General features: G+C 44.5%; 5 protein-coding genes across 8 annotated transcripts; 4 read left to right on the top strand and 1 right to left on the bottom strand.

The window, feature by feature from the left end:
* Positions 1-1,228: 1,228 nt before the first annotated feature.
* TTL (tubulin tyrosine ligase) lies at positions 1,229-42,209 on the top strand. The gene is made up of 7 exons (XM_055107408.3): positions 1,229-1,502; positions 4,957-5,035; positions 13,319-13,551; positions 16,863-16,998; positions 18,580-18,849; positions 30,081-30,224; positions 38,445-42,209. The coding sequence occupies exons 1-7, from the start codon at positions 1,346-1,348 to the stop codon at positions 38,557-38,559; spliced, it is 1,134 nt and encodes a 377-aa protein (XP_054963383.1). The 5' UTR covers positions 1,229-1,345; the 3' UTR covers positions 38,560-42,209.
* Positions 42,210-45,049: 2,840 nt separating this feature from the next.
* On the top strand, positions 45,050-88,168 carry POLR1B (RNA polymerase I subunit B). 2 transcript variants are annotated; one of them, XM_055107406.2, is made up of 16 exons: positions 45,050-51,689; positions 52,157-52,410; positions 56,703-56,870; positions 57,112-57,258; positions 58,958-59,090; positions 60,604-60,740; positions 61,512-61,735; positions 62,381-62,552; positions 67,646-67,817; positions 69,032-69,313; positions 74,076-74,209; positions 77,661-77,831; positions 78,440-78,596; positions 82,877-83,073; positions 83,867-84,120; positions 85,152-88,168. In XM_055107406.2, the coding sequence occupies exons 1-16, from the start codon at positions 51,680-51,682 to the stop codon at positions 86,032-86,034; spliced, it is 3,495 nt and encodes a 1,164-aa protein (XP_054963381.1). In that variant the 5' UTR covers positions 45,050-51,679; the 3' UTR covers positions 86,035-88,168. The 2 variants fall into 2 exon arrangements, with proteins under 2 accessions (XP_054963381.1, XP_054963382.1); XM_055107407.1 differs by having other exon boundaries at positions 51,618-51,689; positions 52,160-52,410.
* On the top strand, positions 86,069-118,613 carry CHCHD5 (coiled-coil-helix-coiled-coil-helix domain containing 5). 3 transcript variants are annotated; one of them, XM_024927639.4, is made up of 4 exons: positions 86,069-94,940; positions 96,265-96,405; positions 96,491-96,656; positions 118,369-118,613. In XM_024927639.4, coding segments are annotated over exons 1-4 (543 nt in total). In that variant the 5' UTR covers positions 86,069-94,938; the 3' UTR covers positions 118,603-118,613. The 3 variants fall into 3 exon arrangements, with proteins under 3 accessions (XP_024783407.2, XP_063450762.1, XP_003804555.2); XM_063594692.1 differs by lacking the exon at positions 118,369-118,613 and adding an exon at positions 99,228-99,402 and having other exon boundaries at positions 86,157-94,777; XM_003804507.6 differs by lacking the exon at positions 118,369-118,613 and adding an exon at positions 99,228-99,402 and having other exon boundaries at positions 86,157-94,940.
* A 6,234-nt stretch (positions 118,614-124,847) lies between these two features.
* Positions 124,848-132,631, bottom strand: LOC100995772 (small ribosomal subunit protein uS10-like). The gene has a single exon (XM_055107409.2). The coding sequence runs from the start codon at positions 132,332-132,334 to the stop codon at positions 131,975-131,977; it is 360 nt and encodes a 119-aa protein (XP_054963384.1). The 5' UTR covers positions 132,335-132,631; the 3' UTR covers positions 124,848-131,974.
* A 23,534-nt stretch (positions 132,632-156,165) lies between these two features.
* SLC20A1 (solute carrier family 20 member 1) lies at positions 156,166-174,089 on the top strand. Its single transcript, XM_003804506.7, has 11 exons — positions 156,166-156,304; positions 156,739-157,338; positions 157,500-157,640; positions 157,829-157,914; positions 162,877-162,973; positions 167,268-167,387; positions 168,936-169,205; positions 169,315-169,873; positions 170,498-170,683; positions 171,260-171,344; positions 173,128-174,089. Exons 2-11 carry the CDS (start codon positions 157,005-157,007, stop codon positions 173,287-173,289), a joined length of 2,040 nt encoding a protein of 679 aa, XP_003804554.1. The 5' UTR covers positions 156,166-156,304; positions 156,739-157,004; the 3' UTR covers positions 173,290-174,089.
* Positions 174,090-202,348: the final 28,259 nt, after the last annotated feature.

Raw genomic sequence — 202,348 nt, 5'->3', positions numbered from 1 at the left:
TACAGAGGACCACCGCAATACGCCTAGGACACACGCCTCCCCGCAGGGCACGTGCGGAGGGCGAGAGAGCCAGGGCATTCTCGACCAACTCTATCCCTCGTGGAGGGAGAGCAGCTGGGAAGGAGCGCAAGCACCCAGCACCTCTAAGTCTGCCCCATTTCTGCTCTGAGCAGGCTCTCCACAGCCAGCGATTGCCTACAGGTGGAGCCGGTGCGCAAGACAGGCGAGTGAGTGCCTGGCGGCCCTGTGGAATTTGGGCAACGATGGGAAGGAGAAGGGCGCTTTTACAATGTGCTCGGGTAGATACCGTGAGCATCGGGGAACAGGAAGGGGAGAGGCCCCAGGGTGTTCTTTATCTAAAGGAGAGTAAAAGATGCAAGGCGCAGGGCTGATGTGGGTAATTTATGAGGGACTGTAGGAAGTTTGTGGGAACTCTGATGATCATTGCCTTCTCTTTGTCTCTCAAATGCAGCGGCACAGTCTTCAGAGTGGGCTATCAGAACCGAAGGGACTTTTAAGAGCCACTCTCCGCTGCTCATAAGGGGAAATCGAGGTCCGGAGAAGGGAAAGCAAGTGGCTGAATGCCAGTAAAAGGCAGGAAAAGAGCGGAGCCCAGGGCTCCAGGGGGTTGGTTTGGGACCTGCTTCCACCAGCAGAGTCTAAGGTCATCCCCTTGGCCGTGCGCCACCCTGGTCTCAGCCGAAGGAAGGAGCACTCGACACAAACAAAACCGACGCTCCGAGTCTCCGTAGTCGTTAAGCAAAGAGGAAGAGGAAGCGCTTCTTCACTAGGCCACAGGACCGGGCCTTAGAACTTTTGGGTTTTATCCATAAAAGGTCCTTTGGCAATAGAAGAAAAACCCAGATCGAGCCCTGCAAACTGGGATCTTCCGCCGGCACCGCCCCCCGGCTGCGACCCGGGGCTCGGAAAGAACCACCCCAGGCCCGGGCTCCGGTTCCACTGCACAGTCCGCCCGCTGCAGTAAAGCCGCGCCCACCGCCGCGGGTCTCCAACCCTGCGCCGCCGCCGCCCCCGGGGAGGGTAAGGAAAGGGCGCGCCGCCGCCCACGGGCTCCTCCAGAGCGCGGCGGGGCCGGGCCGCGCGGAATCACGGGCCAGAGGCGGGGCCGCGCCGGGGTGGGCGGGCGTGCGAGCGGCGCTTTCCTCTCCGGCACCGGCGGGCGCCCGGGCGCGGCGCCGCCGGCACCCGAGAGGCGCGGTAGCCGGCGCGGGCAGCGGGGGCCGGGCCGCGGCGGGCGCCCGGGCGGGGTCCGCGCTGAGCCGCCTTCTCGGCCGGCTGGTCCCTGCGGCGGCTGCCCGGCGGCCCGGGCGCGCGGCCCTTCGCCATGTACACCTTCGTGGTACGCGATGAGAACAGCAGCGTCTACGCCGAGGTCTCTCGGCTGCTTCTCGCCACCGGCCACTGGAAGAGGCTGCGGCGAGACAACCCCAGATTCAACCTGATGTTGGGAGAGAGGAATCGGCTGCCCTTCGGGAGACTGGGTGAGCCCTTCCCCAATTCCCGTCTGCCCTCCTCGGAGCGGCCCTGCGCGCCTCCCGCGGCCCGTTAGAACCAGCGCTTTTGTTTTTAAAGGTCATACATTTTCCCCTCTGTCGCTTGTCGGGCATATCAAAAACGGATTCAGAAAGATCGAAACCTGTCGTTTTTAATGCTTTCTTGTCTCCTAACTTGGATTTAGAGTCGGAGTCGCGGTGCGGCCACTCGGGGCTGCAGCTATCTCCTGACAATGACCGGTCCCTGCAGCCCGGGAGACGTTGGCCGCCGGGGCTGGGACCTGAGGCGCGAGTATAGCTGCTCCCCCGGGCCGAAGCCCCCAGATTTGGCAGGTCCGCCGCGCGGAGCGCGGCTCGGGGCGCGGCTCCGCAGAGCGGGCGGCTGGCGTTGGCTGGAGTCATCTTGCAGCTCGTCTGCACTGAGGGTTTCTCCCTGCTTGGCGTGGGCGCGGGACGGGGAGCTGTAGGTGTTGAAACCCCTGAGGCTTCTGCCACTCGAAGGCGCGGAGGAACGATCAGAGGGTTTGGAAAAGACCCCTGGATTCCAAAAGCAGGAGCTGCAGAAGAGACCCTAGCCCAGGGAAGTATGGAGGGATGTCTGATTATAAACCTTTCCTTAGTTTCACCAAATAATGTGTTTTCGCAGTTCTGCATTGGATTAAGATCTTACACGAGGCTGCGTTTGCCCTCCCTGTCTTCCCTGCTCTCCCCTAGGGAATTACCTTCATCCACATGGTTGAAGCTGGCTGGGCACCACCATACCCACATGTCCACGGGTAGGAAAGCGCAGGAGATAGGAGGGGACTAGCGGCTCCTTTGTAAGTGATGTCATCCAGAAGTTGCCCAGATCGGTTCAACTCACATCCTATTGACCTGAGCATAGTCTCATGGCCTCCCTCTCTGCACAGTCATCTGGGAATTGCATCTTCTCTCCGGGGAGCCATGTTCCTTGCCAGAATTCACCAGAGGTGGGGGCCAATTGTATTCCAAAGACAAGGGGAGAATCGATGCGGAGGAAGAGTCACCTCTACCTTGGAGGGCAACCCAGAGAGAGCAATGTTCTATGTCCAGGAGAGAAAACAGTTTTTAGAAATAGGTGTGGTCAGAATTCAAATGGGTAAAAACTGAATACGGGCCATTTGGAATTGACTGGTCATTTATGAGCTTCCATAGAGCCTTTGGGAGGGGGCTGTGTAAAACTCAAATCGTTGGAGGAATGAAGAGCTGCAGTGTAAAGTTGCTGGATTTTTTTCTTTTGAATAGTACCTGGGACAACTTTTCATTGGTATACAAGTTTATGATGTAGAATGGTGACTCCATGGAAGGACCCATTTGAACACCCAGAAATCTTAGAATATGGAGACTGTGCCTGGAGACTCCCTTTTGTTAACCGGTGTCAGGAAGACCCTAGCAAAGAGAATTCATGATCTGAAAGGAGAGGAAGAATTGCTTATAGTTGAGAACAATTATTTGTTCCTTGCATTGTCCACTTCCCCTTCCAGACTTCCTGACTTCCCTCTATATTCTTGGCAGTGCCTAGCTGTGAAAGCTTAGGTGGAATCATAACATTAAAAACAACAAACATGGCTCCGCCCAGGCAGAGGTAGGAGTGACTGGCATTACCCTGGTGCTTAAGCCTAGGAGTGAGAAGCAGAAGCCTCCAGAATTTGAATCCTGAACAGATACCACAAATTCAGGAGATGATCAGTAAACGTTTGAGCTTTTTGTTTGTGTGTGTGTGTGTTTTTTTTTTGTAGTTTTGTTTTTTGTTTGTTTGTTTGTTTTGCGACAGAGTCTCACTCTGTCGCCCAGGCTGGAGTGCAGTGGTGCAATTTTGGCTCACTGCAACCTCTCCCTCCTGGGTTCAAGCAATTCTCCTGCCTCAGCCTCCCAAGTAGCTGGGATTACAGGCGCGCATCACCATGCCCAGCTAATTTTTTGTATTTTTGGTAGAGACAAGGTTTCGCCGTGTTGGTCAGGCTGGTCTCGAACTCCTGACCTCAGGTGATCCGCCCACTTCGTCCTCCCAAAGTGCTGGGATTACAGGCATGAACCACCGTGCCCGGCCAACATTTGGTTTTTATGGGAAAGAAAACAGCATCCTACAACAAAATTGGTTATATGCCATCACTGTTAAGGGATATATACCTTTTGCTTAAAGTGTACTACATGAAAGCCAAGGAGAAAATTTATAGAGCTAGGTAAAGGCTCAGGAAGGCAGGTGCCCTGTGGATAAGAACGTAGGCAGTTCAGGTGGGAATCAGGTCTGTCTGCTCAGGGAGACCAGTGAGAGCCAGCTAATGCCTGCCTGAAACTTTTGATTTGACTGTATGCCATTCTCAGAGAAATTATTCTTTCTTCTGGCATTTTCAACTGAAAATTCCTTTGGTCTTACTTTGATTTTGTTACTGGAAATACAGTGTGTTTTATTAAGATTTGAAACAAAACATTTTTTATTTTATTTTATTTTTGAGATGAAGTCTTGCTCTGTCGCCCAGGCTGGAGTGCAGTGGTGGGATCTTGGCTCACTGCAACCTCTGCCTCCCAGGTTCAAGTGATTCTCATGCCTCAGCCTCCCAAGTAGCTAGAATTACCGGTGTGCGCCACCACGCCCAGCTAGTTTTTGTGTTTTTAGTAGAGATGGGGTTTTGCCATGTTGGCCAAGCTGGTCTTGAACTCCTGATCTCAGGTGACTTACCCACCTCAGCCTCCCAGAGTGCTGGGATAACAGGCATGAGCCACTGTGTCTGGCTGAAAACACTTTTTATTTTTAATAAAAATTGTTTTTCTTTGTGTCCTTTCTGCTCTAATTCTATAAAAAAAGGCCACATATAATAAGAGCTGTTGAAAATGAGTTTCCCCATGGAATGCGGCACAGAAGAAAGCTCTCAGGGCTTCTGATTTTGTAGACATGGCCTCTCCACTACCTTCCTTCACCTAGAAGCTTGCAGAGATAGACTTGCTTGAGACCAGCATCATTCTAGTTCTCCTTCCTTCCTTGGTATGGAAAGCCAGGTTACGGATGTGGAAAGCGTGACTGTTAAAGTAGCCTTATTGTACAGAGTGACAAGTCTATATGTGTTAAGCCAGGAGCGGAATGCAGTGTGCAGTCAGGGAGAGGTGAAATGAAAAAATACCCTCAATACCCTCTACCCTAACAAGAAAAAACAGGCAAAGGTAGCAGCAGTTTTGGCAAACCTACGATGTTGATATAATATCCATTGTGGGGAGAATGAAGGTTGCCAGCAGTACTGAGAGAAAGAGGGTCCCTGGGGACAGAGAAACAAAATTGTTCCATTTTCCATTTTCTAACAGCCAATCCTGAGATGAGAGAGAGAAAAGCTGGGCATGACACAGCTGTCCTCTCTCCTGCTTGCTGGGGCTGACATTGTCATTCCCCACCTGTCCTGTGTCCCTTCTGAGCCTCCTCTTTCCTTCCTAGGTCACGAGCCCGGGCTGGTACAGTTGGTGAATTACTACAGGGGTGCTGACAAACTGTGTCGCAAAGCTTCTTTAGTGAAGTAAGTGTTAAGACCGCTGTTTTCCATTTTTTACCTAAATGAAGCACTTAGGCAAAAATGTGGGGTTGTTTAAAGGACAAACATACTTTTATTTTAAAAGCCAACAAATATCAGTTCAGAAGCTTCCTCTAAGCCGCTTTGGTTGCCGTCCAAAACATGGTGCTTGATAAAGCCTGTCTGCCTCTGAGGTGAGGCTCCTAGAAGCAGAGCCTGACTCAGGGTCTCCTGTGTAAGTGATTTCCTGGGGTAGGGTTCTTAAGAGACAGCCATCGGGAAGCAAGGACAGGGCAGGGCAGGGGGAGAACCAAGTAAAGAGGTGGTTTCAGCGGAAGTCTTGCCTCTCCTGACTCCAAGGAGCACCAGAGTGAATGGCACCTCAGAGTTGTCACATTTTGAGCAAGGACCAGGCCTCTATGCTCCAGTATCAGTCAGCCATTGGCTGTGGGAAGAGATGGAGGGCTTAGCTTCGCAGGCATTTCTGGGCAGGGGCTGGTCCCCAGAGAAGGGCATATATAGCCCGTAGCATCCATCTCTCGTGGCTGTAAGGGGTCCCTCAGAAAGGATATCTGGGCAGGGTATAAGAGCATTCACTGCACTGCCCATCTCTGAGCAGTTGGATTATGGCTAGGTATCACAAAGTGGAAGGAGACGGTGTTAGACAACGATTAAGATCTAGGGTCAAAAGTGTAAGTTTTCACCCCAGCTCTTTCTCTCACTAGCTTGGGCAGATCTCCTCATCCCTCTAAGCCTCAGTGCCTCCCTCGTAAGGCTATTATGAGAATTAAATAAGGTGATGCATGTAAAGTTTATATAGCACAGTGGCCTGGTACATGATGAGAATTTGACACTATCTTAATTTTCTTGGCTGTAAAATGGGGAAATAATAATAACTACCTAAGGTTGTTATGAGGATTAATTGAGCTAATTTAGCTACGGGCTTTGAATTGTGCCCGTCTTGTTGTTCATACTGTATAAGTGAAAGCATTCCTTATTATTGCTATTAGTATAGTTGTCTTTGCTATTACTGTTATTTCAGTAGGAAACACTGGGTCGGGCCACTAAAATCAGGGCTGTCGTGGGCCTCCAGTATTCTTTCCATGAGGACTGGTGAACATGTGTGTGTAGCCAGGTACTGGAAGATATGACTCAATGCAAAATGCTCTTTTCCCACTAACATTTCTTTCTGGGCTCTAGATATTTACTAGCTTGGGTGCTCACAGGAACATTTCTGCTTTTTGCTCACTCATTGGCCCTGGTAACTTATGTACCCACTCCTCTCTATGATGGGTTTATCATGATTCATCCCACTCCTGAAGGAGAGTGAGGCTTCCTGAAGTCATTTTGTGACATGTTTGTATATTTAGAATGCAAATGACTGTTACATGGAATCAGGAATAGAAGTGGGACATGCTTGTTTATTCAAATTATTCACTTAGAAATTCTTATTAAATATTTATTAAACCTTTTCTGCTACGATTTTTCCCCTAAAGATAAAGTAGGAAGCAGAGGACTCAGTAAAAAAATAATGGTTTCCATGTTTGTATATTTTGCAGTTATAGTGAAGCAGAGTGAGTACAGGGCTGGAGTCGTGACCAAGTGTGATAAATATCTGTGACCTTGGAGAGCACCACTCAGAATCCCCGTGTCTCATCTGTAAAATGGGGATGGATGGTGGTGACAGTACCTGCCCCTTGCCCCTCGGAGGCATGCAGTGTGATCTGTGATAGCACCTTGTAATGGTGACATGACCTATGCAGGCTGGAGGTTGCATCATCCTCATCAGCTTCCATCTTTGTCTCAGTTGTCCTGTGAGGGGCTTGCAGTAATTCTGGGATATGATGCTTCCCTTTATCCATTTGTCTCTCTCCCACGATTTTGTATGGCTTGAAAGGGCTCCAGAGAGTTAGAAATAAAGTCTCCTTGATTTTATAGGACAAAGTGGCAGTTCAGAGAGGACAGCCAGGTTGCCCATGGCCATAGTAGCTCCTGTTAAACCAGGACAGTTTTAATCTGCACAAATGGGACCCCTGGCCATTGTGACTGTGCACCCTTGGGAGGCTTCCCAGAGCCTTGGTGGGGTTCAGTGCAGGACCCTGTGCAGCCCAGTCCTTCCCCCTGTCACTTCAGGGAGTTAAGGAAATTTCACTGAGGCCTCAAGGCCATAGTCTTAGAACCCTGAGGGGCTTTTCTTCTCCTGGTACAGATCAGAGGCTATCTTTTCCTCTCCTGAGCATTGCTGTTTTATAGATGTAAATAAATCTCCATTTCTGATTACTTCCCAAATGGGCCCATGAGGAAATGGGACAAAAGCAAAGGACTTCCTGCAGAGCCTGGTCTTGGTTCTGTGCAGGAAATGAGGGCTTCCAGACCAAGGTCATCTTACAGACCAGCACTGTCCAACAGAAACAGGATGCTACCCACACATGTAATTATCAACCGCCTAGTAGCCACATTAAAATAAGTGCAGAGAAACAGCTGCAAGCCGGGCGTGGTGGCTCACGCCTGTAATCTCAGCACTTTGGGAGTCTGAGGCGGACAGATCACTTAGGGTCAGGAGTTCGAGACCAATCTGGCCAACATGGTAAAACCCCATGTCTACTAAAAATACAAAAATTAGCTGGGTATGGTGGTGGGTACCTGTAATCCCAGCTGCTCGGGAGGCTGAGGCAGGAGAATCGCTTGAACCTGAGAGGTGGAGGTTGCAGTGAGCCGAGATCATGCCACTGCACTCCAGCTTGGGAGACAGAGTGAGACTCCTTCTTAAAAAAAAAAAAAAGAAAAGTAACAGCTGCAATTAAATTAATAATTTATTGCCGGGCGTGGTGGCTCACGCCTGTAATCCCAGCACTTTGGGAGGCCGAGGCGGGCGGATCACGATGTCAAGAGATTGAGACCATCCTGGCCAACATGGTGAAACCCCGTCTCTATTAAAAATATAAAAATTAGCTGGGCATGGTGGCAGGCGCCTGTAGTCCCAGCTACTTGGGAGGCTGAGGCAGGAGAATTGCTTGGGCCCAGGAGGTGGAGATTGCAGTGAGCTGAGATCATGCCATTGCACTCCAGCCTGGGTGACAGAGTGAGACGCCATCTCAAAAAATAAATAAATAAAATTTAAAAACACAAATAATTTATTATATTTAACTAAATAAATCCAAAATGTTATTTTGACATGTAATTAATATAAAAAGCTATTATATTTTACGTTCTTTTATTCAGAGTCTTCAAAATCTAATGTGAATTTTACATATGTAGCACATCTTAATTCAAACAGTAAATTTTCATTGGAAAGCTTTGATCTGAATTTAGATTACATAAAAAATGTATGGTTGAAGAAGTAGATTTATGTACTCAAGTTGTACATAAAAGTTTTTCAACAACTTTGAAAGCCAGAAGATCTATTTCCTTTAATATTGCACACACATTTTCAAAACTAGTTCATCTTTTCTAGAAGAATTGATTTGACTGTGAAGCAAAAGCTTATTTTCAAAATAATGTCCAAGTTAAGTAAATTCACCAACTCTTGTGTTAGTTCGATACTGTAAATATCAAATTCAAAGATGTATTGAATATATTGAAAAGTAACTCTAAATTTATCAATGTCAACAAAGTGTTCCTCAGATTTCTTTTAGTTTTTGCAGCCAATTTTCATAATGCTATTACAATTAACATTTTTTGCATACTGAATCATGTTGTAAAAATATGTGAAATCATTATTATCAACTTATGAAGTTGGAACATAAATTCTCACACCTGTCTGGGTGGATCATAAATAAGATCTTCTCTTCCCTTCCTCGGAGCTTTAAATTTATCTTGTTTATATGCAGTATGAAGATAGATGAGAAAATGCAAATGGCAGTCATTTTTTATTTTGATTACTGAAATAATGAATTACTGAGTGAAAATGATGATTTGACAAACATTCCTTTTATTTTCAAGAAAATCTGAATTGGAGTTGAAAAGTAAATCTTTATTTAAAAAGACCCTTCCCCTTCTCCATCAGTGAATACTGGCAGAGAACACAGTATCATTAAATTCATTGTCTTCTGTTTCCATGAACTGGAGACTCACTGAGTATATACAGAACCATTGTAACAACTGTATCCGTGACACTTAGAGTCTGCTTCAGAAAACCTAGCACAAGGCCGGACGTGGTGACTCACACCTGTAATCCCAACACTTTCAGAGGCCAAGGCAGGTGGATCATTTGAGGTCAGGAGTTCGAGACCAGCCTGGCCAACATGGTGAAACCCTGCCTCTTCCAAATACAAAAAAAAATTAGCTGGGCATGGTGGTGTGCGCCTGTAGTCCCAGCTACTTGGGAGGCTGAGGCACAAGAATTGCTTGAGCGGGGGAGGCAGAGTTTGCAGTGAGCCGAGATTGTGCCGCTGCACTCCAGCCTGGGCAACAGAACCAAACCCTGTCTCGGATAAACAAACAAACAAACAAAAAGCAGACCTAACACAAATGTTTTCAACATGTAACACATAATGCAATGAAGCAAATGTTTCCAATATGTATCATACAATAAAATGAAGTAGTAAAGGAAACATTAGTCTACTAAAATCTTAGTAAATCTTTTTTTTTTTTTTTTTGAGATGGAGTTTTACTCTGTCACCCAGGCTGGAGTGCAGTGGCACCATCTCAGCTCACTACAACCTCCGCCTCCCAGTTCAAGCGATTCTCCTGCCTCAGCCTCCCAAGTAGCTGGGATTACAGGCACCCACCACCATGTCTGGCTAGTTTTTTGTATTTTTAGTAGAGACGGGATTTCACCATGTTGACCAGGCTGGTCTTGAACTCCTGACCTCAGGTGATCACCTGCCTCGGCCTCCCAAACTGCTGGCATTACAGGAGTGAGCCACTGTGCCCAGCCATAAATCCATATTTTAATACAACCTAACTGAAGTCCTATCTGTCATGATAGAAAGAAATTTTTTGCATGTAGGTAAAATTCTGTGACAGATGTAAGAGATTTTAAAATATCTATACTATGAGTTTGCGTGTGTGTGTGTGTTAGATGGAGTCTCACTCTGTCACCCAGGTTAGAGTACAGTGGCACGATCTCGGCTCACTGCAACCTCCGCCTCCCGGGTTCAAGCAATTCTCCTGCCTCAGCATCCCGAGTAGCTGGGACTACAGGCAACTGCCACCACACCCGGCTAATTTTTTGTATTTTTAGTAGAGATAGGGTTTCACCGCGTTAGCCAGGATGGTCTTGATCTCCTGACCTTGTGATCCGCCTGCCTCAGCCTCCCAAAGTGCTGAGATTATAGGCGTGAGCCACCACTCCCGGCTGAGTTTGATGTTTTTTAAGCTGCAATTTGACAGCATTTTATCATACATTTGGAAATCCTTTGAGGCAAAACACCCAAAGTATTAATTGGACAGCATCTTTTATGTCACACAGTTCACCTAAAGCTAAAGAAAAATACTTAATATTTTTCAAATTTTGAGTCAATCTTTGATATTTTTAGAAAGGTTTTGTAGTCTGTGGGCAATTGTGACTCAGCTGAAGATTGTTCATTTTTTGTAAATTATATTTTTAAGTCTTTTCCTTAAAATAGTTTTTTAAAACTACATTTGCATCTAAAATGGTTTTCTTTTTGTGTAAGAATCCAAGCCATTTTATAGTTGCCCAAAATTATAAACCCAGACTCTGTAAAACATTTGCTTAAAAAATGTGTTGGATATTGTGATTTTAGCCACTAGTTTCATTAATTTTTTTGAGCATTGAGAGGAAAATATTTATCAAGTTTATTATGTATCTGCTAAAAATGTCTCCTTTACACAACCGTTTTTTCATTTTACTTTTACCATAGCCTATTGCAGTCACCATTTCTTGTGAATCTGTGGCATACCTCCTTTCAGTTCTTTTTTTTAAAATCTCTTACTGTCCTTGTCATAGTTCTAGCTTCTGTGTCCCTACTCAATTCCACGTCAGTAGTATGCCTTCGTTTTAAATTTAAATTTTTGTCCAAATATTTTTTTAACTAGGAAGAAATTCTATTTCACCTTAGTCCCAATTGTGGTATATGTAGCTAGCACTGTAATTCATGCTCTCTGCATAGTAAACATATCATAATGTTTCATCACTGCCCAGAAATAACTTGATCTGAATCAATCTATTGTCCCTGAATAGAATAGCGATGTGTTTGTGTGTGATACTAGAAATGACACATGGCCCTGACGTGCATGCTGCGATACAACAAGAAAGTGAAGTATTATCTCACCATATCAATAAAGTTGTGCTTAATGGAAAAATATTTTATAATGCATCCATTTTTAAATTAAAGGCAAATTAAATTTTAGGCCTGGCCCAGTGGCTCATGCCTGTAATCCAGCACTTTGGGAGGCTGAGGTGGGTGGTTTACCTGAGGTCAGGAGTTTGAGACCAGCTTGGCCAACATGGTGAAACCTTGTCTCTGTTAACAATACAAAAATTAGCTGGGTGTGGGCCGGGCGCGGTGGCTCAAGCCTGTAATCCCAGCACTTTGGGAGGCCGAGGCGGGTGGATCACGAGGTCAGGAGATCGAGACCTTCCTGGCTAACACGGTGAAACCCCGTCTCTACTAAAAGTACAAAAAAATTAGCCGGGCATGGTGGTAGGCGCCTGTAATCCCAGCACTTTGGGAGGCCGAGGCAGGCAGATCACAAGGTCAGGAGATCGAGACCATCCTGGCTAACATGGTGAAACCCCGTCTCTACTAAAAGTACAAAAAAATTAGCCGGGCGTGGTGGCGGGCGCCTGTAGTCCCAGCTACTCGGGAGGCTGAGGCAGGAGAATGGCGTGAACCCGGGAGGCGGAGCTTGCAGTGAGCCGAGGTCGCGCCACTGCACTCCAGCCTGGGCGACAGAGAGAGACTCCATCTCCAAAAAAAAAAATTTGCTGGGTGTGGTCACGGGCGTCTGTAATCCCAGCTACTCGGGAGTCTGAGGTGGGAGAATGTTTTCAACCCGGGAGGTGGAGGTTGCAGTGAGCCAGGATCGCACCACTGCACTCCAGCCTGGGAGACAGAGTGAGACCCCGTCTCAAATAAAAAAAATAAAAATAAAATAAAAAATTAAACTTTAAATTCAGTTCCTGAGTCACACTGACTACATTTCAAATGCTCAGTAGCCACTTGTGGTTGGCTAGTGGCCACTGGATAGGACAATGCAGATACGGAGTTGAACTTTCAGTGAGTTAAAAATTTATTTATTTTGTTCCTTCAAGTTCAAGTAGCTTTTCAGTTCTTTCCCTTACGCTTTAAAATAAATTTGTTTTTAATATCTATCTACAATGTCATTATTTCCACCATTTGTTCACAGACTGGGTTTTGTAGGTGAATCTTAACACGGACTTGGCATTAACAGTTCTGTTCTAAATAGAAGAGGGAGCACAGCTCAGGGAAGGCCAGTGCATGTCTGTGGGCAGGTTCCTCCCTGTCTCTGATTCCTGGGGAGTAAGAGCAGGTTTCCAGTTAAGACTTGGGGGTTTTGTAGTAGCTTGAGCTGTTAAAAAAAAAGAAAAAGACTTGGGAGTTTGGGCCTGCATGTTGGCTGGTCCTCACTACCTTTATGATCTCAGGCAGTTTACTTCTCCATGACCCAGTTCCTAATTTGTGAAATGTGATGCCGGTGCCTCTAGCTCCAGGGGTCTGATTGCAGAGTAGATGCAGAGGGAAGCCCCTGTGTGCTAAGTGCCTTGCCTGACTTTATCTTCTGTGGTGTTATGGTATTTGGGGAGCAGGAGGTATATTTCACTGTGACCACTGGTGTCCTATGTTCCGTTAGAAAAATACCTTTTTTATTCTGTCACCAAAGCCAGCCTGAGCTAAAAGCAAGAGCTTTAAAAAGTCTTTAGATAATTCAGATTCCTACGTAGCCTTTTCTCCCATAGAGAGTTGGGCCAGGATAGTCTTTTGCTACTTAAATTTTCCTCTCTTCCCCATTTCATTTTTTTAGTATGGGTCTGGTTCAGCAACATATTTGTTGAAAAGATATCGGCTCAGGATTATGTCCAGTTAAGTTTCATTAGAGATGCATTTTAAAAGGAGCATAAGTGTTGGACATTAAGCCTTTTGAATTAATTGGGGTATGCCTTTAAAGTTGCATCTAACAGCTGTGCGCTCCCCAATAACGCATTTGAGCTTTGTCCAGGGAGACTAAGAGCAAACAGAGATGTTAGAAGACTGAGTCATGCTTTGCCTCCCGGAAAGTCTCTGGGGGAAAGGAGTGGCCTTTCTGAAGGGAGTGACAAAGTGCACTAAGAAGGGAGGCTGATCCTCTTCTGTCATCTGCCAGGCTAATCAAGACAAGCCCTGAACTGGCTGAGTCCTGCACATGGTTCCCTGAATCTTATGTGATTTATCCAACCAATCTCAAGACTCCAGTTGCTCCAGCACAGAATGGAATTCAGCCACCAATCAGTAACTCAAGGACAGATGAAAGAGAATTCTTTCTCGCTTCTTATAACAGAAAGAAAGAGGATGGAGAGGGCAACGTTTGGATTGCAAAGTCATCAGCCGGTGCCAAAGGTGAGTTGGCACTGCTGTCCCCTTCTCTATTCCTGGTAAGTTGCTATTGTGATGTATTTAGATGAATGACCCTATTTTAATCTGAATCATCGAAGGTTGAGACCGTGTCTAGTTACATAGTTATAAATACCCATCTATGTACTGATGCCTTCTAAATGTGTATCTCCAGTATGGTCTTTTCCTTTAAGCTCTAGATCCATTGACACCCTCACCATCTCTAAAAGGCATTTCAAACTGAACACATCTGATACAGAACTTTTCATTTCCTTCCCAACTTTGCCCACGCCAGCTGCTCCTCCTTCACGCTTTCCACTTAGTATATGATCCCACTATTCACTCAGTCTCTGAAGCTTAAAACCTAGGATTCATCCTTGACTACTGTATTCTTTACAATCTACTCCTAATGCATTAGCAATTCTTGCTAGCTCTACCTTCAAAATATATTCTGAATAGACTATTTCTTGCCATTTCCCCTGCTTCCCCTCTAAATCAAAACCCCCATTCTTTTTACTGTGTGTAACTGCCGAGCCTGCTCTCAACCAGTTCTCCTTCCAGACAATAATGTTTTCAAAACGTAAATCTAATCATGTTACTTCCTACTTAAGACTTACCAGCTGGCTTCCTAATGCAATTAGAATGAACTCCGTATTCCTAATGGTAGCCTGCACCATTTGACATTTGCCCATATCTCTGATCTCATCTCCTTCTATCCTCAGCTTTGCTCTCTGCACTGTAGACACAAAGACTGCCTAGTATCTCTCGAATATTCCAAACTTGTCTCTGTACCTGGAATGTGCTTACATGGATTGTTTTGTTTCTCTCACCTCAGATGCTGGCTCCTCAGGGAAGGCTTTTCTAATCTAAAATAGCCTCCGTGTCCATTGCTTTCTTTCCCTTTCCCCTGCCTCATTACCTCCTGGCATTAACCTTTTCCTGGCACTATACTACTTCTCTGTCCGTCTCTCCTATTATTCTGTAGGCTTCACACAAACACAGACATTCTGTCTTATTCATCCTTGTACCTTCCTCATAGGCAGTCAGGTAGTGAACATGCTACCTGATATTAAGATGTATTTTAGAGCTATAGTACTTAATACACTGTAGTATTCATGAAAAAATAGAAACATAAATCAGTGGGGCCAGGCACGGTGGCTCTCGGCTGAAATCCCAGCAGAGGCCAAGGCGGGTGAATCACCTGAGGTCAGGAGTTCGAGACAAGCCTGGCCAACATGGTGAAACCCCATCTCTACTAAGAATACAAAAAAATTAGCCAGGTGTGGTGGCGCATGCCTGTACTTTGAGCTACTCGGGAGGCTGAGGCATGAGAATTGCTTGAACCAGGGGGCAGAGGTTGCTGTGAGCCGAGATCACACCACTGTGTGACAGAGCAAGACTCTGTCTCAAAAACAGAAGAAACATAAATCAGTGGAAGAGAATAGAGAACTCAGAAATAGACCAAAACATATATGCCCATCTGATATTTGAAAAAGGTGCAAAAGCCATTCAATAGAGGAAGGATAAACTTTTCAACAAATTGTACTAGATAAGGTGGATATCAACAGGCAGGAAAATGAACATCAACATAAGCTTCACACCTCATACAAAAACTAACTCAAAATGGATCGTGGACCTAATAATTTTTCAGAAAAGAGGAGATAGGGCTTGGCAAAGAGTTCTTGAGCTTGACTCCAAAAGTGTAATCCATAAAAGTAAAAATTGATAAATTGAACCTCATCAAAATAAAACTTCTGCTCTATGAAACACCTCATTAGAGTATAAAAATGAGTTACAAACTGGGTGAAAGGATTTTTAAGTCATACATATGACAAGGGACTCAGATCTAGAATATGTAAACAACTTTCAAAACTTAACAGTAAACAACAACAGACACACAATTCAATTAGAAAAAGAGCAAACAGTAAGACCCCAGCTCTACAAAAAAAATACAAAAATTAGCCAATGTGGTGGCACACACCTGCATACGTAGTATTCCTGAGAGTTGAAAATATATGTTCACAAAAACTTGTATGCAAATCTTATAGCAGCATTATTCATAAGAGGCAGACAAGAATGGAACCAATGCAAACGTCCATCAATTGATGACTAAATGAACAAAAATGACTCTTCAGCCATAGAAAGGAGTGAACATGATGCTAATACACACTACAATGGGGATGAGCCTTGAAAACTTTGTGCTAAGTGAAATTAGACACAAAAGGCCACATACTGTGTGATTCCATTTATATGAAATGTCCAGATGAGACATCCGTAGATACAGAAAGTAGATTAGTGGTTGTCAGAAGCTGGGGTGAGGAGGGAGTAGTGAGTGACTGCTAATAGGTACAGAGTTTTTTTGGGGGGAGTGGTGAAACCGTTCTAAAATTTAAACTGTAGTAGGCCGGGCATGGTGGCTCACACCTGTAATCCCAGCACTTTGGGAGGCCAAGGCAGGCAGATCACGAGGTCAGAAGACCAAGACCATCCTGGCCAACATGGTGAAACCCCATATGTACTAAAAATACAAAAATTAGCCAGGCATGGTGGTGCACACCTGTAATCCCAGCTACTTGGGAGGCTGAGGTGAGAGAATTGCTTGAACCCAGGAGGCGAAGGTTACAGTGAGCTGAGATTGCGCCACTGCACTCCAGCCTGGGCGACAGAGTGAGACTCCATCTCAAAAACAAACAAACAAACAAATAACAACAACAAAAACTGTAGTAATGGTTTAAAACTCTTGAGTATACTCAAAGCCATTGAACTCTGCACTTTAAAAGGATAAATTTTTTGGTATATGAATTATACTTCAAGCTATTAAAAAGGATATATCAATTATTTAATGTTAATGGACAATTCCAATGTATCCAGTTTTTTCTATTGCAATGCTGCAAGGGACGTACTTGAACATTCATCTTTATGCCTTTATCTTCCTGGTAGTTCTATAAGATATAGTGAAGGAAGGGGATTTATTGTTGTTATAGTCTTTATTGTGGTAGCCAGTGACCAGTAATAGAATGGTATTTATTTTGAGTGCTTAGGCACTTCGAATTTCTGTAAAACTGAGGTTTCATGGTTGTAGCCAGCCAAGATAGCGTTGACAACCCGTATGGAGAAAGAGTTGGTAGGATAATCCTGGGTGCTCTTGAGGGGAGAAGGGAGCATGTGGGGGACTGGAGTAAGGAAGGGAGGGAAAAAGGTGAGCAGGACATTGAAAGCCTCTTGTGGGGTTTTTGCTGTTCGTATTTCCTTTCTGGCTTTATAGAGAGCTCTTGGTTTGAATTGGATTGGTTTGTCTTTTGCTTTTTCCCTGTTAGGTGAAGGCATTCTCATCTCCTCAGAGGCTTCAGAGCTTCTCGATTTCATAGACAACCAGGGCCAAGTGCACGTGATCCAGAAATATCTTGAGCACCCTCTGCTGCTTGAGCCAGGTCATCGCAAGTTTGACATTCGGTAATGCATTCATGTCCACAGCTTTTGTTTTTATTCATCTGAAAAAAACTGCCATGGTATGTGGTGGGAAGGGGGACATGGAATATGAGGAAGCGTTTGACCATGTTTAATATGTTACCAAAATTGAGCACAGCTGAATGGAACTTACCTTCTGTACCTAATTTTCTATTTTTCTTTCTTGTTTTTTCCATCTAGAAAATGTTACTACGATTATGGATTTTCTTTTTTAAAAAATATTCTTTTCTGGCTGGGCACAGTGGCTCACGCTTGTAATCCCAGCACTTTGGGAGGCCAGGGTGGACGGATCACCTGAGGTCAGGAGTTCGAGACCAGCCTGGCCAACATGGTGAAACCCCGTCTCTAGTAAAAATACAAAATTAGCCAGGCATGGTGGCAGGCACCTGTAATCCCATCTACTCAGGAGGCTGAGGAAGGAGAATCACTTGAACCAGGGAGGGGAGGTTGCAGTGAGCTGAGATTGCACCATTGCACTCCAGCCTGGGTAACAGAGTGAGACTCCTGTGTCAAAAAAAAAAAAAAATATTTTCTATGAAAATGACTTGTGGATTCAAAGAAATGAATATAAATGTATGGTCTTGCTCATGGAATAAACTGAGAGATGTGCATGGAACACGTAATTCAGACACAACAGGTTGTGCAACCTTGCCAAATAATTTCTCCTCACTTCATTGTTTGTGTCCCACTCTGTGGATTTTATGACCACACCTCAGGGGATTTTAAGTTTCTGAGCAAAGGGCTTGGCATGGAGAAAGAGGTTGTGTGGTGCATTCTAAAGCTAAACAGCTCTCCCTCTCCAGCTTACCCTTGGCCTTGCTGTCAGCTCCTTGCCAAGGACTCTGTCTCCTTGATTGCTTCGTAATGATTTGTCACTTCTTGAACATCAACCCTATGTCAGATCATCTTCAGGAGGAACACTCTTTAAGATTACTCAAAGAGGAGACATAACAAATGGAGGTTTCATAGGTTAACCTTAAAATCCAACCCATCCAGGGCTTGGTGTGGTGGCTCATGCCTGTAATCCCAGCACTTTGAGAGGCCAAGGTGGGTGGATCACCTGATGTCAGTATTTTGAGACCAGCCTGGCTAACATGGTGAAACCCTGTCTCTACAAAAAATAACAAAAATCACCCGAGTGTGGTGGCATGCGCCTGTAATCCCAGCTACTGAGGAGGCTGAGGCAGGAGAATTGCTTGAACCCGGAAGGCGGAGGTTGCAGTGAGCCGAGATCACACCATTGCACTCCAGCCTGGGCAACAAAAGCAAAACTCCATCTCAAAAAAAAAAAAAAAATCATCTGAATCTTTTCAAAATGCTTTATCTTTTGATCAAAATTTCCCTGTTATTTATGGTAAAATGTTTTGTTTGCCTCATTGTAGTGATAACTCACTATCTTAGCTAAATCATAACATGCCTCTTATAGTTTTAGAAACTTCCTCCTTCCCTAGTTGCCTCCCACTCCTTACCTACCCCATAAAAGAAGTCAAGATGTGGGGATTGATGTATATAATATGCAGAAACTTTGGATGACTTGAGTAAAGCAGTGTTTTTGTTGAATTGCAGAAGCTGGGTCTTGGTGGATCATCAGTATAATATCTACCTCTATAGAGAGGGTGTGCTTCGGACTGCTTCAGAACCATATCATGTTGATAATTTCCAAGACAAAACCTGCCATTTGACCAATCACTGCATTCAAAAAGAGTATTCAAAGAACTACGGGAAGTATGAAGAAGGAAATGAAATGTTCTTCAAGGAGTTCAATCAGTACCTAACAAGTGCTTTGAACATTACCCTAGAAAGTAGTATCTTACTACAAATCAAACATATAATAAGGTAACTTAATTGTATCTTTTTGGATTACGTGTTTCTTCTTGAAGGAGCTTTGGCGTCTATGCCTTTCAAAGAATTGTTTCATATAAGTTGTCTAATTTATGGGCAAAAATTTTTTGTAATATTCCTTTATTTTCCTTTTAATGTCTGCAGGTTCTGTAATGATGTCTCCTCTTTCGTTTCTGATAATGGTTATATGTGTGTGTGTATATATATATATATATATATATATATATATATTTATTTTTTTTTTTTTTTATTTTTTTTTTTTGAGACAGGGTTTTGCTCTTGTTGCCCAGGCTGGAGTGCAATGGTGCGATCTCGGCTCACCACAACCTCTACCTCCTGGGTTCAAGTGATTCTCCTGCCTCAGCCTCCCAAGTAGCTGGGATTACAGGCATGTGCCACCACGCTGGGCTAATTTTGTATTTTTAGTAGAGACAGGGTTTCTCCATGTTGGTCAGTCTGGTCTCGAACTCTTGACTTCAGGTGATCTACCCCCCTCAGCCTCCCAAAGTGCTGGGATTACAGGCGTAAGCCACCATGCCCGGCTAATTTATATTTTCCTTCTACTTTGCTTGGACAGATTGACTAAACATTTATCAATTTTATCAGTCTTTTCAAAAAATCAGCTTTTGGTTTTATTGGTTTTCTCTGTTGTTTTTCTTTTCAGCTTCTTTGATTTATGCACTTTCTCATTCTCTTCCGTTTGCTTTTTGGAGGATATAATTTACTCTTTTTCTAGTTGTGCTTTTTGTTTGTTTTTTAAGAGATGGTGTCTCATTTTATTGCCTAGGCTGGAGTACAGTGGTGTGATCATACCTCACTGCTGCTTCAAACTTTTAGGCTCAAGGGATCTTCCTGTCTCAGCCTCCCAAGTAGCTGGGACTACAGGTGTACACCACTGTGCCTGGCTAATTTTTTTATTTTTTGTAGAATTGGGTCTCACTGTCTTGCCCAGGCTGGTTTCAAGCTCCTGGGCTCAAGCAGCCCTCCCATCTTGGTCTCCCAGAGTGCTGGGATTATAGGTGTGAGCCACCATGCCCAGCCTATTCCAGTTTTTAAGGTGAAAGTTTAAATAATTGATTTGAGATATTTCTTTTTTTTTTTTGAGATAGAATTTTGTTCTTATTGCCCAGGCTGGAGTGCAATGGCACCATCTCGGCTCACTGCAACCTCCATCTCCTGGGTTCAAGCGATTCTCCTGCCTCAGCCTCCCGTGTAGCTGGGATTACAGGCATGTGCCACCACGCCTGGCTAATTTTGTATTTTTAGGAGAGATGGGGTTTCTCCATGTTGGTCAGGATGGTTGAGATATTTCTTTTTTAAAAAAATAAAAGCATGTCTCAGTTTCCCTTTATCAGTTTCCCTCTAAATATTGCATTAGCAGAATCCCACAGATTTTGCTATGTTTTCATTTCTATTTTATTAAAATATTTTCTAATTTCCCTTATAATTTTATCTTTGATTCATGTGACTTAGAAATTTTTGTTTAATATCCAGATATTAGGTCAGGAAGAGACTTTGTCTGGTTTCATCTTTAAAAGTTGCTAAGGTTTGTTCCATAGCCCAGAAGGTCTTTTAATGTTCTGTGTGCACTAACAGAATGTGTACTTGGCTATAATTGGGCAGAGTGTTGTTTTTTATTTTTATGTTTTTTGAGACAAGGTCTTACTTTGTTTCCCAGGCTGGAATGCAGTGACACAAACATGGTTCGCTGCAGCCTTAACCTCCTGGGCTCAAGTGTAAGTAGCCTAGGTAGCTGGGACTACAGGTGCATGCCACCAGACCCACCTGATTTTTGTATTTTTTTTGTAGAGACAGGGTTTTGCCCTGTTGCCCAAGCTGGTCTCGAACTCCTGGGCTCAAGCAATTCTCCCATCTTGGCCTCTCAAAGTGCTGGGATTACAGACATTAGCCACTGCACCTGGCCTTATTCTGCTTGTTCTATTTATTACTCTTGATCTTAGCCAAAAGGCCGAGAAGCGATGTTTGTTCTATTTATTATTGAAAAGAAAGGCACTGAAGTCTACAAGTATAATTATGGATTTGTATATGTCTCCTTTCAATTTTATCTGTTTTTGCTTCATGTCTTTTGATGATCTGTTATTAGATGCATATATATTTAGGATTGTTATCTCTTCGTTGGGAATTGACTCTTTTATCATTATGTAGTTTTCTTTTCTTTTTTTTTTCTTTCTTTTTTTTTTTTTTTTTTTTGAGATGATCTGACTCTGTTGCCCAGGCTGGAGTTCAGGGGCATGATCTTGGCAAACTGCAACCTCCGCTTCCCAGGCTCAAGCCATCCTCCCACCTCAGCCTCCTGAGCAGCTGGGACTACAGGCACATGCTATCATGCCTGGCTAATTTTTGTATTTTTTTTTTTTTTGTAGAGACAGGGTTTCACCATGTTGCCCAGGCTGGTCTCGAACTCCTGGGCTCAAGCAATCTACATACTTCAGCCTCCCAGAGTGCTAGGATTACAGGCGTGAGCCACCATGCCCAGCCAGTATTTCTTATTTATTTATCTAATTTTTATATAACCAATCTAGCTTTCTTTTGATTAATGTTTCCATGGTATGTCTCCATGTTTGGAGTATGTTTCCATCCTTTTATTTTCATTCTATTCTATTCTATTCTATACTGTCCCTAGGTATTATATTCTATATTTAAAGTAGTTTTCTGGTAGACAGCATATAGTTGGGTTTTGTATTTGTATTTTATTATTATTATTATTATTATTATTATTATTATTATTTGAGACGGAGTTTCACTCTTGTTGCCCGGACTAGAGTGCAGTGGGTGGCGCGACCATGGCTGACTGCAACCTCTGCCTCCCGGGTTCAAGTGATTCTCCTGCCTCAGCCTCCTGAGTAGCTGGGATTACAGGCATGTGCCACCACGCTCAGCTAATTTTGTATTTTTTTTTTTTTTTTTTTTTTGAGACAGTGTCTCACTCTGTCGCTCAGGCTGGAGTGCAGTGGTGTGATCTCCGCTCACTGCAAGCTCCGCCTCGCAGGTTCACGCCATTCTTCTGCCTCAGCCTCCCGAATAGCTGGGACTACAGGCGCCCGCCACCACGCCCGGCTAATTTTTTGCATTTTTAGTAGAGACAGGGTTTCACCGTGTTAGCCAGGATGGTCTCGATCTCCTGACCTCGTGATCCGTCCACCTCGGCCTCCCAAAGTGCTGGGATTTCGGGCATGAGCCACCACGCCTGGCCTAATTTTGTATTTTTAGTAGAGATGAGGTTTCTCCATGTTGGTCAGGCTGGTCTGGAATTTCTGACCTCAGGTGATCCGCCCGCCTCAGCCTCCCAAAGTGCTGGGATTACAGGCGTGAGCCATCTCGCCCGGCCCTGTATTTTAATTTTAATCCAATATGATAATCATTGTCATTTAATTGGTGTGTTTATACCACTTAAATGTAATGTAATTATTGTATTGGACTCACATCTGCCATCTTATTATTTGTTGTCTGTCCCCTCCTTTATTGTAGTTTTTGTTTTTGTTTTTTTGTGTCTCTTTTTCCCATCTTCTTTTTAATTATGTGAAATATTTTTAGAGTTTTATTTTAATTTTCCTGTTGAGTATTTGGCGCTATGTCTTCTTTTATTTTTTTTTAGTGCTTGCTCTAGGAATTACAGTATACATATCAATTATTTCACAGCCTTCTTAGAGTTAATAATTTACCACTTCAAATAAAATGCAAAAACCTTATAACATAATTCACTAACTCTTGCCCTCTGTTATAGTTATCATAAGTATATATCTACACATTGAAATCTCTGCCACATAATGTTATTATTTTTGCTATCAACAGTTTTATATATATATTTGCACAGGTATGATAGATTATCAGGTTGGATTATTTTTAAACTATAAAACCAAACTCTATACTGTCTATAAGAAATCCACTTTATAAAAGGAGAAAAATATTATTTTATATTTACCCAGATACTACTTTTGTTTTTCCTTCAGTTGCGAAGTTCTGAGATTCTCTCTGGTATCATTTCCCTTCAGACTTAACCATTTCTTTTAGAGTTTTTATATTTACCCATATACTTCCTTAAGTTTTAAAGTTCTGACTCTCTCTCTTATGCATTTCTTTTAGAACAGTTTTGCTGCTGATAAATCCTCTTAGTTTTCTGTCATCTGAGAATGTGTTTATTTCACCATCTTCCTGAAGGGTATTTTCACTGGATTTATACAAATATAAATATAAATATTTATACTAGTATAAATATTTATACAAGTATAAATATTTATACTAGTATAAATATAAATATTTATACTAGTATAAATATTTATACTAGTATAAATATAAATATTTATACTAGTATAAATATTTATACTAGTATAAATATAAATATTTATACAAGTATAAATATTTATACAAGTATAAATATTTATACAAGTATAAATATTTATACAAGTATAAATATTTATACAAGTATAAATATTTATACAAGTATAAATATTTATACAAGTATAAATATTTATACAAGTATAAATATAAATATTTATACAAGTATAAATATTTATACAAGTATAAATATTTATACAAGTATAAATATAAATATTTATACAAGTATAAATATTTATACAAGTACAAGTATAAATATTTATACAAGTATAAATATAAATATACAAATAATATTAAGCAAAAAAATGCAAAAATACAAGCTATATAGAAGATGCATACAAACTTATTTCACTTACATAAGTTAAAAAACAAGTAAAATTAAATAATGTTTTATTTAGCTGAATACACATGTATGGTAAAAATGTAAAGCAAAATGAAGAAGTGATAAACATAAAATTCAAAATAGTGGTTATTCCTATCCCTAGAAGGAAGGCAGAAGGGACACAGGGAAGAGGCTTAAAGATAGTGGATGGTGGGTACATGGGGAATAATTAATATTACATATATTTTAAACTCACAAGACAGCATTCCTATGATTATAGATAGTTAATATTCATTTAGAGTTCCCCACATTTTGACCATTTATGTTGTTTCTCTTCCTTTCCTGCATTTCCTTGCTTTTATCTAGGATTATTTTCCTTATTGTTAAGAAACTCATTTTTAGGCCAGGCGCGGTACCTCACACCTGTAATCCCAATACTTTGGGAGGCCGAGGTGGGCCGATCACTTGAGGTCAGGAGTTCAAGACCAGCCTGATACATGCTGAAACCCCATCTCTACCAAAATATGCAAAATTAGCTGGGCATGGTGGTGCACACCTGAGGTCGCAGCTACTCGGGAGGCTGAGGTGGGAGAATAGCTTGAACCTGGGGGGTGGAGGTTGCAGTGAGCCAAAATTGTGCAGCTGCACTCCAGCCTGGGTGACAGAGCGAGACTCTGTTTAAAAAAAAAACACTAATTTTTAGTAGTTTTTAAGTAAAGTCTGCTGTGATAAATTAGTTATTATTTGTCTGAAAATATATTTTGTCTTTTTGTTTTTAAGGACATTTGCTCTGGACATAGATTTCTAGATAAGCAGTTAATTTCTTTTCCCACTCTGAAGGTTGCATACCATTGTATTCTGGCTTCCATCTTTTCTGCTGAGAAGTCAGGTGAAATCTTAGTATTGCTCTTAATGTATCTTTTCTCTATTTTTGAGATTCCTTTACATTGGTTTTTATAAATTTTACTATGAGATGTGTGTAGTTTTCTTTGTACATATTCCTGCATTTGGGTTCATAGTGCTTCTTGCACGGTGGCTTGATATCTTTTACCAGTTTTGGAATATTCATGGACATTATACTTTCAGTTGTGTCTTTTGATCCATTCTCCTCTTCTTCTAGGTCTCTAATTACATGATTGTTAATGCTTTTCACTGTTTCTCACACTTTTATGGCATTTTTGTATCATTTTATCTCTCCATGGTTGTACTCATTCTTTTCGTCTGACATCTTTGTTTGCTAATCCTTTCTTTATCTATTAAAACCTATTAACAATTTTTATAAGGTAAAAGCTTTTAAAAGCTGCTGTTAAACTCACCTATTGAGTTCTTGATCTTAGTTAGCGTGCTTTTTAGTTCTGAAATTTCTATTTGTTTCTTTTTTTCATATTATAGTTGTCTTATGAAATTCTCCCACTTGCCTCATATTTTCTTGAAGATAATGGCAATTCTTTAACATCCTTATCTGATAACTCCAAAATCTAGATTACCCATGGCAGAGTAATCCAGAGTATGCCCTGTGTATGGGCTGCATATGGCCTGTAGCTTGTTTTTGTAAGGTCTGTGGGCAAAGAATGTTTTTTATATATTAAAGATTGTAAAAATGAGAATATGCAACAGAGGTGGTACATATCCTGTAAAACCTAAAATATTTACTGTCTGGCCCTTTATAGAAAAAGTTTGTCAGCTCCTGACTTTTAGGTCTGTTTCTATTGTCTCTTTTTTGTCTTGGTCTTATTTCTAAATATGCCTGGAAGTAGTATTTTAGCATTAGTGTTCACTTACTACAGTCTACTAAGTCTAGTAAAGATTTTTTAAATGAGGTGTAACATCCACAAAGTGTACAGTCTGGTGAGTTTTCATTTATGCATGTACTCACCTAGCTGTGATATACATAAAAATATAAAACATTTACAGCATCCCAGAAGACTCCTTTGAACTCCCTCAAAACATGTATTCCCTGCCAGGCCAGGTGCGGTGGCTCACGCCTGTAATCCCAGCACTTTGGGAGGCCGAGGTGGGCAGATCACGAGGTCAGGAGATTGAGATCATCCTGGCTAACACGGTGAAACCTCGTCTCTACTAAGAAATACAAAAATTAGCCGGGCGTGGTGCTGGGCGCCTGTAGTCCCAGTTACTCAGGAGGCTGAGGAAGGAGATTTGCTTGAACCCGGGAGGTGGAGCTTGCAGTGACCCAAGATCACGCCACTGCACTCCAGCCTGGGCGACACAGCGAGACTCCATCTCAAAATAAATAAATAAATAAATAAATAAATAAATACCCAAAGACAGCCACTTTTCTGACTTTTATCACCTTAGATTCATTTTGCTTGTTCTTAAACTTTATGTAAATGGAATTATACCATATTTCTTGTTTTATGTTCAGCTTTTCCCAGTGTTACATCTGTGGCATTCATCCATGTTATTGCACATAACAGTAGTTTATCCTTTTTATTACTGTGTAATATTCCATTGTGTAAATATTTCAGTTTATTCCTTCTGTAGTTGGTAGACATCTGGGTTTTATCTCTTATATTTTAGAACTGTAATCTATCTGAAGTTGTTATATATCAAGTTTCATGTCTTTCCACAAGGATATCCCATTGACCCAGGGCCACTGGTCCTTTCCCCGCTGCATTGTGGTGTGTCTTTGTTACAAATCAGGTGGCTGGCTGGGCACAGTGGCTCACACCTGTAATCCTAGCACTTTGGGAGACCAAGGTGGGTGGATCACAAGGTCAGGAGTTCAAGACCAGCCTGGCCAATATGGTGAAACCCTGTCTCTACTAAAAATACAAAAATTAGCCAGGCATGGTGGCATATGCCTGTAATCCCAGCTACTTGGGAGGCTGAGGCAGGAGAATTGCTTGAACCCAGGAGGTGGAGGTTGCAGTGAGCCAAGATCGCACCACTGCACTCCAGCCTGGGCAACAGAGCAAGATTCCCTCTCAGAAATCAATCAATCAATCAGGTGGCCATTTATGTGAGGGTCTGTTCTAGGATCTCCATTCTGTCCCATTGTTCTACCATCCACCATGTCAATGCTACCCTGTCACAATGACTGAGACTTTTTCCTTACTGTATTCTCACGTAGAGCCCAGTAGAATAATTACAGGGCTTGGAGTCCCATTTCTTCAGGGAATATAGGTGGTTGGAATTCTGACACCAGATAAATCAAGTATGCTGGAAAAAGAATTCCTATTTTAGGCAAAAGCTTTATTGGAAGTTTGCGGCATCCTTTCCGCATTGTTGATTGCTGTTCAGAGTGTTGCTGCTGTGGTGCTATAAATGCTCCCAGCAGCTCTCAGGTTTTCTTTCCTTCCAGCTAGCCTCCCCCTAACTTCCCACTCCAGCCAAAAAAAGATGCACTGTATAAGTCTCTGATGAGGGATAAAAATCCTTTAAAGTGTATTATTAATCTTGAGCTTTCAGCAAAAAAAAAAAAAAAAAAAAAAATTAGTTTTGATTTGCTTCTGATTCTCAGGTTTTTCTTTATGTTGGAATGTAATACTTCTTTCAATTTTATTTTATCTTATTTTTTTGAGACAGAGTCTTGGTCTATCACCCAGGCTGAAGTGCAGTGGCGCAATCTCATCTCATTTCAACCTCTGCCTCCCGGGTTTGAGTGATTCTCCTGCCTTAGCCTCCCGACTAGCTGGGATTACAGGCATGTGCCACCACTGAGTGCTAATTTTTTGTATATTTAGTAGAGATGAGGTTTCACCATGTTGGCTAGGCTGGTTTTGAACTCCTGACCTCAAGTGATCTGCCTCCCTCAGCCTCGCAAAGTGCTGGGATTACGGGCATGAGCCACTGTGCCCAGCCCCCAATTTATATTTTAGTATTTTTTTCTCTCTCTCTTTTTTACCATAAGCATCTGTTAAACTTTTAAATCTTCCTTAATTATAATATTTTAAAGAATATTCTAATTAAAACAGGCTAAGTGCGGTGGCTCATGCCTCTAATCCCAGCACTTTGGGAGGCTGAGGCAGGCAGATCACTTCAGCCCAGGAGTTCAAGACCAGCCTGGGCAACATGGCAAACCTCTGTCTCCAAAAGTTACAAAAAAAATTAGCAGGGTGTGGTGGTGCGTGCTTGTAGTCCCAGCTACTTCGGAAGCCTGAATTGGGAGGATCGCTTGAGCTCGGGGAGGTCAAGGCTGACTGCAGTGAGCCATGTTTGGGCCCCTGCACTCCAGCCTGGGCGACAGAGTGAGACCCTGTCTCCTGCTTTTTTTTTGGAGATAGGGTCTCGCTCTGTTTCCCAGGCTGGAGTGCAGTGACATGATCTCGGCTCACTGCAGCCTTGGCTCACTGCAACCTCTGCCTCCCATGTTCAAGCGATTCTCCTGCCTCAGCCTCCTGAGTTGCTGGGTTTCTGGGATTACAGGCATGCGCCACCACAGCCAACTAATTTTTTTTTTTTTAAGTAGAGAGCCAGGGTTTCACCATGTTGGTCAGGCTGGTCTCAAACTCCTGACCTCAAGTGATCCATCTGCCTTGGCCTCCCAATATGCTGGGATTACAGGTGTGAGCCACCTCGCCCAGCCAAGAGTATTTTAATTAAAGCAAAAGTTAAGGATATTCTTGTGTAGAACAGGGATTTTTTTTTTTAATGTGATGTGTGCTTGTCAATTCAGGTTGAATATGAATGGGAGAAGAAATTTTTATTATAATTAGTTTTTAAATGACTCATCTTAAAAGAACCATTTAAGCCAAAATAGTTTTTAAAGGTTTAAATGTATCAATTAAAATATTTTTCTTTTTAGGAAAAAAGAAAAGGAGATTGAAGTTTGTGGAGGGCCGAGGGAGGAGGATTGACCCTGGCTCCAAGTTCACAAAGGCCTCAGTTCTTTATTAAAGTCATGAGTCAAAACCTGCATCTAGAGCTACGTCTTAGAGTTAGTCACATGGACGACAGTTCCCTGTATCTTTTTCTTTTTCTTTTCCTTTTTTTTTTTTTTTTGAGACAGAATTTTGCTCTTTCACCCAGGCTGGAGTGAAGTGGCACAGTCTTAGCTTACTGCAACCTCTGCGCCCTGTGTTCAAGCGATTCTCCTGCCTCAGCGTCTGGAGTAGCTGGGATTATAGGCACCTGCCACTATGCCTGGCTAATTTTTGTAATTTTAGTAGAGATGGGGTTTTGCCATGTTGGTCAGGCTGCTCTCGAACTCCTGACCTCAGGTTACCCACCCGCCTCGGCCTCCCAAAGTGGTAGGATTATAGGCGTGAGCCACCGCGCCCGGCTGGCCCCTGTATCTTTTTCCTTCCAAATACACAGCTGTGTAGAAGGACAGTTATCTCTGGTACCCCAGAGTCATTGTAGCACATTTTATTTACTGAGAGAAATATTTTGCCCTAGCATTCAGTTGGGTGAAAAATCAGGGAAGATCTTTATAAAACAGAAATGACATAGGTTTTCTGGGATAGTTGTAGATAAGAGGTATTTATTCTTCCTAAATAATAGATATATGGTTATCATAATTAAATATGATGAAAAATTGTTCATAACAGTAACATTTATTAAATGCTTCCTAGGTGCCAGGAGTTATGACAAGTTCCTTATGTAATTATCTCATTGAACAATCACTTGTCCAAGATTTTGGTCTGACCTGAGACATCATGTACTTGTTCGTTGTATTTCCGAGATACACCTTCAACTTTTTTTCTGTGTCACTAAAATCCTGCCATTTTTCCATTCATTGTTGCTAATAATACTTCTACATTTCAACATTTAGTTTCAACATGTATAGCTCTTAAATCTTTTAATTAGCAATAATTTGCCATTGGAACTAGAACTAGTGACATCGTGAGGTCAACATGTTTTTTTTTTTTTTTTTTTTGCAAATCCTGCCCTTCACCAAAGGGCAGTCCATTCTTCACATGGCAAAAATACATGGAAATGTTTTATGTGTTATAAACAAACATGGCAGCGGCCCAGCTGTTGGAAGAATCTTCATTTACAGAGGCCACAATGACTCGGCACTCTACTGCTTCTTGAGACATGGGAAAGTGGCTTTTGCCTGGAAGAACACGAGTGGTTGCAGAGTTTTCTAACAAATGCTTGATAAGTAACATTCTCTTGAATAACCTAATGGTAATAAGTTGAAAAGAGAGAATTAGGCCGGGCACGGTGGCTCGCACCTGTAATCCCAGCACTTTGGGAGGCCGAGGTGGGTGGATCACCTGAGGTCGGGAGTTCGAGACCAGCCTGACCAACATGGAGAAACCCTGTTTCTACTGAAAATACAAAATTAGCTGGGTGTGGTGGCGCATGCCTGTAATCCCAGCTGCTCGGGAGGCTGAAGCAGGAGAATCTCTTGAACCCAGGAGGCGGAGGTTGCCATGAGCCAAGATCATGCCATTGCACTCCAGCCTGGGCAACAAGAGCAAAACTCCGTCTCAAAAAAAAAAAAAAAAGGAAACAGAGAATTAAAGCTGATAAGCTGATATTTGTATTCATCTCATATAAAATCTTTCAAGCACACCTCATGTCTTCCTTCTCCTTTGACCACCCCGTTCTAATGAGCATTTCCCCTCCTGCCTCATAGGAACTGCCTCCTGAGCGTGGAGCCTGCCATTAGCACCAAGCACCTCCCTTACCAGAGCTTCCAGCTCTTCGGCTTTGACTTCATGGTCGATGAGGAGCTGAAGGTGTGGCTCATTGAGGTCAACGGTGCCCCTGCATGTGCTCAGTAAGCCTGCACGTCATTGTGTTTTTACAAGTGGGAAGTTGGTTCTGCAGTTGGGATAGTCTGTGGGTACAAGTGTCGTCACTTTGACTGCTGTGAGGGAGGATGCCACAGTGATAGGAGACCCTTGGGAGGACTCTATCTGGCAGGGGTCTTTGCTGAGTCACTTCCTTTCCTATTTCCCCGTGTATTGTAACCAGATAGGCCCAGTGTGGTAGCTCATGCTTGTAATCCCAGCACTTTGGGAGGCCAAGACAGGTAGACCGTCTGAGCCCAGGAGTTCAAGACCAGTCTGGGCAGCATGGCAAAACCCCATCTCTACAAAAAATACAGAAATTAGTCAGGCATGGTGCTGTGTGCCTATAGTCCCAGCTGCTCGGGAGGCTGAGGTGGGAGGATCATTGAGCCTGGGAGGTTGAGGCTGCAGTGAGCCATGACTGCACCACTGCATTGCAGCCTGGGCGACAGAGAGACCCTGTCTCAAAAGTAAAAAATGTAAGCAGATAGCCTGTGCTCAGGTGGGTGGGAGATGCCATGAGAGTGTTAAAGTTCATTACTGCCAGAGAGACCCATGTGACAAGCTGAGTGAGCAGGATCCTATGATGTGGTGACCCAGAAGTTCAGAGCCTCCTGAGGCAGGAAGGAGTCAGAGAAGGCATCTTAGACATGGGGGGTCTGGAGCTGGGGTGCAAGAAAAGAGGGTTCCGCTGCACCAAAAGTTGGTGGGGAGAGTCTTCCAAAAGAGGTGCAGCATCCTGTGGGCTCTCACCCTGTCCCGGGCTCTGCAGGTCTGGGAGATGCCCAGAGGAACAGAAGCTCCTGAGAACCTGCTCTCCGGAACTTCTGCTTCTCTCGGGAGAAGGCTGGTTGTAGCATGAGCGTCATGGGGTCATTAAGGAGGAAGGAAGGTAAGAGAGGACCTTCTGTGGAAGGCCTTACGTGTCAGGGAAAGTCACTCGGACTCAATTCTCTTGTGCTGAGGGTTCTTCTGAAGATCCTCTTTCATCATGTCAAGACCCTTTCGTGGTTCCCATCTACATCTTGCAGAAATTGAGTGATTTTTCAAAATGTTTGAGAGAAAGTCCCATACCTGCAAGGGACGAAGTCAACACACCAGAGTTGTTCTTTACTTAGAAGCTAGGCCTTTGCCATTGCCTGATGGTTACGACAGGCATGATTGCATGATTCCATCTTGTTCATCAGTCTCTGCAGCCGACAAGTGCTTATTAGGTGCTGCCTACCTGGCCAGGCTCTGTATGAGGCCATGGGTTCACAGTGGGGAGCAAAGAGAGACACAGGCCCTACCTTTCGTGGGGAGAGACTGTGAGCAGACAGATACCAGGCAGATGTCAATTACAAGCGAGGACAAGTGCTTCAATGGAGAACAAAGGATGTTGAAAGGTAACGTAACTGAGCCAAGGGCCCACGATGGGAAGTGATGTTGGAACTGAGATCTGAAGGCCAAACGCAAGTTAGATGGGCTAAGGGCAGAATAAGACAGGGCTCCGCACCTTCCCTCACCAAATCAACAGTGGTGTGCCCAGTCTCACCCACTGTCCTTTCCTATCAGGGGTTTGTCCCTCCATGGTGCTCTAGACCTTACCCTCCTCCCGCTCCTGTCCTCTCATCTGGCAGTTAACATTGTCACCTTTTTCCCTCTCTGATGCATAATTCTTGTCAGCATATGCAGTCCCAGCAGATTTTCCCAACTATTCAAAAAGGTGTCCTCCCCTGGTGCCACATCCTGTTCCAATGATCACGCCTTCTCCAGTTCCCTTCACAGCCAAGCTTCTGGAGAGCAGCTTCTATTCCTCTGTTCCCATCCGTGTTCCAGTCCATTCCAGGCTGGCTCCCATCCTGATTGCCTCACAGAAACTGTTCTTTGCAGGTCCCCAGCCAAGTCCTTATTGCCACCTCCAGCAGCCTCTTTCTGTCCCCACCCCCTTGGAACTGTCAGCAGCATTCGAGGCAACCGACAGCACTCGCTGAGCTGCTCTCCTGTCGTGGCTGGACACGTGGTGCTGGGCAGGCTTGCCTGGTGAGGTGTGGGCAAGCTGGACTCCGTCTTCTTCATCCAGTGCCTCTGGTCTTAGGCCTGGGTGTTTGTCTCCTCTCTGTGTATGTGATCTCATCCAACTTCATGATTTTGAAATTACCAAATTACATCACAGCCCAGAGATGCAGACTAGTATCTGCACCTGCCTTCCCTGCCAGAATGTCTCCGGTCTGCCTCCCAGACTTACCCATCTTGGTCGGTCACCACCCCCTGATCCCCCCCAGAGACTAAGCTCGAACCTGACAGTGATCCTGCCTCTGCCTTCCCTTCCCCTCAAGTCCTGCCCATCAGGGCCCTGTGGGTTGTACCTCTAGCCTCCGGAGTCCTTTGCCCTCCATTTGCACTGTCACCCCTGCACAGGGCGTCTTCCACCATAGTGAAGGTTTTGGCATGGAGCCTTCTAACTGGGGTGCACTTCTGCTCTTGCGCCAGTGAAATCCATCCTCCCAGAGCAACCAGTGTGTAAAGTCGACACCAGACCATGCCATTCTCCAGACTTGCCATTGCACCTAGGACACAAACCAGACTCCTCCCTCCACCTGCAAGGCCGCTGCCTTACCCACCTCTCCAGCTTCATCCCAAGTCACCATTTCCCTTGATTGCTCTTATCTGCAGTGGGCCTTTGTGCTTCCTGTCACCTGTGCGTGGAATCCCCACCACCATTACCACCACCACCACCAGCCTTACCATGGCTGGCTTTTTCTTTACCAAAACATCTTGAGGAAGCTTTCTCTGAACAGTCCTAGCTCTGATTTTCTCTAGGCAGAGCCTTTGCAGTTTCCTTCATTGCACTAACTGCCATCAGATTAACTCATCAGAAGAAACTGTTTGTGGGTGTGTGGGTGTGTGTGTGTCTGTGTGTGTGTGTGTGTGTGTGTATCCGCCCCTTCTTCTTTATTTCTACCCTGTCATCCATTCTCCGTCTGCCTTCTATTCATCCCTGGGTCTTGGCTTAGCTGCCACTGGAAAGTCTTCCCCTGTCACTGGGGAGTCTTCCTCTGTCACTGGGGAGTCTTCCCCTGTCACTGGGGAGTCTTCTCCAGTGTCCCTTCAATTATGCTGAGTTGGTCCTTTTCCTGGGTAGGGCCTGCCCCTCTCTGTAATGCAAGGTGGCTCTTACATGCTCTTGAAATGCCTGCCTTCCCTGCCAGTTGTGTGCCTTGTTCACCTGCAAGGCCTTCCGTAAGTATTTGCTGAGGGAATGCTTTATCTTCGTGCAAAGCCTTCTGAAGCATTTGTATATACAGTGGCAACCAGTTTTTTTCTTTATTTTTTTGACATTTTGTTATTATTATACTTTAAGTTCTAGGGTACATGTGCACAATGTGCAGGTTTGTTACATATGTATACATGTGCCATGTTGGTGTGCTGTACCCATTAACTCATCATTTACATTAGGTATAACTCCTAATGCTATCCCTCCCCCCTCCCCCAACCCCACGACAGGCCCTGGTGTGTGATGTTCCCCATCCTACATCCAAGTGGTCTCATTGTTCAGTTCCCACCTATGAGTGAGAACATGCAGTGTTTTGTTTTCTATCCCTGTGATAGTTTGCTCAGAATGATGGCTTCCAGCTTCATCCATGTCCCTACAAAGGACATGAACTCGTCGTTTCTTATGGCTGCATAGTATTCCATGGTATATATGTGCCACATTTTCTTAATCCAGTCTATCATTGATGGACATTTGGGTTGGTTCCAAGTCTTTGCTATTGTGAATAGTGCTATAATAAACATACGTGTGCATGTGTCTTTATAGCAGCACGATTTATATTCCTTTGGGTATATACCCAGTAATGGGATGGCTGGGTCAAATGGTATTTCTAGTTCTAGATCCTTGAGGAATCACCACACTGTCTTCCACAATGGTTGAACTAGTTTACAGTCCCACCAACAGTGTAAAAGTGTTCCTATTTCTCCACATCCTCTCCAGCACTTGTTGTTTCCTGACTTTTTAATGATCACCATTCTAACTGGTGTGAGATGGTATCTCATTGTGGTTTTGATTTGCATTTCTCTCATGGCCAGTGATGAGCATTTTTTTCATGTGTCTGTTGGCTGCATAAATGTCTTCTTTTGAGAAGCGTCTGTTCATATCCTTTGCCCACTTTTTGATGGGGTTGTTTGATTTTTTCTTGTAAATTTGTTTAAGTTCTTTGTAGATTCTGGATATCAGCCCTTTGTCAGATGGGTAGATTGTAAAAATTTTCTCCCATTTTGTAGGTTGCCTGTTCACTCTGATGGTAGTTTCTTTTGCTGTGCAGAAGCTCTTTAGTTTAATTAGATCCCATTTGTCAATTTTTGCTTTTGTTGCCATTGCTTTTGGTGTTTTACACATGAAGTCCTTTCCCATGCCTATGTCCTGAATGGTATTGCCTAGGTTTTCTTCTAGGGTTTTTATGGTTTTACGTCTAACATTTAAGTCATTAATGCATCCTGAATTAATTTTTGTATAAGGTGTAAGGAAGGGATCCAGTTTCAGCTTTCTATGTATGGCTAGCCAGTTTTCCCAGCACCATTTATTAAATAGGGAATCCTTTCCTCATTTCTTGTTTTTATCAGGTTTGTCAAACATCAGGTGGTTGTAGATGTATGACATTATTTCTGAGGGCGCTGTTCTGTTCCATTGGTCTATATCTCTGTTTTGGTACCAGTACCATGCTGTTTTGGTTACTGTAGCCTTGTAGTATAGTTTGAAGTCGGGTAGCGTGATGCCTCCAGCTTTGTTCTTTTGGCTTAGGATTGTCTTGGCAATGTGGGCTCTTTTTTGGTTCCATATGAACTTTAAAGTAGTTTTTTCCAATTCTGTGAAGAAAGTCATTGGTAGCTTGATGGGGATGGCATTGAATCTATAAATTACCTTGGGCAGTATGGGCATTTTCACAACATTGATTCTTCCTATCCATGAGCATAGAATGATCTTCCATTTGTTTGTGTCCTCTTTTATTTCGTTGAGCAGTGGTTTGTAGTTCTCCTTGAAGAGGTCCTTCACGTCCCTTGTAAGTTGGATTCCTAGGTATTTTATTCTCTTTGAAGCAATTGTGAATGGGAGTTCACTCATGATTTGGCTCTCTGTTTGTCTGTTATTGGTTTATAGGAATGCTTGTGATTTTTGCACATCGATTTTTGTATCCTGAGACTTTGCTGAAGTTGCTTATCAGCTTAAGGAGATTTTGGGCTGAGATGATGGGGTTTTCTAAATATACAATCATGTCATCTGCAAACAGGGACAATTTGACTTCCTTTTTTCCTAATTGAATACCCTTTATTTCTTTCTCCTGCCTGATTGCCCTGGCCAGAACTTGCAACACTATGTTGAATAGGAGTGGTGAGAGAGGGCATCCCTGTCTTGTGCCAGTTTTCAAAGGGAATGCTTCCAGTTTTTGCCCATTCTGTATGATATTGGCTGTGCGTTTGTCATAGATAGCTCTTATTATTTTGAGATATGTCCCATCAATACCTAGTTTATTGAGAGTTTTTAGCATGAAGGTTGTTGAATTTTGTCAAAGGCCTTTTCTGCATCTATTGAGATAATCATGTGGTTTTTGTCTTTGGTTCTCTTTATATGATGGATTACGTTTATTGATTTGCGTATGTTGAACCAGCCTTGCATCCCAGGGATGAAGCCCACTTGATCATGGTGGATAAGTTTTTTTGATGTGCTGCTGGATTTTGTTTGCCAGTATTTTATTGAGGATTTTTGCATCGATGTTCATCAGGGATATTGGTCTAAAATTCTCTTTTTTTTGTTGTGTCTCTGCCAGGCTTTGGTATGCTGGCCTCATAAAATGAGTTAGGGAGGAGTCCCTCTTTTTCTGTTGATTGGAATAGTTTCAGAAGGAATGGTACCAGCTCCTCTTTGTACCTCTGGTAGAATTCAGCTGTGAATCCATCTGGTCCTGGACTTTTTTTGGTTGGTAGGCTATTAATTATTGCTCAATTTCAGAGCCACTTATTGGTCTATTCAGGGATTCAACTTCTTCCTTGTTTAGTCTTGGGAGGGTGTATGTGTCCAGGAATTTATCCATTTCTTCTAGATTTTCTAGTTTATTTGTGTAGAGGTGTTTATAGTATTTTCTGATGGTAGTTTGTCTTTCTGTGGGATCAGTGGTGATAACCCCTTTATCATTTTTTATTGCGTCTATTTGATTCTTCTCTCTTTTCTTCTTTATTAGTCTTGCTAGCGGTCTATCAATTTTGTTGATCTTTTCAAAAAACCAGCTCCTGGATTCATTGATTTTTTGAAGGGTTTTTTGTGTCTCTATCTCCTTCAGTTCTGCTCTGATCTTAGTTATTTCTTGCCTTCTGCTAGCTTTTGAATGTGTTTGCTCTTGCTTCTCTAGTTCTTTTAATTGTGAAGTTAGGGTGTCAATTTTAGATCTTTCCTGCTTTCTCTTGTGGGCATTTAATGCTATAAATTTCTGTCTACCCACTGCTTTAAATCTGTCCCAGAGATTCTGGTATGTTGTGTCTTTGTTCTCGTTGGTTTCAAAGAACATCTTTATTTCTGCCTTCATTTCGTTATGTACCCAGTAGTTATTCAGGAGCAGGTTGTTCCGTTTCCATGTAGTTGAGCAGTTTTGAGTGAGTTTCTTAATCCTGATTTCTAGTTTGATTGCACTGTGGTCTGGGAGGCAGTTTGTTATAATTTCTGTTCTTTTACATTTTCTGAGGAGTGCTTTACTTCCAATTATGTGGTCAATTTACTTCAAATTATGTGGTCAATTTTGGAATAAGTGAGATATGTGGTGCTGAGAAGGATGTATATTCTGTTGATTTGGGGTGGAGAGTTCTGTAGATGTCTATTAGGTCTGCTTGGTGCAGAGCTGAGTTCAAGTCCTGAATATCCTTGTTAACTTTTAGTCTCATTGATCTGTCTAATGTTGACAGTGGGGTGTTGAAGTCTCCCATTATTATTGTGTAGGAGTCTAAGTCTCTTTGTAAGTCTCTAAGGACTTGCTTTATGAATCTGGGTGCTCCTGTATTGGGTGCATATATATTTAGGATAGTTACCTCTTCTTGTTGAATTGATCCCTTTATCATTATGTAATGGCCTTCTTTGTCTCTTTTGATCTTTGTTGATTTAAAGTCTGTTTTATCAGAGACTAGGATTGCAACCCCTGCTTTTTTTGTTTTCCATTTGCTTGGTAGATCTTCTTCCATCCCTTTTATTTTGAGCATGTGTGTGTCTCTGCACGTGAGGTGGGTCTCCTGAATAGAGCACACTGATGGGTCTTGACTGTTTATCCAATTTGCCAGTCTGTGTCTTTTAATTGGAGCATTTAGCCCATTTACACTTAAGGTTAATATTGTTATATGTGAATTTGATCCTGTCATTATGATGTTAGCTGGTTATTTTGCCCGTTAGTTGATGCAGTTTCTTCCTAGCATCTATGGTCTTTACAGTTTGGCATGTTTTTGCAGTGGCTGGTACCAGTTGTTCCTTTCCATGTTTAGTGCTTCCTTCAGGAGCTCTTGTAAGGCAGGCCTGGTGGTGACAAAATTTCTTAGCATTTGCTTGTCTGTAAAGGATTTTATTTCTCCTTCACTTTTGAAGCTTAGTTTGGCTGGATATGAAATTCTGGGTTGAAAATTCTTTTCTTTAAGAATGTTGAATATTGGCCCCCACTCTCTTCTGGCTTGTAGAGTTTCTGCCGAGAGATCCGCTATTAGTCTGATGGGCTTCCCTTTGCGGGTAACCCGACCTTTCTCTCTGGCTGAGTGGCAACCAGTTTTAGAAATGTGGTCATGATATAGAATTTCTAGGGCAGATCTTGGTAAAAAAAACAAAAACAAGAAAAACTGCCAGGCATGGTGGCTCACACCTGTAATCTCAGCACTTTGGGAGGCCGAGGTGAGAGGGTTGCTTGAACTCAGGAGTTCAAGAGCAGCATGGGCAACATAGCAAGACCCTGTCTCTACAAAAAATTTAAAAATTAGCTGGGCATGGTGGGGCACACCTATAGTGCCAGCTACTTGGGAGGCTAAGGTGGGAGGATCCCTTGAGCCCAGGAATTTGAGGCTGCAGTGTATGTACCATGATCGCACCACTGCACGCCAACTTGGGAGACAGAGCAAAACCCTGTCTCAAAAACAAAAAACATCTATTTTTTTTTGCTTGTACTTTGATGAACATCCTCAATGATATTTTTAAAAACACATTTCAGGAAGCTCTATGCAGAACTGTGCCAGGGCATCGTGGACATAGCCATTTCCAGTGTCTTCCCACCCCCAGATGTGGAGCAACCTCAGACCCAGCCAGCTGCCTTCATCAAGCTGTGACGGAGGGCACTCCCTGCTGCCTTGGAAAAAGTACGGGGTCCTGCTCTAGGGAATGGTGAAATGACTGGATTGCTCTTTATCCAGCCCACAGCAGGGGAAAGAAAGGCAACTCGCAAAGATGAGATGGAAGAAGGCACGTGAGCAGAGGAGGCAGCTCCCAAAGAGAGGGCTGCTCAGGGGGCTTCCCAGGTGTAGCTCTCAGCAGTGCTGTTGAGACTTTTGAAAACAACTTTGGTACACAAAGGCAGCTTTGTGAGCAGAGCTCCTTCCCCTCTCCCCGGGAACGGCAGGACACTGGGACCTCTGGTCGGTGCCTCCCACCCACTGCAGCCCTAGTGCCTTAGCTCCATGCCCGGCTGCAGCCCCACTGCTCTGGACTATGGATTGGACGTCAGAGCATATTGGAGGTTGCCTGTGTGTTCCCCGCCCATCCCTTTGGTAACACTCTGCCACACTAAGCTCTGTACAAGCATGCACCAACAGTCCTTAGTTTTGTGCTGTGCACTGGCCTCTCGGCAAAGGTGGTTTCCCTCATCACCTTCCTGATGGTGTTTGGTCAGTCACCTGTCAGGGTTTGTGCGGGTTGGGCCCCAAAACAGCATATGCTGCTCTAAGTCTGCTCTCTGCATGTTTTAGAAACAAAGTGGCAAGTCTGCCCTGAACCTGTAAGCATCAAATAAGCATGAGAGAGAAAAAAACATATGATATATTGCTTTACTTAATAGGTTGAATATGGTAGGTCTTTGAAAATATGATGATTCAATTTTCTCAATTTTCTTTGCTTTAACCAAAATTCTAAATGCAGTTTTGCCTAGTTCCCTTTTTTTTTTTTTTTACTTTTTTTTAAACGTTTGTAAAAACCTCTTTGAGGATCAGGAGTCAGTAAAATTCCACTCCCCAAGTGTCCCTGCCCCAGACAAAGGTTGCTTTCCCCCTTTTTGTTCTTTTTATGCCCCCAAGCACTTTCTGCAGTAGCTAGAGGGACAGGTTTCCTTCCAGGAAGGATTCGAGTTCCTGTGCCTGTAGGTATTAGGAGAGTATATATCCTGCCTGAATGAGAAAGTCTTCTAAAATGGGAAAGAAGTGGTTTCATCTCCACACAGTGTCTTGTAAATCTCAACAAATGTGTACTGTTAGAAGTGGCTTCCACTTACTGGATTAACTAATACTTTATAGGCTTTTCAGGAGGCCACATCACTAGCAGTAGGGAGAACAAGATGTCATTTGTGTTCAGTGTAAGCTGAGTAAACAGGCCCTTCCTAGAGTGTCCTGGAAATCACAGCAACCCATTGAAAACTGCCCTCCCCACCAGAACGTGCTATGTTCTTTCTTCATGCCTATGTGTGCTCCATTCCTCGTTTCTACTTGGCTCAAGAAAACATTTCTGCAGTCAAGTGAGACTTTTACAAAAGAGGAGAAAATCAATGCCTCCTTGAACATGATGAGATGTGAGAACTTACAATGAAAAAGGCAATAATGATAGAAATTATTTCTTAGGTACAGCAATAGTTGATAGGATGTGAGGGTGTTACCTTGGGGTGAAATGGAGAAGGTCCCAGGTGAACTGGCTCTCATGGAAATTTGGAATTACAAAATAAACGTCCTGGGGGTTACCCAGAATACAGATTTAAAAGTTTGCCTGCAGAGCAAAATAAAACAGTCAGTTGTAGTCATTAATCCTTGAGGCCCAACGCAGCCGACGGGTTGGTGTTTGGGAAATTCTGAGATGGGAATGAGACCTGATCGGATCCTGGGGAGACGTACACCCAGTTAGAACGTGTAGGGTTCTGGGTCCTTGGCAAGTCCAGGTGGGCGGGTGACAGGGAAAGGACAGGCAAAGTCCAGGTGGGCGGGTGACAGGGAAAGGACGGGCATTTTTATGTTGCTGTCACATGCTAACAGAGGTTTGTAATTATCTTTTGGACCCAAATTATAGAGACATTCACGAGTTTTCTAGCCCTCACAGTAACAGAGCTAAGAATTCAGATGTCAGGAAGTCTGTGAATCTTGATGGATTTTCTGAGAAACCTGACTCAATGGCATATATAAGAGGGAAGTAAGACTTTTAAGAAAAGAAAAAGTTATGCCTCATTCCTCATGTGGCTTCCAATAAGTATCTTAGGAACTTATTTCCTTTTTTAAAAATATTTTTTAAATTTTTAAAATTTGATTTTAAATTTTAAATAAATTTAAATAAATTTTAAATAAATTTAAAATAAAATTTTACAGAGACGTGGTCTCACTATGTTGCCCAGGCTGGATTGCAGTGGCTATTCGCAGTTGTAATCATAGCACACTGCAGCCTCGAATTTCTGGGCTTGAGCAGTCCTCCCGTCTCAGCCTCCTGAGTAGCTGAGACTACAGGTGCACACCACCAAGCCTGGCTTTATGTATTTATTTCTGTTCATGCGGAATGATTGGTTCAGAACTGTTCCTTTCCCTTCCATGATGTCCTTGACACAGAAGGTCATGCCTGGCTCCCAGTCAGGCTTCATACTTTTGGTCCATGTAAGTGCTACCCGTTGCGGGCGGAGGAGTCATGGTTTATTTGGAAATGTCAGTTGCAATCATGGTTCTGTCATTTGACTGCACAGTATCAGAGGAGCCTGTTAACCTCTCTGTGTCTTAGTTTCTTAGCCCATGAAAGAGATCATTGCCTGACCCAGGGACTACCTCAAAGGCTATTGATGAGGACAAGTGACAGTAGGAAGATGCAAGAGCCTTTAGTACCAAGGTTCTCAACACTGACTACATGCTGGAATGACTGTGAAGCTTTTAAAAATTGTTAGTGCCCACTCTTCCCCTCTACCCCCGGCCAGTTAAATCAGAACCTCAGACAGCAATATGCCTTGAGATGCCTTGAAGCATGCTTGAGAAGGAAGGACAAACACATTATTATCTTGGAAGAATTGCATAAGGCTTATGACTTAAAAAAAAAAAAATTCTTTTTGGAAACACAAGCATTTCTTTAAGAATGACCGGATGTTGCCGTATGTATTTATGGCACAAGCAGGTGTTGTCTAAGCAGTTTCTCTGTTTGCTTGTCATAGCAGCATTTGGAAACTCAAACATGCTTTCATTTACATAAATAGTTTATGAAGCTTTGACAACAAATGTAAACAGACATGAAATTATAAATCTGCTAAATATGTATTAAGGGTATTAATTATTGAAAGTCCCTTTCCCCAAAACTCAACTCCTATGGCAATTATGAACTCCATTTTACCAAGAACATTTAAGTGCCTCAGCATCTGTATGATATAGTGGAGCAGGTGCTGACATAGGTACCAGCTGACATGATGTGTCACTAGCTCTGTGGGATGATTGCCACATACATGGAACACCTGGGAGTGCTGGAAATGTACTGGGATCGAAGCGACAAAGTGTGTTTTCATTCACAGTGGAGGCTACATCAAGCAAGGGGAGGTCCAGCCCTCTTGCAAGTGTGGTGAGAGGCTCTACTAGCAAAGACATGGGCACCGGAGTAGGTCCCGTGTAGCATGCGGGTGCTGTAGAGAAAATTCAGTGACGTACATGGCTCTGGTTCTGGACACAAAATCTGTACTGGAGAGGAAATGACTGCTGAAATAAGGCGATTGTATGAATATTTAAAATGCCTGGAACACTAAAGTAAAGTAATGATATTTCAAGTGTTTTTGTGCTCTTTGGTTCTTGTTGTAGGTATTGACTGTCCTGGGATATCACTGGTCATTTAAATTCACCATATAATTAGCCGGGCATGGTGGCATGTGGTGGTGGCTGAGGTGGGAGGCTGCAGTGAACCATGTTCACACCACTGTACTCTAGCTTGAGCAACAGAGCAAGACCCTGTCTCAAAAGTAAATAAATAATAAAGTAAATATAAATCCATGATGCCGTTACTCAGGGGTAGACAGAATTTTTTGTAAAAGGCCAGATAATAAATCTGCTAGGCTTTGCAAACCATGTAGGGCCTTTGTTGCATACTTTTTGTTTTTTTCTCCAACTCTTAAAAAATAAAAAACTATTCTTAGCTCATAGGCCGTATAAAAGCAGGCCAGATGTGGCAGTAATTTGCTGACCCCAGGATGTTACCCAATACGTAAGCCAACAGATTGTCCTTCAAAACTGATGAGCTTCTCAGTGAAGCACTGAGACTATTTCAGCTGCCAAAGTCCCAGCCCATCGTTTCTTATGTGTCTTGTGTATTGAGTTCTTGTAAAGCATTTCACCAAGGCCAGGTTTTTAAATACCTATAAACCTCACACACCTGAGGTGCTAAGTCTTGTGGATAGAAAGAGTTTCATTAATGCAAATTGTTATTAACTTGTAACTTCTTGTGCAATAAGGCTGAATGGTTTGGACATCTTTCCTTCGTATGGCTGGCCTGCCTTCTGTGGCTGCTTCCACTTCATAAATATACCTCTGGCACAGAGGAGGTTTCCATGCCAGAAGCCCTGTGTAGGCACTCCACTCCGAACAGGTTTCACATACACTATGACACATTCCCAGTGGACTCAGCAGAGATTGCATGGGCAGGGTGCAGGGTGCAAGCAGACATGGATCCAGGCAGGCAGCTACTTAGGACCCTGAGAGTGGACAGGCCCAAAGCCTTTGGAAGACTTCTCTTAAAGACTGGTCCCACTTGCTGTCAGTAGCTACACCTCCTCCTTAACCTTAAGTTCTCCCATAACCCATATTTTAGAAGTGTTTTCCCCAAAGCATCCCTCCATATCTTAGTCTATTTTGTATTGCCATAACAGAATGTTACAGAGAAGTGTATGTGGCTCACGGTTCTGGAGGATGAGAAGTCCAATATCAAGGGGCTATATCTGGTGAGGGCCTTCTTGCTGCCTCAGCATGGCAGAAGGCATCACATAGCAAGAGAGGAATGGAGTCTAACTCACCCTTTAACTAGCAACCCATTCCTGTGATAACTAACCCACTCCTGGCATAACATCATTAATTTATTCATGAGGGTAGAGCTCTCGTGACCTAACCTCTTACAGGTCCCACCTCTCAACACTATTGCAGTAGAGATTAAGTTTCCAACACATTTACTTTGGGGAACACATTCAAACCATAGCAGTCCCTGAAGGCAAAGGAAAAGGAACCCCTCTCCAATGCAATACATAGTAGCAGAACTTGAAGATTGTTGCAAGCATAATTCCTTTCAAAAATTAGGACATCAGTGGGCATAATAGAGTAACAACCTCTGAAAACCCTCTCTTCCATAAAAGCAATGAGAACACTAGCAAAACTGTCTAGACATTAACCAGAGGCTTGCAGCAATCCATTTATTCAAGAAAAGGCCTGTAATCCCAGCACTTCGGGAGGCCAAGGCGGGCGATCACGAGGTCAGGAGATGGAGACCATCCTGGCTAACACAGTGAAACCCCATCTCTACTAAAAATACAAAAAATTAGCCAGGCGCGGTGGCGGGTGCCTGTAGTCCCAGCTACTTGGGAGGCTGAGGCAGGAGAATGGCGTGAACCCAGGAGGCAGAGCTTGCAGTGAGCCGAGATCTGCCACTGCCCTCCAGCCTGGGCGACAGAGCGAGACTCTGTCTCAAAAAAAAAAAAAAAAGGAAAGGGTTGCATCTGGGTAAGAAAAGCAAGCTTTCTGACATTTTAATGTACCCTATTCCCACTCCCCCTTTCCCCAGCTCCACAACAGCCTCGGCCACACAATCATGCTGACATCCAGCAGCAGAGCAGCCACCGTAGGGCTCAGAAGGGGATTGGAACTCCTCCAAAGCTTCATTACCAGAGAATTGCCATTTGGCCTTTTTGGTAGTTCCATGTAAGTCCCTACTCCTAGGTCTTGTCTTTATTTGATGTGACTAAGAGGTTACCCTTAGTGTGAACAACCTTTTCCCTGGGTGCATTTGTCAAAAAGAATCAACAGCAATTGTTGAACATCTCAACTTCCTAAGGTGGCTGTAACAGTTGGAACAAACAAACTGACCAAAAGACTTAGAAGGAAAAACTGGGAATGAGATTTCTATAGGACGTTTTGAAAAGCTTCAACCTATTCCTAAGAATGCAGAAGGCCACACACATGTGTAGGACTGTGCACATGCCCAGAAGAGACCTGAGAATTCCCCAGCTCTTCCGTTTGACCTTAAGTGTCTGCACAAACAGAGAGGACAGAGGCAGAAGGAGGGAGAGAGGGAGGGAGGAAAGGTAGGAAGGGGAGAAAGAGAGAGGAAGAAAGAGAAAGGAAAGAAAGGTAGGCAGGCAGAAAGAAGGAGAAAGGGAGGGAGGGAAAGGAGGGAGGGAAGAAAAGAGAAAGATTGAGAGAGAAAGAAAGAAAAAAGAGAAGAAAGAAAAGAAAAAAGGAAAGAAAGTTTATAAAATAGAACCAAGTAGAAATTTTAGAATTGCAAAGTACAAAAATGCAAATGAAAGATTTACTTGAGAAGTTTAAAAAATGTTTGAACTGGTAAAAGAAGGAATCAGCAAATTAGAAGTCATTTGAGATTATCCAGTCTGTGAAACAGAAAAAAAAAATCAGCAAAGAAAAATGATCAGTGCTTCAGACACCCATCAGACACCATCAGACATACCAACATACACATAATAGGAGTCCTAGAATAGATAAGTGAGAGAGAGGGAAGGGGATGAAACATATACTGGAAGAAATAGTGGCCAAAACCTTTCCCACTTTGAGGAAAAACATTAAAGTGAATCCAAGAAGCTCAACAAATTCTAAGCAGGAAAGACTCAAAAGAGTCCACCTCAAGACACACCAGCCACTAAGAAAATAATTTTAAATATATAGTAAAAAATGACAAGGAAACGGAAATATTACACTAGAAAATATATAAGAAAAGAGAAGGAAGTAATGAAAAATAGAGGAGAAAAAAAAAAGGCAAGAGGCCTAGGAAACCAACAGTAAAATGGTAGATAAATCCTGCCTTATCAGTAATTTCATTAAATGCAAATGAATTAAATACTCCAATCAGAAGGTAGAGATTGGCAAATTGATTTTTTTAAAAATCTTGATCCAACTATATGCTATCTACAAAAAACACACTTCATTTTATTTTTATTTTTATTATTTAGAGACAGAGTCTTGCTCTGTTGCCTAGGTTGGAGTCTAGTGGTGTAATGATAGCTCACTGCAGCCTCAAACTTCTGGTTTCAAGTAATCTTCCCACCTTAGCCACCCAAGTAGCTGGAACTATAGGTGCCTGCCACCATACTTGGCTAATTTAAAACAATTTTTTTAGAGATAGGACCTGGCTTACTTCAAAACTTGCCTGGCTAATTTCACTTCACATAACGATCTTCAGTTCCATCCATGTTGTTGGAAGTGACAGGATCTCACTCTTTATGGCTGAACAGTACTCCATTGTGTATAAGCAACATATTTTCTTTATCCATTCATCTGCTGATGGACACTTAGGTCGCTTCCGAATCTTGGCTATTGCAAACAAGGCTGCAGTAAACATGGGAGTGCAGATATCTCTCCAAAAAAAAATTTTTTTTTTTTTTTTTAGAGATAGGGTTGTATTGTGTTTCCCAAGCTGGGCTTGAACTCCCGTCCTCAGGCAATCCTTCTGCCTCAGTCTCCCCTAAGCAGCTGGGATTACAGGCATCAGCCAATGCACCTGGCAAAACACACTTTAGATTCAAAAACACAAACAGGTTGAAAGTAAAATGATGGAAAAAGATATACCGTGCAAACAGTAACTCAAAGAGAAGTGGAGTAGCTATACTAATATTAGACAACATAAACTTTAAGAAAAAAAATTGTTTCTATAGACAAAGGAGGACTTTTTTTTAATAGTTCCAACTTTTATTTTAAATTCTGGAGGTACATATACAGGTTTGTTACATGGGTCCTGAGTTTGGGGTACAGATCCCATTACCCAAGTAGTAAGCATAGTACCTAATAGTTAGCTTTCCAATCCTTGCACCCCTCCCTCCCTTCTCCCTCTTGTCTTTAGTGTCTCTTGTTGCTATTTTTGTGTCCATGTGTATCTAATGTTTGGCTCCCACTTATGAGACTGTGCAATATTTGGTTTTCTGTTCCTGCGTTATTTCACTTAGGATAATGGCCTCCAGCAGCATCCATGTTACTGCAAAGGACATGATTTCATTCTTTTTTATGGCTGCATAGTATTCCATGGTATATATGTACTATATTTTCTTTATCCAATCCACTGTTGATGGGCACCTAGGTTGATTCCATGTCTTTGCTCTTGTGAATAGCACTGTGATAAACATATAGGTGCATGTGTCTTTCTGGTAGAACGAATTGTTTTCTTTTGGATATATACCCAGTAATGGGAGGCTATGTTGAATGGTAGCTCTGTTTTTTGTTTGTTTGTTTGTTTGGTGGAGTCTCTCTCTGTCACCCAGGCTGGAGTGCAGTGGTGTGATCTGTGCTCACTGCAACCTCCGCCTCCTGGGTTTAAGCGATTCTCCTGCCTCAGCCTCCCAAGTAGCTGGGACTACAGGCGTGTGCCGCCATGCCCAGCTAATTTCTGTATTTTTAGCAGAGACAGGGTTTCACCATGTTGGCTAGGCTGGTCTTGAACTCCTGACCTCAGGTGATCGACCTGCCTCAGCCTCCCAAAGTGCTGGGATTACAGGCATGAGCCACCATGCCCAGCTGCTCTGTTTTAAATTCTTTGAGAAATCTCCAAACTTCTTTCCACAGTGGTTCAACCAATTTACATTCCTGCCAGCAGTGTATAAGCATTCTCTTTTTTTCCTTAGCCTCTTCAGCATCTGTTATTTTTTGACTTTTTAATATAGCTATTCTGACTGGCGTGAGATGATATCTTATTGTGGTTGTGATTTGCATTTCTCTGTTGATTAGTGATGATGAACATTGTCTCATATGTTTCTTGGCCACTTGTATGCCAAGGACATTTTATATTGATAAAAGGGTCAGTCCATTAGGAAAATATGACAATTATAAACATATGTACCTAGCAATACAGCCTAAAGATACATGACATAAAAACTTAGAGAATTGAAGGAAGAAACAGACAATTTAACTACAGTAGTTGGAACCCTCAAAACTCCATTTCAATAATAGCTAGAGCAACTAGGCAGAAGATCAACAAGAAAATAGAAAACACTATAAACCAACTAGACTTGACAAATATCTACAAGGCACTCCACCCAACAGCAGCAAAATACACATCCTTCTCAAGTGCACATGGAACATTCTCTGGGGTAGATCACATGCTAGGCCATAAAACAAGTCTCAGTAAATTTAAAAGAATTGAAATTATACTACATATGTTCTCTGACCATGTTGGAATAAAATCAGAAATCAGTAACAAATTTTGTTAATTTCTGTATTAATGAAGAAATATACAAGTAAAGAGGTTGGACTAATAATAATTCTTTTAAAACTTCCCACAAGGAAAAGCCCAGGACCAGATTGTAAGCCAGATGGTAAGGAATTAACACCAATATTTCATAGAGTCTCCTAAAAAATAGAAGAGAAGAAAATACTCAATTGAGAAGAGTGTCCTCAACTTTATGAGGTCACTGTTAATACCCTGATACCAAAACCAGACAAAGATGTCACAAGAAAAGCAAATAGCAGACCAATAATCTCTTGGGAATATAAACGGAAAAAATCTTCAACAAAATACTAGTAAACCAAATCCAGCAACATAGAAAAAGGATTATACATTATGACTAAGTGGGACTTATCCTAAGATTACAAAGTTTGGAATAACGCATGTTCTCTTATAAGTGGAAGCTAGGCTGAGCACGGTGGCTCACTCCTATAATCTCAGCACTTTTAGGAGGCCAAGGTGGGCAGATCAAATGAGGCCAGGAGTTTGAGTCCAGCCTGGGCAACATGATTAAATCTGGTCTCTATTAAAAGTACAAGCATTAGCCAGGCATGGTGGTGCATGCCTGTAATCCCAGCTACTCTGATGGCTGAGGCACAAGAATCGCTTGAACCTCAGAAGAGGAGGTTGCAGTGAGCAGAGATCGCACAACTGCTCTCTCTCTTAGGTGACAGAGCAAGTCCTGTCTCAAAAAAATTAAAAAGTGGGAGCTAAACATTGGGTACACATGGACATAAAGTTGGGAAGAGGCCAGGCGCGGTGGCTCACGCCTGTAATCCCAGCACTTTGGGAGGCCGAGGCGGGTGGATCATGAGGTCCGGAGATCAAGACCATCCTGGCTAATATGGTGAAACCCCGTCTCCACTAAAAATACAAAAAATTAGCCGGGCGTGGTAGCAGGCGCCTGTAATCCCAGCTACTCAGGAGGCTGAAGCAGGGGAATCACTTGAACCTGGAAGGCGGAGGTTGCAGTGAGCCGAGATTGCGCCACTGCACTCCAGCCTGGGTGACAGAGACTCTGTCTTAAAAAAAAAAAAAAGATGGGAACAGCAGACACTGGGGACTACTAGAGCCAGGAGAGAAGGAGGGGAGCAAAGATTGAAAACTACCTATTGGATACTGTGCTCGCTACCTGGGTGACAGGTTCAACCATACCCCAGAGCTCAGCATCACCCAATATACCTTTGTAACAAATTTGCACATGTACCCCCCTGATTCTAAAATAAACGTTGAGAAGGGGAAAAGAAAGAATGCAAGGTTTTTTTAACATACAAAATTTACTTAATATAATATACCACTTTAATAGAAAAAAGAGGACAAAAAGCACATGATCATTTCAATATACACTGAAAAAGCATTTGGCAATACACAACACTCTTTCTTGGAAAAAACCTTTCAACAAACTAGAAATAAATTACTTCCTCAACATGATAAAGAGCATCTTTGGAAAAACCCACAGCCTACATCATATTAATGGTGATATGAAAGCTCCAGTTGGGAGCTTTCTTCCCAATATCAGGCACAAAACAAGTATATTTATTCTTGTCACTTCAACATTGTATTAAATGTTCTAGACAGAGCAATTAGACAAAAGGAAGGAAAGAAGACTGCGCATTCAGATTGGAAAGGGAGAAGTATGATCTCTCTTTGCAGATGACAAGATACCATATAGAAAAAGTCCTAAGAAATCCACTAACGCTGTTAGACCTAATAAAGAGTTTAGCAAGATTGCCAGACACAAGATCAATATACAAAACTCAATGGTATTTCTACATATTACAAACAATTTGAAGTTAAGAAAACAATTCCATTTATATCAATACCAAAAAGAATGAAATACTTAGGAATAAATTTAACAAAAGTTCATTTCTACACCAAATACTACAAAACATCTCTGAAAGAAATTAAAGAACACCTAAATAAATGGAAAGACATCCCATGTTTATGGATTGGGAGATAATTATTGTTAGGATGAAAATAGGCCCCAAATTGATCTACCAATTGAACACAATCCTGATCAAGAATCTCAGCCTTCTTTGCAGAAATTGACAAGCTGGGCCGGGTGTGGTGGCTCACACCTGTAATCCCAGCACTTTGGGTGGCCAAGGCAGGTGGATTACTTGAGGTCAGGAATTCAAGACCAGCTTGGCCAACATGGTAAAACCCTGTCTCTACTAAAAATACAAAATTAGCCAGGCATGGTGGTGCATGCCTGTAATCTCAGCTATTTGGGAGGCTGAGGCAGGAGGTAGAGGTTGCAGTGAGCCAAGATCATGCCACTGCACTCCAACCTCAGCAACAAGAGCAAAACTCTGTCTCAAAAAAACAAAAAACAAAAAAAAAAAAAGAGAAAGAAATTGACAAGCTAAGCTGACGCTAAAATCCATATTGAAATACAAAGGATCAAATAAATCTGGAGAAAGAAGAACAAAGTTGGAGGATGTGCACTTCCTGATTTCAAAATTTATTACAAAGCTGTATTAATCAAATCTGTGTAGTTTGTAGACAGATATACAGATAAATGTAGATAGACATACAGATCAAGAGAATAGAACTGAGAGTCAAAAATAAACCCTTGCATCTATAGTGAATTGATTTTCGACAAGGAGGCCAAGACAATTTGATGAGGGAAAGAATAGTCTTTTTAACAAATGGTGTTAGGACAACTGGATATCCACATGCAAAGGAATAAAGTGATATGCCTTTCTCACACCATATACAAAAATTAGCTCAGAATGAGTCAAAGACTTAAATGTAAGAGTTGAAACTACAAAACTCTTAGTAGAAAATATAGGTGAAAATCCCCATGATTGAAAAATATGTAGTATTTGATAGCACAACAGGGTGACTGCAGTCAGCAATAATTTGTTGTACCTTTAAAAATAACTGAGGAGGTACAATTGGAATGTTCATGACAGAAATGATGAATGCTTGAGGTGATGGAAACCCCATCTACCCTCCTGTGATTATTACATCGTATGCCTATATGAAAACATCTCATATACCTCATAAATATGCTAATTATGTACCCATAAATTTTTTTTAAAATCCTCATGACCTTGGATTACACAATGATGTCTGAGATATGATATAAAAAGACAGGCAACAAAAGAAAAAAACTACACTTCAAAATTAAAACGTTTTGCTTCAAAGGACACCAGCAAGAAAGTAAAAACCCACAGAATGGGAGAAAAATATTTGCAAATCATGGATCTGACAAGGACTAGTATAGACTATATAAAGAACTACAACTACTCAGTTGGCCGGGCGCGCGCGGTGGCTCATGCCTGTAATCCCAGCATTTAGGGAGGCAAGGCGAGAGGATCACTAGAGGCCGGAAGTTCAAGACCAGCCTGTGCAACAGACTCCCGGCTCGAATTTTTTATAAAAAGTGATATAGGAATGAAAAGTACCAGCTGAACTAGGAAAGGGGAAGTTGGCAGTAAGGAGGGACTATCAGGGGCAGGAGGATACTGGGTAGTGGTGGTTTAATTCATTGTTTTAATTGTGGTGATGGCTGCATGGTTGTATACATAGGTCAAAACTTAACGCGTACACTTTAAATGTGTGGTTTATTGTATGCCAGTTATAACGCAATATAGCTGTTAAACACAAACACAATAAAGTTGAAAAACCAGCAGGCATTCCCTGATTAATCAGTATTCTGGGGAGGTAAGGGCTCACAGGAACGCAAAAGAAATTCAGGCTGTAAATCCAGTTGGACGCCCCGCTGCCCCATCCCCTCCATCCGGGACCGCCCGACTCCTCCCCCACCCCCTTCCCCAGACCTCCCCCAGGACTCCAGTCCGGAAGATGCGAGGAGGTGAGCGGGGCCCGACCACTCCTTGGCTTCCCAGGGGTGAGCCTCGCGAGTTAGGAGTTGGGTAGAGAGTCAGCCCGGGGCCCGGCATCCGCTTTTTCGTTGAAGCAACGACTTTGGCCGGATGACTCCCCAGGGTCGGCATCAGCGTGGGACTGGGAACAGGTTAAGGGAAATAGAAGAGAACCTGAGAAGACCGCTCTCCTCCAATCCTAATTGACTGAGCCAATGAGAGCCAAAGAGGTCACATGCTCAACTGGGCGGGGAGCGGGTTTCCACCTGCGGCATCTTTCGCAGAGCGGGGAGATGAGTGGGGCGGAATATGGGAGAAAGGGAGGGCCCGCCACGCTCTGGCTGGACACGGCCTTAATCGGCCCGTTCACTCGACGTCTTTGGTTCTACGTTGACCCCAAGAAACCGAAACCGCAGGGCCTAGGGCGGGTGGAACGAGAGGGAACTACATTTCCCAGCAGGCTGCGGAAACGGGACTCCGGCCACTACTTCCGGCGTGTACCGAGAGACTGGCGTCCGGTGTGCAGGTGGCCACATGGATCCTGGCAGCCGGTGGCGGAACCTGCCCAGCGGGCCTAGCCTAAAGCACTTGACTGACCCCTCTTATGGAATCCCGCGGGAACAGCAAAAGGCAGCGTTGCAGGAGCTGACGCGGGCGCATGTGGAGTCCTTCAACTACGCTGTGCACGAGGGCCTCGGCCTCGCGGTGCAGGTGAGCGCGGCGTCCGCTGGCGCCCTTGCCGCGGCGAGGCCAATCCCAGGGAGATGGCTGGGAGGTCACAGTATGACCCCAAATGCATGTGCTCCTTGATCCTGACAGGCTTGGTGGGTAAGCGGGAGAGCACAACATGTTAAACAGGACGCGGTACTGGCCTTCGTGAGACTTGTAGTCGAGGCGTCTTAAGAGATGTATTCGTGATTCTGGAGTGAAAAGTGATTGTGAACCGTAGTTTGGACAGTTTCGGGGTGCTGTGAGAGTGAGGAAGTGGCTTATCTGGGGTGTGCTTCACAATGCACACGGCTTTATATCACTTGAAGACTTACCTCTCCAAAACGTACCTCAAAAGATTCCGAACGTATTTGTAGGTACAGTGTAATGTTCAAGGTTATCCTTCAGTGTCCTTCTCTTAGAGCTTTAAAGAGAGAAACTACTCGTCATTTGTTATGAATTAAGCAGGTGCCGAGGAAGGTATAAATGAGTCATAAAAGCAAGATTGAATCGAAAAGTGTAATTGCATTATTAGCGTAGAGTAATGGTAGCAGAATTCAAGTGAGTATGGTGGGGGAAAGTTTCGTTTAGTCAGCATCCCCAGTGTCTCCAGGCACTAGGCTCAGAGGATGTGGAGGAGGCAGTCCCGTGTACGAGACAGTTCATGCATTGAAGTGCTCCCTGTCGTGTTTGGGGGTTGAAGGGGTGAAGATATGAAAGCAGTCCATGCCAATGTTCTTGAGAACTGCTCTGCCAAGGGATTGTGTGGGCTACTGTGGGAGCATATGGGCGGCGCCACTAATCCAGGAGTTTGAGAAAGGGCAGGATTAGATGAGTTCAAGAAGTGAGAAACGTGCATTTCGTCCAGGGGAAGAGTAGAGCACATGCTTAGGGGACCCTACCTGTGGTTTTGCTGGGTAAGATTTATGTTGTGAGCTTTGATTGCCAGTCTGATTCTTGAACTCTATTCGGCAAATAATATGGGAGCCATTAAGATTTATTGTTTAGAAAGACTAGAGGGGTGGGGGTTATTTGTGTTGTGCCTGGATTGTTACAGTATCATGTCTGTGAGAAAAAATTCCTAATTAAAAGTTAATCGGGCTGGGTGCAGTGGCTCACACCTGTAATCCAGGACTTTGGGAGGCCAAGGCAGAAGGATGACTTGAGCCCAGGATTTCAAGACCAGCTTGGATAACATAGTGAAACCCCATCTCCACAAAAATTTAAAAATTAGTGGGGCATGGTGGTGCGCACCCAAGTAGCTGGTCCCAGCTACTCGGGAGGCTGAGGTGGGAGGATAAGTTGAACCCAGGAATTTGAGGCTGCAGTGAGCTATGATTGTGCCGCTGCACTCCATCCTCGGTAACAGAGTGAGACCTGTCTTTAAAAAAAAAAATCCAATTGAGAAATTTTAGAAAAGCACTAAGTTAAAAATAAGCCAGTCAGCTGGGTGTGGTGGCTCTTGACTGTAATCCCTGCACTTTGGGAGGTCAAGGCGGGTGGATCACTTGAGGTCAGGAGTTCCAGACCAGCCTGGCCAACCTGGTGAAACCCCATCTCTACTAAAAAATACAAAAATTAGCCGGGCATGGTGGCACATGTCTGTAATCCCAGCTACTCAGGAGGCTGAGGCACGAGAATCGCTTGAACCTGGGAGGCGGAGGTTGCAGTGAGCCAAGATTGCACCACTGCATTCCAGCCTGGGTGACAGAGTGAGACTCTCCCAAAAAAATAAATACATAAATAAATAAACCAATTATATGTTAACATTTTTAAGAAAAATATTTTCCAAAGCAAAAAAGAAGTTAGATGAATTGCATTATTAAAAATCTTTTTAATGTCTGGCTTAATGAAAAGACAGCCGGATTCTTATGTCTGCTTGTGCATTCAGTCCCTTGTGGTAATTGTTTTGGTTGAAGTAGATGAAGAAAATTTGGCCCTGCATAGAAAATGATGCCACAACTTAGCTAGGACTATAATAATATAGTATTTGAAAAAGTTCTGTAAAACACAGTAACATAAATAACTAATACTTATAAAGCCAAGGGAAAAAATAGTTATTATATTTTTTACTTACAAAACATAATTTTGCCAAGTTTCTTTGGAGTGAATTCCTCCTTTCTGTGAGTCAGAATTTATGTGTCTGTCTTTTCAAAATACAATTGATTTTTATTACTTGGGGATTCTATATTTGCAAATTCACCTACTCACTAAAATTTACTTCTACTCCAAAAGCACCATGCCCAGAAGCAGCAAAAAAGTTGAGTTGCTCAGTGTCCATTTTCCCAGCTGAGATCTAACAAGGTGATGCTCGGCCTTCTTGTTTTAAGTTCTTAAACTATAAACAGAGGTTGTCTTCACTATCTATTTAGTGCCGTGTTTTGTGCTTTTTGTTGGTGATTTTGCTGTTTAAAATGTCCCCCAAGCAAAGTATTAAAGTATTAAAGTTCTGTATAAAGTTCCTAAGCACAAAAAGGGTGTGCTGTGCCTTTAGGGGAAAATATTAATACATGCATTTAACATAGGCTTTGTTCAGGCATGCGTTAGGGACTCAATAATATGTATTAAATAAGCTGTCCTTAAACAGAAACCCACATAATGCAAGGTTGTGTATTGATCAGTGGATGAAATCATAGGCTTTGTTCAGGCATGAGTTACGGACTCAATAATATGTATTAAATAAGCTGTCCTTAAACAGAAACACACATAATACAAGATTGTGTGTTGATCAGTTGATGAAATGTGACCAGAGGCTCGCAGGAAGCTAACCATGTATTTACCCTAGGAGCAGTGGTTCAGTATTGGCTAATTCAGTGTTTATGGCAACTGTATAGAACATAACTATTATGAATAATGACAGTTCACTGTATTTCTTTCTAAATAGTGCAGCTGCGTCTTGAGAAAGCAAATCGTCTAATCTCTCTTTTTTAAACTCCATTCTTTTTTTTTTTTTTTGAGACAGGATCTCACTTTGTCACCTAGGCTGGAATGCAGTGGCATGGTTATAGCTCACTGCAGCCTTGACCTTCCAGGCTCAAGTGATCCTCCCACCTCAACCTCTTGAGTAGCTGGGACCACAGGCGTGCACCACTATGCCCGGCTAATTTTTTTATTTTTATTTTTTGTAGAGACGGGGTCTCCCCGTGTGGCCCAGCCTGGTCTCAAACTCCTGAGCTCAAGTACTCCTCCTCCCTCGGTCTCCCAAATATTGGGATTACAGGTGTGAGCCACTGCATCTGGCTTTTATTTTTAAATAAAATATGAATTTCTAAAATAATACCAGCTTTAGATAACATTTTAAAATTTAGAAAAGGTAAGTTAACTCACGTGAAGGTGGAGAACCTCCTTGGTATTCTTTCTTGGTTCCATTTTTTCATTTTCATTATTCTAAGACTAAGTCTAGGAGGTTGCTTGTAATTAATATATAGGAGAGCTTGGTGATGCCCCTTCCTCAGAACAGCAAAGCTTCCCCTACAGAATGGTACAAAGAAGTAACTTCTGTGGAAGGGGAAACCCAGCCTGGCCACCATCTTTTCCTTTGCATGGCTCTGGCTTCAGTTTGACGTTGCCATTGTACATTAAGCATCTAGTCTTAAATCCTAAAGGATATTTCCGTATCCTTGCTCTATTAGCAGTAGTCCCGTTTGTCTTGCTATGCACATAGACGAGTTAAGAATACACAAGGCTCTTGGTTCAGAGAACAGGAATTTTGTTCTGTTCACAGCTGTATCCCTAGAGCCTACTACAGTCTCTGACACATGTGGTCACTCAAAACAATCTTGTACTAATAATGCATTGTGGTTTTAAGTATTTAGTGAAGTTATGAGTAGACTGGAGGTAGCTTTTTTTTTTTTTTTTTTTCTGAGACGGAGTCTCGCTCTGTCGCCCAGGCTGGAGTGCAGTGGCGTGATCTCGGCTCACTGCAGGCTCTGCCTCCCGGGTTCACGCCATTCTCCTGCCTCAGCCTCCTGAGTAGCTGGGACTACAGGCGCCCACCACCACGCCTGGCTAATTTTTTTTGTATTTTTAGTAGAGATGGGGTTTCACCGTGTTAGCCAGGATGGTCTCGATCTCCTGACCTTGTGATCCTCCCACCTCGGCCTCCCAAAGTGCTGAGATTACAGGCGTGAACCACTGCGCCCGACCAACTGGAGGTAGCCTTAACTGTCCTTTTTAGGTATGTCATGGTGGCATCACAGGCATCAATGTTTGTAGAACACATAAGATTTGGAAGAGTCTTAGAGAAAAAATGCCTTGGAAATGCAAGCAATTTAATAGTGTGAATTGCATTTCAGGCTATACCTCCCTTTGAATTTGCTTTCAAAGATGAGCGTATCTCTTTTACTATTCTGGATGCTGTTATCAGTCCACCTACAGTTCCAAAAGGGACCATCTGCAAAGAGGCCAATGTTTATCCAGCAGAATGCCGGGGCCGAAGGAGTACCTACCGTGGGAAGTTGACAGTGAGTACTAGTGATGCTGTGTGACTCTCAACACTGCACATATTTGGGAGTAGGGCGGGTGCCTAATAAAGTTTATGCCAGAAATTGCTTTCTTGGTGCTATTGTCTAAGAGATCCCACCTTCTAAATCTAAGGCATAAAATAATTTAATTGATCTTCTTCCTCAGTCTTTGAAAATACTCATTTGTTCTCGTAAATGCAGATATTTCTGTTAAGTAACTTTTTCTCTTGTTTTCATTTAGGCTGATATCAACTGGGCAGTGAATGGAATCTCAAAAGGAATCATTAAGCAGTTTCTTGGCTATGTTCCCATCATGGTGAAATCCAAGCTTTGCAACTTACGTAACCTTCCCCCACAAGCCCTCATTGAGCACCATGAGGAGGCGGAGGTAATCACGGGCGTCCAGGCATGAGACAGTAGAGAAGGCCTGGGCTGGGAGTAAGAAGACGAGAAGTGTGTCAGTGTTTTCCTTCTGTGCTCCGATTTCTGGATAGGTGAAAGAGATACCAGTATCTTGCCTGCATACAGTGTATGGCTCTGAATAACTATCAAATTAGACAGTATGAAAAAGTGGCTGTAAAATTAGAGAATATTATTGTTCGGGGGGAAGAACTGGTAGGTTTTTCCCTAATTTTCTGAATGATAGAGACATACTTCCACGAAATTTGTTTTTTTTTTTTCAAGCTGTCTTAATCCACAAAGCTATTGTCAAAAATGTCTATTTATCTGGGCATGGTGGTGGCATGGATCTGTAGTCCCAGCTAACTGGGAGGCTGAGGCGGGAGCATCAGTTGAGCCCAGGAGGCCTGACTACAGTGAGCCATGATTGTGCCACTGCACTCCAGCCCGGGAGACAGAGTGAGACCCCGTCACTAAAAAAGTAAAATAAAAATGTCTGCTTTGCTAACAGTAAGATTCTGTGCGCATATTAAATGACTTATATGCATTCCCTTCATCATTTCTTTCAGCTATATTAGGTGGCTTTGCAGTGTTGAGTTGAGGTAATCAAGATGAACAGACAGTGCCTACTAAATAGGTAGATGGTGTTATGTGGTGGGAAGAGGGTTTTGGTGTCAGATCTGGGTTTGACACACAGCTCTTCCGCTTATCAGTCTTGTGGTTTGGGGAAGTTAATCTCCCTGAGCCTCAGTTTCCTCTGCTGCAAGTGGGTATAATAGCTACCCCACTCATTGTTATGAGAATTAAATGTTATGATAACATAGAGCACCTACTATAATATGCCTGTTTCATAGTAGGCAATTCGTAAATAGTAGCTGTTTATTACAGAAATGTGATATTGAGCAGAGCTATTAAAAATATTTTTCTATTTAGCTAATCCAAATTTCTGGTTTCCAGAGCTTTCATACAATCAAGTTTTTGAACTTATTTGGGAAACCATACTCGTATGGAAGCAAAATGGTTACAGTTTTTAATCTTTCTTTTTTTTTTTTTTTGAGACGGAGTCTCCCTGTCTCACCCAGGTTGGAGCGCAGTGGCGCAATCTTGGCTCACTGCAATCTCCGCCTCCTGGGTTCAAGCCATTCTCCTGCCTCAGCCTCCCGAGTAGCTGGGACTACAGGCGCCCACTACCACGCCTGGCTAATTTTTTGTATTTTTAGTAGAGACGGGGTTTCACCGTGTTAGCCAGGATAGTCTCGATCTCCTGACCTTGTGATGCTCCTGTCTCGGCCTCCCAAAGTGCTGTGATTACAGGCGTGAGCCACCGTGCCCGGCCCAGTTTTTATCTTTCAACACGTCTTTGGAGTAAGTTTTTTTAGTGTTATTTGAAGACTGAAGTCATTTTAGGGGACAGAAAGGCAAGATAGGTTGAGCCTGTCTGATAAAGAGAAGTACCCTGTTTTTCTTCCATACTTTTTTCCCATGTCCCTAGGACCTTTGTAATATACTTGAGAACTGTTAATTCACACAAAGACAGTGTCTGTGTACTGTTTTCAAGGGATCAGTAGTACATTTCACCTCTGTGTTCCTATTCTGTGTGTTGTACTACCTTTGGCTAGGAGTGAGGTTCATGTTTACAGTTAGTCATGTATCTTTGTTTAACAAGTTGCAATTCATCTTTTTGGCAGGAAATGGGGGGCTATTTTATAATCAATGGCATTGAAAAAGTCATCCGAATGTTGATTATGCCTCGGAGAAATTTTCCCATTGCAATGATAAGACCAAAATGGAAAACCAGAGGGCCTGGTTATACTCAGTATGGTAAGTTCTGGAGATTATTAGAATATTTTTTAAGGAAAATTTAAAACTTTTTTTTTTTGAAGTAGATGCATCCAAATGGTCTTTGATATTTTTGTTTCTTTTTTTTTTTTTTCTGAGACAGGGTCTCACTCTGTCACCCAGGCTGGAGTGCAGAGTGGTGTGATTACAGCTCGCCATAGCCTCAACCTTCCCAGGCTCAGATGGTCCTCCCACCCCAGCCTTCCAAGTAGCTGGGACCACAGGCACGTGCCACCATGCCTAGCTAATTTTTTTTTTTTTTTTTGGTAGGGATGGGGTTTCACCATGTTGCCCAGGCTGATCTCGAACTCTTGGGCTCAAGCAGTCCTTCTGCCTCAGCCTCCCAAAGTGCTGAGATTACATGCATGAGCCACTGTGTCTGGTCTTTCTTTTGTTTTTTGTTGTTTTTCTATTGAGCATTCTTGTGTTAAGTTTTCATAATTGGGATGGAAGAAGAAATGGAGAGATGTTAGTCAGAGGATACAGACTTGCAGTTACAAGATGAATAAGTTCTGGGGATCTGATGTATAGCCTGGTGATGATAGTAATACTGTACTGCTTAAAATTGATGAGTACATTTTAAGTGTCTCAACCACACACGCGTGCACACGTACTACAAATGATAACTATGAGTGGTGATTGATGTTTTCATCAGTTTGATTGTGGAAATCATTATATGTATATGTATATTCAAGGTATTGTACACCTTGAATATATATGATTTTTATCAATCATAAGCATTTTAAAATTCACTTTAGCAAACTGAAAGAGCATGTGTATTTTTGTTACTACTTATGAAGATGGAAGCTAGTCTGGCTTGGCCATAGGTGAATGTGGGCCTTGGATGTCTTCTGGTTCAGGCCACTGTGGTACACCCCTCAGGGTCTCTGTCTGACAGCCACCTGGCCTCTGTTGGAACATTCTCTTTGACAGTGCCTAAGACAGCATGTTGTATTCTTGAGCAACCCTGACAGTTAAACAATTTTTCCTGATAGTTGAGCTAAAAATCAGACCTTAATTATAGCCATACATACTATACCTAGAAAAACAGCATGCCTGAATGTCTAGTGATTTTCTTTTGCATCAGTTGATGGTAGTATGTCTTAGCAGTCTTTGCCTGAAACTGAAATAAAATCTAAAATTCTACTTTTCTCCATTGGAACTATTAGATCAAGCACCATGTCTTGACCAGACTCCACAGTTTAAGGCGGATATAAAGTGCTAAGAGATGTGGACTCTGTCCTGGAGGGAAACTTTGAAGTTTGCTTAAATTCATAGTTTCAGTTATTTTACATTAGTGTTTCTCAATCTGGGTAGGTTTTGCATGCAAGAGGACATTTGCTGAGGTTTAGAAACATTTTTGATTGCCAGTCTTGGCTAAACTTAGTGATTTGGCTTTAATTGTGTCTAAGAGGGTAAGATTGTTCAGAAAGAAAATGGTTGAAGCAATTAAGATATCAATGAGTTTCTGATTTTTTTGTTGTTTGGTTCAAAGGAGTTTCAATGCACTGTGTGAGGGAAGAACATTCCGCTGTCAATATGAACCTCCACTACTTGGAAAATGGCACTGTTATGTTGAACTTTATTTACCGGAAGGAACTGTTCTTTCTTCCTTTGGGATTTGCACTTAAGGTATGACTTAATGAATGCATTCTTTTGTTATGAAGAAATTCATTGGGGGTAGTATCCTGTGCACATTGGATGGATTCTCCTTGTTAAAATAGTACTGTACTAGTTGTCCACTGCTCCAAAACAAATTACCTCAAAATTCAATAGCTTAAAACTCAATAAATTTCTGTCTCACAGTTTCTGCGGGTCGGGAGTTTGGGAGTGCTTTGGCTGGGCAGTTGTGGCCCAGGGTCTCAGGAGGTTGCATGGAGATGTCAGACAGGACTGCAGTCATTTTGAGGACTTCCAAGGTGGCTCACTCACATGGCTGGCAAATCTGCTGGTTGTTGGCAGGAGGTCTCCTCATGGGGTTGCTCTCTACATGGCCCTTTCTGTAGGCTGCTTGAGGCAACTGTCTTCCTCCATATAGTTAGCTGAGAGAACAGAGAGCAGAAGATGCAGAAGGAAAAAGCTGCAGTGCCCTTTGTGATCTAGCCCTGGGAGTCTCCCATTATCTTTTTCACCACATTCTCTTGGTCAAGCAGGCCAGCCTTGATTCGGCATGGGAGGAAACTACACGTTTGTGAACACCAGGAGATGAGGACCCTGGAGGCAATTTTGCTGTCTGGCTATCATACAAAGAATGCTTTATTTTAGAGAGTTTACTTTGATTCAGCAATAGCAGAGTGCTAATTTTCCTTGGGTATTAAAAAAATGAGAGAAGGTAATTATTAGTGAATAGATAAAGTATTTTAGTTATTAGTGAGCAATTAAACCTTTTATTTTCTATTCTAGGCACTTGTCAGCTTTTCTGATTATCAGATCTTTCAGGAGCTCATCAAAGGAAAAGAGGATGATTCTTTCCTTAGGAACTCTGTTTCTCAGATGTTAAGGATTGTAATGGAAGAGGGTTGTTTGACACAAAAACAGGTCCTTAACTACCTAGGTGAATGCTTCAGAGTAAAACTCAATGTTCCTGACTGGTACCCAAATGAGCAAGCTGCGGAGTTCCTGTTTAAGTATGTGTGCTTTGTCTAAACTGTTTCTGGAGGGGCGGAGGGCTGTCAGTGGTTCTTTGTATTGGTTGCAGTTTGGGCGGGCGAGTCATTTGGGAATGAGAATAAATCTTGGGGTAGAATCCTGGTCCTTGCTAGCCGGGGGCTACCTTTGTTTTTGCGGCCCTCCTCACTTGTATTTTTTTAGTAGTCGTGTTTTATTTTATAGTACTTTTTAACTTTTATTTTGAAATCATTTCAGACTTCCAGAATAATGTCCAAATAGTACATTGGATTCTAATTGTGAACATTTCATTCATTTACATTTACTTTTTTACTTTCTGTGTACACAGATGTACATTTTTCTTTCTGTACAATCCCTGAAAGTTGCAGGGATTGTATCACTTTATTTCTCCAAAGCAAGGACTTTGTCTTATATAACCACTGTATAATTACTAAAGAAGCCAGCTCCATACTGGTGCTGTCCAGTGCATAGCCACCAGCCACATGATAAGCACTTCAAATGTGGCAGTGTAGCTCAAAAACTGAATGCTTAATTTTATTTAATTAAAGTTAAGTAAGCATGAGTTGGGGATCTTGGTTAATAGAACATTAAGTAGTATTACCAACTGAATTGTTTTAAGCTTTTTTTTTTTTCTGTTTTCACAGCCAGTGCATCTGTATCCACTTGAAATCCAATACTGAAAAGTTTTATATGCTTTGTCTCATGACGCGAAAGCTCTTTGCTTTAGCCAAAGGAGAGTGCATGGAGGACAATCCTGATAGTTTGGTGAACCAGGAAGTCCTCACACCGGGTCAGCTCTTCCTTATGTTCCTGAAGGTAAATGCATGCTATGTCCACCCTTGGCCAGTGGTACCACTTGTGGAATGGTGTGACTTTGTCCAGCAGTACTGTTTTCTGCATGTTTATAGTTTCTAGTTTTGGCATTTTGTGTGGTCTCTTTTTTGTTTGTTCATTTAGCAGTAAGGGAATCAGAAATCCTAGCTTACACCAGGTTTGGAAATTTGCTTAATATTTTTATATAAAGATCACATCAAATCTTGGTCACAGTGTTAATGATAAAAAGCAAATGGCCTGTATTTATACATATGGTTGATCCTCATTATTTGTAGATTCTGTATTTGTGAACTCACTCACTGGCTAAAATTTATTTGTAACCCTAATGTCAGTGCTCGGTGCTTTCATGATTATTCACATACATGAGCAGAGCAGTGAAGAATTTAGGTCTCCTGAGGCAAATGTTACAGCTGAGGCGGGGCAGGGCGATGCTCTGCTTTCCGGTTTCAGCTCATACTATAAAGACGGTCCTTTTTGAGGTGCACTCAGTGCTATGTTTTTCACATTGTCGTGCTTCTTATTGGTGACTTTTTTGTTTTTTTTTTGAGACAGGGTCTCAGCCTCAACCTCCCAGGCTCAAGCAATCCTCCCACCTCAGCCTCCTGAGCAGCTGGGACTATAGACATTCACCACCACACCCAGCTAATTTTTAATTTTTTTTGTAGAAACAGGGTCCCACTATGTTGTACAGGCTGGTCTCAAACTCCTGGGCTCATGTGATCCTCCTGTTTCAGCCTCCCAAAGTGATAGGATTGGAGACATGAGCCACTGAGCCTGGCCAGTTTTTGCTGTTTATAATGGTCCCCAAGCATAGCACTGAAGCGCTGTCTAGTGTTCAGGGTTAATGAATTAACAAGGTATGTTAAATAAGGTGCCTTTCAACAAAAGCTTACATTAAACAAGATTGTATATTGATCCGTTGACCAGAATGTTATGACCAGAGACTTGCAGGAACCCAGCCCTGTATTTTTCCCCAGGAGTAGTGGTTTTATATGTGTTAATTCAGTGTTCATTAGAACATAGCTACTGTGAGTAGTGAAATTTGACTGTAGATGTATATAGAGAAAAAGTTGGCATGGCACAAAAATGATTTCAGAAGAATATTGATTCAGTGGCATTTTATATTTTGCATCTTATCCTCAAAAAGATGTAATCTAAGAGTTAATATATTTTTAGTAGAGGTGGGGTTTCACCATGTCAGCCAGGCTGGTCTCGAACTCCTGACCTCAGGTGATCCACCTGCCTCAGCCTCCCAAAGTGCTGGGATTACAGGTGTGAACCACTGTGCCTGGCTTCTAATTTATTTTATTTTATTTTGAGACAGAGTCTTGCTCTGTCTCCCAGGCTGGAGTGCAGTGCTACGATCTCAGCTCGCTGCAACCTCCACCTCCCGGGTTCAAACAATTCTCCTGCCTCAGCCTCCCGGGTATCTAGGATTACAGGCGCGTGCCACCACGCCCGGCTAATTTTTTTATTTTTAGTAGAGACGGGATTTCACCATGTTGGCCAGGCTGGTCTCGAACTCCTGACCTCAAGTGAGCCACCCACCTTGGCCTCCCAAAGTGCTAGGATTACAGGCGTGAGCTACCACACCCGGCCTTCTAATTTCCTATCTAGGTAGTAATTCTTATTTACATTCTTCCCGAAAGGTAATAATCTTTGTTTCTGTTTGCTCGGTCCATAAAATTAGATTGAAAAATTTCAGCAGCCTAGAATTTTCCTGACAAAAATGGAAAGCAGGCAGCGTAAGTTTTCTCTTATTAATTTAATCTGTTATTAAATTAACCTTTCAAGTAAAGGTTAATTTACATTTCCCATCTACTTAAAGTGAAGCATGGTGAGCTCATTGTATTCCACACTTATAAATCTGTCTTCATTCCACATCAATTCCTAATTAGCAAAAAAAAGAAAAGAAAAAGAAATGAGACCAGGAGTACAGTGGCTCATGCCTGTAATCCCAGCACGTTGGGAGGCTGAGGCAGAAGGGTAACTTGAGCCCAAGGAGTTTGAGACCAGCCTGGACAGCACAGAGAGATCGCTACAGAAATAATAAAAACTATTAGCAGTGGCCGGGTGCGGTGGCTCACGCCTATAATCCCAGCACTTTGAGATGCCAAGGTGGGTGCATCTTCTGATCTCAGGAGTTCAAGACTAGCCTGGGCAACATTGCAAAACCCTGTCTCTACAAAAAATATAAAAATTAGCTGGGCATGCTGGCATGCTGCAGCAATTCCAGCTACTCAGGAGGCTGAGGCAGGAGAGTTGCATGAGCCTGGGAGACGGAGGTTACAGTGAGTTGAGATCACGCCACTGCACTCCAGCCTGGGCGACAGAGCAAGACCCTGTCTCCAAAAAAAACCTGTTAGCTGGGCATGGTGGTACATGACTGTGGTCCCAGCCACTTGGGAGGCTGAGGTGGGATCCCTGAGCCCAGGAGGTCAAGGCTGCAATAAGGGGTGATTCTGCCACTGCACTCTAGCCTGGGCGACAGAGCAAGACCTTATCTCAAAAAGAAAAAAAAACACACCTGGTGCGGTGGCTCACACCTGTAATCCCAGCACTTTGGGAGGCCAGGGTGGGAGGATCACTTGAGCCCAGGAGTTTGAGATCAATCTGGGCAAACAGCCCAGAGACAAAACTTCGTCTCTACAAATAATTTTTAAAAAATTTAGCCAGGCCTGGTGGGCCACACCTGTGGTCCCAGCTACTCAGCAGGCTGAGGTAAGAGGATTGCCTGAGCCCAGGCGGCGGAGGATGCAGTGTGCTGTGATCACACCAGTGCACTCCAGCCTAAGTGACAGAGCAAGACCCTGTCTCAACAGAAAAAAGAAATGAGTCTTCTGTAGCAAGGCGTTACTAATGTGACCTGTGTCAGCAACAAGAGAAACCAAGGGAAAATTGGGGCTTTTTCAGAGAATTCATTGCCGAGTATCTGATTTCCTTACCAGCTATGTTAAAGCTTTTAAACCTTTGAGTTTGGAGCATAAAAACAATCTTCAGAAGATACATAACCATGACATAAGATGAATTATAGACTGTTAAAAATTCACATTGTATTTACATTGAAATAAGCGATATAAAATTGAAAAATAGCAACCATATTTTCTGTATTATTGTAGATTAACCATAAAACACTTCAGTTAGCTTTTCTGGTTTTGATTTTAAACCCAAATAAGGAAGTAGACATAGTTATGAAAAAAAAGGGAGAAGAACACAAACAAATCAGTTGTCAAGATCCAGGGCTTCTTATTCCATCTTGACTGTGAAGATGAAGTGTTCAGTGTACACCTGATAAAAACATTTATGACACAGGAAGATGTAGGCTCAAGAAAGGAATCTAAACAGCAACCAGCAGAGGTGGAGCAGTGATGCCAGGCTCTTCCACTCAAACTTGATTCTCTGGTTTCACTTGATAAAGTCCAAACCTACATTAACACCCTTGTTGGGTGAGCTAACAGCTTCCTTCACTCCCTGGTAATTCCCTTATCTGTACATTACAGATTTTTAGTAGTGTACTTACAAATCCTACTAGTGTGTAGTCAGTTGTGAGATTCATTGTAACATTTTATAAAATATATTCCTTCTTCCCACACCTCTCCAAAATTTATTCCTTCCAAGTACTGAAAATTTAATATTACTGCACCACAGTGATATTAAATGCAGTGTCAGTGCCAGAGAATATGCAGAAATGAAATGTGTCACTTCCAGTGCTGTCTTCTGGAAGAATAGTTAGGTCTTCCAAGTGTGAGTGTTCAAACACTGATAGTTTGAAGAGGTGGATTATCAATAGTCAATGGCTAATGTGTTGACTCAGGGGCCTGCTGGAAAAGGTATACATTAGTGACCTATGTACATCTTCCACGTTTTCTTCCAAATATCAAATATAGGAGAGAACCTATCTCCAACATTCTCTTAGGTATTTTCAGTGGTTTCTGAACCACCCATAGAAAGCGCTGATGGTGTATAGTCTTTTTTTCTTTTATTTTTAGTTGACATGTAATAACTGTCCATATTTATCGGGTATACAGTGATTTTTCCATATATGTCAATAATGTATAATGATCAAATCAGAGTAATTAACACATTCATCACCTCAAACATGTATCATTTTTTTGTGTTGTGAACATTCGAAATCCCCTCTTCTAGCTTTTTGAAAATATACAATAAGGCTGGGTGTGGTGGCTCACGCCTGTAATCCCAGCACTTTGGAAGCTGAGGCAAGAGGATTGCTTGAGCCCAGGAGTTTGAGACCAGCCTAGGCAACAAAGTGAGACCCCCATCTCTACAAAAAAAATTTAAAAATTAGCCAGGCATGGTGGCACATACCTATGGTCCCACCTACTTAGGAGGTTGAGGCAGGAGGATCCCTTGAACCCAGGAGGTTGAGGCTGCAGTGAAAAAATATACAACAAATATAGTTAACTGTATTCAACCCACAGTGCTGCAGAACACCAGAACTCATTCCTCCAGTCTAGCTGTAATTTTGGAATTGCAGGCTGCTTTAGGCTTTTCACTTAGTGTTGGCAGCATAGATTAAGATGGACTGTGTAGTTCGTGTGATTGGTTTTAGATGTATAACAAGTATAATGGGTGAAGGAGGGCATCACACTGAAGAGCTATCCTTTCTGCACCTGAAAAGCCCTCTTTCAGGTTTTTGGTTTTGATGTATGTTAGTAGACCTTTGTTAAAGATCGTACAGATTACATGGGAATAAATATGAAGTTTGTGATAATTGAAACACATACTATTTTATTTTATTGAGAATAGGGTCTTGCCCTGTTTCCCAGGCTGGAGTGCAGTGGCACAGTCATGGCTCACTGAGGCCTTAGGCTCCTGGACTCGAGCGATCCTTCCGCCTCAGCCTCCCAAGTAGCTGGAACTACAGGCACGCCCCACCCCCTCACCCCACCCCCTCTGGCTAATTTTTTTGTAAACAGGGTTTTGTTTCACCATTTTGCCCAGTCTCATGTTGAACTCTTGGTCTCAAGCAATCCACTCAATCCTGGGATTATAGATGTGAGCCACCACACCTGGCTCACATACTATTTTATATTAATTTTTTTTTCTTATTTCAGGAAAAACTGGAAGGTTGGTTAGTGTCTATTAAAATAGCTTTTGATAAGAAGGCTCAGAAGACCAGTGTTTCCATGAACACTGACAATTTGATGAAGATTTTTACAATGGGCATAGACCTTACCAAACCATTTGAATACCTTTTTGCTACGGGGAATCTGCGTTCTAAAACAGGTAAAATTAAATAGATCGTTTTAGTTAATGTTTTTCAAATTATTTGCTTAGTGTAGATTTGCCTGTCCCTGAGAGTTCTTTTTAAAAGCAAACCCCACGAAAAAAGTAAATTTCTCATAACTATGACTTCGACAACTATCGGTCTAAAGGGCTTTAGACAAGGTGTCTGTATCGCTAAAATTTAATTCAGATAACTGAATACATTTTCTCTGCTTCCTTCTAGAAAATGAAAGACCACTTAGACCTCTGAGGAAGGCTTGCCTAACAGGAATTCTAGATGGGTTGCTGTACATGCCCATCTCTAAACCATTTGCCTTGCCTCAGAGTGACCTGAGAGGCCAGGTGTGGTGGCTCATGCCTGTAATCCCAACACTTTGGGAGACCAAGGTAGGAGGGTCACTTGAGCCTAGGAGGTCAAGGCTGCAGTGAGCTGTGATTGCACCACTGTACTCCAGCCTGGTGACAGAGTGAGACCCTGTCTCAACAAAAAAGAGAATGACCCTAGAAACTTAAAAAGTGGTAATTGGGAATTCAGAATTTTTTTTTTTTTTCTTTTTTGAGTCGGGGTCTCACTCTGTCACCCAGTCTAGAGTGCAGTGGCAGGATCATGGCTCACTGCAGCCTTGACTTCCCAGGCTCAGGTGATCCTCCGACATCAGCCCCACGAGTAGCTGTGACTACAGGCATAAGCCACCATACCTGGCTAATTTTTGGATTTTTTGTAGAGATGGGGTTTCGCTACGCTGCTGAGGCCGGTCTGGAACTCTTGAGCTCTGGTGAACCACCCACCTTGGCCTCCCAAAGTGCTGGGATTATAGCATGAACCACTGTGCCCCGCCCTTTTTTTTTTTTTTTTAACCCATGTTACTGTTGCCGATTCTTTCATTAGCCTGCTTTCTTGCTTGTCTATTATCTGACTCTCTCGGATGAATTTAACTACTTGCCATTTTATTAACTCATTTAATGTTCACCCACAAAGGAGGTCATAGAGGAGACAGGGAACTAGTTGGGGCTAATACAGTTTGTGAAATCTGGGGATTATTTTACATATTTTTTTGTGAACTCTTTACACTCATCAGAGCTAGGAGAATAAATGTTGTAATAATTCATTCTATGATCTGTAGAGTGCTCTGAGGTTTTGTCGTCATAAAGCCTCAACAATTTCCATTTTTTAAAAGATTGGCCCATTTTTGAATGACTTTTGTTTTATTAAGGTCTTGGCCTCCTACAAGATTCTGGACTTTGTGTTGTGGCTGACAAGCTGAACTTCATACGCTACCTCTCCCATTTCCGCTGCGTGCACAGAGGGGCTGATTTTGCCAAGATGAGGACCACCACAGTACGCAGGCTGCTGCCAGAGTCCTGGGGCTTCCTTTGTCCCGTGCATACTCCAGACGGGGAGCCCTGTGGCCTGATGAACCACCTAACTGCCGTATGTGAGGTTGTCACACAGTTTGTGTATACGGCATCTATTCCAGCTTTACTATGCAACTTGGGTATGTAGTGTACAGTGATAAACATCTTGTTTGGTTATGTGGGTTTTTTTGTGTTTTTTTTGTTTGTTTGTTTTGAGATGGAGTGTTGCTATGTCGCCCAGGCTGGAGTGCAGTGGCGCGATCTTGGCTCACTGCAAGCTCTGCCTCCTAGGTTCATGCCATTCTCCTGCCTCAGCCTCCCGAGTAGCTGGAACTACAGGCGCCCGCCACCACACCTGGCTAATTTTTTGTATTTTTAGTAGAGACGGGGTTTCACCGTGTTAGCCAGGATGGTCTCCATCTCCTGACCTCGTGATGTGCCTGCCTCGGCCTCCCAAAGTGCTGGGATTACAGTTGTGAGCCACCGCGCCCGGCCAGGGTTACATGGTTTTTAACCTGTTAAGTTGTGCTGCTTTTGGAGATTCAGCAGTGATTTTCTGTAAGAATTCTTTTTTACTCTTCTGTGCAGGAGTTGGGCTGCTTTCTTGGCTCCTCTGTAGAAGGCTGAATGCATTCTTTGAAAGTGAAAACAGGAGAAACTAAGTGTTATAGGTATTTTGTTTTCTTTGGGAAGAAAAAAAAAGATAATGAAAGTGAGGAACGCTTGATCCCAGGGATTTGAGGCTGCAGTGAGCTGTGATTGTGCCACTGCTGCACTTTAGACTGGGTGAGAAAGTGAGATCCTATCTCCAAAATGAAAAATAAATGAATAAGAATGATGCCAAAGCATTCGAAATAGACTAGTCATTAATATTGGAAGTATAGAAGCTATTGAGTAGTTTTTTGGGTCATTTCTTTTTGCATCTCTTGGTGGATCTTTGCATTTCTAAATAGAAAACAGTGTTGGTTTGCAGGAGGACAGTTTAAAAGGAGGTTTCCCAGTCTACCCTGATGTCATCAGATATATAACCTTTTTTCCTGATAACCTTAAAGCTGCTGTCTCTGTCTCTGCTTGGCTTGATACTTGGTTTGAATTTACCTTCATACCTAAAGATGTCAGTCTTCTCTGCAGTCTTCTAGTCCCAGGGTTCTCCATTTATGATTTGGAGACTAGAAATGTTCTGTCTTTGGTGGTCTGTGGACAGGGTCCTCGGTGGGATTAATATGTGTACAGTAAAACTTCCAGTTCATGGGGATCAGATGATAAGTGTTCTCAAGCAACTGGAAGGGCATTGACTCAAGAAAGTTCTGCTTAAAAGTACTTCTCCCAGTTAGAGTGGCCTGGCCGGGCGTGGTGGCCCATGCCTGTAATCCCAGCACTTTGGGAAGCCGAGGTGTGCAGATGACTTGAGGTCAGGAGTTTAAGACCAACCTGGCCAACATGGTGAAACCCCATCTCTACTAAATATACACACACAAAAAAATTAGCTGGGTGTGGTGGCATGTGCCTGTGGTCCCAGCTACTCAGGAAGCTGAGGCAGTAGAATCACTTGAATCCAGGAGGTGGAGGTTGCAGGGAACCAAGATTGCACCACTGCACTCCAGCCTGGGTGACAGAGTGAGACTCCATCTAAAAAAAAAAAAAAGAGAGAGAGAGTGGCCTGTAAGAAGAGGGCCCTACAGAAAGTAATCAAGAAATACTCAAGATTCAGAAGATGTAATCAGTGTAATTTGAAGGTTTATCCTCTACGAGGAAAAGAATTTTGTTACTCGTGATTCAAAATGTCAAAGTCCAGGAGAGGGTAGAAAGGAGAAAAGAGAAAGTGGAGAGGTAGAAAGTATATCCAACTGCAGAAAAAGAGATGGGGAAGGGTTTTTTGCTCTAGCACTGGAGAAGAAGACAGAATCGCTACCTAACTTTCGATAGAGATGTTCATATTGTGGTGACAGATGAAACACGAGGTGGGTAACTTCTGACACTCTAACAAACACTTGATGTCTTCAGAATGTATTTATGATTCATGGAAGAGTGTTCTTTTTTTCTTTTTTTTTACTTAATTTCAGTTGATTCTCATTATTTGTAGTACTCATCTTTAAAGTCACCAGTGAATATTGAATTGTGCCTAGGGGAAATACAGGGTAAGGTTCCTTCAAGCCTCGGGTTACAACATTTTTGTTAGCTGATCAATATGTAGCCTTGTTTTTTGTGTGTTTCTGTTGAAAGACACCCTTTAAAAATATATATTGTTCACGTGGTAACATTGAATTCTCAGCCAACAGCACTGTAATTATAGGCTTATCTAACACACATGTTTTTCTGTTAGGCACATCACACCTTTTTGCATTTATGAACACTAGGCAGCACTTCAGTGCTGCACTCGGAGGCAATTTGTTTTTTTGTTTGTTTGTTTGTTTTGTAGAGATGGGGTCTTGCTATGTTATCCAGGCTGGTCTCAAACTCCTGGCCTCAAGCATTCCTTCTGCCTTGGCCTCCCAAAGTGCTGGGATTACAGGTGTGAGCCACCATGCCAGGCCTGGAAGCTGTTATTTAAACAGTGAAATCACACCAACAAAAAGCACAAAAATGCTGAAAACGTGTCAGTGAACAGACTGGGCAAGGGACACTTGTTTATAGTATGAGCTGACAAGAAGGCATGGCATCATCTTGTTTGACTTCAGCTGCGGGGAGCATCTGCATCAGGGGACTCAAAGTTTTTTGCTGCATGTTCTGAAATGACTTTGAAAGCATCCCCAGTATTAATTTTGTGGTTACAGAGATAATGTAGCAAGTAGGCAAATGTGCACATAATGAGGATTAACTGTAATTACATTTTGGGGGTTAATGCATTTAATGCATTTAGGTGGCTTAGAAATAAAAATATTAAGACATACAGTGAAATGCTCCCTCCCATAGGCCCCTGTCCCCTTGCTACTTCTTTCCTGTGTGTCCTTGCTGAAGCGATTTAAACTTCCACAAGCAATACAGAAGCCTTCAGGCTTACCCCAGAGATATTGCAGGTTTGGTTCCAGAGCACTGGAATAAAGTGAGCCACATGAATTTCTCGGTTTCCCACAGTGCATATGAAAGTTATGTTTACACTATGCTGTAAATATTTCAATTTTAAGAATACTTTATTGCTAAAAAATATTAAATCATCTGATCCTTCAGTAAGTTGTAATCTTTTTGCTGGTGGAAGGTCTTGCCTCAGTGTTGCTGGCTGCTGACTGATCTGGGCGGTGGTTGCTGAAGGTTAGGATGGCTTGTGACAATTTCTTTTTTTTTTTTTTGAGACAGTTTCGCTCTTGCCCAGGCTGGAGTGCAGTGGCACGATCTCGGCTCACCACAACCTCTACCTCCTGGGTTCAAGTGATTCTCCTGCCTCAGCCTCGCGAGTAGCTGGGACCACAGGCATGCACCATCATGCCCGGATAATTTTTTTTGTATTTTTAGTAGCGACGGGGTTTTTCCATGTTGGTCAGGTTGGTCTCGAACTCTCGACCTCAGGTGATCTGCCTGCCTCGGCCTCCCAAAGTGCTGGGATTACAGGTGTGACTGCACCCGGCCAGCTTGTGACAATTTCTTTCTTTTTTTTTTTTTCTTTTTTTTTTTAAATGGAGTCTTGCTCTGTCACCCAGGCTGGAGTGCAGTGGCGTGATCTCGGCTCACTGTAAGCTCTGCCTCCCGGGTTCACGCCATTCTCCTGCCTCAGCCTCCCGAGTAGCTGGGACTACAGGCGCCCGCCACCACGCCCGGCTAATTTTTTTGTATTTTTTATAGAGACGGGGTTTCACCGTGTTAGCCAGGATGGTCTCGATCTCCTGACCTCGTGATCTGCCTGCCTCTGCCTCCCAAAGTGCTGGGATTACAGGTGTGAGCCACCACGCCTGGCCTGTGACAGTTTCTTAAAATAAAACAAGTTTGCGACACCAACTGAATCTTCCTTTCACAAAAGATTTCTCTGTAGCATGTGATGCTGTTTGATAGCATTTTACCCACAGAGGAGATTATTTCCAAGTTGCAGTCAGTCCCCTCAAACCCTGCCGCTGTTTTATCAACTAAATTTATGAAATAGTCTAAATCCTTTATTGTCATTTCAACAATGTTTACAGCATCTTCTCATTTCTTGAGATCCCATCTCAAGAAACCATTTCTGCTGGGCACAGTGGCTTAGGCCTGTAATTCCAGCACTTTGGGAGGCCAAGGTGAGAGGATTGCTTGAGCCCAGGAGTTCGAGACCAGCCTAGGCAACACAGGGAGACCCTGTCTCTACAAAAAAAAAAATTTAAAAATTAGCCAAGCATGATGGCACACACCTGTCAGCTACTCGGGAGGCTGAGGTGGGAGGACTGCTTGAATCTGGGAGGTTGAGGTTGCAGTGAGCCATGATCATGCCACTGCACTGCAGCCTGAGCGACAGAGCAAGACCCTGTCTCAAAAACAAAACAAAGCCATTTTTTTTGCTCATCCTCTAAGAAGCAATTCCTCATCCATTCAGTCTGATTATGGGATTGCAGCAATTCACTCATAGCTTCAGGCTCTACTTCTAATTCTAGTTGTCTTGCTATTTCTACCACATCTACAAGCCCGGTAGTAACATCAGAGATCACTAATCACAGATCACCGTAACAGATATAATAATAATAATATTTGAAATATTGCAAGAATTACCAAAATGCCAGCACAGAGACACAAAGGGAACACTTGTCGTTGGAAAAATGGCATTGATAAGCCTGCTTGAAATATCTGAAGTGCAGTTAAAAGAAATAATGCCTGTACCTGTTTTAGAGACAAGGATAATTTGATATCTGAACTGATACAGCAGCTGTTGACCCCATCTGGAGGGAATCTGGAATGTTGGATGAAGCATTCTGATGTGATTGTGCTGTTTGTTCCCTTTACCAGGGGTCACTCCCATTGATGGAGCTCCCCACCGATCATACAGTGAGTGCTACCCTGTCCTGCTGGACGGTGTCATGGTTGGCTGGGTGGATAAGGATCTTGCTCCAGGCATCGCAGATTCTCTTCGTCATTTTAAGGTGGGCTTGAGGCTTTGTGAATTGTCCTATCCCTTGACCTTAGGTTTTTCAGTTCCTTTCTAGTTTTGGGGTTAACCCCTGGGCGGTCTAGAGTGATCAAGTGGTCAGGGGGTCACAATGTCCAGAATGCCTGTGCATTCCCTCTGGTGACAGAGGCTTGCCTTATACTGGCCTCATTGGTTGGGGTCAGTGACAGATATTTGACCCCTATACATTCTTTGGCAGTTTCATTGAGGCGCCTCAGTCTGCTTATCTAACTAATTTTAACTTTTTTCCCCCTTCTTAATACTAGTGGCATAGAAGGGATCTCAAAATACAGATATTTCAGTAATATTCAAAATATGCAAGGTAGAAGTTATACCCCATTGCCTCCTAGGTTTTGAAAATATATTTTTAAAAAGTAGAATGACATTCTTTGAATAACTTACCTTTGGGATTTCCTCCTAGTGAAGAGTATTTGTTGCTTTGATAATGGCCATTGAAAGAATTATCCTTTGGCAACAGGCTGAGTTTGTGGTTTATATTCTGTTCTGTGTTTTTATTTTTAAAAAATGTTTAAACTAAATTTTAGTTTTCGTTTAAGTGCTGTATCGGACACTTGGGTTGTTTCTACCTTTCGGTCATTGCAAATAATGCTGCTATGAACATGAGTGTACAAATATCTATTTAAGTCCTTGTGCTTTTAATTCTTTAATTCTTATATTCCTATAAGTGGAATTGTGGCTCATTTGATATAATTTTACACTTAGAGCAAAGATGTTTAATCAGTACATGGGACCCCCCCTGTATACACATTACCCAAATCCACCAGTTGCTATGCTTTGCCCTACATCCTTTATCTTCTGTATACTCTTTATAATTTTTTTCTTTTGAACCATTTGAGAGCAGTATTGAGACATTGTCTCATTTTCCATAAAGATTTTAGTGTACTTTTTCTAAGAACAAGGATTTTCTCTTCAATAACCACAGTACATTTATGAAAATCAGAGAAGGTCATGTGGGTGGGATCCATAGTTGATACTCAGAGTCCACCAGCTGTCTCAATAATGCTCTCTTTTTCTCTTTTCTTTTTTTTTTAAAGAGACGGGTCTCACTCTGTTGCCCAGGCTGGAGTGCAGTGGCACAATCACAGCTCACTGCAGCCTTAGTGTCCCAGGCTTAAGTGATCCTCCCACCTCAGTTTGCCAAGCAGCCTGACCACAGGACTGTACCACTGTGCCCGGCTACCCTGACCCAGTCCTTTGGGTTGTTATGGAGGCTTTATTACATAGGATGACTGATGGAATCATTGGCCATTGGGGATTAGCTTAACCTCCAGCCCCCTATCCCCTTCCTGGAGGTTGAGGGTGGGGCTGAAAGTCCCAATCGTCTAATCCTGGCTTGGTCTTTCTGGTGACCAGCCCCATCCTGAAGCCACCTAGATGCTGCCAACCACCAGTCTTTTATTTTTATTTTTTTGAGTCAGAGTCTTGTGCCTCAGCCTCCTGAGTAGCTGAGACTACGGGTGTGTACCACCACGCCCGGCTAATTTTTTTTATTTTTAGTAGAGGTGGGGTTTCACCATTTGGGTCAGGCTGGTCTCCTGACCTTAACTGATCCACCCGCCTTGGCCTCCCGAAGTGCTGGGAATCACAGCTCTCCTGTAATTTAGGTTTATGTTTTGCTTCCTCATGATGAGATTCAAGATATTTCAAGAAGCACATGACGTTGGTTTGTCCTGTTACGACTCATGTTAACTGATCCCTTCAAAGTTGTGTTCTTTAGGTTAATTCACTGTACAGTTTCTGTTTTTCTCTGTAATAAGTAACTTGTGGAGAGATAGTTGAAAGCTATGTGGAGCCCTCTTTCTTCATATTTTCACCCACTAGTTGATGGATTATTAGCTGAATTACTATTCCATTGGTGGTTCTTTGCTGAGTTAATATTACTGTGATGGTTACCACATGGTGTTTTCCCCCACCAGCATTTTTTCTATGTTTATTAGTTGCTATTCTGTAAGGGAGGGCTTTCTTTTCTATTAGTTGTTCATTTATTTATGTTAGCGTAGATTTATAGATGCTTGTTTAATTTTGTGAATATTCTGTTACTACTTATTTCAATGCTCAGAAAGTGTATGAGATTTGATCTAGTGTACAGTTGAGGGTTTTAAGTATATTCATGTTGTGGAGTCATCACCATCTTCAGAACTTTCTCATCATCACAAATTGAAACTCTGTAACCATTAAACAATCATTCCTCTTTTTTTTTTTTTGAGGCAGAGTCTCAGGCTGCAGTGCAGTGGTGTGATCTTGGCTCACTGCAGCCTCCGCCTCCCATGTTCAAGCAATTCTCCTGCCTCGGTCTCCCAAGTAGCTGGGATTACAGGTGCACACCACCATGCCTGGGTAATTTTTGTATTTTTAGTAGAAATGGGGTTTCTCCATGTTGCCCCGGCTGGTCTCGAACTCCTGACCTCAAATGAGCTACCTGCCTCATTAGTCTCAGATTTTATCTTTTTTATAGAGAATTTATTTTCATTCTCTTTTTTTGGTTAGCATTGTGGAGCATCGGAGGATGAGGACACTTAAGATCTGCTCTCTTAGTAAATTTCAAGCATGCAATATAGTATTCTTAACTGTAGTCACATGCTGTACATGAGATCTCCAGAAACTTAATTTTGTTGCATAACTGAAGCTTTATACTCTTTGACCAACATCTCCCCGTGTCCCCCTCTACCAAACATTCTCTCATTTTTAATGATAATGCATTTAGCTGTGAATCCCCATGAGTTCTGACACATGGGTTTTTTGTTGTTGTTGTTGTTGTTGTTTTCAGGTTTCTGTAATTTAAGTTTTTATTTCTCCTTTCACCCAGGAGTTTGTTGGAGTTTTTTTGTTTTGTTTTTCAGACAGGGTCACTCTGTCACCCAGGCTGGAGTGCAGTGGCATGATCATGGCTCACTGCAGCCTCAACCTCCTGGGCTCAAGTGATCCTCCCACCTCAGCCTCCCAATTAGCTGGGACTACAGGCATGTACCACCACACTCAGGTAATTTTTTAATTTTTGTAGAGACGGGGTTTCATCATGTTGCCCAGGCTGGTCTTGAACTTCTGGGCTCAAGTGATCCACCCACTTTGGCCTCCTAAAGTGCTGGGATTACAGGTATAAGCCACCCCCGGCCCACCTATGAGTTTTTGGTTTATTAAATTTACAAATAAAACCAGTAATCTACTGTATTTTAGATCACAGAGGACAGAATTTCCTTTAGTGTATTGACACGTGCATTCATGGTGTGCTTTATCCTTAGCCTCAGTAGTTAGTGATTTGCCTACTAGCTGGGGTGAGCACCCAAGGAAGTAGGGCTTTTACCATGGCTGAGTGTGGATGAGTGGTATTCCATGGGGCATAAGACTGGCAGCGACAGCCATGGCCGTGGGACAGGTTTGTTAAACTCTGTTTTTGTTAAAAACAGGTGTTGAGAGAGAAAAGAATTCCTCCCTGGATGGAAGTGGTCCTTATACCCATGACAGGAAAACCAAGTCTGTACCCAGGATTGTTCCTTTTTACCACTCCTTGTAGACTGGTACGGCCTGTGCAGAACTTAGAATTGGGCAAAGAAGAGCTAATTGGAACTATGGAACAGGTAAATACATATGTGTGATGGATGAGTGTATGTGCTTGTTTGTATAGTATACAACTTTCAGAGACTTAACTCTTCCTTTTTTAAAAGGGTTGTTAGTGTTACAACAACAGTTGGACATTTGAAAGAAAGTCAGACTTTCCACCTCCTCTGTGATCAGCACAGAGCAATTTCCATGTCTGATCTCACTCCACAGAACCTGAGAGAGGGCTGGTGGTCACATTACCTGCCTCCCATCTTATCTAGCTCCCAGAACTCCTTTGTACCTGGCTCTGCCTCAGCCGTGAAGTGAAAACATTCCATTAGATTCACACTCAGTCTTTGCGTACATATTTACAGTTGCAAAATTATAGGCTTTGTGCTACTTAAAAATTTTTCTTCCTATTCCCCTTCACAATTGGTCTGGGGTAGATTTAGAGTAAGATATGTAAAGCAAGTGGTATTTCTAACTGGTCGCTTCCCTGTGCTTCCCAGTTGATCCCTTCAGCACTCATGATGCTGGGTGGGGATGGTTTTCTCTTGAGTCTTTGAGTACTGAACTCTGAGAAATGGTAAGAGTAAATGTGTAAGCAGTTGCAGTTATTTTGTGCCTTGGACATCTGCTCTTCCAGATCTTCATGAATGTCGCTATCTTTGAGGATGAGGTTTTTGCTGGAGTTACCACACACCAGGAACTCTTTCCACACAGCCTGCTGAGTGTGATTGCCAACTTCATCCCTTTCTCTGATCACAACCAGAGTCCACGGAACATGTACCAATGCCAGATGGGTAAGGAAGAGGGATGATGTTATAGTCACAATCAGGAAAGTAAACTTGATACTAGCATACTCTTTTATTGTCCTTATTTACATATGCTGACCATTTGTTCCAAAAATACAGTTTATGGCAAGTATTTTTTTTTTTCTGTGCCACAAGCAACCAGCCCAGGATCACTCATTGTATTTAGTTGGCATGTCTATTTAGTTTCCTGTAATATATGACAGATCTTTAACCATTCTTTGTCTTTGACATTGACATTTTTGAAGAAAAAGGTATAGAATGTCCATAGATTTGGGTGTGCCTGAGGTCTTATTATTTGATTTTTTGAAGAATACAAGCAATTATAGTCACCCGCATATTTATCACTTCCAGTCCTCTTCATTCCTGCTGCAAGATTCAAGTTTTCATTGCATACACTTTTCCTTCAGCCTGATAATCTTCCTTTAGCATTTTTTTATAGTGCAGGTTGCTGGCCACAAATTCTCTTTGTTTTCATTTATCTGAAAATGTCTTTATTTTGCTTCACTTGAAGGAATCTTTCACTGGATATACAATTCTGAGTTGACAGTTATTTTTCTTCCAGCACTTAAAAGTTGTTGTTACACTGTCTCTTCTTAGTCTCTGTCATTTCTAGTTAGAAGGCAGCAATCTTCTGAATATAGTGTGTTTCTTTTTTTTTTTTTTTTTGAGACAGAGTCTCGCTCTGTCGCCTAGGCTGGAGTGCAGTGGTGTGATCTCGGCTTACTGCAACCTCTGTCTACTGGGTTCAAGTGATTCTCCTGCTTCAGCCTTCCAAGTAGCTGGGTCTACAGGGACTCACCACCACACCCAGCTAATTTTTGTATTTTTAGTAGAGACCGGGTTTCACCATGTTGGCAAGGCTGGTCTCGAACTCCTGACCTCAGGTGACCTGCCCACTTTGGCCTCCCAAAGTGCTGTATTACAGGCGTGAGCCACTGCGCCCGGCCTCAAATTTTTTTTTTTTTCAGTTTAATTAAATTGCTAAACTCTTCTGTCATTATTTTTAAAAACATTGCTCTCCTTTTCTCTCTTTCCTCCCCTTCTATCAGTTATTCATATATTTAAACCTTTTGATATTGTTCCATAAGACATTGAGTTTCTGTTCTCTTTTTTCTTTATTTTCTTCAGATTGGATCTTTTTTTTTTTTTCCGAGATGGAGTCTCACTTTGTTGCCCAGACTGGAGTGCAGTGGTACAATCTCGGCTCACTGCAACCTCTGCCTCCCGTGTTCAATAAATTCTCCTGCCTCAGCCTCCCAAGGAGCTGGGATTACAGGCACACACCACCATGCCCAGCTAATTTTTGTGTTTTAGTAGAGATACGGTTTCACCATGTTGGCCTGGCTGGTCTCAAACTCCTGACCTGAAGTGATCTGCCTGCCTCAGCCTCCCAAAATGCTGGGGTTACAGGTGTGAGCCACTGCACCTGGCCCAGATTGGATTATTTTTATTGACCTATTATCACAGTCACTTTTTATTCTGTCTTCTACTGAATTTTTGCTTACAGTCATGTGCCCTTAACGACAGGGATACCTTCGAAGAAGTGAGTTGTATGTGATTTTGTGGTAGTGTGAACATCATAGAGTGAACTTACACAAACCTAGATGGCAGAGACTACTACACACCTAGTATATGGTATAGCCTGTTGCTCCTAGGCTACAAACCTGGGTGGCATGTAACTGTACTGTGTACTGTCTACAGTTGTAAGACAATGGCAAGGATTTGTGTAGCTAAACATAGAAAAGGTACAGTAAAAATATGGGATCACCATAGTATATATGCCATCCTGCATTGACTAAAACATTGTTATGCAGTGCATGACTGTATTTTTCAAGTCCAGCACTTCTACTTGTTTCTTTTTTTTTTCTTTTTTTTTTTTGAGACAGGGTATCGCTCTGTCACCCAGGCTGGAGTGCAGTGGCACGATCTTGGCTCACTGCAACCTCTGCCTCCCCAGTTCAAGCAATTTTCCTGCCTCTACCTCCTGAGTAGCTGAGATTACAGGCATGTGCCACCATGCCCAGCTAATTTTTTGTATTTTTAGTAGAGGCAGGGTTTTATCATGTTGGCCAGGCTGGTCTCAAACTCCTGACCTCAAATGATCTGCCTGCCTCAGCCTCCCAAAGTGCTGGGATTACAGGCATGAGCCATTGCGCCTGGCCTGACTTGTTTCTTTTTTTATAGTTTCTTTCTTCTCTAAGATTTCTTATCTTCATTCATTGTGGGCATGTTTTCCTTTATATTTTGAGCATAGTTTTATATGATGGGTGTTGTAAAATCATTATCTGCAGATTCCAATGTCTGGGTCATCTTAGTATCAGTCTCTTTGAGTATAAGTCAAGTTTCACCATTTCTTTGTATGCCCAGTAATATTGGATTGTATTATGAACATTGCGAGGAGTATGTTTTAAACCCTGGATGCTGTTAGGGTCCTCTGAAGAGGATTGGTTTTGTTTTTAGTGTGGTGTTTGGCCTTCAATTACATTTTAATTTTTTTCATTTTATGTCTTTCCTTCTTAATACACAGTCCATCACCTGGCTCAGTGCATGTCACCAAAAATTCTCCAGGGGAAGAGGATTGGTTTTTAGTTTTCACTGGTACTTAACTTGGTGAACGTGGCAGTTGAAGTACATTCTTCAGCTTTAGGTGGGCTGCTGTGATCTGTCCCATGCATGCATAGTTCAGGAGTCCACCAAAGATTTGGACCCAATTTATATGCTGAATTGAAGGGTCTCCCTTTGTGGTTCTCTCATTTCTGAAAGGTTCCCCCTTCCCAATTGTTGTCATGCTCAGAACTCTATTTCTTGGTTCTTCAAGCCAGTAAGACTGTGGGTTTCTATCTAAGTTGTAGCTGCCACACTGGGCCATAAGGCAAAAATAAATACATAAATACTTAAAAACCTGGAAATTCACCCAGTGTGTTCCTTTTGTCCAAGTAAAAATTCTTCTCAGCTTCTGGCAGCTTTTGGTTACTCTCCAGTGCTGTATGTGTAGTTGGGGGTCTGGTTACTCTCCAGTGCTGTATGTGTAGTTGGGGGTCTGGTTACTCTCCAGTGCTGTATGTGTAGTTGGGGGTCTGGTTACTCCCCAGTGCTGTATGTGTAGTCGGGGGTCTGGTTACTCCCCAGTGCTGTATGTGTAGTTGGGGGTCTGGTTACTGTCCAGTGCTGTATGTGTAGTTGGGGGTCTGGTTACTGTCCAGTGCTGTATGTGTAGTTGGGGGTCTGGTTACTCCCCAGTGCTGTATGTGTAGTTGGGGGTCTGGTTACTCCCCAGTGCTGTATGTGTAGTTGGGGGTCTGGTTACTCTCCAGTGCTGTATGTGTAGTTGGGGGTCTGGTTACTCCCCAGTGCTCTATGTGTAGTTGGGGGTCTGGTTATTCTCCAGTGCTGTATGTGTAGTTGGGGGTCTGGTTACTCTCCAGTGCTGTATGTGTAGTTGGGGGTCTGGTTACTCCCCAGTGCTGTATGTGTAGTTGGGGGTCTGGTTACTCTCCAGTGCTGTATGTGTAGTTGGGGGTCTGGTTACTCTCCAGTTCTGTATGTGTAGTTGGGGGTCTGGTTACTCTCCAGTGCTGTATGTGTAGTTGGGGGTCTGGTTACTCTCCAGTGCTCTATGTGTAGTTGGGGGTCTGCGTCTCGTACTTACGTGTCGAGGAGGTCTTGTAAGAGTGGCCCTTTATTACTGGAAGCTCTAGGTCTATAATTTTTTTAAAAATTTCACTTGTATGTATTTATATTTTAAAATCATTTTGTCGTGAAAGGATTCTCTGTACTGTGAGGTAGTACACAGAGGAATCTCACCCCATGCTCCACTACTTAGAATTAAATACATATTCCGCTGTAAGAAAGTAATCTAATTACGTAATAATTCCTATCCCCTTTTCTCCCCCGAGTAGTGATAGCCTGTAATTTGTGTACTTCCTTTCTGTCCCCTTCTAAAGCTTTTATTACATCATACATGTATCCATAAACTAAGTATAGAATTGTTTGGGGTGTGTTGCAAATACACATAAATCGTATCATATTAAATGTCAGTCTGCACTTTCTCCCACTCAGCATGGTTTTCCTGGTCTGGTCACGTTGATACATTTAGGTTTACTTCATTTTCACAGCTTATGTATTAGTCTAAAGTAAGCATAACTACCATGACTATTTATTTATTCATTTTCCTCTGATGAATATTTAGTTGTTTCCAGTGTTGCGTATCACACCTATAATCAAGATGAAACCAGCAGAAAATGCTAAGATGTTTTTTCTCCATGTAGGTAAGCAAACTATGGGCTTTCCACTTCTCACTTATCAAGACCGATCGGATAACAAACTGTATCGTCTTCAGACTCCTCAGAGTCCCTTGGTGAGACCCTCCATGTATGATTATTATGACATGGATAACTATCCAATTGGGACCAATGCCATCGTTGCTGTGATTTCTTACACTGGCTATGATATGGAAGATGCCATGGTAAGTTTTACTGGGAAATGTTGTTCCCAGTAAACAAGTAAACTTGTTTGTTTACTGTGAAATCACTGAAGGAATATTTTTGTGTACCCAAGTACCTAGTATTTGGCACGTGATGTTCTATTAAATGATTAGTTCTTAGTCTAAGTTGAAAGTGGGCAAGCCTTGAGGAATATCCACTAAATATTCAGATACACGTATGTCTTGCATATTTGAATGCATATTATGAGTAAATTTTGAAGTTTGGTTTTGGATCTATCTACCTTTTATATTTAAGTATGATTAGATTTTAAGCTATTTCTGTGTGCCTGGGTTTTTGTTTTTCTTGTTTTTTGTTTGTTTTTTGTTTTTTATTTCTGAGACGGAGTCTCGCTCTGTTGCCCAGGCTGGAGTGCAGTGGCACGATCTTTGCTCACTGCAACCTCCACCTTCTGGGTTCAAGCAATTCTGCCTCAGCCTCTCGAATAGCTGGGACTACAGGCACCCATCACCATGCCTGGCTAATTTTCGTATTTTTAGTAGAGATGGGGTTTCACCATGTTGGCCAGGCTGGTCTCGAACTCCTGACCTCAAGTGATCCACCTGCCTTGGCCTCCCAAAGTGCTGGAATTACAGGCGTGAGCCACCGTGCCCAGCCATGTCTGGGTTTTTGTAGTTAGTATCAGTGATTTGGAAAATGTGAGGAAAGTTAAAATGTGATGCCAGTTATCCTAAACCAAGTATCATAGTCCCACCTAGTTTTATTTTGAAAATCCTCAATTGGCCTCAGTGTTTTAACGATTCTTTTACTTCACAGATTGTGAATAAGGCCTCTTGGGAACGAGGCTTTGCCCATGGAAGTGTCTACAAGTCTGAGTTCATAGACCTCTCTGAAAAAATTAAACAAGGAGATAGTAGCCTGGTGTTTGGAATCAAACCTGGTGACCCACGCGTTTTGCAGAAGTTAGATGACGATGGATTGCCGTTTATAGGAGCAAAACTGCAGTACGGAGATCCGTATTACAGCTACCTAAACCTCAACACCGGGGAAAGTTTTGTGATGTACTATAAGTAAGTTTGGGTATCCAAGCTGTTTTATTTTGTTTTTGTTTTTGTTTTGAGACAGGGTCTCAGTGTGTCAGCCAGGCTGGAGTGCAGTGGAGTGATCTCAGCTCACTACAACCACCACCTCCCGGGCTCAAGCAGTCCTCTCGCCTCAGCCTTCGAGTAGCTGGGACTCCAGGCACGGACCACCATGCCCAGCTAATTTTTTGTATTTTTAGTAGAGACGGTTTCACCATGTTGCCCAGGCACGTCTCGAACTCCTGGGCTCAAGTGATCCACCTGCTTCAGCCTCCCAAAGTGCTAGGATTACAGGCGTGAGCCACCGTCCCTGGCCTATTTGTGCTTTTTTTAAAAACTGTATTATCCAAACTTTGTCATCTTTCTCATATACAATGTTAGCAATGTTTCCTAGCCAAAATGTTGAGCTCATACCTCTTATTAGAAATGTCTTATTTTAGCTTATTTTACAATATAATTTATTTCAATAGGCTTTCATAATAATTTTTCAGTTGCTTTTGTTGCTAGTTTTCTTTCAGATGAACATAATTCTGTAGTGAATATCACCAATAGCTCTATTCATACCATCTCTGTTTGTATTGGAGAATAAAGGTAAGAATGAGTTTTGCAGGCCAGGCACAGTAGTTCACACCTGCAATCCCAACACTTTGGGAGACCAAAACAGGAGGATTCCTTAAGCACAGGAGTTAATGATCAGTCTGGGCAATGTAGTGGGACCCTATCTCTACAAAAAAAATTTAAAGACTAGCCAGGCCTAGTGGCATATACCTGTAGTCCCAGCTACTCAGGAGGCTGAGGTGGGAGGATTGCTTGAACCCGGAAAGTCAAGGCTGCAGTGAGCTGTAATTGCACCACCGCACTCCAGCCTGGGCAACACAGTGAGACCCCGTATCATTAAAAAAAAAAAAAAAAAAAAAAGTTTTACAAATATCCTTTATGAAGCACTAATTATATCAATGAAACTTATCTCCATAAGTTAAAACAAATAGGTTGACCTTATACGGTTTACTTTTTCCTAGGAGTAAAGAAAATTGTGTTGTGGATAACATCAAAGTGTGCAGTAATGACACTGGGAGTGGAAAATTCAAGTGTGTTTGCATCACTATGAGAGTGCCTCGGAACCCAACTATCGGAGATAAATTTGCCAGTCGCCATGGGCAGAAGGGCATTTTAAGCAGATTGTGGCCGGCTGAGGACATGCCTTTTACTGAGAGTGGGATGGTCCCAGACATTCTGTTCAATCCCCATGGTTTTCCATCCCGCATGACCATTGGGATGTTAATTGAGAGTATGGCCGGGAAGTCTGCAGCTTTGCATGGTCTCTGCCATGATGCTACACCCTTCATCTTCTCAGAGGAGAACTCGGCCTTAGAATACTTTGGTGAGATGTTAAAGGCTGCTGGCTACAATTTCTATGGCACCGAGAGGTTATATAGTGGCATCAGTGGGCTAGAACTGGAAGCAGACATCTTCATAGGAGTGGTTTATTATCAGCGCTTACGCCATATGGTCTCAGACAAATTTCAGGTAAGGACAACTGGAGCCCGAGACAGAGTCACCAACCAGCCTATTGGGGGAAGAAATGTCCAGGGTGGAATCCGTTTTGGGGAGATGGAACGGGATGCGCTTTTAGCTCATGGTACATCTTTTCTCCTTCATGACCGCCTCTTCAACTGCTCAGATCGGTCGGTAGCCCATGTGTGTGTGAAGTGTGGCAGTTTACTCTCTCCACTGTTGGAGAAGCCACCCCCTTCTTGGTCTGCCATGCGCAACAGAAAATACAACTGTACTCTGTGTAATCGCAGTGACACTATCGATACTGTTTCTGTGCCTTATGTTTTTCGGTATTTTGTAGCTGAACTGGCAGCTATGAACATCAAAGTGAAACTGGATGTTGTTTAACTTGATGTTGACCTTTTGGATTAAGAGGACTATCAGATTAAAGCAAAATGTAATTTTAATTCAATGAAGATATCATTACCAGGTTACTCTTGAGATTTTTCAAGGGTGTTAGAACTCTCAACCAAGACCTGAAAACCAAGTATGCAAGGTTTCTGAATCTCTCTGGTAGATTAACTATAGACAATGATTTTCTGTTATCTTTGTTCAAAAAGTTCATGTCTTCTCAAAATATGAAATATTGATAAATGGAAGAGCATATGGTGACAAGTCTCCTTTCCAACCCCAGGTTCCCTACACCCTGCTCTCAGCAGGCAGTGAGTGTCACACACCTGTTAATCCATCTTGAGCAGGACAGTACTATACAGATAGAATGCAAGCTGTAATGTAATTTTATATTTTCTTATAGCCACATTGAAGTAAAAACAAACAGGTACAGTGTTTTTTACCAGCTTTATAGAAGTACAGTTGTTACATATTTAATGAATACAATTTGATGGGTCTGACTATATGCACACACCTTTGATACCATCACCACAATCAGGGTAATAAACATATCTGTCATCTCCACAAGTTTCCTCCTGCCCCTTTGTTTTTTGCTTTTTGGTTGCTGTTGAGTTTTTGTTTTGTCTTCTGTGGTAAGAACACTTAACTCAAGACCTACCCTCTTAACAAATCTTTAAGTGCACGATATAGTATTGTTAATAACAGGCACCATGTTGTACAACAGATCTTTAGACCTCACTTGTCTTGCATAACTGAAGCTTTATACCTGTTGAACAACTCTCCATTTCCCTGGCCCCTAGCAACCACCCTTCTACCCTGTTTCTATGAGTTTGACTATTACAGATATCTCATATAGTGGGATCATGCAATATTTGTCCTGTGACTGGCTTATTTCACTTAGCATAGTGAAATAAGATTCATCCATTTTGGAAGCCAGGCATGGTGCTGTGCATCTATAGTCCCTGCTATTTGAGAGGCTGAGGTGGGGGAGGATCATTTGAGTGCAGGAGTTCAAGGACAGCCTGGGTAATATAGGAAGACCCTGTCTTAAAGACCCTGACCTCAAGTGATCCACCCACCTCGGCCTCCGAAAGTGCTAGGATTACAGGTGTGAGCCACTGTGCCTGGCCTCCGGTGAGTATTTTATATTTAGTCTACACTTCCATACTTGGCTTTTTTCTGCTTTTATATTGATCTGCTTTCATAGCAGTGTGTAGAGTGCCACTTATGTTTTCTTTCTTGTGTACAGTATTTTATTGTATGGATTTACCATCCCCTGTGTATTTAAGTTGTTCCATTCTTTGGCCATTATAACTTTTTTCTGCAAATATTCTGGTGACTTATCTTTGGCCATTATAAACTGTTGATAATAGATCATCTTGTATATACTTCTGCAATTATAAGATGCTTTTTTGATGATGAAAGCTTTCCTAAGGTAATTGTTTCCTGAGTTTGGTTCAGATGGTCTGCCACTAATTATAAGGCAGATAGGAACAGACAGAAAAATCTATCATTTCAAGATAGGCTTAGCAGGATGGGCGCAGTGGCTCACGCCACTAATCCCAACATTTTAGGAGGCCTAGGCAGGAGCAATCACTTGTGCCTGGGAGTTCTAGACCAGCCTGGCCTGAGACTTCATCTCTACAAAAAAAGCAACAATGACAAAAAAAATTAGCCAAGTATAGTGGCACACCCCTGTAGTCCCAGCTACTTGGGAGGCTGAGGTGGGAGGATTGCTTGAACCCAAGAGGTCGAGGCTGCAGTGAGCCAAGATTGTGCCACTGCACTCCAGCCTGGGTGACAGAGCAGGACCCTGTCTCTATTTTATAAATTAAAAAAGGCTGGGTGTGGTGGCTCACACCCATAATCCCAACACTTTGGCTCAGCAGATTGCTTGAACCCAGGAATTCAAGTCCAATCTGGGCAACATGGGGAAACCCCAGCTCTACAAAAAAAATTAGCCTGGTGTGGTGGCACATGCCTGTAGTTCCAGCTACTCAGGAGGCTGAGGTGGGAGAATCTCCTGAGCCTGGAAGGTCCAGGCAGTGAGCCAAGATTGTGCCACCACACTCCAGCCTGGGCGACAGAATGAGACCCTGTCTCAAAAAAAAAAAAAAAAAAAAAGGGGGGGGCATAAGAAAAAAACAATTTAATGGAAAAGATAGGCTTTGCTTCAGGAAGCTGGTTGAGAATAATAAGGAAAAAGTCGATTCTACTGACTGACGTTTCCCCCTGCTGTTAAGAATCCCAACCACACACTTTCACACACTATTCCAGGTTCTGGCTACTGAATGATCCCAGAGCTGAGGTCTATTGTCATCTCTCCACTTCTATCTTTAGCAGCACTAAAAACATTTCCAAAAAAAATGTTTTTTTAGCTTTTTAACTGTAGATTCACCACTAAGAAATTGACATTGGAACAGTCCACAGAGCTTATTCAAATTTCACCCATTTTACATGCACTCATTTGTGTTGCATGTGATATATAGTTCTATTTCATTTTATCACCTGTGTAGATGGATGAAAACAGCAACATAAGCAAGATACAGAGCCGTTCCGTCATCACAAAGCTCTGCCATACTATCCTTTTAGAGCCATCTCTACCTGTGTCCCCCATTTCTAACCCCTGGAAACCACTAATCTGTTCTTCATAGTTTTCTTATTTCAAGAATCTTATGTAAGTGGGATCATGAAGTATAACCTTTGAGAATGGCCTTTTCACTCCATTCCCTTGAGATACATCCAGGTAGTTGCATGTATCAATAGTTAATTCCTTTTTATTGCTACACAGTACTCCATAGTATGAATATACTATGTACATAGCATATATATTTATAGTTTAACCATTCACCTTGAACATTTTGGTTGTTTCCAGTTTGGGGGCATTAACAATAAAGCTGATCTGAACAATCAGGTATAATAGTCCCCCTTTATCCTTGAAGATTATATCCCAAGACTCCCAGTGAGTGTCTGAAACCATGGATAGTATATACACTATCCATATGTGCTATATGTACTATATGTCCTCTATATATTTTTTCTATACATATATACCTTTGATGTTTAATTAAGCACTGTAAGAAACTGACAGCAATAAATAGAACAATTATACTGTAATTAAATGAATGTGGCCTCAAAATGTACTGTTCTCACATATTTTCAGACTGTGGGTAACTGAAACTGCATAAAGCAAAACTGGCTGGGTGCGGTGGTGCACACCTGTAATCCCAGGACTTCGGCAGGCTGAGGTGTGCAGATCACTTGAGGTCAGGAGTTTGAGACCAGCCTGGCCATCATGGGGAAACCCCGTCTCTATTAAAAATACAAAAATTAGCTGGGTGTGATGGCACACGCCTGTAATCCCAGCTACTCAGGAGGCTGAGACAGGAGAATCACTTGAACCCAGGAGGCAGAGGTTGCAGTGAGCCAAGATCACGCCACTGCACAGCAACCTGGGCAACAGAGCAAGACTAGAGTCTCAAAAAAAAAAAAAAAAAAAAAAAGGAAAGCAAAATTGCAGATAAGGAGGACTACTATACAGGTTATTGTGTAAACATAAGTTTCATTTCCTGGGACAAGTGTTCAAGACTGGGATTGCTAGGTCATATGGTAGTTGCATATTTCATTTAATAAACTGCCAAACTTTTCAGAGTGGCTGTGCCATTTTACATTCCTACCAGCAATGTATAAGTGATTCATTTCTTGGCATTCTGACCAACCAGCATTTGGTGATGTCACTTTTTTTTTAAGGCTAGTCAAGTGAAGCAGTGGGAGTGGAAAAAGAACAAATAAATCTGTAAGTGGTTGTGATCAATTTGTTGCAAACACCATTGCACTTGGACCAGCCCACTATTTCTTATTTTAGCCATTCTGATAGATGTATAGTGATGTCTCATTGTGGCTTTAATTTGCATTTCTCTAATGGCTGAAAATGTTGAACATCTCTTCATGTGTTTATTTGCCATCTGTATATCTTCAGTGAAATGTCTGCTGTTCATTTTTTAATTGGATTGTTTGTCTTCTTACTGTTGAATTTCAAGACTTCATTATATATTCCAGATATAAAGCCTTTGTCATACAAGTGCTTTGCAAATATTTTCTCCCAGTTCATAGTTTGTCTTTTCATCCTCTTCACAGGTATTTTGCAGAGAAACAAATTTAAATTTTGATGAAGCCCAATTGACAGGTTTTTGGTGTTGTGTCTAAGAACTCTTCACCTAGCCCAAAGATTTTCTCATATGTTATTTTCTAAAGGTTTTATAGTTTTATGCTTTATATTTAAATCTATGATCCATTTTCCACTTAAGAGTTCATTTTTGTACAAAGTGTAAGGTTTAGATCAAGATTTTTGGTTTTTTTTTTTTTTTTGCCAATAGATATCCAATTGCTCCAGGACTGCTACTTGAAAACGATCCTTTCTCTATTGAATTACTTTTGCACTTCTGTCAAAAATCAGATGGCCATAGGCCGGGTGCAGTGGCTCACGCCTGTAATCCCTACACTTTGAGAAGCTGAAGTGGGATGATTGCTTGAGCCCAGGAGTTTGAGACCAGCCTGGGCAACACAGCCAGACCCCATCTCTACTAAAAAAATTAGCCAGGCATGGTGGTGTGCACCTGTAGTCCCAGCTCCCCAGGAGGCTGAGGTGGGAGTATCGTCTAAGCCTGGGAGTCGAGGCTGCAGTGAGCCGTGATCACGCCACTGCACTCCAGCTGGAGTGACAGGGTTTAAATCAGATGGCCATACTTGTGCGGGGCTAATTTATTTTGTATTATTTCATTTTTATCTCCTTTGTTGGCTTATTAACCCTACCTCCATTTTCATTTTTCGTTGTTTCTCTTAAAATTTCTAGTGTACATCTTTAGACTTGTCACACTTTTATGTAATATTCTACCACTTCACAGGTAGTAGAACAACTTAGCAACAGCACACACTTTCCTGTCTCTTGGCCTTTGTGCTATTTTGTCATGAGTTATATTTACTATATCTGGAGATCTTGATTTCATATACCAGATTTCCATTTTCCTTCGAACTGAGGGCTTGCTTCAGTGTTTCTGAGCTTACTTAGGTGAGACCAGAGCAGCCATTAGGGCTAATTTTGCCTCACTAGAGAGGCAGTATCTTTGAGTAGTTTAGCCAGTGCACAGTGATGGTCTCCACTATGGCTCCAGGGACTGCTCTGCCTGCACCTTCCTGGTGGTTTCCTTGGTTTCCAGGAGTGTGTTCACAGGCATGCTGTGCGCTACACGTGCAGGAAACCCTTTGCAGGCCTGGGCCGCGCTACTCTCTGGTACCCTGCCTTACAAACTAGCTGCCTTGGCCTCTCCAAATTCTCAACTTTGTCCCAACTCAGGGACACCCCTGGGCTATGTAGCCTAGAAACTAACTCTCCAGACATAAGTCGGGCCACTAGGGTCACTTCATTTGTCTCCTTTCTCTTGGGGACCACTGTGCTACAATGCTGGTTTCCAATGTCTGAACTCTGTTGTCTCCTATTTTGTCCAGATTTTTTAGTTGTTGATGTTTGAAGGATAAATCTACTACCTATGACATCACCACACCCGGGTAACTTTTGTACTTTTTGTAGAGACAGAATTTCGCCATGTTGCCCAGGCTGATCTCAAACTCCTGGGCTCAAGCAGTCTGGCCACCTCAGTTTCCCAAAGTGCTGAGATTTATAGGCATGAGCCACTGTACTTGGCCTATGTTTCTAACGCAGAAGCCACCACCGTATGCCACACCTGTGACTCTTTCCCATATTTGTTGTAGTAAAAGGGACTGCAGGCCAGGCGCTGTGGCTCATACCTGTAATCTCGGCACTTTGGGAGGCCGACATGGGCGGATCACGAGGTCAGGACTTCGAGACCAGCCTGGCCAATATGATGGAACCCCGTCTCTACTAAAAATACAAAAATTAGCCTGGCGTGGTGGTGCGCACCTGTAGTCCCAGCTATTTGGGAGGCTGAGGCAGAAGAATCGCTTGAACCCGGGAGGTGGAGGTTGCAGTAAGCCGAGATTGTGCCACTGCATTCCAGCCTGGGTGACAAAGCGAGATGCTGTCTCAAAAAATAAATAAATAAAAATAAATAAATAAAAGAGGCTGCAGTACATGACACACTGGCAGCACCAACTCCTGCCTGGTGGATGACATCTATCTTTAGACATCCCCACTCCATGGTTGCCGGGGGTCCATCACCATTGTTGACACTTCTTCAGGTTATGATGTTATCATCAGTCCCAGTGCTATCAGTCAACTCTACAATCCTAGGTAGTCCTTGAATCTACAGTTGACCCTTAAACAATGCAGTAGAAAATCCACATATAACTTTTGACTCCCCCAAAACTTAATAGCCTACTGTCGATCTGAAGTCTTACTGATGACATAAATAGTAGATTAACACATATTTTGTAGGTTATATGCATTATATACTGTATTCTTGCAATAGTAAAGTAGAGAGAAGAAACTGTTATTAAGGAAATCGTAAGGAAGATAAAATATACTATTCATTAAGTGGAAGTGGATTATCATAAAGGCCTTCATCCTTGTCCTCTTCACATTGAGTAGGCTGAGGAGAGGAAGGGGGTTGGTCTTGCTGTCTCAGAGTGACAGCGGCAGAAGAAAATCTGAGTATAAGTGGACCCGTACAGTTTAAATCCATGTTCAAGGCTCAACTGTAAACTGTTTGATTTAATGGGCAACCCACGCACCCAAGTGGTTATAAGTGGTACTACAAAATGTATTATATAAATACCGTAGAATTTTTTTTTTTTTTTTTGAGACAGAGTCATGCTCTGTCACCCAGGCTGGAGTGCAGTGGTGTGGTCTCGGCTCACTACAACCTCCGCAGCAATTCTCGTGCCTCAACCTCCTGAGTAGCTCCAGGACTACAGGTGCCTGCCACCATCCCTGGCTAATTTTTTGTATTTTTTGTAGAGACAGGGTTTCACCATGTTAGCCAGGCTGGTCTCGAACTCCTGACCTCAAGCGATTCGCCCACCTCGACCTCCCAAAGTGCTGGGATTACAGGCGTGAGCCACTGCACCCAGCTGAACACAATCTTTACCTTCCATGTACTGATTTATGTCTTTGTCTGTAACTCCTGTCCACCTAAAATGTACAAAACCAAACTGTAATTCTACTGTCTCAGGCACACTTTCTCAGGACCTCTTGAGCCTGTGTTCCCCAGGCCATGGTCACTCATATTGGCTCAAAATAAATCTCTTTAAAACATTTCAGTTTGGTTTTTCTGTTAACAGGTGGTTAATTTTTCCTAGTTCTTTAATGAGATCCCTAGAAACCGGGTTTAAGACAATTGATTTTTTTTTTTTTGCTTTCTCGGTCAGATAAGAAAATTTCAGAAACTCCCTCCCTGTGCACCTGTGGGCATTCCCACTCCCACACACCAACAAGACAAGGTTAGACAGATCTTCTGAGGCAGCTTCTAAGGCCTTTCAGCATGTCAAAATGCATCTTTGGGGTATCCGTTTCTGAGTACCAACAAGGGAACGGAATGGGTTAAGATTTCATTCTCTCAGTAGAGGAAAATCTAGGGATTCATTCTACATTTGAAGCCAAAAACAGTTATCTGACTCCTTCCAGAGCCTTTAAATGTTGATCCCTTCCCCTCTTCTCCCATCAAACATACACTTGGAAGTTTAAGAAGAATGGAGGGATCTCAAGGTGTAAAGTTTTCTTTCTGTGCGATGACCAGTGCTGGTCCTCAGATGTCAACTGCCAACCAGGGTAGCTCATGGTTACAACCTCCCGTACAGCTCTCACTTATCCAGAACTACTGAGGCTCCAAGCTCAGTATCAAACTGTTCACTTGCACTATGTCCTCTATGATGTCACTGTCATCATTTTACAGACACACTGCGACTCCAAGTGGTCGTTACTAGTTCACAATCAAGTAGCTCTCGTTCATCTTCTCGTTCATCTTCAACTCTATGATTAACTGCAAAATGTTCTGCTCATTTTGACTAGAGTCTTGAAAGATCTGCAAACTAAACGGCAGGACTGATGCTCAGTTCTCTGACCAGGGGATATCCAGTCTCTTATGTGGGGAAACTCACGCCCAGGTCTAACCTCACACTTTTAAGACAGATGAGAAGGAAGGGGGAAATGTTGCTACATTAGGAGGAATTAATTACAAAGAGAGGAAGTAACTAGCTTGATAGTCTCATGGAGTCAGGATTAAACGCCATGTCTGTCCTGGCGTACGCTAAGGGATGGGGAAACGTCTGGGTCCCAGGCTGGGTAAATGGCAGGCACAAGCCGAATTAGTTCGGCTCTTGGTTTGACTCCCTCTTCCCTCCTGTTCCAAGCGCTCGCATGAACCAGGGTGCCAGGGGGATTATCAGCGTCTGCGCAAGGCCGATGGTGGCAGCGCGGCGTCAGGAATCAGGCCCCCTATCCCTGAGCCCAACAGCCTACCGCCACAGCACCCAACGAAAATGGGAACGACATGTTGAGACGCTGCAGCAACAGCAGGCGCTTCCCACCAGCTACAGTCGGAGATTTGGAGCGCTTGTGTCTGAGGCTCAATCCCGTCAGGTGCCGCGCAACTCAGCGGCGCATTCTCTTTGGACCCGAGGCACCACCATACTTTCCATTGCTTACTTCCGTTAAACCCCGAGCGCTGCCATGGCAAGCCGGAAATAGGGATAAAGCAATTTAGCCAGAAGAGGGCGGAAGTGGCTACTCAGGGCGCCGCCATGACGAGCCGGGCCGGAAGAAGAGGTAGGGCGCCGCCGTGACAGATTAGTCCTAAAGGGAACGGGGTTGTTAGTTCAATTGGCTACCGGAAAAAACCAGGCTGGGCTGGGCGCCGCCATGACAACCGATACCGGAAAAGGCGGGTCGTTCCCCCCGGACAGCCCTACGCCGGCAAAGGTCTCGAGATGTGAGTAGTGAGAGCGCCTACCCCATACGTGCTGCCGCTCCCCTTCTTTTACCCAGTGATCTAGACCTAGTCTAGGACCTCTGGAATTAGGACCAGCCTCCCTCCTTCTTGGAGATCTGACCCTCAGGATTCAGCGCCTTCCCTCACGAGCTCCAACCCTACGCATGCCCAAGCCCCGCCCTCCAAGCGTTTAGGCCTCGCCCCCTCTCGCGCTGCTTAGGACTTCGGTCCAGTCACTCTTCACCCAATCTCTGCCCCCAGTACCCCAGGTCCGGCCTTCACACTGAAATCCTAAGATGGCAGACTTCTTTAGGGACCTCTATGACTCCTACACCCATCCTCAGAGCTCCAGGTTCCTCCCCCTTGATCACCAAACTTTACCTTTTGAACCTTCCAGATCTGCCTAGGATCCCAGTCCTCACCTATAGGGTCCATAGACTTGTTCCTAGACCACTCTGACCTTGCCCAGGATTCCCAGAGCACCAGCCTCATCCAGGGCTTCCAGACCTCACGCCCCTGGGAGCTTGAGTCCCGCACCAGGGCCTTAGGTTTCATCTTGAAGACTCTTTGGCTAAGACACTCTTCCCCAGGACCTGAGACCCCACCTCTTGGAGCTCTAAACCTCACTTTTAGAACCCCCAAACCCATTAAGGGCTCTCAAGCTCTCCCTGGAATTCTAGATCTTTCTTCTAAGGCCCCAAGTCTTCTGTGCATGATCCCCAGGCCTACTGGGGGATGCCTGGATTTCAAGGCCTGTCTTCTAGGACCCTGAAGGCCTACCTTACATTAATCAGACTTTGTTTTAGAACCTCCACTCTCTCCCCAGAAGCTCCCCTCCTGCTTTACAAGCCCCAGGGCTGGGCCTCACATCTACACTTCTTTGGCACCATCCCAGGATCCTTCAGATTCCCACATCTGCCCTGAACTCCTAGTCCTACTTCAGACCCAGACCAGAACTCCCTTTCTTTGCCGAGCACCATAGCTTATGCCTGTAATCCTAGCACTTTGGGAGGTCTAAGCAGGGGGATCGCTTGAGCCCAGGGGTTCAATACCAGCCTGGGCAACATAGCAAGACCCTGTCTCTACAAAACATAAAAAATTAGCTAGGCATGGTGGCTCATGCCTGTGGTCCCAGCTACTTAGGAGGTTGAGGCAGGAAGATCACTTGAATCCAGGAGTTGGTGGCTACAGTGAGCTATGATCGTGCCACTGCACTCCAGCCTGGGCCACAGTGAGACCCTGTCTCTAAAAAATAAAAAAAATAAAAAGAATTCCCTTGCTTGCCTACTGCCTGGAATGATCCTCAGCCCATCCTGTCCCACAGGCAGGCGGCCCTAGAGGTCACCGCTCGCTACTGTGGCCGGGAGCTGGAGCAGTATGGCCAGTGTGTGGCGGCCAAGCCAGAATCCTGGCAGCGGGACTGTCACTACCTTAAGATGAGCATTGCCCAGTGCACATCCTCCCAGTGAGTGTGGGCAAGTATGAGACAGTGTGGGGGGTGGGCAGTGGGGTGGGAATCTCCCAGGGGCTGAACTGCCCTACCCCCACAGCCCAATCATCCGCCAGATCCGCCAGGCCTGTGCTCAGCCTTTTGAGGCCTTCGAGGAGTGTCTTCGACAGAACGAGGCAGCTGTGGGCAACTGTGCAGAGCATATGCGCCGCTTCCTGCAGTGCGCTGAGCAGGTGCAGCTGCCACGCTCACCTGCAACTGTGGAGGTAAGAGGGGCTCACCTCAGTTCATCTCTTTTCTCCATAACATCCCCTTCATCCTTCTGGTTGTTCAGGGTAAAGACTTTGGAGTCATCCTCAGCCCCACCCCACCACCACACGGGCCTTTGCCATGCATCCAGAATCCAGAACATCATCACTTCCTGCCCCATATAGCCCCTGCTTTAATCCACCACCACCCTCACCCTCCACCTCCAGGATACCTGCCCCAGCCTTCTCCCTGGTCTCCCTTCCTCCCTCTTTTCTTGCCTCCATAAAGCGGCCTGGGTGAGCATGTAAGGACTGAAATCTGGTCTCATCACACCTATGCTTAAAGCTCTCCAGTGGCTTTGTGTCACATTGAGAACAAAAGTCCGGGTCCTTGCTGGGTTCTCTGTGTTCTTCCCTAGGCTGACTTCATCTGCCTCCTGCCTCACCCTCTCTCTTCTTTCTCACTACTCCTCATCTGCAACTGCAGAGGGGCTGGGCTGGGGTGGCCAAAAAAAGGTCACTCTTTTAAATGTATCTAATATGTAAACCAGATATACAGTATATCTGTGATATGTAAGTTTCATGGTTGGGCAATTAGAACAAAAGTCTAAAATGACTCCTTGAGGAGAGGCAGTAACGGAAACAGGTTGAAAAATGCTCTTTTAGATGTTTACTACCCTCCTCACTGGACTGTGAGCTCCAAAGGTGAAAGTCACATCTTTCCCCAGCCCCTGTGAGTACCCTCTCCTGGGGCCCTCTCTCTGCCCCTGCAGCCCTGTCTTCTCTCTTGGGCCACCTGGCCATCCTTCTCCTGGGCCCCATGCTCCATCTTGACTTTCCAGTCATTCTTGGTGATCATCCTAGACTGATCTCAGAGGAAATCTGACCATGTTCTGCTTCTACTTACAAACCTTTCCATGGTTCTCGATTCCACCAGCCCAGGTCTTAATGCCAGCACAGCCCACAGGGCCCTGTGGGATGCAGTCCCTGCGGCCCGTGGTCCCGCCTCTCCTCTCTTTCCCCCTTAAGCTCTGTGTCCCAGCCCCAGTGAACATGCAGTTACTCAAGTGCACGTCTCCGCTGCTTTTGTCCAGCTGTTTCCCTCTGCTGGGACTGCCCTTCCTCATCCATCTCCTGGCTAATTCCTATTCCAGCTTAGACGGCACGTCTCTCAGAAAACCTCCCTGATGTCCCACCCACTTCCCGCCCCTGTCTTCAAGTTCCCAAGGTCCCTGAGCCCTTCCATCAAGGCTCACCTCCTATGCCTGTGTCAAGGGAGCTCTTGGCTGAAGATGGGGGCGATGCCCTTCTTACCAGGCCCTATAGGCATTAATTGTTTCTGTAAGGCAAGGATAAGTGAATAGTTCAGACCCCTAGGGCAGAAACTACGACCCCTGAGAGCCGGAAGGAACTTAATTCTCCTCAGGAAACGTTACCTAACAATCACATACTGTTCTCAGTCAGCTGCTGGGGACATTTCTGTCTTTCAAGTTTTTTGGGCATCTGAACAGTAAAGATCCCATCCTCCTATCTTAGAGCCATTTGCTGCTTCCCTCCCTGGACCAGCAACCAGCCTCTCTCTGGTCTCCTTGTGGCCACCCCTGCCCTGACAGTCTTCTCTTCCCTGGCAGCCAAAGAAGCTTTTAAAAATAGGAATTAGGGCCGGGTGCGGTGGCACATGCCTGTAATCCCAGCACTTGGGGAGGCCGAGGTGGGTGGATCACCTGAGGTCAGGAGTTTGAGACCAGCCTGGCCAACATGGTGAAACGCCATCTCTACTAAAAATACAAATATTAGCCAGGTGTGGTGGCAGGTACCTGTAATCCCAGCTACTTGGGAGGCTGAGGCAGGAGAATTGCTTGAACCCAGGAGGCAGAGGTTGCTGTGAGCCAAGATTGCACCATTGCACTCTAGCCTGGGCGATAGAGCGAGACTCTGTCTTCCAAAAAAAAAAAAGGGAATTAGGTCACATCTCTCCCCTTTAAAACCTTCTTGTGGCGGCTTTCCAGTGCACTCAGAGTAACTACAATCAGCTCCTCCTCATCATCCCCTCCTTCCTGGGGACGGCATCCCAGTTACAGTTTTTCCTTCCTAGCTAGGGGCAGTGAGATTTGGGTGTCCCACGTTGTCTGGTCTACACAATAGCGAACACAAACATTCTCATCTCCTGCAGCATGGCATACAGACTTTACAGAATGTCCTGTGTTTTTGTGGCTGACAATCAAAATGGTACATGTCCCTCCCATTCTGCACACACCTCTGCTCTTTACCCTGATTAAATTTTCTTCATCGAATTTCTTGAATGTTGACATATTTATTGTCCGTCTCTCCCTGCTTGAGTCAGAGAGTTTTGCCTGCTGGGTACACGGCAGGTGCTCAGTAAATACAGCAGAATGGCGCGTTCCCTGCCTCCCATGACACTTCACCACAGCTGACTTTTTCACATGGCTCAGGGCCAAGGTCATTGCCCGACACCCTTCTCCCTCCAGACTGTGGGCTCTGCAGGGTCTCCCTCTGTGGTGTCTACATAGGCTCCCCAGGCTGGGCACAGAGGAGGTGCTACTAGATGTTGATGTACTTTCTCCACAGGCACAGCCACTTCCTGCCTCCTGAGGACTCCTCTGACGGCAGGAAAACTGGACATGAATGACTGCCCCCCCGCCCCTCCCCTGCAGAGTGGCCAGATGGAGTCCTGAGCCCTGGACATGGGCCTGGCTTTCCTGGATATCAGGACTTCCAATAAATAAAGACTCTGTATACTGGGCTTTGATTCCTGCCATCCATACCTGAGAGGGTCCTAGGAGAGCTGGCTGGGCAGAGTCATCTGTTCCCCAGCTTCACCGGGTGTGCCAAGGAAGTGCCTGGGAAGAGCAGGACTCTGCAGCTGTGCCCCAGGGTTGAGACTACCCTGCCTCCCTTGTGAACTCTGCCACACAGCCATTTCCTGACTTCTGCTGCATATGCCTGGGGTAAAGACCCTCACTCCCTTCCACTCTAGCATTCCCCAAATTGTTATTTTTTTTATATATATATATATTTTATTTTATTTTTATTTTTATTTTTTTTTGAGATAGAGTCTCGCTGTCACCCAGGTTGGAGTGCAGTGGCATGATCTCGGCTCACTGTAGGCTCCGCCCCCTGGGGTTCATGCCATTCTCCTGCCTCAGCCTCCCTAGTAGCTGGGACTACAGGCGCCCGCCACCTCGCCCGGCTAATTTTTTTTTTTTTTTTAGTAGAGACAGGGTTTCACCGTGTTAGCCAGGATGGTCTCGATCTCCTGACCTCGTGATCTGCCCACCTCGGCCTCCCAAATTGCTGGGATTACAGGAGTGAGCCACCGCGCCAAGCCTATATATATATTTTAAAGACAACGTCTTGCTCTGTTGCCCAGGCTGGAGTACAGTGGTGCGATGATAGCTTACTGCAGCCTCAAACTCCTGGGCTCCAGTGATCCTCTGCCTCAGCCTCCACAGTAGCTAGCACTACCGTAAGCACTTGACACAGTGCCTGGCTGCATTCTCCAAATCTGCTTTCAGTTTTCTGGAGGCTTGGGGGGTGATAAATAATATGCGTCTTTCCCTGCTGAATTCAGAATCAACTGGGCAACAGAGGCATTAGGCAATGGAGATGAAAATACTGGCTTTATTATTGAAAACAACCACATGGAAGGATGTATGGCTTAGAAGGCTATGTACTGGATTTCTTTTCTTTCTTTCTTCTTCTTTTTTTTTTTTTCGAGACGGAGTTTCACTCTTGTTGCCCAGGCTGGAGTGCAATGGCGTGATCTCGGCTCACCGCAACCTCTGCCTCCCGAGTTCAAGCAATTCTGCTGCCTCAGCCTCCTGAGTAGCTGGGATTACAGATATCCGCCACCATGCTTGGCTAATTTTTGTATTTCTAGTAGAGATGGGGTTTCACCATGTTGGTCAGGCTGGTCTGTAACTCCTGACCTCAGGTGATCTGCCCACCTCAGCCTCCCAAAGTGCTGGGATTATAGGCGTGAGCCACCGCTTCTGGTCTATGCACTGGATTTCTGTTCTTAGTTTCCAGTTTTCTAGAAGCCAACTCAGAATTTGAGTGCAGATGGTAATTTGAATTTGATTCCAGAAACACTGATAGAGGAATGGAGAAGGGAGACAATAGAGAGGAAGGCAGCCAATCAAAGGTGCATTATCAAGCGAGTTACCACTCTGGGCAACTGGGACTCAGTCCCACTGAGGACCTGTGGGGGACTTTATAGAACATAACCCAGTTACCCTATCAAGGAGCAAGGGAATTGTGTTATCTACCAACTTCCCATCTGTCATTAAGGGGTATTTTCATGGGCATTGACTGGTACTTCTGGCCTGCCCTTTATAGGCCAAGTTCACTTCTGCCATCAGAAGAGGGCCGTAAGCAGAGTATAATGGGATCAAGTGAGCAGCCTTAAACCTGCGGAAGAGATGCTGAGTGGATCTGGGCAGGTACCAACAGTGGCTGCTGTGGCTTCTTCATGCTTCTTAGGAATACAGGCTCCTGCTGTTTGATACAGGCTCCCCAGTAGGGACTGGTCCTAAAGAATAGAAAGCAGACAGGCATGTATGCAATAGAGGAGGAGACCCCAGAGTGCTGAGCTGAGCATGCCCATGGCCTGCACCCACATTCACCATTCAGACGAGGCCCTCCTCCCTGGAGGTGATCCCAAACCTCTGGAAATTGGAGTAACTGGCCATTTGATACCCAAGGGTTATGCTCAGCTTGGAAGAATGAGCCTGGCCTATGGGAGTCTCTCCTAGGGATTAATCTCCAAGACAAAGGAAGTTGTTCATTGGTTTAGGAGCCGGGTAGAAATCCTGTAAGTTCAGGGTTGCAAGATTTTATACCATTTGTCTGAGCTAGGAGGAAACCCAGGTAGTGGAGAGAGAATTGTGATCAGTTCCTGTAACCTGCCACAATCCCTGGTGGACTGAAGAAAGGGTGGCGAATGCGGGAATAAAAGACAAGAGACAAAAGAGTATATTTGGAAGAAGGGGTCAGGGGGCACCTTGCCTCTAGTGGACAAGGGCCCTGAGCTTTACACAGCTTTCTGTATTTATTAGGCAAAAGAGATAGCAAGAAGGCGGGTAGAAGAAGAGGTCAGCTTGTCCAGAGTAGGCGTGCAAGACTGCATTCCCTAGATGTCCCAGTAGATAACCTCAAGGAGCTCGGCGCCAGGAAGCGACTGCCCTCATCAAACCTTCTGGGGCAGGCACAGAAGTGAGTTTGTCCACATTCTGTATTAATGGTAAACAGTTTGCTGTTTGATCATATACCCTCAGTGGAATGCTGAGTTGGTCATATCCCACAGGCCTTTGGCTCCCTGCAAGTTCCTGTCCCTGAAAGGGTCTGGATCCTGGTGGCTTTTTGTTTCCATCTCTAGTTTCCATGGGCTGTGGTGGATGTTTTCAGCCCACTCCACTTGCTTGAGTAAGCTTGAGTGGGGTTCTATGCCATGCAACTAAAAGAAGTGTGATTAAAACAGACAAAACGGAGATCCAGACTACACTTTAGAACATCTCTATGTGTCCTGTCTTACAATAGGCTAGACTAGCTTCTTTATATGATGGTCTCAGGGGTCCAAGAGAGTGAAAATGGAAACTTCAGACATCACTTTTACCACATTCTATTGGTCAAAGCAGTCATGAGCCCAGCTGAGATTAAAGAGATGGGGAGACTTTACTTCTTGATAGCATTTGGCTGCAAAAAAATTGTGCCTATATTTAAATTACTGCAACAACTTCATAGTGTCTCTTCTTGTGTCAGTTTTGATATTTGAAGGTGGGGGTCTTTGGGAGGTAATTAAGATTAGACAAGGTCATCAGGGTGGGGCCACCATGATGGGACTGGTGGTTTTATAAGAAAAGGAAAAAAGACCTGAACTGGTCTGCTCTTGCCCTTTGACCATGTGACACTCTCTGCCATGTTATGATGTGGCACAAAGGCCCTCACCAGATGCAGGCACCGTGCTCTTGGACTTCCCACTCTCCAGAACTATAAGGAATAATTTTCTTTTTATTAAATTACCCTGTCTATTGTATTCTGTTATAGCAACAGAAAATAGACTAAAACAAACATCTACATTTTCAAATTGCCATCAACTTGTTAATAATATCCTCATAGTATATTTTTAAGGTTTGTAGAATCTGTAGTGATAACCCCCTTTTCATTTCTGACATTGGTTATTGGTATGCTCTTTTTTTTTAATCGATTTTGAGAGAGGGTTATCAATTTTGTTAATCTTCACAGAAATTACTTTTGGCTTTGTTGACACTTTATTTTGTACATTTGTTTTTAACTAGTTCTCTTCTCACTCTGTTGCCCAGGCTAGAGTGCTGTAGCGTGATCTTGGCTCACTGCAACCTCCGTCTTCCAGGTTCAAGCGATTCTCCTGCCTCAGCCTCCTGAGTAGCTGGGATTACAGGTGCCCACCACCACACTCAGCTAATTTTTGTATTTTTAGTAGAGACAGGGTTTCACCATGTTGGCCAGGCTGGTCTCGAACTCCTGACCTCGTGTTCCACCCACCTTGGCCTCCCAAAGTGCTGGAATTACAGGCGTGAGCCACCACGTCCAGCTAGTTCTCTTATTTTCTTCTTTCTTTAGATTTAATTGTTTCTACCTTTTTGAAATGAATGTTTAGCTCACTGGTTTTCAGCCTTTTTTCTTTTTTTGTTTTTGTTTTTTTGTTTTTTTTGAGACAGAGTTGTGCTCTGTTGCCCAGGCTGGAGTGCAGTGGCGCGATCTTGGCTCACTGTAACCTCTGCCTCCCGGGTTCATGCTGTTCTCCTGCCTCAGCCTCCCGAGTAGCTGGGATTACAGGCGCCCGCCACCACGCCCGGCTAATTTTTTGTATTTTTAGTAGAGACGGGGTTTCACCATGTTAGCCAGGATGGTCTCGATCTCCTGACCTCATGATCCACCCGCCTCAGCCTCTCAAAATGCTGGGATTACAGGCGTGAGCCACCGTGTCCGGCTTTCTTTTCTAATACACTTAAATTTGCCACAAAGCGTGACTTTGTTTTTTTTTTTTCAAGATATATAATTTTACTTGTCCCATAACTGTGAAGAAATAACAAATCATTCTTCAAAATAGAAGATAAAATAACTATAATAACAACAAAAACCCATGAATGCATTGTTGTAACTTAGCCAATAGTCACGTTTCCTTCTTGCCATCTCTGCCTATAGTAGTCCTGCTCCTTGGATGTCTTTGTCTTTCAATCCTCCTTTTGTTCCTTATTTTCCCTTCTCTACTCTCTTTTGATTTCTCCATTGACCTCAGATTGTTTAGAAGTTTAGAGTCGTATTTCTTAATTTCTAAACATAAGGAGGGTTTTTTTTTTTAGGTATCTTGCTTAATTGCAATTGGGTTGGGAACATTTTATATGATTTTAATCTTTTGAAATGTGTCGAGCCTTTATGGCTTGGCATATGCTCAGCTTTTGTTAATGTGCCATATGTGCTTGAATCATAATCCTTGGTTCATGATGCACCGTCTTAGCTCAGGTTCCGCCAGAAACAGACCCTGGGACAGAGAATTAGAGGTTGATCCCAGTAAGCATTACTAGGGCAGTGGGAAGTGAGACAGGGACAGTCGTCTTGAGTACAATTTTCCATACTGTTTTAACAAGTGTCAGAATAATTTTTTAATGGCCCTCCACATTTCTACTCTTCTTTCATCTTTACATGGACTCTGCAGGTTTCCTCCTAGCTCTCTGGCTATGCCACCACCCTCTCCCACCCAGCCGTGACATAATGATTTTCTTCAAGGCTTACACCAGGCCTCTTCTTATTCTCTCCTCTGTGCAGTGATCTCCTTCCTAGAGAATATCAGATAAGTCATTGGTTCACAGATGGTTATCTCCAGCCCTGGCTTCTGCCTTGGGCTTCCACCTGCTGCCATGGACCTTCATATAGATGTCTCAAAGGGAGCACTAAGTCCCAATGTGTCTGGAATTGCAGCAGGCATTATTTTCCCCAGCTTGTCATTCTCACCACCATTTCTTTGCACTCTGCCCCTGCAGAAGGTTTGGTATTGTTATTGTTGTTGCTGTTCTTTTTCTTAGAAGGCCTCACTCCATCTTAAGCCTGGATATACAATTCCCCTTTTCATTTTTTTTAATTTTTTTTTATAGTCTGGGTATACAGTTCCCCTTTTGTTCATTTTATTTATTTGTTTGTTTATTTATTTATGAGATGGGGTCTCACTCTGTTGACCAGGCTGGAGTGCAGTGATGTGATCTTGGCTCACTGCCACCTCCACCTCCTGGGCTCAGATGATCCTCCCACCTCAGCCTCCTGAGTAGATGAGACTACAGGCACGCATGCCCAGCTAATTTTTGTCTTTTTAGTAGAGATGGGGTTTCACCATATTGTCCAGGCTGTTCTCTAACTCCTGAGCTCAAGAAATCTGCCTGCCTTGGCCTCCCAAAGTGCTGGGATTACAGGAGTGAACCACCATGCCCAGCCCCTTTTGTTTATTTTAAAGCTGAAATGAGGACTCAGTTAATTTTGTTGTAGTCTTGTCTGGTGAGGGGCGATTCTTCACCCTTGCTGCCGTCCCTCACACTCTTCCTATTTTCTAAATATGCAGTCAGTCATTTAGATCACATCACCTGTATGAATAAAAGCCTTTCATGTCGGCTGCATTCTTCAGGCTTCTAACTTCTTGCAATTCATCAGTTACGTCTAGTTACATCTGTGGATTCCTGCACCATTGCAGATGCGAAGCAGGAGAAAAGAAGGGTTTTCTTTTCATCTTTTTTTTTTTTTTTTTTTTTTTCTGAGACAGAATCACTCTATGGCCCAGGCTGGAGTGCAATGGCATGGTCTCGGCTCACTGCAAGGACCGTCTCCCGGGTTCAAGCATTACTCCTGCCTCAACCTCCTGAGTAGCTGGGATTATAGACATGCACCACCACACCCAGCTGATTTTTTTGTATTTTTAGTAGAGATGGGGTTTCGATATGTTGGCCAGGCTGGTCTAGAACTCCTAACCTCAAGTGATCTGCCCTCCTCTGCCTCCCAAAGTGCTGGGATTCCAGGCATGAGCCACCACACCCAGCCTTCATTTTTGTTTTGAAGGAATTACCTCCTACCCCTTAAGTCCTGCAGTCCCTGAACTTGACCTTATCTGCAGCAAAGATGAGAAAGGGGGAAGGTATGATAAAAGGAGAAAACACTTGCCAGTGTTTTCTAAATTAACCCATGACATTAAAATTTAACATTTTCTGCACTTCCTGATCACAGTCCTGTCTTTTACTCAGTTGTGGGCGTGCACTTTTTTTTTTTTTTTTTTTTTGAGGTGGAGTCTCGTTCTGTTGCCCAGGCCGGAGTGCAGTGGCGCAATCTCAGCTCACTGCAACCTCCACCTCCCGAGTTCAAGCGATTCTCCTGCCTCAGCCTCCTGAGTAGCTAGGACCACAGGCATGCGCCACCACGCCCAGCTAATTTTTGTATTTTTAGTACAGATGGGGTTTCACCATGTTGGCCAGGATGGTCTCAATCTCCTGACCTCGTGATCCACCTGCCTCAGCCTCCCAAAATGTTGGGATTACAGGTGTGAGCCACTGCGCCCAGCCTGGGCATGCATATTTTATGGATCTTAACTCGACTTTTAAATTTTCTTTGAGCATCTGTGAATTTTATGAAAGCACTTTGTTAGTTTCTATTAGTGTCCCCTATATCCAAAATTCTCCTTAAAGAATGCCGTTTCCCATCTCTCAAGAATTTATCAATTCAGGCTGGGCATGGTGGCTTACGTCTGCAATCCCAGCACTTTGGGAGGCCAAGGTAGGCTGATTGTTTAAGGTCAGGAGTTCAAGACCAGCTTGGCCAACATGGTGAAACCCCGTCTGTACTAAAAAAACAAAAATTAGCTGGGCATGGTGGCAGGTGCCTGTAATCCCGGCTATGCAGGAGGCTGAGGTAGCAGGATGGTTTGAGCCCGGGAGGCAGAGGTTGCAGTGAGCCGGGATCACGACGCCACTGCACTCCAGCGTGGGCGACAGAGTGAGACTCTGTCTCAAAAAAAAAAAAAAAAAAAAAAAAAAAAAGTATGAATTCACATTGTGCACAGGAAGAAAATTATCTGAATGTCCTTCCTAACAGGGAGAGGCCTTCCCTGGTGTTGTTCCCCTTGGGCTGCCGTCTGCATGGGGCTTTCTTCGGTATCAAGGCCACCTCAGTTTGGAGAGATGCCAGAAGTGGAAGTGTCAGCCAGACCATGTTTTCATTCTACTTGTCTATATTAGATCAAAGTCAGAGAGAGAATCTCAGTTCATAGAGGGAACACTTTATAACCTGTGTTTATGGAGGAGAATCACATACCAAGTGGAATCACCTTGAAGCAAGGCTTGTGTGCCGGGGGCGATGGCTTGTGCCTGTAATCCCAGCACTTTGGGAGGCTGAGGCAAATGGATCACTTGAGGTCAGGAGTTTGAGACCAGCCTGGCCAACATGGTGAAACCCTATCTCTACTAAAAAATACAAAAATTAGCTGGGCGTGGTGGTACATGCGTATAATCCCAGCTACACTCGGGAGGCTGAGGCAGGAGAATCGCTTGAACCCAGGAGGCAGAGGTTGCATTGAGCCAAGATCATGCCACTGTACTCCAGCCTGGGCTACAGAACGAGACTCCATTTCATAAATAAATAAATAAATAAATAAATAAATGGGATTTCGAGACCAGGCTGTCCAACATGATGACCATGTTTGTATTAACTTAGCTGGGCGTGGTGGCGCATGCCTGTGATCCCAGCTACTTGGGAGGCCGAGGCAGGAGAATCACTTGAACCTGGGAGGCAGAGGTTGCAGTGAGCCAAGATCATGCCATTGTACTCTAGCCTGGGTGACAAGAGCGAAACTCTGTCTCAAAAATAATTAAAAAAAAAAAAAGTGGAACCGTTTAGTAGATAATAATCACATAAAGAGTTATCAACTCTTTCCCTGTGTCAATGTTAAGCATTCCCACCTCCACCTTCATCACATACCCTGTTGGAGAAGGGTACTTCTCTGACCCATAGCCAGGGCGGGCTGGTGAGACTTGTGTTAGCCAATGAGAGGTGAAAAGATGTGACATATGCCACGTCTGGGCGGAAGTTTTAAATGGCATGCGTCTTGTAGCTTTGCATTTTGTGTTTCATCTCTACATTGTGGGAGTGGCCTTAGAGGATGATGCTCATGCAGCCCGGGACCAGGAATGAGAATAGAAACTGAGCAGAGCTACAGGTCAACCTCAGTCCTCATTTAAATGATCAAGAACTACATGCTTGTTGTAAGCCACTGAGACACTGTGGTTATTTGTTACAGCAGCAAAACCTCAGTGATACAATAGGAACAGGCAACTCACAAAAGAGGAAAGGAAAAATATGCAATCTCTCTAACCATTAGAGAAGTGTAGATTCCAGTGAGATTTTTGGTCCTTCAGATTGGCAAAAACTAAAAAGTCTGATAATATCTAATGTTGACAAGAAAATGTAGAACTAGGCTGGGTGCAGTGGCTCATGCCTGTAATCCCATCATGTTGGGAGGCTGAGGTGGGTGGATCGCTTGAAGCCAGGAGTTTGAGACCAGCCCAACCGATATGGAGAAATCCTGTCTCTACTAACAGTACAAAAATTAGTCGGACGTGGTGGTGCATGCCTGTAATCCCAGCTACTCAGGAGGCTGAGGCACAAGAATTGCTGGAACTCAGGAGGTGGAGCTGAGATCATACCACTGCACTCCAGCCTGGGTGACACAGCAAGACTCTCTCTCAAGAGAAAGAAAAAGAAAAAGAAAATGTAGGCCAGGCGCAGTGGCTCACACCTATAATCTCAGCACTTTGGGAGGCCGAGGCCAGCGGATCACCTGAGGTCAGGAGTTCGAGACCAGCCTGACCAACATGGAGAAACCCCGTCTCTACTAAAAATACAAAAATTAGCCAGGCATGGTGGCACATGCCTGTAGTCCCAGCTACTCGGGAGGCTGAAGCAGGAGAATTGCTTGAACCCGGGAGGCAGAGGTGAGCCAAGATCGCGCCATTGCACTCCAGCCTGGGCAACAAGAGCAGAATTCTGTCTCAAAAGGAAAAAAAAGAAAAGAAAAATTAAAAAGAAAAGAAAATGTAGAAATAGGGCCAAGCGTGGTGGCTCACACCTATAATCCCAGCACTTTAGGGGGCCAAAGTGGGAGGATAGCTTGAGGCCAGGCGTTTGGGACCAGCCTGGGCAACATAGTGAGACCCCATCTCTAAAAAAAAAAAATTAAAATAAGTAGAAAGTGTAAAAATAGGTACCTCATAAGCTATTGTTCATGGTACACACATTTTGGAGGAAAATTGCTGATACATTCCAAACTGTGCATGCTTGTTTGTGCCCGAGTTCATTTGGGATTGGGAGGGGAACTGAAATCACAAGAGAAATATTCAAGGGGTTCTTACACTCTCTTTGTATTGTTTGAAATCTTGTGACAATTAATTTATGTATTACTTCAACAGTTTGTAGGAAGCTTAATTTTTTTTTTTTTTTTCAGATGGAGTTTCGCTGTTGTTGCCCAGGCTGGAGTGCAGTGACACAATCTCAGCTCACTGCAACCTCTGCCTCCTGGGTTCAAGCGATTCTCCTGCCTCAGCCTCCCAAGTAGCTGGGATTACAGGCGCCCACCACCACACCCGGCTAATTTTTGTATTTTTAGTAGAGATGGGGTTTTGCCATGTTGGCCAGGCTGGTCTCAAACTCCTGATCTCAGGTGATCTGCCTGCCTCGGCCTCCCAATGTGCTGGGATTGCAGGCATGTGCCACCACGCCTGGCCAAGTTTTTATTTTTATTTTTGCTGTATTATTTATTCCTAATTACTTTGAATCATGCTAGTTCATGTGGTCTTTAAAAGGTTTTACTCTTTTTGATTAATTTTTATGTGTTAGTCTTGGATTGATTGACATTTTAATGTTAATTCTTTTGTTGCCATCATTTAGATATTTGTACCTTTCTTTTGAAGTTATACCTATCCTTCACTTAATGACTAATTTATTCCTAAAAACCTTGCTGCTAAGTGACAAACCTGCATACGAAAAAAATATTTCTATTAATTTTAATGAGAAAATACATCATTTATCTCAATCCAAGACACGTGAATAATTTTAATAGAAAAAAAATCAACCAAATAAAGAAAACATATTTATGTCAGTAGTAAACAACAATTTTTTTTTTTTTTTTGAGACGGAGTCTCCCTCTGTCTCCCAAACTGGAGTGCAGTAGCATGATCTTGGCCCACTGCAACCTCCGCCTCCCGGGTTCAAGCAACTCTCCTGCCTCAGCCTCCTGAGTAGCTGGGGCTACAGGCACGCGCCACTACGCCCGGCTAATTTTTGTATTGTTATTAGAGACAGGGTTTCACCATGTTGGCCAGGCTGGTCTCAATCTCCTGACCTCGTGATCCACCTGCCTCGGCCTCCCAAAATGCTGGGATTACAGGCGTGAGCCACAGCGCCCAGCCCAACAAGTTTAATGTAAATAAATATTATGTGCATAGAACTTCGTGTAATGTAGATATGTTGCCTTCCCCAAAAGAGGAACTCAGGACTTGACCATGGGGGAAGGGGCATTTTTCATCTTGCACCATTGTCCTCACCAATTTTTCAATCTTTTGGGAGCTTATGATTACACTGCCCTCAAACTTTACAGAAAATAAACTTATGGCACCCCAAATACGTTTGAAACAAAATTAAGGCTAAGCAAGGGCGTTTCCTAGCATGGACGCATGCTTGGAATTAAGATGCTGGCTCTGCCGCCGACCAGGAGGTGGCGCTGTCCCACACAGACCAGAGGCAGCTGCTTCCACGTGAGGCCTCCGGCTGGGAACTGCGCATGGAGATTTTGGGGTGTGTCTTTGCTGGAAACCGTAAGGTCAAGTATTACTTCTTACAGTGTACTTATTTAGTGTGTTTTTGGGGAGTCATTATACTGTAAAAAGGGAGTCATTACAAAAAGTGGCATAACTTTAGTTATTAACTGAATGGTGCTATGTGCAGATAAGTCCATAGCCCCGTATTTTAAAGATAATAGTTTATTCTTTCTACTTCTTAGGTTGGACATTGATTACACACACGTTTATTATAATATTTTTAAAAACACAAAATAAATGAAAGCAGGGTATGTATAGAATGGTGATGAGAGTGTATTATGAAACAGATTTTGATCTATCTAAGTCTGAGCTCTCTTGAGGTACAAAAATTAGAAGGAATTAGTAAAATTAAAACCTGATGTGAATAAAACAGGAAATAAAAACAAGGCAAAAAATGATTGAAAGGATTAATCTCAAATTGCTTCTTTCAGGATAAACTATATGCACCCTTCAGGAGACTGAATAGATAAAGAAAGTAAAAGGTTAAAAACAGATGCATTTAGAAATCAGAAAGGAATGTAATCAGAAATTGTCTGGAAGCTACTGCATGCCACTCTAGTAAAAATATTTCCTGCTGAACTTCTAAGGATCATATTTGACACAAGATGTAGAAAACACAAGTGTCCTAGTTACTGTGGAAAAGTTTGGAAAGGTGATTTAAAAAACGTTGTTTTTATTTTTTGAGACAGAGTCTCACTGTATCTCCCAGGCTGGAACGCAATGGCGTGATCTCGGCTCACTGCAACCTCCGCCTCTCAGGTACAAGCGATTCTCCTGCCTCAGCTTCCCAAGTAGCTGGGATTACAGGTGTGCAACACCACGCCCCGCTAATTTTTGTATATTTATTAGAGACAGGGTTTCACCATGCTGGTCACGCTGGTCTCGAACTCCTGACCTCGTGATCCGCCCACCTCTGTCTCCCAAAGTGCTGGGATTACAGGCATGAGCTACCATGCCCAGCCAAAAAAAAAAATCGTTATATATATATAAAATCTCCTTTACTCAGATTTTCCTCCTGTGGACATTTTGCTTTATTTGCTTCATTGCTTTTCTTTCTCTCTGTTCTTTTATTTTTGGAGACAGCATCTTGCTATTGTTCAGGGTGGCAACAGCAGTGGTGTGATCATGCAGCCTCGACCTCCTGGGCTCAAGTGATCGTCCTGCCTCAGCCTCCCACATAGCTGGGACCACAGGTATACACCACTATGCGCAGCTAATTTTTTTTTTTTTTTTTTGGTAGGGGTCTTGCTATGTTTCCCAGGCTGTTCTCAAATTCCTGGGCTCAAGGAATCCTCCCACCTCAGCCTCCCAAAGTGCTGGGATTACCGGTGTAAATCACTGTGCCCGGCCTCTCTCTGTTCTTAACATTTTTTTTCCCTGAACAATTTGAGAATGTGTTGCAGACATCATGGCCCTTTACCCCAGATGTAGTGTAGAGTGCACTAGTGAGGGAGCTTCTGGTATCAATGGGAAACTCACTGGTGGAGTCTCCATAGGCTAGGAGTGACAGTGAGATACGATGCCATTGAACTGGGCTCCCTAGGGTTAATGGGAGTGACAGGATTCTGAAATAGCAGAGGCAGGTGGAGGCACTTAACCATCAGAGACAAAGTGAGTACAAATTACTGGAATGGGCAGCAAGCCTGGACTGGCAGTCAGGGTGCCGTGATACGCAGATACCTGTGGCAATGGCCAATGGTCCACACAGTCCCCTGGGGAGAACACCATCCCATGGGGGATATTGCCTAGAGTATTATTTGACTGTATAACCAGGAAAAATGAAGATCTGGGGAGCAGAGCCCTATGTCATCTTCCACAATGAAAATCACAAGTCTGGCCAAGCACCATGGCTCACACCTGTAATCCCAGCACTTTGGGAGGCCAGTGTGGGTGGATCAGGTGAGGTCAGGAGTTCAAGACCAGCCTGGCTAATATGGTGAAACCCCGTCTCTACTAAAATACAAAAATTAGCCGGGCGTGGTGGTGGGGACCTGTAATCTCAGCTACTCGTGGGGCTGAGGCAGGAGAATCGCTTGAACCCAGGAGGCAGAGGTTGCAGTGACCCGAGATCATGCTGTTGCACTCCAGCCTCGGCGACAGAACAAGACTCCATCTCAAAAAAAAAAAAAAAATCACATGTCAGTTCTCAAGCTCAGACCCTGTTGACAGAAGGGCAGCCCAGTTCCCCCGAGGAAGAATCCCACAATGCTACTGCAAATACATGCAGCAAGTATTCCTCTAGCTCTTTGTTAAAGGGACCGAGCCATGTTCTAGGGTAACTGTCCACTATAGAAAGGGAAGTACCTAGATTTCTCAAGGGCCATGGAATACCAGGTTCATGAAATCGGTACCAGAGGATCTGAAATGCCACTATAGATCCCTGCCTAGAGTGGGCATGGGAGACAAGGTAATAAGCGGAGTCCTGCCTCATGTTTGTCTCATGTTTGTCCAGTGGGCCCACAGTTCCCTCTTGAAGTTATTTCCAGGTCTCTTAATTGGGGTGGATATACTTAGCAGGTAGCAGAACTTGCATATTAGTTCTCTCACCAATTATGTTAGGCAGGTCCAAGCATCAAGTGTCAAGATGATAAATAAAAAATAATACCACATCTGGAGAATTGCAGAGATCAGCACCTCCATCAAAGACTAAAGATGCAGGGAGGATGGTTCCTATCATATCGCCATTTGGCTCATATGTATAAAAAACCATATGGATTGTGCTGGATGACTGTGGGCCTCCATCAACTTAACCAAGTGATAGCCGAAATTGTAGCTGCTAGGCTGGATCTTTACCTGAACAGATCGATACAGCCTGTGGCACTTGGCATGCAGCTATTGATCTGATAAATGCATTCTTTTCAATCCTCATGAGTAAAGAGACTCAAAGTTATTTTGTTCATATGTAGGGAAGGCAGCAGAATAGATTTACCATCTTGCCCCAGTGCTATGGTAACTCTTCTCCTCTCTATCACAGTATGATCCACAGGGACCTGATCATCTTGACATTCCACAGAACATAATGCTAGCTGGACTTGGTTGAACAAAATATGGCAGGTACTCTGAATGACCAGATGCCAGTTGGTGGGAGACAAGACTCCCCTCCCCTAAAATTCAGAGGCTTTGCCATATTGGTGACATTTGTAGGGGTCCACTGGTCTGAAACAAGTTGCTGTGCCTTAAGCACCCCTATTGCTAAGAAAGAGGCATTTTGAGGCATCATGTACCACACTGGCAATATAGCATTTACTCATTTATTTCCTAGTTCCAATAATACCCAAACAATGAGACCCTGCAGCAGATCCAGGGTGTGGGGCAAACTGCCCTGCTCTTTGCCTTCTATGCCAGTGGGCTCAGTGATGCTAGTGTAGGCATAGTAGATCAAGATGCCATGTGGTGTTTCTGGAAAGTCCACTGGGAGAATTGCAGCACAGACCCCTAGAGATCTGGAGCCAGACTATGCCTTCTGTAACAGACAATTATTTGCCATTCATTGGAAAAGCAATTCTTGTCATACCATTGGGCCCTAAAAGAGATTTTGAAATTGACCATGGGGCATCAAGTGACTTTGCACCTGAAGCTGCCTTTCAAGTATGATAGAAATGGTCATTCAGGAGCAGGTCGAGAACATAAGTAAGTTAAATGGACACATGGCCCAGATCCCCAGGTCATCCACCTCGGTTGCATTGAAGCCATTGACTCAGCTGATGTCCATAGCCTCAGGTAGGTGTGTATGATCAACTGATAGAAGAACAATCCTGGGCCTTGTTGGTGTGAGCTGAAATAGACTGTTATCCACTGAAGTAGACTGCTATCATACTACAGCCCTACTCAAGGTGGCCCTCAAAATAGTCATGAGGGGAAATCTTCCCAGCAATCAGAGCTGAATAGTGTATTTGGCCATCCACTTTGTATAGAGGGAGAAGAGGCCTGAAGTAGGTATGAGTATGGACTCCTGAGCTGTGGCAAATGGCTTGGCTAGTTGGTCAGGGACCTGGAAGGACCAAGTTAGGCAAAAGGGAGACAAGGAGATTTTGTATTTTTAGTAGAGATGCAGTTTCGCCATGTTGGCCAGGCTGGTCTTGAACTCCTAACCTCAGGTGATCCGCCCACCTCGGCCTCCCAAACTGCTGGGATTACAGTCGTGAGCCACCACGCCTGGCCTAGTAATTAACTACATATTTTGACATTCATAATTAACATGTATAAAATCAAGAAATAGCTCTACTGTCCTTCAACTATATAAGGATATTTGATTACATTAACCTCACATCCTCTCCCCCTTACATGCTGTGTTTCTCTTGCTCTTTTGGGCCCAGAAGACATTCTTACAGTGTACTGTACCATCAGTGTTCTTTGTTCTTTCCTGCGTCTCTGATCTTCCTGGATTACTCTTCTGCATAAGCACATCCTTCAGAATTTATGGCAGCTCTTTTTGGAGCAAACCCTCTATATCGTTAGCCCAAAAATGTCTTTATTTTACTGTCATTCTTGAAATATATTTTTGTTGAATATATAATTCCAAGTGAACAGCCTGTGTAGAAAAAAGTTAACACAGCAGGCCTGAGCCTGCTGTTCTCGGAAAAGTCGGCTTGCAAGGTTGGCCCTTGGCTGGCATCTAGTCAGTTGGATTTCCATCATTCTCTAATCAGAGTGTCTCACTGTATCTAAAGTGTTCAGCTTATGCTGAACACCTCTTTTCCTTCTGAGAGTCTAGAATTTTGGTACATGCCAGACAGTGGACGCCAATGTAAGTACCTTCCCTGCATTAAAACCTTACACACTGAGTCTCTAATGAGCCTCCCTGGTAGACAGTGTTTCACATGTGTTGTCATAACCTGTTGCTGGAGGAATTACGTGCATCCTGTGGATTCCATTGGGAAAGGACTCTTGGAAGCTTGTGTTGCACCCAGTAGGAGCTCGGCCTGGCCTGGCACCCCATGTATTACCTGGCCCCTTTAATGATGATGTTTGAGTCTCTGATTTTCAGTGTTAACTTGGATCCTGTTTCCAATAGTTCCTGAAATGTCGATTATTCCCTTTTCCCCAGTGTACATTTACCTGAGTACATGCCCTCAGGTCTTTCTGGAGAAGGATTGGAGGGAATCATTACCACATACATTTGCCGTGATGTGGGATCCTCCCTTATGTGGGCTGGCATCCCATTCAGTCAAGGGGTACTGGCTCAGGTCTAGAAACTGATCAAAGGATCACAGTTTTTTACTGAGATGTGTCTTGAGCCTTTATCATCTTTTCTGATTCCCTCTGATTGCATAAATTAAGCTGTATTTTGCCCTTAGGAAAATTATGTCCTATTATCATCTCTATAATACTCTCTCTCTTTTTTTTTTGAGACAGAATCTCATTCTGTTACCCAGGCTAGAGTACAATAGCACCATCTCGGCTCATTGCAACCCCTGCCTCCTGGGTTCAGGCGATTGTCCTGCCTCAGCCTCCTGAGTAGTAGGGATTATAGGCACCCACCACCACGCCTGGCTAATTTTTTGTATTTTTAGTGGAGACTAGGGTGTTTCACCATGTTGGCCAGGCTGGTCTTGAACTCCTGACCTCAGGTGATCCATCCACCTAGGCCTCCCAAAGTGCTGGGATTACAGGCGTAAGCCACAGCGCCTGGCCCATCTCTATAATTCTCTATGGGAACAGACTCCCCTGCCTGTCATACATTACATCTGTTCTTGCCATGTATTACAGCAATCTCACCCAGCTTTCTTCTGGCAGTGAAGTGTTGTCACCTGGCCTCTATTATTTCAGGACTCATCCTCATTAGTATTGGGAACATAGCTCTGTAACATCATCTCCCGCTGTCAGCCCACAGTCACCACCAAGCTTCTTGCTGATGCTGGTGGCCCCATTCAACAGCACATTCCTCCTCGTTTGGATAAACAGAAGGTGCCCACGGCTCCCCTGTGGACTGCGGTGACCTGGTGGGTTTTCTTTCCTCAGTAGCATATCCACTCCAGCATGCCTGCTTCTCTGAGCCACCTCATTCCTGTATCCACTATTGCACGGCATTTCTGGCAGTTCTACTTTCCTGGGGGATATTGCTTTTTCCAAGCTTCCATGAGGCCGTTGGGTGGAGTGTTAGTACTATCTTCACCTCCTTGCTGGGGTGTGAATCCCATACCCCACAGCAGCACTCTCGCATCAATAAACTTCCCTTTATCCAACTTTGTCCCACTTGATGCAGCATGAGGAGAGCCAGCCCCGTGTGTCTCCCCAGCACCTACTGGATATTTGGCCACGTCCTGTGGTTCCTTCATGTATCATTCTTTCCTCCCTTAGTAGACCGAGTATCTTCCTGTCAGGTGGCCAAGCAGCAGCCCCTAAGCAGCAGCCTGGGGGAGCCACAGCTGCTATGTATCAAGCACAAGGCAAGGCCTGGCTGACATGCATGGTCAGGAAAGCAACAAGGAGCCATTTTTTAGATCAGGCAGTTTATATTACTCATACAGATGGTGAAAGCGCAAGTAGACAGAGGTGCCAGGTCCCTGTGACCCTTGCACAGGGCAACACCAAAACAAAAGGGGCCAAATGGCAGCAACATGAGTGCCAGGTGAAGCCCATACCACACTGCAGCCAAGCAGCTTTATAGCTGGTAGCTATGCGCATGCTCTCAGGGATGGGAAGGCATAATTCTAGGTGGTCCCCCAATTCCCACTCCCTCATATACATGCCTTGTATCATCGCCTCCCGTCGAGTGTGGGTGCTAATTCTAAGCTACAGCCAAGCATTTTCCCCTTCCTTCCTAAGCTACAGCCAAGCCTGCCTGCCTGCCTGCCTGCCTGCCTGCCTTCCTTCCTAAGCTACAGTCAAGCCTGCCTTCCTTCCTCCCCTCCCTCCCTCCTTTCTTTCCCTCCCCTCGCCTCCCCTCCCCTTCTCTCCCCTCACCTCCCTTCCCTTCCCTTCCTTTCCCTTCCCTTCCCTTCCCTTTCCTCCTTCTCCCTCCCCTCCCCTCCCCTTGCCTCCCCTTCCCTGGCCTCCCCTTCCCTTCTTCTCCCTCCCCTCCCCTCGCCTCGCCTCCCCTCCCTTTGCCTTCTCTTGCCTTCCCTTCCCTTCCTCTTTCTTTTGACAGAGTCTTGCTCTGTTGCCCAGGCTGGAGTGCGGTGGTGTGATCTCCTCTCACTGCCTCGGCCTCCTGAGTAGCTGTGATTACAGGCATGCGCCACCATGCCCAGCTTCTTTTTTTTTTTTTTTTGTATTTTTAGTAAAGACGGAGTTTTCCCCATGTTGGCCAGGCTAGTCTCAAACTCCTGACCCCTAGTGATCTGCCTACCTTAGCCTCCCAAAGTGCTGGGATTACAGGCATGAGCCGCTGTGCCTGGCCCAGCCAAGTGTTTTCTAGTCTGCAGCTATACTCAGAGGAGGGCAAGGCATGGAGTCTCATGCTTACCAGAACCAGGGAAGCAGGTGATAAACTGGCTCGGGAGAGTTCTGAAGAAGACTGCCCATCTTGAAACCACCTTTGCCAAAATTATGGGGAATTATGACAGTGAAATAGATCAGACCTAACTGACTCCATCTTGCTTCTAACCTCTAAACTGTCCTTATCCATTCCTGGGCATAGGCCGAACGAGCCTTGGGAAGGAATTTAGTTTATAGTTTAAATAACAGCCCTTCCCAAAAGCAAATCTGTTCTTGTAAAATGAATGAAAGGCCACCAGCCACCAAGTTAGGATGAGAGGGGCTGGAACTCTAAATATTACCAGCCGTTACGTGGAAGGTCATGAGATTTGCAACTTCCCTGATTCCTCTTGAAGATAACATCACCATTGTGAACCTGAGATTGGCCTTTTGAGATGTCTTTTCAGGTTTTTCCATTTCTGACAAGTGGTTGGCCTCACCTGGACCTGCCAACCAGTTCTGTGGCACTCACCCAGGAACTGACTCAGCGTAAGAGGATAGCTTCGACTGCCTATGAGTTCATCCTCAAGCCAACCAATCGGTGCTCCCGACTCACTGGACCCCTACCCACCAAATTATTCTTAAAAACCCTGATCCCTGAGTTTTCTTTTCTTTTCTTTTCTTTTTTAATTATACTTTAAGTTCTGGCAAACATGTGTACATCGTGCAGTTTTGTTACATAGGTATACACGTGCCCTGGTGGTTTGCTGCACCCATCAACCCGTCACCTACATTAGGTATTTCTCCTAATGCTATCCCTCCTCTAGCCCCCGACCCCCTGACAGGCCCCGGTGTGTGATGTTCCCCTCCCTGTGTCCATATGTTCTCATTGTTCAACTTCCACTTATGAGTGAGAACGTGTGGTGTTTGGTTTTCTGACCTTGTGATAGTTTGCTGAGAATGATGGTTTCCAGCTTGATCCATGTCCCTGCAAAGGACATGAACTCATCCTTTTTTATGGCTGCATAGTATTCCATGGTGAATATGTGCCACATTTTCTTAATCCAGTCTATCATTGATGGACATTTGGGTTGGTTCCAAGTCTTTGCTATTGTGAATAGTGCCGCAATAAACATACGTGTGCATGTGTCTTTATCATAGAATGATTTATAATCCTTTGGGTATATGCCCAGTAATGGGATTGCTGGGTCAAATGATATTTCCAGTTCTAGATCTTTGAGGAATCGCCACACTGTCTTCCACAATGGTTGAACTAATTTACACTCCCACCAACAGAGTAAAAGCATTATTTTTCCACAACCTCTCCAGCATCTGTTGTTTCCTGACTTTTTACTTTTTTTTATTGAGACAGAGTCTCGCTATCTTTCCCAGGCTGGAGTGCAGTGGCACGATCTCAACTCTTTGCAAGCTCTGCCTCCTGGGTTCACGCCATTCTCCTGCCTCAGCCTCCCGAGTAGCTGGGACTACAGGCACCCGCCACCACGCCTGGCTAATTTTTTTGTATTTTTAGTAGAGACAGGGTTTCACCGTGTTAGCCAGGATGGTCTCGATCTCCTGACCTCGTGATCCACCCACCTCGGCCTCCCAAAGTGCTGGGATTACAGGCTTGAGCCACCGTGCCCGGCCTGTTTCCTGACTTTTTAATGATCGCCATTCTAACTGGCATGAGATGGTATCTCATTGTGGTTTTGATTTGAATTTCTCTAATGACCAGTGACGATGAGCATTTTTTCATGTCTGTTGGCTGCATAAATGTCTTCTTTTTAGAAGTGTCTGTTCATACCCTTTGCCCATTTTTTGATGGGGTTGTTTGCTTTTTTCTTGTAAATTTGTTTAAGTTTTTTGTAGATTCTGGATATTAGCCCTTTGTCAGATAGATAGGTTGCAAAAATTTTCTCCCATTCTGTAGGTTGCCTGTTCACTCTGATGGTAGTTTATTTTGCTGTGCAGAAGCTCTTTGGTTTAATTAGATCACATTTGTCAATTTTGCCTTTTGTTGCCATTGCTTTTGGTGTTTTAGGCATGAAGTCTTTGCCCATGCCTATGTCCTGAATGGTATTGCTCAGGTTTTCTTCTAGGATTTTTATGGTCCTAGGTCTTACATTTAAGTCTTTGATCCATCTTGAATTGATTTTTGTAAAAGGTGTAAGGAAGAGGTCCAGTTTCAGTTTTCTGCATGTGGCTAGCCAGTTCTCCCAACACCATTTATTAAATAGGGAATCTTTTTCCTATTGCTTGTGTGTGTCAGGTTTGTCAAAGATCAGATGGTTGTAGCTGTGTGGTGTTATTTCTGAGGCCTCCGTTCTGTTCCATTGGTCTATATCTCTGTTTTGGTACCAGTACCATGCTGTTTTGGTTACTGTAGCCTTGTAGTATAGTTTGAAGTCAGGTAGCATGATGCTTCCAGTTTTGTTCTTCTTGCCCAGGATTGTCTTGGCTATGCAGGCTCTTTTTTGGTTCTATATGAAGTTTAAAGTAGTTTTTTCCAATTCTGTGAAGAAAGTCTGTGGTAGCTTGATGGGGATAGCATTGAATCTATAAATTACTTTGGGAAGTATGGCCATTTTCACGATATTGATTCTTCCCATCCATGAGCATGGAATGTTTTCCCATTTGTTTTTGTCCTCTCTTATTTCCTTGAGCAGTGGTTTGTAGTTCTCCTTGAGGAGGTCCTTCACATCCCTTGTAAGTTGGATTCCTAGGTATTTTGTTCTCTTAGTAGCAATTGTGAATGGGAGTTCACTCATGATTTGGCTCTCTGTTTGTCTGTTATTGGTTTATAGGAATGCTTGTGATTTTTCCACATTGATTTTGTATCCTGAGACTTTGCTGAAGTTGCTTATCAGCTTAAGGAGGTTTTGGGCTGAGACAATGGGGTTTTCTAAATTTACAATCATGTCATCTGCAAAGAGAGACAATTTGACTTCCTCTCTTCTTATTTGAATGCCATTTATTGCTTTCTCTTGCCTGATTGCCGTGGCCAGAACTTCCAATATTATGTTGAATAGGAGTGGTGAGAGATGGCATCCTTGTCTTGTGCCAGTTTTCAAAGGAATGCTTTCAGTTTTTGCCCATTCAGTATGATATTTGCTGTGGGTTTGTTGTAAATAGCTCTTATTATTTTGAGATATGTTCCACTGATACCTAGTTTATTAGAGTTTTTAGCATGAAGGGGTGTTGAATTTTATCAAAGGCCTTTTCTGCATCTATTGAGATAATCATGTGTCTTTTGTCATTGGTTCTGTTTATATGATGGATTACGTTTATTGATTTGCGTATGTTGAACCAGGGTTGCATCCCAGGGATGAAGCCAACTTGATCATGGTGGATAAGCTTTTAGATGTGCTGCTGGATTCAGTTTGCCAGTATTTTATGAGGATTTTTGCATCGATATTCATCAGGGATATTGGCCTGAAATTTTTTTTTGTTGTGTCTCTGCCAGGTTTTGGTATCAGGATGATGCTGGCCTCATAAAATGAGTTAGGGAGGATTCCCTCTTTTTCTATTGTTTGGAATAGTTTCAGAAGGCATGGTACCAGATCCTCTTTGTACCTCTGGTAGAATTCGGCTGTGAATTCATCTGGTCCTAGACTTTTTTTGGTTGGTAGGCTATCAATTACTGCCTCAATTTCAGAACTTGTTACTGGTCTATTCAGAGATTCGACTTCTTACTGGCTTAGACTTGGGAGGGTGTATGTGCCCAGAAATTTATCCATTTCTTCTAGATTTTCTAGGTTATTTGCATAGAGGTGTTTATAGTATTCTCTGATAGTAGTTTGTACTGCTGTAGGATCAGTGGTGATATCCCCTACATCATTTTTTATTGCGACTACTTGATTCTTCTCTCGTTTCTTCTTTATTAGTCTGGCTAGCAGTCTATCTATTTTGTTGATTTTTTCAAAAAACCAGCTCCTGGATTCATTGATTTTTTGAAGGGATTTTCATGTCTCTATCTCCTTCAGCTCTGCTCTCTTAGTTATTTCATGTCTTCTGCTAAGTTTTGAATGTGTTTGCTGTTGCTTCTCTAGTCCTTTTAATTTTGATGTTAGGGTGTCAATTTTAGATCTTTCCTGCTTTCTCTTGTGGGCATTTAGTGCTATAAATTTCCCTCTAAACCCTGCTTTAAATGTGTCCCAGATATTCTGGTACATTGTGTCTCTATTCTCATTGGTTTCAAAGAACATCTTTATTTCTGCCTTCATTTCGTTATTTACCCAGTAGGCATTCAGCAGCAAGTTGTTCAGTTTCCATGTAGTTGTGCAGTTTTGAGTGAGTTTCTTAATCCTGAGTTCTAATTTGATTGCACTGTGGTCTGAGAGACTGTTTGTTATGATTTCTGGTCTTTTGCGTTTGCTGAGGAGTATTTTACTTCCAATTATGTGGTCGGTTTTAGAATAAGTGTGATGAGGTGCTGAGAATATATATTCTGTTGATTTGGGGTGGAGAGTTCTGTAGAGGTCTATTAGGTCTGCTTGGTCCAGAGCTGAGTTCAAGTCCTGAATATCCTTGTTAATTTTCTGTTTCATTGATCTAATATTAACAGTGGGGTGTTAAAGTCTCCCACTATTATTGTATGGGAGTCTAAGTCTCTTTGTAGGTCTCTAAGAACTTGCTTTATGAATCTAGGTGCTTCTGTATTGAGTGCATATATATTTAGGATAGTTAGCTCTTCTTGCTGCATTGTTCCCTTTACCATTATATAATGCCCTTCTTTGTCTCTTTTGATCTTTGTTGGTTTAAAGACCGTTTCATCAGAGATTAGGATTGCAACTCCTGCTTTTTTTTGCTTGGTAAATATTCCTCCATCCTTTTATTTTGAGCCTATGTGTGTCTTTGCATGTGAGATGGGTCTCCTGAATACAGCACACTCATGGTTCTTGACTCGTTACCCAATTTGCCAGTCTGTGTTTCTAATTGGGGCATTTAGCCTATTTACATTTAAGGTTAATATTGTTTTTGAGATGGAGTCTCACTCTGTTGCCCAGGCTGGAGTGCAATGGCACCATCTCGGCTCACTGCAACCTCCGCCCCCTGGGTTCAAGCAATTCTCCTGCCTCAGCCTCCCGAGTATTACAGGCACCTGCCACCAGGCCTGGCTAATTTTTTTATTTTTAGTAGAGACGGGGTTTCACCATGTTGGTCAGGCTGGTCTCGAACTCCTGACCTTGTGATCCGCCTGCCTTGGACTCCCAAAGTGCTGGGATTACAGGCGTGAGCCACCATGCCCAACCCAAGGTTAATATTGTTATGTGTGAATTTGATCCTGTCATTATGATGCTAGCTAGTTGTTTCACCCGTTAATGCAGTTTCTTCATAGCATCGATGTTTTTTACACTTGATATGTTTTTGCAGTGGCTGGTACTCATTGTTCCTTTCCATGTTTAGTGCTTCTTTCAGGAGCTCTTGTAAGGCAGGTCTGGTGGTGACAAAATCCCTCAGCATTTGCTTGTCTGTAAAGGATTTTATTTCTCCTTCACTTATGGAGCTTAGTTTGGCTGGATATGAAATTCTGGGTTGAAAATTCTTTCTTTAAGAACGTTGAATATTGGCCCCTACTCTCTTCTGGCTTGTAGGGTTTCTGCCAAGAGATCTGCTGTTAGTCTGATGGGCTTCCCTTTGTGGGTAACCCGCCCTTTCTCTCTGGCTGCCCTTAACATTTTTCCTTCATTTCAACCTTGGTGAATCTGACAATTATGTGTCTTGGGGTTGCTCTTCTCGAGGAGTATCTTTGTGGTGTTCTTTGTATTTCCTGAATTTGAATGTTGGCCTGTCTTGCTAGGTTGGGGAAGTTCTGGATAATATCCTGCAGAGTGTTTTCTAACTTGGTTTCATTCTCCCTGTCACTTTCAGGTACATCAATCAAACGTAGATTTGGTCTTTTCACATAGTCCCATATTTCTTGGAGGCTTTGTTCATTCCTTTTTATTCTTTTTTCTCTACTCTTGTCTTCTCTATTTCATTAAGTTGATCTTCAATCACTGATATCCTTTCTTCCGCTTGATTTGGCTATTGATACTTGTGTATTCTTCACGAAGTTCTCATGCTGTGTTTTTCAGCTCCATCAGGTCATTTATGTTCTTCTCTACATTGGTTATTCTAGTTAGCAATTTGACTAACCTTTTTTCAAGGTTCTTAGCTTCCTTGCATTGGGTTAGAACATGTTCCTCTAGCTTGGAGTTGTTTGTTATTACCCTCCTTCTGACGCCTACTTCTGTCAGTTCGTCAAACTCATTCTCTGTCCAGTTTTGTTCCCTTGCTGGCGAGGAGTTGCGATCTTTTGGAGGAGGAGAGGCGTTCTGGTTTTTGGATTTTTCAGCCTTTTTCCACTGGTTTTTCCCCATCTTTGTGGATTTATCTACCTTTGGTCTTTGATGTTGGTAACCTTCAGATGGGGTCTTTGAGTGGACGTGCTAATCCTTTCTGTTTGTTTCTTTTTCTTCTAACAGGCCCCTCTGCTGCCAGTCTGCTGGTGTTTGCTGGAGGTCCCCTCCTGACCCTGTTTTCCTGGGTATCACCAGTGGAGGCTGCAAAGCAGCAAAGATTGCTGCCTGTTCTTTCCTCTGGAAGCTTCGACCCAGCAGGGAACCTGCCAGATGCCAGCCAGAGCTCTTCTGTATGAGGTGTCTGTCAGCCCCAACTGGGAGGTGTCTCCCAGTCAGTATACACAGGGGTCAGGGATCCACTTGAGGAGGCAGTCTGACCCTTAGCAGGCTCGAATGCTGTGTTGGGAGGTCCGCTGCTCTCTTCAGAGCCATCAGGCAGGGACGTTTAAGTCTGCTACAAGCCTGACTGGGCTGCTGCCTTTTTTACAGAGATGCCCTGTCCAGGGAGGAGCAATCTCGCAGTCTGAACACGGCAGCCTTGCTGAGCTGCAGTGGGCTCCACCCAGTTTGAACTTCCCGGCAGCTTTGCTTACACTGTGGTGGTAAAACCGCCTACTCAAGCCTCAGCAATGGCGGACGCCCCTCCCCCTACCAAGCGCCACCGTCCCAGGTGGATCTCAGATTGCTGCTGTGCTGGAAGCGGGAATTTCAAACCAGTGGATCTTACTTTCCTGGGCTCCATGGGGGTGGGAACCGCTGAGCCAGACCACTTGGCTCCCTGGCTTCAGCCCCCCTTTCCAGGGGAGTGAACAGTTCTGTGTTGCTGGCGTTCCAGGCGCCACTGGGATATGGAAAAATAAAATAAAAGCTCCTGCAGCTAGTTCAGTGTCTGCCCAGTGGGCCGCCCAGTTTTGTGCCTGAAACCCAGGGCCCTGGTGGGGTAGTCACCAGAGGGAATCTCCTGGTTTGCAGGTTGTGAAGGCCATGGAACTAGTGCAGTATCTGTGCCCAAGTTCCTCAGGCTGAGACCCTCACAGCTTCCCTTGGGTCAGGGGGAAAATTCCCCGATTCCTTGCGCTTCCCAGGTGAGGTGACACCCCACCCTGCTTCCGCTCAGCCTCCGTGGGCTGCACCCACTGTCCAACCTGCCCCGGTGAGATGAACCAGGTACCTCAGTTGGAAATGCAGAAATCACCCACCGTCTGCATCGATCTGGCTGGGACCTGCAGACTGGTGCTGTTCCTATTCGGCCATCTTGAACCTCTCTCCTGATCCCTGAGTTTTCAGAGAGACTGATTTGAGTAATAATAAAACTCTGGTCTCCTGCTCAGCCAGCTCTGCATGAATTACTTTTTCTCCATGTAATTCCCCTGTCTTGAAAAATGGGCTTTGTCTAGGCAGGGGGCAAAGTGAACCCACTGGGCGGTTACAATCTCACCGTGTTTCAGGAGCCTCGGGTGTTCTTGCACAAGGGGAGTCAGACTGTGGTTGAGCCTTGTCTACATGGCCTAAGTGAAGACATGCAGGGTCGCCAGGGCACTGTGGAGTTGGCACTCCACACCACCATGCTGGACCTTCCACATACCCCGCTGATAATTCTTCTGGATATTCTTTTTTTTTTGAGATGGTGTCTCACTCTGTTGCCCAAGGCTGGAGTGCAGTGGCACAATCTCGGCCCACTGCAACCTCTGCCTCCGGGGTTAAAGCAATTCTCATGCCTCAGCCTCCTGAGTAGCTGTGACCACAGGCATGTGGTACCACACCTGGCTATTTTTTGTATTTTTAGTAGAGACAGGGTTTCACTATATTGGCCACGCTGGCCTTGAACTCCTGGCCTCAAGTGATCCACCCACCTCGGCCTCCCAAAGTGCTGCAATTACAGGCGTGAGCCACTGTGCTGAGCCTGGGAATTCTTTTTTTTTTTTTTTTTTTTGAGATGAGGTCTCACTGTGTTGCCCAGGCTGGAGTGCAGTGGCACAATCTTGGCTTACTGCAACCTCTGCCTCTCGGGTTTAAGTGATCCTCCCTCCTCAGCCTACCAAGTAGCTGCGACCACAGGTGTGCACCACCACACCTGGTAATTTTTGAATTTTTGGTAGAGGTGGAATTTCACCTTGTTGCTCAGGCTGGTTTCAAACTCCTGAGCTCAAGTGATTTGCCCACTTGGGCTTCCCAAAGTGCTGGTATTACATGTGTGAGCCACCATGCCTGGCCTGGAAATTCTCCATCACTTACCTTAGATGTACTGGTAGAAGGTTGGACCAAATCCTTTTTCTTAGGCAACATTAAATGAGAGTAACCATGACGATGACTCCCAGGAGGACAATTAGGCCTGCTTGGAAAAAGATAGGCTGCAATCAGACTTCCCATCCAGAGCCAAGCCAGTTAGGTATGTCATTAATTCAGATGTCCTACTTGGCTGGCTGGCAGAAAATCCAGGGCAATGTGATCATCCATTACCGCTCACACTTGATAGCCCAAACTAGGTGCGTGGTAGGCAATTATACGCCTGATATCCACCATAAGAAGTGCTATTCATTTGGGGCAAAACTGTAAGAGTGTAAGTCTCCGGCTGTCGTAGCCCAACCTAGTCTCAATGCTACGTCCTGCTCAGGGCGAATTAGATTCTGCTAATAGGTTTGGGTGACCACAGCAGCAGCACAGTGCTGACGTGACGTCAAGGTCCAATTCTCACAAGACTGGAGGCTGGGATTAACAATATAAAGGAAATTTAAGTATCAGAAAGAGCCTGAAAGAAGGAATAGTTCCTGGAAGAATACTTCCAAAGTACTCAAAGGAGGAGCTTTTTTTTTTTTTTTGAGATGAAGTCTTGCTCTATCCCCCAGGCGGAGTGCTTTGGCACGAACTAGGCTCACTGCAACCTCCACCTCCTGAGTTCAAGCAATTCTCCTGCCTCAGCCTCCTAAGTAGCTGGGATTACAGGCACATGTCACCATATCTGATTAATTTTTCATATTTTTGGTAGAGGCGGGGTTTCACCATGTTGGCCAGGCTGGTCTCGAACCCCTGATCTCAAGTGATCGACCTGCCTCAGCCTCCCAAAGTGCTAGAATTACAGGCATGAGCCATCGAGCCCAGGCAGGAGGAGCTATTAAAGGTTTATCAGCAGGGTCAGGAGGGGTAAGACAGATTGAGCAACACAAGGAAGTTTTGTTATTTTGTTTAGGTAGTGGAAGGGGACCAGAGATACCAGCAATAATAGGATAGGAGAAAGCAGGAAAGAAACCTAAGTGTCCGGAAAATTATTTTTTTTCTGATGTCCTGGGCAGAAGTTCTCCACTTCTAAAGTTGGAGGTCCTCGATTTAAGGTCTCTCGATAGAATGGGAGTAGTAGTTAGACTGAGGGCAGTGGTGATAGCCTGGACAACATGACAAAAAGATTCTGAGGTGACAGGCCAAGCCGGGTGTTCTGCAGGCAAGAGCCAAGAGAGATCTAGAGTGTTCCTTCACCACCATCCTGGGCTTTTGATGTTTTTTCATGGCCATGAGATAGGTATAGCTAGCCCCTGCAGTCCTCACGCAGTCTAATACACACCATATGGCTGAGTTTATTCCTAAGCAGTGCAGCTTTGTGTGTGTGTGTTTGCAACTTGTGCCATCTAGAACATCTTCCACTCCCTCACATAGTGTGCCATGCCGGGACCACTTTGGGAGTCGTCACTTCATACTCATGATCAATATCATCAGTATCTATAATTGCCCAGATCCAGGAAGCATAACTGGACAGTAAAAGCAGCATCAGTTTAGGCCGGGCATGGTGGCTTATACCTGTATTCCCAGCATTTTGGGAGGCCGAGGCAGGTGGATCACGAGGTCAGGAGATCAAGACCATCCTGGCTAACATGGAGAAACCCTGTCTCTACCAAAAATACCTAAAATTTAGCCGGGCATGGTGACAAACGCCTGTAGTCCCAGCTACAGTCCCAGCTACTCGGAGGCTGAGGCAGGAGAATCTCTAGAACCAGGAAGGCGGAGGTTGCAGTGAGCCAAGATTGTGCCACTGCACTCCAGCCTGGGCGACAGAGCAAGACCCCGTGTCAAAAAAAAAAAAAAAAATCCTGGGCGCTGTGGCTCACACCTGTAATACCAGCACTTTGGGAGGCCAAGGTGGGTGGATCACCTGAGGTCAGGAGTTTGTGACCAGCCCAGCCGATATGGTGAAACCCTGTCTCTACTAAAAATACAAAAATTAGCCGGGCGTGGTGGTGGGTGCCTGTAGTCCCAGCTACTCAGGAGGCTGAGGCAGAAGAATTGCTTGAACCCAGGAGGCGGAGGTTGCAGTGAGCTGAGATTGCGCCATTGCACTCCAGCCTGGCAACAGAGCGAGATTCCGTCTCAAAAAAAAAAAAAAAAAAGAAGCATTACATTAGAGTTTCCCACCCCCTGACTTTTTGGCTACTTGCTAGTTCCAGTAGTTTGGTTTCCCCAGGGGTGAGCATGGGAGGGAAAGGAGGAATGAAGAAGGAGAGTATATTGTGTTGGTTTGGGTCTCTTACAGACAGTCTGGGCCTCCTCCCCGACTCCTCAAACTCACACAGATTCTATTTAAAAAGGAAGTTCCCTTTTGGGGTATTGGCACATTTAGAATCCATATTGTCTGTTTTAAGTGTGTACTCTATTGAGAATTGAGCTTTGGTTCTCTATGTACCCTTTTTAGCTTCCCCTTTAAGCATCCATCTCTCTCTTTTTTTTTTGACACCGGGTCCCATTCTGTCGCCCAGGCTGGAATGCAGTGGTTCAATCACGGCTTACCCTGCAGCCTCAACCTCCTGGGCCCAGGTGATCCTCTCACCTCAGCCTTCCAAGTAGCTGAGACCACAGGGGTGTACCACCACACCCGGATAATTTTTTGTATTTTATGTAGAGACAGAGTTTCACCATGTTGCCCAGGCTGGTCTCAAGCGATCCACCTGCCTCAGCCTCCCAAAGCATTGGGGATACAGGTGTGAGCCACGGCGCCCAGCCTCATTCCATCCTTTTATGGCATCTATTGCCTGTGGGTGATGAGGGTCCTGAGCTGTCCTGGCAATGTCCAAGGTGGTTGGCCAGTGTTGGGTACTCTTGACTATAAATGCGCATCATTTGATGAGATACATTCAGGGAATCTCAGTAGGTAACACAGGTCATCTGCGAGTCCCTAAATTTATGTTACATCTATCTCCTATCTGTGGTAAGGACCTACACTGCCATGCCATACCCAGAAAGGTGCCTACTGTAGGAAATGCTTAATTACATCCCCAAGTGGAGCATTTAGGAGGTTATGTAGCCTATTTGCCAGGACTGGCCAGAATCTGGTGTCCTGAGTTGATATGTGCCCTGGAGTTTTCTTGGCCCCTTGACTGACAGGCTCATTTACCAGACTTCGGTGGCTTCCTGTGCTGGAGTCATTCATCTTTGCTTTGGGTCCCAGTCCTGCATTGTAGACAGAATGTCGTGGCCTCTGTGATGATGTATTCAGTTGTCCTTACCTGGAAGGCACAAGTCTGATCGGGTTTTGAATTCCACTCATGCTATTTCTATGGACATCCACATCCATAAAACAGAGGGCAGTGGTGTAGTATTAATAAAATCTGAGGCTGGGTGCGGTGGCTCACGCCTGTAATCCCAGCATGGGAGGCTGAGGCGGTGGATCACTTGAGGTCAGGAGTTCGAAACCAGCCTGGTCAACATGGCAAAAATCTCATCTCTAATAAAAATACAAAAAAAAAAAAAAAAAGCCAGGCATGGTGGATCACCTGAGGTCAGGAGTTCGAGACCAGCCTGGTCAACATGGCAAAATCCCGTCTCTACTAAAAATACAAAAAAAAAAAAAAAAAAAAATTAGCCAGGCACGGTGGTGCAAGCCTATAATCCCAGTTACTTGGGAGGCTGAGGCAAGAGAATCACTTGAACCTGGGAAATGGAGGCTGCAGTGAGCTGGGATCGTACCACTGCACTCCAGCCTGGGCAACAGAGGGAGACTCCATCTCAGAAAAAAAAAAAAAAGTCTGATACCATAATGTTCACTGCCATAGGGATTGAGACTTGATCATTTAGTCTTGCTTCCAGGCACAGGCCCGCACTGCCAGCCCATTGGCTACCGTCTCTAAATCAACGAAAAAGCAGCAAGGAGCATTTTGGAGGGGTTTTTCAGGAAAACCACCACTGTCCCCAACTCTGTCCACTGGGTAGTACCTTTTTTTTGTGTGCAAAATTTTAAACAGCTTTTGTTTTCCCCTGTGGCTGCACAGCTGCAGGGGCCAAGAACAATCCGCCAGCCTGTAACTTAGCGGGCTCCATCTGTGAACCAGCTTCAGGCATCCTCAGGGACTTGGTGTATCAATGCCTCCATGAAGCTGGAGGTGCTGGCACATAATGTTCCTCTGGGATCAAGGGATGTCTGGCCATCTTGTAATGCCATTATGTGACTCCTTTGATGCCTGATGACCCCATTCTACAGAGTAGCCAGTCACTGGCACTTGTAGCTGAAAAGGATCATTAGAGCTAACTGGCCTGAGCAGAGTGCAGTCTGTACAGTCTGCTTTTTTTTTTTTTTTTTTAAGATGGAGTCTCACTCTGATGCCAGGCTGGAGTGCAGGGACTTGATCTTGGCTCACTGCAACCCCCACCTCCCGGGTTCAAGCGATTCTCCTGCCTCAGCCTCCCGAGTAGCTGGGACTACAGGCACACGCCACAATGCCCAGCTAATTTTTGTATTTTTAATAGAGATGAGGTTTCACCATGTGGCCCAGGATGATCTTGATCTCTTGACCTCGTGATCTGCCCGCCTCGGCCTCCCAAAGTGCTGCGATTACAGGCATGAGCCACTGTGTCTGGCCTGGACACTGTTCTTAAGCACGCTGGACCCTGCCAGCTCTTTTCCTCAGTGCAGTGGTCTTTTCCCCGCCTGTACTGCTTCACCCACACCACATGGCTGGGCTCAGGGAGCCCAGTGGGTCCTGGATGTGCTCTCATCCCACTAATGCAGTTCTCACTGTAGCATTTTTCCAATGGCAACATCACTTGCCATTATGGACAGAAGTATTACATATCCTTAGAACAGGCTGTGTGTCCCTACACTGGGAAGGGTGCATGACCTTGGGTAAGACTGTTCCTGTGGGCCAAGGACATTCTTGGAAGAGGTTTCACCTGTGAATCATTAGCAGTCCATACTCTAGCAGCTCATGGAATCACTGCTTAGGTCCTGATGGGAAATTCTGAGAGGTATCCAAAGGTTCACTACACGTTGTAAAGTCATAGATGTGGAGCCCACACTGCCACCATAATTAAGGCTGCGGCAGGTCTTTCCACTACCTTCTGTGAAGCTGCCTGCTGCTAGGAGATGTGGCATGTAGTAAGCAGGAACTCCATAGCCATGGCCCATAGCTTAACATCTTTTATCATGAAAACATGCCCATGGACAAATAATTTGTATGTAAGACATCATTGCAATTGAATAAGCATTTGTAAATCTATGAATATATGGTGCTGGAGGAAGTGCTGTGGGCGGGATAAGCAAACCCATGAATATGTTTGTGTTAATCCACCTTCATTCTCCACCAACATTTGCCTCTTGCACTGACCAAATAGGTGAGGTAAGAGTGGTGTTATGGAAATCAGTAGCCCTGCATCTTTCACATCTTTATGGAACTAATTTCTGCAATGTCCTCAGGCACAGAATTTTTTTTTTTTAACAACAACTGGTAATCAATTTATTAAAATAGTTGACTTAAGCATCTGCAATGGTAACTTCCACCTCAACTGCTGGCTCAATACTGATGGAAGTAATCTGCTTAACAATCTCAGAAGGACTGTGCAAGTCAATGAGTCGCTTGTGAATTCTCATCTGGAAATGATCCCACGTCTTAGAATCTTCACCACAAGGAGCTTTTCTTGTAGTGATTCTCAAAGTCTTGGCAGGCATTCGAACTGGTCCTTTCACTTTGAGATTCTTTTCCTTTGCGCCTCTGATCAAGTCAGCACACACCTTTTCCAGGGATTTTATGTTGCGGCTTGTTAGGGTGATTCGAATTCGGTGAATTGCCACCTCTGGCTCCACGGGTGTTTTTCCGGTATCCTTAAAAGCCATGGCTGCTGCGCGGCTTCCTGACCGACTTGTTCCTCCGCGAGAGTGAACAGCGGTGAGTCAGGAGCAGGAGCGTCTGAACCAGAGATCCTCAGCACCTACCACCGCGTCTTCCTCCACACAATTGTTTTTAGGTTATTATCTTGGTTGTAGGTGGCCCTTTTGAGGATTCTAACTGGGCATTCCCACCATGACAGACCGCATTCCTCGGATAAGGACAGCAAGGCTGGCAAAATAGCCACACGGAGTGCCTGGGATCCTACCTGACCCACTGTGAGGTGGACTCTGCCCAAGACCTGTCTATCCCCTGACCTGCCTAAGCCTCTCTCCAATTGACCATAGAGATTCCAGGGATTAGGCTCAGATAATACCAGTATCTACACATGTGGCTTCCAGTAAAATGAGCACAGACTGAGATTACAGAACCCAATTCCTGGCCCTCTCTGCTGCTAAATATCTATCAGGAAAGATCCTCCCTGAGCTTGCTTACTCATCTGTAAGTTGGAGCCAAAAATGTTCTTTGGATCGTGTGTCATTTGTGCAGATGTGATAAGATTACACAAGTCAAGTGCTTTACACATTGCCTAATAAGTACCATTCACCCTTTCTTCTGCAGAGTGTAAAGAGGAAGATAAATTATCTATTACTATTTAGCAGTATTTTAATAACTTTTATGCACTTTTAATTTATTTCCACATTTTTTCTTTTCTTTCTTTTTTCTTTTCTTTTCTTTCTTTCTTTTTTTTTTTTCAGTAGAGACAGAGACTCTCTTTGTTGCCCAGGATGGAATGCAGTGGCAATCATAGCTCACTGAAGGCTTGAACCTCTGGGCTCAAGTGATTTTCCTGCCTCAGCTTTCTGAGTAGCTGGGACTATAGGCATGCACCACCATGCCTTACTATTTCTTTTCTCTTTTTTTTTTTTTTTTTTTTTTTTGAGACGGAGTCTCACTCTGTCACCCAGGCTGGAGTGCGGTGGCTTGATCTCGGCTCACTGCAACCTCCACTTCCCAGGTTCAAGTGATTCTCCTGCCTCAACCTCCCAAGCAGCTGGGACTACAGGCGTGTGCCACCATGCTCAGCTAATTTTTGTATTTTTAGTATATTGGTCAGGCTGGTCTTGAACTCCTGACCTCGTAATCCACCCACCTTTGCCTCCCAAAGTACTGGGATTACAGGGTGAGGCACCGCGCCCAGCCACCTGGCTATTTCTTTAAAAAATTTGTAGAGATGGGGTCTTGATATGTTGCCTAGGCTCAAATTTTGTCATCTTTTAGATAACAGGATTTGGGGCTGGGTGCAGTGGTTCACACCTGTAATCCCAGCACTTGGGGAGGCCTAGGCGGGCAGATCATGAGGTCAGGAGTTCGAGACCAGCCTGGCCAATATGGTGAAACTCTATCTCTACTAAAAATGCAAAAATTAGCCGGGCATGGTGGCGGGCGCCTGTAATCCCAGCTACTCAAAAGGCTGAGGTGCGAGGAGAATTGCTTGAACCCGGGAGGCAGAGGTTGCAGTGAGCTGAGATTGTGCCGTTGCACTCCAGCCTGGGCGACAGAGCGAGACTCTGACTCAAAAAAAAAAACCAAAAAAAAAATTTTTTTAAAAATTAAAAAACAAAACAAAACAGGATTTAGGGATAAGAATTTAGGACTAAGTCAATTTTCTATGAATATTCTTACATGTCAAATTTCGAAGGCCCAGACTCAAATGACTTGATTCTTATTTTCAAATAATCGGGCTGTAAGATTTATCTGTTACTTCTTAACATATAATTTGTACACCTGTCTAGGATTTAACTTGGAAAAGATTTTTCAAAACTTGGTACGATTATATAAAATGTGTGCTTATGACCACAGCTGGTAGGCATGTGAGATGGTAAGGCATTTCCCCAGAGCAGAGGTTCATAAAAGCTTTATCATGCATCAGAGCTACCCGGAAGGCTTTTTAAAACACAGATTGCTCAGCTGGGCGCAGTAGGGTGCGCCTGTAGTCCTAGCTACTTGGGAGGCTGAGGCAGAAGAATCTTTTGAGCCCCGGAGTTTGAGGCTACAGCACGCTATGATTGTGCCTGTGAATAGCCACTGCACTCCAGCCTGGGCGGCATAGCAAGACCCTGTCTCTAAAACAATAACATCAACTAAAACAAAAACCACGCAGATTGCTGGACCCCAACCTAGAGTTTCTGATCCAGTAGTATTGGGGTGGGGCCTGAGAATTTGCATTTCTGACAAGTCCCCAGATGATGTTGATCCTTATTCTCCTGGCCCATAGACCACTTAATTAAAGCCAGCAAAGTAGTCATCAACGTTGACCCAGGATATAAGCTGAAGATGATGAACAGCCTTGAGGCAGTAAGGGAGGCCTGCCCTCCAACATCAGGAAGCCAAGTGAAGGCGTGACTCACCAGGGCAGGGTGGGGTTCCTGCGTGTGAGAAACCAGAATTGAGAGCTGCACCAGCTGTGTGGCCCCAGGTTTCTCAGGGTGAGGAGAGGCAGCCCAGGGGAAAGGCACTCGGGACCACACCCCAACTCACCTACCCTGTGTAAGTTTTTTCCATTGCATGTGTCAACATCTAACATGTCATATATTTGATTTACCTCATTTATTCTCTGACTCCTTGCCTCCTGTTAGAATATAGGTTCTCTAGAACAAGGATTTTTATATGTTTTATAGAAGAAGAGTACCTGAATCATAGCAGGTGTTCAAATACTGACTGAATGCATGCCTATATACATATAACTATGTTCATGATACTGTTTCTAGAAGGATCCACAAGAAAATGGCAGCAGACTGTCTCTGGGCAACGGAAATGGGGGAATGGGTGGGGCGACTAAAACTTTTTACTGACTCTATAGCACTTTGAATTTTTCCTTTTTTTTTTTTTTTTTTTGAGATGGAGTCTTGCTGTGTCACCCAGGCTGGAGTGCACTGGCGCAATCTTGGCTCACTGCAACCTCTGCCTCCTGGGTTCAAGCCATTCTCCTGTCTCAGCCTCCCGAGTAGCTGAGATTACAGGCATGCATCACCATGCCCGGCTCATTTTTGTATTTTTAGTAGGGACGGGGCGGGAGGGGGGGAGGGTTTCACCATGTTGGCCAGGCTGGTCTTGAACTCTTGACCTTGTGATCCACCCGACTCAGCCTCCCAAAGTGCTGGGATTACAGGTGTGAGCCACAGCGCCCAGCCGAATTTTTCCTATGTATCTCATCTAGGTAATCAAAAACAGATCTCTATTGTTGATTAGGAAATATAAATTGGAAGAGAAATAGGTATAATAGGAAAAACCTGAGGGAGCCCCATTCCCCCCTCCCCAAATCTGGTGAGATCATTGTGTAGAGCTAAGTGAGAACACCTGAAATATGCTTGAAGAAACGTTCATCTTTGATGGGGCATTCAGCTCAGTCTCACGCAGCCCTACCCCAGCCCCAAACTGGGCCTGGTCCTATCCCAGGACAACCCTAGGGGGGCCCCAGAGTTCCCTCCTAGAAACCAGAAGTTCCCAGCCCTTCCTGCTGCCCACCCCACCCCATGGACACGTGTCCATGTGTCAAGTAACAACAGTTAATAGTGAAGTGGGCTAGAAACACCCTGTGGCTGCCTCAGGAAGGAGAGAATATCTCTAAGTCCAGTGAGCTCAAGGTGGAACAAGAATCCAGGTGTTCAAAGGGAAGGCAGAAGGAAATGATGAGAGAAAAGGGGGATTTGTGCTCATCTCAGCAGGAACCTGGGTTGGGGCTGAGGAACTAGGAGAAGCCATGCCCCGGGGAGCCTGGAGGAAGATGCCCAGGCCAGAGCACCAGCTTGGAATTGGGAGACCCAGGCAGGATCCCGAGTAGACATTAGGGGTTAGCGTCTGTTAGAGGAAGTTGAGGAAGAAAAACAATAAAGTTGCCCTTCCAAACAAGACAGAAGCAGTTTCTACCGTAGGTAACCGCTGGCCTAGTTATTTATTCAATATATATTCACTGAGCACATCGTCGTGCTAGGCCCTATGTCAGAAAAGGGATTTTGGGGCCAGGCACGGTGGCTCATGCCTATAATCCCAGCACTTTGGGAGGCTGATATTGGCAGATCGCCTGAGGTCAGGAGTTCAAAACCAGCCTGGCCAACATAGTAAAACCCTGTCTCTAGGAAAAACACAAAAATTAGCTGGGCATGGTGGCTGGTGCCTGTAGTCCCAGCTACTCCGGAGGCTGAGGCAGGAGAATCACTTGAATCCAGGAGGCGGAAGTTGCAGTGAGCTGAAATTGCACCACTACACTCCAGCCTGGGTGACAGAGCGAGATTCTGTCTCAAAAAAAGAAAAAGAAAGGGATTTTGATTAAATGCAGACTTACAGGACCTGAGACTACCTTCCTAGAGACTGAGTCTTCTTTGGAAGGCGGCAGGGATGCAGCAGCCCACAATCAAGCCATTCCCACCTCACGAATGTGGAGAATCTGAGAGGGGGTGCCTCCTTCCCCTGTGGGATTTTCTGTGGTCTCAGACCCCACAGCAGCTTCTATGCTCACCCAGCAGAGGGCAGCCTGAGCTCAGGCGCCATCTTCCCAGCACCTGCTTAGGAGACGGGACAGATGGGCACCTAGCCCCCTCACTGCCCACTGCAGGGTGGGCATGGTGCCCACTTGCTGGTGGCAGCAGCACCAGAGAAACAGGATGCACCAGGAGGCTGTAAAAAAAGGCTGTTTTTGAGTTCTCCCTAAGCCGTGATGGTGCTGCCTGGCAGATGCTCAGCCCTGGCATGCTGCCACACTCACCCTCTGTAGCATCCTGAGACTAAGGATCATCTCCTTCTCATTCCAGCGCAGCCTGCTCACCCTGCTTCTACTCACTGTTTCTCCGAGGCATAGAATCCTCGGGAGGGACCCCAGAGCTGGAAGGGACTTGGTTGCTGCTAGTGCTGGAGTTGCCATTTCAAATAACTTCAAAGGGCAGGCAGGGAGCCTGAATTTGTGAAGCTGACTTAGGGTAAGATGGCAGGAAATGGTAGTGGCTATGCCGAACTGGAGAAAAGAGCCTTGTGCAAAGGCACCTAAATTGAATTTTTTTTCTAACTGTGAGTAAGATAAAATGCAGCCACAGGCTGAGTTGGGACATGAGTTGGCTGCCAGTTTCCTCCCTGTCCAGTTCACCCCTTAACCTTCGAGATGGGCAAACGAAGGTCCAGAGAGGGCCCAAGATAGGGCCTGATTCCCTTCTCACCAGAATCCAGTTCTGTAGTGCTGTTTATTCCTTGGGGGCACAGGGCAAATATTAAGCACAAAGAGTTGGGGGTGGTGTGGACGTCTAGCTCTGCCTGCCCCACGGCTGCTGATCAGTCTTGGATTGCTTCATTTCCTTCCTTGGCCACAGATCTCCTGTTTGGAGAAAGCAGCCTCCTCCAGAATACAGGGCACTCCTTTTCCTCAGAGTGAGTCACAGCCTCCGAGCAGACTTGTGGACAGCTTACTCCGAGACAGAATTCTCCACTCCCACTGCTTTTTCCAATGAATACCTCCAGCGGTGGGTCTCCACTGCCTTGGGCCACCGCCCTAGGGCTGCGAACTTTAATTTACTCAGGTTTTTCCCTCCTTAAAATGAGGTCCTACAGAGAAACACCCAGGGGTCTTTTGGCCTTGATTCTTCAGATCTCATTTAAAAAAAATATATAGATATAGATATAGATATAGATAGATAGATTAGAAGCATAAAGTGCTGTTTTCTCATAAGGTGTGAAGGTTGCACGAGTGTGGCCGGTACTTATCGTGGCTCTGCAAGCACCAAGAGTGGTTCTTCAGAAATCCAGGCTTGTACCTGAATTGCCTCCATCTCCAGGAGAATCAGCAGGCCATGCTGAGCTTGGTGGGGATGCTTCACTAGGGCAGGAAACCTGAACCTCAGTCTCCTGGGTAGCAGGAACTGGGTTGTGGCCCCATTACCAATCATAGAGACACCTTTGGGACCTGGGGTAAGTATTTATGATATAGCTAGTCATGTGAAGAATGAGGGGAGGATTAGGACACAGCTAAGGCCACCGTCACAGAGCTCCTGCCCGCCTAGCACCTCCCAACCAACATGTGCAAAAGATGGCCAGAGTCCTGAAAAACTGGTCTCGAAAGGACATTGTCTCAAGTATACCTTTGAGAGGAGGAAACAGAACATTTACCTTTTTTTTTTTTTTTTTTTTTTTTTTGAGACAGAGTCTCGCTCTATTGCCCAGGCTGGAGTGCCATGGTGTGATCTCGGCTCACTTCAAGCTCTGCTTCCCGGGTTCATGCCATTCTCCTGACTCAGCCTCCCGAGTAGCTGGGACTATAGGTGCCCGCCACCATGCCCGGCTAACTTTTTGTATTTTTAGTGGAGACGGGGTTTCACTGTGTTCGCCAGGATGGTCTTGATCTCCTGACCTCGTGATCCACCTGCCTCGGCCTCCCAAAGTGCTGGGATTACAGGCGTGAGCCACCACGCCCGGCCACATTTACCTATTTGTTCAAGGAAAAAGAAACAGAAAAAGAAAAAAACAGAGATGGATGAGATTAGCTACCTGCAGGGCATGGTAGGAACAGGATGGAAATAAAGGGAATGAGGGGGAATGAGACTTCTAGGAATAACTCTTTTTGTTTATTTTATTTTTAGCAGAGATGTGGGTTCCTTATGTTGCCCAGCTGGTCTTGAACTCCTGGACTCAAGCTATCCTCCTGCCTCCATCTTCCAAAGTGCTGGGATTACAGGTGTGAGCTACCGCACCCGATCCTCTTTTTGTTCTGACCTGACTTTTAAAATCATTTTAATATTTCACATCTCAAAAATAAATACAAATAAAACTCACAAGGACAGGGAAAACGCTAAAGTTGAACACAAGCAGAAACAAGCAAATAAAATGTACCCTTTGACTTCTATCTTACCACTTTGTAGTAAAAATAACTAATCCCAGTAACATGTTAAACATTTTCTAGTTTAACCCTTGCAGCATCCCTAAATGGTAGGTACGATGACTAGTCTAGTTTTACAAAAGGGGAATTGCCCTTTAGGAAGGAGGCAAAGGAAGCTCCCAAGCTCCCAGGGACTTGAACTCAGGTTTTGCACCAGATTTATATTAGATCTCAATTCCGAAATCCTATTACATCCTCAGCTCTGAGCCAGGCACAGAAGGATGATTTAGTGTCTCTGAGTTCCAAGAATCTACAACACTTAAAATCTCAGTGACAAACATTTAACATCCTGAGGTTATACATAAGGGAATGAATAATTCCTTTATCATTAATAAAGATTTAAAGACCAGGCCGAGCATGGTGGCTCACGCCTGTAATTCCAGCATTTTGGGAGGCCGAGGTGGGTGGATCACAAGGTCAGGAGTTCGAGACCAGTCTGGCCAACATGGTGAAACGCTGTTTCTACTAAAAATTCAAAAAATGAGCTGGGCATGATGGCGGGTGCCTGTAATCCCAGCTACTCGGGAGGCTGAGGCAGGAGAATCTCTTGAACCCAGGTGGCAGAAGTTGCAGTGAGCCAAGATCACACCACTGCACTCCAGCCCTGGTAACAGTGCGAGACTCTGTCTCAAAAACAAAACAAAACAAAAAGATTTAAAGACCAAAAAGATTTTAGGAATTCTGGGCACTCTGCGTGGGCTGCTTTCTTGGAGGATATAGGATTTTAGGTAGGTATAGAAAAGGAGACAGAGAATTCCAGAGAGCAGAAGACACTTGGAGCAAAGGGTTAAAAGGGGCTTGGCGTGTTAAGAGCAAAGGAGACCAGCTTCCGCATAGGAATGAACAACACAGAAGGATGCTGGATGACTCTTAATATAAGAGTTCCAAGTCAAGGCGAACATCAGGGAAGGAAGGTGTCCACGACGAGGCTGGGGTGAGGTTGGTAAATTCCAGTCCCTAACGTTAGCCCTTAGACAGCTACATTTAGATATTGGATATTTGCCACCCCTTTCAATTACTGGGCTCCAAGAGTTTACCTAGGAGAAGGCAGACTCTATATTCTGGATCTGCGACTAAAAAATGTTTTTGCACAAAACGTTTGCTCCTTTAGTTGTTTTTGCTTTTCTCTTTTGTCTCTACTTTCTAAGCCACTCCCTGTTTGCTGAGCTGAAAAGCAAGTTCTCAGCCCTGCTGTCTCTTTCTAAAGCAGCTTGCCTGTAGCCCCCAGGGGTGAGGAGAGGTGTTAGAAGAAAACACTTCTCCCCTTCTGGGTCCCTTCCGCAGCTGGAGTTGGTGCACAGTGGGGATAATGAGAAAAAATAGGAAAGCAAAAAGGCTTTGTGGGAAAGGAAGGTGGCCACATACCAACGCTGGGTCTAGCTGGAGGGCAAGCAGGAAACATGAACAAAATGAAAACATGGAGAATTCCTATCAGACCACTGCTTCACTGCATCCTAAGTTTTAATCAGGACGAATGTTCAGATAAACCCAAAAAATCCTTGAAACGAGGACAAATGCAACATTTGGTCCTCAAGTCGCTGCCTCCCATTGTCATCCCCTTTTGAAACAACAAAAAATATCACACATGTCTGACCTGCCTGGCCAACATGGTGAAACCCTGTCTCTACTAAAAGTACAAAAATTAGCCGAGTATGGTGGCAGGTGCCTGTAATCCCAGCTACTCGGGAGAGGCTGAGGCAGGAGAATTGCTTGAATCTGGAAGGCGGAGGTTGCAGTGAGCTGAGATTGTGTCACTGTGTGTGTGTGTGTGTGTGTGTGTGTGGTGTGTATACACACACACACATATATATCTCCCACATCTCCCACAGGATAAAGTCAATATCTGGTCCGCTTTGATCGTTTCCTCCCTGTCATCATTGCCCCTGTGTCCCTCCTGGCACCTCTGCCCAAGCCTTGTCCAGCAGCCCCTTGCCCTGGATTCCCACACCAGGCTACAGCTGTCCATCCACGCCCCCATCCCCTCCGAGAACACGCTTCCTCCTGCGGCCCGCTTCAGGACCAGCCCACACACCACCTCCTCCAGGGGCACTGGGGTTCCTGGAAGGTGGTGGCCCCTCCTCCCAACTCCAGGCACCCTGACGCCACTTCGTCAGTGTGGTTTTCACATCCTGTCCTAGCGGTATGTTTGTCTTTTCGCCCCCAGATTCACAGCTTCCTAGGTGAAGGGGCCAAGTCTTGCTCTTTTCTTTACCCTAGAACAAGATACAGTTTCTGATCATACTTAATATTTGATGAACAGATGTTTTCCTTTAAATGTTTAAAGTTTAACTTTTAAAATCTCAGTAAGAAATACATCTGACATTACCACCCAGACTCATACACACATGTCACTGAATCAAAAGTTTCATGAAATAATACTTACTCTGTTGGATGCACTCTGATATTTTCTTTAATTTCATTTTTTAAAAAGTGCTTGTGGGGACTTGTAGGTGGAAAGCCATGGTCCTAAAGTGTACGGAGAAGCTGTCATTGCTAAAGTGAGAGAAGCTTTGCTTCCAAGCTAGGATCAGGTTAGGATTAAATATAAACAGATGAGGGCTTCTGTGTGCTCTGATCTGCAGACTGAGAGAGTCTGGCCTCATTAAGAAACAGAAGCCAAGGTGGGGCTTACTGACGATGATGGACTTCAAGCTCCTAGGGCCTGCTCTGTGCAGCTTTCCTGTTCAGTACTTTATATCTTTCCTTCACTCCTTTAACACTCCCATCCCTACCCCACAAAGATTCCCCAGACTCCGCCTGGTACCCCAGCGATACTGTGTGCGCAGCTCTATGATGGCTCTTGTCACACTGGACTGTCATGCAAATCTTTTTTAGGTGGCTAGCTCTTCAACTGAGCTGCTGGAGGGAGCCCGGCCAGGGAAATGCTGGCCAAAAAGAGTGTGTGAATGGGAGGAGAGGAACTTTTGCATCTTGGGGTCTAGAGGTGCCCATCTCTTCCCTGTTGTTGCCTGGGCAGGGGGTCACCACTGGCTCTGGAGCCACAGCAGGGAAAGGCAGGCCAGGGTACACCGCGGTGGAGCAGAAGGGCAGGGAGCAGTGATGTAATTCAATTACAGAACTCGGTTATCCCTTCACTTTGTATAGAAACGTCACCACTTAATAAATTTTTTTGTTTGTTTGTTTGAGACAGAGTCTCACTCTGTCACCCAGGCTGGAGTGCAGTGGCATGATCTCAGCTAGCTGCAGCCTCTGCCTCCCGGGTTCAAGCGATTCTCCTGCCTCAGCTGGAGAGTCCTACTCTCCTGAGTAGCTGGGACTACAGAGGTGCACCACCACACCCAGCTAATTTTTGTATTTTTAGTAGAGATGGGGTTTTACCATGTTGGCCAGGATGGTCTCGATTTTCTGACCTTGTGATTCGCCCACCTCGGCTTCCCAAAGTGCTGGGATTATAGGCATGAGCCACCGCGCCTGGCCACCACTTAAGAAATTAATAGTCCCAGCTACTTGGGAGGCTGACGCAGGAGAATCACTTGAATCTAGGAGGCGGAGGTTGCAGCGAGCCAAGATCACACCACTGCACTCCAGCCTGGGTGACAGAGCGAGACTCTGTCTCAAAAAAAAAAAGTAAGAAATTAAGAAAATAGGCTGAAGGTGGTGGCAAGTGCCTGTAATCATAGCTGCTAGGGAGACTGAGGCATGAGAATTACTTGAACCCAGGAGGCGGGGGTTGCAGTAAGCCGAGATCACGCCATTGCAGTCCAGCTTGGGTGACAGAGCGAGGATCCAACTCAAAAAAATAAATAAATAAATAAGCCGGGCATGGTTGCACATGCCTGCAGTCCCAGCTGCTTGGGAGGCTGAGGCAGGAGAATCACTTGAACCTGGGAGGAGGAGGTTGTAGTGAGCAGAGATAGTGCCACTACACTCCAGCCTGGGCGACAGAGCAAGAGTGTCTCAAAAAAAAGAAGAAGAAGAAACAAAACCAAACCAAAGAAAATGCATGACTGTTCCTCTTAATTATTTACCTGGCTCTGTTTTGTTACATATTGTAGTTGTAACCCATGAGCAATAGATAAAATGTCACTAGATAGAATGTTTGTGGCCGGGCACAGTGGCTCACTCCTGTAATCCCAGCACTTTGGGAGGCCGAGGCAGGCGGATCACCTGAGGTCAGGAGTTCAAGACCAGCCTGGCCAACATGGTGAAACCCCTGTCTCTACTAAAAATACAAAAAATTAGCCGGGCGTGGTGGCGGGGGCCTGTAGTCCCAGCTACTCAGGAGGCTGAGGCAGGAGAATGGCGTGAACTCGGGAGGCGGAGCTTGCAGTGAGCTGAGATCGCGCCATTGCACTCCAGCCTGGGCAACAAGAGTGAAACGCCCGTCTAAAAAAAAAAAAGGTAACAAAAAAGTCTCCCTCAAATTCGTGTTGATACCTAATTCCCAATGTGATAACATTTGGAGGTGCGGCCTTTGGGAGGTGATGCAGTCATGAGGGTGGAGACCTCATGAATGGGATTGGTGCCCTTATAAAAGAGACCACCAGAGAGCTTCCTCTCCCCTTCCTTCATTTGAGGACACAGTGAGAAGCCAGCTGTCTATGAACCAGAAAGCGGGCCCTCATCACACATTGATTCTGCTGGTGTTTTGATCTTGGACTTCCCAGCCTCCCTGTGAGAAATGAATTTCTGTTGCTTACAGGCCACCTGGTCTATAGTCCTCTGTTACAGCAGCCTGAGTGAACCAAGACACCCATGTACACATTTACAAACAAAAAAAGTACAGCCTAGCCCACATTCTCAGGAGCTTACAATTTTCCTTTAAGTAAAGTTACGTGGGAAGACCCTGAACTGTGGAGCAAAAAGGGCCTGCGTTGAGACTAGCTCTCCTGCTTGTCGTGCTGTGGTCTTGAGAAGCACCTGAACTCTTTTGGCCCCTTTCTCCTCATCTGTGGAATTAGGGTAACTATGCCATTCCCCAGGCTTGCTGCCAGGAGGAGAATGAGGGGACAGACTTGGGAGCAGCTCACATTCCTGAAGAAGTTAATTTTCTAAGGTAGCCACGTGAGGCCACTTGCCTCAGTGCACAGGAGGTGGTGGTGACAAGCCGGACTGGGCAGAATACATTTTTGCCTCAGTGCACAGGAGGTGGTGGTGACAAGCCGGATTGGGCAGAATACATTTTTCCCGTGGTGAAACAGAGGAAAATAAAGCTGGACAGACAGTGAAGGGCCCTGTCATGGAAAGCTCTAGCCAGACAGAACGGTCTGGAGTTTGTCTTGCAGGCAGTGGCCGCGGGGAAAGGCTTTGTGAAACTCACGGTTCAGCAGCTGAGTCTCACCGCCTGTGTAGCTTGGGTGGGGTGGAGTGAGACTGGAGGCTGGGAAGCACCTGAGAGGTGTCAAGGGCTGCCGCGTGGACTTAGCCTGGGGCAGTGGGAGGGGTAGGGGTGGAAGGCAGGCCACAGGAGTGAAAATACGGCCCCGGTTTCCAGGGCGTTATTCCCCCTGCATCTTGCTCTCTGCCTTTCTCCTCTTGTCCTTCTGTCTCCACCCCTATCCCCATCTCCCAAATGCTTCAGAGCATAAAGGTGCTGCCCAGCCAAAATCACCCCCACAAACTCCAGGTAAACTTGGTCTGGGCAGCTTTGAGTGGGTCATGAGTGGAGGAAGGGCAGGCCCACTCTTTCCTTAGTATATGAGTGAGAAAAGCGACTGCTGGTTAGATCTCACAGGAAGCCAGAGCCTTGTGGCAGCACCTGACTTCAGGTGCAGCACAGCCCACGGAGTGAGAAGCTGACACCTCTGTGCCTGCTGAGGCAGGCTGCTCCTTCTACACCAGGCCAGGGAAATCAGGTCACCCACTCCAACAGTCTGCCGGACGCTGGGGACTGACTGCTGCCTCTGGGGCATCCACCACAAAGGATTCATGGACTCACTGACAGGGCCAGGCACCTGGCTAAGGATCTCAAACTGGTGCGGCCCACGGGTCCATTCAATCCATAGATGGGTTTTGTGCAGCCAACACCGTCCTTCTTGTCTACCTGTTGTATATGCATTCTGGCCTTGCCCCTGAGTTTATGAATTTACCAACCCCACCTTAGCAGGGCATGAAGAAATGCAAAGGCGCTCCAGGAGCTTCTGATTTTGCTGGGAAAACAAAACAAGTATACAGGCAAAGAGGGAGGACAATGGCAGACCCAATGCATGGGGCAGGCATCTGCATTTCTGAGTTGAATTTAGAGAAGAGATCTTCTCCCACAGATGATAAAGGGGTGCATAGAGGTGAGGTGCACACGGCCTGGGGGAAGTCAGCCCTGGGATGAGCATGGGAGAGGGAGGTTCCCCAGTGGGGAAGGACACGAGGGTATGGACTGGAGAAAATCTGCATGGCTGGGCCCCATTCCACAAACAGAGGGCCCCGAGAGGTGTCTGCGTAAGGGAGTGATGATGAAGGCACATGGGGAGAGTGTACAGGACTGGGCCACCCAGGAATCAATAATCTGGAAAAGGTGGCAGAGTGGGGAGCTCTGATTCGGGAGAGGCACTGCTTTGGGAGAAATCTCAGAGGATGTAAAGACTGATGCCATGTGGAAGTTGGATTCAAAGGACACCAGGCTTGAAGCTTCAGAGTATGTAAGAGAGGTGCAGCTCTGGTTACTGAAGCAGGGGAATCATGAGAGGGAAGTTGCTCAGGGTGGGAGTGAGAAGCTGAGACACTTTGGTTTAAATGTGATATTTAACAGAAGAGATATGCAGCTTACATTGAGAGCGATGGGGCAGGACATGGAGGCCTGGTGGAAAAGTGCATGTGGAGGTGATGATTTAGGGCAGGGATGGATTCGGTGAAACCCCGAAAAAAATGTGGAGGGACAGATACTGGGGATAAGGAAAAAGGAAACTGTTGTGGAACTGGAGAGGTGGGGTGTACACAGGTGTCAGGGGAGAAGACAGTCCTAGGGAAGTGCTCTATTAGCATTAGCAATTGCAGAGGTTTCAGAAAGAGTGCTGAGAGGAGGCTGGGGCGTCTGAAGCTAAGGGGCAATAAGATTTTCAGCAGGGGTGCGGAAACGGGCAACACCTTTCAGGGTAGAGGAGAGCAGGTGGAGGGGAAGGAAGGTGGACTGGTAGAGACTGCTATCTCAGGGAACAGGCAGTGGAAGTGATGGGTAGGAAGAAAAGGGAAGGCATAGATGTTTGGAGGCAAAAGGGAAGGAGACAGTGAGAAGGAAGTACTGAATTTGCTGAGGACAAAGGAGAAAATGAGACAGAAAGAGGCAGATGAGGTGGACGGGGTAGACGGAGATGCTAATCTTGGATTTCACAACAGGCTGCATCCCCTATCCCTCCATTGTGTGCCAGGCCTACCAGCCTGCACCTGGCCCCAGTACCCCCAGGCCTTGGTCTTTATTCTTGTGGTTAGGCAGCATGGAAGTCAGGCAACTGGATGGACCAGGCATTCTCTGGGAATGGCCAAGGGTGTTCAAAGCTCAGGGCTGGGACCCAGAGCACCAGCAATTATTCCTTTTCCCGTTTGCTACTGATTCTTCTTTTCTTCCTTCATCATAGGGCCCATCAGAGCTGGTGGCTAGAAATCATCCAGAGGGCTGTAAACATTAGTGAGGCACTGAGTGGTCCCTGTTTCGGCCAAGGCATAAGCAGACAGATGGGAAGTGAAAGTGGGTAACCACTGAAAGGTGAGGGCGAGGGCTGGTTTCATCATCAGCGCCGTTGGCAACAAGAGCTATTATGAGCCAGCCTTTGCCGAGACAGTAAGTAAGTACAGATTTAAAATTCCTAGTGGCAAAGCTGTGTCTCTTCAGGGTTTGGTTACCCACGCTGATCCCATAACAACCACCATGCCAATGGCAGGGAACATCGACAAGCAAGGAGGTGACCATGAGGATGACCTCGCCACCAAACCAACCGTACACCCCACACCCCTGGGGAAGGAGGCACCCACCAGCTGGGCCCTGTGGGGCTGTTCCAGAAAGTGCAGGTTGGGAGGAGGATGGAGTGAGGAAAGAGGCCAGGGCCTAAGTGGAAAGGGCCAGTGAAAGGGAGAGACAGGCTTGTTAATCAATGACCACTACAGAGTTGGAAAGAGAAGGCAAAGAAAACGCCTCACTGCTGAGGATCAGCGTCCAAAGATTTCATTCTACTGAGAGCTAAAATGATGCCAAAGCCGGGATTAATGTTGGCAAAGGAGATATGGATGGGCCATGACACCACCAGCCATATGTAATCAGAAGGGGATCAAAAAACATCCCCAGCCTTGAAACTGGCATTTTCTCTTATGTGCTGGGTGGACATTTGGCAATATCATATAAAATGAAAATATTTGCATAGCCCATGACCCAGAGAGTCCACTTGCATAAGGACATGCTTTATAATGGTCTATTCCACTGCAGATAATAAAAGAAGGCGTGCAAGAAGATCTATATGCAGTGACGTGCAAAGGTATCAAGAACAAGTTGCGAAACCCCATGGTATGATTTCATCTGATTAAAAGAAAAAAGGTATACACTATATATTATAGTAAAAATACCTATGTGTGTGTGTGTATTACAAGTGATGATTAAAAGTAGTTATGTCGGGGGGTTAGACTAGAAAGTTGAGATTCTAAGGAGGAGCATTTTTCACTTGATATTCTTCTCTATGGTATAGTTTTTACATGAGCTTTTTTTTTTTTTTTTTTTTAGACAGAGGAGTCTCATTTTGTCTCCCAGGCTGGAGTGCAATGATGTGATCTCGGCTCACTGCAACTTCCATTTCCCAGGTTCAAGAGATTTTCATGCCTCAGCTTCCTGGGTAGTTGGGATTACAGGCATGCTCGGCTAATTTTTTTTTTTTTTTTTTTTTGATACCGAGTTTCGCTCTCGTTACCCAGGCTAGAGTGCAATGGTGTGGTCTTGGCTCAATGCAACCTCTGCCTCCCGAGTTCAAGCAATTCTCCTGCCTCAGACTCCCTGAGTAGCTGAGATTACAGGCATGCTCCACCATGTCTGGCTAACTTTTCGTATTTTTAGTAGAGATGGGGTTTCTCCATGTTGGCCAGACTGGTCTTGAACTGCTCACCTCAGGTGATCCACTCGCCTCGGCCTCCCAAAGTGCTGGAATTACAGGCATGAGTCACTGTACCCAGCGAGCATGTATTATTTTTATAATAATTTTTAAAAATCTTGAGTTCCTCTTGCCCTAAACTATTTCCCCTATTAGTCTGGTTGTTTCGGTGCCCATATATTATGAAATAATCAGAATACAAGTCTGATAAATATGAATTCTAGTGGGGACAATGGAATAGGGTATTTGCAATTGAAGTCACTGCATGAAGTACTCTCTCCCTTGTCCCTTTCTCTCCCTTCTCTGGCCTGAATGTCCCATCCCTATCCCCATACCTCTAAGTCACTCCTCTGGCTTAAATGGGGAGTTAACACAGGGTGGTGGGAAGTATAGTAGACTTGGAGTCTCTCACGCATTGCCTGCCAGGGCCCACCATGCAGGACTCCAGGCCCTACTCTAAAACTTGCTACTTGCCCGACTGCAGGCTCTCAGACCCTCATTTCCCTGTGATAGGGTAAAAAAATACTTGCTCTGCCTACATCACACAGATGTGAAGATAAAATGAAACAATGCCTTTGAAGGTATCTGGAAACAGGAGAGTGAGTCCTATATATATCTATATATGTGTGTGTGTGTGTGTGTGTGTGTATATATACATATATGGTTTTTACAAATCAGCATTAACATTTGATTTTATAACCATCATTAAAAAGGGAGAGGTAAATGGGTGGAGAGGGAGGAGTGAAAAAACAAAATAAAACGTAGAGGCAGTATTCAAGGTCACAGTTAAAAATTTCATATTCCCTGCAGGTGGTAGGTGCTGCATGGTTGAATAAATGAACAGTCCTAAAATGGATATATTTTGGGGCAACAGTAAGTTGCCCCCAGGAAGAAAATCACTTTTGGAAAATAAAACTGGCAAGAATCTATGCTAAATGGATGAGACCAGCCACAGAAGCACTTCATCCTAAAAGATGGTAAAGGTGGTGTATACAAAATTAGGCCGGGTGCAGTGGGTTATGGCTGTAATCTCAGCACTTTGGGAGGCCTAGGTGGGTGGATTGCTTGAGCCCTGGAGTTCGAGACCAGCCTGGGCAACATGGTGAAACCCAGTCTCTACAAAAAATACAAAAATTAGCCATTCGTGGTGGGATGCAACTGTAGTACCAGGTACTGGGGAGGCAGAGGAAGGAGGATCACCTGAACCTGGGAGGTCAAGGCTCCAGCGAGCTGAGATTGCACCACTGTACTCCAGCGGGGGCAACAGAGTGAGGCCTTGTGACAAAAAAACAAAACAAAACAAAACAAAAAACCCAACCAACTTGGGTTGGGCAGGGTGGCTCACGCCTGTAATCTGAAAACCTTGGGAGGCCGAGGCGGGTGGATCACTTGAGGTCAGGAGTTTGAGACCAGCCTGGACAACATGGTGAAACCCTGTCTCTACTAAAATTACAAAAATTAGCTGGGCATGGTGGCAGGAGCCTGTAGTCCCAGCTACTCAGGAGGCTGAGGTGGCAGAATTGCTTGAACCCAGGAGGCAGAGGTTGCATTGAGCTGAGATTGTGCCACTGCACTCCAGCCTGGATGATGGAGCAATACTCCGTCTCAAAAAATTAATAAACAAATAAAAACAAAATAACAAAACTGGGGGATACCCAAACCCAATTAATATTCAAATAAATGCTTGTTAAATGCCAGGGATAGTGCTATGCATTTTACTTATTTAAGTCTCATAACAACCCTATTATTTCCACTTTACAGAGGAATGGGAGGCACAGAGAAGTTAAGCAATTTGCCCAACCTCATAGCATGTAAATGGTAGACAAGATTCTAATTTCTAATAGTCTGGCCCCAGGTCCCATGTGCTAAACTATCCCTTACCTAGAACAGTAGGAATGCTTGCTCAGAAAAACAGGACTTAAAATAGAAAAAAGTGGTGTTTTTTGAACATCTGACTGAAACGGAATGTGTTAACATATTGTTTCTAAACTTACCAGGTAACAAGAGTCATTCTTGTGATTGCTTCCCAAACTGCAGCATGCTTATGAATCATATGGGGATCTTGTTAGAATGCAGATTCTCATTCAGCAGGTCTGGGGTGGAGTGAAGGCTCTAGGCAGAGGGCTAGAGGGTCCCATCATTGGAGATAGACTTCCCCACTGAAAATGAAGAAACTGGGTTCTGCTGAGAACCTCAGTCTCCCATGAGGCAGTTCCCAATAGCAGAAGCCTCTCTTTGAGTGCCCCAAACACCTGAATTTCTGGACCAGGAAAGCAGAGGTACAGCCCCAGGCCCTACTCCCTCCCTGAAAACTCAGCTTTTTGTGCCCAGCAAGTCCTGGGGGGGGGGGGGGGTCTTGTTGGGAAGCTTTCTCTTGCTGAAGGGATCAGACAAGTGAGGGGCACTGACCCTGGAAGAGGAATGCTGGGGAGCAAGAGGCTCGGCAGTGGTGGAGTGGACTGTGCAGTGAGTGGCCTGGCACAGTCTCCTGTGCTCTGGTCTGTAGAGAGAGCGAATGATAAATAAGGATGTACTGGAAGATGAGGTGTGTGGTTCATGTCCAGAAGTGGCAGGTCTGTTGGGGGAAGGGAGAGATTGACTTTGCCTCTTTGGCTGTTGTATTCATGGCCAGTCCTCAGTGTGAAACTCAATGCAAGAAGGGGTTTGTGCCCCATAAAAGCATGGGCTGGTCAATCTTGTTGATCCACTAGATCCATAGCAGGCTATTTGTTGACTGAACAGACGAATGAATGAAAGGCTAGGGAAGCCATACAAAGCCAGATGCTGTTACCCTCCACCTCCTCCTGGGATGACTTTGGGGATGACTCACGTCCTGCTGCCCCCTCACTTTCTCAGCCTAAAACCACACATCCTGGACTGTGCGGGCAGCGAGCTGACCCTTCCTTTTCTGCTGTAGGATCTTCATTACACAAAGTTCCTGAGTTTCCAGCAAGTTGCCTTTCTTCCCTGTTTAAGAGCTGAGAAAACTGGGCCTTGGGGAAAATGAGAAGTCCCAGTTTAAGTCATCAGAGACGTCTTCCTAAAGAAGTATTCAGGATGCTGTGCTATCCAGAAGCTGGCTCCAGAGACACCTGGACCATTTCAAGCTCTAAGAACTGTGCTTCTGTTCCCTCTGTCTGGCTCCTATGCCATATCACACCCACATGTGTGAACTCAAAGCCAAAGGGAAGAGACCAGGCCATGTGCAGCCAGGACAGAGGCATGTAAAATCTAGAGAGGGTGGACCAACCTCCCATACTCCTGTGTTGGTGGAGAAATAGACCCACCAGTTTGTCTGGCACAACCAAAACTCAGCTTTCTTGCCATGGGATGCTGGCCTGAGACCAGTCACAACCAGTCTCAACCAGTCTCCATATCAGGGCTTGGCTGTCTGGGTGCTTGAAAGCACCCTTCCCCCACCTGGATCCCAAGCATCCCTTGGACTCTGCCAGGACAGAGCCACAGATGCCGGGGGAAATGGGAAATGTCTGGAGACAGAGAGGACAGCCACATTCAAAGCTGGTGGGAAAGTGGTGGTGGTGACATGTGGCCCTTGCCTGAAACATTACTTTGAATTTATTTCCTGTAGGAATTGACTACAGGTGGGTTTTGTCTTGCAAGATAGGTTTCCTTTCTTGAGAAATCTCAAGAGAACAGAGTTTTCAGTAACTCTAAGACACGGTTAGGCCACTGCAACAACTTTATTTCTGGAGAGAACATGTGCTCTGGCTTCCTGCCTCTTCCTACTCTGGGGAAACTGGGGCCAATCTTGAAGACTGATCTCCTAGAAATGTCCTTTTTTATTCCAACAGGGTTTGACGCAGCTCAAAATACAGGCTGTAAAAGCAACAGAGTTAATAAAAATGAGGGGGAAAGAAGGAGGAAGTAAATGTGTTAAGTGCAAATAAGAGTTGGCACCTAGGGCAATCATACTTGCCTTGCCTCAGTACTTGCTGGCATCCTGGGAAAAGGCACTTACAATCTTGAAATTTGTTAGGTTCTTCACAGCTTTACCTGCCGCTTCCTTCTCTGTGCCTCCGTTTCTCTGTCTAGAAAGTAAGGGGAAAATACCTCATCCGAGATTTATTGAGAGCATCACCTGAGATAATCCATGCAGAGCACCTGAAATAGTACCTGGCACACAGTAAGCATTCAACTGCATCACAGATATTATTATTATTATTATTATTATTATTATTATTATTATTATTTTGAGATGGAGTTTTGCTCTTGTTGCCCAGGCTGGAGTGCAATGGCACGATCTTGGCTCACCGCAATCTCCGCCTCCCGGGTTCAAGTGATTCTCCTGCCTCAGCCTCCCAAGTAGCTGGGATTACAGGCATGCACCACCGTGCCCAACTAATTTTTGTATTTTTAGTAGAGACAGGGTTTCTCCATGTTGATAGGCTGGTCTCGAACTCCCGTCCTCAGGTGATCCACCCGCCTTGGCCTCCCAAAATGCTGGGATTACAAGCTTGAGCCACCATGTCCAGCTACAGGTATTATTATTACCTCATTCATCTGGGGATGGGGAGGGCATTGGTGGGTGGAGAGGAGCTGGTTCTCCTTTACTCCAAGGCTCCTACCTTCTCTTCCTTGGATGTTCCTGCCCCTGCTCCCATGCAAGTCCTCATAGACGGCCTCTGAAGCCGCCTTTGTTCCTGGTCTGGTTCCACAACGTTCCCATGCCCACTTGAGCTCCCTCTACTCCAAGTAGACTATTTCCAGGATGAGTACTTCAAGTACATCGAACAGTGACCTCAAATGCATTTCCTTGACTGTGCCTCTCTGAACTAAAAAGTGCAGAAATGGCATTGCTTCCTTCTTTTGTCTGGTCTTCCACAGGGCTAGGTTGGGATCCGGGGGGAGAGTAGCTTTCCTAGCTCTCAGCAGCTCAACTCCACCGAATTAGTGAACGATGGACATGTCCCCAAGAGGACTCTAAACCCACAGTCCCCAACATGGTGTTCTGCAGCATGCCACAGGTCATCTTGTTCTGTCCTCTCTGAGGGTGAGGTTGGAGAGGGACCCTAGGCTCACAGGCTCAGTGACAGTGACTCACCAAAGATCCTGTGGGCAGTCAGGGTCTGGGCCAGGCCAGTGAGCCCATTCACATGGCATGAGCCGCAACCCTGTTCCTCTTCCTCCGGCAGCAGCCCGTTTTGCGTGTCCCCTCACTATGAGCCGTGGGAGAAATTTGAAAGGGCTTGGATCAGAGGGCAGGGAGAAGAGGGTGGTCCTGACATCTGACACATACTTCATTTTAAACATGGGCTATGTATGACAGGCCTTCAGCTAGTTATTGAACAAAGAGAATAAGAGCCCTTTTACAAGGGCTTTACATATATTCATTCATTTGGTCCTCACAACAGCACTGTGAGTTAGAACTCTCAATCTCACCCCTTTACAGATCAGGAAACTGAGGCAGATAATTTATTTGCCTATGGTCACAGGACTAGTGAGTAACAGAGCAGGTGGTTTGGTCTTACAGTCTATGTGTTTAACCACTACACCAAACCACCTCCCTAAGATGCTAGAAGGGGTTTGTGCCAATGCCTGGATTCTAAGAGATTAGATTCTCTTCAGGATCTCTGACCTGTTTCCTCAGCATTCAGAGATAAGGCCAGAAACAATGCCATTTGTGCACGAACTGACAACTGACGGTCCTCCTACCTCCTATTTCTATTTACAAGCCACTGTCACTTCTTTCCACAGGCAGATACCTACCTCTCCTCCCTCAGGGGAGGATGAAGGTGTCCCAGCCAAGGAAGATCCTGGTCTCCAAGGGCTGTACCCTACTGATCCGGAGGCAAAGCAGTGAGGGCCCACCCCAATTCCTCACCTCCCATTCTACTCTTCGGCAGAGGCATCTCAGCGTTGGAAAGATAAGGATTTCTTCCTAAAAAGGAAGGATTACACTATATCAGAGTCTGAAGATACAGACAGTTTTCATTTGCAACGCAAGGGAATTCCTTTGAATCTCTACCTTATGATTTCCCTGCAAACCCACTCCGATGGGGCTGGAGAGTGCTCTCTCACTCAGATGAATCTCTCAGGGGTTGTCCAGCAGGTGTTTGCCAACTGGAAGAGCTACGTACTATCACAGACCTATAAAAGTACGCCTGTGGACAGACTGAAAACAAACAAACAAAACACACACACAAACACCCAAAACAACCGCACACTGGGAGAAGTTCTAGGCAATTTCCTTGCAAATAACTGCTTTGAAAATTACTGTTTTAAATTGGCAGAACACTAAGGACTTTGAACAGATCATCCCTTTTACTCAATGTTTTCATAACCTTGAAGTGAAGGTGGAGGGAGCAGTACGTTTTAAGGTGCCAGGATTACACTACAGGGTCAGTGCTCCCGGATATGAACTTTCTTTTTCAGACCGACCTTGGGACCTACAGCTTTGTAAGTTACTCACACAACTCCATCAAATGTTACAGGTAGGTCAGAGGACATTCAGGTTGTTTAAGCCTCTATAAATGACTCAGGCAGCAACAATTTACAACGTCTTTGTTTCTGCTATGCAGTGCCCTCCTGCTAGAGATGGCAAAAATGTGGGGAGGGCTTCAGAGCATTCTAAGCCTGGTATTTCTGGCTGGAATTTTTAAATCTCACTACAATCCTGACAAGAGACCACGACCTTAATCTCCCACGGCATGACTGGTTAGTCTTGATCGTAAGCCATATAATCAACACCCAAATGTGCATAACACATCTAAATAATGTCAAAACTACACTATATACCACGCAGGGGACCAGAAATCAATCTTTACCTCAAAAGGATAAGCTTCCAGGATGCAGTAACATCCCCTTCCACCCTTTTCTACATCCTAAAACAGTAATATTCACGGTAACAGCAAAGCGGAAATCAGCTTTTCCTGAACATGTACTGAATTCTAGTCACATTCACACACGTTAATTCATTTAATTCCAGCCACAAGGTAGGCAGCCACTGTTAACATTTTACAATTGTGAGAACGCAGAGATCTGGGACTGGCTCAAGGTGACACACTGCAGCAAGGAGTCAGAATTTGAATCCGAAGCAGTGTCCTTCCCCCTCGCAACAGCTGCGGCGTTACAAACACAGGTCAGCCACGGAGAAATTAATGACCCACAGCCATCCTTGCAGCTCTGCGCCATAACTGGGGAGACAAGCTGGTTCCCGTGACTCTTCAGTCTGTTTTCACCCAAGTGCATGACTGCGGGAGCAAAGCGACCACGTGAGCATCCCCCCCCCCCCCCGCTACCCCCAGGCGAGGGACAGTGCCAGGCCAAGGACAAGTCACAGGTGCAACAACGTGCCAGAACTGGATCCGGAGCCCCAGGGCGCAAGATCTCCCGCAGCGTCACCCGGCAGAGGGACGGGTGTGGCCACCGGGCGCGGCAGGTCCTGCGTGCGCTGAAAGTGCGGCTGGAGGCGCGGACGGCTTTCCGGAGCCCCGAGAGAGGAGCTAGGAATGACTTTGGTCGCAGCCTCTGTAACCCCGCATGACGGCCTCTAGGGGGACAGCGAGGTCCCCCTCGATCTCTGGCGGTAATCAGCCGGCGGGGCCAGACGGTGCAGAGACTCCAGGGCGAGGCCGCAGGGAGGGGGCTGTCCCGCCCCACGTGGACCGGCTCCCCGCTGGGGGCGTGGCCGCCGAAGCGGGCCGGGCCAATGAGCGCCACCGTCGGGCTCACCCGGCTGGGCACGCCGGGCCGAGGAGGGCTGCGTCATGCCGGGGGCGGGGCTTCGGGGCCGGCGCGAGGCGCGGCGGGTCACGCGGGTCGCCGCGCGGGCTATAAGTAGGGGCCGGCGGGGTGCTCCGCTGGAGTGATGGCTGCCGGCGCTCTCTGCGTGGTTCTTCTTCTCGGCTGCTGAAACCCCCGCGGCTGCTTCCTGGGAAGGTCGTGAGTCCCGCTGAGCTGTCCCCGGTGCCGCCGACCCGGGCCGTGTGCTCGCCGACCGCAGGCGCGTGTGCCCGTGGCTCCAGCCGCTGCCGCCTCGATCTCCTCGTCTCCCGCTCCGCCCTCCCTTTTCCCTGGTGAGTAGTGGCGCCGCCTCGTAAAGGCTCTTTCTTCTCCCCGGGGCCGGGCGCGGACGCCGTGGCGCTGGAGGCGGCCGGCGTGGGCGGCGCGGCTGGCTTCTCTCTTCGCCGCTGGCCGCCTCCACTCCGCCCGTCTGCCCGCCCGCGGGCCTTTTTGGCGGTCCCCGGGCGGCGCGCGCGGGAACGGCCCTTTTCCGATTTTTGCGCGGAGGGCGCGCGCGGGCTGGCGGCGCAGGGGCTGGGCTGGGCGCGCGCGGGCCGCGGAGGACCCGGAGCCACGTGCCTCGCCGTCTCGCGCGTCCTCCTGGGGATGGGGGTCTGGAGTAGCCGGCAGAGGCTATTGCGGGACCCCGGGCGCGTGGGTAGAGCGGGGTGCCCCACTGGCCCCCCCAGGGGCACGCAGCTATTGTTATTTCCCCCCTCCCCCGCAGGATGAACTTGCGTCCTTTCTCTTCTCCGCCATGGAATTCTGCTCCGTGCTTTTAGCCCTCCTGAGCCAAAGAAACCCCAGACAACAGATGCCCATACGCAGCGTATAGCAGTAACTCCCCAGCTCGGTTTCTGTGCCGTAGTTTACAGTATTTAATTTTATATAATATATATTATTTATTATAGCATTTTTGATACCTCATATTCTGTTTACACATCTTGAAAGGCGCTCAGTAGTTCTCTTACTAAACAACCACTACTCTAGAGAATGGCAACGCTGATTACCAGTACTACAGCTGCTACCGCCGCTGCTGGTCCTTTGGTGGACTACCTATGGATGCTCATCCTGGGCTTCATTATTGCATTTGTCTTGGCATTCTCCGTGGGAGCCAATGATGTAGCAAATTCTTTTGGTACAGCTGTGGGCTCAGGTGTAGTGACCCTGAAGCAAGCCTGCATCCTAGCTAGCATCTTTGAAACAGTGGGCTCTGTCTTACTGGGGGCCAAAGTGAGCGAAACCATCCGGAAGGGCTTGATTGACGTGGAGATGTACAACTCGACTCAAGGGCTGCTGATGGCCGGCTCAGTCAGTGCTATGTTTGGTAAGTTCTTTTTATGTTTTGTCCTCTTCGTGGTGGGTGAGCAAATTTGTATCATGGGTGGTTCCATTTTTGTGCATAACCTTTCCGATTAATCTTTCTGAATGTGCCACTTACATAATGGAATTTTGCTATTTACTTAATAAAACTTTACTATGTTTCAGGTTCTGCTGTGTGGCAACTCGTGGCTTCGTTTTTGAAGCTCCCTATTTCTGGAACCCATTGTATTGTTGGTGCAACTATTGGTTTCTCCCTCGTGGCAAAGGGGCAGGAGGGTGTCAAGTGGTCTGAACTGATAAAAATTGGTATGTTTAATTCCAAATGGCTTCTTAATTTTCGTTTTCGTCATATGTTACCATGGCGTTAGGTATGGGAGGATGTGTTCTAACGTCGAGGGACAGACCAAAGAATTTTGAAGTCTTAAACATTTAAAGTGGTTTTTGGTTTCTGATTTTCATTGTTTGATATTTTTTCTTAATGTGTTCTATTCCAGTGATGTCTTGGTTCGTGTCCCCACTGCTTTCTGGAATTATGTCTGGAATTTTATTCTTCCTGGTTCGTGCATTCATCCTCCATAAGGTAACCTTTCTCGCCCGTATGAAGACCTTTCATGGAGCACACCCAATCCATTTCAAACCCAGTGGTACTTTTGCAGATGTGATTGGTGTATAGGTATGCGGCCTTGGAAAATTTTAAAAAGCTCTTTGTTCTGTGCGTTTCTTGTATGTTGTGGAGTTCTCTGAAAGCGAGTTTTTAAGACTCAAGAGGGCAGTCAGGAAGGAAAAATTGAATACTATGATGTGCCAAGAAGTAGGAGAAACTGGGAGCAAAAAAACAAGGAAATTTATTTTGCGTGGTTTTGTGTAGCTGTATACACATTATTTGTTTAAACCACTGTTATATTCAGGCTAATATAATACGTAAGCTTGGAGTTCAAGACAGTGTGTCCCCTGTGGCTTTTTTAACTAAGCTGCCAGTTAAATGGGTCTCTGCCGTGCTGATTATCATAACCAGTTTATAAGCTTCTAGATGAGGACTCTGCCTCCCATAGTGACTTGACTCCAATTTCTCAGAATAGTTGAAAAGAACCAGTTAAAGGTAGTTTTTGGCCCCCCCCCAAAAAAAACTTCAGGCAGCCATTTAATTTCCTGTCCATTTGAAAATCCCTTTTAAGTGACCCAGTTTGCATTTCTTTTATCAAGAAGTCATGCTGGCTGCAAAATAAATGTTGACAAGGGATTGTGTTGGCATAGGACTGAGTTACAGTGAGGATAAATGCATTTTTCTCAGGAAACAAAGTTGTCCTTTTTCTAAGGTGAATGGCTCTTAACAATCCATTGTAAGTTCTTAAAAGTGTTCCTAAACTGTAGAAATCTGAGTGAGATAGCATAAATCCCAGCAGGTAAGAATGTATTCAGACCCACTTGTCTGGTCTAGTTGTAAGCTTCTCTAGGGAAAGATTTGTCTCTTCTCTGTAGAAATTCTATGACTAGTAAAGTGATTCACTAATCACTGTTTTCCATAGCCAGAATCTGGCAGAATATAGCAGTTTAACACTTTGAAAACTTGAAATATCTTTAGCCTGGTATAATATGAGAGTAAACAGTTCATTGATATTTATGGACTCTTAAGTTTGGTACTGTTTTATTCAGCAGACAGGTACGATAAGCATCTACTTTCCCACTCCCTACAACTGTAGTGTATGATACTGGGATGCTTAAATTAGAGGCTCACCAGTAGTCATGGACCAGATTTTTTTGTTTTGTTTAGTGTTTTCATTAGAACTGTATATCTTGCTACTTAGCAGAGAGTCAGAAGCATTAGTAGGATCTCCTGTTGTGAATTCCTGCTTGGGAAAGGTTTATGCTGGCCCTGTGTTGATTATTGAGTAGCAGATCATTTTGTTTTTGGAGAGGGTTTGTGTGTTTCACCTCCACAAAACACTTATTCCCCGGAGGGGGAATGGTGGTGCTCTGAGGTGCAAAGAGGGATTCTCAGGTGCCCAGAACCTCTCATTTGAGGAATGCATACCCCCACGGTGTTATTGAGAGCTGAAGTTAGATACGGTAACTGATTTCTTAATTGCATATTTCTTATATGGGTATGGGAACGGGCATGATCAAATGATGAAGAATGATTGGCATAGTGTTTAAAACAATATTGACTTTGAGGATCTTCCCCCACTCTGTGCACGCGCACACACACTCTTGCAGGCCAATCCCTCAGTAACAGGAGTTTTCAGTTGAGTATGAATATTCCTGCTTCCTTTTAGGAGTTAAATTTCAAGAAAATATCCTTAGACTGGTAAGCTTTTGGTATCTTAACTGCTAAAATCTGAATATTTGACCATTAAGATATATTCCAACTCTTAAATGTCTATCTTGAAAATTAAGATTAAAATGACCTTTTTTTTAAATTTCAAAAAATTGCTTTTAAACATTTTCTATTCTCTGAATGTTTGTTCCAAGCATGTTGGGGATTGGTGGGAACAGACAGAATGGAGGTGAGGTACTTCTGTTTAGGACTGGCATCGCATAGAAGGAATATGCTTCAGTGCTCCTGTTGAGTATTTTTAAATTCTAGTCAAAGAAAATAGGGCTTTTGGCATGCTCATTAGTTAGAAATATATCTAGGATGTCTTCCCTTTTCTTTAGGCAAAACCAGAATATCCAGTATGTAAAAGTGAACTATTCTGGTGAAGATGGGGGGGTTTTGTGAAGACCTTTCCTGTCCCACATGACTAGACGATGAGGCATTCACATTATTTCCAGGTGAAGTTTTACTTGTGTGTTAGGTGGATCTCTACAATGATGAGACCTTTTTTGTTTTACCTTCTTCCTAGACTCTCTGGAACTTTTGATATTTTTTTAACCATGAACCTGTATTTCACAATAAACTATTGGTATAGTAGTGTCATTCATACCCTACCCCATCCCCAACAACTTTGCGTAGAGAATACCTCAGATTTGTTTACCTCAGGGAATACTTAATTGGGCTATGCTATACAGGATAATAAATACACAGGCTGCTACTTCAGACTAGTCAATTACAATTTGATTTATGGATAACCATATTATGAAATATCTTTGAAAATCTCTTGAGAAGTCCCCACATAATGTCTTTAAAACCCAGGAAATTTTTGGGGGTGGGAGTCTTGGGTTGGGTTTTTTGGAGCCTTTTTTTTTTTTGAGACGGAGTCTCACTCTGTTGCCCAGGCTGGAATGCAGTGGCACGATCTGGGCTTACTGCAACCTCCGCCTCTCGGGCTCAAGCAATTCTCCTGCCTCAGCCTCCTGAGTAGCTGGGATTACAGGCGCCCGCCACCACACCCGGCTAGTATTTTTGTATTTTTGGTAGAGACGGGGTTTCACCACGTTGGTCAAGCTGGTCTTGAACTCCTGACCTCAGGTGCTCTGTCCGTCTTGGCCTCCCAAAGTGCTGGGATTACAGGCTTGAGCCACTGCACCTGGCCTTTTTTTTTTTTCTTAAGCGAAGTCTCGCCTGTCACCCAGGCTGGAGTACGGTGACTTAATATGTAGCTCACTGCAGCCTTGACCTCCCAGGCTCAAGCGATCCTCCTGCCTCAGCCTCCAGAGTAGCTGGGACTATGGGTGTGTGCCACCACATCTGGTAACTTTTTATATTTTATAGAGGTGGGGTCTTGCTCTGTTGCTTAAGTTGGTCTTGAACTTCTGGGCTCAAGCCATCCCCTGTCTCATCCTCCCAAAGTGCTAGGATTACAGACAGACATGAGCCACCACCACACCTGACCTGCATTTTCTTAAGACTAGTCTTTAGAATAAAAATACACACCTTAGTTTCCTAATCTTGTTGACTGCCCTCAGAGTTTGACCACCGTTGAGTTAGTTATTCAAGGATGCTTAACAGTTCTTGATTCCTGTATGCTATTGTTTTTGTTTTGGCTATTTCACTATCTGTTAACATTCTCTATTAAACTATAGATAAGAGTTAAATTTTAGAGTGGTTTTCAATGAGTGCCCATCTCTGCTAATTTGAAACGGTACCTTTACTTTACACATGGGGCTGAGCTTTCCCTTGTTTCACTGGTCTTAAGCTGCTAACTTTCCAGTGTATTGATTATTGTTAGAAGCTGTAGGGTTTTACTCTCTGTTTTTCCTCCCCAAGATTTTCCACTGGAATTGTGATCAAGATAGCATTAAACCTTTTAGGCTAAGGTCTTTATAAAGTTTTTAGCCTTCCCATATATGTATTCAGATCTTTGCTCCCAATTTTTTTTTTTCCTGAGATGGAGTCTTACTCTGTTGCCCAGGCTGGAGTGAGGTGGCCCAATCTCCGCTGACTGCAACCTCTGTCTCCCAGGTTCAAGTGATTCTCCTGAGTCAGCCTCCAGAGTAGCTGGGACTACAGATGCTTGCCACCACATCGGGCTAATTTTTTTGGTATTTTTAGTAGAGACAGGGTTTCACCGTATTACCCAGGATGGTCTCGATCTCCTGACCTCATGATTCTCCTGCCTCGGCCTCCCAAAGTGCTGGGATTACAGGTGTGAGCCACCGCGCCCAGCCTCCTCCCATTCTTTCGGTGTTTGACTTGGGTGTTCTCCTATAGAATTAATACATACTACGTATGGTAGAATTCTTATTTTTAGTCACTGGCCTTACTGTTCCTTAAACATTTCAAGTTTTTGCCTTAGGGCCTTTGCGCTTGCTGATATCTCTGTCTGGAACATTCAGCACCCAAATAATCAGGTGGTTTGCCCCTTCTGTACCCATAGTTAATGTACACAGCTTGCTAGCTTACTACATTTATGTCATGCTTATTCCTTGACCCTCCCCACCCAAATGGTGCCCCCCCTTCCATCACTCTCCTCTTACCCTTCTTTATTTCTCTTCACAGCATTTGTCAGTACTTTACATTATTCCATACTAGAAGGTGAGTGTCAGTTCTATTAGAACAGGAACTTGGTCTTATTCCCTCCTATATTTCAGTGCCCAGAATAGTACTTGGCACACAGTCTTTTGAGTGAGTGGATGACCTTGTGCACAGTTATTATCATTGAACTTCGGTAAAGCATTAATTGTGGCATCTTTGTCAGATGTTTAGATAAGATGGTTGCCGTACGCATAGTCTGCATGTTGTATTTTTAGTCTTTGAAGATATGAAGTCAGGTAAGCAACATCCTAACATAGTCTATTTCTTGACATCTCTTACAAACGTAGAGTATAGCCTATCCTCAGGTGTGTGCTGAAGTTTATATTAGGGCTTTTGGGTACCTTAGAATGTGGGTATTGCAATCTTTATTCAGGATGTTATCAGTCACTGGTACAGTTAGTCTTGTTATTAAAAGAAAAAAGAAAAAAAAAAACAGGTAGAAGTTGGAATTAGCCTTCGTAGGAAGAATTCCAGGTGCAAATGCAGGAAAAACTCTGTTGTCCTTGGAAACTACTCTGGAGAGAGTTATTGGCACTATAATTCCCAAACCTACCCTGTTAAAAGATTCTGTGGAAATGGGTTAACCTTTATACCTTTTAAGATATTAATCTTAATGATGTTTTACAGGCAGATCCAGTTCCTAATGGTTTGCGAGCTTTGCCAGTTTTCTATGCCTGCACAGTTGGAATAAACCTCTTTTCCATCATGTATACTGGAGCACCGTGTAAGTACCTATCAAAATATTTAAATGTGAATTTAAAGTTGTTTACAAAACTTGCATTAAATGCCCAATTTACCCCTTTTTGCTTTACAGGGCTGAAATCTCCTAGAAGGTGGCTGGCCTGCGCCCATTTCAGAAGGCTGCAGGCTAGTGTACGCTGAGTTAACCTAGATAGTTTTTCAACCAAAGAGACCTGCTCAGATTCTAAATCACTACAGACCTTTCCTCTTTAGTCTTCACAGGATCCACTGATAATATGATCATCTCCTTCCCTTTCTCCTGTCTATGCTAAAAATGCTGGAATTAATACTGACCTCAACTACTGAAGTCATTAGTTATATCTGATCTTCAGTAATCGGTCATTTAGGACTGGTTTACTGGATATTCTCATTGTTCTCTCCCAAATGGAGATACTGTTGTTTCTAAGTACTAAACTTCCATGAATCTGCTTGAATGAGAAGAGTTGGGATGTTTACCACCTGCTCTAAGTGCACTTGGAAGAAGAAATTCATGCAGCTAAGAGGAAAAATAATTTGTGAGAATATAAAGGTTGAAATGTTGATGACTTTCATGTTTGGGACTAAGGCAAGGCATGGATTAAATTATGGCGCTACAAGTTTAATTTAGCAACAACAAAAGATTGGTAACTTGTAACTGGCAGGACAGTACAGTTTTGGTATCTAGACTCATTTGGCCTGATGGTCTGTGACTACATAGGCAGTGACTTTTATTCTTTATACTGTGACCCACTGGATGAAATACAGGACACACATGTATGTATGTAGAGAGAAAGATAACTGGAATAGTGTCATGAAGCCACTTAATGCTTACTATGTGCTATGCACCCATATTTTCAAATTCTCTCTTTTTTTTTTTCTTAACATTTGTTGTGGCCCACTGAAATGATTTCAGTTTTGAGTAATGGGTTGTGACTTGCTCTTAAACCTCACTGAAGTAGTAAGTTGCTGACCCAAAGTAGAGTTAGCTAAATATTTTTATTTATTATTTATTTTTTTGAGACAGTTTTGCTCTTGTTGCCCAGGCTGGAGTGTAATGGCATGATCTTGGCTCACCACAACCTCTACCTCCCGGGTTCAAGCAATTCTCCTGCTTCAGCCTCCCAAGTAACTGGGATTACAGGCATGCACCACCAAGCCCGGCTGATTTTGTATTTTTAGTAGAGACGGGGTTTCTCCATGTTGGTCAGGCTGGTCTCCAACTCCTGACCTCAGGTGGTCCGCCTGCCTCAGCCTCCCAAAGTGCTGGGATTACAGACATGATCACTGCACCTCGCCAATATTTTAATTTTTTACCTTATTTTAGATTGAGGGATTATATGTGTATTTTGCTAGATGGAGCTAAGTATTTTTAATCTTGCTCATTAATTCTTGGAATAATCAGGAACGAAACAGACAACTTTAAGAAAATATTGTTCTTACTTAGACTATACTGAACTCCTATGTGCCGGTGAAGAGAAGTTTGTATGCCAGATTTCCATTGTAAACTGAGTTCTTTGTGATAAACTAAAAAGTCTCCCATGATGCTCTTAGCACTCATTCTTTATGTGGTAGAAGCAAAGCTCAGAGTTGAGTGAAATTAGAATCATTTTTAAAACAGAAACTTAGATATTTTCGTTGTGTCCTTTATGGATCATTTGTAAGAAAAACCAGTCTCTTTCCTTTTTGACTTGGAATGTAGACCAACTTAAATTGTGATAGACAGTAATTTCATGTATATTTTAGTTTGTGTGACCACATGATCAAAATTGAAAGCAGAATTTAAAATGAAAAGATACATAGTCACCGTAGAATTGTAGTTTGGGGCCGGGCGCGGTGGCTCATGCTTGTAATCCCAGCACTTTGGGAGGCCAAGGTGGGTGGATCATGAGGTCAGGAGTTCAAGACCAGCCTGGCCAAGATGGTGAAACCTCATCTCTACTAAAAACTACAAAAACTAACCAGGTGCAGTGGCAGGCGCCTGTAATCCCAGCTACTTCGGAGGCTGAGGCAGGAGAATCACTTGAGCCTGGTAGGCGGAGGTTGCAGTGAGCCAAGATCGTGCCACTGTACTCCAGCCTGGGCGACAGAGTGCGATGCTGTCTCAAAAAAAAAAAAAAAAGTTCAAAAACAAAAAAAGTTGAAGGGACCTCAATTTGTTTCTAATTTTTTTTTTTTTTTTTTTTGAGACAGTCTCGCCCTGTCACTCAGGTTGGAGTGCAGTGGTGCGAACTTGGGTGACTGCAACCACTACCTCCCGGGTTCGAGCGATTCTCCTGCTTCAGCCTCCCAAGTAGCTGGGATTACACATGTGCATCACCACGCCCAGCTAATTTTTGTATTTTTAGTAGATACGTGGTTTCACCGTGTTGGTCAGTCTGGTCTTGAACTCCCAACCTCAGGTGATCCACCGACCTCAGCCTCCCAAAGTGCTGGGATTACAGGCGTGAGCTGCCGCGTCTGGCCTTGTGTCTGATTTTTAAAGATTAATCATTTTGGGGTATGATAGAATTTCCAGTTTATAAGTACAAACAGTCCCTGACTTCATGGTTCAACCTTCAGTTATTTGACTTTTTGATGGGTTTATAGGTACATAACCTCATTGTAAGTTGAGGAGCATCTGTGATTTCATACATAACAAGCAAAATAAAGCAAAACAAGCAGAAGTAACTAAGCTATTCCTAGATATCAACTACAGATCATTATAATATCTTTTATGGTTTTTTTTTTTTTACCTTTTTTGTTTTTCAGGGATGGGGTCTTGCTGTGTTGCCCAGGCTGGCCTTGTATTCCTGGGCTCAGGGTGTTCTCACACTTCAGTCTCCTGAGTAGCTAGAGATCATTATAACATCTGTTAGATTTAAATAGGATTGTATAGTGCTTTACTTCTTTTTGTTTGTTTTTGTGACGGAGTTTCGCTGTTGTCACCCAGGCTGGCTGGAGTGCAGTGGCGCGATCTTGGCTCACTGCAACCTCGACCTCCTGGGTTCAAGTGATTCTCCTGCCTCAGCCTCCCAAGTAGCTGGGATTATAGAAGCCCACCACCACATCCAGCTGATTTTTTTTATTTTCAGTGGAGACGGGGTTTCACCATGTTGGCCAGGCTGGTCTTGAACTCCTGACCTCAGGTGCTCCACCTGTCTCAGCCTCCCAAAGTGCTGGGATTACAGGTGTGAGCCACTGTGCCTGGCCAGTGCTTTACTTCTGTCTTTAGTACAGGCTAATGGGTTGGAGCCTACTGGCATGCATATGACAGTCAGATAATGACTAATATTACTCATCCTTAAACCATGTGAACAGTGTTGCTAGGCAAGTCTTTTTTTAAGATAAGACTTGTAAGTGAAATTACCACTAAACTTTGTGTGTGTGAAAGACAAAACTTTTTTTTTTTTTTGAGACAAAGTCTGACTTTGTCACCCAGGCTGGAATGCAGTGGTGCAATCTCAGCTCACTGCAACCTCCGCCCTGCCAGGTTCAAGTGATTCTCCCATCTCAGCCTCCCAAGTAGCTGGGACTACAGGCGCCCACCACCATGCCCGGCTAATTTTTTTTGTATTTTTAATAGAGATGGGGTTTTGCCATGTTGGGCAGGCTGGTCTCGAACTCCTGACCTCAAGTGATCTGCCTGCCACGGCCTCCCAAAGTGCTGGGATTACAGGCATGAGCCACCGTGCCTGGCTGAAAGACAAAGCTTTTACAACTATTCTTAAATTATCAACTTTTGATAGATAATATCCTTGTTTTCTGTATCTTGCTTTGATACTGCTTTCAAGGAGATAATCTCATTAAAGCATTTTACTAAAGGCCAGTATAGTGAATGTAATCACTTTTATACAGAATTCTGTCAGCATGACAAATGTGACTACTGAGACATCATTCTGTTAACATTAAAATAAGTTTGTAGGTGGTAATGGAATATGTGGCAGTTACGATCATGAGCTAGTGGAGTGGAACACTTGCTGTCTTTTTCATAGCTAGTCATAGGTCCTTAGCGTGTAGTGATCTTTATTATCTTCCAAGGTGAAGAAAGGAAAAGGCTAGTATGTTGAGAAGCATAGGAACTTGAGTCCCGCAGGTGTTCAAGTGGGCTAGGCTGGTGTGGGTTTTCAGATGATCATTGAGTTTTTCTCCCAAATTTGTATAGGCACTAGCACAGTAATCCTGTGCACTTAAATCTGGCAGCAGCTGTCAGGGGTGATGGGCTGGTATGGGGAACCCCTCAGTCCCCAGAGGAGGGTTTACACAATATTGCAGGGGGCTGTTGCCCTGGGGTTTTCAAGATGCACCATTTTATCTCCTAGTGCTGGGCTTTGACAAACTTCCTCTGTGGGGTACCATCCTCATCTCGGTGGGATGTGCAGTTTTCTGTGCCCTTATCGTCTGGTTCTTTGTATGTCCCAGGATGAAGAGAAAAATTGAACGTAAGTAATAACTAAACAGCAGAAAAGTTTAACTACTAATGTTGTGTTTATTTTTTATTTGGCCGCCTGTAAAAATCTATTAGAAGAGATTGGCAAAATAAGAGATTTTAAAGGGAAATTTGAGGATATGGGTTTGTTGTCCAAACTGTTTTTAGAAATGGACTTACATGACCTAAGACCTAGTGATAAAGAGTATTCAACCTATGCTGTAGAGACAATCTGGGGCATTGAATTTTTTTATGTTCCTTGATCAGTTGCCAGTGACATGATAGATAAATAGAGAAATCATAGCCTACATTTACTGAGAAGTACAAGGATACCTTAATGAAAAATAAGGGGTAGATACAAGATATTTTCGTAGAGGAAATATTTACCCCAACTACTTCTGTGTATAACTTCAGATTCAGACAAGCAAAGCTAAGTCTAATGTGTACATGTTGTATATAGGCTAGAATACATGTAGACATTGTATTGCAGTATACAATGCAAATACATATACAAACACACATTGTGTGTCTGCTAGAATTGTAGCACAGATTCTAGAAGTAAACATTTTCAAGTGTCAAGGAATCATTTAGGCCATTACCACACACTCATGTAATTAAATACTGAGTAAATTTTGGTTAGTATTGGACTTTTTTTTTCCTTAAAATAATCATTTTCTGCCCTTTTCATCGATGTGAAGGCTGGGTTAGCAATTTGAAGTTTATCGTTTCGAAGCTGAGGGATGCACAGACTGCAGTGGTGTCAGGAAGAATGCTGCGTCACCGCAGCTGAACCGAAGAGCCTCCGAGAGGTTCTGTGCTAGTCTGGCTGTGCCGAGTGCACGGTGGGAACCAGGCTTTCAGGACTCTCTGGCCTCATTTTCCCTCTCTGGGAGGAGTTGAGACAAGTCTTGCTTTATGTTAGTCAGTCTAGTTTGACTGAGGTGCCTGGATGGATAGGTCAGCATACTGAGCACTGGCATGAGAGAGGCAGAAGATACTCTGGTCTGCCTGTGGGATTTACAGCCATGATGCACATCTCTTTGTTTTATAGAGGTGGAAATTAAAGTTGTCGTCTTTAGTTCCCTGCATTGAGCTGTGCCACTTTGCTTGAATTGTTGGACTGAAATTTGAGAGAATCCTCTTTTGAAAAGAATAGAATTGGGTACAGTTCAGATTTTTAGTTTCAGCTTATCAGCCCCATGGTTGAGCTACTTTCCCCTACAGAATGAGTCAGCAGGGAGCTAAGAAGGGTTCCTATATCTGTAAAGGGTTGTAAAAATAAAAACAAAACAACAATGTGCTACAGAAGCCCGTAAAACCTAAAATATTTACAGAAAAACTTTGGGACCCCTGACATAGGGTGTTCTGCATTGCTGGTTGTTCCCAAGTGAGAGTTGCTGGCAAATGATAAAGCAGGCAGGAAAAATGTTCCTGAATGTTAATTGAAGTTCACATACATTCTTGTTTTGAGATGAGTTTTTTGGGGGTGGAGGAAAGGAGACGTGGAACAAAGTAGTATGGCCACAACCAAACCAAAAAAGACCCCCTTTTTTTTTCCTAGGAGAAATAAAGTGTAGTCCTTCTGAAAGCCCCTTAATGGAAAAAAAGAATAGCTTGAAAGAAGACCATGAAGAAACAAAGTTGTCTGTTGGTGATATTGAAAACAAGAATCCTGTTTCTGAGGTAGGGCCTGCCACTGTGCCCCTCCAGGCTGTGGTGGAGGAGAGAACAGTCTCATTCAAACTTGGAGATTTGGAGGAAGCTCCAGAGAGAGAGAGGCTTCCCAGCGTGGACTTGAAAGAGGAAACCAGCATAGATAGCACCGTGAATGGTGAGTTGGAATTCCTGGTTTCACTTTTGTTACCTGCAGTGGTGAGGAGGCTTATTGTTTTGGATTTGATGCTTTTTGTATTGAATGTCACCTTGGTGATCTTGACTAGGTGCAGTGCAGTTGCCTAATGGGAACCTTGTCCAGTTCAGTCAAGCCGTCAGCAACCAAATAAACTCCAGTGGCCACTACCAGTATCACACCGTGCATAAGGATTCCGGCCTGTACAAAGAGCTGCTCCATAAATTACATCTGGCCAAGGTGGGAGATTGCATGGGAGACTCCGGTGACAAACCCTTAAGGCGCAATAATAGCTATACTTCCTATACCATGGCAATATGTGGCATGCCTCTGGATTCATTCCGTGCCAAAGAAGGTGAACAGAAGGGCGAAGAAATGGAGAAGCTGACGTGGCCTAATGCAGACTCCAAGAAGCGAATTCGAATGGACAGTTACACCAGTTATTGCAATGCTGTGTCTGACCTTCACGCAGCATCTGAGATAGACATGAGTGTCAAGGCAGAGATGGGTCTAGGTGACAGAAAAGGAAGTAATGGCTCTCTAGAAGAATGGTATGACCAGGATAAGCCTGAAGTCTCTCTCCTCTTCCAGTTCCTGCAGATCCTTACAGCCTGCTTTGGGTCATTCGCCCATGGTGGCAATGACGTAAGGTCAGTTGACATTGATCTTAGTGTTGCTAACCCTATTTTTAAACCATTTATCCTTGTCACAGGCCTCTGCTTGTGGTAGTGGTACTCCTAGCATTTACAGGACCCCAAATAATACAAATAGGATGAGGTAATAGCAGCTATTGACATAATAAGACAGTACAGTTTTATTCTTCAGAGGAATTACAAAGAATGTTTATTTTTATAGATGATAAATATAAACAGATACTCTTCACAGAGAAGGCTTTTGTCCATCAAGATGAGATTCAGTTCTTTGGTAGTGAATTGTGGGATGTAAGATGTAAGATGAAAAACTTAAAAGTTTTTCATATAGAATGATTTTGTAGTTTGGTTTGTAAACTGTTTATTGGAACCCGAGAGTTGCTTTAAGCTGCCTATAGGAGGAAAGAGGCCACCATTTGCATGGCATTCCCTCCATCAGAGCTGTGTTCATTTTTCTGTTGTGTGTGTAGGGGTTCCATTTATGTCTTTAGAAAGAAAGGCCCTTTTGCCAGATGAGCTTGAAAGCTGTACTTTAGACAACCTGGTAGATCATTCAGCAGATTGGGTCTTGCCAAGATCTAGTTCTGCCTGAAAAGTCACTTCTGCCCTCTTTGTTTCTTCCAGCAATGCCATTGGGCCTCTGGTTGCTTTATATTTGGTTTATGACACAGGAGATGTTTCTTCAAAAGTGGCAACACCAATATGGCTTCTACTCTATGGTGGTGTTGGTATCTGTGTTGGTCTGTGGGTTTGGGGAAGAAGAGTTATCCAGACCATGGGGAAGGATCTGACACCGATCACACCCTCTAGGTAAGTAGGTGGAGCAGGTTCTACAAATGTCAGTACTCATTTTTTTCAGAGATATAACACTGTCGAGTGCTAACACAAATCTCTATAGTAACCAAGTTTGTATAAGTTCATGATGTTCTTATTGTCAGTGTGTTCTTTTTAGATTTTACTTGTCTGGCCCTTAAACATTTTGGTCAGACATTTTACCCATTCAGCTCTGGTGGTCTCTGAAGAAAATGACTTTTCTGAGAAAGCTGTGTATGCTAAGAGCGGATAGTTATGTATACTTGGCTTTTATTTGTCTTTACTTGGGAGCTAAGACTCAATGTTTACCAAACTCTTCAAAATAAAAGTGCAAATTTTATTTAATAGTGGGATTCCAGAAAAACGTAAAACTTGAAACCTTTGAATAAGGAAACTGGGCATCTGTGGCCTGATTTAAATAAAGTAGATCTTAGGGGTTATAGCAAATAAAGATGTCAGTGGAGGTTTTGTGACTGAGTAGAACAAAGCAGGACTGTGTTAACTTGAGGTGTAGTGTTAGCTTCTCAAAAAAGTCAAACTCACTTCCTGACAAGAATCCTTTTGTGTCTGTAGTGGCTTCAGTATTGAACTGGCATCTGCCCTCACTGTGGTGATTGCATCAAATATTGGCCTTCCCATCAGCACAACACATTGTAAAGTAAGTGTAATGCCAATGTGTGTCTTTCAAATATGTAGGGTTTTTAGTTTTACTTCTCTGATACTTTGATTTAGAAAGTTTTGTGCAGTTGGAGTCTTGAAGAGTTCATAAGTTATTTCTTGTGTTTATTCGTATTTAAGCAATTAAATAGATATTCTCCCCAAATAATAGAAACATTGTTTTATGTACAGCTTACTGTAATTTCTGGTTTAAATAGATATTCTCCCCAAATAATAGAAACATTGTTTTATGTACAGCTTACTAATAGAAACATTGTTTTATATACAGCTTACTAATAGAAACATTGTTTTATATACAGCTTACTAATAGAAACATTGTTTTATGTACAGCTTACTGTAATTTCTGGTTACTGACCTCTTCCTTTGTTACTTAATCCTCCCTCATTGTAGTCTCTTTATAATAATTTTTTTTTAATCTCAAGAGTCATTTCTACTTGGCACCATTATGTTTTATTTATTTATGTATGAGTTGGAGTCTTGCTGTGTCACCTGGGCTGGAGTGCAGCGGCACAATCTTGGCTCATTGCAACCTCCGCCTCCTGGGCTCAAGTGATTCTTGTGCCTCAGCCTCCCAAGTAGCTGGGATTATAGGCACCTGCCACCATGCCTGGCTAGTTTTTGTATTTTTAGTAGACACAGGATTTCACCATGTTGGCCAAGCTGGTCATGAACTCCTAACCTCAGGTGATCCACCTGGCTCGGCCTCCCAAAGTGCTAGGATTACATGCGTGAGCCACCGCGCCCGGCCGACAGCATTATGTTCTTTGTCTTTGGGGAAGCCATTCAGAGCAGGGTAGGTGTATGCTTAGAAACTGGCGGGTGCTTTAATTCTGGCCAGGTGGGTTTCTGCTGCCATTTGTGGTGGCTGAAGGCCTGGTTCTAACAAGTCTGTGAGGCTTGCCAAAATGTTGGCAAAGCAGTTTATTTACAGAAGGCATATTTCAGGGCCTCTCAGGATTGAAATACTGAGAAACAAAACAAATCTTAAGGTTGTTTGATGACAATCTAATAATTATAGGAGAAGGAAGAAACTGATTTCCTTAAGAGCATTTAAGCTGGTCCATCATGGATCCTGCTGAGTCATCTGTTTGCTACCCGGATGTGTCTCCAGACAATTGTTTATTAGGTTTAATATCAGCCACTCTGTAAATAATCTTAGGAAGACTTACAACGCAATTTGTTATTAAAAGCAGTGTATAGGCCGGGTGCAGTGGCTCATGCCTGTAATCCCAGCACTTTGGGAGGCCAAGGCAGGTGGATCACAAGGTCAGGAGTTTGAGACCAGCCTGGCCAACATAGTGAAACCCCATCTCTACTAAAAATACAAAAAATCAGCTAGGCGTGGTGGTGGGTGCCTGTAATCCCAGCTACTTGGGAGGCTGAGGCAGGAGAATCACTTGAAGCCAGGAGGTGGAGGTTGCAGTGAGCCGAGATTGCACCACTGTACTCCAGCCTGGGCGACAGTGCGAGACTCCGTCTCAAAAAATAAATAAATAAAAGCAGTATATATTCATTAAATTTTAGTAGTAGCTTAGAAGGGGAAAAGAAATAGTTCTTGTGTCCTTTTACTACCGTTAGTATAGATTATGATTGGATTTTCAAATTGCCTTCATTTTCCCATCTTAACCTATTGTAAACCAGCTTTCTTGGACTTTGTCTTGTCCAGGGGTCTGGGGTCCTTGTCCAAACAGTCTCAGGTGTCTGTTTGCCAAAATACCACTGGCACTTCAATAACCTGTTTCCTTGGTCTGCTTCTCTTCTAGGTGGGCTCTGTTGTGTCTGTTGGCTGGCTCCGGTCCAAGAAGGCTGTTGACTGGCGTCTCTTTCGTAACATTTTTATGGCCTGGTTTGTCACAGTCCCCATTTCTGGAGTTATCAGTGCTGCCATCATGGCAATCTTCAGATATGTCATCCTCAGAATGTGAAGCTGTTTGAGATTAAAATTTGTGTCAATGTTTGGGACCACCTTAGGTATTCCTGCTCCCCTGAAGAATGATTACAGTGTTAACAGAAGACTGACAAGAGTCTTTTTATTTGGGAGCCAGAGGAGGGAAGTGTTACTTGTGCTATAACTGCTTTTGTGCTAAATATGAATTGTCTCAAAATTAGCTGTGTAAAATAGCCCGGGTTCCACTGGCTCCTGCTGAGGTCCCCTTTCCTTCTGGGCTGTGAATTCCTGTACATATTTCTCTACTTTTTGTATCAGGCTTCAATTCCATTATGTTTTAATGTTGTCTCTGCAGATGACTTGTGATTTTTTTTTCTTTTTTTTAAACCATGCAGAGCTGTTTGACAGAGCATGCTCTGCGTTGTTGGTTTCACCAGCTTCTGCCCTCACATGCACAGGGATTTAACAACAAAAATATAACTACAACTTCCCTTGTAGTCTCTTATATAAGTAGAGTCCTTGGTACTCTGCCCTCCTGTCAGTAGTGGCAGGATCTATTGGCATATTCGGGAGCTTCTTAGAGGGATGAGGTTCTTTGAACACAGTGAAAATTTAAATTAGTAACTTTTTTGCAAGCAGTTTATTGACTGTTATTGCCAAGAAGAAGTAAGAAGGAAAAAGCCTTTTGTCAATCTTGGTTATTTCTTTAAGATTTCTGGCAGTGTGGGATGGATGAATGAAGTGGAATGTGAACTTTGGGCAAGTTAAATGGGACAGCCTTCCATGTTCATCTGTCTACCTCTTAACTGAATAAAAAAGCCTACAGTTTTTAGAAAATTTGTTCTCATGGTTTTCTTTCATACTCGAATCACCTGGGCTCCTGATCAGTTAGCCTAATATCATTCTTAGGTGATGTGAATATCTTAACAAGTGAGAGCTACTGTCCAACTTAAAGCTCCCAACCCCTCCCTGTATGCTTCTTGTGTGCCCAGAATATGCATGACATTACTCCACAGGGACTGTTGTGGCAACTTGGCATTTTCCCTTTTAGTAGCACAGCCTGTACACTTTCATGTTAGCACACGGGTGTTTTTTTTGTTTTGTTTTTCCAATTTTTTCTTTTGATACTTTTTTTTTTTTTTTTTTTTTTGAGACGGAGTCTCGCTGTGTCACCAGGCTGGAGTGCAGTGGTGTGATCTCGGCTCACTGCAACCTCCACCTCCTGGGTTCAAGCAGTTCTCCTGCCTCAGCCTCCTGAGTACCTGGGACTACAGGCGCCCACCACCACATCTGGCTAATTTTTAGTAGAGACAAGCTTTCAGCATGTTGGCCAGGCTGGTCTCAAACTCCTGACCTCAAGTGATCCGCCTGTGTTGGCCTCCCAAAGTGCTGGGATTATAGCCATGAGCCACTGCGTCTGGCCTACTCATGGGTTTTCACAGCCAAAGATTTACTGTTGAATGGACAGCTTTATTTTACTATTTTACGTAGATTGTTTTTACGGTAAACCCTTGAACAGTGTGGAGGTTGGGCACCAACCCCCATGCAGTCAAAAAACCATGTATAACTCTTGACTCCAAAAACTTGACTACCAGTAGCCTACGGTTGACCAGAAGCTTTAGCAATAACATAAACAGTTGTGAACACATATTTTACATGTTATATGTATGTATTATATACTGTACTACGATAATGTAAGCTAGAGAAAAGGAAATAAAACCATAAGGAAGATACATTTACTATTCATTAAGTGGAAATGGATCATAAAGGTTTTCATCCTTGTCATCTTGAGTTGACTGAGGAGGAAAGGAGGAGTTGGTCTTGCTGTCTCAGGGATGGCAGAGGTGAAAGTAAGTCTGCGTGTAAGTGGATTCTGCAGTTCAGACTAGTGTTCAAAGGACATCAGTACAAGGAAAGCAAAAATGAGTGCGAGGCAGTGTGTAGCTAAGTTTTGTTTAAAAGTTCTCAGTATTGGATTCTTCAGTTCTGACCCATTATATTTTTGCCCCGATCAGAAGTTAATGAAAAGTACATTTCTTGGCAAACTAGATGGATAGTTCCTGTCCTGAGGGTTTGGAACAATACTTCTGAATTTTGAGTTTATTTGGAGCGTTTCACTAGAAACCAACACTAAGAATCTAACAGGGTAAGGCAGTGCCTAGTCTAACCTGTGCCTGCAAGGTTAGGCCACTGGCTGGGTACATGCCGTTGCATCCTGTTGTCAGTTTAATGGTCTTGCAGAAGACTTCTCCATGAATGTTTGCCATTTAGCGTCAGGCCTTATACTAAGTTTTTTACATACATTTAATCCTCGTGGACTTTTGTGGTAGATCTTATCCTGATTTTGTACATGATGAAACCGGCGTGGAGAACATCTGTATTTGCCCAGTATTGTCAGTTAGCAGAGGGTGCCCGTTAGTTGTAGCCTTTGGGGCTGGGTGAAACTAGCTTTATGACTTGTCACTTGAGGGAAGGGAGGGTAGGGGGCTGTTGTAAAGGGCAACTGAGCATTAGGCCTTGAACTGAGGGTCTGGGAGGAGACCCTCAGAGTTCTGGCACTGCCTTCCCTTCGTGCTGAATGACCTCACGTAAGCCCAGATCCTTTCAGAGCCCAGTGATTACATGGAGAAGAGGACCCTCCCTGGCACTTTCACTTGGCTCAGGACAGAACAGCTGAGAAAATACTTAGACCAAGCTTGTCCAGCTACAGACAATTTTTCCAGTGTGGCCCAGGGAAGTGAAAAGATTGAACACCCCTGACACACCAAGGATGTGTTTCTGTAGGCAGAGCAGGTAGACCTGGGGAGAGGAGCCTCTAGAGCTAGGGAAGGGACCAGAGGAGAGGTTATATTTCTACTTTAGTTGTCTGCCATGGGGCAGGGACACATGGTGAGAACCCTGGCCCCCCCCTTTTTTTTTCGGCATAGATATTGCCTTTTCTTTTTTTGAGACAGAGTTTCGATCTTGTCACCCAGTTGGAGTGCAATGGCGCGATGTCGGCTCACTGCAATCTCTGCCTCCCAGGGTTCAAGCGATTCTCCTGCCTCAACCTCCTGAGTAGCTGGGATTACAGGCTTGCCACCACGCCCGACTAATTTTTGTATTTTTAGTAGAGACAGAGTTTCACCACGTTGGCCAGGCTGGTCTCAAACTCCTGACCTCAGGTGATCCGCCCACCTCGGCCTCCCAAAGTGCTGGGATTACAGGCGTGAGCCACCACGGCTCAGCTGACATTGCCTTTTCTTAACTAAAAGTTTTTTTAAAACCAAGGTTGTATGGGCAAATTGAAGAGCCAGCTGGTCCAACAAGGCTTGTTAACAAAAACAGGTCTGCCAACATTTCCCTTTCCTGAGGCAACCACTTTCAATTCTTATGGTATTTGTCTCTTTATATCTAAATAATATACTTGTGTTACTATTTCCCTCTCGCATTTTTTGGCTGAGTGTGGGTGACACTTCTGGGACTACTGGGCCTTTGTCTTGGGTAAGAGTTCTCCACCAGCGGTGACTTTTGCTGTCCCCAGTCCCCATTTGTGACTCTCCCTTGTCCCATTTATGGTAGTAATATTTGGAGACATTTTTGGTTGTCACAATTGGGGGATGGTACTGACCAGAGATGCTGCTGTAAGCGTCCTACAGTACACAGGGCAACTCCACAACAGAAAATACCTGGGCTGAAATGTCAGTAGTGCTGAGGTTGCAGAACCCTGACATAGGGTGATCTGGTTGGGCTCTTTCCTTGGAGGAATCCCAGAAAAGCTTCAGAAGGCTAAAAGCCTAACTAATGAACGTTCTAGGACTCAGAGGGGGAAGTGGTCACCACATATTTTAACCTCACTGTTTTCAGCCTAGACAGCCCATCCTTAGGGTGGCTTCAATAGGCACCGGTTTAGTTACCGCAGTTAAGGTAAATAGCAGTCCCCTGACAACACAGCTCGTATTTCAGTTACCGTGGTGTACTAACTGAGTAACTATAAAGCAAAGCCTTCACTGTTAGCTCTTCAGTCCACAGATCACCTTTAGAAAACAATGGGCACATCATGATGGGTGATCTGTCATGTCACTTCCTTCAAAGTCTGTTGGTGATTGGCTACTGTACATCTGTTACTCAGTTCACTCCAGATGAGAAAGCTTTTGGTTGTGTTGCCTTCGTATCTTCCAGTGGGAGAGATACTACTATAGACTTTCAGTGCTACTGTGGGATTATGCTCCAGTTCTTTTGGGGGCTTGAATGAAAATGAAAATTTGCTTTTTACCATCAAACACTACTTTCATTAATCCAGCCAATGCACAAACATAATTTTGATTTTTTTTTTGTTTTTTGAGGCAGTGGCTTGCTCTGTCACCCAAGCTGGAGTGCAGTGGTGCGATCTGGGCTCACTGCAACCTCTCCTTCCCAGTTCAAACGATTCTCCTGCCTCAACTTCCCGAGTAGCTGGGATTGCAGGTGAGCACCACCACACCTGGCTAATTTTTTTTTTATTTTTAATTTTTTTTTTTGAGACAGAGTCTTATTCTGTCACCCAGGCTGGAGTACAGTGGTGCGATCTTGGCTCACTGCAACCTCTGCCTCCTGGGTTCCAGTGATTCTCCTGTCTCAACCTCCCAGGTAGCTGGGACTACAGGTGCACACCACCATGCCTGGCTAATTTTTGTACTTTTAGTAGAGACAGGGTTTCACCATGTGGGCCAGGCTGGTCTCAAACTCCTGACCTCATGATCTGCCTGCCTCAGCTTATCACAGTGCTGGGATTACAGGCATGAGCCACCACGCCTGGCCACACCCAGCTAATTTTTAAACTTTTAGTAGAGACGTTTAGTAGAGACGTTTAGAGATGTTGGCCAGGCTGGTCTTGAACTCCTGACCTCAAGTGATTCACCTGCCTTGGCCAGGGTGGTCTTGAACTCCTGACCTCAAGTGATCCACCCGCCTTGGCCTCCCAAAGTGCTGGGATTACAGGTGTTAGCCACTGTGCCTAGCCATTATTTTGATTTTTAAAGCTCATTATCTTCTATGGAGTTTTGATAGGCCATTGATGCTACATCCAGAGATCTTGCTTTTTTTATTTTTATTTTTTTTATGAGATGGAGTATCACTCTGTTGTCCAGGCTGGAGTGCAGTGCTGCGATCTCGGCTCACTGCAACCTCCACCTCCCAGGTTCAAATGATTCTCCTGCCTCAGCCTCCCCAGTAGCTGGGACTACAGGCATGTGCCACCATGCCAGGCTAATTTATTGTGTTTTTAATAGAGATGGGGTTTCACCATGTTAGCCAGGATGGTCTCGATCTCCTGACCTCGTGATCCACCCTCCTCGACCTCACAATTTTTTTTTTTTTTTTTTTTTTTGAGATGGAGTCTCGCTCTATTGCCCAGGCTGGAGTGCTCTGGGGCTGTCTTGGCTCACTGCAACCTCTGCCTCCTGGGTTCAAGCAATTCTGCTCCAGCCTCCCGAGTAGCTGGGACTACAGATGTGTGACACCATGCCTGGCTAATTTGTTGTATTTTTAGTAGAGACAGGGTTTCACCATGCTGGCCAGGCTGGTCTCGAACTCCCGGCCTCAAGTGATCCGCCTGCCTCAGCATCCCAAAGTGCTGAGATTACAGGTGTGAGCCACTGCGCCTGGCCAGATCTTGCAATTTCTTTAGCTGAAGTTTGGAAGAAATGGAAAGCATCATGGCAGAAATTAACAGTAATATTCAATGTGGTAGAAACTTATATGCTGCAAGTAACTTTGCAGAATTCAAATTGCACGTAAATTGAGTTACATTTGACCATGGGAAGTTGATCAGGCTGCTGTTTGAGAGATTCTAGACAGGCAGCCAGAGGAAGTTAGCGAAGGTAAATTTACCAACAAAAATGAAGAAAGTGATTGTGATAAAGAGAACATACGCGTCCCAGAGGTGATGCTGGCAAAAACTTCACCTTAAGAGACCTCTTGGAGTTAATTTACAACACTGAGAGCCCAAAGGGCAAAATACTGGATGCTGATCCAAAAATGCTTAGTCCCAATATGTCTAATGTTTTAAATTACAGGTACTAAATAAATAGTGGTTTTGCTATTTTTAAATTTCCCTGTACATTTTTAACACAGTTTGTTGTTGTTTTTGAGACAGAGTTTCGCTCTTGTTGCCCAGGCTGGAGTGCAATGGCGCGATCTCGGCTCACTGCAATCTCCGCCTCCCGGGTTCAAGCGATTCTCCTGCCTCAGCCTCCTGAGTAGCTGGGATTACAGGCATGCACCACCACGCCCGGCTAATTTTGTATTTTTAGTAGAGACGGGGTTTCACCATATCGGCCAGGCTGGTCTTGAACTTCTGACCTCACGTGCCCAACCCACCTTGGCATCCCAAAGTGTTGGGATTACAGGTGTGAGCCATTGTGCCCGGCCCTACTAATTCTTTAATATCATCTGATACTCCATCTGGCCAAACTGCTTCTTAGACTTTCAGTCTTACTGGTTTGTTTCTCTTCCAAGTTACTTGAGACTCCAACTTCCGAGCCTTTTAGTGGCCAGCTTAGCTTCAGCCTTCTGGGGTCAGCCGAGTCTTTCCATCTGCTATCTACGCTTCCACAATTTTCAGGTTTTGTTTCCTCGCCTGTTCACTATGCCTCTACAATATTCCTCCACTGCCCTAAGGGAGTGAAGGTAAATGTTTCAGTGTGTCTTCACCTGGAAATTCTTGACTAGTTGGTATTTTAGTAGTATTTATTTATTTATTTATTGAGTTGGAATCCTGCTCTGTTGCCCAGGCTGGAGTGCAGAGGTGGAATCTCGGCTCATTGCAGCCTCTGACTCACAGGTTCAAGTGATTCTGCCTCAGCCTCCTGAGTAGCTGGGATTACAGGAGTCCACCACCACACCTGGCTTTTTTTTTGTATTTTTAGTAGAGACAGGGTTTCACCATGTTGGCCAAGCTGGACCTGGACTCTTGACCTCCGGTGATCCACCTGACTCAGCCCCACAAAGTGCTGGGATTACAGGTGTGAGCCACTGTGCCCAGCTATTAATAGATTTTTAAAACAACTATAAAATAAAACATTAGAGCTGCTCATCGGCAGTTGTACTTACCTTTCTAATGATAAGGGTTTTGTGTAAACCCCTTTTGTTGCTGGATTTCTTAGTTTCTTCCTCACACACTGTGGTGCACTGGAGAATGATACTGCATTTATTAAAAGGAGCAAGATGCTTATTTTCTGGGAACTGCTGAAATGGTAGCAAGATCTCCCCTCCCAGGATATTATTGCCGAAGACCTAGATAGCAGGTCTCTACTTCCCATTCATTCTATTTCTAGAAGCAAGCAAATGTTCTCTAATTGCAGGCTTGGGATGAATGTCTCAGCAGTGTTTCCTGCTGTGCTAATTGGAAAAATACAATTTTCAACTAACTGTGTCCTGCTTTGCAAAATAATAGTTGGCATCCCAGTTGCCAGTTTGGTTCCTAATGTGAACTAGTACTTTTTAGTTTAGCACTGAAGATAATAGAACTTTGGAAATCCCGGGGAGAGCTGTGCTGTATACAAGGCCCATTAGAGATCTCATGTCAGCCCATAAGAATAAGTGCCTATTGATCTCTTTTTCTAGAAGCCTTTATTGAATTAAATTTTAATTTGAAAATTTTGGGGGGCCGTGTTCTGGGAATAATAATCGATATTGTCCATTAGTTGAACAGTCCTGTGATGGACCTTATGTGTACCTTATTGATTTGGAACGGAGGTTAATTTTCTTTTAGCTAAGATCTTGGCTTCTGGCAAGCTCTTCATCAGCCTAAATGTGGTTGGCCTTGCCAGCTTTTTGGAAAAACTGTCAGCTTGGGAATAGAGATTTGGTCAGAGTAACTTCTGTTTAGAATCTTTTTTTTTATACTGGTTGTCTTGTTTCATGTAGAATTACTTTCTCACATAGAGAAAGGGTTTAAATTTTTTTTTTTTTAATTGAGATGGGGGCCTCACTCTGTCACCTAGGCTGGAATGCAGTGGTGCCATCTTGGCTCACTGCAGCCTCTGCCTCCCAGGCTCAAGTGGTCCTCCCACCTCAGCCTCCCAAGTAGCTGGGTCCACAAGTGCACGTCAACATGCCCAGCTAATTTTTGTATTTTTGGTGGAGACGGGGTTTCTCTGTGTTGCCCAGGTTGGTCTTGAACCCCTGAGCTTAAACAATAGGCCCACATTGGTCTCCCAAAGTGCTGGGATTACAGCTATGAGCCACTGCACCTGGCAAGGCTTTAAATTCTAAGTTTCCACTGGTAGCAGAGATCTTAATGTCAGTTGATTAAGTTGAGTTGATTAACTCAGCCTACCTGAGTTCTGATTCCATCTCTACTACTTACAAGTTGCATGGCATGGGATGTTGTTTAATCTTTCCAACCTTCAGTCCTCTTGTCTAAGGACTGGTGATGATAACAGTGCCTTATGTCAGAGGATTTTCATGAGGATTAAATAAAATAATGCATGTAATGTGTGTAGTGCCTGACTTCTTAAGCACTTCATAGTGTTTATTAACTGACCTCATTCTCCATATAAATATATGTAATTTTTCTTGACATGTAATATTCCACTTGACATTGATTCTCTAAGGTACCTTTTCCTGACTGTGGTGTGACAAGTAATTTTCCTTCACTGTAACTTCATTTCTTAAGTCTAAAATGAATTTAATTTTGGTGAATTTGCCTTTAAATGCCCTATATTAATTAGGATTAGATTGAGCTGCGAGTGACAGAAAACTTTAATAACAAAGAACAGAAAGTTTATTTCTCTCCTACATAAATAAAAGAAGCCCAGGCCTATTATGGTGGCTCCATGGTCATCAGGATGGAAACACAGACTCTTTCTATCTTGTTCCATCCTCAACATGTGGTTGCAACTTCGAGACCCAAGGACCTAGAGATATCAGTTGTCTCATTGTTGGTGATATTAAGGTGTTCACATCACTAATAGCAAGGAATTTGGATGCCTTAGTAAGATATATTTCCATGCCAGAGGGTGGCATATAAATCCCACTCCTGATTCCAATTTCTGCATCGGGATCCAGTCAGGAGACAGAAATCTGAGTTATTTTAACAGAGCCTTTAATGAGAGTTGTTAGCTAGGTGTAAAGTGTTAACCAGGTAACTGAAGTGCCAAGAAACAAACATTAAGGTGTCATGGAGGTAGCAGTCACCGAGGCTATAAGAGCAGAGAAGAGGTTGGAATGATTAAAACGTTAGAGGCTTAGAGAGAACCCGTGTGACGCTGAAACTCAGGCCCCTGAGGAAGGGTCACTCCCCGGCTGGAGCTGCTGTGTTGGCTTGGAAGGGTCCTGTGGGCCTGGGTCCTGGCAGGCAGGCAGCTGGCGACTTGAAAAGGTGCATGAAGGGGTTCGTTCGGTGAGAGCTGAAGAACCACACACAGCACCCAACTGCTATGTCAGAAAGAACTGCTGGCCGGGCGTGCTGGCTCACGCCTGTAATCCCAGCACTTTGGGAGGCTGAGGTAGGAGGATCGCTTGAGGTCAGGAGTTCGAGACCAGCCTGGTCAACATGGTGAAACTACGAAAAATACAAAATTAGCCGGGCATGGTGGTGGGTGTCTGTAATCCCAGCTACTCAGGAGGCTGAGGCAGGAGAATCGTTTGAACTCAGGAGGCTGAGGTTACAGTGAGCCGAGATTGTGCCACTGCACTCCAACCTGGGCGACAGAGCAAGTCTCCATCTCAAACAAAAAAAAAAAAAAAAGAAGGAAGGAACTGCTGCTATCAGAGTGAAGAAATGTGAGGTCACCCTTTGCGGGAACAGGAGGTGAGCTGGAGGAAGTTCCTTTTCCTCTCTCCAGCCTCGCCGTCTCAGCAGAGCGAAACAGGGGAGCCCCTGGCAAGCAAATGTTGGAAGGTTCCCAGCCCAGCGTCACAGCAGAGCAGAGAGGGTAGGGTTTGGAGCTGAGATATGATTGCTTCACAGCCCACAAAGGCGGTGTCTGCCAGGTTTCTCCATTGTGGAAGTGTCTTTTCCCCTTGGAATGAATGCATTCTCTGGGGGTGGGGGGTGGCGATGCTTTGAGATTGTGTGAATGTCACATGCTGCCACAGTCTTTCTGCCAATGGCCTTAGTATCTACTAATGAATCTCACCTGAATCAGTTATTATGAAGGTGGTTGTAAAATTATTTTCTATTTCTCTCATTCCTTGTACATCCGTTAGTTGGCATTCTTTGGTAAAGAAGAGCTTTCCCTTCTCCCTGGCCCCCATCCCTGGGAAATGTGGTTTTTAAGTGGATGGGCCAGATACCCAGCCAAAGTTGGAGTTCTATCTATAAGGACTTGGGGGAGAGCAAGTACTGGTGTCCATGGCTAGCACTCTGTCACAGGGCTAAGCCCAGAGAGTCTTACTACTGCAGTTGAATCCACGATTGACCTGAATTGTAAAAACTTAAAGTAAAAAGAAGGAATTAGTGCTTCACACATGGAAGGATGGGAAAAGATAACCTGAATTCACAGGTGGTGTCTGGTGTTTCAGGACTGTCATTGTCCTGGGGGATTAACTGGGCCAGTGGTTCTCAACCTTGGCTGCTGACATAGTTTGGATGTTTGTCTCCTCCAAATCTCATGTGGAAAAGTGATCCCCAAGGTTTGAGGTGGGGCCTAGTGGGAGGTGTTTGGGTCATGGGGTCAGATCCCTTGTGAATGGGTGACCTGCCCTTGGTAATGAGTTAGTTCTTGTTCTATTAGTTCATCAACAGCTGGTTGTTAAAAAGGATATGGGGGCTGGGTGTGGTGGCTCATGCCTGTAATCCCAGCACTTTGGGAGGCCGAAGCAGGCAGATTACCCGAGGTCAGGAGTTTGAGACCATCCTGGCCAACATGATGAAACCCCGTCTCTACTAAAAATACAAAAATTAGCCAGGCGTCATGGCCTGTGCCTGTAATCCCAGCTACTTGGGAGGCTGAGGCAGGAGAATTGTTTGAACTCAGGAGGTGGAGGTTGCAGTGAGCCGAGACTGCGCCACTGCACTCTAGCTTGGGTGACAGAGTGAGACTCCATCTTAAAAAAAAAAAAAAAAAAAAGCCAGGCTCGTTGACTGACACCTGTAATCCCAGCACTTTGGGAGGCTGAGGCAGGTGGATTGTCTGAGGTCGGGAGTTAGAGACCAGCCTGATCAACATGGAGAAACCCCATCTCTATTAAAAATACAAAATTAGCCAGGTATGGTGGCGCGTGCCTTTAATCCCAGCTACTCGGGAGGCTGAGGCAGGAGAATTGCTTGAACCCAGGAGGCAGAGGTTGTGGTGAGCCGAGATCGCACCATTCCACTCCAGCCTGGGCAACAAGAGGGAAACTCTATCTCAAAAAAAAAAAACAAAAAAAACAAAAGAGAATATGGGGGCTTGGCGTGGTGGCTCATGCCTGCAATTTCAGCCCTTTAAGAGGCTGAAGCGGGAGGATTGCTTGAGCCCAGGAGTTTGAGACCAGCCTGGGCAATATAATGAGACCTAATCTCTAAAAAAATTAAACAAAAAAGGATCTGGGACCCCCTGCTCTCTCTCTTGCTCCCTTTCTCATTGTGTGACATGTCTGTTCCCCTTTTGCCTTCTTCTATGAGTGAAAGCTTCCTGTAGCCTCACTAGAAGCCGAGCAGATGCTGGTGCCACGTTTGTACAGCTTGCAGAACTGTGAGCCAAATAAACCTCTCTTCTTTATAAATTACCCAGCCTCAGGTATTCCTTTATAGCAATGCAAAATGGACTAACACAGCTGTGCATTAGACTTACCTGCGGAGCTTAGGCCTGGGTCCCATCCAAGGGCATTGTGATTTGATTGATATAGTTGTAGACTGAGCATCGAGGTTTTCAAAAGCTCTCTTGGGCATTCCAATATGCTTGCAGAGTTGAGAAACTTGAAACAGGCAGCCTCAATTGGCCACACGGGGTAAATTAGTGCTCCTTGTTTCAATCCGTTGGATAGAAATGAAGGGATTGAACCAGGAAGATTGGCATGTCTTGCTTTCAAATCAGCACTTTCAAAAATCTGTCCATCGTTAGTGTTTGACCACATGGCATATTTATACATTAGATTGCTCACCTTCAAAAAAAGAGTGACTGTTCTCAAAATCCAATTGAACTCAGCTGGTCCGACCCAGGTAACCAGATTTAGAGTGCTTTTCATGACTTCAGTCACAAGCTCATTTGAGCTGTTGTAAAAATGGAAACGACTTTTTCTATCTTAAGGATGGAGTGAAGGAGAGGATTCTGAAGCTGCAGAAGTGACAAGGGGTGGTCTGAGTAGAAATGACAACAGTTGCTACTGTGCCTTGAACCTTGGCCACAGTCCCAGCATTGTGCCACATGCTTAATATAAAGTAGGTCTTTAAAACTTTTAAAAGTTGTGAAATATTCCAGACATAGAAAAGGCATAAAGAATAATGGCCAGGTGTGGTGGCTCATGCCTGTAATTCTAGCACTTTGAGAGGCCAAGGCGGGCGGAGCACCTGAGGTCAGGGTTTCCAGACCAGCCTGGCTAACATGGTGAAACCCCATCTCTACTAAAAAATACAAAAATTAGCTGGGCATGGTGGCGGGCGCCTGTAATCCCAGCTACTGTGGAGGCTGAGGCGGAAGAATTGCTTGAACCCAGGAGGCGGAGGTTGCAGTGAGCCGAGATCATGCCACTGCACTCCAGCCTGGGTGGCAAAGCAAAACTCCATCTCAGAAAAAAAAAAAAAAAGAAAGAATAAAATAATGAACACTCTGGTTCCCACCATACAGCTTAAGATTCCAGAGCTAGGCCGGGTGCGGTGGCTCACGTCTGTACTCCCAGCACTTTGGGAGGCCGAGGTGGATGGATCATTTGAGGTTAGGAGTTCAAGACCAGCCTGACCAACAGGGTGAAACGCTGTCTCTACTAGAAATACAAAAAAAATGAGCCAGGCGTAGTGGCACATGCCTGTAATCCCAGATACTCAGGAGGCTGAGGCACGAGAATCGCTTGAACCCGGGAGGCAGAGGTTGCGGTGAGCCGGCATCAGGCCATTGCACTCCAACCTGGGCAACAAGAGCAAAATTCCATCTCAAAAAAAAAAAAAAAAAAAAAATTCCAGGGCTTAGATTGGTTTTGACTGAATTTGGTGTTTTATTATTTCTTTTTACTTTTATCACATACATATATATATAGCTAAATATATAAGATAAATATGTATATTATGTATAGTTATATATAAAATATATTTTGGTTATATCCATTAACTAAATAAAATATCACACTGTTTTGCATGTTTTAAGCCACATGTAAATGATCTCACACTATATGTATTGTTGTACAATTTACTTGTTTTTGCTTAGCATTGTAGTGAGATTCTTTTAATTTCAATTAAAGAGTACTTTCCTTACCATTCTTATATGGGGTTCCTTGGACACCTGTTTCAGAGTTTCTCTAAAATCTAAATCTAGGAGTAGAATTGTTGTATTATATTGTAATATGATACAGTAAGGCTGGGCACGGTGGCTCATGCCTGTAATCCCAGCACTTTGGGAGGCCGAGGCAGGCGGATCACTTCAGCTCACAAGTTCAAGACCAGTCTGAGCAACATGGCGAAACCCTAGCTCTACAAAAAATGCATAAAATTAGCCAGGTGTGGTGGTGCATGCCTGTAGTCCCAGCTATTTGGGAGGCTGAGGTGGGAGGATGGCTTGAGCCTGGGTGGCAGAGGTTGCAGTGAGCCGAGACAGTGCCACTGCACTCCAGCTTGGATGATAGAGCCAGATCCTGTTTCAAAAAACAAACAAACAAAAAAACCAACAAAACCTAGTATATATTATATGCGTATATAGTATATACTGTACTATAGTATAAGTTCATTTATAATCTTATCAGATATTGCCAAATAGGTCAGAAAATTGAACCAGTTTAAACTCTCATTAGCGGTGTGTAAGAGTTTCAGTTCTATGCCTTTACCAACACTTGGTATTGTCAGACTTAAACATTTTTGCCAAATACATTATTTCTAAATTCTCCCAACAATCCTATGATACCTCATAGGATTTAAGTCTTATTTCAGGCAAAGAAACTATGTGTCAGATATTAAGCAACTTTTCCAGGGACACAGCAAATAATTAAAAGAGTTGGTTCTAACCCATGTCTGCCAGATTCCAAAGCTCTTGAGCTGCATGAAGTCACTGGAACACAGTAGAGCTTCTGAACCTGTAGCTGGAGATGAGTATCACCAGGTATGAGAGAAGGGTCAAGGACCAGGAGTTAGGAAGGAGTAATAGGAATGGGGGAGAAAGCACATAAAGAAGTATGTAAGGCAAGAAATGCTGGCAATGGCCTGTCTGTGGCACCAGCAGGCAAGGCTGGCACAAGAAAAGGATAACTGACCGGGCACAGTGGCTCACGCCTGTAATCCCAGCACTTTGGGAGGCTGATTCGGGTGGATCGCTTGAGGTCAGGAGTTCGAGAACAGCCTGGCCAATATGGTGAAACCCCGTCTCTAATAAAAATACAAAAATTCACTGGGTGTGGTGGCAGGTGCCTGTAATCCCAGCTACTTGGGAGGCTGAACCCAAGAGGCGGAGGTAGCAGTGAGCCGAGATCACGCCATTGCTCTCCAGCTTGGGTGACAGAGCCAGACTCTGTCTCAAAAAAAGAAAAAAAAAAAAAAGGAAAGGAAAGAAAAGAATAACTATGACAATTAAAAAAATTTTTTTAAAGAGATGAGGTCTCACTGTGTTGTCCAGGCTGGAGTGCAGTAGTGCAATCACAGCTTACTGCAGACTCCAACTCCTGGGCTCAAGTGATCCTCCCATTTCAGCCTCCCAAGTAGCTGAGGCTACAGGTGTGCCACGGTGCCTGGCTAACTGTGACAATTTAAGAATGGCCGGTTTCTTTGACACTCTTCCCATAGAGGTGGGATCTATGTCCCCGCTCCTTAAAACTGGATGGGCTCTAACTGCTGTGAGTCATAGAATTTGGTAGAAGCGACTGCCAGTTTCCGGGTTCAGGTCTTAGGAGTCTGGCAGCTTCCACTTCCTGTGTCTTGGAACACTTGCCTTGGGGAAAAGTAGCTTCCGTAAAAGAAGCCTGACTACCCCGAGACTGCTGTGTTGTGAGGTAGTCCAAGCAGATTCATGGAGAGGAATCAAGATCTCTTTCCCCTTCTCTCTCCAGCCGACATCCTTGGCAGAGCTGTGAGCCAACAGCCAGCCCCAGCCTGCCAGCCGTGTGAGCAAGCAGTCTTGGAAGGTGATTCTACAGCCCCAGCTGAAACACTCCAACTGATGCCATGTGAGCCGAGAAGAGCAGCCAAACTGAGCCCTTCTCAAATCCCTGATCCTCCAAATGTAGGCAAAATAAATTGCTGGTTTTAAGCCACTAAGTTTTGATATAGATTGTTATGTAATAATAGATATCAGAGCTCTAGCTAAGGCAGGTGCTGAAGGGAAGATGTTTTTATCATTCATGGATATCACAAAATATGTATATTTAATGCATTTCAAAATTTTGATTCTAACCAATACAATTCTTTGGAGTTTACTTTTCCCATTATAGAAATAGTACATTATAAATCACCTACCTGCGAATCTCAATCTACTCTTATTTTTCTATGTTCCATTCTAGTATTTGCTTTAAGTGCATATTTAATTTGTAATTGAATATGTAATTATGAAATAGATATAATTTAGATTTCTCGTGTCATGTCATTTTTAGATGGGATTGGCCAATGGAAATCAGACAGTAATTAGGGTGGTATGAAATTAGTCATAGCTTGCCTTAATTAATTTTTTGTTTATTTTTTTTTTTTGAGGCAGAGTTTCGCTCTTGTCACCCGGGCTGTAGTACAGTGGCATGATCTTGGCTCACTGCAACCTCCGCCTCCCAGGTTCAAGCAGTTCTCCTGCCTCAGACTCCCGAGTAGCTGTGATTACAGGAGTGTACCACCAAGCCTGGCTACTTTTTGCATTTTTAGTAGAGATAGGGTTTCACCATGTTGGCCAGGCTGGTCTCAAACTCCTGACCTCAGGTGATCCCCCTCCTCAGCCTCCCAAAGTGCTGGGATTACAGGCATGAGCCACCTCACCTGGCCTGCTTTAATTTAACACTCATTTGCTTTCACTTATTTACTCTTTGCAATAACTCAATCTGGAAGTTTGATCTTACAGATGAGAGGACTAAGGCATTGTAGAGGTAAAGAAGGCAATCCAAGGTCACACGGCCAGAACATTAGGGAATGTATCAGTACAGTGGTGGGGAAAGTGAAAGCAAAGCGGAGACAGTTTACCAGGTGCCCACACACAGAGAAAACTTCCAACCAGTACGGTGGGAGCATTTCCAAATCTAAGATAAATGAGACTACTAGATGCCAATTGGATTGCTCCTCCTAAAGATAATCTGAGTGCATGGAAAATTATTTAAGGACCATTGAAACCATTTTGGTGTGTGCTTTGGCAATAGCTCCTCCTGAAAAGCATGCAGCCGGCAGAAGATCTGGGTACCACAGAGACTGAGATTCTACGTGTGTTCAGAGACCGGAGTCCCTACCACAGAACCTGTGACCTGTGCTTCTAGGGTCTTCAAAGTCAATAAAAATCAGCAGGTGATTGAAGGAGAAGGAAAATAAAGCACAAGGGAGGTGATTTGGGGCTTTGTAGAAATGCCTCTGTTACCCATTTCTGGGGTTTTATTGCTGGAACCTTGTACTCTTGGTGAGATCTCCTAAGGTGAAGTGTTGGATTTAAAACAGTCTGATAGGCCAGGCACGGTGGCTCACGCCCGTAATCCCAGCACTTTGGGAGGCCAAGGTGGGCGGCTCACTTGAAGTCAGAAGTTTGAGACCAGGCCAACATGGTAAAACCCCGTCTCCACTGAAAATAGAACAATTAGCTGGGCATGGTGGTGGGAGCTTGTAATCCCAGCTACTCGGGAGGCTAGGCAGGAGAATTGCTTGAACCCGGGAGGCGGAGGTTGCAGTGAGCCGAGACTGCACCACTGCACTCCAGCCTGAGCAAAACTCTGTCTCAAAAAATAAAATAAAATAAATAAACAAATAAATAAAACAGTCTGATAGGCCAGCCTGGTGGCACAGGCCTATAGTCCCAGTTACTTGGGAAGTGAGGAGGGAGGACTACTTGAGCCCAGGAGTTTGAGGCCGCAGTGAGCCGAGATCACACCGCTGCACTCCAGCCTGGGTGACAGAGTGGAACCCTGTCTCAAAAAAACGAACAAAACAAAACAATCTTGAGTTGCAAGCATAATTAAAATGGCATTGATATTGCTGCCGTTTTCTGAATGCCTGGCATGCAATGCTGGCTTTCCCAGTGCAACCCATTGCCTGTAGCAGCTTGGTCTACCCTGACCGCTGAGGGAATCTTCAGGCATGCTGGTACCATAACAGGTCAAGCCTTGCTTTGCCCCCTGCCTCTGTGAAAGAGAGGGCTCATCTTCTATCCTTTTGGCCTCCACCACCCCTTGCAGAACTGTATGCCGAGCAGAGCAGATGTCATTTGTAGGAGCTGCTGATCTACTTGATGGTGACACAAAACTGCTGGGACCTGTGTTGAGAATCATGTTTTGGAGGGCAGCAGAGGCTGTCCAGGCATTGCCTTTGCAAAGCCACTGGGCTGGCGCTAGGCTAGGGCTTGCTTCATTGCTGGGTTCCTCCTGAGGAGCCCTCCTGTCACCCAGGGGCAGCCAAGCATCTCAGGAAGGCAGTGGCTATGGCAGACCAGCTTGCTTCATCAGGGCACATTTTGCTGTAATAGCCACAATTATTTCCCAGAAAAAACAACATTTGTCACGGGAACTCCGTCACTTAGAGCTTTGTGTGTGCGCTTCATTGAGGGACTGGCCAGCACATGCAGCAAGAACCTGGCTTTGCCTGACAGAGGCAGATGATATTAGGAGCCTGTTGAAGACATAGGAAGCAAAGCTTCTCGAATGACACCAGTATTTGGAGACTGCTTCCTTTTGTGTCTCTTTGGGAAGTTTGATGCAGTGGACACTTGTGGATATCCTGGCATCCGTTCCCTCTTGCTTTTCCCCTTCCCAGCAGGCTCAGACTTCCAGTGGGGGTGTTGCTGGATGATTTAGGAACCAGAGATACCGAGGGGTTGAGGAGGATTTATTATTATTATTTAGGTGCATCGGCCCAGTCAGATTAACGTTTTAAAAGACTGAGCCCCGAACAAAGAGTCAATCCCTTTGGGAAGTTTGATGCAGTGGATACTTGTGGATATCCTGGCATCCGTTCCCTCTTCCCTTTCCCCTTCCCAGCAGGCTCAGACTTCCAGTGGGGGACTTCAGTGATTCCAGCTCTAAGCCCATCAAGGCATGCCAATTCTATCTTCCGGGATGGGCATGTGAACAACTCTAGTCCATTCAGGGTGAATCTCAGGACTTTTGCGGGGATTTTGGAGCAAAGAACTTTCTGCTGCTTTTTTTTTTTGAGACGGAGTCTCGCTCTGTCGCCCAGGCTGGAGTGCAGTGGCGCGATCTCGTCTCACTGCAAGCTCCACCTCTCGGGTTCACGCCATTCTCCTGACTCAGCCTCCCGAGTAGCTGGGATTACAGGCGCCGGCCACCACGCCTGGCTAACTTATTGTATTTTTAGTAGAGACGGGGTTTCACCGTGTTGGCCAGGATGGTCTCGATCTCCTGAACTCATGATCCGCCCTCCTCGACCTCCCAAAGTGCTGGGATTACAGGCGTGAGCCACCGCGCCCGGCTCTGCTGCTTTTAAAAGGAGAGCATGCAGCCCCAGGTGTTCCTCTGGAGAACACAGGAGTCCAGGCCTGTACCCAGGATGCCACTGCCATGGGGAAGACAGCAGGGAGCCAAGGAAAGCAATGGGTCCTGGCAACATCATTGAGCTGTTGGATGAAGCCTTCCTGCGGACTTTTCTGTGATGTGGGCCTATACATTTCTTTTATTGTTTAAGCCAGTTTGAGTTGTGCTTTTCGTTTCTTGAAACTGAAACCATCCTAACTGGTACCCCTGGGATACCAGTCACTACTTCTCTCTGAGCTGTTGGATGGTCAGAGACAAAGCTCCAGCCCCTGGCATGGGGGAAACAACTTGGTAACAAAGGCTAGGCCCTTCTGAGAAGACAGAACTGAAATGCCGGCAGCCCTTGCTGTGGGCTCCTCGGGACAGGCCGCCCTGAGCTGTACATCCCAGTAGTTGCTGGAAGAGGTGGGACCGTCCCTTCCAGACATGAGGGGGACCGAAATTCCCTGTCCTGAGGGAGTGTACCATCAGTCATGCCCATTAGACATAACTGAGGCTTGAGCGGTTAATTCCCTAGCGGGCTTTATTTAACTACTCGTGAAACAACGGAAGCCTAGATACCCTGTAAATAATCACAAAGATCCTGTCCTCCCATCCCCATTCTTTCTCCATCCTGACTTAGTAATACCAGCAGCTCAAAACACTGCCCCACTTCCTGTTTTTGTTTTCTGTAGCTCCATCCCGCCAGGTTTACCAGATGACCCTGGAGATAGGCTTCCAGGTCCTATCAGGCGCCCTTTCTCCTATCAGCCTCAGGCAGCTATGTGCCTGCTGGTCCCACCCAATGTGCAACTCCCTGACTCGAAGGTGGGGCTCTCCCTTGCCCCAGATTCTGCGTGGGTCTCTCTTGTTGCATTCTCACCTGATAGCTCAAAAAGATTAACTGTCCTCTGTGGTGGATTAAAAAAAAAGAAAGAGGTGGGGAGAGCAAGAACATAAACTGATTTAAAAGTTAATACAAAACTGCAATAATGCAAACAGTTTGGTGCTACTAGTCCAAGAATAGACATCAACTCATTGGAACAGAATAGAAAGGCCTGAAATAGATGCAAGGATATATGATATATGGGAATTTACTGTGTGGTAAAAGTGATATTTTAAATCACTGGGAAAAGGAAAGATTCTCAACTGTGGGTGGTTTTGTCTCCCTGGGAGCACTTAGCAATGTCTGGAGACATTTTTGGTTGTCACAACTGAGGGGATGCAACTGGAATCTGACAGAGGTCAGAGGCGCTGCTAAACATCCTACGGTGCAAGAATAGCCTCCCACAGCAAAGAATTACCCAGCCCAAAACGTCCCCCACACACACAGTGGTGGGACAGTGTCACTGTGGTGAAGTCTTGGGATACATGAGATAGTGGGAACAATTGGCTAGCCATTTGGGAGAGGAAAACGAAGTTAGATTCTGAATCATACCACAACTTAAATAATTTCAAGTTAGGTAAAAACTAAATTTTAATAAGTGGAATCATTCATAAGATCCATAATAAATTTAGAAGAAAACACAGATAAGTTCATCCTTACAGTGTAAAGATTTTTCTAACCACACAAAGCACAAACGTAAAGGAAGTACTCAGAGGTTTAACTCAATAATCATAAAAAAACACTACGCAGACAATATAAAAGACTAATAAGAGCTGCAGCATGTGAGACAAGGAATTAATATCCTTAATATGCAAAGAGCTCATAGAAATGAGAAGACAATAGACTTCAGAAGAAAAAATGGGCAAAGAAAAGGTAGGATGAGGAAAGTTATTAAAAACTAAGACATATGGTCAGTAACCCATGAACAAGTTTCAGTTTTCTGCAGTAAGCAGAGAAGGGGAAGTTTTACCTATTAAACTGGCAAAGATGAAGAAAATGATAGAACCCCAATTGTATTAGGAAGGGTTGAAGAAATGGGTACTCTCATGTATCGCTGGAGGGGTGGAAAGTTACAACATTTTGGAGAGCAGTTGTCAAAATCATAAATAGCATGGTGGCTCACACCTGTTTGTTTATCTGCATTGAGGGGTGGGAAGTGGAGGTAGCTGGAGTATCTGACTCTTTCAGATGAAAAACCTAAGACTTTTATTTTGGACAGGGATTTTTCAAGCCCTCCTTCTGCCTGTGCCACATTCTGCAAGATTCAAGGAGAAGAGAACAGAAGAAATAGAGTTCTAATAACTCCATCCATCCAAGTAGCTCATTGCTGTACCAGTACTGTCCAGTAGGAACATAATATGAGCCCATATGTAACTGTAATTTCTCTAGAAGCCACATTTTAAAAAGAAACAGGCAAGCTGGGTAAGGTGGCTCATGCCTGTAATCCTAGCACTTTTGGAGGCTGAGGTGGGAGGATTGCTTGAGCCCAGGAGTTTGAGCCAGACTGGGCAACATAGAGAGACCCCATCTCCACAGAAAAATTAGCTGGGTACAGTGACATGCCTTTAGTCCTAGCTACTCAGGAGGCTGAGATGGGAGGATTACTTGAGTCCAGGAGTTGGAGTTTGCAGTGAGCTATGATCATGTCATTGCGCTCCAGCCTGTGCGACAGAGTGAGACCCTGTCTCAAAAACAAACAAACAAACAAAACAGATGAAATTAATTATTATTATTATTTGAGACCGAGTTTCGCTCTTGTTGCCCAGCCTGGAGTGTAATGGTGCCATCTTGGCTCACCGCAACCTCCGCCTCCTGAGTTCAAGCGATTCTCCTGCCTCAGCCTCCCGAGTAGCTGGGATTACAGGCATGCACCACCATGCCCAGTTAATTTTGCATTTTTAATAGAGATGGGGTTTCACCATGTTGGTCAGGCTGGTCTTGAACTCCTGACCTCAGGTGATCCGTCTGCCTTGGCCTCCCAAAGTGTTAGGATTACAGGCGTGAGCCACTGTGTCTGGCCAGAATTAATTTTAATAATATGTGCTTTAACCTAATATATCAAAAATGTTATTTCAACACATAAGCAACATAAAAATTATTGAGGGACTTGATATCAGTTTTTGGTACCGGCCTTGAAATCTGGTGCATATTTTCCACTTAGAGCACATGTGAATTGGGACTAGCCACACTTCCCGGGCTCATTAGCCACAGTGGTTAGTGCTTACCATAATGGACAGTGCAGCTGTAAGCCTGATGAGGTAGGCAGGGCTTATTTCCCCCTTTTACAGATGGAAAAAGAGGTTCAGAAACCTACAGGTGTTCCTTGGCTGAGCAGGAACCCAGGGCCCAAGCCTTCCTGCTCCCCACAGGCGGCTCCTCCCATTCTCTGACTTCCTTCCACAGCCTGAAGCACAGTCCTGGCCTCCTTGCAGCTCACAGGCAACTGGAGAGGCAGAAGCAACTTCAGCTCCAGTGTAATGACTACCGTGACTGCAGGGGAGCGGGGCTTCCAAGCAGGGAGGGGGCCGTGAAGGCGGGAGGAGACAAGGCCAAGTTATCTCTCGGCGTCAGAATGACTTTGGCTATGAGCGTCGTGTAGGCAGGGCTCCCCAACAAGCTGCTCAGGCAGCAGATCTCCTGAGACCTTCCTGAGGAGCCATCTGCCAGCACTGTTTCTTTTTTTTTTTGTAAGACAGGGTCTCGCTCTGTTGCCAAGGCTGGGCTCAAGTCCACCTACCTCAGCTTCCAAGTAGTTGGGACTACAGGCGCACACCAGCATGCCCTACTAATGTTTATTTATTTATTTATTTTTAGAGATGGGGTCTTACTGTGTTGCCCAGGCTGGTCTCAAACTCCTGAGCTCAAGCAGTCCTCCTACCTTTGCCTCCCAAATTGCTGGGATTACAGGTGTGAACCACCATGCCCCGCCTACCTGCCAGCTTTCTATACGTTTAACTCGTGGTGTTCATCTGCACACAGCGTTTCATGTTTCCATGAGACTTGGCCCCTCCAGAGAGACTCAAAGTGCCCAGCAGAAAGAAGACAAGGCATCCATTAAAATAACAATGATAACATTCCTACAAATATGGTAGCAGCGCGTGTCTAACCCAGGGCAAAGTAATTCTACCATTGACAGTGCCGTATGTCTCCAGCATCCCCGGAAGGCAGGTTGGATGTGCATTATTTCCCATTTTGGGGGCCATTCTCCACTGCCCCCAGGCCCTGCGTTGGCCTTCTGGAGTAGCACTGACTGCCCTCACGCCAGGGTCCTGCTGTCCACTCGGGGTCTGCAGGCTGGTTTTCCCTGGAAATGGCTAACTCAGAGATTATTTGATGTGATCCATAAATTTAGGTGCTTTTTCTAATAAAAGTTTTATTACAATAAAAGTAAATCTAGAAAAATTTTTTTGAAAAGCAAATACTGGCCAATCACAAACTCTTAGCTCTACAGACAAACGTGTAAGCTAAGGGATGGCGTAGGCATGGGTTATACACGGAGGCTATGCTGCTGAGCAAGCCAGGGGGAGGGATGAGAATGAAAAGACAACATCTGAGCCTGGCCCTGCCACTCAACATAGAGACTTCAAAGATGTCTCTGTGGATGTCACAAAGAGCTAAATATGTTTTAGTTAATTTCAATGCTATAGCCAATTATATCTAACAATGTCAAACAGTACTAGTCAATGAATTAGATCTTTAAAGTGCTTTTCTGAATTGATGCACAATTTTACAGCATGACCTTGAGCCTGGATAAAGTATGTTCCCTGCTTTGAACATTGCTGTGAAGATCAACTGTATTAGTTTAAAGGAAAGTGCTCTGTAAACCAGGAGGTTACAACAAATACATATAGGTTGTTATTAGGATTAATCATCCTCATTAATTTTTCTTTAACTTAGCTGCAACTGGTATTAATCTTCGTAGTTTTTGTGAGAATCTTCTCATCAAAAAGCCTCTGTAGTCTTTTTAAAAAAATTTCCCCCCCACAGGCCCTCAGTAACAGTTTTTGAGACAGGGTCTGTCTGTCGCCCAGGGGGGAGTGCAGTGGTGCAATCTCAGCTCACTGCAACCTCTGCCTCCCTGGCTCAAGCAATCCTCCCGCCTCAGCCTCCCGGGTAGCTGGGACCACGGGCGTGCCCCACCATGTCTGGCTAACTTTTGCATTTTTTACAGAGGCAGCAACTCACCATGTTGCCCAGGCTGGTCTCACACTTACGGGCTCAAGTGATCCCGCCACCTCACCCTCTGAAAGTGTTAGGATTATAAGCATGAGCCACCATGCCTGGCCAGCCTCTGCAGTCTTAAGTTTCCTGCATAAAAAATATTTCTTTTGCCCTCAGCCCAGAACCCATCTTCTCATTCTGGCACCTAAGAACCAGGAGCAGGCTGGAGCAGGAACTGACTCACTGTGACCTTTCGCTCTTGACCACTCCTTTTTTTACAGTCAGGGTATGTTTCCACACACGCCTTTCCATGCCCTCTTCTCCCTGGGCCACCCTGCCTTTCACCCCAGGTCCCAGTGATCAAGACAGGTGGGGACTGAGTTCATGGCTCCTGCCCTGGAGTGAAGAGGGAGTGAGTTGAGAGCAAAGGCCAGGGTCCCCCCTGGCCCCTCTCCCCACTGCCAGAGGAGAGTAGGGTCAGGCCAGAGCTCCAGGATTCTGCTGGTGGTGGGCTCTGACTACACAGTGGGGGGCACTCGCCGGAGGCATCGTCTGGAGGTGGAAAGTGGATCTGCCGACAGCCATCGTGGGTGTTCCGTCCTTGAGTCTGCTTTTCATGATGTTACTCATCTGTTTGCCTGTGGGGATGAACATCAAATTCCGAAAACAAAATGAAGCCAGTGGCCAGCCCACACCCCTGTGCCCTCCTGATGAAGATGCCCTGAGCTAGGCAGTTGGCCCGCCTCAAAGTGATGAAGGCAAGCTTGTTGTCACCCTCCTTTCCTGAGCCTGCCCAGGACCTGCAGGGAGAGCAGGCAGAGGAAGGCTACTTCACCCCCTCACCTGGACCTGGTCTCCTTTGATGCTGGCACAGAGGATGTGAGGAGTCTGATAGAGGCTGTCTGATTTTCTCTAGGGTCCTGAATATAAATGGACATCAACGGTGGTCATACTCTTCCATCATTCATTCATAAATACCCCCAAGCATACACACACAAGTAATTGTAGCTGGGTGCACTGCTGCACACCTGTAGTCCCAGTCACTCTGGAGCCTGTAGTCCCAGTTACTCCAGAGTCTGTAGTTCCAGTTACTCTGGAGGTTGAGGCAGGAGGATTGCTTAAGAACAGGAATTCACGTCCTAGATCCTGGGCAACATAGTGAGACCTCTGTGTAAACACACACACACACACACACATAAATATAACCTACATATCAAATTTTCACTCAAAACCTCCTCTTCTATTTATGTTTTTAAGCCAGGCCAGGCAAGGTGGCTCACGCCTGTAATGCCAGCAACTCAGGAAGCTAAGGCGGGAGGATGACTTGAGGCTAGGAGTTTGAGACCTGCCTGGACAACATAGCAAGATCCTGTTCCTAAAAAACGTTTTAAAAATTACCCGGGCATTGTGGTATGCACCTGTAGTCCCAGCCACTTGGGAGGCTGAGGTGGGAGGATCACTTGAGTCCAGGAGATTGAGGCTGCAGTGAATTTTGACCATGCCACTGCTCTCCAGCCTGGGCAACAGAGTGAGACCCTGTCTCTTAAAAAAAGAAAAGATATGCCAAATAAAAACTTTAAGAAAAGTCTGCAGTCCTGACAGCCCACCAAATTAAGATTCTCAGCTGACGCTAACAGACTACCAGTTCCTCGCCACCTGCTTCTTCCAGAGACTCTGCCTTTTGCCAGAATGCATATATTACTTTATCTTTTCTCTCATGTACACATTCTGATATATTTGTAGATGTATTACTTTTCTTTTAAAAATAATTATTTTAAACTTAAAAAATGTAAAGATAATACATGAATATGGTAAAAAAAAATTCAAACAGCATGGAAAAATGTAAAGTGAGAAGAAAAACTCCTCCTCCCCATGGCATTCTCATTTCTCAGGGACAGCCACTGTGAACAGATTGGTGAGTATCTTTCCCAACATTCACAATGTCTGATATGCATGTTTGATGTCACCCCAATAAAACCGGGTGTCCATGCTCTTGCCTTAGCACAGTGACTGTGCAAAAGAAATACAGATCTGACCTCATGTTTGAACTAGTCTAGTTCTTTACTTAAGATCCCCGGAGGCTGGGCACAGTGGCTCACGCCGGTAATCCCAGCACTTTGGTGGCCGAGTCGGGCGGATCATGAGGTCAGGAGATCGAGACCATCCTGGCTAACACAGTGAAACCGCGTCTCTACTAAAAAATACAAAAAATTAGCCGGGCGTGGTGGCGGGCACCTGTAGTCCCGGCTACTCGGGAGGCTGAGGCAGGAGAATGGCGTGAGCCCAGGAGGTGGAGCTTGCAGTGAGCCGAGATTGCGCCACTGCCCTCCAGCCTGGGCGACAGAGTGAGACTCCATCTCAAAAAAAAAAAAAAAAAAGATGCATGGAGAGTGCTAGGGACAGAGGCGCACAACACACATGTATGTGTCTCAGGATTTGCAGCTGTAAGCAACGGCAATCACTGTTTTCTGTTAGACAATACTGGTGCTCATAGAATCTCTGGATAACTCACAGCTAGGAGGCTCTGCAGACGAGACCAACCCCCAGAATCATGCGGCAGATTGGTCTGGTTAGAATATGACCACAGACATAGGCACTGGTGGCTGCAGCTTGCAACACCACGACACCCACTCTGGGTCCTGGTTGCTGGCTGCGTGGACCGCTCCAACTGCCACCCAGGAGACTGGAGGTATTGCCACCACTGCCACCTCATGGACTGAGTGGGTTTTACAGAGTGCCTCATGTGACCAATTTCTTTTTCTTTCTTTTTTTGAGACAGGGTCTTGGCTCACTGTAGCCTCAACCTCCCAGGCTCAGGCAATCCTCCCACCTCAGCCTCCCAAGTAGCTGGGACCACAGGCACGCACCACCATGCCCAGCTAATTTTTGTATTTTACTGTGGAGACGGTTTCTTGCCATGTTGCCCAGGCTCATGTGACTAATTTCTGATTCAGACACAGGGTGAGTACATTTGATTGGTGTGGAGTCACGAGTCCCAACCCTCCCTGCAAGGAAAACTGAGGACATGAGTCTCTGGCATTTTCAGCTTCTGCTGTGAAGGGAATTCTGCCTTCTAAAGATGGGGTTCCTTTAACAGACAGAGGATCAGACGCTGGGTGGCTCAAAAGAATGAAAATTGCCTTCTACAATACCACCCTACAAAGCTTCCTAAAAAAACTGTTTTTTCTCTGACCCCCAAGTGTCTTCCTCTCTCTTTCTCTTAGGTCCCCTCTCTCCTTGACTCTCCATCCTACCGTCTGCTTTTTCTACTGCCTTGTGGAGTTCCCTGATTCCTTAGAGGGTGGTGGGGAAACTGAACACTTCTGCTTTAATAATTTTGTCCCTGCCACATATACATACGAGCAGGCCTAAAATATGTGTGCAGTTTTTACACAAGGGATGTCGTAGTCTGCCCAATGTTTGGCACCTTACTTTGAACAGCACAGATAAGGGATCACTCCATTTTCATACAAACAGAGTGCTGCCTTATTATGTTAGATGGCTGAACAGTGAATGAACCATGATTTCTTCTTCTTTTTTTTTTTCCTGGAAGCATGCTAGACGGTTCACCATGATTTATTCAGTACATCTTCCCCTGATGGCCATTAGGTTGTTGGGAGCCTTTAGTAACTGAAACAGTACTGCACCCTGGTGCATGTGTATTACTCGTCTGTGTTAAGTAGGGATGTTGCTTAGCCCAGCTGGAGGAGAATTCTAGTTTTTAACACTCCTGGGTGTGAAGTCACAGTGGGCTGGATGGGCCTCCCAGGGCCTGCTTCCAGAGAAGTCTCCATATGCCTTGTGGGTGGAGGTAGAACCTGGGAGTGAGGCTTGGCAGGAAATCTGCAGTGAGAAATGTCACAACCCAAACAGTAACTCATACACAGAGCTTCGCATGTCTCATTCCACAAGGATCAGCAGCTGGACCATTACCTGGAGCTATAGACTTGATGAAAGCCCCAGAAATGGCTAAGGCAGAGGAAGTGCCTGGGAGTTGTTTGGCAATTTGACACAATATCTTTTAGATATTTTTAAAGCCACTGAGCAAATCAAATCCTCAAGTGTAGGGATAGATTCAAAGGCCAGTCCTTTCTCTATTGGACTGGAATGATTTTTAGTCATCTTATCTCCCAGCATTTACTCCTTTTCCCAGATGCAGCAGCCCCACCTCCTTCCAGGGAGTCACCTGTCCAGGTCAGGTGCCTCCTCAGGGGAAGCATCCCTTACCCTCCAGGTTGCCAGGGCGTGTGACTCTATCTGGGCCAACCACATCCTCTCTCCTGGACTTTGACTGCTGCGAGGAGTGAGGCTAGAACCAGAGAAACCTAGCTGATGCTGACTCATGCTGGAGGTTCCTGCGGAGTGAGCATCAGAGCTCTTGAGCTCATCTCCCTAGAAACCAGCATGCCTGAACTTGACCTCTGGTTTCTGCAGCCAGGCGGCAACAGTAACAATAGCAACTCCCTCCCTGCTCCTCAGGGCCCATATCTGCCCAGCTTCTCCTGCCTTGGTCCAGTGTGGTCTGTACTCCTCCTGTGCCGTCCTCCCAGCCCCTCCACCATTCTGGCTTCCTGTTAGGTAGAGGTCCCCTTGACCCATCCCATACCTCCCTCACTTCCATGCTCACCTGGGAGCTGCAACCAGAGCCAGCTAAAGCTCTGCATCCCCCAACCCAAGTACACCTTCATTGTCCCTCCAAAGCCCTGTCTCACCTCAATGAGATGCCTCACTGAGATGCTGGAACCATTTCATCCTGAGTAATTGGGGTCAGTTTCTCCCCAGTCCTGTGACTTCTGCCTCTTGTCACCCTGAGGGCAGGCAGGAGAGCCCTGGTGTGGCAAAGCTGGTTGGGGAGCGAATGCGCACAGGAGAGAAGAGGGAGGGTGTGGGAGGATGAGTGGGCAGGGGCGCTAAGGAAGGGAATGAGTGCATGGACCTGGGCTTGATGGCTCAGCTACTGAACACCAAGATGCTGCAATGTGAGGCTTCCAGAAAGTTCTCCCTACTTAGCATTAGCTATTTTACCAGCCTGGGTTAATATAGGATCTTTAGATCCCTTGAGAAGATGAAAATATTTAAATTGTGACCCCATTAAAATCCAGGCACTGTCATTTGGATTTGTTCATAACTCAGATCCAGCAAAGACCAAGCAGTAAGAGGATGAGACACCGGCCTGCTGGCTCCAGAGGAAGAAAAACAAATCAGAAAATCTGAATTTGAGGCCCGGTTTCCCATTTACTACTGAGCCACCTTAAGCAAGGTGTTCGATTTTTCTAAACACCAATTCTCTCATCCACATCAGGTTTCTCCTGCTGTCTGGAGA

The sequence above is a fragment of the Pan paniscus genome, chromosome 12, assembly GCF_029289425.2.
Source record: "Pan paniscus chromosome 12, NHGRI_mPanPan1-v2.0_pri, whole genome shotgun sequence".
Lineage (NCBI taxonomy): Eukaryota > Metazoa > Chordata > Mammalia > Primates > Hominidae > Pan > Pan paniscus.
Note: the sequence above shows the minus strand (reverse complement) of the source record. Positions and strands in the feature narration are given on the sequence as shown.

Excerpts from the sequence above, each read along its gene's own strand:
- TTL (XM_055107408.3), top strand. The coding sequence starts at position 1,346 with ATGTACACCTTCGTGGTACGCGATGAGAACAGCAGCGTCTACGCCGAG. Across the intron at positions 5,036-13,318 it reads CGCAAAGCTTCTTTAGTGAA|GCTAATCAAGACAAGCCCTG; the intron begins GTAAGTGTTAAG and ends GTCATCTGCCAG. Across the intron at positions 18,850-30,080 it reads CAAATCAAACATATAATAAG|GAACTGCCTCCTGAGCGTGG; the intron begins GTAACTTAATTG and ends CCTGCCTCATAG.
- POLR1B (XM_055107406.2), top strand. Across the intron at positions 59,091-60,603 it reads GCCTGGTTATACTCAGTATG|GAGTTTCAATGCACTGTGTG; the intron begins GTAAGTTCTGGA and ends TTTGGTTCAAAG. Across the intron at positions 77,832-78,439 it reads TAATTGGAACTATGGAACAG|ATCTTCATGAATGTCGCTAT; the intron begins GTAAATACATAT and ends CTGCTCTTCCAG.
- CHCHD5 (XM_024927639.4), top strand. Across the intron at positions 96,406-96,490 it reads GCCCAGTGCACATCCTCCCA|CCCAATCATCCGCCAGATCC; the intron begins GTGAGTGTGGGC and ends CTACCCCCACAG. Across the intron at positions 96,657-118,368 it reads GCTCACCTGCAACTGTGGAG|GTTTTTCCATTTCTGACAAG; the intron begins GTAAGAGGGGCT and ends ATGTCTTTTCAG.
- LOC100995772 (XM_055107409.2), bottom strand. The coding sequence starts at position 132,334 with ATGGCTTTTAAGGATACCGGAAAAACACCCGTGGAGCCAGAGGTGGCA.
- SLC20A1 (XM_003804506.7), top strand. The coding sequence starts at position 157,005 with ATGGCAACGCTGATTACCAGTACTACAGCTGCTACCGCCGCTGCTGGT. Across the intron at positions 157,915-162,876 it reads GTGCATTCATCCTCCATAAG|GCAGATCCAGTTCCTAATGG; the intron begins GTAACCTTTCTC and ends GATGTTTTACAG. Across the intron at positions 167,388-168,935 it reads GATGAAGAGAAAAATTGAAC|GAGAAATAAAGTGTAGTCCT; the intron begins GTAAGTAATAAC and ends TTTTTTTCCTAG.